At 42.7% G+C, this 288,358-nt stretch overlaps 1 protein-coding gene across 4 annotated transcripts; it reads right to left on the bottom strand.

Annotated features, from left to right (window-relative positions):
- Positions 1-49,026: 49,026 nt before the first annotated feature.
- On the bottom strand, positions 49,027-175,593 carry SHROOM1 (shroom family member 1). 4 transcript variants are annotated; one of them, XM_075209721.1, is made up of 9 exons: positions 175,391-175,593; positions 158,458-158,617; positions 119,481-122,048; positions 114,817-114,884; positions 94,953-95,552; positions 86,281-86,805; positions 76,959-77,070; positions 76,387-76,659; positions 49,027-49,652 (listed from the first exon to the last, which is right to left on the bottom strand). In XM_075209721.1, exons 3-9 carry the CDS (start codon positions 121,953-121,955, stop codon positions 49,398-49,400), a joined length of 4,308 nt encoding a protein of 1,435 aa, XP_075065822.1. In that variant the 5' UTR covers positions 121,956-122,048; positions 158,458-158,617; positions 175,391-175,593; the 3' UTR covers positions 49,027-49,397. The 4 variants fall into 4 exon arrangements, with proteins under 4 accessions (XP_075065822.1, XP_075065820.1, XP_075065821.1 ...); XM_075209719.1 differs by lacking the exon at positions 158,458-158,617; XM_075209720.1 differs by lacking the exons at positions 158,458-158,617; positions 175,391-175,593 and adding an exon at positions 175,249-175,369.
- Between the last annotated feature and the right edge of the window lie 112,765 nt (positions 175,594-288,358).

Here is a 288,358-nt window from a genome sequence, read left to right as displayed (position 1 = left end):
GACTCATGACCCACTGTGGAATTTCTGCTTCCTCCACCATATCTAATATGTTTGTCTTTGTTTTGTTTGTTTTTTTTTAAAATGTTTTTTTTCCCAAGAAATCCTATTAACTTAAGCGGGAAGCCAACTTTGGATCCAAATTAGTTAAAATTTCAGTTTTCCAGAGGATGAAATAGAATGTCTTCAAGACATACCTAAGATGGTACCATGTGCTAACTAGACTAAAAAGTGATATTTCATACAGCTTCAAGCCTTTGTTATATAGGCTTATGGTCTTCACCTAAGTATTACTATGCATTATCTTCTTATATGTCTGTACTTCAAATGACATGCTACTATATGTGTACTTGATAAATTATCTTGTTTGTGTATATCATGTACTGTAACAGTGTGAATAAAATGTGTTTAAAAAATAAAAAACATAGACTTCAATACCACTTTACATCCAGCATTAGATAGATCCTCTGGTCCTTCCAACCAAAAACCTCATCCACTTCCTTTAGAGACTCCCAATTTCTGTTGAAAAGTCTACACAGTTTAACGCTACATGACACCTGGGGGTAAATGTATCAATGTCCGGATTCTTCAACTCCGGCATGTTCAAGGTCTTCGGCGATTAAATTTAAAGCGGCGCTGCATTGTAAACTTCCCTTTACAATGCAGCGCCGCTTTAAATTTAATCGCCGAAGACGCTGAACACGCCGGAGTTGAAGAATCCGGACATTAATACATTTACCCCCTGGTGTCTAAAAAATGCGGACGTGAATGAATTCACACATTATTCAGACCCTCATGGCAGTTATTCTCGCATAGATATGATTTTTGTTTCCCACTCTCTCACTCAAACTATATTAAGTGCAGCGATTACCCCTCTCACCTGGACAGACCACGCAGAAGTAGATATTACTTTTGACTTGATAATAATAGCACCACGATCTCATCGATGGCATCTGGAGACTCTCTTCTGTTGTCAGGGTATCCTCTGGGAGGCCCATAAGGCTACCATTCGAGGCAAAATGATAAGCAAGGCCCCCAAAGCTAAAAAACTGGCTTCTCAAGAAATCCATTCCGTTGGGACTAAATTAACCTCACTGCTTACCCAACATAAACTACACTCATCTGTGACTCTTCTAACACAAATTACCGCAGTGAAAGGTCAACTGAATGCAATCCTCTCCCGCAGGGCTGCAAATACCCTCATAAAACTAAATCAGCAATACTATGATAAGGCTGACAAAGCCGACTCCTAACTGCAACAGAGGAAAACTTGAGGGCTGATCACTAAACTTAAAAAAACACCCAACTCCCAGCCAGTGTATGACCCAGTGGAAATCGCTCAAGAATTTCACGATTATTACAAAGCAAATATACAATCTCCCTGGGACCCCAGCCTCTGCCAACTCTCTTGATGAGGAGATCACATCTTTTTTATCATCTCTTTCATTACCACACCTTTTAGACATTGACCTCACCTTCTTGAAGACTGATATCACTCAGACACAAACGATCCCGGCGATTAAGATAATGAAATCATCCTTTACCCCAGGCCCCGACGGACTCACCCAGCAATATTATAACAAAAAATTCGCTAAGGACCTTGCCCCTCACATGACAAACTGTTTCAATAAAATCTTAACTGGTTCCCACTTTAACGAGGCGACTGACCTTAGCCACCATCATTTTCATACCAAAATCAGAAAAAGACCCTACCTCCTGTTCCAGCTACAGACCTATTATCAGACGCCGTCCCTGCGCCTCCTCCTTGGGCAGGGACTGGCGTATGTTTCCTCCTGAGCACCCCGTTGCCAAGCAACGGGGAAGCGTCTTCCGGCCATAGCGACGGGACGCGCTATTGGACTTCCTCTCTGCGGTCAGCGCGTCTGACCGCCGACCCACTGTCCACCAATGAGGACTGGCCACTTCCTATATATACTCTGCTCTGACACCATTAGGGTGCCAGAGCAACTAGTTTACTAGCCTCCAGCGTTCCAGCTTACATTTATATTCTATTGCCTGATTTCTCCTGTTACCGACCCGGCTTCCTCTGACCTCGCTTTTGGATCTCCCTGTTGTCCTGCACTGAATACTCCGGTTTGACCTTGGCCTGCTGACTCCCCTCTGCCTTCTGATTTGGTACCTTATCTACCCGCCTGGATCCTGATTCTGCCTGTACGACCACGAATAGCCCACCATCTCACAAGTAGCTACCTGGGAGGGCCGCGACCTGCACGTCGTTCGCCACGAAGTCCAAACTTCCTTGCGGGGGTGTCTGGTGAATACCGGCGGCGTGTTAGACTCCGCGCCTCCTTGTGTAGTTGTGCCAATACTTGCAGGTGCTGATACCTCCACCGTGACACCTATATTGCTACTAAATGTAGATCTTAAGATAAATGCCATATTTTATCTAATAATTTGACTGTCCTTCTCCGTTCCCTGATCCACCTGGATCAGATCAGATTTATACCAGGCCGCCAAGCCATAGATGACACCAGACGCGCTATTGACCTTGTACATTCTATTAATTACGGTAAACGACCGTCAGTGATCATGGTGAAAAAGTATTCAATCGAATTTCATGGACCTATATGTCTAGAGTTTTGAGATCAATGAGCTTCACCTGTAAATTTTTAGATGGTCTGCTAGCTCTATACCAATCACGTTGGTGGCCAATGGCGTTGCATCCCCTCTTTTCAATGGGACATGACAAGGTTGCCCTCTCTTAGTCGAACAATTAGCAGCAATGATATGATCTAATGAGGCCATTCATCATCACCATTTATTTATATAGCGCCAATGATTCCGCAGCACTGTACAGAGAACTCATTCACATCAGTCCCTGCCCCATTGGAGCTTAAAGTCTAAATTCCCTAACATACACACACATACAGAGAGAGAGACAGAGAGAGAGAGAGACTAGGGTCAATTTTGATAGCAGCCAATTAACCTACCAGTATGTTTTTGGAGTGTGTGAGGAAACCAGAGCACCCGGAGGAATCCCACGCAAACACAGGGAGAACATACAACTCCACACAGATAAGGCCATGGTCGGGAATGAACTCTTGACCCCAGCGATGTGAAGTAGAAGTGCTAACCACTTAGCCACCGTGCTGCCCCTTCATGGACTAAAAGTAGGGAATCCCAAACATAAAATTTCATTGACCTCCTGACTCTCTAGGACCCCACAGCTTCTCTACCCTCCTTTCTTGCAGACATCAACACTTACAGTGCCATCTCCTGATACAAAATAAATCCCCAAAAAACAGTAATTTTTGATTTCTACCTAACAGATAAAATGAGATCATCTCTCACTCATCAATTCCCCTTCAAATGGCATAAAAAAAAGATTAAATATTTAGGCATCAACATAAATGAAACAATACAGTCATCTTTTTCAGGCTAATTACCCACAACTACTCTCCCAGATTAAAACTGACCTAGAAACTGTAACAATCCTGTCGAGGTTTGCTACTTTTCCTGCCTGCTCTGTTCTCCTGTGGATCACATGACTCGCCCTCAGGGCGGGCCATTCAAACCTGCTCTATTTAAAATCAGCACTGGCAGCCGCTCACTGTCAGTGCAACTTGCTGCTACCCTGACTCCATAGACCCTGGTGTATCCTGACCCTGTGTCTTCCTTGTGAAAGAATTCCATTTCTTTAACCAAGTGCTGGAGCACTTCTCCTGGGACTTCCTTGCTGCAAGTACCTTCATGTGCATTTTACAAGACTCTGTTTAAACTCAAGTGTGCCTCTACTGTGATACACAGACTCTCATTACCTTCAACTCTGCTGCATAAGAACCTTTGTCATACCAAACAGGCTGGTTTGCTTACACTGCTAATTCCTGTACTCTGCGGTGTATAGACTTTACCTAGCATCTGTCACGGGCACTAGGAGTTTTACCCAGAATTCACCAGGTGTAGCTACACTTACCAGAAGTGCGGACCTCTGGGTAGTGTGGTGAATCAGTGCAACCATACAGTAGAATAGAGGAAAGGAATGTCAATAGTATAAATGCTGAGTCTTGGCACCGTGGAACTGTGATGGTACAGCAGTTTAGTAAACAGGATAAAATGAGGAAAGAGTCCTAGTGCCTTAGCACGCAGGTAGCATATAGCAGGCCAGTACTTAATAACTGGATAACGTTAGGCAAAGACCAATCAACAATATAGTAGAAGAGTCAGCGACTTGCAGCTACAATACAGAGGCACTTGTAGACTTTAGTCCAGCTAATAGTTACCATACAGAGTAGTAGCTATATCACAAGGAAACATGAATGGTCTACAGCTGGTAAGTTTCACCACGGATATGTAGAGAAGACTTGTCCAGGCGCAGGCATGGAACGGAGTAATGTGAGTGGTCTGCAATAGGCAAGTTTTACCACTGATGTGTAGAGAAGACTTGTCCAGGTGCAGGCGTGGAACGGAGTAACGTGAGTGGTCTGCAATAGGCAAGTTGTACCACTGATGTGAAGGGAAGACTTGTCCAGGTGCAGGCATGTAACGGAGCAACGTGAGTGGTCTGCAATAGGCAAGTTTTACCACTGATGTGAAGGGAAGACTTGTCCAGGTGCAGGCGTGGAACGGAGTAACGTGAGTGGTCTGCAATAGGCAAGTTGTACCACTGATGTGAAGGGAAGACTTGTCCAGCTGCAGGCATGTAACGGAGCAACGTGAGTGGTCTGCAATAGGCAAGTTGTACCACTGATGTGAAGGGAAGACTTGTTCAGGTGCAGGCGTGGAACGGAGTAACGTGAGTGGTCTGCAATAGGCAAGTTGTACCACTGATGTGAAGGGAAGACTTGTCCAGGTGCAGGCATGTAACGGAGCAACGTGAGTGGTCTGCAATAGTCAAGTTGTACCACTGATGTGAAGGGAAGACTTGTCCAGGTGCAGGCGTGGAACGGAGTAACGTGAGTGGTCTGCAATAGGCAAGTTGTACCACTGATGTGAAGGGAAGACTTGTCCAGGTGCAGGCATGTAATGGAGCAACGTGAGTGGTCTGCAATAGGCAAGTTGTACCACTGATGTATAGAGGAGACTTGTCCAGGAGCAGGCAGGTAGCGAGAGTAGTCTGCAGCGGGTAAGTTCTACTATCGATGTGGAGAGGAGACTTATCCAGAGCAAACGGATAACACGAGCAGAAACAGGAAACACCTCAGACTCTCAAGGAATGAGAACCAAGAACAGGCAAAGGTAATAGGGCAACAGGTGCCTTAAGTACTGAGAGGTGATTAATTAACCAATGAGACTAGAGGCGAGGTATTAACAGTTCAGGGTTTCTGCACATGCGCAATTTTAGTCAAGATGGCGGGAGCGAGAGAGACCCATGTCCCAACCTAGAGGCACTAACAGTCCGGTGAGTGACAGCATCTTTGTGTAGTGTCATCTACTAATTACTGAACCTTGTGCTATCCTGGACATTGGTTATTGCTACCTTCACTGTAGTGCACTGAGCACTGACTATTCTCATCTTTGCTGTGGTTATTGTAGCTGATATCATCTGTGCTGTGTACAAGACTGCTGTTGTGTATATCATCTTGCTATGCTCTGCCGCAGCTAATTGACACCTGCATTGTATCACTGCCTACAGTCATGGCCACGCTCCACCGTAGCTTATTATCAACCCTTCTGTGTGCTTAACCTTGCTGGATTATCCATCTTTGCACTGTGACATATCGTGTCTCCCTGCATTGCTGTATGTGGTGTTCTGCCCTGGAATCCTCTGTGTCTCAGTTCCAATACTATGCCTTCTTGTTGTCAGGTGCCGTCTCCGCGCTCTCCACAGGCACCGGAGACGGACACCTTCTCCCCGCAGTACACGTCCCATTGCCTAGCAATGGGACGACTTCTGGCCACGTGTCTGCGGCTCGCACTCATGCGCGAGATGCCGCTTGTATGTAGCCGGCAATCAGATGAGTCTGATCGCCGGGAATACAAAATTCCCAGCAAACACAAAATTTAAACTCGCCCCTGCTCCCAGCCTGATCATCCCACACTTTGATAACCCTAAATTTCCACCATGATATATAATTCCATCCTTCGAACTCTGGAAGCGGAAAGATATATACGCTATCTCAATGATAATAACAAAGACACCTATTTTCCCTCATTTGTTGACTTAAAAACCAAACTTAATACTCCAAACTAGAGATGCTCAGGCTCGGTTCCTCGAGAACCGAACACACCCATACTTTCGTGCTTTTTCGGAATGGAAAACAAGGCAAAACGTCATTGTTATGTCATCAGATCTCAGGAGTTTTGAATTCTATAAGTACCGCCCTCCACGCCGATCTAGCGCCATTTCACAGATGGACACAGGAGGTGTAACACAGTCTATAGAGCAGTTGGGCAGCAAGCTAGATATAATAGAAAGAGGAGAGGGTAGCATTGTTCAACAAAAGCTACAGAAACATTTTTGAGAGCTCCATTGCTAATTATCATTGCTGAAATACAAATACTTGGGCTGGCAGGCTTGGTGTAAATCTGCAGTCACATTATACTGTGTTATATACACAAAGAGGAGAGTTCCATTGCTAATTATCATTGCTGTAATACAAATGCAAGGCCTGGCAGGCTTTTCTTCTGAATTTGCAGTCAAAGTGTATGGTGTTATCAAAATGGTTTCACAGCAGTACACAGAAGACCAGGAGCACCAAATTGGAAATACATCTCTAGCCTAGAACCCTATACGCCAGGATCCTAGTGAACAAGAAAGGGGTAGACACAGAATAGAGAAAGTAGAAAGACCCAGAGGTAAGTAGATAGAAATTTCAAAAAGAAAAGAAATAGAGACAGAAGCAGAGAGTGTGAGCATGTAAGGCTTACAAAAAAGCCTGGCATATTGCTATTATTAAAACTGTACCAAGGACCCCACACTTTGTGGAAATTGGGAACTGTATCATGGGGGAGACTTGTCACATATTCCATGGAAGCAGTGTGCCAGGTTCTATTTATAACAGCCTCTCTAGAGGGTTGTGAAGCTTTTTTCCACTCACTAGCTATCTGTATTTTAGCTGAATTATTGTGCATGTCCTTTTTAAGATTCAACATAAGGGTGGGTGTGAGGGCCCAAGAACAATTCCATCTTGCACCACTTTTCTTTACTGCCACTGCTGTGTGCCAATGCATCCTAGATGTGCTAGGAACTGTCGTGTGTTTGCTCTGTCGCTTAGTATCAAACCTGGTCGCTGCAGTATTTGTCCGAAAGTGTATGAAAATAATATTGTGACCTGTGAGGTGGTCAAAATTGACTGCAAATGACTTGAAATTTGTGTTATTGAGGTTAATAATATTACATATTTTAGGAATTTTTCTAAAAAATACAGATCCAAAACCAAAACCAAAACACACGAGGGCGGTTTTGCCAAAACCAAGACCAAAACACAAAGTTAATCCAGATCCAAAACCAAAACAACTTCACGGGGTTCAGTGAGCATCTCTACTCCAAACGTATACTTTTTCTAATAGCTACAATTAAGAAATTTTCATTCTTCCATTAAACTAACTTTAGGTAGTATGCCATTGACCTTTTTTGAGTCGCTTTCTCTCCAGCGGTCTTCTACCAAAGGTTTCATTTCCCTACTATACTGGGAATGCAGAGTCCCCTCAGGATGACTGAGATTCTCATGACCAGGCATGGGAGAAAGTACTGGGACAACCACTAGATAACAAAGACTGGGAGGAAATAAAAACTAATACAGCCTCCAATTCAATTTGTGTAAAACTGAAAGAAAACACTTTTAAGCTACTTTACAGATGCTACTTGGTTCCAACCGAACTATAAAAAATCTTCCCAGACTCGTTCAGCACCTGCTGGAGGGGTTGCAGGACAGATGGATCCTTCCTCCTTATTTGGTGACAATATCCCAAACTTGCCCCCTTTTTCACATCCCCTACTCTCCCAGGTTTTTCTTCCTCCCTCTTGGGATTCCATCGGCTACCAAACATCAAATGAAGATGTTTTGCCACAGAGTCTCTGCTGCCCTGTGTCAAATTGCCACTGATTGGAAACAGCCCATTGCGCCAACACTGCAAACGATTATCGGTTGAATATGGTACACGTATCAAATGGAATACATGACATGTATCATCTGCAATACCTCTAAATCATTTAACAAGGTGTTGGCACCATGGACCTCATACTTCCAAATCCAAACTCCTTTCATCACGTGACTCTACTGCATCGCTCCATCTGGATCCTTCCTTCCACACTCCATTTCATCCTTCCCATCTTTTACCCCCCTCTTTTCTACATTCTACTCCACTCCTTTCAATCTTGTACCCTCGGGCGGCACGCCACACTGCCTCCTCTCTTCACTCTCTTTTGTCTAACTTCTTTCTTTGAAGCTTCTTCTTTCTCTCTTTACAGAAAAATTGGGTCAACAGCTGTACTCTTTATCTTTTCTAATAAGCTGCTGTATGTCTTAATGCATGTATATTCATTTGCTGTTTGTAACACCTTGCTTCACAGAACGTTACTTACTGTTGACCTTTGCAAAAATAAAATATTTAAAAAAATAAAAACAATAAAACATAAATGAACTAGATATAAATAAGCCTTTTTGTTACACTCAGTGAACATGAAAGATAATTTGGCTTAAAGCAAGATATGGAGATCAACATTAGCTTTGTCTCCATTACATGTTACCTGTTGTAAAAACAATTCCAACTGATTAACATTTTTAAGCATACAGTGGACTTCAATGTAATCTTTGCAATCGCTTAAAAGTACCATAAACATGAGAGATACTTTATCGTCATGTCTGAAATGTAAAGACGTATAAAGCCTGTAGCTTGTTAAATTCTACCTGGAAAATACATGAGAGAGAAATAAAATCCAAAGGTTATCGATCACAGTGCTGTCTGGTTTAAAGGTCGCAGAAAGCAAGACCTGGTATTATTATATTTCAGAATGTCTCTATCAACGAGCAGAAAAAAATATTAGTCCAAGAAAAATACTACATCCTTAACTAGCTCATCTGTGCTGAATAGTATTTATTTTAAAAATGACCCTTGTTAGAAGTCCTTGTGAAATGGAACATTTCTATTAAATTCCCATGTGAGCAAGCCATAGAGGGGGATTCCCGAAGTAAAATGTTTGGTAGAAATGAAACTACCACAGTGCAAATAGAAGATTTTTCTAAGTGCATTTCCACCATTAGTTTTTGTCAAATATGTTATGACAGTTTTATAAGGAAAGCATACATGCAACATACATATTATTGTTGTGCAATAAGTCTAAAATAGAACCTATGAACATATCAAGCTGAGAGTTTCCAGTGGGTTTGAAAAGTGGAGATGTTGCCTATAGCAACAAATCAGATTCTAGCTATCATTTATTTAGTAGATTCTACCAGATGATATCTAGGTTGTGATTGGTTGCTATAGGCAACATCTCAACTTTTCAAACCTGCCATCAGGTTGATATATTTACCCCCAGTTGTTTTCTAGTACCAGACTACTTGGTAAACATCACCTTATCACATCCAAGAAACCTTTGCTCTTTGTTGTAACAGTAACTGAGCATGAAGGCTGGTTGTGACACAACCTGTGTACAGTATTTAATGTAATAGACGAAGGTGCTGCATTTCATGTCCTGTCAGGTAATATACATTTTTACTGCTTCTAAATGCATCTTTTTGCATGGTCCGCATTTTATAAAATATAGAAATATTTTGTTTGGTGGCATTACATAAGTGACTTTTGCAGCAGCTTGAATTTGTTGGATCTCCAAACAATGGTGTTGTCTTGAATAATTTACATATATAATAACGCCCCTCGTTTGCAGAGAATTAAAATCTGTCCGTTTATTCAGCAGGACAGAAAAACATTCATATGAATGCCAGCTTGGACTGACTGTTAAAGTTAGCAGGTAATCCCATGTTAGGCCCCAAACCTCAATGTGCTCTTGCTGCATGTTTGAAATAAGGAAAATATTATTATTAATCTTTTTATGGTGCACCAACACATTATACAGCATGTTACGATTTTTTTTTAATCAATCACACCAGACCCTATCCCAATGGAATTGTCTAAATTCTCCAGCACACAAACACACAAGGGTCAGTTTTGTCAGGAGCCAATTACCCTACCAGCAGGGGAGGAACAGTGCATCATTGGATCCCATAGCAAAATTTGCAAAGGAGCTTGGCAATGCCACTCTAGCCTACCTTGCCTCCTACTCTGCTCTCAAAAGAGAAGACCAGGGGCCTCTCAGAAGAAGCTCCCTCTCTGATCTTTCAGTTTAGAACAGGTGTCTTATTTGGTTGTAGGGGATATCAGGGGCCTTGGCCGAGGCGTGGCCAGGTATTGCTGGGCCCCCTCACCTCCAGACCCTGTACCGGCTGCATCCCTTGTACCCACTTTAGTTCTTCCACTGCCTACCAGTATGTCGGGATTTTGGTCTGTGGAGCTCTGACTGGACATTGGCTCTGTTAACTCCCTTGATCAAGCCAACAGATCCACTATGATCAGGCTCCTGCCAACCCTATGGCAGCCCCTTTGACCTGTAGTGAACTCTGATGAGCATCTGGCTCACTTTAAACCTAACATCAAATGGCTGCCTGCATCCTGCCTTGGCTGCCCTGAAGCTGGCAGCTCAATAAGCCTGTTGCTTTAGTCCATTCTATCATCCAGAACTGCGGATGGTTGAAGCGCTGATGTATATAGACTCCCAAAGGTATCTCATCAGCTGCAACCCGCCAACAGTCCCTGAGGATGAGCACCCAGTCTTCAATCCAGGTCACACCTCCTCACTGCTGATCAGTTGAGGTGATCTCTGTCAGACCATCTTTCTTGTCTGTGGGGCAGCTTTTTGCAGGTCCTGCTCCTTCCAGTTTCCAGCTCTCTCTGTATTGATAAACCTGTGGGCTGACACTGGAGCTCCCAGCTCGTGGTCCACTATGGAACCCTATCTCACCCGAAGCTGCACAACTCTCCTGTCACTCAAAGCAACATTTTTCCCTCTTTTTATCCTTTTACCACCTCTTCAGGACTCCCCTCATATTGAGCTGACATGTCTGATGCTCCTTTGACATCTATCCACATTCTGCTATAGAGGACATCAGTTAATTTACCTTAACAATCTGATCCACCACTGTGTGCCTCTACATTGGGCTTTGCATTCCTTGTCTCTCCACACTGCCCCATCACCTGGCCCATATCTCATCATCATCATCATTTATCTCATACAAAACTGTCCCACTTAATACTACTGTCTCTCTTCATCCTCCCCTCTAGAATGTAAGCTCCCATGGGGAGGGTCCTCTCTACCTTTTGTTTCATGTCTGTTCGTCTGTCCATACATGTCCCTCTCATGTCCGTTGCTGTCCTTTGTCAGGTCTGATGCTGAATTTTCTGTATGCATTGCAATTTATTCTGTTAATTGCATCCATGAATTAATTATTCTGATCAATTGTACCCATGTCTGATGTTGGATTTCTGGGCATGCCTGTGGTTTGTTCTGTTAGTTGCACCCAAGCAGCCATTATTTTGCTCAACTGTTCCCATAAACCTGTTATTATGTAAACTGTATGTAATTTATTTTATTAATTTCAGATACTATGGACTCTGTGGCATCCAGGGACATAAATATTGTGGGTGGAGAGGGTATGATGGCTATGGGACCCAGAAGTGAGGAACCTGTATGAACAAAACTTTTACCTCCCCAAGCAACCCTTCAAGTGACCAAAACTTTGAACTTTTACAGACATAACATCATAGGCTGATCACTAATCACTGTTTTCTGGATCCCACATTTGCACTTCAGCTGAAATACACCTCATAGTTTGCGTAGATTATGTATTCACCCTGCTGTCTTGGTGCTACAAATAATTTAAATAGATCTGAAAACTTCTGGTAACCTTCTTTATAATCCTCAACTCATGTCTACTACAACTCATGCTTTGTAATAGCACTTTTAATGACTAATCTACAATATTTTGTTCCCTCACCATGGTAAAATTCCCCCATGGCAATATTCTTCACAACTTCACTCCTAATCCTGTTCCATAGCTCACTACCAACAACCTTTTGCCTTACAACAAAATATGCTCCTCTTTACCCAAACAGCATGCAATTTGCCTACAGCTTTTAATCATTCCTCCTCTCTATCCTACTTCTACTATGTGAAAACATGACAATGGGTTGTTGGTCATTCTTCTCACTGCCTCCAGTCCATTACATTAACCCTCCTTTGCACTTAAATATAAAAGGAGTGCAGATAATTTCATCAAAATTACTCCTTTCTCTGCCTTGCCATTGAGGCTGTGCACTATAGAATGCACAGTCTTTCTACATAGCACAATGACTTCTTTCTCAAACCTGCTTATCTATCAATGAAACATAGCTCACATCCTCTTAGTTTGCCAAGGTGGCTTATCTCTTAAATAAAGAGACCCAGTGACAGACATGGAGCAAGAATAAGAATAGGAATACTCCTGGGACAATGTTGTTCATTTCAAGTTCTCCCTGCTGTTTCCTTTCTATCCTTTTGCAGCAATATACCTCTTTTCTCTCTCCATGCTCTGCACTGATGTTATCTAGTGCCCTCTTGGAATGTGTGGCAACTCTGAGTCAACTTTGCTGCCTGGCACCCTCATTTTCTTGTGCCAGAAATACTATCCCTTAACCATGGTGACTTTAATATCCCCACTAACAACACCAAAATCATTACTGCTTTTCACTTGTTGACCCTAAACTACTCTTTTGGCTTTGGTCAAATACCCTACTCACTCTAATAGCAACTGCTTTGGTCTTAATTAACCTCTCCTGTAACATCTGAAAGCTCTACAATTCTCCTTTTCCTCACCCTGGCCATTACCTTTTATCCTTTACTTTCACGCATACCTCTTCACTCCGCCCATTCAAGACCATATGAATATCAAGACAAACACACAACTGTGACCTCACAGAATTCTCCAAAGTACTAAGTCCTGCCCTGTCCCAAGTTTCTTCTGTGCTGCTAAACCCTACAGTAATATACAGACTAAAACTGAGCATGAGCATTTATAGAGAAACACACATGCAAAATCTGAACAAAAAATTCATGTTATCAACTTAGCACTCTGCTGTCTACTTCAAGTCTCTTAATTTCAAATCAGTCCAATAATTCCAATTGTCTTTTGGTTGTAGTTGGAGGGATAAAAAGACACAGGAGTTGGATGAGTTATGTCAGACCACTTCTCTACTACCAGAGAGCAGACTTAAGTCTGGATCAGAAGAGTTGCCATTAGAAATTCCAAGGTTACAGCAAGGTTGTGGTGTTCCTCCAGCATGCTGGAGAAAATTTGGATATAATTTCGGTAGATGAGGACCCTCCAGAGGGAATTCACATATGCTTCGTGTCACACTTCAATGCAGAAATCACAGTTAAGGAGCCCGGAATATGGTGAAACACACAATGTTTATTGCTGGAAGGTACAAACCGGATAGTGTAGGAATGAGGATTGCAGGGAGATGCAGAAAGCAAATACCGGGAACACGGCTGATGCAGGTAAACAGTACCGAGCCGAGCCGGAATTGAAACCACGCATTGCTTGGAATTGAAAACAAGCCAAAACGTCACTGTTGCGTCGCCAGATCTCACAAGCTTTGAATTCTAGAAGTACCTCCCTCCACTGCGATCCAGCACCATTTCACAGAGGGACACAGAAAAGGTAGCACAGTTTTTGTCAGTCTCTAGTGGAGTTGGGCAGCGTCATAGGTAGAAAAGAAAGAGGAGGGGTAGCAGTGTTTTTCAAAGTCTCCAGTGACATTCATGAGAGCTCCATTGCTCCATTGCTAATAGTCATTACTGAAAGAGAAATAATGGGTCTGGCAGGCTTGGTCTTCTAAATCTGCAATCACATTGTACTCTGTTATGTATGTAACATACAAAGAGGAGAGCTCCATTGCTCCATTCCTAATTGTCATTGGTGAAATAGAAATAATAGGTCTGGCAGGCTTGGTCTTCTAAATCTGCAGTCTTTGAAAGTGTATGCAAATAATATTGTGACCTATGAGGTGGTCAGAATTTCCTGCAAATGACTCAAAATTAGTGTTATTGAGGTTAATAATAATGTAGGGGGAAAAAAGCAAAAATATGTGATTTTAGCAAAAAAATAGGGATTTTAGAGAAAAAACTGGATCTAAAACCAAAACCAAAACACACAAGGGCGGTTTTGCCAAAACCAAAGCACAAGTTAATCCAGATCCAAAACCAAAACCAGAACACGGGGGTCAGTGAACATCTCTAATAAATAGAGGGGCACCCAGGTGGCAAGGGATAATTGGTGCAACAAGTTAACCTCTGGTGATGAAAGGGAAGGCGCAATAGCAACAGCTCTGGTGAACAGAGGCACTGCAGATAATACATGAAAGACATGTCCAAAGTCCAGAAGGCAGGAGCTGCCAATGCAAGCAGCATGTAATGCAGAGGGCTGCAGGCAGATCCTGACACTTGGAAGACAATTGGAGGATTACACATGCCAAACAGCATGATCCAGTATTTGAGGTAGCCAGCCTTTATATTGATAACCATCTTCCATTTATCCCCCTGCCAGGTATAGTTTGGTGAAGACCGCGGTATAGTACCTGGTTGAAGGTCGATTGGGTAGTACCATGAGTTGTAGATGGTAGTGTCTCTGCTTTTTTCAAAGACTTTTCTGTTCCTTGATATTCATAATAGCAATTCTTCTGGTTCAGACTTCTCCTTTCTGGTAGTAGAAATTGGTCTGGCATGACTCATTCCACGCCTGTATTTTTTTTAGCCTTCACCAGAATTATTTCTTCTGGGTGTAGATGTGTAGATGGAGCTAAATGAGATCAGCTCCCAGTATCTGGAATTGACACACATCAGCCCCAGGATAGCCTGTTGAGTTTCCGATGCTGGTATTATGGGTCGGTTACCAACAGCTTCTATGCAATTAGCCTGATCTTCAAGGAAAGCAAGGGAAAATACATCTGGCGGGCAAAGTCCAAATCTATGAAATTATCCATGGCTTCAGTATCCAAGAAGACTTTGTTTTCTACAGAAAAAGCCACCCAGGAGAGGGTGATGAACAGATTAAATTGCAGAAAGGAACTTGGAGGAAGAATTGCCCCAATGCTTATTGGACAATGAGTAAATGCAAAATCATTTCCCAATGGCTCAGATCTTTACAATTCTTGGCAGTCTTTGTTCCAGTGGCTTGGCAGCCACATTAATGACATCCTTCCTTCTCTTGGCGCAAGGTCTTCGAAACAAAGAAATCTTAGCTGCATATACCTCTTTAAGTGCTCAGTTGGCAAGGCGTTGTTCATCAGTAGCTGCTGAACGAACAGAAGATAGTGAGTTGCTGTCCCTTTGTGCTCAAGCTGAAGTTCCTGAATCAGGTGTCAAGTTGAATGCAAATGGTGCCTTCAGAGAGGTTTGAAATATCCCAGCAAGTGAGCTTATCTTTAATGGAGTCCGTCAATCCTCTCTGAAAGGAGTAAAGCAGTGTCTAGTTGCTCCATCCAAACTGATTTAATTTCTCGATCTGGGCCAGCCTTGTAGAGGCATTGACATTGCAACCCAGAGAATCAAAGGTCAGCTTCAATTTGGCCCAAATTTCTTGATGTTATCTATCAAAGGAGCATTCTTCTTGTGGAGTGGTGTGGCCCAGGTCAAAACTGGGTCAGTCTGCAGGGATATGATGTCTCACTTTGATTTGCTCTGAGGGGAATCCCTTTGGTTTTTCTATCAAAATGCAATGATGCAAACAAAAATGAGCACCACCATTTGTTGCTCCTGGACAAAAATCTTAGACTGTCATTCATAGTGGGCCTTACCCTAAAGGACTGTTTGCTTCAAAGCGCCAATCTCTGCAATAGCCTCACTAAGTGGAGCAGGCACCAGTGATGTGGACAATGGCACCACCGGGTAGGCGGTCCGATGTGATGACGCGGGTGGTTGCTTCATCGATGGGGATGTGGCTAATGGCACGGCATGAAAGCGCCAGTGCCGGGTATAGGGCAGTCAAGTGAGAGCCATAGACTAGAAAGACTCTGGCTTCCCACCTTTTTTGGAGCTGGGACCCAGAAAGGAGGAGGGTGGTCCCAGGACCCCGGCAATGGGGGTGTGCGGTGGGTGTTGTGAGGTACAAAGTTTAGACCATATTAAGGGAAGAAAACCAAGTGCCACAATTTATTGAAGGGGGTGATTGCAGCGGGTGCCTCAATGACACCAGTGAATGACTCCTGTAGGGGAAATAAAAAGCCCCATATTGAAGAGAGCCCTTGGAGTACCCTCGGGGTACCCCAAGAAGAGATGGCAGTGTGTATGACACTGCATGAGAATTGCACATCAGAAAGGATAGGTGCGCGGTGGCTGTCACAGGAAAGCTTTTTATGGAGAAAAGGGGGAATGGAGCACCACTAATTAGAACCCCTGGATTAACTAATGCAGAATGCCGAAAGCCTGTGAGAGGCTTCATGTCCAGATGCAATGGGAGACAAATTTATTGTGCCCCTAGATGGACGATTTGATGGAAAGCAGTGTGGTTTGTGCCCTGCAGTCAAGGGAGATATATTGAGTCTGCAGTGGAAGAATCCCTTATATCTGGGATATGTGTTGTGAAGCAATCTGGAAGTGTTCCCTTTGGAATTGTTATCAGCATCAGTAGAGGGATGAAGGAAGGTCCTTGGATAGTAGGGAATTAGTCTGCACAGCAGCATAAGAAGAGTCCTTGGGTTCCCTGATTGAAGGTAGTGTGGATAAAGTTGCAGAGGAAGGTCCCTGATGTATGGGATGGAATGCACGAGAAAAGTACCATAACCACTTGTCCATGCCTACAGTCTGCCTGTGTTAATGAATAGATCTGACTGCTGCTTTCTGTCAGGCGCCGTCCCTGCACTTCATCCACGTGCTTAGGACAGCCGTCTTCCTCTTCCTTCTGCCTCTGACTCTGTGCCTCCTTGTGAAAGTTGTGCTACTACCAGTATGTATTACTGTTAGGAACCCCTCCAGCCAGCACAACACAACCCGGAGTCTACTCTGCCAGTCAGGTGTTCACTGGAGCCCCTGATGGTGGGGACAGACTGGGCTGCAGACTGACAGAGGGTCGTGAAGTGTGTACCGGCTGGGGAGAACCCAGGCAAGAAGAGTCAGGTCCACGCAGAGGTCAAAGGCCGACAGCAGGTAACAGTAACAACGAACAAGCTGAGGTCAGAGGTCACAGGCAAAGTAGCAGAACGGGTAAACGAGCCAAGGATCAGGGTCACAGGAAACACAAGCGAAGTCAAATACGAAGCCAGGGGTCATACACGGGAAGTCAAAACGTAGATACAGGAAACAGGAACTGGAACAAGCAGGTCAGCAGACTGGAGCACAGAAGCTATAACCGGCAATGAGGCAGCAGACCTCATTGCCCTAAATACCAGTGGCCACCAATCAGAGCCTAGCTCTGAATTAGACACAGCCCCCAGCATAATTAATAAGTTGCATTAATTAGCCCACAGGCTAGAGAATATGGTGAGCGCTGCGCCCGGCTTCCTCTCATTGCCGGGACGCAGCACTGACGCGTCTTCTCGTTGCCCCGGCAACGGCCGGGTCAGGGCCGGAAGTGACGTCCCGGTCGCCATAGCGACGGCCGGGACGCAGGTGAGTGAGTCGCGGCGGCTGGGCACCGCCGCGGCTCGTAACAGTACCCCCCCTTGAGGAGGGGTCGAGGGACCCCGACATCCAGGTTTTCTTGGGAACCTCCTGAAGAATTCCTTCAATTGTTTAGGGGCATGGAGTAGTCTCCGCGGAACCCAAGATCGCTCTTCTAACCCGCGGTTCTTCCACTGCACCAAGAAGTGCACCTGTCCTTGCACTTTTTTGGAATCTAAAATCCTTTGAACCACATATCTTCGTGGCTCACTCGAACTTCCCCCAGGCACAGTTGAGGATTGGCTAGGATACAATATCGGCTTCAACAATGAACAATGAAATGTGTTCGGAATTTTTAGTGAGCTAGGAATCTTCAATCTAAAAGCTACCGGATTGATCTGTTTGGTAATCATGAATGGCCCAATAAATTTAGGCCCTAGTTTTTTACAAGGCTGCCTGAGCCTAAGATTTCTAGTTGATAGCCATACTTTCTGGCCCACTTTGAATGAGCAGGTGGTACGGTGGCGATCCGAAAAATTTTTGGCCGACAATGAGGACTTTTTCAAGGAGGACTGAACTTTCCCCCAAATTACTTTCAGATCGGCAGCTGTGGATTGAATCTCTGGGATACCAGTAGATTTGAGAGAGTACAGAGAATTAGACCTGGGATGGAAACCGAAGTTACAGTAGAACGGGGAAGTTTGAGTAGATGAGTGAGATGAGTTATTGTAGGCAAACTCTGCCCAAGGCAGCAAAGAGGACCAGTTGTCATGGAATTCTGAGGAATAACATCGGAGGAATTGTTCAAGTGCTTGGTTAACCCTTTCAGTTTGCCCGTTAGACTGAGGGTGGTATGCAGAAAACAGACTGATCCGGATTCCGAGAAGGGTGCAGAAGGATTTCCAGAATTGTGCTATGAATTGTGAACCACGATCAGAAACAATATCGGAAGGAAGTCCATGGGGCCGGAAAACATGTTGTATGAAGAGAATGGCCAGATCTCGAGCTGTAGGAAGCCTGGTTAATGGAATGAAATGTGCCATTTTGCTGAAACGGTCTACCACAACCCAAATAGGCTTCCTCTCATTGCCGGGACGCAGCGCTGAAGCGTCTTCTCGTTGCCCCGGCAACGGCCGGGTCAGGGCCGGAAGTGACGTCCCGGTCGCCATAGCGACGGCCGGGACGCAGGTGAGTGAGTCGCGGCGGTTGGGCACCGCCGCGGCTCGTAACAATTACCATCTGAATCTTTGATTGTGACACTGTGTAACAACTTAACCCATAACACTGGGTATGTAAACTACCAGTTTTGTTTTATTTTTGTGTGAGCTGGAGGAGTTGGTGATGGAAAGTAAATAGATTGCAACCTTTATGCTTATGTGCTGGAGAAGTTACATTGCAACCATTATGATCTGTACTGAAGGAGAAAAAATCAAAACAAGGTTGTATTATTTTGAACTGAGATGGCAGGGCGCCAAATATTTATTTAAATTTGCACTGCACCTCTAGTAGTGGTCACTCCACTGTATTTGCGTTTAAATCCCTGAGTGTTCAGGTGACCCCCCTGGTTGCAGATGCCACAACCAGTGTCGGAATTGTGCATGAAGGGCTACCTAATACCATGTAGCATAGGTGCAAATGAAGGATTTGAGGCATGGGGGTGTCCACGACACGCCACCAGTGGGCGTGACCAGCATGCGTGGGGGCATGGCTATAATTTTAGACTGTGCTAGGCTGCTCCCCAACTCTTCCAATCCCTCTTCAAATACACAGACAATGCTGCGTGCACTACTGTGCAGCACTATAGACAGTAGCCCCCCCTAAAGTTTACTATAGGCAGCAGCCTCCCTCTCTCTACAGTTTAGTAAAGGCAGCAGCCCTCCCCTTCCTATAGTTTAGTATAGGCAGCCATTCCCCCTCCCTATAATTTAGTATAGGCATCAGCCCCCCACCCTATAGTATTAGTATAGGCAGCTACCCCCTTCCCTATAGTTTAGTACAGACAGCAGCACCCCCTCCCTATTGTTTAGTATAGGCAGCAGCCCCCCTCCTTATAGTTCAGTAGACAGCAGCCTCTCCCCTATAGTTTAGTATAGGCAGCAGCCCCCCTCCCTATAGTTTAGTATAGGCAGCAGTCCCCCCTATAATTTAGTATAGGCAGCAGCCCCCCCCTCCTCCCTATAGTTTAGTATAGGCAGCAGCCCCCCCTCCCTATAGTTTACTGTAGGCAGCCACTGCCCCTCCCTATCGTTTAGTATAGGCAGCCGCCCCCCTATAGTTTAGTATAGACAGCAGCCCCCCCTCCCTATAGTGTAGTATAGGTGGCAGCCCCCGGGCGCACGCAGTGGGGGTTTGTGGGTCTCCAGAACCCCCCCTACGCTAAAAAGTGCCCTACATATCGGCACTGTAGTATACAGCAGCTGCGGCGCTGTCTAAGAAGCGTCCGCGGGGGTGCTGTATTGTATACAGCACCCCTGCGGACGCTTCTTTGACAGCGCCGCGGCTGCTGTATACTACAGTGCAGCCAAAATGGAGCCGCGCATGCGCGGTAGGTCTCTAGGATTTTTTTTTTTCGGGGGTGGAGGAAACCCCCATGAAAAATCCTCTGTGCGCCCCTGCTCCCTATAGTTTAGTATAGGTAGCAGCCCCCCCTCTCCCTATAGTTTAGTATATGCAGCCACCCCCTGCTCACTTACCTTTAGTTGAGTTGGCCAGCGTTGCTCCTCAGATCAGGCAGACAGGGAGTGAAGTGAGACTTCCTGTCTGCCCCACAGCAATGTGGGACCCCATACAGCAAAGGCAGCCTAGCGATTGGTTTCCTGTTGCTTTCCACTGACCACCAATGCTTTTGATCGATAGTCTCCCTCCTCTCCTGCCCCCCCCTCAGCGTCCACCCCCCCCCACCACGATTGCCCCACCCCTCCACATCCACGCCCCCCCGCGATCAGGTCCCCCCCTCTACATGTCAAAAAAAAAACTAACAAAAAAAACCCAGCTGCTCAATGCTCCGCCCCACCAAAAAGGGGACAGGGCTATCAAGCATCGAGGGCCACCAGGGAATACCCCGGCGGGACAGTCCAATGCTGGCCAAACCTACACCCTAGCTGGAACAGATGAAGAGGGCGACAGCAAGTGGGGTAGCACACAACAACAGGTAGCCCAAGTAAGTGCCCGCACAACATCAGTATCAGTGGGCTTCCACACACAGGAAAAACAGAGACATCTGCCCTTCTGATTACACCTGACAGGCAGCAGACAGAGAAGCTATCACAACTTTCTTCCGTCAAAAGAAAGGTAGGAACAGTGGGGTATGAAGAGTGGGGTATTACACAGACCCAATGTATCTTTAATCTTTTTTGGTGCAGTTATGGACATTCAACTAGACCCTTTTTTTTTTTTTTAAAGCTAAATATAATAATAATCTCAATGGCATTGGTTGCACCTAGATAGCAGTGAAGTTGAGTATGTCCCTGATCCTTCAGAGGAGAGTGGTTCATATACTAACAGCAGTGACAAAAGATTTTGAGCATTGTGGAATGCTGAGCAATGATGGAGAGCTGCACTACTATAGTGGAAAATGCACACATCAGGAAGATCTATGAGACAAGATGGATTGAGCTGATATCTTTATGCTGCATTAAAAGCTCTGAAGTAGTCAAAATGGAACATGCCTCAGCTCTTACCTTGCACTGAAGATGTGAAAAAAATGTTCTTGTATAGCAATAACAAACTGTAATAGTTATGTAACGTGTACAACAATGTATTAATGTAGGTAATAAAATATGGAGTGCTTGCCTTACTCTAGATCAGCGCTGGCCGGCCGGTGGTGTGGCGAACCTCCTGGTGTTCACCAAGAACCGCCGCAAGGCGGGATGGGCTTCGCTGCGGAGGATCGCAGGTCGCGGTCCACTGGTCTGCCTCTAGAGGTAAGGATGTAGGAGGTAGCTCACGATCACACTGGAACTGGAAGGTGAGTATGAACCACTCCGTGGTCAGGATAGCCGAGGTCTGGTACACTGGATTCAGATAATGCGTGGTACAACAAGCCTGGGTCTGGTACACTGGAGTAGGAGGAATAGAGGGATACACAGGGAGCAGGTTCACAGGAGTCAGGACACAGGAACTGTAGCCAGGAACAGGAAACACATTGCTCTGACACAGGCAGCGTGTCAGAGCAGGGGAGATATAGGAGTTTGAATTCCCCGCCCAGGAGTCACATGATCGGCAGCAGGGAGAACCCGGAAGTGCGGCAGCGCCAACAGAAGAAGCGCTGCACAGATCGGACACCGCTGTCAGATCACGCTGACAGTGCAGCGGAACGGGAACAAGGTAAGTTCCTAACAGTACCCCCCCTTCAGGGGTGGCCTCCGGACAACCTATAAGGCTTTTGAGGGAATTTGGTATGGAATTTCTTCAACAAACTCGGAGCATGAAGGTCTCGTGCAGGAATCCAAGAACACTCTTCAGGACCGTAACCTTTCCAGTCAACCAGGAAACTGCAAGGAACCTCTGGAAATCCAAGAATCTAGAATCTCCTTCACCTCAAATTCCTGATCTAGCGCAGAAATAGCAGCAGGAGGTCTTCTTGAAGAGAAGAATTTGTTAATAACAAGTGGTTTGAGAAGGGAAATGTGGAAGACATTGGGAATCCTCAAGGTAGGGGGTAATTTTAATCTAAAGGCCACCGGATTAATGACCTCAATGATCTTGAAGGGACCGATAAATCGGGGAGCGAATTTGCTAGAAGGGACCAACAAGCGAAGATTCTTCGTAGACAACCATACTTTGTCACCAGGAGTAAGTAGTGGAGACGGTCTTCTTCTTTTGTCAAATGCTCTTTTACTGATGGCAGAGGTGTGAAGTAATTTGTGTTTGATAAGATCCCACCTAGACGAGAAGTCCGATAGAAGGGAATCAACTGCAGGAACCCCAGAAGCGGTTAACTCTTTGAAGGGTGGAACTTTAGGATGAAATCCCTGAAGAGCAAAAAAGGGAGAAGTGGAGGTAGAGTCGTGTGAATTATTATTGTGGGCGAATTCTGCCCAAGGTAATAAATCAACCCAATCATCATGTTTAGCTGAAATGAAACATCTGAGGAATTTCTCCAATTCTTGATTCGTCCTTTCAGTGAGACCATTACTTTGAGGATGATATGCAGAAGAGAAATTTAACTTAATTCCACAAAGACGAGAAAAGGCCCTCCAAAATCTTGCCACGAACTGAGTTCCTCGATCAGAAACGATAATATCTGGACAGCCATGTAGGCGGAAAATTTCTTTAATGAAGAGTTGAGCCAGAATAGGAGCAGAAGGGAGACCTTTTAATGCCACAAAGTGAGCGGCTCGGGAAAGGCGATCAGTGACCACCCACACTACTGAGAACCCTCTGGAGGAGGGTAAATCTGTGATAAAATCCATGGAAAGATGACTCCAAGGTGGATCCGGAATTGGCAGAGGCTGCAGCAGACCGTATGGAGCTTGACGAGGAACTTTATTTTGAGCACAAGTGGAACACGCCGTCACAAACTGTCGAACGTCCGAACGGATAGCCGGCCACTAATAACTACGGGAGATAAATTCCAAGGTCTTCTTTATACCGGCATGACCAGAAAAACGGGAGGCATGAGCCCATTTAAGGAGTTTAGTTTGGAGATGTGGAGGAACCAAAGTCTTCCCGTGAGGAATAATCAAACGAGTAGGAGTAGTAGCCAAAATACATTCTGGATCTAGAATAGACCTAACACTCTCTTCTTCGGTATCCATAGAATCAAAGGAACGAGAGAGAGCATCAGCCTTCTTGTTCTTGGACCCTAGTCTGAAGGTAATGATCATATTGAATCGTGAAAAAAATAAAGACCATCTGGCCTGACGGGGATTGAGGCAAGATGCAGTTTGTAAATAAAGCAGGTTCTTGTGATCCGTAAAAATAGTAACAGGAAATCTGGCTCCCTCCAAATGATGTCTCCAAGCTTCCAAGGCCAATTTGATAGCAAGTAGTTCTCTGTCTCCAATGCCGTAGTTTTTTTCGGTGGGTGAGAATTTACGAGAAAAGAAGCCACAGGGAGAAAATTTTCCAGTAGAATTCTTCTGAGACAAAATAGCTCCCACTCCAGCGGAGGATGCGTCAACTTCGAGAAAAAAGGGGAAGGAAGAATCTGGCTGTTGAAGAATAGGTGCCGATATGAAGGCTTCTTTAAGATACTTGAAGGCCTCTACCGCCTCTGGTGGCCAGGTTTTAGCGTTGGCAGATTTCTTGGTCAAGGAAGTGATGGGTGCAATAACAGACAAAAACCCTTTGATAAAGTGGCGGTAATAATTAGAAAACCCAATAAAACGCTGGATGGCCTTAAGTCCAACCGGTTGGGGCCAATCAGAAATCGTCTTTAATTTCTCAGGGTCCATACGTAATCCGGAGCCAGAAACCACGTGACCAAGAAAAGGAAGATGTGTTTTTTCAAAGACACACTTGTCCACATTACAGTACAGATTATGTGACCGAAGGCGTTCAAGAATCAAGGAGACATGATGGCGATGAGTAATAATATCAGTTGAAAAAATTAGAATATCGTCTAGGTAGATGACAACAAATTGATACAGGAAATCCTGAAAAACTTTGTTAATGAAATTTTGAAAAACCGCAGGAGCGTTACAAAGTCCAAATGGCATGACAAGATACTCAAAATGCCCATCGTGCGTATTGAACGCCGTCTTCCATTCGTCCCCTTGTTTAATACGGATAAGGTTGTAGGCCCCTTTCAAATCAAGTTTAGAAAAAATTGAAGCTCCCTTGATCCTATCAAAGAGTTCAGAGATCAATGGTAAGGGGTACCTATTCTTTTTTGTTATGGCGTTGAGGCCACGGTAGTCTATACAAGGACGCAATCCGCCGTCCTTCTTTTTTACGAAAAAGAAACCTGCTCCTGCTGGTGACGAGGATTTCCGGATAAAACCCCTATTTAAATTCTCCTTAATATATAGGGACATAGCATCTGATTCGGGTAGAGATAATGGAAATACCCGTCCTGAGTGGTATCTTATCCAGCAACAATTCAATGGAGCAATCCCAAGGTCTATGAGGGGGTAACTTGGAAGCCTCCTTTTCACAAAAGACGTCAGAAAATGAATGATATTGAGGAGGAATACCGGAGGATGTTGGAAGACAGCCCATAGCGGGTCTATGAATCCTGGGAAGACATCGGGAATGACACTCTGAACCCCATGCAAGGACTTCCGGTTTCTGCCAATCTAAAGTGGGGGAGTGAAGTCTGAGCCAAGGTAAGTCTAAGATCAACGGGTTGATAGCCTCTGGAATGACTAGGAAGGAGATTTCCTCAGTGTGTAAGGCTCCAATGCGTAGAGAAATGTTGACAGTTCTGTTCTTAATGGATCCTCCAATGATACGACTGCCATCTATAGCTGTAATGGCAATAGGTGGATCTAAGGGTTGCCTAGGCAATGACAACCGCTCTACAATGTCAGCTCGTAAAAAGTTCCCCGCTGCACCGGAGTCAATAAGCGCTGGAAGAGACAATTGTTTATCAGTATATTGCAGAAGAACTTGGATAGAAAAACTAGAATCCATAGGAGAGAGAATGTTCATACCTAACTTAGTCTCTCCGTCATCAGTTAGGTCCGATCGTTTCCCGGCCGCTTCCCACATTGACTCAGGACATGACCGGGTTCCCCGCAATAAAGGCATAAACGATTCTTGAACCGCCTCTCTCTTTCCTCCTGGGATAAACGTGCTCTTCCCAACTGCATAGGCTCTTCCTCCGGTGTAATAGGACTTTGGAAGCGAGGAGCCAAACGGAAAGTAGATCGACGGGAACTCTCTCTCTCCTGAGTGCGTTCACGGAAACGTATATCAATCTGGTTACAGAGAGAGATCAAACCATCCAGGGTAGTGGGTAACTCTCGGGCCGCTAGCTCGTCCTTAATACGATCGGACAAGCCTTGCTAAAATGTGGCCACTAAAGCTTCATTGTTCCAACGAAGTTCGGCCGCCATAGTGCGAAATTGAAGGGCGTACTGGCCCAGAGTAAGGGTACCCTGGCGCAGACGGAGGAGTCCAGAAGCTGCACTGGAGACTCGTCCGGGTTCATCAAAGATGCGTCTGAAGGTTTCCAGGAAAGTGGCACAATTATGGAGGATGGGGTCATCATGTTCCCAGAGAGGAGAAGCCCAGGCAAGCGATTGACCAGACAATAAGGAAATAATATAAGCGACTTTAGTTTTCTGTGTAGGAAAGTTTCCAGGCAAAAGTTCAAATTGAATAGCACACTGGTTCAAGAAGCCTCGGCATTCCTTGGGATCCCCATTGAACTTGGGTGGGTTAGGAATGCGGAGTTGAGAGGTTGTGGGAGCAGATACAGCCGAACTGCTTGGAGCGGGGGCAGGTTGTGGGGCCGGAGCAGGTGGAGGATTAGGAGCTGCCACCTGAGCTGCTTGGAGCGTATCCAACCTGTTAGACAGAGTCTGCAGAATCTGTAATAACTGTTATTGATTTTTCCCCTGTTCTTCAACCTGAGCCGCTAAGTTATCCAGTAGTACTCTCGCAGTGGGATTCCCTGTCGCTTCCATCAGTTAGATAAGTGGGTCAGAGCAAACTGTTACGATTATGATGCCTTAGTCAGTATTAGCACAGGCTTACCTAGGGCGCGGAGTCTAACGGCCTTCCGGTCTTCACCAAGAACCACCGCAAGGTAGTGTGGACTTTGCTGCCGAAGAACCGCAGGTCGCGGCCCCCAGATTAGCTTACTGACGTAAGGGAGAAAGTTCTAAGTGATGGCAGGCAGACAAGAAAATAGACAATGCGGTGCAAGTACAGGCACTAACCGTTAATTCCAGGCGTTGTAGGTCTGGAACAGTAACCGGTAGATGCACGGAGCCAATGGGTGCGTGGCAGGATTTGGGTCCAGAGAGACGACCGGGTCAGTACACTGGTGATATCAGATATACGGTACCAGAGGGAAATCCAGAGAATAGTTGGTAACACAGCCGAGTTGGTACACAGAAGGTATCAGGTATACGGTGCCAGAGGGAGATCCAGAGAATAGTCGGTAACACAGCCGAGTCGGTACACAGAAGGTATCAGGTATACGGTGCCAGAGGGAGATCCAGAGAATAGTCGGTAACACAGCCGAGTCGGTACACAGGAGATAGTCCAGTTCGTGGTGCCAGGGATAAGCCAAAGAGTAGTCAGGTCACAGCCAGGTAGGTACACAGGAGTAGGAGGAATAGAGGGATACACAGGGAGCAGGTTCACAGGAGTCAGGACACAGGAACTGTAGCCAGGAACAGGAAACACATTGCTCTGACACAGGCAGCGTGTCAGAGCAGGGGAGATATAGGAGTTTGAATTCCCCGCCCAGGAGTCACATGATCGGCAGCAGGGAGAACCTGAAAGTGCGGCAGCGCTAACAGAAGAAGCGCTGCACAGATCGGACACCGCTGTCAGATCACGCTGACAGCGCAGTGGAACGGGAACAAGGTAAGTTCCTAACAGGTACACTTGGAGAGAGAAACCTGGGGAGTCAGCAAAGCAGAATTGGTACACTGGGAATCCACACAGAAAACACCAAGTCAGGGAACAGAGGAAGTTGCTCTGACGCTGACAGGCATCAGAGCAGGGTTTTCATAGTCTGCAGTTTGAATTCCCCGCCCTGTGCTGTCATGTGACATTGCTGACGAGACCCAGAAGAGAGAGAGGATCGCGGCGCTGGAGCGAGGACAGGTGAGTTGTAACACAAACAGCAGGAATGCCACAGCAATGTACCCACTGAGCCTTCAGTTAAAAACAGTATTGCTTGCAAAGGTTATCCTGAGATAGGTGATCTTATTCAATTGAAGAAGGGAAGGGGAAGTTTCCAAGATGCTGTTAAATACTTTTTCTTTCAAACATCTTTATGTTGCCCTAGCGCTTTCTGAGCTTGAGGAGAAACTTTGCCCAGGGCCGTAACTAGGGCTGTGCGACAGGGGCGACCGCCCAGGGTGCAACGCTGTAGGGGGGCGCAATTTCAGAATATTTTAGGTTAATGTGGTTAAAATTGAGAGCTAGGGGGGCAGCATTTTTATTTCTCGCCCCAGGCGCTAGAATTCTAAGTTACGGCTCTGACTTTGCCACCACTTCACAAGGTTTGAAATCCACAGAAAACGAAGTAGGAAAGCTCCAGTCCTGCTGACACCAGCAATCATCATCATCATTTATTTATATAGCGCCACTAATTCTGCAGCGCTGTACAGAGAACTCATTCACATTAATCCCTGCCCCATTGGAGCTTACAGTCTTAATTTCCTAAAATACACACACAGACAGACAGAGAGAGACTAAGACCAATTTGATAGCAGCCAATTAACCTATTAGTATGTTTTTGGAGTGTGGGAGGAAACTAGAGATTCTCACTGACCCCCGTGTTTTGGTTTTGGTTTTGGATCTGGATTACCGTTGTGTTTTGGTTTTGGTTTTGCCAAAACGACCTTGCGTGTTTTGGTTTTGGTTTTGGTTTTGTTTGGTTTTGTTTTGCAATTTTGTTTAAAAATCAATGTTTTTGGGTATAAAATAACCAAATTTAGTGCTCCACCTGTTTCTTGGATAAGTAATGCAATTATAAAGCTAATAGATTATGAAAAAAACAGTTTAATTCCTGGTAGGTCGTCATTACACACAAACCAGATTGTCTTCCTCTCCATCTATGCATATTGGCAATGCAGCCATCGTCTTTGGGTGTATATTACACCCTACACTTATAGTTTAATATCTAAAGAAATGGACAAAGGCAGTTTGGTTTCTGTCTCTCTAGGCCCCCCTCCACTTGTAGAAAATACTAAAAAATTCAGCCGTTATAGACTGTACAATATAAATTGAAATGCATAAAGGCAGTTTGGTTTCTGTCTCTATAGGCACCCCTCCACTTGTAGAAAATACTAAAAAATTCAGCCGTTATAGACTGTACAATATTAATTGAAATGGACAAAGGCAGTTTGGTTTCTGTCTCTATAGGCCCCCCTCCACTTGTAGAAAATACTAAAAAATTCAGCCGTTATAGACTGTACAATATTAATTGAAATGGACAAAGGCAGTTTGGTTTCTGTCTCTATAGGCCCCCCTCCACTTGTAGAAAATACTAAAAAATTCAGCCGTTATAGACTGTACAATATTAATTGAAAAAGACAAAGCCAGTTTGGGGTCAGTCTGTGTATGACACCCTACCCTTATTGAGAAATTGCCAAAACAGCAGCCTTTCAAGACGGTACATGATATAGAAATGTCCCAAGTCCCTTTCCTCTTTGGAGGTAGATTGCACCCTGCACTTAAATAGAAAGTTTTAAAAAGATGTTATCGTCATCATCTTCAGCTTTATCCTCACCCTCATCAGTGTGTACATCATCATCACAGACTATCAATTCATCGACGCTTGAATCCGCCATTGGAGAACTGTCAGTGCCTGGATGTCTTTGATCGTGGAGGCCTTCCTCATGGAAGATGTAGTTCATTTTTATAAATATAATATTTCTTCACATTTTTTGGAAGTAACCTTCTACTGCGATCACTGACTAAGTTCCCGGCTGTGCTGAATACTCGTTCAGCATACACACTGGAGGGTGGGCAGCTTAGGTATTGCAAAGCAAGTTTGTACATGGGTTTCCAAATTGCCTGCTTTTCTTCCCAGTAAGGAAAGGAACTGTCTGACATTTCCATATCAATTACCTCTTGAAAATAACCCTTCACCATCCTTTGCATGTTAATACTCGTATTGGATGGAGTTATGGGCAAGGTCACACATTTTTTTGAAAAATCCTTCAAACCAGCCCAGATGTTAAACTGTTCTGGTCTGCCCCCTGCGTCTGCCCTGCTTCTTTTTGGAAAATTTAATTTTTACGAGCAGCAGCTGCTTGAGAAACTGAAGGAGGACACGTCGGCAAGCCAAGGCCCAGTTCAGCAGACAACTTGCTGAGCAATAGCTCCTTGCAAAAGTTCACATCTCGCTCATTTTGAAGCAAAGACTCAATGTAGATCTTAAACCTTGGATCAAGCACAGTGGCCAAAACGTACTGATCCGAGTTCAAGATCTTAATAACTCGAGGATCATTGTGAAGCGAATTAAGTACTTGATCTACAAGGCCAACATACTTTGCAGAATTGCTTGCTTTCATCTCCTCCTTTAGTTTCTGAAGCTGCTTTTCCAGTAGTCTAATTAAAGGAATGACTTGGCTCAAGCTAGCAGAGTCTGCACTTACTTCACACGTCACAACTTCAAATGGTTTCAGCACCTTGCACAGCACTGAAAGGATTCTCCACTGTGCAAGAGTGAAATACATCTCCCCTACTTTCCCAATGTCATGGCGTTTGCAATATGCTTGGATGGCTTTGAGCTGTTCCTCCATCCTCTGAAGCATGTACAGGGTGGAATTCCACTTAGTTAACACCTCTTGCTTAAGTTGGTGGCAGGGCAAGTTAAACTGTTCTTGGAGCTGCTGCAATTTCCTACATGCTGTGGTAGAATGCCTGAAATGGCCTGAAATTTTACGGGACACCGAAAGCATCTCCTGCACCTCACGGTTATTCACGGTTATTTCTTAGGAAGCTCTGCACCACCAAGTTGATGGTGTGAGCAAAACAGGGAATGTGATGGAATTCACCCAGCTGTAATGCTCGCATTATATTGTTGGCGTTATCAGAAATGACATTTCCTGGGGAGAGTCCAAGTGGTATAAGCCATGTATCAATCACATCTCTTAGTTTTCGTAACAAATTCTCAGCTGTATGTCTGTTAGTGAAGCCGGTGCTACAAAGAGTGGCCTGCCTGTGACAAATGTTACGTAGTGGTGTACATGCTGCTGCTGTTCCTGCTTGTGAAGGCGAGTGACCAACCCAGTGGGTTGTCACAGTCATATAGTCTTTGGTTTGCCCACTTCCACTTGTCCACATATCTGTGGTTAAGTGAACAGTGGGCAGAATGGCATTTTTCAGCGCAATCTCTACATTTGTACACACTTTTTGGTATAGTCGTGAAATAGCTTTACGGGAAAAATGGTGTCGCGATGGAATTCTGTAACGCGGGCACAAAACCTCAATTTACTGTGAAAAACCAGCTGCGTTTATTGTGGATATTGGACGCATATCTAACACTAGCATGGCAGCCATGGCGTCTGTGATTCGCTTGGCTTCCCCTAGCAAATGATTGTTTCACAGTTAATTGTTGAAATGTAGGACTGGTCTTTTTCTTGGCCTTCTTCTGGGCTGGCGATTCACCGCCAGCAGCTGCAACAGCAGCAACAGTGGGACTAATGCTTTCTTCAGAGGAATCAATTATAGTGCAGGAGTCATCCAGCCTTACTAAGTGGGATGCAGGGCTAACTCCGAGCGCTACTTAGGATATTGATGAGGATGGTGTTGTGGGTGTATTTCGAAGCCGTCGGGATGTCGGTGACCGGAGGGTCCTAGCTGATGATGGAGTGCTTGTAATTTTTTTGGAAGAACTTTCAGCCTTTCCCAACACTTTGCCATGAACTCTCGTCAAATAGCTTAACATAGGCGAGGTTCCAAGATGGTTAAGGTCCCTCCCTCGACTGACTATGGCCTGACATACACTACAAAAGGCTATACAACTGTTGTCTGGATTTGGGTAGAAATAATTGCACACATAAGAAGTGGATTTTTTTGTTTTATTGCCAGGCATGACAATGGCCTTTTTCTTGTCACGTGCCAGAACTGCTGCCACTGGTGCAGGACTTACACAAACAACCTCATCCTCATCAACATCCTCATTAGCGCCCTCGTCGCATACACAAATCTCCCCCTCATCCTCTTCTAATTCCAAGGTGGCATCCTCAATTTGTGTATCACCGGCTACACTCGGGCTGTTCAGACACACATCGGCAGAACTGCTGAAGGGGTCCCTCTTTATGGGTACACTAACAGAATGCTCACTATTAGACATCCCACTGTTGGATGGACTCTCCACAGGGATTGGTGTCATTTGTGATTCAGAGCAAATATTATCCTCTACTGCCTTACTGTTATCTTGCAGCTCGGCTTTGACGTGTAACAGTAGTTGTGCACCACTTGTAGGCTCGTTAACATTTTTTGATCTGCCACTAATAGACAAAGGTGAAGGCCTCATTCTCTCTTTGCCACTGCGTGTGTAAAATGGCATGTTGGCAATTTTTTTTTTATCAGCACTTAACTTTTCCTCAGTTACACTTCTTTTTCGCTTCAACACAGTAAAAAAAAATTTTGGTGTGTGTTTTTTTGACTGATTTCAAAAGACTGTGTAGTTTGACATCGCCTTTCCCAGATGACGTACTGGGAACACTACCATCAGGACTGGTGACAGAACCTTGTTGCTGATTCTGCTCATATGTGGACTGCTTTGAATCCATTATGAGCCCAACACACTTGTACTGATACAAATTGTTTTAGATACTGCTGACAAATATGAATTTTAACAGCCAGATAAATTTCTGCAAAACAATGGGGGACACCTCAAAAAGAAATGGGAGTGCTGAATATATTTTTTTGGCACTGCTGCAAAATAGGACTTTTTTGACAGCCAGATAAATTTCTGCAAAAGAATGGGGGACACCCCAACAGCACTTGAGTGCCAGAAACTTAACAAAAAAAAACCCTCCTCTCTTCTCCTCTTACTGCTGTAAGAACTGATTACAATGGTATTGAATACAATCAATCAATCACTGTCCCTGCGCTGATCTAGCCAGTGTGACCTAACCCTGCTCTCTCCCTCTGTCAAATGGCGATGGATTACTGTGGAGGCAGATATTTATGCTTTTCAAATCTCGCGAGAACCGAGCTCAGAAAAACGAATACGTCACGTTGACGTTTTGCCTCGATTTCGAATCTGAACGGGCGGGAGAGTACCGAGCGTTGTCACGGAACTTGAAGTGCGCAGCTTACTGGTTTCAGCACTACTCACCAAAGAGGCGCGGAGTCTAACGTGTCCCAGGTCTTCGCCAGGGACCCCCGTAAGGGAGTATGGACTTTGCTGCTGGAGACACGCAGGTCACGGTCCTCAGAGGGAGCAACCAGCGAAGTGTGCGAGATGGTTGAAGAGTCAGGCGGTCCGGGTCAAGCCGTGCGTATCAGAAGGAGCAATAGGGAAATCCGAAGCGTGGTCAGTAACTAGCCGGGTCAGGTACCAGGAGCACGGGAGACAGGAGAGTAGTCAAAACGTAGCCGGGTCAATACACGAGGAATGAGGAACAGGAGTAGTCTGTAACAAGCTGGGTCAATACACTGGGAGCACAAGGATACAAAATTCTGGAGATATCAGGGACCTAATATATAGGGGAAGAGGGCAGGGCTTCCTAACGGAGGTGGTGACGCTGAACACCACCGCCGGAGACTGTGGACAGCGTCCCGTTGCTAAGCTTCCGCGACCCGAAAGTGACTGTTAGCAGAGACAGGCGCCCGTCCCTGTGCGGAGGACGCGGCACAGGGACGGCGCTTGACAGTACCTCTTCCCTCTCCTTGTCGGGTAGGCCTCCTTTTGAGGAATTGTTTCAATAGACGTGGGGCGTGGAGACCTCTCTTCTGGCCCGAAGCCTTTCCAATGCACCAAGAATTGATGCCCATCTCTATTTATAAGGCACCACAAAAAGTCAGCAGCACCATACAGGTACATGACATGCTGTATACAATAGTGTACAATAAGCAGACAGCAATGATCCGTAACACATTACATAATATTAGTACATGAAAAACAATATAATACAAATACCAGATATATAGATTAACCAAAAAAATACACATATAACATGGTAACGCAGATCAAATTAATTACGGTTCAGTAAGTGAGAGTGATGGTAATGTCCAACATGAAATAGGCCTAGGCTCAAGAAAACAGGGCTAGGGAAGCAGGTATAAGTACAGAGGGTGATGGAATGTTAGAAGAAGAAGACAACACGGAAAGAGGGCCCTGCTTGTGAGAATTTACATCATAAAGGGAAGGTGAAGACACAAATAGGGTACTGAGTCTTAAGGGCACACTTGAAGCCTTGGAGTGTGGGAGACCATTCCACAGTTGGAGAGCAGCCTGGGAGAAGTCCTGGAGGTGGGAGTGAAAAGAGGTAATCAGTGAAGTAGTGAGGGAGAGGTCTTTGGCAGAGCAGAAGGAATGTGGGTAGAGATGAGGTTGGATATGTAAGGGGGGGATTGGTTGAGTGCTTTATAGGTGAGGGTAAGGAGATTAAATTTAATTCTGTAGGCTACAGGGAGCCAATGATGTAGCAACTGGTAAAGAGGGTAGAGATAGAGCGGCGGGAGAGAAAAATAAGGCAGGTGTTACGCTGACGGTCTGTTCACAAACTCACAGAACTAGTAGGCGGAGGTCTTCACCTTTAGCAGCTGCCTTTCCCATAGAGCTTTATACGCTCACCGGTACTCAGATGCCCCCAGGACTTAACTCCAGATGTAGTGTAAGTTTGTAATACAAAACCATAGCAGCAGGCCAGGAGGCAGCGTAGATGGCAGCGGATGGTCAGACAAAAGCAGAGGTCACAGGTCACTAGCAAGCAGAATAATCAGGTAACACGCCAAAGGTCAGGGTCACTAGCAATAAAGCGGGGTCCAAGGTACAGGCAAACAAATCAGGGTCACAGGCAAGCAGGCAAGGTCCAAGGTACAGGCAGGGGTCATACACAGAAGTTCAATCCAGAAGGTATACACCAAACAACACAGGAGCAGGTTGGCAGACAGGGAACTGGAAGCTTTAACTGGCAGTGAGGCTCAGACCTCACTGCCTTAAATAGTACTAAGAGCCAATCAGGACAGAGGACAGAGGAGAACAGGGCTGACAATCAGCCTCAGGAGACTGCTAATTAATACTAGCTAGAACTGGCATAGATAATAACAAAAAAACAGAAAGCATGTATAAAAATATAAATGAACTATTTTAAATCATATGAGAGCTCCCCCTAGAGTTGGGGAATGTCCCTACACCCTCCTACATCTACATCTATGCCACAAGGATAATCCCAAGGAATAAAAACAGAGCATAGAAACTAGAGCACGCGCCCGGCTGCTAGTTCACGCCAGGATGCGGCGTACCGCCGCGGCTCGTGACAGCAGGCACCAGCATTGAGGATAGACTTAAGAGGAGCAAGGTGGGAGTCGAGTAGGCCAGACATAAGGAGGTTACAGTAATCAAGGTGAGAGATTACAAGGGAGTGAATAAGAATTTAGGTGGCTTCCATAGTGAGAAAGGGGTGGGTCTTGCATATATTCCAGAGGTGGCAGTAGTAGGATTTGAAAAGGGCCTGATTGTGAGGTTTGAAGGAGAGAGAGGAGCAGAGGAAGACCTATAGGAAGCAGACTTGAAGCACAGAAAAGAGGGTAGTGAAATCAGCAGTAAGAGAGGGGTGGAGCCCTGGAGGGTAAAAAGATGATTATTTCAGTCTTGGAAATATTGGGCCTGAGTCATTAAAAAGAGCAAAGCAAAACAAAGGTTTCAGTTTATTTCTGGACAAAGCATGTAAAGCATGCAAGGGGTGCAAATTAGTTTATTATTTTGCACATAAGTTAAATACTGGCTCTCTTTTCCTGTAGCGCACAAATGCTTTATCTTTACACTGACATTTAAAGTTGATCTAGGACATCCCAACTATAAATCTGTCCCCATTTTAAATTTCACTCCCCCTCAAATGTAACATGGTTTTGCACAGGAGCAAGGTTACTCATTTTTATGACAAAACCAGAGAATAAATAAGCCTGCGCTCGTTATATCCCATATTTTATATGGTACAAGCAGCATGGCAATATAAATACCCATATATGTATACAAAACAAAAAGACAGTTATTGTCAGCGCTTTTCCTTAATATTGCTTATTTGTGCATATCTAGCAAAATGAAAACATGAGGTACTAGTTCCTATTTTGTTCAAAACATTTAAGCCTGCATCCCAGCGTCAAGGGTACCTCATTATATGTAGGTCCTACACTGACCTATATGCTTTAAAATGCAGTTAAAAGCCTTTTTTATACTTTGCTCTCCTTAATATCTCAGGGCCATTATGTTTAAGAAAGCGCTGGGACATCCAAGATAAGATGGCCAAGAGACAGCAGGAGACACGAGGCATAAGGGAAGGGGTGAGGTCAGCTATATCCATTAACGCCAGAAACAGGACGTAAGGCCAATCAAACAGAGCTTGTTGAAACAAATAATAATTATTCCAATTCAAAGTCTGCAATACACATAATCTACTAGTAAATAAGCCACATAAAAACACGTACAGATTTGTACAGGATCTATTTATATAGCCATTAATAATGGTATGTGGAAGCAGTGCTCTCATTTGAATTAACCTCGAGAACACGAGTACCAGCAATGGTGGGGCAGCCTGGTTATGCCAATGACAGACTGCAGCTTGTTCTTTTGTGTAAGAGCTGAATGAAGGAAGGAACCAAGCATCACACATCCCAGCTCCAGAGACTCCAGGCACGTGTCACTGTTATTCGTTCAGTGAATTATATATTCGAAATATCTGTGCACCTTACCTAACTTTCACTTGGCGCTCTGATGTTATGTGGGTAGACCTCCCAACATTTTGGTAGGTCTGAGGGGCATGTAAGGGGCATGTGGGGAGGACTGAGGAACATGTGGGGGATTCTGATGGTCATGTAAAGGGCATGCAGGGACGTCAGATGGCACGTGGGAATGTGTGATGGCCATATAAGAACATATGGGCAGGTCTGATGGCATGTGGGGGTGGTCAGAGGGGCATGTAAGAAGCATGAGGGGAAGTTTGATGGCCATTTGGGAAGTTTAATGGGCATGTAGGAGGTCTGATGGGCATGTAAGAGGCAAGTGGGAAGGTATGAGGTGCATTTGGGGAGGTAACTGCCAAAACTATTATCAGACTTATTTTGAGTTGGCGGCTGGACAAGTGTTAGCTGTTACCCGGTGGGTCTTGAGAGTCCAGGCACCACGTTCTTTCCTACATGCTACATTTGCGTTGACAGGGAGCACAGCCAGGATTTGTCTGTCCGTCGGATGAGAGCTGTGGGCGAACAACTCTAGGACCTTCCATCCGCATAGGTGAGTGGTCCCATGGATTGGGATGGTAATATACTTATTCAACATATGCTCGTGGAATATCAGTGCATGTCCATCATTAGAAGTTATTTTATTGCTCCAAATTAGTTAAATCTTTTTAACAATTTATAAATCTCTTCTTCCTAATATATATAGTTATAATATAATTATAATAATTATTTTATTGCTCCAAATTATCCAAATTATCTTGTTCAGCCGGCAACTCTGAATAAGTTCGATGATAGTTTTGGCAGTTACCTCCTCAAATGCACCTCATACCTTCCCACTTGCCTCCTACATGCCCATCAAACTTCCCAAATGGCCATCAAACGTCCCCACACAATTTGCGGTGAAACCTGGATTATGTAATTGGATAAAGCCTTACTGGATATATACATGGCTTTAGAGTAAGACTGTATTTTATGATCATTGGACATGAGAATTTTCCACAAGGATATTTGCAGACACGTGGTTCATTATGCTAATTTGAGATTTTTTCAAAGCTATATTATCATGGGCAAGTCTGGGTTTGGCGGATGCCGGGTGAACGTTACCTGCCTGACTGCATTATGCCAACTGTAATGTTTGGTGGAAGAGGGTTAATTATATGGGGCTGTTTTTCAGGGTTTGGACTAGTCCCCTTATCTCCAGTGAAGGGCAATCTTAATGTTTCAGCATACCAAGTCATTTTGGACAATGCTATGCTTCCAACTTTGTGGCAACAATTTGGGGAAGGCCCTTCTCTATTCCAACATGACTGTGCCCCAGTGCACAAAGCAAGGACTACAAAGACATGGTTTGATGAGTTTGGTGGAAGAACTTAACAGAAACCTGACCTCAATCCCATCGAACACCTTTGGGATGAATTGGAACAGAGATTGCGAGCCAGGTCTTCTCATCCAACATCAATGTGCCTGACCTCATAAATGCTCTACAGTATGAATGGGCACAAATTCACATAGAAACACTCCAACAACCTGTGGAAAGCTTTCCAAGAAGAGTGGAAGCTGTTATCACTGCAAAAGGCGGACCAAGTCCATATTAAAGTATATGTTTTTGAATACAATGTCATTACAGTCCCTGTTGGTGTAATGGTCAAGTGTCTGAATAGTTTTGTCCATATAGTGTATATTTATGTGAGACTATTGTGAAGCATGTGGAAGCTGTGAGTGGCATGTGGTGAAGGTAGCAAGTGAGGGGCATATGGGAGCATTTTGGGATGAGTAATGTGCACATGCTGAGGTTGTTTTTGGGCTGTTTTTCATTCTTGAAATTACAGGTAATGTGTGAGCCTTTTAAAGGTTGGATGTATGTGCTATATACTGCATGATCTGTGTTATGTACTGTATTCTCTTATTGCTTAGCTTTCCATATACGTATACATTTTCAGGATCCAGAGAAGAAACTAGCTGCAGGTAGTGAAAGCTGTGATTACAGATAGGAGAAAACACTACAGCCTACAGACAGTCTCATTTTGTTTCCTAACCCCCTCTCTCTCTTTTCCTCATCTCTCTTGCTGTCCTGTACCATTTTTATTCCTCTATGTTCTGTCCATTCTTCTGTTTTGTTTCTCCCATTTTATTCCTCTATTCTCCCTGCCATTTGCACTCCTCCTAATCCTCTTCAATCTTACCCTCTCTCCACAGACTTCCAGGACAGTGAGAAGCAGCTGGACGCACAACGAATAGAGCCCAACCATTCATTTCCACTTCAACTTGTCACCAGATGCTGACCATGCCCCTGATGCAGTCCAGTATGGGGAGGGGTCCGTAGCATGCGCTTCCTCTGGATACCATGACACCATGCTACACTTCTTGGAGAAGGGGAATTGGAAGTTGAAGGATGAGGTTGAAGGTGGTACAGTGTAAGAAGAAAAGTGGGCTTTGAGGGGCATTGTAGAAAAATAGAAAGTTATGACAAATGGTAGAAGAAGGTGGTTGATAGATATGGTGACATATGAAGCAGGAGTAGAGTGGGGTCAGGAGCCACACATGTGCACAGAAAGTGGCCGCTTCTCCTATGTAAACTGCCTCTATATGACAATAGGGAATATGCAACCAATTGTGCAGGAGTATAGAGATAGTCTCACTTGACTCCCAGCAGGCTGTGCTCTATTGCTGCCACCCAGTTAAACCTACAGAACTTAAAAGACATACATTTGCTGCTGGGTAGCTGCATAATGTGTTATAAAAATTATAAAGTTCTTAAAAAAAAAAGACATACATTTGCAGAAGCCAACATTACTTTTTATTTTTCTTGTATAAGACATTAAGCTGGTATTCTTGTTTCTGTTGTGCAGTCTGTTCTAAATACAAAGTAGTTGAGCAGTTAACTACCCCTTGTCTGCTGGGGAAAAGTATTAGAGCTTATAGCTTGGACATATGTTTTATATGATTATAGGCAGCTCTGGAAACAAAGATGTTATCTCTATATTAATATTAGATAATACTATATTATGTCACAAGCCGGAACGGCTCGTTGTTTACATGAGGGTAGCATCCTGCCATCGCCATGATAACCAGGACGTCACTTCCTCCTCATCCCGGCCCTCACCAGGTAACAGCCAGGATGCTCGCTTAATCAGCGCATCGTCCTGGCATTAGGGGACAGCTAGGTGTGTGCATATTGAAAATAATTAATTAATAACCTCATGTGGCTAATTGCAGCCCCAGTGCCTGATCCCTGATTGGCCAAATCAAGTATTTAAAGCAGGGAGGGCTTTGTCTCCCTGTAGGTTATAGCATGAGTCCCTCACTAGCTGAACAGCAATTTGTCCTGTGGATACTCTTTACCTTTGTTGATTGATTCCTGTTGTGACCCCTGGCTTGTTTCTGGACCCTGCTTGTACTCTGCCTTGACCTTTGGCTTTGTTTACTGGATACCATTGCTTCCTGCCAACCCTGACCCTTTCACCTGTCCCTGATTCTTCTACTTGCTACAGACCCCTGATCAGGACTGCTTCTGATCATGCTCTCGTGTTCTTGACTACCAGCTCCTACCTTCCTGCTGCGATATTGCCAGTCAACAGGACATGCCTCTCTCGATCCTCACGGCAGTCAGAGATGTCATTGACCGCCAAATTGAACCACCTATTTAAGGAAGACTCTTGCAGTCCATATCTGTCAGAATATTGGGTTTTCAGTGTCCAGCTCCAATGCTTCTGTTATCCTGCATTAACCATTTGATTTCCGGTCTTGTCCATTCCTGTGTGACTACTCTTCTTGGATTCTGATTTGCTCTCCTGACTACCCGGTTCTGACCTTGCTGTTCCCAACTATTCTTTGTGGCATCCAATTTGGCTTTATTTGATGGTGTGGCACAGACTTCTGCAGTTCCTGACTACTACTTGGTTCCTGATTTGGCTCTAGCTTGACCTTATGATATCGACCACAGGTTTTTTTTGTGGAAGCTATTATCGCTGCAAAAGGGAGACGAACTCCATATTAAAGTATATGTATTTGAATACAATGTCATTACAGTCCCTGTTGGTGTAAATGGTCAAGCGTTCAAATACTTTTGTCCATATAGTGTATGTATTTGCTTCTTCAGGACTGTATGTTATGGCCTACAACCACCTAGATGAGCTTTTAGAACAGTTTAAGGTAGAGATCTTCACCTATAGCAGGCGCCTTTCCTGTAGAGCTTTATGTGCTCACAGTTACTCAGATGCTTCCAGGTCTTAGGCTCAGAGTAGTAAAAGAATGGTTGAAAAAGAGGGATAGGCTGCGCTTCCTCCAAATATATGAAGCAGCCAAATGCGAACCTGAGAGTGTATGGGGGACCCCTAAACTCCCAACAATGTTAGATACGTATAAAAATAGTAAGGTTCTGGGCGCTTGTAAAGGAAGGATATATCAATTTAATATGGATAGGTCCACAATACGCTCCGGCCGGAACGAGACAGCTTAGATGTGTTAAACAATAAACATGCATCAATTGACACTGCCGAAAACAATGAAAATGGTAAAAAACACAACAAACTCTGTGTGATTGCAAATATGGTTAGAGTGTACTTGCAAGCTACTAAAATATGCAATGACAATTGATATTGTTTGTAAGTGTTGCAGAAAACCGGAGAGACAAGGTCAAACAATTTTGAGAATAATGAGTACTCCAGCGAACAATCTCTCATAGAATCCAATCAATAACTGGGTTATGAAGGTGGAGGCAGAATTAGTGGAACGGAAAGACAATTGATGAGATAGAGGGACCGGGTTTCGGAATGAAGAGACCCCACTGTAACTTGTAATGATGGAGTCGTGAAGAAAATCTTGCCACCGGGTAAAGGGCCTCCATGCCTTTAAATTTAAAATGGCAATGTCGGGACCCTGCAGGGACACTGTTTAAACAATGTCCCGACATTGCCACTTTAAATTTAAAAGGCATGAATGGCGCACTGACGTCACACAGTACTGCCGGAGAGATGGGCAGTTGGAAGGAGGTCCTGTCAGACTTCTACTGCCATCGGAGATGTGCACAGTCATTTTTTCATTCATTTGTTTTTCTCTTGTAGGTGTGCTGTGTGTCGGGGTTATCGTCATCGACAACCTGTACCCCACCCATCTTAGTCTCCCTTTGGTGTTACTTAATTCAGGACACTACCAAACGCAAACCCTGGTGTGATTTGACAATGTTGGAGGCACTGCTCTGCTAGTGAAGAGAGAACATTCAGTCCAACCATAGAAAAGACATATGCATTGATACATCTACATACATGCCCTAGCACTAAAAAGGAGTGTTACAGTTAGATGAATGGTATTAGAACTTTTGAAAAGACAATGCACAGCAGATGCAAGAGCATTTTAAAGAGTCCATCCACACCTCTGCTTGAAGCGCTAAGGACTAATACTCAGTCACGAATGTTGTTAGTGAATCTATTGAAAACCATGAAGATGGCACTGTCACTATTCATGTATGGACTATAAACAGTGGATAGACTCTGGGCGTAGCTTGCTTCCTTTTTTATTTCATCTGATGTTTGAAGCCAGTACTGCAAGTACTGGAAAGTGTGATAATCATAGTGATCAAAAGACTACCATTTTTAGGTACCTATGTTGCATATGACTCTGCAACTACCTGTATGAACACTTACAAACATTTAGAAATTGCTTGTAAATCATACTTGCCTTCCTGGAATTGTCAAGGAGTCTCCTGGACCCCTGGAAGAGCAAGTCTACTTCCCGGATCCCCCCCACTTTACCACTGAAGTCCCTCTCCCATTGCACATGGTCACAAATTTGGGTATTACCTTGCAGGAACAGGGCCACGCTCCCTACCACAATTTCCACCCGAAATGTGTGAAATGTTGGCAAGTATACTGTAAATTGTGTGATCTTAAAGACAGTAGCCTGACAAAGTGTGAGTAAATTGCAGGACAACATGGAATTAAATTGGGCTTGTTCTACTGATAACATATTTAATAATATAATTGTAGTCATTGCTTTCCATAATTATTTTTAACATTTGCAAAATATACAATTATTTGTTCCTGCATTTACATCTTTTTCCTCTTTCAATAATTCAAAAGACAAAATAAATAATATCCTTTAACATTATTTAATCACCCCAGGTTTTTTTCATTTAGAAAATAAATAATAAAATCAGAATCAGACTATTATTAAACTGTGAGATGAGTAAGACTGGCACTTATTGAGAAATATATTTGTTGTACCTAAAAATAAGTGCATACACATACAGTAGATGTGATAGGTTTGCAAAATAATTTTTCATTAAATAGGCCACTTATTGGTGCAACTGTAGTCAAGAAAAGACCAATAGAGATCCAAAACGTATAGTTCACTCTACCCTACTAATATCCACCAGTCTCCAATCTGTGCATTTACTGCATGTCGGAGATTCCCCAATGATCCCTGGCACTTTATTTGCTTGAAACTTTTGACAGATAAATTCTTTACGATATACTCAAAAACAAGTGATATTAATGACCATCTTATAACAGAGTTATATATTCCTCTCTGAGCTGATTGGAAGACTCTCACCTGTCATGCACTAATTGCCAGTGAGTGATAGCGTTGTACATGCTAATTCCAGTACCTGTGTTCAGTTTATTTCTGACCTTGCTCCTGTTCCTGGTTCCCCAATCATTTGTCTCCTGGTACCTGGATTGCATCATACATATCACTGGTTCCTGGATCTGTTTAAATTTGTCTCCTGATACCTGCATAGCATCATAGTCAAGTCTGCGGTCTCCTGGCTCCTGTTTTCTGACCTGCAATTACACCAGTGATGGGCAATTGGTGGGCCAACTGGCTGCTCCCAATCTGATTGAGGCAGAATGGGGACAGCCAACTTTCATGTCATGTGGTCTTCTGTGCAGGGATGTCATGTGGCATATCTGTAAGATGGAATGGAGTGTGCACCCCCTCGCTCATCTGTGCGGAACTTTTGAAGGCTAGAGGGCCCCCCAGGCACTGACTATCTATTGCTGTTTAGTTAAGCTTTGCAGTAATTAGTGTAAATTTGCTTCAGATACATTGTTTATTATCTTAAATTGCCTGAGACTGTGTAAACCTGCTCCAGCATCTCTCCAGGGACATTGGAGAAGTACAGGTGTGGTTTGTGCAGTCTCAGGCAATGCAAGATATGAACAGAGATATTGTTTGAATGTGTTGCAACTGTCAGGAACCCCTCCAGCCAGTACAACAACACCTGGAGTCTGCTCTGACAGTCTGGTGTTCACTGGAGCCCCTAGTGGTGGGGACAGACTTGGCCGCAGACTACAGAGGGTCATGCGATGTGTACCAGCTGTGGAGAATCCAGGAGCAGAGGGTTATGGCAGACAGCGAATCCAGAGAACAGGCCGAGGTCAGGGGTCACTTGCTAGATAGAATCGTCAGAGAACACGCCAGGGGTCGGGGTCACGAGAAAATCAGCAGAAACGAAGGTAAAAGCCAAAAGGTCAAGGGCACAGGCAAAAAGACAAATCCAGAGTACAGGCAGGGGTCATACACGGCAAACAGAGGTCCAAAGGTTTAACACCAACAGCACAGCAGCAGGCAGCAACACAGAGGCCTGGAAGCTATAACCGGCAGGGAGGCTAAGCCCTCACTGCCTTAAATACAGAAATGGACCAATGAGAGCCTAGCTCTCTAATTACACACAGGCTGCCCCATGATTAAATAAATTAGCCCGCAGGCTTGCCACAGGATTGCGCACGCGCCCGGCTGCCCCATAGTGCCGGGACGCGGCGCTGATCAGAGTAGCATTCAGCCGTTGCTACGGCAACGGTCGGCTGGCCCCCGGAAGTGACATCCCGGTCATCATAGCGATGGCAGGGACGCAGGTAGGAGAGTCACGGCGGGGCTCGTAACAGCAACAAAAACTGCAATACTAAGGCATGATTCCTGCATTACCTTGTGGAAAATTACTCATCTATGCATTACCTCGGAGCCTGTACTTTTGCTGTCTGCCCTTGAGACGGCAATAAACTCCATAATGCTTTTACTACAATATAACCTCCTTATTCCTGGGATTTCCTAACAATTGCGGTTGTGTAGGTACAGACAGACAAAACCACTCGGATTAAAAAAAGGTAGCAAAGTGTTCTTTTGAAATTATCAAATATCCATAAGTATACTGTCCAGAAAAATATTTAAAAGAGCATGGTCATATAAGGTTGACAATCACAGTCTTACAATTTGGTGGTGTGGGAACAAGTGCTGACACAGTCGCCATACTATTTTTTTTCTTGACACAACAGTGTTTTTACTGCAGTAAAGCCAGAACCAAAATCATAATTAAATATGAGTATTGATAATCAAACTGTAGTAAAGTCTTTTTTATTTTTTTTAGTTTTGCTTCACAAACAAAATATACTTCAGAGATGATCCCAATCTTCAATTTATTTTAAGAGCTTTCCGCTTCAAGTGTCGCAAACACACTCATATCATAACACATAATTCAGTTCCGATACACTGTTTGGGAATAATTAATCGAAGATATTACCAATTACTACACATTTGTTTCTCAGCAGCTCCTCATACGTCAAAGTACTTAGCATTAAAGTCTGATTTTGAGGTGAATCTACTGAATTTTAATTTCAAAGATATTTATGTTGTGCTCACATCAGGCTCTCTGAATTTAGTCTATCATGTTTTATATATTAATGGCAGCCAAAGCATCCTCCCACGCACTGACATGTGCTTCATTATGATTTTCTTATAAGGTTTACTCAGGTTACAAATTACAGGTTCATACTGTGAAGTCAGTGATAGTAATTCCGATTAAATAAATATCTAAATGTAATTGATTTATGCTGTTAAACTGTATAGAAATGTTGTCGTTTTTTAAATGTGACTGTAAAAGTTGGATGATTTAATACTACTTTAACTAAGACCATGTTGTGTTGTCCATGTGATGTACAGTTTAGTTTGTTTTTGGATGCATTAAATGTTTACTGCAGAAAAATGTTCTCATTTAAGCCAACTGTGTCCACTGTAGGCTGTTGTAACATGGGCCAAGTGGATTGCCCTTTTCCCCAGAAATTCATTTCATCAGCTTTAAAACTATATCCAAGGCTGAAGGGGTTAACTGGATCACTGTGGGAAGATAGGACAGAGAGCTCAGAATAGCTAAGTGGAGTCTCACTAATTTATCTGCAGAATATGCTTTACTGAGCCAGGAGGTAGTGCCTAGAGTGAGTCAGCCAGGCCATGGGAACAAGGCTACAGTAAGTTCTGTTGCATTCCATTGGGGTTGACTATTGTTGAGGCAGTCACTTATTTTCTATGGAAAATGCAGTGATATATGGGGAACATCTATGCTGGTTTCCTCTCCATTAATTTCCTTATTTAGAGACAATCCTTGTAGAAATTGTATTTCAGCTTGAATCACAAATAATACATGCTACAATATAAAGTTTTACACACTATTTCATAATGTAATATTCAATATAAAGCGTAAGATTGTTTAGTATTGTGCTTTATATTGAGAGTTTCCTACCTGCTTTAGGAAATGTCTCAGAGCTACACTGATAGGAAGAGTTGACACCTAGGTGAACAAGGTCATTTAATATTTGGGACCTCACTGGACTTTCTGGTGTTAGTACCAATTGTAAAGCGCTACAGAATTTGCTGGCGCTATATAAATAAATGTTGGTAATAATGATGATGGTACCTGTTTCTTGAAAGATACTAACAGCTTTAGTGCTTTGCCATTACTTTATATTTCAGGAAGAAGGTCCTGATAATCTAAATGCAGATTACCTCAATAAAGCTATTATTCTGTTTTGGGATGGCACGTCAAAAGATTAGGCTTGAAACACTTCCAGGAATAGGGTATTCCCATAATTGCAGAAAAAATAAAAATAAAATGTTAACTTATACAAGAGCTGTCTTACAGCAACGTTAAACAAAAGCTGCAAAATTGATTTAATGGTTTACATTAGTTGTCAAGTGAAGTGGGACTACACACAAGACAATATAAAATATTTTCTCTCTTCATGGCTGTATTGTAAACAGGTAACACAATCAAACTTGTAGACGCTTATGATCTCAGTATTTACTCAGTTGGAGCTGCCATGATGATATTGCACAAAGGGCTAATTTAAAGTTGGAGATAAAAATATGCATTTCCTCAGCGTACATGTTTACTGAAATGCGTCCGTATTTAGAGCTAAACTTATCTTAGACTTACGGCCCTTTGAGCTTGGAGAGGCATGTCAAGGGGCGTTTACATGTTAGTTGAGTTTGGTAAGGGCGTGGAGACACAAGTTAGCCATGCCCCTTAGAATTGCAATCGATTTTGACTTGCACGTATCCTTAAGATATGCTTTTTAGGATGCATATTTTTATACATCCCATAGGCATGGTGCAATCTTTCATGTTGATGATGATAGCCACATCTTTGTGATGGGCTTATATACTAGATTACAAATACACATGTATAACCACAATTTTGAGGCCGTACCCTTACATGTATGCTTGGCCTGCATTTTTGCCAAATCGAATGAGACCATAAATGTGCAGCAATGCGTGATCTATACGGGCTGGCAAATTTCAGCCTGGGGGGCAAGACACGTCTCAGCAGCATATTTTAAAGGGAAACAAATACAGGTGGCCCTGTGACCCAGCCCAAAGTAGCACGCTATGGGACCAGCACAGGGGGCAGATGCCCCCCTGCCCCCCAGTCCAGCTTGCCCCTGTCTTTGCGGACAACTAAAAAGTATGAAAATGGCAAAGTGTCCATTTGGGTTGTAAACAGGGATAAAAATAGATCTGGTCAAGCGCACAAAGAAGCAGATTAAAGATAAGTTTCCAAGGGTTTGTTTATTCCAAAAATGCACAATAAAATATGCTTTTTTTTTTAAATCTAATCTATTTTCAGTTCTGCAGGACCACAATGCCATTAAAATGATTGAAAACACAATGCCTAACGGTACAGTTTACACACAAAGAAACTCAAAATACGAATGTGAACATAGAATAAGGAATGGTAGATAAATAGGTTAAAAAAATATCAGTCATCTAAAAATGTAAGCACCACCAGGATTTATAGCCTGGGCACCATTATAGCGTGTTATAGGAGCCTGACTATACCAGATTGGGCTGCTCACACTATGGCATAGATAACTACAATGTGGGGCTGGGGTGATGGGTTAAAGTTGGTAAATCATTCATTTACTGTGTAGAACTACAGGTTCCAGCCATTAGAGAATGAATGTCATTGATATTGTATAGGTCATTCCTAATCCACATACGGTATATATGTGAGCAGCCAATCAAACCAGTTTTCTCACGCTCCAGCCACTAAGAGGCTCTACTTTGTTATCCATGGCCTGGCCCTTTGCTTTCTTTTGCTTCCTAGCTCCACTAGGAGCAAGTCCTGCATCACCCTGTTAGGGTTTTTCAAAAATTATTATAACCCTTATATTACTTTTTTATTATTGATTTTTTTTTTTTTAATACTGGAAAAATTTGTGATCATGGTGATAATCAACAGCACATATCTGTCCAACCGTGGCCTTGGCAACGTTCGGGACCTCGGCGGAAACGACGTTCCGGTCGTCACAGTGACGGCCGGGACGCCAGAGGGGACTAGAAGCGAGCCGCAGCGGCTGTGACTACCGCCGCGGCTCATAACACATTGCCAGTCACTTTGCACTGTAATATAATTACAGATTTCACTTTAGCTTTTATTTCAAAAGGGATTACTAAGTGTAAAATACAAATTGCATAAGACAGCGGTTCCCAAAGTGTGCGCCGCGGCTCCCAGGGGTGTCGCCGAGACCAAGAAATTTAAAAAAAAATACCAATCCGGCGGAGCTCGGGACCCAGCATCCTCCTCTCTTCTCACTGAATGTCATCACGCCCGAGATATTCAGTGAGAAGCGACAGGAGAGAGGAGGATGCTGGGTCCTGGGCGCCGCCGAATTGGTAAGAAAACAGAAAGAAAGATAGAAGAAAAGTATGGTAGGTAAATAAAGGGGAGGTGAGGTGGTGATAGGAAACAGCAATGGAGGGGCAAAATAATGAAGGAGTCGGTAGAGTGAGAATGAAGGAGGGCGCAGCGAGTGAGAATGAAGGAGGGCGCAGCGTGTGTGGATGAAGGAGGGCGCAGCGTGTGTGGATGAAGGAGGGCGCAGCGTGTGTGGATGAAGGAGGGCGCAGCGTGTGTGGATGAAGGAAGGCGCAGCGTGTGTGGATGAAGGAAGGCGCAGCGTGTGTGGATGAAGGAGGGCGAAGCGTGTGTGGATAAAGGTGGACGCAGCGTGTGTGGATAAAGGTGGACGCAGCGTGTGTGGATAAAGGTGGACGCAGCGTGTGTGGATAAAGGTGGACGCAGCGTGTGTGGATGAAGGAGGGCGAAGCGTGTGTGGATAAAGGTGGACGCAGCGTGTGTGGATAAAGGTGGACGCAGCGTGTGTGGATAAAGGTGGACGCAGCGTGTGTGGATAAAGGTGGACGCAGCGTGTGTGGATGAAGGAGGGCGCAGCGTGTGTGGAGATGAAGGAGGGCACAGAGTTTGTGGAGATGAAGAAGGGCACAGAGTTTGTGGAGATGAAGAAGGGCACAGAGTTTGTGGAGATGAAGGGGGCACAGTGAAATATATTCTTTTCCCTTGGATTAATGTGTACTATTTTTTGCATACAACTAAATAAGTATTTCTGTCCTGACCTAAATACTTATTACATTTTTTTGACCCAATTACTTATAAAACGGGCCTGCTCTGTAATTATTTTGGAGGGGTGCCTTGAAAAAATTACGGAGACTCTAAGGGTGCTGCGAACTGCAAAAGTTTGGGAACCACTGGCCTAACATAAAAGTTATTACATTCACAAATGTATGTAAAATGTCCCTATAAGTTAAAAAATAAATTCCTGTAATCTAAAATTCTTGATTAAACAAAACAAATCAGCTCAAAGGCAACATGCTCAGAAATATATATTTTTATTGAAATAATTATGTCAACCAGGAAACCAAATGACATGGACGATACCATTTAAAATAACATTGAAAAAAGGACAAAACATTGATAACGTATCCAAAAAAGACACACAGTTCTATTATGTAAATTTCAACCTCCTCTGTCAACCAGTCAAAAAGATTTTTCTTGCTTGATTAACACTGTCAGAAGGGCTTTCAGCAAGTCCCACCTACGTTTGAGATAATGGAAATTAATCTGGTTATGTCTTAGCAGCAGCATAATCAACACCAATACATTTTAAAATCTCAAAGCCCAAAGGACTCTGCTGTCATGGCATGGAATGCCAGTATGAATGTGGCTTTGCCTTCTACTGACTAATTAAGGAGGAATGCTGTTGTAAAGACTTTCCAACTGTTCCTCATGAAATTTAATCTTATCTTCCAGGTCTTTCTGCTCAATCAGGAACGAGGTCTTCAACCTAGCAAAATGTTTGTAGTCCTCAAGCTGAGCGGCACTTAAGTATTTGGCTAGTATCCCAGTGACCACTTGTTCTCTGCGGTCCAGGTTGTCTTTTAAATCTTTTGCATCCTCTTTCTGCCTGGACAGGAGGCTATGACGGTCCTTCAGGGATTGCTGGAAAGCAAAAAATGTTGAAGACGGGGTTAAGGAGAGTTAAAATGAAACTATTCAGTACCATTTTTGCTTTAACATAATAATAACCAAAGAAGGACATTTAGATTGCCCTCTATAAAACTTCACTGCTTGTTTTTTTTTATATATATTTTGTGAGGTGCAGAACTTTTCTGGTATTTTGAATGGCTTAGAGTGATTATTTTTTAAAGTTCCTAAAATTGTCCTCATTTGTACAGAATTTCTTATTAATGTTTATACACCTTACATGGACTAAATGGGGCAAATCATGAGGAAGATGACTATGGGTTATCTGTTGTATAAACGTGACTGATTAAAAGATGTTGTTAGACATAATGATTCAGTATGAGTTACATCTAGAATGCTGAGCTCTAAGTACGTCAATCCTTCAAAGGAGCTTAATGTCATTGAGTAAAAATATTGTGGGTGTTGTTTTGTACGCAGCCATAGAAATTGCCTCTGCTGGCACAAAATGCAGACAAAGTTGTGATGAACAAAAATGTAACATTCAGAAATATTTAAAAATTGACACATAGGTTAGAGTTCAACAGTACATCTTATCTTACAAGTTAACCCGTGCATGATACTCATGCAATCTAGTCAAATCAAGCTACTTAAGGTGTTAAAAAGGTTCTTGTCATGCATTTGGGCCTAGCCCAGGCCTCCTCAGGTTACTTCCCAACGCAAGCGCCCTTTTTTAACGTGGTTTTGTCCACATGTCACCACCTCATCATTTTTCTCCATCACCTCATCCTACATCTTCATCGCCACATCCTTCATCAAGCTACTTAAGGTGTTAAAAACTAACCACTAGATTCAGAAGAAAAAGTACCACTGCACTAGGTGATCGCTATTGTAATACCAGATAATGCACAATTATTAATCACATTTGACCTATTAGTGGTGGATGGTGCACTCACGCACAAAAATTCTAATATCAGAAAAGAAGAGAAAGAGTAGTCTTGTTAAGCTCATACTTAGGATTATAAATTACCAATTTAGAAACCAATGAACTGCAGGAGTCAGTCTAGGTGGCATTAATTTTAAAATGATCATACCACCATCATTTCTAAATGTCACATTGATTAAGAAAGTCTCATAATGGAGTAAAACATAATAAAATATATTGTTAAGCATGATCAATTTATATCACAATTATTGGAATATATTAAGTAGCGGGGCATAGCAAATATTTTTGCTATTTTAATTCACCTTTGTTGCACTTTATTTATCTTATATTTCGCTATTTATATCTGGAGGGATAATATTCTCTTTTTTAAAGTAAAATTAATAAAGATTTACATTTTTTATAAGAAGATCGCTGAGTGCCTCTGCAAGCACATTTTCCCTCTTTCTCTTCTTTTCTGATATTAAAAACTCCCCACTGTCACCCCCGGCAACCACCATCCACTCCCAACTGTCACTTCTCCTTCAAGAAATATATAGGTCAGTGTATAACTCTGCCCAGCAGGTGGCGCTGCAGCTTGTTTTTTTTTTTCACACACACCACTTGGCATTTATATAGTAGATCTTATCCTCTTACTCCCCCAGTTGCTTAATTAATTAAATGGCCATTGTAATACTCCAAATGATCCATAGTAACTATTTATAGTTTCTTGCCTTGTGCAGCATGTGGCAGATAGAACTGTCAAACCCACCACTCACGCTGCCAAATTGCTACCAATACAGGGGATATTGGCATGATGTCGGAGCACAAGGACTGGAAACAAGATCAATTCATTACTGGGCATGTTGGTAAATGCACTTGAAGATTACTGCAGATCAGCACTATCTGCCTGTCAGTGCAGTCAGCTGTGTGTGCCAACTTCACACTTCTATCAGCTGATTGTAATGGAGTTCAGCATGGTGACAGCCAAAACAATGAACAGATGCTGCAGGAAAAGAAAGTGTTTGGAGGAAAACTGGTGGGTTCTGCAAGTGGAGTAACAACTAGGTGTGTGAATGGAACCAGAAGGTTATCTCAGGTGGCTTTATTGATAACTCACACAAACTGTATCATATATGTGTACCTCCTGACGTATTCCAATCAGCAGAAAAGTAACTACCAGAAGTGCAGGGAATGAAATTATATCAGGCCTAAAACCTGTAGGGCAACTTAAACCTCTGTAGTTCCTTTAGAACTTACTCCATGTTATTTTTAATCGTTTTTATTAATACATTTTCAGATAAAATAAATCAGACCACTGATTTTCAAGGCCTCATTACAGCAGCACCTTGGGGCCTATTAACGGAGAAGGAAGCTAAAGCGAAATACAAGTGGAACTAACCCATCTTCATCACCACCTCATCTTTTCACACCATGTACCAGTGATACCAATAACACAGATCACTTGGATGCTTATAATATCATACGGAACCAGATAGCTGCTACAGTGTTTTATACACAGAGCAGCCAATAACCCTTTCAAGACATGATTCATCCAATGTTTGCTGCAACTTCTGCAAGAGTGTCTACAACATTGTGATGACCAAATGACACGGAGAGATTCAGATAAGTGCATTTCATCCTTTACTTAGTACGGACGGACAAACACAAATGGTGTGTGTGGTAAGTGGAACCCCACACCACACATCTGATGATACTACGCTATTGTTGGCTTGTTTATTTTTGCATATGAGATGACAAGAAACCACTGAAGAATTCCTGTCGAATTTGTGAGATTGTCTGATACATATTCCTTGCCTTTATCCATTTGGTACACATATGCTATTTTATTTTGGTGTGACTAAGCTGCTCTAAAATACTGCACAATTACGTGCCCATTCCCCTTCCTCTCTCTTCTTTTGTAGCACTATAAAGCAAATATATTGTTTTAAATAAAAGTGTGGCGTTTCCCTTTAAAAGAATTTACAAATGTAAATAACCTGCAAAAAGGTCTGTGTAGATCTGAAACTGTGTCGTGAGTAACCCTCTGTTTTAAATTAAAGCTAAAATAAAGAAAAAATGGTTGGAATTTACATGAAATAGTTTTCAAATAATTGCCCCTGTTTTCCCACAAATAATTCCTGTTCTTATGCCAAATGATAAAGCCAATCCAGACACAGTGTCAATATTTTCTATACAGTTGGCAAGAAACTAAAGAGTAATGCCTCATTACAGATGCATGTTTATGTTAACTAATGACATCAGATTCTAACTAGAGATGGGCGGGCTCGGTTCCCCAAGAACCGAACCCGCCCAAACTTTGACTATCCGAGTACCGAGCCGAGCAGGCTCAGTACTCTCCCGTCCGCTCATTGTGACGTCGTCGGATCTCGGGGCTTGGTTCTCGCGATATTTGAAAATTATAAATACCTGCCTCCACAGCAATTCATCGCCATTTGACAGAGGGAGAGAGCAGGGTGTAGTCACAGGCTGATTAGAGCAGGGACAGAGAATACAATTCTGATAACAATTCTGATTACAATTCTGATAACAATTGATAGAGAAGAGAGGAGGATAGAGGAGTCTTTTTTTTTTTTTTCAATATTTGGCACTACAAGTGCTTTTGGGGTGTCCCCCATTCTTTTGCATTAATTTTTGTGGCTGTCAAAAGCCAGATTTGTCAGCAGTATCTAAAACAATTTGTAGCACTACAATTGCGTTTGGCTCATAATGGATTCAAAGCAGTCCACATATGAGCAGAATCAGCAACCAGGTTCTGTCACCAGTCCTGATGGTAGTGTTCCCAGTACGTCATCTTGGAAAGGCGATGTCAAACTACACAGTCTTTTGAAATCAGTCAAAAAAAACACACACCCAAAATTTTTTTACCGTGTTGAAGCGCAAAAGAAGTGTAACTGAGGAAAAGTTAAGTGCCGATAAAAAATAATTGCCAACATGCCATTCTACACCCTCAGTGGCAAAGAAAGAATGAGGCCTTCGCCTTTTTCTATTAGTGGCAGATCAAAAAATGTTTCTGAGCCTTTTTCATGTATGGACACTCGTGACAAAGCAAAACCAAGTAAGTTGGAGTCTAAAAGTGGTGCACAAGTACTGTTACGCGTGAAAGCCGAGCTGCAAGAAAACAGTAAGGGATTGGAGGATAATGTATGCTCTGAATCAGAAATTACACCAAACCCTGGGGAGAGTCCATCCACCAGTGGTATGTCTAATCGTGAGCATTCTGTTAGTGACAATGTACCCATAAAGAAGGTTCCTTTCAGCAGTTCTGCTGATGTGTGCCTTAACAGCCCGAGTGTAGTCATTGATACACCAATTGAGGATGCCACTCTTGAATTAGAAGTGGATGAGGGGGAGATTTGTGTAGGCGACGAGGGCACTAATGATGATGTTGATGATTATGATGCAGACAGATACCAAATTGCCTTTCTCAATTTCTATTTATATTCTAGACTCTATAACGGCTGAATGGTTTTCTATTTTACTCCTAGTGGAGAGGGGTCTGATGCAGACAGATGCCAAACTACCGTGGTCCATTTATTTTTACTTTCTAATTCCAGTCTATGCAGGCTTTTTTTTTCTATTCAACTACAAGTATAGGGCTGGGGGGGGGGGGGGGGCATAGATAGCCACCAAACTACCGTGGTCCATTTACTTTTACTTTCTAATTCCACAGTCTATGCAGGCTGCTTTTTTTCTATTCAACTATAAGTGGAGGGCGGGGGAGCATACATAGCCACCAAACTACCGTGGTCCATTTATTTTTACTTTCTTATTCCACAGTCTATGCAGGCTGCTTTTTTTCTATTCAACTACAAGTGGAGGGCGCGGGGGGGGGGGGAGCATACATAGCCACCAAACTACCGTGGTCCATTTATTTTTACTTTCTTATTCCACAGTCTATGCAGGCTGCTTTTTTTCTATTCAAATACAAGTGGAGGGCGCGGGGGGGGGGGGGGGGAGCATACATAGCCACCAAACTACCGTGGTCCATTTACTTTTACTTTCTAATTCCACAGTCTATGCAGGCTGCTTTTTTTCTATTCAACTACAAGTGGAGGGCAGGGGGGGGGGCATACATAGCCACCAAACTACCGTGGTCCATTTATTTTTACTTTCTTATTCCACAGTCTATGCAGGCTGCTTTTTTTCTATTCAACTACAAGTGGAGGGTGTAATATACACCCAAAGACGATGGCTGCATTGCCAATAGGAAGAAAAGATGAAGAGGAAGACAACCAGGTTTGTGTGGAGAATTAAGGACGGCCTACCAGGGATTAAACTGTTTTCTTCCTAATTTATTAGCTTTAGAATTACCTTACTTATCCAAGAAACAGGTGGAGCACTAAATTAGGTTATTTTATGCCCAAAAAAGAGGATTGATACTTAAATCGCTTTCTCTTATTCCATCTGGAGGACACTGCTTAACCATGGGGTTGAGTAGGGTAGGAAGGAGTCTGGCACCTAAACAGTTAATCTTTCACTGCCGACAGGCATATCCCCCCTGCCAATTCCCCACAGACCTGTTTGATTAACAAAGCCCTAGGACGATAGGCCAATCAACCAAGATGCACAAAACAAAGAAAGAATTGAGAAGGGGGAGGGGGGGGGGGGAATGCAGTGTCCCCAAGATAGAATCAGAGAAGGCGTTTTATCGTAAGTATAAATCCTCTTTTTTCTCTCATCCATCTGGGGGACACTGCTTAACCATGGGGACCTACTAAAGCAGTCCCTTTGAAGGGTGGGACCGCTCTGATTTCCCCGAACGTAGAGCACTACGGCCAAATGAGGTGTCCTCAGACGCAAACACATTAAATTGGTAGAATTTTGTGAAGGTATGGACCGAGGACCAGGTGGCTGCTCTGCATAGCTGGTCCGCTGAGCCCCATTACGCGCCGCCCAAGACGCCCCAACCGATCGGGTAGAATGGGCAACAATACGTTTTGGCACAGGACGATTAGTACGGACATAAGCCTCCCTAATTGTCAGGGTAAGCCATCTGGTAATTGCTTGTTTAGATGCTGGCCATCCTCGCCTAGAAAAATTAAATAACACAAATAGAGAATCTGTCTTACGTATCCTTGCAGTTCTCAACATATATACGTAATGCCCTAACCACATCCAACCATTTATTTGCTTCAGTTCCCGTAGTCTGAGGTTCCTCTCTGAACACCGGAACTACTATTTCCGGATTGATATGGAAACCAGACATTACCTTAGGGAGAAAGGACGGAATAGTCCTTAAAACTGCTCTGTCCTCATGAAAGACCAAATAAGGCTCTTTGCAAGATAAGGCTCCCAGCTCGGAGACCCTCCTAGCTGAGGCAATAGCAAGCAGGAAAACTGTCTTCCAAGTCAAGAACCGCAATTCTGCTGAGAGTAGCGGTTCAAATGGAGGTTCCTGCAACATGCTAAGGACCAAATTAAGATCCCGAGGATCCGTAGGATGTACGTAAGGCGGCTGGATGTGAAGCACTCCCTGCAAGAAAGTCCTAACATCCGGAATCTCCGTCAGCCGTCTGTGGAAATACACTGACAATGCTGACACCTGAACCTTTAAGGTTCCCAACCTGAGACCCGCCTCCAAACCACCCTGTAAAAAGGCTAGAAATCTGGCCAGACAAAAAGATTTTGAATTGTAAGATTTCTTCTTACACCACTTTATGTAAACATGCCAGATGCGGTGATAAATCCTTGCCGAAACTGGCTTCCTGGCATTCAGGAGAGTGCCTACTACACTCACGAGAACCCTCTCGCTCTCCACAGACTGGATTCAAAAGCCATGCCATTAAATTCAGCCGGTCCAGATTCTGATGCAAGAACGGCCCCTGGGTCAGCAGATCTCTTCGAAGGGGCAACCGAACTCCTTGACCTACTGCCACAAGACCATACTATTTGCGGCCAGGCTGGAGCCACTAGAATGACTGGTCGATCTCCCTGCCTGACCCTTCGAAGGACCCTGGGAATCATTGATATGGGGGGAAACAGGTAACCTAACCTGAAGTCCCAAGGCATTGTTAGGACGTCTACTGCCACTGCCAGTGGATCTCTTGTTCTTGCGCAGAACTCTGGGACTTTCCTGTTGACTCTTGATGCCATCAGGTCTCGATCCGGGAGCCCCCACTTGTCTACCAGCAACTGTAACGCTTACGGATGCAAAGCCCACTCCCCCGATAGAACCCTGTGCCGACTTAGATAGTCTGCCTGTACGTTCTGTTTCCCTGGGATGAACACTGCTGAGAGTGCCGAGACGTTTCTTTCTGCCCAGGCAAAAATCTGAAACGTGATCTTCATTGCTCCTGCACTCCTGGTGCCCCCCTGCTTGTTTATGTATGACACTGCCGTGGCATTGTCGGAATGGATGCGGACCGGCCTTCCCTGTAGAACACTCTGAGCCCTCTGCAGTGCTTTCAAGATGGCCATGAGCTCCAGCACATTTATGGAAAGACCCAACTGTCTTTCTGACCACAGACCCTGCATCCTCAGGTGAAGGACCACTGCCCCCCAACCACTCAGACTGGAGTCTGTGGATACCAGGATCCAGGCCCGCGGGGCAAAGGATCTGCTTTTTGTTAGGTTGTCCTCCAACAACCACCAGCTGAGGGACCTTCTCGTCTCTAGAGATAACCTCATCCACTGGCACTTCAAACAAAGGAAGGACCCTGACCACTTCCTCAGAATGTCCCACTTAAGACATCGGGGGGTAAATGTATCAAAGTGCGAGTTTGCCAGCGTGTTTAAATCGTGGCAAATCGCGTTTTTTTTTTTTAAAAAAAATGGAAATGTATCAAGCTGCGATTTTGACACTCATGTTCAAAATCGCTGGTCATCTTTGGCGATTTTGAGCGATGTAAACACTCCCGAGTTTTGCTAACTCTCCTGTGTTTGGCAAACTCTCCTGTGTTGTAACAGTGAGTTGTAAACACATCACTGTTACACTGACCTGTCATACAGCTGCCAGAGCTCCGGCAGCTGTTAAAATGTTAAAGAACAGATAAAAGTTGAAAAAAAAAAAAAGCGTGAGGTCCCCCCGCTATTTATGCTTAACCCTAGTGCTGCCTGACTAGTGCTGGTCCCGTGAAAATCGGGGAAAAATTTTGCGTGGGGTTCCCCCGATTTTCACTTTACCAGCACTAGGCAAACCAGCCAGGGTTGGCGGCACTATAGCAGGGAGACGCGCAGCAGGGGTCCCCCTGCCATAATGACTAACCAACCCTAGACTGTTCAGCGCTGGGCTGGATTCCCTAGGGAGTGGGGTCCGCTGAAAAAAACGAGCGGGCCCCCACCTAGAAAGAACCAGCCCAGTGCTGATAGCACTAGGGCTCTTCCTACTACCCCTGGGCTGTGGGTATTAGGGTAATACGGCGTAAAGTAGTAAAAAAAACAAACAGACACCAATTTGGTTTGTGGAACTACAAGTCCCAGCCAGCCAGGTTGCCAAAAACAGTGTGGGCATGCTGGTGCTTGTATAACTATAAGCACCAGCATACCCACGGCAGCCAGGGCATGTTGGCACTTGGAGAACCACAAGTGCCAACATGCCCTGACATCCCTGGCTTGCTGGGCCCTGTAGTTCCACAAAGAAAAAAAGTTTACAAAGCCACAACACCCTCTTATAAACCACATACATTTATTAAAAATAATAAAACCCACAATAAAGACACTAACCACCCTCTTTTAAACCACAAGTATTTATTAAGAATAAAAAAAAACAAATACTTACCAATGATGCCTTCTTTTTTGCTCCAATGTCACTTATTATTTGTAAATCCATCTTGCCGGCTTGCCCCAGTCCCAGCCATTTGTACCTCCATAAGGGAATCTTTGCCAACAGGAACTCTTCGCCCAGAAGGGGCACATATTTCTACATGTGGTTCTCCAAGTGCCAACATGCCCTGGCTGCTTTGGGTATGCTGGTGCTTGTAGTTATACAAGCACCAGCATGCCCACACTGTTTTTGGCAACCTGGTTGGCTGGGACTTGTAGTTCCACAAACAAAATTGGTGTCTGTTTGTTTTTTTTACTACTTTACGCCGTATTACACTAATACCCACAGCCCAGGGGTAGTAGGAAGAGCCCTAGTGCTATCAGCACTGGGCTGGTTCTTTCTAGGTGGGGGCCCGCTCGTTTTTTTCAGCGGACCCCACTCCCTAGGGAATCCAGCCCAGCGCTGAACAGTCTAGGGTTGGTTAGTCATTATGGCAGGGGGACCCCTGCTGCGCGTCTCCCTGCTATAGTGCCAACCTTGGCTGGTTTGCCTAGTGCTGGTAAAGTGAAAATCGGGGGAACCCCACGCAAAATTTTTCCCCGATTTTCACGGGACCAGCACTAGTCAGGCAGCACTAGGGTTAAGCATAAATAGCGGGGGGACCCCACGCTTTTTTTTTTTCAACTTTTATCTGTTCTTTACCATTTTAACACTGCCAGGGCAGTGTAACAGTGATGTGTTTGTACAAAACGCTGCTATCAAGCAGCGTGTTGTATCTGGCGTGTTTTGAAGCAAACTCTCCTGAGTTTGCTAACTCGCAGCTTCATACATTTGAGAGCTGTATAGCTGCAGTGGCAAACAGTCGGGAATTTGATCACTGGCAATTTTGGAAACAGCGATTTTGACAGAAGCACAACTCTGGCGATTTTGCATGAAATCTCAGCTTCATACATCGGCTAGTTTCAACTCTACTGAGAAAATCGCTGGAGTTGCAAACTCGCAGCTTGATACATTTACCCCCTGGAGTGGATCCTTCCGTATGGCAGCGTCTCGAAAGATGCCACCTAGATGCAGATGCATCTAGACCTAGATGCCCTAGCAGCTTCATGCATATGAGTACTGACAGCCTCCTGTGTGACAGAACCCGGTCTGTCCACTCCATCAAGGACCTTATCTTGTCCTCTGGAAGAAACACTCTGCTGCATGCAGTGTCCATTATTAACCCCAAAAAAGTCATTCTCTGACAAGGGATCATTTGTGACTTTGTTACATTCAGGAGCCAGCCGTGCTGTTCCAGCACCCTCACCGTAAGGCGAAGATGTTGTTCCAACAACTGAACTGTTGACGCCTTGATTAGAAAATCACTCCAAGGGGGTGCAGATGGTACCTTATTTGGACGAAGGAGTGCCGTCATAACTGCCACAATTTTTGTAAACACCCTTGGGGCTGTAGCAAGCCCGAATGGAAGAGCTCTGAACTGATAGTAAGCTGCGCCTAACGTGAACCTGAGAAGAGGCTGATGCCCCTCCCAGATCCGAACGTGGAGGTAGGCATCTCTGATGTCTATTGATGCCATGAATTGGCCTACCTCCAGGCCATCTATAACAGATCTCAGGGATTCCATCCGGAAGGAATCTACTCTCAGATGAAGATTTAGCTGCTTGAGGTTCAGCACTGGTCTGAACGAACCATCTGGTTTCTGTACTAAGAAGAGGTTTGAATAAAACCCCTTCCTCCTCTGGTACTCCGGAACCTGTACAATAACCTTCTTTGAAATAAGCAAATCGACAGCAGCGAGCATTGCCTGTCTTTTCTGTGAACAGCGGGGTAAACTGGTTACAAAAAACCTGTGAGGAGCTGGCCCTACCAACTCTATAATGTAACCCCTTCTCATGATTTCCTGAACCCACCGGTCCGCCGAGGACTCTGTCCACTGCTAGGTGAACCCAAGCAGCCGTCCTCCCACCCCACCCTCCGTAACCAGAGGAAGGTGGTAGTCATGCTGCCGGTCTATCCGGCAGCTTGGCGAAAGAGGAATTTTCTGCTGCGGAGGAAAAGGATGACCTTCCTCTAAGTGACTGTCTCCTACCTCCCGCGGCCCTTGACCTGACTGTCTGGCCTCTGCCAGACACGCCCCCGCGAAAGGGCTGTCTGAAAGAACTAAACCTTGGAACCCTAGGTCTAGGAGTATTCACAGGCAAGGACTTATTCTTACCCCCTGAAGCCTGTGAAATCCAGGAGTCCAACTCTGGACCAAATAGCATCCCACCCGTATACGGAATGGATTCTAATGATCTCTTGGACTCTAAATCCGCATTCCAAGTCCTTAACCATAATGCCCTTCTTGCTGCTACAGCTGTAGCAGAAATAGAAGATGATATGGAGGCCGAATTCTGGGCCGCCTCATACACATAACCTGCTGCCTCCTTAAAAGGTGCATGACCTGAGGGAGCAGTTCCAAATCCTGTAATGCGGACTCTAACTGCCCAGCCCAGGCTTCCATAGCCCTTGCTACCCAGGCCGAAGACAACGCCGGTCTGAAGTTTGTACCAGCGGCCAAGAAGACCGATTTTAGAAAAGTTTCTAATTTACGGTCGTCGAATCTTGTAAGCCCGTCGTTCCTGGTACAGGTAGCGTGGTCTGGCGAACCAATCTCGCTACAGGCGCATCCACTTTCGCCACCTGTGCCCATCGGGTCATATCCTCCTCTTGTAGAGGATATAATGAGCCAAACTTTCTAGGCACAGTGAACCTCTTATCTGGATACTTCCAAGAGGCCTCTGCAATATCTCTCAGCTCCGCTGAGGGAGAGAACCTGACCACCTGCTTAGAAGCCTTCTTAAAGAGAGACTGGTCCAAGGACCTAGCCTCTTCTACTTCAATAAACCCCAAGGTCTGACGTACTGCTTTTACCAGATCGTCCATACCCTGGTGCCTAGAGCTTTCTTCTGATTCCATTACAGACCGATCAGAATCCTCTAATAATTCACCTTCCTCCTCCGAGGATCCCTCTGAATCAGACCGAGACAACAGCGCATTAGCTGATCTACGTCTCTTATTGCTACGTATATGTCTGGGATTTTCCAGTAACTGGTTAAGTCGGTCTAGACCTCTAGCCACTGCCGACCATCCCGCCTCCCCCATCTGGGGTGACTCCTGCAGAGCCGGGGAAGGATATTGTCCGACCCCTGGGGGTAATGAACTACTCATTCCCCCTCCTGTTATCCCCCGAGAACCTCCAGAGGGTAACGTCCCAGATGTAGATGGGATCTCTGCTGGTCTAGATAAAAGTTTAACAAGGGTATTAACCCCCTGTGACAAAGTTGCCACCCACTCGGGAGGCTCTATCGACTGATTGGAGCTGTCCTTAGGCTGCAGCATTACAGGTGCCACAGCGCAGCCAGCACAGATCCAGCCGTTCACCAGTTAATTTAACATTACATTTTGAACAGACAATATGTTTGGAACGTGTTGCTTTACTTTTATCAGCCATCATAAGATAAGAAAAAAATAAAGTCACGTTTCAGACGCACAAACATTAAAAAAAAAAACATTTATCAGAAATACTAAGTTATTTCAACATGTCATAGCGATTCTGATTTAACAAAAACAGGGTGGAAAGCTTATAGTTTTCTTTAACCAAAAACTCTCTCAGTACATGTTGTCTTATAATACATGAGCATACACAGAGAAAATAATGATACTTAGCAGGGGAGATATGTGTCAGCAGCTGCACTTCCTCCGAATGACTGCTGTCTCTCTCCTCCTTTTGTATTTTGGCGCCAAAAGGGATCTTCCACCTGCTCACTCAGCAGGGGGGGGGGGGGGGAAGAGGTGTATTCTTTACACATTCCCCTACAGCTGGCACATCTTTCTCTGCATCGGATAACAGCGATTTCCACCTCTCTTTAGGTGAAATCCTGTTATGCTTATGTCCCCTGAAAAGCGCTATTCTCAATCCTTCAAGTTCCCCCTACCCCTTAGAGGAGGGGACTTGGTACGTTCCAACCTGGCCCTGGGGAACGGCAGTAGTACCGGCGCTCTCTGCCTTATGGCAGCGCCTGACCCTGCTATCAGCGGGGAGTGGTCTCTTGCCGACCGCTAACCGCTGTGAGAAGCCTTACCTGAACACTGTCAGCGGGGCCGCCCCAGCTGACAGCCGCTTCTCCCACGAGCCTGCTCTGTATGTAACCGAGCCTCTCGCGCTAGTCAACAGAAAAAAAAAACTTCGTAAAGAGAAGAAAAAAGCCTAATTACAGTGTGGAGCTCTTTCATGTTCAGCCCACTCCTAGGGCACCTACTTCAAACTGAGGTCTGTGGGGAATTGGCAGGGGGGATATGCCTGTCAGCAGTGAAAGATTAACTGTTTAGGTGCCAGACTCCTCCCTACCCTACTCAACCCCATGGTTAAGCAGTGTCCCCCAGATGGATGAGAGAGAAACATTGATTTTTAAACAAAATTACAAAACAAAACAAAACCAAAACAAGCAAGGGCGGTTTGGCAAAACCAAAACCAAAACCCGACGGTAATCCAGATCCAAAACCAAAACCAAACACGGGAGTCAGTGAGCATCTCTAATTCTAGCATTGCAAAGCAGTATCATGTTGTGATTTAACATTGCCCACTTGTGTATGAATTTACAACTGCAACCATGAATCATAAAAAGTTAATTTTGCAATCTTTTTATAAATTAATTAAAATCACTAGAAATCAGCAAAAAAAATAATTCATTGTATCAATTCTCTAATCTGTAGAACAAAGATTTTCTTCCAAATTCTTGTCAATTGCAGCAATTTACATCAATTTTAAAAATACATGATTCCACCAGCAATATTTCAAACAAATTGTAGCGCTGCTCGCATTCTTTTTACTGGTGTTTCCAGCTTATATGCTACATTGAAATGAAAGGGAAACCCTCTGTTCATGTCACAGGGCTGGCGTAATAAATAAATAAAAGTTGCCATTCCAAATCTTATTCATTAGCCCAGGACTCCGCAGCTTAGAGGGGTCATAATGAGCATGTCTAGCAGTGTCTGGAATGTTCTTGGCCACCCACATTTTCCACCCATAAAGGCACGAGTGCCACTCTAATCATTCTGGGGCTGCTTTTCACTATGGCAAGGGTACCTCATGCTCATGGTCAACCTGCTATAATGGAAACCGTCCCAGCATTTTTTTTCTTCATCTCACTGAATTTGAAGCAATACCCAAAATTTATTTTGATGATTTCCACAGTTATTTACTAAATTAATGTTTCATAGATGTACACTAGATTGGCACTTGCTGTGATTTTATGATATCTGCTATTTTTTGGGCAGACATGAAAAAATTATAATTTATAGGTCTGGCTTTAATATATTCAGTGATTGGGAAATTGACCTGTAAATCCTTTAAAAAATAGCATTTTGAATCACTATGTATGCAAATCGAAAACACCCTCTTAATGCAGTTACAGTATATGCTGCAAACAAGTTATAACTTGCGTTTATTTTTAAAAACAGCAAAAGTGAACAGATTATTTTACCACACAAAGAGAAGAACACACTGATAGGTATATTTACTAAACTGTGGGTTTGAAAAAGTGGAGAGGTTGCCTATAGCAACAAATCAGATTCTAGGTTTCATTCTGTAGAATGTACTAATTAAATGATAAACTAGATCTGATTGGTTGTATTAAAGTAATTTTATCGTTTTCAAATAAGCATTGCATAGGCAATTGTATTGTGTTTCTAACGCACAAAGTGATTTATTTTAGCAGATGTAAAAAGTCAACAGTTCAATACATTATTATATTATGATACAGTACAGTCAATACCAAAAGATACAAACATACCGCAGCGCTAACCACGGGCACCCCTGGACAGAGATTCACCCTTGAATTCTGTGATCAGTGATGACTGAGCCTGGTGGGGGTGCAGCTATGATTATATATAGTCAGTGTTATAGAGTGAACAATAGAGATGACGTGGCTTGCTTCTATAGGTTCAGACTTCACATGAGTCCAGGGTAATCAAGTCATAGGCTTGTTTAATCTAAGGAATTCAAAGGAGGGGGTCATCTCTCCAGGGGATGAGCTCTGATCTTCCCGCCAAGATTACTAATCCTAATAGTCCATAATTCCTTAACATTAATAACTTGCGTATGCACTCGGCGATCCCTTCGCAGAGTGAACCAGACAGTCGCAAATGTAAAGGGGATTAGTATGATATCAGACATGACACATTTATTATGACCTGAACCTTAAATAACACTAAAGAGTGCATATAATCATAATATATAAACTAATAATAAACCAAATACTGTCGGCTCATAAATCACTTTGGAATGGAATCTATAAATATATATGTGAAACTAAATGTTATAGTGCGTGTGTGTGCATTTTACCGTGCGATCGCACCATGCCATACGTGGCGTACTGATCGCAATCGCACGGCAAAACAATATTAACAAATATACTTTCGTTCATCCAATTATACGACTTCGACAGTTGCTATAGGCAACATCTCTTTTTCAAACCCACAGTTTAGTACATATACCCCTGAGATTGTTAAAGTAGAAGCTCTCACTCTCTACTTAGTGACCATGCTAGTGGCTTACATTAGGTCAGTCTTACACATTTTTACTGGGCTTGCTCAGAACGGTGTCTCTTCTGCACCAGGTGAGACATCATCATTGATGGAGAGGGAATGGTCCTTTCCCCATCCCTGGTATGTATAGTAAATATATTTCCTCCCGCTGGAGAGCCCTCTTCATGCACTTATACAGGAGGAGGCGCACAGTGATTACATCATTCACTAATGTTAGCACTATTTTGAGAAATTACAGTAATGGGCTAAGCCAGTGAAGTGCGTTGGTGAGTTCGTTATAGTCCCATAGATAACAATCTGCATAAGAATACATTTATTGCTAAGAGTAACATTGATTTTATATGTACTAATTAATTCTTCCCTATTGGGCTGGAGTGCCAGGTAATGGGTACTTCACTGAATGGGCAGCGACTTACAACATGTGAGCCAGAAACAGTCTTGTCCGTTAGCTCTTTGCTTATGGAAGTCATCTCCAGGTGCACCCACTGCCTACCCAGCCAAGCCTAAAACCTTGCAAGCAGCTTACCAGGAGAGAAGTAGAATATCTGCCCCTGCCAAATACCATCAAAACGTATTACAGATCAAAGGCCCATGACACAAATTTTGGGGGCAAAAGTGTACTCATACCACTGTACAAAGACTTTCCTGACTCGTTTGTCATCCTCGAAAACATCAGTGTGAAAATATTCTGAGTGTGCTACAACACATTGCACAAACATTTGTGGGTCAATAAATAACTTAATGAATATTAACTGATCCAATATAACAGATAACTATGGCCATTACATAAATTGTGTTTTACATACACAAAGCAAAAATATTAAATGGATGTATCGCTTCTGATCATTAAAATATCTTAATAATTTAGTATTATATGAATATTTTGCAATATGCTTGCATAAAATGTAATGCAATAATGTCAGGTGTCCACAATAGGTTCTTAATGCTTTGATAGGGAAGCCCATTTCTAGAAATCATTGATATAATTGCATCAAATCGGCAGAAACATTACAATGTGAAGTCTTTGCACTGCCAATGCAGCAGACTGTCACTCACCGGACCGTGAGTGCCTCTTCCCGGACATTTAGGAACCGTGGCCGTCCACCATCCTGAGGGTCTGCGCATGCGCAGCCCTTTTCTATACTTCAGTGTATACCCCTTTAACTTAATTGGCAGATCAGGCAACCTCCCTATATTAAGCACCTGTGGTCACTACCACGTTGCCTGATCTTGGAGTCTCATTCCTCATGAGTCTCTGAAGGTGTTCCTGCATTACTTGTGTATTCAGTGCTGCTGATTCCTGTGGTTTCCAAACCACTTCTACTACTGTGGTTCCATACCACTTCTACCATCAACTGTATCATCATGACTGTTTGCTGATTCCTATCCGCTGCCTCCGTGCACTACAGTCTTCTACACCACTTCAACGTTATTTTATATCAATGTGACTGTTTGCTCATTGCTATCCGCTGCCTCCGTGCACTCCAGCTTTTACCTCACTCACCTGCTTCTCATCAAGTCTGTTTGCTGATTGCTATCCGCTGCCTCCGTGCACTACAGTCTCCTGCTTGCAACTCGCCTGTGTTTAACATCGTGACTGCCAGCTGACTACTATCCGCTGCCTCTGTGCACTACAGTCTCCTGCTTGCAACTCGCCTGTGTTCAACATCGTGACTGCCAGCTGACTACTATCCGCTGCCTCTGTGCACTACAGTCTCCTGCTTGCAACTCGCCTGTGTTCAACATCGTGACTGCCAGCTGATTACTATCCGCTGCCTCCGTGCACTACACTCTCATCTCATCTTTGCTGTGCCTTCCTCGAGACTGCCGCTTTTCATTACCATCTGCTTTCTTCGTGATCTACAGCTCCTGCCCTGCACTCCTGTTTCCCATCGCTGTTGGTTCCTGTGGTTGCTACTGGTTACCTCCGTGTGCCGCTGAGTCCTGCCGCTGTGGTCAGCGCTATCGTCCATCTCCTGCTGATCTACTCTCCACGCCTTCACGTGTTCCACTGGCCTCTACCCTCCTGTCAGCATTGGATTTGTATCTCTTCTACTACCCTCTGCTGGATCATCTCCATTCTCCTGGGTTTCCTATGAGTCCAGTTCCACGTGTTGCTGACTCCTGTGGATTCGTGTCCCTGTCGGTCTACTCACCTGTGCGCTGCACCTGCTAGACCGCTGCTTCTCCTATCCAGGGACTTCCTATCCAGTCGGCCTCCAGCCGCTCAGGTACCGCTGCAATCCCATCTGACTGCTACTGCTGAACCACGGTATGCATACTTCTCATTGACTGTGCTGTGTATTGCATATCTTGCTGGACTGTGTTTGGTTCTCTCTGGAGTCTGCTATCCGCTGAGTCTATTGCCATCATTGACTGTGTTATCATTGTGCTGGACTACTTCAAGAGACTTTCTAGATTGCAGACCTGATCAGTCATTTACATATATATATACCTATATTGTGCATATTACTGTGGATCGTGTATAAGGTGCCTGTGTATATCCTGTGTTGCAGTCTTCCCCCGTGCACCTCCTCACATATATATGCAGTGGTACAACTTGCTGATGTCAGACCACTGATCCCTGTTTCCGGTATCACCTGTTCCATTATCCTCTCACATAGCAGTGGTACAACTTGCTACCGCAGACCACTGACTACCTGGATACCTCCACTTGGATTCCATTCCTTCACTCAGACAGCGGTACAACTTGCTACCCGCAGACCGCTGACTCTCATCACCTCCTTGTTTCTGTTGGACATTCCTCCTCACTATAGCAGTGGTACAACTTGCTATCGCAGACCACTGACTACCTTCACGTGTCCTTGTCCATACAGTTCCTTGTGTATCATTACCTCATTATTATCAGTGTTGCTAGTCATAGACTTTCCTGAGCATCTCATCGGCCATCATTTCATGTTCCGTGATCACCCAGCTACCAGAGTACCCTATTACCATCTACATTGCTCTGGTAAGCCTACCATCTGGTGATTCCTGGGTAAAGACTCCTAGTGCCCGTGACAGTAAGATCAGGCCATGACAGACCCAGATGTGGAACCTACCGCCAAAGAGATGCTGCAACATCTGGTTAGCCGTGTGGAGCAACAGGATGCCCGCCAACAGCTGTTACTTCAGTGTTATCAGTCATTAACCTCCCAAGGAACATCTGGACAGACTGTGACAGCTACTACTGAAGCTCCTGTGCTTTCCTCCGTTTCCCCTTTGCCATCCCAGGTGTCTATAGCTTCCACGCTTCACCTGCCTACTCCGTCAAAGTACGATGGAGACCCCAAAACTTGTAGGGGTTTCCTTAACCAATGTTCAGTCCATTTTGAGCTCCAACCTCAAAATTTTTCTACCCATCGTTCCAGAGTGGCCTATCTTATCTCTTTGTTTTCAGGACAAGCCCTGGCTTGGGCCTCCCCTCTGTGGGAGAGGAACGATCCAATATTACAAGATAGTGCCAAATTCATTTCTACATTCCGAAGTGTGTTCGATGAACCAGGTCGTGTGACCTCCGCTGCTTCCAGCATCCTCCGTCTGCGACAAGGATCTCATACTGTAGGCCAGTACGTCATTCAATTTAGGATCTTAGCCTCTGAACTTCAGTGGAACACTGAAGCCCTAGTTGCCGCCTTCTGGCAGGGGCTTTCCGATAAAATTAAAGATGCACTGACTACCCAAGAGCTTCCTTCGTCACTTGAAGATTTGATCTCTCTATGCCATCGTGTTGATATGAGATTTCGTGAAAGAGAGGCTGAGAAAACGACTTCTGCTAAAGCACCTTTTCGCTCTAACCCTCAATTTCGTCCAGTGTCACCCGCTGTGATTCCCATGGAGATTGGACGTTCCAAGTTATCTTCTGAGGAGAGGAAACGAAGAGTCAAGAATAGACTCTGTATCTATTGTGCTGATTCCACTCATGTCCTCAGCTCCTGCCCTAAGAGATCGGGAAATGCCAGGCCCTAACTAGTTCTGGAGAGGTGAAGTTAGGGTCCCTGGAGTCCTCTCCATCGTCTATGAAATCTAAAGTCTGCGCTTTTGATGTGACTATTTCCTTTGCTACCAAGACCTTTGAGTCACAGGCATTGATTGATTCCGGAGCAGCAGGAAATTTTATTTCCAAATCGTTAGTTAATCAATGGTCTCTACCAATGATTACCTTAAAAACTCCCATTACTGTGACGGCTATTGATGGATCACGTCTCATCAACGGTCTCATCACCCAAAGTACGTCTCCAGTAACCCTTCAGATTGGTGCCCTGCATCATGAAGAGATATCGTTTTTAATTCTTCCTGTTACGACAAGTCCGATTGTCCTAGGCCTTCCATGGCTTCAGTGTCACTCTCCCCAGATTGACTGGCGCACCCCTCAAGTCACGTCTTGGGGGCCTGAATGTCACCATCATTGCCTTTCCCAAGTCATTCCTCTCAAGGTACAGCAAGCTTCCATTTCAGCTATTTCACCGGGACTCCCTCCTCAATATGCTTCATTTACCGATGTTTTTGATAAAGCTCAGTCTGAACGTCTTCCTCCTCATCGTTCTTGGGATTGTCCGATTGATCTTCTTCCTGGCAAGACTCCTCCCAGAGGCCGGGTCTATCCACTCTCGTTACCTGAAACTCAAGCTACATCTGAATATATACGGGAGAACCTCCAGCGTGGGTTCATTCGACCTTCCACCTCGCCCGCTGGAGCTGGGTTCTTCTTTGTCAAAAAGAAGGATGGATCATTACGCCCTTGTATAGATTTTCGTGGACTCAATGCCATTACTATCAAGAACCGGTATCCCATTCCGTTGATCACTGAGCTATTTGACCGCATCAAGGGAGCCCGTATTTTTACTAAGTTGGATCTTCGTGGTGCTTACAATTTAATCAGAATCCGTTCCGGTGACGAATGGAAGACAGCGTTTAACACCAGAGACGGGCATTACGAATATCTGGTAATGCCTTTCGGGCTATGTAATGCCCCCGCTGTTTTTCAGGGCTTCATCAATGAGATTTTTCGGGACTTATTATATGTATGTGTCGTCGTCTACCTGGACGACATATTGATTTTTTCACAGGACCTGCCTTCTCACCACCAACATGTGGCAGAAGTCCTCTCCAGGCTACGGAAAAATTCATTGTTCTGTAAATTAGAAAAATGTTCATTCGAATTACCCCAGATTCCATTCTTGGGGTATATTGTTTCCGGAGTTGGTCTGAAGATGGATCCTGACAAAGTAAATGCTGTACTACATTGGCCCCAGCCAACTACTCTTCGTGCCATCCAGCGTTTTTTAGGTTTTGCCAATTACTATAGACGCTTCATTCAAGACTTTTCTTCCATTGCATCTCCTATTGTGGCCCTGACTCGTAAAGGGGCTAATCCTAAGCAATGGTCTACTGAGGCTATTCAAGCCTTTCAAACATTAAAAGAGTCCTTCTCTTCGGCTCCAATCCTTCGTCAGCCTGATGTGACACTCCCTTTTTTCCTAGAAGTAGATGCCTCTAATGTGGGCTTAGGAGCTATTCTCTCCCAACGCTCGGAACAGCAAAAATTCCACCCTTGTGCCTTCTATTCTCGGGGTCTCCTACCCGCAGAGAAGAATTATACCATCGGAGACAAGGAATTACTGGCTATCAAAGCCGCATTAGAGGAATGGAGATACTTGTTGGAGGGAGCTCGCCATCCGGTGACGATCTTCACGGATCATAAAAACTTGTCATATCTCCAGTCTGCCCAATGCTTGAACCCTCGTCAAGCAAGATGGTCTCTTTTCTTTTCCCGTTTTGAATTAATAATTACCTTCAAACCAGCTGCCAAGAACAAAAAAGCTGATGCCTTATCTAGAGCCTTTGCTACGTCCTCTGATATAGAAGAGGTTTCCAACCATACCATTCTAGACCCCAAATGTATCTCACTGGCTGCTTCATCCACCAAAACGCTACCATTTGGGAAGACCCTCGTGCCTTCTACTCTAAGGAGGAAAATCCTTTCGTGGTTCCATGCCTCTCGTTTTTCTGGACACGCCGGTGAACACAAGACTTTTGAGATCCTCTCTCGAAGTTACTGGTGGCCTTCAATGAGGAGAGACGTCAAAGAGTTCATTGCTTCCTGTGAATTATGTTCGCAATTCAAATCCTCCCGCAGAACCCCAGCAGGGTTGCTGCGACCACTACCCATTCCGTCCAAACCATGGACCCATATTAGTATGGATTTCGTTACTGACTTACCACCTAGTAAGAACCATAACACTATTTGGGTGGTAGTGGACAGATTTTCGAAGATGGCTCATTTCATCCCTCTGTCTGGTTTGCCTTCCTCGTCTATCCTGGCTGAACATTTCATTAAAGAGATCTTCCGTATCCATGGATGTCCATCTGAGATTGTGTCTGATAGAGGAGTACAATTCGTGTCCAGATTCTGGCGAGCCCTTTGTAAAACCTTGGGCATACGATTAGCACTCTCATCTTCTTACCATCCACAATCCAATGGACAAACCGAACGTGTCAATCAAGATCTTGAGACTTTTATAAGGATATTTTCATCAGCCAATCAAGACAACTGGGTAGAGTTACTCCCTTGGGCTGAGTTCGCCCATAACAACATGTACCATGAGTCATCATCCAAAACTCCATTCTTTGTGGTCTACGGTCACCATCCGTCTTTTCCGGAATTTCCTGCCCTCCCGCCCACCCAAGTTCCTGCGGTGGAGACTGTTTGTCAGACCTTTAAAAATATCTGGTCTCAGGTTAGAACCTGTTTAAAGAAGACATCTGTCAAATATAAATCTTTCGCTGATAAGAAGAGGCGGGCTATTCCACCACTAAAAATTGGAGATCGTGTCTGGTTATCCACAAAAAATATTCGTTTGAAGGTTCCATCCATGAAATTCGCCCCTCGTTTTATTGGTCCATATAGGATCATTCAAGTTATCAATCCAGTATGTGTGAAACTCCTTCTTCCTAAGAGTCTTCGGATTTCTAATGCCTTCCATGTATCTTTGCTCAAACCTCTTATTATCAACCGTTTTTCAACTCCTCCCTCAGCTCCGCAGCCAGTTCAAGTCCATCAGGAGGAGGATTTTGAGATTACCGAGGTACTAGATGCAAAAATTTCGCGAGGAGTCCTCCACTTCCTCGTTCATTGGAAGGGCTTTGGTCCTGAGGAGCGCTCTTGGATCAAAGCTGAAGATCTTAATGCTCCTGCCCTTTTGAAGAAGTTTTACTCCAAAAATCCGGACAAGCCCGGTTCCAGGCGTTCTGTGCCCACCTTTAAAAGGGGGGGTACTGTCACTCACCGGACCGTGAGTGCCTCTTCCCGGACATTTAGGAACCGTGGCCGTCCACCATCCTGAGGGTCTGCGCATGCGCAGCCCTTTTCTATACTTCAGTGTATACCCCTTTAACTTAATTGGCAGATCAGGCAACCTCCCTATATTAAGCACCTGTGGTCACTACCACGTTGCCTGATCTTGGAGTCTCATTCCTCATGAGTCTCTGAAGGTGTTCCTGCATTACTTGTGTATTCAGTGCTGCTGATTCCTGTGGTTTCCAAACCACTTCTACTACTGTGGTTCCATACCACTTCTACCATCAACTGTATCATCATGACTGTTTGCTGATTCCTATCCGCTGCCTCCGTGCACTACAGTCTTCTACACCACTTCAACGTTATTTTATATCAATGTGACTGTTTGCTCATTGCTATCCGCTGCCTCCGTGCACTCCAGCTTTTACCTCACTCACCTGCTTCTCATCAAGTCTGTTTGCTGATTGCTATCCGCTGCCTCCGTGCACTACAGTCTCCTGCTTGCAACTCGCCTGTGTTTAACATCGTGACTGCCAGCTGACTACTATCCGCTGCCTCTGTGCACTACAGTCTCCTGCTTGCAACTCGCCTGTGTTCAACATCGTGACTGCCAGCTGACTACTATCCGCTGCCTCTGTGCACTACAGTCTCCTGCTTGCAACTCGCCTGTGTTCAACATCGTGACTGCCAGCTGATTACTATCCGCTGCCTCCGTGCACTACACTCTCATCTCATCTTTGCTGTGCCTTCCTCGAGACTGCCGCTTTTCATTACCATCTGCTTTCTTCGTGATCTACAGCTCCTGCCCTGCACTCCTGTTTCCCATCGCTGTTGGTTCCTGTGGTTGCTACTGGTTACCTCCGTGTGCCGCTGAGTCCTGCCGCTGTGGTCAGCGCTATCGTCCATCTCCTGCTGATCTACTCTCCACGCCTTCACGTGTTCCACTGGCCTCTACCCTCCTGTCAGCATTGGATTTGTATCTCTTCTACTACCCTCTGCTGGATCATCTCCATTCTCCTGGGTTTCCTATGAGTCCAGTTCCACGTGTTGCTGACTCCTGTGGATTCGTGTCCCTGTCGGTCTACTCACCTGTGCGCTGCACCTGCTAGACCGCTGCTTCTCCTATCCAGGGACTTCCTATCCAGTCGGCCTCCAGCCGCTCAGGTACCGCTGCAATCCCATCTGACTGCTACTGCTGAACCACGGTATGCATACTTCTCATTGACTGTGCTGTGTATTGCATATCTTGCTGGACTGTGTTTGGTTCTCTCTGGAGTCTGCTATCCGCTGAGTCTATTGCCATCATTGACTGTGTTATCATTGTGCTGGACTACTTCAAGAGACTTTCTAGATTGCAGACCTGATCAGTCATTTACATATATATATACCTATATTGTGCATATTACTGTGGATCGTGTATAAGGTGCCTGTGTATATCCTGTGTTGCAGTCTTCCCCCGTGCACCTCCTCACATATATATGCAGTGGTACAACTTGCTGATGTCAGACCACTGATCCCTGTTTCCGGTATCACCTGTTCCATTATCCTCTCACATAGCAGTGGTACAACTTGCTACCGCAGACCACTGACTACCTGGATACCTCCACTTGGATTCCATTCCTTCACTCAGACAGCGGTACAACTTGCTACCCGCAGACCGCTGACTCTCATCACCTCCTTGTTTCTGTTGGACATTCCTCCTCACTATAGCAGTGGTACAACTTGCTATCGCAGACCACTGACTACCTTCACGTGTCCTTGTCCATACAGTTCCTTGTGTATCATTACCTCATTATTATCAGTGTTGCTAGTCATAGACTTTCCTGAGCATCTCATCGGCCATCATTTCATGTTCCGTGATCACCCAGCTACCAGAGTACCCTATTACCATCTACATTGCTCTGGTAAGCCTACCATCTGGTGATTCCTGGGTAAAGACTCCTAGTGCCCGTGACACAGACTAGTTCATGATTGAGTGGTCAGTATTATCACAAATCATTAGCTGAGAAGACAATGGCCTGGTCGATTGCAACACATAAGTAACCTATGGAATGGATTTTGTATTGGCACTTGTAGCTCTGCTAAATGTACATGCATGACATGTTTTTATTTTATCCCTGTGTACACTTCTGTACATAAAAAAATAAAATAATGTGGGTGCCTATGACTAATGAAGCTTAGTACTTAACTCCAGCTGCACTAGAATGTGAGAATGAGATCATAAAATATTTTTTTTTTATTTTTCAATAATTTTGACTGAAAAACAGGGGAGAACAAACGATTATCAAAGTAACTCCAATATCCTGACATTATTCTCCAGCTGTTGTGACTATATTTCCCATGATCCCTTCCTAGCTACTGGCTTTTTCTGAACACTTCTTGAGTAGCAAGCTGGAGACCCATGACCGAAAATCTTAACTAAAAAAAATAATATAAGAAATTTGCCCAAAAGCCAGTATCATTTATGTTCTTCCTCTGACAAAATAGTACATTAAGTAAACTAAATATAAGTCAGGTCAGCTACTGGCTCCAGGAAACAGATTCTTCCCACGCCTATGCTTATAGATGCCATTACTAATGCCTGTGGTATTATATGAAATTAGAAGGAGGAGGCATTGCTTACTAGTTTATATATATGACCCAAAATGGAAGAATTTGTACATGATGAAATGTATTCTAGTTGTATACATGTATATGCCAAAACAAGCTTGTTACCACGTCAATCTGTTGTTTGTAGCTTACCTTACTTACAACATAGTATTTCTGTATTTTTTTATTTTCTAAACTTTAGAGTTACAGTTGACCTTTATTATTTGCATATTATATCTTTGCTACCACAGTTTAAATTGGATTTAAAACCAAAAAAATACTTATGTTCAATTCCATGTATGAAGTATCTATTAATACACGAGAAAGTAAGTGACAAAATACACAGGTATGATATCCTTTATGCAGAATAATTAGGACATAATGAATCTTGTTTTTACCATAATTTGGAGCACTATGCCTAAAATACTAGATTATATTTAAAAAAAAACATAAAACACAGTGTATATCCCCACAGGGTGTATGGTAGTATCCCAATAATGATTAACTTTTTCCTTCCTGGTTGTCAAAAGTGTCAGGAAACTGGTTTCCATATTAAAAATTTCATATCACTATTTTTTATTAGCCTATGTAAAAGTTCTAAAAGCTCAGCTTTTTATTGACAGGTTGTCAAGAGGTTTTGGGAAAGTTTTTTCTGTATATAAACATATAAGAATATTCTCTTAACTATGGTAAGTAAACAGCTTTAACTAAATAAAAAAAAGTTTAAAGTTTTTATAAAAAAAAAAGCCATGTAACGGTCTCTTACTAAATTTTACATGCTTAATATCTATGACAAATCTACAGATAACACTGTATGACCTTTAAATATAACATACATAAAATGTGAACCTGACATCCATTATCAGACTAGTGCATAAAAATATACACACAGGATGGAATTTTTTTACTATCAGGATAGTTTTGTCCAAGTTATCATTCCAAAACAAACCTTCAGCCTTCCTAGATAGAGAAGGAAAGGAGGGGAAACTGGAAGAATAGTTTCTGAGAAGAACAGTGGTCTGACGCATGCCATTTGAATGTGCGCTAGGTGGTAATGATAAAAGGGAAGAGTAAATAAGTGGGGGGGGGGGGCATGGAGGGTGAATAGAGGTAACCAGATCTCTTGTATGTCCAAAGTTTGTATAAAACGACCCCAGCATATTTGTTTTTTTACATTTGGTAAAGAAAGTAGCCTTTAGTTGTTGTTTTGGTACAGGTTTATATTAGTGGCACCCAGAATTCCTAAATAATTAAAAATGAATCATAAAAGATAGATGAAAGATTCCTAAGTGACCAGACCCACACACAGCATGACCCTTATGCTCAACAGATGTGGCTAAACTGAACAGGATCCAGCTGACTGGCGCTTGCCACAAGCAGAATGACCTCTTCTAGGGTCACTGGGACTTGTTAGTGCGGTTGGAAGATGACCGCACTCATAGGCCAATAGCGGTGATGATCAAATTTATTAATATGCCACATAATATGACCCACACATGATATTGAGCCAACTGAATAATATTGCTGCAAATATTAAAGACTCTAGATATCAGCATTTGGCTTTTGTGTTTTATCGTTTGATACTCTGTTATACACAAAACGCATTTTGTAAAGAATATCAACTTACCATTTCATCGGCATCTGTGTTCTCATCAATTTTGCTCAAAGCATTTTCAACCCGAGCCAACCTCATGGACAGACAGAAGAGCAGGCTTACCACTTTCTCCAGATCTCCAATAAACATCATATAGCGCTCATATTCATTGGGCTTGCAAACCTCTTTCACTACAGCCTCGAGATTTGTACCATGAGTCGTGTTTTCAGTGATCTCAGAAAGAAGCAATTCCCTTTGTGTGTAAATTTCCTCCAGTAGTAAATTTATGCTGAAAATAAGTTCTATCTGTAAAAATGTAATGAAAATAATATAAAAACATAAGATATGAAAATTCATCATTGTCCTCCCTTGTAATTTAAAATGTATGTCTTTCTGGGTTTTTTTTTTGTACTATGTAACCAAAAGGAAAAACTTTAATAAAATCATTATTGAGAAAATTCATCATTGTGACTATATATGAAATATTGTGGAAAATATTATAATAATTAGTGGTCTGGTGGTGTTAATGTGGCTCACACATCCACATTTTTCCTTAGTTTTTGCTCATGCCAGCACTCAAACAATATATAATCACAGGCCATTACCTTTTTTGAAGTGTTGTCATCCAGGCATCCTCTATCTGGTTTCTGGCTATTTCTCTTCTCAAGCAGCAGCGTGATTTTTGAATGTAATTTTGACATAACCCCAGAATTCACCCTATTAAATAAAAAATGACATTTAAATTAAAGCTTATATTTCAAAATCAATGCATGTGTGGCCTCTACACACAGCCATTCAAAAATGGATGTAGCCATTAGCCAAATAGCCAGTTTATCAGCCAAAAACACTATTTCTTCAGAAGGCAGTAGTCCTCTAAAAGATCCCATGGATATTAAGATGAAAAGTTGTTTTAAAGACCTTCATTTTTGCTCTGAAGCTTCCTTAAAATCAGAAGTAGCAATGGCTTCAGTGGCTAGAGAACTCTGATTATAGAGTGTGAACTTTTACACAGATGTCCAGGAAAATATTAGTAGCCAATATTTGCTGAAAACCAAAGTTTTAAAGAGAGAAATAGATTTCCTTTGTGAGACATCATTGAATGCCATTACCCTTTGAGCCAGAAATATGGTTTCAATGGCGACAGCTAGGAGAGCTCTCTGGCTGTCTCCATAGGCAGCAGATGTTCAATCTAAAAATACTCTAGAAATACTTCCATTTGAGGGTTCTTTTCTCTTAGATGATAAGCTAGACATCATGATTCAAAAATTTTCTCGGGGCAAATCTAACCATCTGCCGCAGGATCGAAGGGGCAAAGTTTTTTTTCTTCCTCCTCATCTAGCCAACATTTCAAATTTCTAAGAAGTTATAAGCCTGGCAGAAAAAACACCAGACAATCCTTTCGATCAGTGGCAAAACTACCATTGGGGCAGCAGGTGCGGTGCATCAGGGCCCATGGAGATAGTAGGGCCCGTTGCATGGGGAACTAGCGAGCTGTGGGCCCTGGTTCCCTCCTCCCCACTTCCCTGCACCGGGACTCACAACTTGCTAGTGCCGCCTCTGCTTTCGATCATTCAGGCTCAATGAATGGAGATGAGGTCAATGGCAATGACTATTGCCTGGCTCAGCTCCACTAAAATCTATGGGCTACAATTCAATATAGATAGTTTATGGAGATTGTCAGAAATGGTTACAAGATAGAATTTCATTATGTTACCAGGTACTGATATTGGAGAGTATTACTAAATAGATAAACTATAATCCAGAAAAAATAAGCATGCTTAATTTAGGGGTTTACCGAGAACGGGTTCTCTTCTTCTGTTTGAGGTTGGACTACATCCTGCTGGCCATGCTCCTGTGCTCTGTCTGCAGTACCAGTGGTGCTTTGCTGGAACAGGATACGCTGTACCTTATCCTACTACCTTAAGCTCTATATCGGCATTCCTTGACCCTGGACTCGGCATGCAGACGCATACAGCGTCTGCATCGGTGCCATTTTACAATATTTAATTTTCAATTACCTATTACCGCATTTTCTACCCAAGGTAGCAACTAGCAGGTCCCGGGTAGCCAGCCCTTCTCCTCTGCTTGTTTCCCCAGCAGCACATTGTCAGGACACATCCAGCAGGTAAGCCCCTATGCATACACACAAAAAGCAACAAACTGCTACTTGTCCTCTAACTTCAGCTAGAGACAGGAAAAAAAACAGGAGAAGAGGAGGCCCTGCACTATATGCTACTTGGGGCATTTCTAATTCCATAGACACACACAGGATTTATGGGCCCTATTAACCTATAAAACAAAATTACCAATATGCATAGCTTACCAGGCACACTATTTTTTATTATATAAAAACAATTAAAAAATCTACAGCTGTGCTAATTGCCCTTTTTGTAATAGGACAAAAATTAGCTAAATTAACAGACTTCTGTTTCCGTATTAATAATTTCAAAGGGGTGCAATTACAGAGTTCATATAAATATCCAGAGTTTCCCATAAATTAACAAATTAAAAGGAATATGTTCCAATGAATGAGCAAACTGCAAATTACATAGGTGTTCAAACTAAAATAGTAAAAGAATATAATGCAAATACATAACATAATAAGAACACGTTAATAACTGCTGCAATACAAGAAGTGAAATGGACAGCTCTGCATCGATCGCACTGAGAGCAGCATGAAAAGTCAGAGGTGGTGGAGAGGACTTCTGCGAAAATGTCAGTGTGTTTTTTTTAAATCAGGTAAAATTTTATTGCATTTTCCTTTTTTTTTTTTTATAACATTTTAAACAACAAAAAAGCCCATAACATTGAGCTTAATCCCCAATTATAACCCACACAGTGTTACAGGTATTATCAAGTAACCATACATAATAGTATCACAAAAGAAAAAACATTGACATTCAGATATACAAGCCAAGGTATGTACACCTCCCACCATTTCAAGATGCAATGAAATAATATTACAGTTTAGATAATACAGAATATAATCGTTGACGTTAATGACTCAACAATAGGCGGCTGGATGTCTGCCCCGAGCATTCATTAGGAGAGCTCCACCTCCCTCAACCCTTCTGTAACATATGGGGATATCCTCCACCTATACCATATTCTTTCATACTTATCCACTAGTTTCCTGCTGGTGTACATGAACCTTTCATGGCCGACTGTATCGTTAACAAGGTCAATCCAGCTACTCAAAGTCGGGCCTTCAGGTGCCATCCATTTTCTAGCTATCACCACCTTTGCCAACATAAGTAACGTGTTGATAAGCAGTCTAATAAGTCTACGGGTTTTTTTGTTTAAGCCCAAACCGAATATAGAGAGTTTTGGAGTCAAGGCCACCACTCCCACCTCCAGTCTTTTAATACAATCCTCCACCTTTCCCCAAAAGGATGAAACCAGCGGACATTCCCAGAGCATATGCCAAAAATCTCCTTTTTCACTCTTACACTTGGGACACAACACCCTCTGACCCCCACAAAACTTAGAAAGCCGAAGAGGGGTGAGATACGCTCTGTGTAACAGAAAAAACTGGACCTGGCGAAATCTGACTGATGCAGTGACCTCTTTCGGGCTACACAACACCATATCCCATGCCTTGTCACTAAGTCTCCCCAAATCCTCCTCCCACCTGCATCGCAGCTCCGGCAAGCCCCCTTCACCAGATCCTTCCACCAATATTGAATACAAAAAAGAGATTTGCCGTCTTTGGCCCAACCTGGACAGTTGCACCCTTAAGGAGTCTGCACTAAAGCTTGGGGCAGCTCCCCGGAACTGCGAGGCCAAAGCATGTCTTAACTGCAAGTATCTATAAAAGTAACCCCTAGGTAGCTCATATAACCTCTGAAGTTGCTCAAATGAATATAATACCCCATTTTCATACAGTTGCCCAATCTGTATTATATTGTAGATTCGCCAGGCTCCAGCTCCCTCCATCCTAATCATTTCTCCAAAATCCAAGTTATCCCAGAGTGGAGTGCACGGATCTAAATCCAATCCACCCCCAATCTGGGCTGACAGTCGCCAAACCTTCATGGCCTGATTTAACAAGGGGGGGTCCCTCCCAACCTTTCTTTCAGCCAGAAGAAACTGCACACGTGTATGATTAGATCCTGTCTCAGAGACTAAAAAGTCATGCAAATCTACACCCAACCGCGACCGGAACCATACCTCAATATGCGTTAACTGGGAAGCAAAATAATAAAGCCGTAGATTCAGCAAAGCCAAACCCCCCGACCCTCGAGAACGATTAAAAGTAGTAAGCTTAACTCTTGCTCTCCTGCCTGCCCACACCAAAGAAACCATGAGACGTTCAATGTATCGAAATGTGCTATGAGGAATAAACACCGGTGACTGCTGCAAAACGTACAAAAACTTTGGTTGGATTATCATTTTGACCAGGTTAATTCTACCTGTGACCGACAGTGGCAGCTGCTTCCATACCCCAATCCGGCTCCTAAAATAGTCAATCTGAGGTTGGACATTACGCTGGATATATTGACCCATATCACTAGATATCCAGATACCAAGATATTTAAATACTGGGATCCATTTAAGAGGAGTCTGCAAAACTTGACCCATAGGGCAAGCACCCTTAATCGGAGTTACACTAGATTTGTCCCAATTAATCAAAAGCCCCAAGTACCTGCCAAACACTGAGACCACACTGAGTAAAGTTGGCAGCGATTTATCAGGATATGACAAAAAGAGCAGCATATCATCTGCATAAAGGGCAATCTTGTCCGTCCTGCAGCCCATCCTCAATCCAGTAATATCTGACTGCATTCTAATCATACATGCCAACGGCTCTATGGCCAAGGCAAATAGAGTGGGGGACAAAGGGCACCCCTGTCTGGTACCTCTGCCCATAACAAATTGACGGGACACAAAGCCATTTACACAGACTCTAGCTGTAGGGGAGGAGTATAGCAGTCGAACCCATTGAATAAAAACCGGACCAAACCCAAATTTCAACAGCACCGCCCACAGATACCTCCACTCCACAGAGTCAAAGGCCCTAGCAGCATCTAACGACACCACCACCGCCTCCTCCTCCACCGGGTGGGGCAACTGCAGATGGCAAAAAAGCCTACGCAGATTTATAGCCGTAGATTTCCCCGGCATAAAACCAGTTTGGTCAGGATGTACAATCTCACTAATTACCCGATTTAAACGTGTCGCCAAAATTTTTGCCAAAATCTTAATATCTGTTGTCAATAGCGATATAGGTCTGTATGATTCTGGAAACAAGGGATCCTTTCCCGATTTAGGGATAAGAACTATAAGGGCTTCAGACATAGACGGAGACACACATCCCTGATCTCTAAAGCTTGTAAACATATCTTTCAAGCGAGGCACAAAGAACCCCAGATGCTTCTTATACAACTCTATGGGTATCCCATCTATGCCCGGAGCCCTGCCATTTGGAAACGAGGCCATCGCAGCTACAATCTCCTCATCAGTAATTGACAGGTCCAAACTTTCTCTACCATCTGCGCTCAATTTAGGTAAAGAAACAGCCGCCAGATACGTGTCTAAATCAAAGTCTGAGTACTCAGCTCTTGACACATAAGCATCTTTAAAATATACATAGAAAACATCACTGATCTCTTCGGTCAAGGTATGCACAACACCCAAAGTATCTGTAATCCCCGCCACTACAGCCGCCGCCCTTTCTGACCTTGCTAAATACGCTAAAAACCTACTACATTTATCCGCTTCAAAGTATTGAGTATGTTTAGCAAATAACAGCTTACGCCTTGATTTATCTAGCAAATAATCCGACCATTCTCTCTGTACCGCTAGCCAAGCCATCCTATCAGAAGCCACACGAGAAGAGAGATACACCTCCTCTAACCGCACAACCTCTTTTTCCAATTTATCACCCCTCAACCTAGACTCTCTTTTGAAACAATTAATACTTCTAATTAAGGAACCTCTTAAAAAAGCCTTGAATGAATCCCAGACAAAAGGTGTGGCTGCTGTGTCCACATTGGTAGCAAAATACTCTTCCCATTGGGATTGCGAGGTATTTCCATCCTGCAACAATGTCAACCAAAAGGGATTAAGTCTCCAAAATGCTTGACCTCTAGAAACATTAAGTTTGACTGTTAATACCAACGGAGAATGATCTGAAATCCCCCTTGGTAAATATGCAGCATCCGAGACAGCCGGCAATAACTCCTTTGATACAAGTCCTAAATCAATTCGGGAGAAAGCATTATATGAAGTGGAATAGCAGGAGAAACAGACCTCCCCCGGATGTCTCAGACGCCACACATCCACCAAACCCATCTCTTCCAACAGATCAGCGAATTTCGTTTTTTTAGCATGTGTAGTATCCCCCACCTCCCTCCACCTATCAACATTGGAATCCAACACATTATTGAAATCCCCACAGCAAATCACAGGAGTGTCCGGGGAGAGAGAGACAAAATCACTACATTTTTTTAAAACCTCACTACTATACGGGGGGGGGGGGGGGACATAGACTGACAATAAGTTTATACGCTTGGAATCAAAAATGCCCCTTACAAAAACATATCTACCTAATGGGTCCGACTCCACCATTTCCAAAATAAAGTTTACTTTTTTACGTATAAGGAGAGATACCCCTCTAGAATGACCCGTATGAGTAGCATGATATACCCATCCAACCCACGGTTTTTTAAGGGCCAACACTTTACATCCCACTAAATGTGTTTCAGTTAGACATATAACATCCGCTTCATACTTTTTTAATTGGGATATGACCAAAGACCGTTTAATTTTATCATTTAGGCCACGAACATTCCAAGTCAGGATTTTAATAGACCCCCTATTCATTTTTCCAGTCGCCATAACACAAGGGAATACACATAAGACATTTCTGCATAAGAATCAACCCCCTCCAGCCCAGGCAGACACCCAGCCACCAGTCAACCATATTAGCATATACCAAAATAGTCAGTCTCATCATCTGAAAATATTTGCATAGAGATAAAATACCAAACCTGTCACTGCATTGAAAAACCCTACCCCTCCCTACCCTATTCAAACCGCCCCCCTCCCCGTATATCCATCCCCAACTTAGACATACCTGGATCCCCTTATAACTATCCCGCATCCCCTTAAACAGCACACACAACTATCTCCACGTACTTATGGAAATACCCGTATGCACCGAAAAAAAGGGAGGGAGGTCGCGACCCTTTAAGCAAGGGAAGCCCCCCAGCCCACAAGTTCACCCTAATACTCCTCCAACCCTCCATACCCACCCAGACCCTTAGCACCTACTGTAGGATCCAACAATCTCAAACAATATCACCCCATAACTGACATTTTCAAAAGGATCCAAATAACTACAATATTAACCAAAGTATTTCAGTCATATATAGTCAGAAATCAAAGTGATATATATTGACAGAGCATATCTCAAACATTATGACTATCAAAGGCACACAGTCTTGGTATCATCTCAATTCAGGAGACCAATACATCACCAATAGTATCTTCAGTCCGGACGAAGACCACTTGGAGCTCTCCTATCCAACCAGTGAGTCGCCTCAGATGAAGATCCAAAGAAAAGGGTAGTTCCATCCGCAATCACTCTTAATCTTGCCGGGAAAAGCATAGCATATGGCAGTTGCATTTCACGAAGACGACGCTTCACCTGAATAAATTGAGCTCTGCTTTTTTGTACATCCACCGAGAAATCAGGATATACAGCAACTCTCTGATTTTGGTACATCAGTGGGCCCTTAATCCGAGCCAGGCGCAGAATAGCATCCCGATCCTTATAATGCAACATCTTGGCAATAAATATGCGCGGCTGTGCACCAGGAGGCGGTCTTTGAGTCGGAATCCGGTGCGCCCTTTCCACCGCAAACTGGGCCGTGAACTCCTCTCTGCCGAACAGCTGGATCATCCAATTCTCCAAGAATGTCTCCGGAGCATCTCCCTCTGCCTTTTCAGGGAGACCTACCAGTCGAATATTACTGCGTCTGAGGCGGCCCTCCATATCTGACATCTTCTGTTTAACCGACACCATCTGAGCCTCCAAACAAGCAATTTTCTGTGGCAAAGGGACCGTAGTATCTTCAAGTATAGAGATGCGGGCCTCCGTCTCCGACACTCGCTCTCGAATTTTCTGAAAATCCTGCCGCATCAATGACAAATCAACCTGCACCTCTCCAATTTTATCCATTACCTTCTTTTCAGAGGCAGCGATGGCTTTCAGGACCTCCTGAAGAGTAGAATCAGCAGGTGTGTCTGCATCTTTAGAAGACTGGGGTACTTGCAACTCAGATGCAGTAGCTCCCCCTGTGTTTGTAGCAGGATTAGAACGAGCATATTTCTCCAGCCTGCTAGCAGCAGTATTACTTGTAGAGTGCTTACCCATATTAGCACCTGCTACACACAGATTGCTACAGATACACTGTTATGATGTATTATACAAGTCCACTGTAGTGAATGCTCAATAAAGACACCACCTGCACGTAGATAATTCACAGAGGGAAAAAAGTCACCAGGCAGCTTCAGATGACACTGTATATATAATCTCCTTACTGTGCCACAGATAAAAATCTCAATGCTTTTAACAGGCACCACTGTAGAACAGGAATGTGACCGCTATGCCTCCAATACAGAGTGACTGCATATGTTCTGTTCTCCCCCGACACTACCTTTCAAGATGGCGCCGCACCTCTCTTCCCGGCGGGAACACCCGGGGACTGACACTCTTCACTTTACCCGAGCAGCCAGATGACCTCCCTCCACACGGCTCGCTCACACAGGGCAGGTAATTAATGACTCACAGCGCCTTCACCGACCCAGGAACTCTTTCCCCGCCAGCGCGCTCAGGCTCATCCACGCTCCGGACACCAACACTGACTGTATCTCTCCCGAACCTCCAACAGAGACACCAGCTGGACCAGGACAGGCAGGGGCAGTTCTTACACCAAATTATCCCCGTTAGAAGGAGCCGGTAACACAGCAGGATATCGCTACAGGATATTTAGGCTGGAGAGCTTCAGTCAGCACAGCCTACTCCATGCTCCGTCAAGCCACGCCCCCAATGTCAGTGTGTTTAATTAAAACTTGTGTTACACATATCTCCAAATATCAGGACACAAATAACATACCTCCACCATCTGTCTTGGATTTAGGTGGGACAGTGCCAATAGTCAGCACATTGGTCCCAACTCCTTAGATGCTGGGAGGTATGTCCTCGGTCACCATAGTGATCCAGTGTGTGCATCAATTCAAAGCTATTTTAGGGAAAGCTTGATGTTGGTCTAGTGCTCCTGGGTGTTGAGAGGTATAAAATATGCACAAACCCCACCCATGTTCATCCAAACCACTCCCATATTATCACCCTTTGTGGGTTTATAAATCAACACAGTTCTGGCAAAACATGGACTGTTGGGAGCTAAATGAATAATGTACCCCAGACTTTAAATTATTATGAGTCACCTACAAGTTCCAATTTGCAGTCTCATGCTTACTATATGGTTGTGGCACTGCTCGGTAACTCCTAATAACTATCATTTACAGTAAGCTATACCTTATTCCGTATGTTACACTCCAAACACTACAATGGCAGGGTTTTCATTTTAAATGACTAGAAAGTTCTAAAATGTCAGCTGTAAAGGATATGAATGAGAAAATATTAAACAGGAGCATTTAAAACAGCTTATACTATACAAAAGCAGTTTAGAACTTACTACTATATTATAATCCTAATTCAAGACAATGGGACTTGTAGAAACCTTTTCATACTTGTTTTAGCCTAATTATAGATCTCTGACACACGTTATTTTAGGTACAAAAAGGACCTGTCAGTTTTCACAATATTGACCAATATTTACACATTTTTATTTACATATTCAACAAATTGGATGTGTAAATAAAACACATAGTCAAAGTGGTATTCCTTAAACTACTTACTTGTCTTGGTTTAATCCTTTATTTCTGCACATTTCCCTTGTTGAAATGTCCACAGGGAAGAGGCTTTTCATGAGACTGATTGCAGATTCTCTTACAGGAAGAGGTTTAAGAACATCAACCAGAGACTTGTCTTTGGAAATGATCTCTTTAACTAGCTCCACGTGTCTTTCCTCTGTTGATGATTTCAGGTCTTCTTTAGCTGGGTCACCTTGTTTCTCTATGCTGGTCTCCATTTCTTGTCTGAAAGCTTCATCACTCTCATTGTGCTTAGCATGGCCAAAAAGTGAGCTGGTTATTTGTGTGCCATTCACTTGGCTGTCTGGGACATGATCTATTTCTTCATGCCACGAAATACTCATTGACTGGGCTTCTGAAGACTTTAGCTCTTCACTTACTGCACCAAAATCTTCATTTTCTGCTCTAGGGACAGGGAGCTCGCTGACTGCTGAACGCTCACAAAGGTCATTGGTTTCAGCACTCACCTCCTTATCATTCTCTGGAATATCTTTTTCAATGGGATCCAAGCTTAAAGAAATAATTACAAGTCACAACAGAGGCCAAGAAAGAGAAATTACGCTAGCCAGTATAAAATGACAAAACAGCAGTAGAACATATACTATCAAAAATACTTAACACGGTACAGTATATAAACATATATTATATGTAGGCTGTGTAAACTAAACAAGCTTGTTCTATCTGGACAGCATATACTAAAAAAAAAAACAACCTCCCTGAAACCGCTTTCAATCTAAGCGTGTGCTGAGGATGCACATTAGTAGAATGAATGAAATTAAATTCAAGAATAAATATATATGCAACATGCTGTTCCACACGTGATGAAGCCAGCAATGAAAAGCAGTAAAAGGTGGTTATAAATAGAAGGTACCATGTTAGCCTAAAAATAAAAAAATAAATAATGAAAAAAAAAAAAGTAATTTAAAAAGGTGACACCTTTGATAGATAACCATACTGGAAAAATAAAGGTATATAAAAAAAACTGTGAAACTGAAATTCTGTTAACCAAGATATGGCTGTATTCAAACTCAAAATTTTGCGCATTGCCTTTGATACAAGTGAATTGGCCATTTACTGTTTTGGATCAGTGGCTCACATTTACTACCTAAACATGCACACAATATTGCAGCATCCCCCAATTTACCTTTTTGGGGGTTTTTTTTACTTGTAATTTTTATTTTAGACATTTAATAACGTAATTGCCTAATTACCCTATTGTCACAATCTTTTGGCGTGAAATAGATTTGTAGTTTTTTTTTTTCACTTTTACAAACTGCCCCACGTATTCCTATCCCATGTATTGCACTTGTGAAGCTCACAGGTTCACCTACTCCCTTCAAAAAACACTGGGAGGAAAACCAATTTATATAAAAAAACAAGTGATACAGACAATGCAATACCAGACAGTACCATGGATGCCAGTTCTTCATTACCTACAAAATTACAAACAAGTACCAAGAAATACATCTAAAAGGCAGCCACATAGCAAGACAAAATTTGTCAGTTTAGAAATTCTTTAAGAGTGATATGGACAAAATGGCAATAGCCAAGCAGGTAGTGTGTACATAAAAAATTAATTTGTGGGAACAATACTTGTAATATTGGCTATTTTCCACACAGTGTAGGAGAAAAACGCCACACCTGACATGTCTATGTCCATTGTACAGCTAACATTGTTGTCTTTACTGATGGTGAGGAGAGGGATAATGATGTAAATGTTTATGGGAATGAATTTGTATATGTTGACAATTTTAAAAAGGTTATCAGTTATTGTCAGTTAACGTTTGTAATAATTCTATTGCAATATATCAAAGAGCCACAACTATCATCGCCAACCATCAATAATGAATGCACTTGAGAAAAAAAGCATAGCAGAGTGTGCTTTTAGGCAGAGCGCTCAAGGATGCATGTAGCAAAAATGATAGCTTTAGAAATCATACCCATCATTTCAGAAATTGCTAGCTTATACAGAACCAAGTGCCTAAATCAGTATTATTTTCTAACAAGAGATGTTTATATACAGATATCATTATTAACAGAAATGAGTTACTCATTTAAAATACTTAATACTTAAAATGTTTTGTACAACACTATGTGCCAACTTGACTGTGACCATAATCAATATAGAATTCTAGAGTGTCCAAAGAAGGCAAAGTCATAAGATCTTCACCATCACTAACATCATCATTGCCATCGTCATTGCCCTTGGTGTTGAGAAATGCGATACACCTGTTTTGTTGGAGTAATTCATTATTTGTAAGGCTAGGCTTATAACCTTGGACATAGCAGACAGGAGATAAGCCAACCCCCCCTGGGGAGTTTTCCTGTGTGATAATGAGAGAATGTATTAACATCTGTGTAAAGGGAGCATGAGTGGTTAAAACCTTTTGGGTGCGTAGTTTTCTGTAATACGTGATTTTTGCTATATAGATAGGGACTTGTAACTAATAAAGCAGAGTTTATTGTACACTCAAACCATGCAGTGTATTTAATTATCTCCAGCTGATGACCTCATAACTGATAGACTGACACTTACAGGTGAACAATCTGAATTAGATTCAACAGTGTCAATGTTTTGCAATTTATAAAATTTAAAGCATTGCCATGCCACCAAATGTTTATAGAATTTGGATCAGAAATCACATAGACCAATTTAAATCTAGGATTGCATAAACTGCTAAATTAAGCGCTGGTTGTCTTCCAGAGAATAAATACTGAAAATGTGACAACTGACAATGGCTCGAATATCACTGCTGCCTTCAGAGTTCTGCCAAATTACACACATCCCCATTTTCTGCTCCTTTGTTTGGTCTAATTGTACAGAGATTCTTGGGCACTCACCAAGAAAATTAAAGAATATTAGCAATCTAGAACAAGTAGTGCCTATTTTAAGAAGTTATTTTGTCAGAAATGCTTTTATCAAGTTACAAAAATGTAACAATTTTCCTCATCATCAGCTCATATGTGATCTTCCAAACAGATGGCATTCTGCCTTAGCTATTATTGAGAGGTTCAACTCCCGACCATGGCCTTATCTGTGTGGAGTTTGTATGTTCTCCCAGTGTTTGCATGGGTTTTCTCCAGGCACTCTGGTTTCCTCCCACACTTCAAAAACATACTGGTAGGCTAATTTGCTGCTATTAAATTGACCTTAGTCTCTCTTGGTGTGTGTGTGTTTGTGTGTGTGTGTGTGTGTGTGGGAATTTAGACTGTAAGCTCCAATGGGGCAGGGACTGATGTGAGTTCTCTGTACAGCGCTGCGGAATTAGTGGCACTATATAAATTGATGATGATGATGATGAGAGGTTGCATGAGAAAAGGAAATTTATCAATGGCTATATTATGGTTGATCCTATGTATGGGAATTGTCACAGTCAAGGCAATGGCAACTAATCAGGACAGATTTGAAAACTCCTGTTCATATTCAATTAGGTGATAATGTTTGTTCAGTGATGTACACTACATTATCAAATGCAACAACAAAAATAATGCAGGTGCACACTTTAAGCACTAAAGCCATAATAATCTCAATTTAGAGGTATAGGGGTATTTACAGTCTGACCAAACTATGGACTAAGTACTTAATGTTTATTCCAGATATATTATGTACCACAGTTTATTACACCAATGTTTCTAGAGTGATTTGCATCTCTTTATTGCACAAGCCATACTCCTATATTTCTATTTTGTATTCTATGAAGTCAGTCATAGCACTTGTGAGCCTTTCCATATATTTTGTGCATTTAGCATCATTTTACATATTATTTTCCTGTTTGAACAATCGTTACATGTGGTAGGATAATGAGGGTGATTCAATGCAACGAGTTGCTTCCCTCTTCAACTCACAGATACATTTTCAAACTGAATATGTGCCCGCACTGAGCAGGCAACTGGTAATGATGATGCATGTCATCACCACCTAAAACTACCTCTTGTGTGTTCAGTCTTTATCAATGAACAGCACATCAATGCCTATCATTGATGTGCTGTTCATTGATAAAGACTGAACACACAAGAGGTAGTTTTAGGTGGTGATGACAGTACGCAATTATTTAGAATGCAAGCTGCTAGATCTACACCTACAAGTGTGTAAATTGATTTGGAGCAAAGAAATAATTAATGTTATTAACTATTGCAATAACTAAAAATAAGAAAACAAGGTGTAGAGGTATCACTGACAATGAAAGTGTATATATTAGACTCAAGTAGTCTCTGCTGCCAAATTAAACAAAGCAGAAGTAAATGTGTAAGAATTTATATTATAAATAACTCTCAAAAGTTTTATCAAAAGTATAACTGTGAAGATGAGGGCGGTTAATAAAATTAAAAACACCTAGAAGTCTATTGTGCCCCACAGACTACAGGGTGATACTACTTCTGTACAGTACATAGCATGTACATTTCCAAGATGTGATGTATATTATGACAGTAAAGCTAAGTAGCTATGGTGAAAAGTGTGTAAAATAATAAAAAAAAAAGCCCCAAAACACAGTTGTGAAAACATAAAATCAGGCAATGATGCAGCTTTATTTACACAGCAATGTATAAAGCAAATGTATTTTGCATAGCAGTCTGGGCTATTAATAGTCACAGAGTCTCCCAGATAGCATACGCAGACACTGAGTGTCTGAGGGGTGGTGGGCTCTTTTTATAAGGCTAAGGACATGTGACATTTGTTTATGATTGCTGATTGGCTTCCTTATATTTTGTGGTAAATTAGGACTAGTTTGCCAATTCATCTACTAATAGCAAATTTATGAAATTTGGGGTTGAATTATTTCGCCCATCCTTATTTGAAATTATTACAAGGTTATAAGGCCCTGTTTGCATGGTAAACCATACTTGCCCACTCACCTGGAATGTCTTGGAGACTTCTGAATTCTGGGTAGGAATCCCGGGAGAGCAGGCCATTCTCCTGCATCTGCCCACTTCCTAGTGAAGTGGGCAGAAAGGGAGCCTCCATGATGGCAGCCTCCAGACTCTCAGTGAATTATGTTATTTTGGCCCCAACCCCCTGCAGAAAAATGATGCTTTCATGTCATTGCATCAAGGGGGGTTTTACCAAAATGACACAATTCATCGTATTCTGCCCCCTCTATCCTCACACCTCACCACCCCTCCGGGATCTCCCAGAGGGGGGACATTAAAAAGTTGGCAAGTATGTGGTAAAGATATATTTATACACACAAGTAGTATGTGTAGAGACATGAGTGTTTGAAGTAGAGATGGGCGGGCTCGGTTCCCCAAGATCCGAACCCACCCGAACTTTGCCTATCAGAGTACCGAGCCGAGCAGGCTCAGTACCCTCCTGCCCGTTCGGAATCGAAATCGAGGTAAAACATCATTGAATATTTTGCACTACAAGTGTTTTGGGCTCATTAAAATGGATTCAAAGCCATCCACATATGAGCAGAATCAGCAAGCAGGTGATGGCACCAGTCCTGATGGTAGTGTTCCCAATACGACATCTGGTAAAGCCTATGTAAAAGTATATAGTCTTTTTAAATCGGAAAAAAATACACACACCAAAAAAAAAAAAAAATTAACCGTGTTGAAGCGAAAAAGAAGTGTAACTGAGGAAAAGTTAAATGCCAATAAAATAATATTTGCCAACATGCCATTCTACACATGCAGTGGCAAAGAAAGAATGAGGCCTTCGCCTTTCTCTATTAGTGGCAGATCAAAAAATGTTAATGAGCCTTCTTCTTGTACGGTCACTCGCGACCAAGCAAGACCAAGTAATTTGGAGTCTAAAAGAGGTGCACAACTATTGTTACCCGTCAAAGCCGAACTGCAAGAAAACAGTAAAGGCATTAGAGGATAATGTATGCTCAGAATCAGAAATGACACCAATCCCTGTGGAGAGTCCATCCACCAGTGGTATGTCTAATCATGAGCATTCTGATAATGTACCTATAAAGAAGGGCCCTTTCAGCAGTTCTGCTGATGTGTGCCTGAACAGCCCGAGTGTAGTCGGTGATACACCAAGTGAGGATGACTCTTTGGAATTAGAAGAGGATGAGGGGGAGATTTGGTTAGCCGACGAGGGCGCTGATGAGGATGCGGTTGATTGTGTAAGTCCTGCACCAGTGGCAGCAGTGTGGCACCAGTGGCAGCAGTTCTGGCACGTGAGTTTCTGGCACCAATTTGCACTTTCCAAACACAAGCAGGGATGACGCAGGTGGCAGACCACAACAGTTTGACATCTGAACTGGTTTGAAGGATTTGACAAAAAAAAAATGTGTGTCCTTGCCCATAACTCCAACCAATCCTACTATTAACATGCAAAGGATGGTGGAGGGCCTAGCAGGGATTAAACTGTATTTTTCCTAATTTGCACTAATAAGGTTTGGGTGTAATATACACCCAAAGACGAGTGCTCAATTGCGAAGAGTCATTGATGAAGAGGAAGACAAGCAGGCTTGTCTGTAGAATTTGCAGGCAAATTCGACTGTGTTATATAGGTAACACCCAAAGAGAAGAGCTACATTTCTCCATAGCTAATTGTAATTGCTGAAATAGAAATAATAGGGCTGACAGTCTTAGTCTAAATCTGCAGTTACATTTTATTGTACCATAGCTCACTCAGAAACAGGATAGGTGGCAGGGTTTAGTGATAATCTTCCTCAAACAATACTAATTCATCCCACCATCATAGAAGTCTGTGTAGTATGATGTAATTGCCGATAATGGCCTTCCAAATGGAATTACTAGTTGATTTTAGGGCAGAGCTGTCACGATTTTTGGCCAATTATTTAACAGCAGAGCAAATATCAAAATATTGTGCGGAATCATCTGCATCACCACTGGTGATGCAGATGCGTTTTACAACAAGCAGTTGCCAGAGAAACTGAAGGAGAAGACGTCCAAACAATATGTTGATAGCTCTTGGATCCTTGCGAAGCAAATTAAGTATTTAATCTACAATTAAAATATAGTTAGCACATTTACTTTGTTTTATTTCACATGTTAAATTTCTGTAGCTCCTTTTCAAAATGTATTATTAATGCAATCACTTGACTCAAGCTAACCGCGTCTGCACTCTCTTCACAGATGACTACTTCGCTGGACTAAAGTACATTCCCCTCAAATGCTAGTCTTCTTGCAGCTGCTGCATTCTCCTACATGCTGTTGCAGAAACCAGAAATTGACCCTAAATTTTTCGGGACACAAACAGCATCTCCTGCATGTCAATTTTTAAAAGTTCTGTAACACCAAGTTGATTGTGTGTGCAAAACAGGAAATGTGATGGAATTCAACCCCGCTGTAATGCTTGAACAATATTAGGGTCGTAATCAGAAATGACATATCCTCAGGACAGTCCAAGCAGGATTAGCCATGTTGCAATGACATCCCTTAGTTTTTGGAACAGATTTTCAGCTGTATGCCTTAATGAAGCTGCTGATACACAGAGTAGCCTACTTCTGAAAAATGTGACGTACTTGGGTACATGCTGCTGCTGTCCCTGCTGGTGAAGGCGAATTACCAACCCAGTGGGCTGTCACAGTCATATAATCTTTAGTTTGCCCAGTTCCGCTTGCCCACATATCTGTGGTTAAGTGTACAGTGGGTGGAATGCAATTTTGTAGCCCAATAATTAAATTTTTAGGAACCTTTAGGTACAGGTGGGTAATAGCTTTTCTAGTAAAATGGTATAGTGATGACATTTGCTAACAGGGACAGAACACCTCAATTAAATGTCTTAAACAAACTGTATTAATAGTGGACATTGGACGCAGATCTAATACTAGCATAGTACCCAGGGCGTCTGTGATCCGCTTTGCAACTGGGTGACAGGTTTCATACTTGCTTCCTCTTGCAAAGGATTGTTTAACTGTAAATTGTTGCTTCTGGGGATATTGATGATGAAGGTGTTGGGGGTGTAGATTGCAGGTGCTGGGATCTAGATGAGAGAAGGGAGGTAGATGATGCTGGACTGCTTGTTGTTATTTTTTTAACATAAGTTTCTGATTTTCCCAACAGCTATCCATGAACTCACTTCAAATGCCATAACATGGATGGGGATCCTAGGTGGTTAAGTTCCCTACCTCTGCTGAGTGTGGCTTTAAAAACGCTACAAATGGCTAGACAACTGTTGTCAGGATTTGTGTAAAAATAATTCTACACTTAAGAGGTGGATTTTTGGTCTTATGCCCAGGCATGACAATGGCCTTTTTCTTATCACTGGCAAGAACTGCAGCCTTTTTTCTTTGAAAGTGTATGAAAATCATATTGTGACCTATGAGGTGGTCAAAATCGAATGGAAATGACTGTAAATTAGTGTTAGTGAGGTTAATAATAATGTAGGTACAAAATAATACCTAAATTATGTTATTTTAGCCCAAAATGTTTTATTTTTTTAACAAATTGCAAAACAAAACCAAACAAAATCAAAACCAAAACACGCAAGGGCGGTTTTGCCAAAACCAAAACACGACAGGAATCCAGATCCAAAACCAAAACCCGGGGGTTAGTGAGCATCTCTAGTTTGAAGACTACTAAATCTCATAATTAACTACTGTAATATTTGCATTCAAATGACCTATAGGAACAGTGATTTGTTGCTAAATGACTATGCAAGGCATGAGCAATCTGTGAAGACTTCAGCAGTCTATATACACATACAGTGTAGATAGTGTCATTGCTGCAATTGTTACCTTGGTGTATGCACACTCACAACTCGTTGTTCTAGATGAGGATGGACAGGAAAGGTATTGCAAGATTGTAGAGCCTCCTCAGCGTTAGATAAAGATTTTATGTTATTCTCCTGCTGCATAAAGTTCATTTTACAAGCATCTTCCATGCTGATGGACTGTGAGAAAACCTCATTGTCTGTTTGCAAAGAATGTGGTTGCTCGGCAGCCCTAGTGTGAGACTGTGAAAGATGAGAGAAGCTGGAATTATCTGTGTTTGAGAAAAGAGCACTTGCTCTCTGGGACCTGGAATGTCTCTCTTGTGCAGATTTTGCAACATCTAATCTATGAGGCCCTAGAAAATCCTCTTTACTTGTTTGTCTGGGCTCCTTTCCCGACTCATTCTCAGTGTTGGCCTTCAGCTTGTCATGATGGACCACAGCTGTGCTGTTTTTATTATCTAGCCGTGTGCCTGTAATGTGGTACAGCTGATCTGTGCTTTGACTCAGCACTGAAAGCCTTATTTTGTCTGAAGTTCCTATTTCTTCCATGGACTTTCCTCTACCTCGGGCAGGACATTCTTTTTCAGTCTCACTTGTAGCACTATCCATTGTGGCAGGCAATCTGTAGGAGGAAATAAAAAAAAAATGTTCCTTTTACACAAACACAGTATTCAATGCAAACTAGATTTGCAGGTTTCAATCACAACTGAAATAGTTATTGAAATGACTTGACACCTCTAAAGCACAGGGCTTTAAAGGTTTCCATTGTACAGTCTGATGACCATCCAAGACTTGGCCTAATTTAATTGTGCACTTAAAACATTTCACCATATTTAAAAACTATCCATAGTCTAGTCTATTACACAATTACATTATACAATAGTGTAATAGTATCTATACGATCTATATACATTATACCTTAATAAACACACATTGTTAGAAATTGTTCAAAAATTTAACAAAATACTGTAAAACAAAAAATGAATTCATGGCTTTTAATTTTTATCTCTGATACACCAGTCTCTTCATGATCACAGTGTAAGATAAATTTAAATGAGAAAATGAAATTGGTAACTTAGATGGAGGTACATTGATCCCTTTGATAAAATCGCTAACAGATCGATGAAACGCTTGATGATAAACAATATTTTTACTTATATATCGAGACCTCAAGTTCTTTTTACCTATTATTTTTTTTTGTACTTGGGCTCTTAGACTGGATTTTACGACAGTACTTCAATTAAGAATTTTGTGGACTGTATACCATGTCCCAGGAGCAGGAAAATGATTCCTTTATTTGCAAGGAATTATTTGCTAAATTTGACTCTGGTACAGTGTGCGTATATCGTGGATTGGATATTGTGCCATTGAAATTCGGAGGACGACTGTCATCGTGTGCAAGTAATTTATTGCTAAACCGGCTCGGCAAGTACTCACTTTCTTCACCTTCTTTCTTTCATTATCTAGGACTTGTTCAGAAAACATCTTCATTGATGAACAAACAAGACAATACCAGTCCTCATGTCTGCCTATCTGTGTATCTACAAAAACTTCCTAAACTAACTAGAAGATTATATAATTATATATAACAGCCCATTATATCGGTCTAAAGAACTCAGATCTTCTTTTTTAAGAAACTTGCCAAATTCAATTGAAATTATGAATATTTGGCTTACCAATTATGACTAGAGATGCTCAGGCTCTGTTCCCTGAGAACCGAACACACCCGAACTTAGCAGATCCAGGTACCGAGCCGAAGCAGCTCGGTACTTTCGCACGCCCTCGGAATTGAAAACGAGGCAAAACATCATTGTTATGTCGTCAGATCTCGCGAGTTTTGGATTCTATTAATACCGCCCTACACGGCGATTCAGCACCATTTCACAGAGGGACAAAGAAGGGGTAGCACAGTTCTTGGCAGTCTCTAGTGCAGTTGGCAGCATCATAGGTAGAAAAGAAAGAAGAGGGGTAGCAGTGTTCTTCAAAATCTCCAGTGACATTCAGGAGAGCTCCATTGCTAATTGTCAATGCTGAAATAGAAATAATAGGGCTAGCAGGCTTGGTCTTCTAAATCTGTAGTCACATTGTACTGTGTTATATAGATAACACACAAACAGGGTTGCTCCATTGCTAAATGTCATTGCTGAAATAGAAATAATAGGGCTGGCAGGCTTGGTATTCTAAATCTGCAGTCACATTGTACTGTGCTATATAGGTAATACACAAAGAGGAGAGCTCCATTGCTAATTGTCATTGCTGAAATAGAAATTATAGGGCTGGCTGTCTTGGTCTAAATCTGTAGTTACATTTTACTGTACTATAGCTCATTCAGAAACAGGTGGCAGGGTTCAGTGCTGAAACAGAAATTGTAATAATAGGACTGGCAGTGTTCTTAAAAGTCTCCAGTGACATTCTACTGTGCTATAGCTCATACAGAAACAGGAGGGGTGGCATTGTTTTTGTCACTCTATAGTCTCAGTCATTTTATGATACTAATCCCTCTACCTCATGTGCTAATGCCTATGTTCAAGTGCATAGTAGTTTTAAGTCAGGGAAACAAAAATGTAAATAAAAAGCTTGTACCTTTTTAAAGAAAAAAAAACTTCTCTAATAAAGGTGAAAGTTTACTGTAGAAAAACATAAAATTGCCAATATACCATTCTACCCAAAATATTACCAAGCATACCAGCATCAGCTAGCTCCCTTTTCTCAGCTAGATCTCACCTGCAATCTACACTGTCATCATATTCACCCCCTCATCAGTGTGTACATCATCCTCAAACAATACTAATTCATCCCCGCTGGAATCCACCACCACAGAAGTCTTTGTACTTTGATGTAATTGCCAGTAATGGCATTCCTCAAGGAATCTGTAGTTCATTTTACGGAAGAGCTGTCACAATTTTTTTGGCAATTCTTTTAGACCAGACCAGACCAGACCAGTGTTGATGCAGACTCATCTGCATCAACACTGGGTGTCTTGGGAAAGCTAAGTTTGTTCCTAGCAGCAATTTATGAAACTGAAGGAGGAGACGTCATTGTTTCATGAACTTGAGCTGACCAGGAGCTCATTGCATCTCTTGAGATCTGGGTCAGTTGGAAAGAAAGAAGTATCAAGCACAGTTGCCAAAATATAATTATCCGATTTTAAGATGATAACTCTTGGATCCTGGCGAAACAAAAGTTCTTAATCTACAATTCCAACATAATTAATGAAATTCCTTTGTTTCATTTCTTCCTTCAATTTCTCTTGCTGTTTTTCAAAAAGTCTAATTAGGAGAATCACTTGACTCAAGCTAACAGTGTCTGCACTCTCTTCACAGGTGACTACTTCGAGTGGTTTCAACACCTTCCACAATATGAAAGTATTCTCCACTGTGCTGGACTAAAGTACATTCCCTCTAAATTCTATTCTTCTTGCAGCTGTTGCATTCTCCTACGTGCTGTTGCAGAATCCCGAAAATAACCATAAATATTTCGGGACACAGACAGCATCTCCTGCATGTCATGGACATTTTTAAAAAAGTTCTGTACCACCAAGTTGATTGTTTGAGCAAAACAGGGAATGTGATGGAATTCCCCCCACTGCAATGTATTAACAATATTGGTGGCGTTATCAGAAAAGACATAACCTCAGGAGAGTCCAAGCAGGATAAGCCATGTTGTAATGACATCCCTTAGTTTTTCAAACAGGTTGTCAGCAGTATTACCTCTGACCTGCGCCTTGTCTCGTTTCTGATAATCACCTCTCACGCCTTCAAAACTTCTCCCATGCTGCTCCCCATTATTGAATTCCCTACCATGCTCAATCAGACTTTCCCACAGCCTTCAAATCTTTAGATGCTCTTTGAAAACCCATCTCTTTTTTTTTTTTTTTTGGAGGTGACCTTATCCGCGAGAACAATATTCACACTAATGCACCCTCACAACAATCAGCTGTGCCCTTTTCTCTTTAAAATGTAAGCTCTCTAATGAGCAAGGGTCCTCCATACACTTTGTTTTCATGTCTCCATTGATTTTGTCTGCCTTGTATGTCCTTGTCTTCCCTACTGTATGGCGCTGTGGAGCCTTACAAATCTACAATATTATTATTAATAATAAATAATAATGATAATATGCCGCTTAATTATGCAGATGATACACAAAGTAGCCTGCCTCTTAAAAATGTGACGTTCTTTGGTACATGCTGCTACTGTCCCTTCTGGTGAAGGCGAATCACCAACCCAGTGGGCCGTCACAATCATATAATCTTTAGTTTGCCCAGTTCCGCTTGTCCACATAATTACATTTTTATGAATCTTCTGGTAGAGGTGAGGAATAGCTTTTCTAGTAAACAGGTGTCGTGATAGAATTTGGAAACGGGGATACAAGACCTCAAGTAACGGTCTAAAACCAGCTGCATTAATACTGGATATTAGAAGCAGATCTAATATTAGCATAGTCGGCATGGCGTCTGTGTTCCGCTTTGCTAGTGGGTGACAGTTTTCATACTTGCTTCCTCTAGCAAAGGATTGTTTAACAGTCAAGTGTTGTAAACTGCTAGAAGTCTTCTTCTTGGTCTGCCTCTGGGATGGAGATCCACCCCCAGCAGCGGGAGCAACAGCAGTGGGCCTTCTACTGACTGTGGCTTTACAATCATACTTGCCAACTCTCCCGGAATGTCCGGGAGACTCCCGCATTTTGTGAGAGTCTCCCGGACTCCCGGGCGAGTGTGGCAATCTCCCGAATTCTGCCCACTTCACTAGGAAGTGCCCCACTTCCTAGTGAAGTGGGCAGAATTAGATCCCAAACGCCGCGATTCCCGGTGAATCGCGGCGTTTGGCCCCGCCCCCGCTGTCAAATGACGCAATTTGCGTCATGACGTCACAGGGGGCGGGGCCGAAATGACGCGATTTCGGCCACCCCGCCCCTTCACGCCCCCCTCCACTGGCTGGCTCCCGGAAGAGAGCTGAAGAAAGTAGGTAAGTATGTTTACAATGCTACAAATGGCTAGACAACTGTTGTCAGGATTTGTGTAAAAATAATTCCACACATAAGAGGTGGATTTTTTGGTCTTATGCCCAGGCATGAGAACGGCCTGCTTCTGGTCACTGGCAAGAACTACTGCAGTCTTTGTTTAAAAGTGTATGAAAATAATATTGTAACCTGTGAGGTGGTCAAAATTGACTGCAAATGACTTGAAATTACTATTATTGAGGTTAATAATAATAATAATAATAATGTAGGTGGGAAAAAAGCTAATTTATTTGATTTTAAAATTGGGATTTTAAAAAGAAATAGGGATCCAAAACCAAAACAAGGGCGGTTTTGCCAAAACCAAAACACGAAGTTAATCCAGATCCAAAACCAAAACCAGAACACAGGGGTCAGTGAACATCTCTATTTATGACCAAGGTGACATTTGTCCCTTAATTTGTGGCTGCGCTAATATTTTTAGTAAATATTTGCCCAGCAATGTTTTTTGCACAGTAGTATGCAAAAACTGGTGGCTCTGTACCTAGTGTCTATCATCCCTCCCAGTGTTCCTGATTCTGGCAAGACTGTCCCAATTCTGTCAGAAAGCAGCATGGCTTGCCAGATATCGTGTTTGAGTGGATTGGTAGTGTGGTTTATTTTTTCCCAATTTCACATTTTAAAATGTTAGGAGCACTTAGCCATAACAACAACCTCACAACATTCTTATCAGAAATTAACTTTATTTCCAGTCAAGAAGCTTATTACTAAAAACTGGGCTTCTTCTGAGTTTCCAACGTCTAGGCAATGACTTCGGCCTTAAACACACTAGCTAGGCAGTGAATGCAGCTAATTGGACTAGAAATATAGAAATAGACATGCAAACCATAATATGTGTAGATTATTTGTGTTTTCCTTCTATTTATTGTATTATAAGGATTGAGCAAATCTGACAAGGGCCAAATTGTGATGGCTAGGCGACTGGGTCAGAGCATCTCCAAAACGGCAGGTGAGAATTAGAACCTTACCATGGAGTAATGGAAGAAGGTGGCCTGGTCTGCTGAACACCTTTTCTTTTGCATCATGTGGATGGCCGGGTGCGTGTGCGTCGTTTATCTGAGAAAGAGATGGCACCAGGATGCACAATGGGAAGAAGGCAAGCTGTTGTAGGCAATGTGATTCTCTGGGCAATGTTCTGCCTGGAAACCTTGGGTCCTGACATTCAAGTGGTTATTACCTTAACACGTACCACCTACCTAAACATTGTTGCAGACCAAGTACACCCCTTCATAGCAACGGTATTCCCGATGGCAGTGGCCTCTTTCAGCAGGATATTGTGCTCTGCCACACTGCACCCATTATTTAAGGATTTGAGGAACATGACAAGGAGTTCAAAGTGTTGAACTGGCCTCCAAATTCCCCACATCTCAATTTGTTCAAGCATCTGTGGGATGTGCTGGAAAAACAAGTCAGAGCCATTGAGGCCCCACCTCGCAACTTACAGGACTTAAACGATCTGTTGCTAACATCTTGGTGCCAGATACCACAGGTCACCTACAGAGGTCTTGTGGAGTACATGCTTCTATGGGTCGGAGCCATTTTGGCTACTCAAGGGAACTTACACAACAAAAGGCAGGTGGTTTTAATGGTGTGGCTGATCAGAGAATATTCCTGTTTAACATATATTCAAGATTTATATTTAAACAGAACAGGACTAGTTCTAAAAGTTTCAGTGAGTTACAGGAAAATTTGTTTTAAGAATATGTGAAAATTGGCTGTAAGAATTTTTGAACCAGGCCTGAGTATTACTTTTTGCATGTGACAATGTATGGGTTGGTAGCTGACTACAATGAGGAGTCAGCAAGTTTTGGGTCAGTGAAATGTAGTAAATTATTTTTAAATATGAAAAGTTTCTTGATGAAAAAGTAATTGATGTAAATAATGTTGTTTCTGTAGCAGCCTCAGCCAGCACATAGGCCTGTTGAGTATGTACTGTTATTTGAATAGAACGGTTATTTTCCCTTTACCAAACAATAGGTGGTGCTATAAGTTTAAGAAATAATAATATGCTTGATTAGGAAGTGTTACCAGGACTAAAGGAATGTCATGCCAGGCAGGGACCGATTAAGGGTTCAGGCCACCCTAAGCGAATACACTCATAGTGCCACTCGCCTTCCATGTCAGGTTTATCAGTGATAGGTAAAAATAAACTTGTCCTTAATTTTAAATACAGCTTCTTTCACTACAAACACCAATATTTAATTATGTTCTCGATTCTCAGCTCTACTTGTTTTTTTTTTTTTTTTTAAAAGGGTCGCAGGCATCTGTTTCACTCATTGTATAGAACAAGGGAGACATGAAAAAACAGTATGAAGGGTGAAGATGTGAAGGGGGCTGTCAGTCTGCGCCTGTCGCCATCCTTGTCTCTCCTACTCACTTATCCTCAAGCACTCGCGCAAGGATGAATTATTGCCTTCAGCCTATACAATGGGAATATGTCAAGATTTTTCTTTCAGGTTTTCTTCTTATTTTAGAGAAATAAACATTCTCTTATATTTTAAAATTAATTTCAGTTTATACCTCTCCCTGTCTCAATTTTGGTCCCCCAGAAATTTTGCTCCTCCCTCAAAAGCCTTCCACCCTAGGCTGCAGCCTAGTCAACCTACTGAATAATCAGGCCCTGATGCCAGAGAAAAGTGACAAACTATAACCTACCTTTATTTTACACATTTACTGTTGAATATTCCTAACTCAAGTATTTTCTATATAAATAGAGCAGAACAGAGTGACAGGGAATTATGATAAACTATAACCTACTCCTCACTAATTCACACATTTACTGGATATGTGCATGAAAAGAAGCTTTTAACTATAGAATTGGTGAAGAAGGTTCATAGATCTTAGCAGTTTTCAGTGGCTGTCTGGGCTGGGGGGCAGGAGGGGCATCTGCCCTCCGGGCCGGTCTCATAGTGGGCTGAGTCACTGTGCCACCTGCATTTTCTTTCCTTTAAAATGTTCCTAATAGGCTGCTGAGTCGTGTCTTGACTCCCCGGGCTAAAATTTGCCAGCCCTCCCCTGGCGGTTTTCTCTCCTTTGCCTGAGTCTGGCTATGAGTCTTGACCTTACAATGGCCGAAAAGATCTGATAACATTAATCCTGCCTATTTTTTTTACTACAGAATACAGTATTACTTGTTCAGCTTATGGGTTTGTCCTCCTGGGTCTATACCAGTAAAGGTTGCACGTTTTGTTTTATTTAGCCATACTACATATGGTAGCTTTACCTATATGGGCCACAGTCAAAAAATTCTATTTTGCTGCAGAATCCACTATAATATATCACAGCTCCTGGACATTTCAGATAAATCAGGGTTAAAAACAGGGTCTACTGTAGCAAAAAATGCTGCCAATAGTGTACTTTATTGATTGATCCAAAACAGAGATTGATATTGTCGAAGTCAGCAAATTGGATAAAGTCATTTCAATTAAAGTCTAGCAAACTTGGTTGTCACTGTCTGAAATGGTATGGTACGCATCTACGTAGAAGGGCATGCTACGGCGTGAAAGGGCGTACGCAGCCACTACACGTGGCAGCAACAGTAATTGGTCTTTTACCATACATTCGCACAAACACGCATACTTATAAAATAGTACACATTAATGGTAGTTGCAACACATAGTCAGTTATGTCGAAATATAGTAGTATTTATATGTTATATCAGAGTTACATGCATATTAGTGAAATACACGGAACGGGTTGAAGGAATAACATCATGAGTGGTATCATAATGAACCTTGTTACATATCCTACTGTTTGGTTCACTCTGCGAGGGAATCGCAGAGTGCGTACGCAAGTTATGAATGATAGTGAATTATGAACTACTTAAGACTAAGGAATCCTGGCGGGAAGAGCAGAGCATACCCCCTGCAGAGATGACCCCCACCTTTGGATTCCTTAGGATGAACCAGCCAATGATTGACGACCCCTTGAACATTCCTGAGACCCGGACCAATAGATGCAAGCTATACCATCTTCATTGTATTATTGTATTTGATTGTGTATATAAGCAGCAGCTTGTGATCCAGAGTGCAGACATCTTGTCCCTAGACTTCAGGATTGAATGACTGCACTGGATCCAGAGCGCCTGCGATAAGTAACGGCTGTTTTTACTATTACTTCGCTTGAGCATATTTATTCTACTTATTGCGAATAAATCTTTGTGCTTTGGAAACACAAATCGAGGTTCGACAATCATTATTGGTTAGCGATAAAACGCACATAACAATTTGGGGGCTCGTGAGCTTTGGAGGTTTCGTTGCCGATGATACGCAAGTCCAACGTATTTCGGTTCCTCAACAAAGGGTGGAGACGCGTCATAAACGGGTAAGAACGCATGGTGTTCAAAACCTGAATATTACTCTGTGTTGTGAAACCGAATGTCCGTTTTGCATTATCTAGGGCACGCTAACTAGAACCTAGGGACAAAAGAGAAAACGGTTTCTTTTTTCTGTCATTGTGCGTTTTAACTGCATTGCATTGCTTAGCGTATGTGTAAGGTATTTTAAGGGACAGTATTCAGGATTACTTGGTACGCAATAAAATTATTAGTGGGAATCAACATGGATTTGTGAGGGATAGGTCATGTCAAACTAATCTAATTAGTTTCTACGAGGAAGTTAGTGGGAACTTAGACCAGGGCAGGACAGTAGATGTGGTCTACTTAGATTTTGCAAAGGCCTTTGATACAGTGCCACACAAGAGGTTGGTTTACAAAATAAGGGAACTGGGTCTAGAAATCAAAATTTGTACTTGGATCGAAAACTGGTTAGAAAATAGGGAACAGAGAGTTGTGATAAATGGAAAATTTTCTAATTGGTCAAAGGTCTTAAGTGGAGTTCCTCAAGGTTCCGTGCTGGGACCACTCCTTTTTAATATATTTATTAATGACCTTGGTGATGGTTTAGAGAGTAAAGTTTCTATTTTTGCAGATGACACTAAACTCTGTAAGGTAATAAAATCAGAGCAAGATGTAGCTTCTCTACAGAGGGACTTAAATAAACTGGAGGATTGGGCGGCTAAATGGAATATGAGGTTTAACACAGATAAATGTAAGGTTATGCATTCAGGGATCAAAAACAAGAACGCAATCTATAAATTAAATGGAATTAATTTGGTAGAATCTATAATGGAAAAGGATTTGGGAGTGCTCGTAGACAGTAGACTTAGCAATAGTGCTCAATGTCAAGCAGCAGCTGCAAGGGCAAACAAAGTATTGGCATGCATAAAAAGGGGCATAGATGCAAGGGAAGACAGTGTAATTTTGCCACTGTATAAATCATTGGTAAGACCTCATCTTGAATATGCAGTACAGTTCTGGGCACCACTCTATAAAAAAGATAATTTGGAACTAGAAAGGGTTCAGAGAAGGGCGACAAAATTGATAAAGGGTATGGAGTCATTAAGTTATGAGGAAAGGTTAGCCAGTTTAGGCATGTTTACTTTAGAAAAGAGGCGCCTAAGGGGAGATATGATTACTATGTACAAATACATTAGGGGTCAATACAGAGAGCTTTCATGAGAACTTTTTACCCCAAGGACCATACACAGGACTCGTGGTCATCCCCTAAGGTTAGAGGAGAGCAAATTTCACAACCAGCAAAGGAAGGGGTTCTTTACAGTAAGGGCAGTCAAGATATGGAATTCATTGCCAGGGAAGGTTGTGATGGCAGATTCAATAGATATGTTTAAGAAAGGGTTAGACAAATTTTTAGCGGAAAGGTGTATCCAGGGATACGACCGTTAATTTAAAATAAAGGATAGTAGTGGATATAGGGTAAAAATTGGATTGCAATATTGAGTCTGGGGGGATTTTCAAAATTGAAACAGATGGGCGGTTGCCTACTCTGGATTAATTTCAAATATAAGTGCAGGATCGCAGGAGATCCAAAATAGGTTGAACTTGATGGACTGGTGTCTTTTTTCAACCTCATCAACTATGTTACTATGTTACTATGTATGTGCATTTCCTGCTGTGCGTACACGAACTTCCGGTAGACTTGCCACGTGGTTAAACAATCGTTTTGATAGTTATTGTACATGTATAGTATAATTACTTGTGAAAGCCTCTGAGATATTATTACTGTTGTTGGGAACTTTTGATTTTCTGCGCAGAAAAGGTGTATAGTGTGTGATGTTATAACGTAGATACACTGTTCATTATTCATTGTGCTCAGTTGCTGTCTGACGAGGCGGATTGCCCAACTGAAGGACGGTATACAGGGCAGGTATACCGAAAGCGAAAACCGGGTTTTCGCAAAGCGCTACCAATAGATCGCAAGGTTTGCTAATAATTAGTATTGGTAGGCAGTGCGATCTAACCGCATCTTGAGTGCGAATTGGTGAAGCAGCTAGGAGGAATTATATTGGAAATGCTGGTTGATTGTATTGACTTTGTTCTCCCAGTTATAATAAACTCAGCAGATTTTGTGGTTGAGCCAGGGTATCGAGGAGCTGATAGCCCTTGGGGCCCACAGTGATATTTCTGTATTAGGGATCCTCGCCAGGGGCGAGAAAAGCGAGTGAACGCGGCTAAAGGAAATACGTTCACCGAGCATTAGAGATCTCTAGGTGTGATTGTAGCAAAAGAGTTGGTATATTGTTTAACATGGGTGCTAAGCATATGCTAGAGATGGTCAGTGTACTGCCTAAGGAAGGCCCTATTGGTTCAGCGAGGTTTCTCATGTGTAAGAAATATGGTGCATACGCAACTGTGTATTGTGACACGTGGGTCAAGATGACCAAAACTTGTGATAGGCCTTTCCCAACAATAGGAAGTTTTAATGCAGAGGTACTAAATACTGTAAAAGATAAAGTATGGTTGATTACCTCAACGAAAGTGAGGAATAAACATAATGATTGTTTAAAATTGTGGCAAATGGTAGGTAACACGTGACAGAGCAGCGAATGCAAACCGGAAGTAGGAGTGACGAAAAGCGCGCGCAAGGCGGATGTAACCATTGCGAAGCGTGGCGAACTCAGCGCAAGAGCGCCCCCGCCACCTTATGTGGCGGGAGGGGTGAGTACAGCCGTTGTTAAAACTGAAAATAGAAAAATTGCTAAGTTGTATCCTGTTTTAAGCCAGTTTAAATCATGTGTATCTGAAAGTGAAGATGAACCCACTGTGATTTCGGCCATTGCCCATGCTGTTAGTGTACTAGAGGCTCAGCGCAAGTACGAGAAAATGGCTGAGATAGGTGAGAGTAGCGTGATCACTAGGAGTGAAAGCGTTCTAAATCTAGAACCAGCAAATCCTGTAGTGTCCCCTGAAGTCAGTGCACCAGAGGGTGCGTTCCCGGTCCGCACAATATCAGTTCCCAATGGGAAACAGGATAAGGATGGTGTAGTTCCTTTAAGAAATGTTACAATGCATTGTCCCCGGACTAGATCAGAATTACGTTCCATTATGACTGAATTCCCAGATCCTAGAAAAGTGTTGGCTAAGTGTCAGAAATTTGTTAAAGACTTAGGAAATGCCCACGAACCAACCAATAAGGATTGGCATGTAGTGTTGAGGGCGTGTCTTCCTCCCAATACTAACATACAAAAATTCATTGAAGATTGTTTGTTGAAGGAAGATGACACCTTGACTGATGAGATTAACCAAAAGAATATAGAACAAATTGTCAAACACTTAGCCATCTATTTTCCAGTAGTAGTAAATTGGAGTAAGATTTTCACCATTAAACAAAAGGATAGTGAAACAGCAGCAGATTACTTCACTAGAGCTATAGCAGCGATAACACGGTTTACTGGGATATCCAACATAAGTGAGGACCCACATCACAGAGAGGTAGCTGTAGGGGTACTGATGGATGGCCTTAGAGAAAATCTAAAAACAAGAGTACAAACCTCAACCCCTGGTTGGAGAGGCAGCACGCTAGATTCTCTTAGAGAAGTTGCTGTGGAACACGACAAAAACCTTTTTAGAAAAAGGGAGGAGAAAAGTGATAGGCTAATGACGGTAAGTATACAGGCTCTAGAAAGGGTGCATACACGACCACCAGCATACAACCCATATAACAAGAAACCTAAAGTGATCAGGTGTTTCAACTGTAACGAGGAAGGACATTACGCTAGAGATTGTAAAAAGGAAAGACTCAATACACAGAAAGGTGGGTCACATAGATATCCTCCAAGGAGGGATTCACATAGACTAGAAGACTCACATTTACCCGCGCTTATTACAGCAGCAAATGCTGCGCGGGAAATCAATGGTCAGCGCTAGGGGTCAGGTCATACCTGTAGTCTACAGCCAGTGAGGTTAACTGAGAGTCAGAGTGAAGAACCAACAATGATAGTTGACATAGCTGGTAGGAAACAAACCTTTCTTGTAGATACAGGGGCTGCCCGATCTGTGATAACCTCTCCTTTCAATCTACAGGTGACCAGTAAAACCATTCCAGCTATGGGGGTAACAGGAAAAGTGTTACATTATCCTCTAACTAAACCCGCCGAAGTTACTATCGGGCCTCTGCATACTAAGCATTCGTTTCTCTTAGCTGCAGCGGCTCCTACTAACTTGCTAGGGAGAGACTTGTTATGTAAAATGGGATGTGTCATATACTGTACTTCTGATGGTGTGTTCTTAGATATACCGGAGAAGGTCGCACATGAGGTACAGGATATATTGGACACCCCTCAAAGGTTAATGTTACACTCTCCTGTTATAGAACAAAGTCCATCTCAAGTAAAGGGGATGTTGCTGGAAATACCAGGTTCCCTATGGACCAGAGATGGACAGGACACTGGACTGATGGCAAACGTAGCCCCTGTCATGGTCAATCTAAAAAGTGGTAGGATAGCTCCAAAAATCCCACGGTATTCATTAAAACCGGAGGTTTACAACAAGGGATTTTAATTCGTACAGCTAGTACAGCAAATAGTCCCATTTTCCCTGTGAAGAAGAATGGGGGGAGGGGCTATAGATTAGTCCAGGACTTAAGGGGAATTAACAAAGTTGTTGAGAGCCAATTCCCCGTAGTGCCGAATCCAGCTGTCATCCTCATGCAGATTCCACCGTCTGCCAGTCATTTTACTGTCATTGATCTATGCTCTGCTTTCTTCTCAGTCCCTCTTCACCCTGACTGCCAATACCTTTTTGCATTCTCCTACAGGGGAGTGCAATACACATGGACCAGACTACCCCAGGGGTTCATTGACAGCCCCAGTATTTTCTCCCAAGCCTTACATGACTGTTTGCAATCCTTTCAACCCCACAATGGGTCTGTTCTAATTCAATATGTGGACGATTTGTTGTTGTGCTCTGATTCTTTTATGTCATGTTTGCATAATACTAAATTGCTGTTGCTTCATCTTTCACAAACAGGGCACAAGGTGGCAAAGGATAAATTACAGCCATGTCAGACTAAGGTCAAATACTTAGGACACTGCCTCACTAAGGGGCTAAGACACCTGACAACCGACAGAATTGAGGCCATACAACACATGACTCTGCCGCAGAGCCAGAAGCAGATTCGCACTTTCTTGGGGATGTGTGAATACTGTAGATCCTGGATCCCAAGTTTTTCTATTCTGGCATTACCATTGCAGGAGCTAGTCTCTTCCTCAAAACCAGAACGTGTTGTACACACAGAAGAGTCAGAGCAAGCGTTCTTTAATCTTAAAGATAATCTGACTAGAGCACCTGCATTGGGAATACCTGATTATGAAAAGCCTTTTGAGCTATTTTGTACAGAAGCTGATGGCTGTGCAGCAGGTGTCCTCGCACAGAAACATGGTGACGCTAGCAGACCGGTAGCATACTACAGTGCACAATTAGACAATGTGGCAAGATCCCTCCCAACATGTCTCAGAATTGTAGCAGCAACGGCTCTTCTGGTGAGTAAGAGCGAGGACGTAGTATTAGGACATAATTCAACTATCTATACACCCCATGCTGTATCAGCTCTGTTAAATTCAGCCCAAACCAGGCATGTTTCTTCAGCTAGATTCACAAAGTGGGAACTAGCCCTGATGGCACCCTCAAACATCACCATCAAACGATGTAGCACCTTAAATCCAGCTACATACCTTCCGTATGTGTCTCTAGAGACACAAAGGATGGGAGGTGAGGAGACCCTGGTTGATGATGAGTTAGGCAAGAATACTGACACACATGACTGTATGGAACACCTGAATCAGACCTTTACTGCAAGGCCCGACATACGTGACACCCCCTTAGAAAATGTAGATTTTACATTTTATACAGACGGAAGTCGCCATAGACAGACAGAGACAGGAGAGCTATTTACGGGTTACGCTGTGGTAGACGATCAGGATGTGGTAGAAGCTGAACCCCTTGGCCCACCTCACTCAGCCCAGGTGGCGGAACTAGTAGCACTAAGGAGAGCGTGTGAATTGGCAGAGGGTAAATCAGCCAATATATATACTGACTCTAGGTACGCCTTCGGGGTAGTGCACGATTTTGGGGCCCTTTGGCGTCTTAGAAACTTTACAACAGCAGCAGGTACACCAGTGGCACACTCACAACACATAAAAGGACTTCTGACAACAATACAGTTACCCAGAACAGTAGCCGTCATAAAGTGAAGTGTCATTGGGCAACAACAGGGCAGACGAAGCTGCTAAATGGGCAGCAGGGCAACCTATGACTGTATCGACCCGAGACTATGATGGTTTTTCAGACATTAGACACGCAGAAATTAATTGAAATGCAAGATTTGTGTTCCCTGCAGGAAAAGGCGGTCTGGAAGGCGAAGGGATGTGGTCAAGAGTCCTCAGGACTCTGGAGGGATGGACAAGGTAAGCCTGTAGCTCCCCGAACATACTATCCAAGCCTGGCTGAAGCAGCACACGGTATGACTCACCTGGGTAAAGAAGGTATGTGCAAACTGGTGAGAGCATACTGGTGTGCTCCCGGATTTTCCTCTCAGGCTGGTAAGAAAGCAATGTCATGTCTTACTTGTTTGAGGAAAAATGTTGGGAAAACTATTCCAACTCAGCCATCCCACATCCCTCCTACAGACGGACCTTTCCAGGTAATACAAATTGACTATATCCAATTACCACCGTGCAGGAATCTAAAGTATGTGTTAGTGTGTATTGATGTGTTTTCCGGTTGGGTAGAAGCATATCCGGCAGCCACTAATACTGCTGTGTTCACTGCAAAGAAAATTGTACAAGACTTTGTGTGTAGGTTCGGTATCCCTAGAATCATTGAAAGTGATAGGGGTACCCATTTTACTGGTGATGTCTTCCAAAATATGTGTAAACTCATGGGAATCAGTAGCAGACTTCACACCCCTTACCGACCACAAGCCAGTGGTAAGGTGGAGAGAGTAAACGGTACTATAAAGAAGAAACTGGGTAAGATAATGGCTGAAACTGGGTTGGCATGGCCTGAGGCTTTGCCGTTGGTCCTCCATAGCATTTGAACCACTCCTAGACCTCCTCTTAATCTGTCCCCCTTTGAGATACTGTTCGGACGACAACCTCATTTGATCGTGAGTCCACAAGACGACTTGAAGTGTAATAATGAAGTGACTGTACAATATCTTATAAGAATGAGTAGACAGCTAAAACAACAACAACAAAAACTAAAAATGCTGTCACCTGGTATGCCAGAGACGAACTGTCATGATGTTGAACCTGGAGACTATGTTATTATCCGCAATTTCTTATGTTCAGGTTGTCTAATAGACCGTTGGGAAGGCCCGTACCAAGTGCTGCTGACCAGTACTACATCACTGAAGGTTGCAGAGAGAGACACTTGGGTCCATTCCACCCACTGCAGGAGAGTCCATAATCCGGAGAAAGTGCAAGACAAAACTCAGACCGACGACATAGAGCTGTCACTTGTGAGCCTGTTCCGGGAGACCTAAAGCCTGCAGTTGAGACACCTGAACCAGAGACGTTGCCTCAGAACTATCTTTCCAGCGATGGAGTGGCGGTTTTTGTTTTTCTTTTGTTCCAGGATTTTCCTTGTTTTTACTTTTTCTAGGACATTCTATTTTTGTGAAGGAGGATGGAGGGCGGAGGAGAGTTCTGGGAGTGATACGGATGAAATGGAGGCCGAAGAAAAGTTATTAGGATACTCTGAACAGCCCATTATCAAACTTGGTCCGGGGGTTATGAAAAGGTCTGCTAGCTCAGGAACTCAAGGCAGTGTGAGGGGCTATTGTCTGATGAGTATTGTATCTGCAAGTTCTGTGACTCCCTAGTGGAAGAGAGATGCATCCAACGATGCCAGTCCCCCAGTACTCTGAATATAGGCGGGCATCCTTTGGAGGATTATCACTCCCTGGTGGGTAAGGTGCTAAACCAAACCGAGTGTTGGGTGTGCTCTCACGTGCCTCAAGTGCAGCATAACATAGGACTAGTGCCATTCCCTCTAAACATATCCGAAGTACTCGAATTAAGGGGTGGGAGGCCCATAGAAGGGAGGTACAATAACACTAGGTCCCCTAGTCTGACGCTTCGACAATACTCCATAGGCAGATCTTTGCTGTGCCTAAACATATCTCATGCAAAGCGCCTGGAGAATTGGGAGGCTGACCTATCAGATCAGACAATGGCTCGCCACACTCATTTTAGAGGGAGACTCACAAGATCACTACTAGGCAGGAATGTTCATGGAAGTCACAAATTAGGGCGTATAACCAAACATAAGAAGGTATCCATTGGAAAAGTCTCTACAGATAAATGTAAAAATGTCATTAATGCCGACACGTGTCTAGAGCAGATGGAGACACTAGGCATGGGTAATTTTTATCAAAACTCTGTGTGATATAATTCATGGGCATACTGTCCCTTATGTTCTCCCTGAGGATGTGTATTTTGTTTGTGGAAGAAAAGCTTATTCCTGGGTGACTCCGAATTCCAAGGGCTTGTGTTTCTTAGCTAAACTGGTTCCTGAAATCATGACTATTACTCATGAAGAAATGGTTGATATTCACAAGACTACATCACCACCATACATACACACACAGTATGAACACCGTGGCAAGAGAAATATGATTCCTGGTGAGGAACCCATAGCTACAAAATTGATTAGTGAAACTGCTGGTTTCCAAGTTATGGTTGCTCTAGATCTCACCAGGACCGCTCGGGGAACATTAAACTTTAAATATATCCAAGATCTAGCCAAATTAATAGATAATATCACCGAGATGTATGATGACACTTTCAGGTATACTGGAAGGGAGCTACAAGCGTACAAGAAGGAGTTGGTGCAACATAGACTGGTACTAAATTATCTCACCTCTATTACTGGTGGGTACTGTGTGACACTGGCCACCCAGTTCGGTGTCAAATGTTGCACGTACATTACTAATAATACTGATGACCCTAAAGAGGTTATAGACCGGAAGATGGATGAAATTTTGCAGCTGAAATGGGAATTTCGAAAGAGCCATAATTCTTCGTTATATGAGGTCGGGGAAAAGGTGGCAGGTTGGTTCTCATGGTTGAACCCAGCAAAATGGTTCTCCGGTCTGGGAGAGTGGGTACAGGAAATGATTGCGAGTGTAGGTAAGCTCCTTCTCCTTATACTGGGTGTCATCTTAGCAATTGGTTTAGTTGTCAAATGTGTTCCTACTGTGTTGAAGTGTGGAAAACAGTCTCATGGGAGTAACACTGAGAAAGAGACTGAAAGGGTGGTACCAGATACCGAGATCATGGTCTGTGAAGAAGTATTGTATAATCCTGAACTTGAAACGGTGATTGGGTGATAGTTTATTACACTATCAAAGGGTGGAGCTGTCGAAGTCAGCAAATTGGATAAAGTCATTTCAATTAAAGTCTAGCAAACTTGGTTGTCGCTGTCTGAAAAGATGCGTATGGTACGCATCTACGTAGAAGGGCACGCTACGGTGTGAAAGGGCGTAAGCAGCCACTACACGTGGCAGCAACAGTAATTGGTCTTTTACCTTACATTCGCACAAACACGCATACTTATAAAATAGTACACATTAATGGTAGTTGCAACACAGTCAGTTATGTCGAAATATAGTAGTATTTATATGTTATATCAGAGTTACATGCATATTAGTGAAATACACGGAACGGGTTGAAGGAATAACATCATGAGTGGTATCATAATGAACCTTGTTACATATCCTACTGTTTGGTTCACTCTGCGAGGGGATCGCAGAGTGCGTACGCAAGTTATGAATGATAGGGAATTATGAACTACTTAAGACTAAGGAATCCTGGCGGGAAGAGCAGAGCATACCCCCTGCAGAGATGACCCCCTCCTTTGGATTCCTTAGGATGAACCAGCCAATGATTGACGACCCCTTGGACATTCCTGAGACCCGGACCAATAGATGCAAGCTATACCATCTTCATTGTATTACTGTATTTGATTGTGTATATAAGCAGCAGCTTGTGATCCAGAGTGCAGACATCTTGTCCCCAGACTTCAGGATTGAATGACTGCACTGGATCCAGAGCGCCTGCGATAAGTAACGGCTGTATTTACTATTACTTCGCTTGAGCATATTTATTCTACTTATTGCGAATAAATCTTTGTGCTTTGGAAACACAAATCGAGGTTGGACAATCGTTATTGGTTAGCGATAAAACGCACATAACAATATGTATCAGACGACTTCCACATATCCATATTAGCATTCATAAGAAACTTGTACATGCATTTTCATGTGAACAGTTATTCCAACATTATTTTATGCAGTCTTCAGATTTAATTATATATCAATAACATACAATGGCAGGAAATAAAAGACTTATGTTGTATATGTAGCATTGGATTGTTACATGTAAAGTGTTATGTACATTACTACAACATATATACCTCTTTTCATTTGTATGCAAGTTTCTGCTAATGACCTGTAATGTTTGCGGCAAAATTAGTTTTATGGGTTATAACAATTGAAATTATTTTTTCTTCTGACCTGCTGTTGCAAACATTATAATTGCTTGAAAGTGCTGATGTTGAGGAAGTCAAGTAGCCAACTGGAACCTGAAAGGAATCAAAGTACAATAACAAAGTATCATTCACAGCAGAATGAGTACATATTATGGGGCATATTCAATTGTCGTCAGAACCTCCCTGAGCTGTGAGCTAAAATCCAGTGAGTAAATTACCGTATTAATGGTTTTTCCGCGCATGATTACCGTAATATTGGTAATCGTGCGCGGACCGCGGGATTTTTGGCAATCCCGCCGACAATTGAATACCCCCCTATGTGTCAAAAGGTGCAGAATGCCAATTTATGAGATCAGACCTTTATTATAACATGACTCGCTTAACACAACAATTGATAAGATTAGATTTACAAATCTCATTTCTGTTGCTGACTGTTGGGAAAATAACCATATATTTTGTTTCAATTTGGTTCAACCAAATAATAGCCTCCCTTTCCTTTCGCAATTCCCTAAAATATAACATGGCACTATAAAGGCTACTATTTACTTTGTTGTATCTCTCTTCAAAAGGTTAATGTTTAGGGCAGTGTTTCCCAAAACCACTCCTCAGGGCCCCCTAACTGCAGGTTTTCAAATGATAAGTGAAATAATTATACCACCTGTGGATCTGTTACAATGTGTCAGTAATCAATACACCTGTAGTAAAGCAAGGAGATATGGAAAACATGCAGTGTCAGGGGACTGGGTCTGGGAAACACTGGTTTAGAGTTGTACACATGGGCATTGAATATCAAGTGCTAAATGGGAGTTTTTAAAGCCTGCTAAACTTACTTTAAGACTGATAATCACTGACTAAAATGTAAGTGGATTCATAAATGTGTAAGCCCCACATTTCCTGACTAGCGTTCACTTCGTTTCAGTTTCAACAATGTCATCATCACCACCCTTTATTTAAATAGCGCCACTAATTCCGCAGCGCTGTACAGAGAACTCACTCACATCAGTCCCTGCCCCATTGGGGCTTACAGTCTAAATTCCCAAACACACACACACAGACTAGGGTTAATTTGCTAGCAGCCAATTAACCTACCAGTATGTTTTTTGGAGTGTGGGAGGAAACTGGAGCACCCGGAGGAAACCCACGCAAACACGGGGAGAACATACAAACTCTTCACAGATAAGGCCATGGTCGGGAATTGAACTCATGACCCCAGTGCTGTAAGGCAGAAGTGCTAACCACTTAGCCACTATGTCAGTGTTAATAAGCTTGGTACAATAAAATGAAGTTCAAATAGATATCTATGGGAGCACTGATAAGTACACAATACATTATGCTGCAGGGAAGCATTTAGCCGTCAAAAGCTTAGACACAATGCAAGTTATTATTCACTATTAACAGGCATGTTTATTCAATACTCATGTGCACATGGCCTTAGGGCTCATTTATATGGATGCATTTGTCAAGTAGATCAGTGATCTATTTGTCAACCAATCCTGCATTACATAATTCCCTGTGCTACAGACAGTCAGAATTAAGCTACCAGAAGCTTTGAAACATTGGTGAAAAATTGCATCACCAGGCCACATAGCAAAAATGTGTAGAACGGTCACAATGCCACCATAGATCATGGGCGCCCTACTCTACTCTGAAAAGAGCTAAGGTGATGAGAGGGCTTCATCTCAGAAAGCACAGCCCAGATTGAACATATTATAATGAAACAATTAGACGAAAGGGCCTTGTTCGCTACAGCCTACAAGCTAAATGATATGAGTATTGGTGTAATAACTCCAGAGCCACCCATGCATTTGGTATAGGGTCCGGCAATGCTGGTCCACTACAGAGGTTCTGTGTAAGCTCGTGAACACATAGGTCCTCACTGCATGCAGTGGTCCTCCTGTTTGGGCTTTCAGTTCCAGAGCTACGGTTTGAACTGGAAACCCACTTTTCTAGGCAGGGCCCTCTTAACAACATTTTGGGCCCCCAGGCAAAGCAGTGCACTGGGGCCCATATATATATATATATATATATATATATATATTAAAAAAAGTCATTATATATATGGGCCCTGCAGCCCAGGGGGCCCGTCAGAGGCAGCGAAAAAAAATAAATACTTACCTTGCGGTCAGCTGGTGATCCGGCTCCCTCCCTGGTCTCCTCCTCCGTGCTGCGCTCCGCAATGGATGTCAGGCGGGAGTGATGACATCACTGCGAGCGTAGCACCCCCCCCCCGGGCACCTTCCCATTGTGCCCAATGGGAGAGACGGCCCTGTTTCTAGGCATCCTTGAAGAGAATTTTGGCTTACATTATTGTTATACACTTTTGATCTAAGTTGCGTCATTTATTACAGGACTCTTGTGGGAGCCACCTATGTCCCGTTATTGAAGTTTAATTATAAACAAAAATCCTGATTAGAAAAGGTCCAGATTTATATAACAAACTGCATTTTTCACAGAATCCACAGTGTTTGGGCATAGGCAAGACAGACAGCACCAAGCATTATCCTATTTTCAAACTCTGCCACTTTACTAGTAGTCAATAGTTGACAGCACAATTGTTATTCAGATATGTTTAATTCTATCAAATACATTATTGTTCATTGTTCTGGGATGTATGGTAACACTGGAAGCTAGACACATGCTCCATTAAAGCAATGTTTGATGTACACTCTCCAATGCAGTCAGCAACACCCTACATTCCCAATTGAAAACCAACTTCCAGTGAAGTACGATTTCCGCAGTATAACCACATGGGTGAGCTTCAGGCAGGGCCGGATTTACCACTAGGCAACCTAGGCACTTGCCTAGGGCCCAGCGGTCCTCAGAGGGTCCTCCCAGGGCCGGCGGTGAGACCAACCTTTAAAAATGGGCCACTACTTATGGGACAGTGCTATGTGCTTGCCCCCCTGGGCTAAAGTCTGCCAGCCAGGCCCTGAATAGGGCTATATGTTATGCTAAAAACTATAGTGCTATGCATTTTTTCAGAGAGGGGGCCCCAAACCAGTATCTTGCCTAGGGCCCCATGAGGTCTAAATCCGGCTCTGGCTTCAGGACCTTTAGAGAGCCTGGGCTCTAGCGAGCAATCAGCATTGTCATTAGTAGGGATGCTAGCTGTCTTCTCTTTTATTGAACTCCATCAGGCAACCAAACCAGGAAATTTCAATGCTGGCAGCCATTGCTGTAGTGAACCTCAACAGTCAACAAGAATTTACTGAACTGTCTGTTAGCGCTCAATAGAGAAAAGGCATTGATCATCAAAACCAATGCCGTATGGAGGGTCTGTTTACTAGTTACTGTACACTAGTCAAATGGTGTGGCATTGTATACTTGTAAAGATAACTTATATAATCATGCTCCCTGAGTCTGGAGAACAAGATGACAATGACTACCACCAACATCATAATTTATTTATATAGCGCCAACATAATCCGTAGCGCCTTACAATTGGGGACAAACATAGTAAACTAATAAACAAACTGGGTAAAACTGACAAAGAGGTGAGAATATTTATTATGCATTCTAGTATGGTAGATGCAGTGGAAAATGTGCATAGATTTGCAAAGAATCACACCCAAAAACATTTATAGCCAGTTAATGGTGCTTTTAACTTATTCCTATGTATGAGCACTGTGCTTTTAAAGTTCCAGTGCGGTAACCAAAGAAATGGCAGAATGACACATTTATATTCTATATGATGTATTGTAAAGACTATTTCCTTGAAGAAAAAGCGTGGGGGTGGGGGGGGGGGGGATGTATCAAATGCAGTAATCTGCAATTTGGCACACAGCTGAACCCCGAACAGCTGAAAACTTTATGACATCACATATGTATTTGCAGCACAGACAGCCGTTGAGCTAAGATGTACTTATTTTTTTGCAATCTTCTGTGCTATATCTGAGTAATCAAACCAGCTGCTCTCTGAATGCTAAACTACTGGTGCTAAGAGATATGTAAAAAATGTATTATAGCACATAACTAAGCTTGCGGTTCTACACCAATGCTAGATTTTCCATCTACTACAGAATGAATATGATCTATCTTTAGCCACTCACTGGTATTAGTGAATTGATCATCCCAGCACTATTCATAGTATAGTATAAACTCAGCAAGATGCTTATTTACAAATAACATGCTGAATGGCATGCCAAGGAATTGAGAAGCAAGATCAGAGTGGTCCGATTTGCCTAAAGATTTGCCGTTATTTTGCTAATTTCTACTAATGGGAATTCTCAGGTCTGTCCAAACATTCAATTTATGGCATTATTGGAACACATTTAAAAAAGGTGCTATAAAACAAAAAGGTATTTCATTTTTAGCAACAGCTTTCCTTCATATAGAACAATGTGTAATTACTATAAAGCAAGAACCTTTGGTTTCAGGCTTGAAACATGGATAGGCACGCCATGTAGAATATACCTTTTTTTCCAAACCAATAGTGTACTATTGCCTAATATACTAATTATTTTTTAATATCAATTATGGCCAAATCTTCAATTGTCTATTCATTATTTGTAATTAAGAGGACATACATTATAAATGGCTGGTCTATGGCATTGCAAAGCTGATTCAAAAGCATAAATTTGAGATTAGTGCAAAAAAAAGAAAAAAAAGTTCAAGAATTTCAGCTATAAAGAAACATAAATCACAAAATGTCTGTGCATGCTACACAGCTATGTTTAGTACATGCATTACCTGAGGATGATTCATTGATCTTTTTTGGCAAACAGATGTGGAAGAATCTTCAGAATAACATTTACTGTTTCCTAAAGTACATTGGTCAAGATGAGTTTTGTATTTGCCATTCACAGTTTTGTCCACTGACAGTGAAGAATCTCCTAAGTGAGATGACTTTAGGAATCTGTCATTCCAAGTGACTGTAGCATCATAAGAAGAGGAGGTTCCGGCCGATCTCCTATGGTGATATGTTTGTGTAGCATTGTTACACAGTGTTTCATTTGGCATACCTTTCCATTCCGCAAAGGACTGTATTCCTGACGTGTTCTGCATTTGAGACTGGTGTATACTAGTGGGCCTTTGATTTGCTTTTCGCTCCATATACTCAACAAGTGCATCGTGTTGGATTTGCTTAAGCTCTGTTTTTGAAAGATTTGAAGATGAAAGAGTTCGTTCTTTGTCTAGCAACTTCATCCTATAATGATCATCTAATTTATTTTGACTCAACTCTTCATTGTTCCATTTAAAACCAGTGTTAACACCTAGATGGTCGAGTTTCTCTGGCTCGGAATAACATAACTTCCTTTGCTCCTTCGACAGTCTTTTTCTTCCCCCTATCCGGGAAACAGTGGACTTTTCAGACACCTCCTTTTTGCAGCTCTTGTCATCTAAAACTTTTGGTTGGACACATTTAGCCTCTTCATTTGAACCAGATAAAGAATATGAACGTATATGATCAATTGAAGGCCTTTTGGGAGGATTTAATTTTAACCTAACAGGCAAACTCATTTGCAAGTCCTTTCTTTTAAAAGATGTTTCTCTCAATACTTTTTTTTGGGCAACCTTAAGTTTTTCCCTATAATCATGCATAAAACTCTCCTCAGCTGATGAAGTTAGGCTTCCAGGTGTCTCACTATCACTGTAGTCATCAACAGTCTTTTCAAGTTGTGAGTGGCTTTTAGTTTTATGAAGCGGTTTATTTGGCTCCTCTGCCTTTGGTATAGAAAAGTGACTTGTTCTCTGAAATGTTTTGGGTTCATTATTTGCACCTACTTCCTTAGTCTGATTTGAGCTGTTTAGCAAAGAGTTGTTCCTTCCTCCAGCAAGATGATAAAGCATTGGGGTTGATGCTTTGGTGATCTTATCACTAATTAATTCACAAAAGTTAGAACTTTGAGGTATAGCTTGCTCTTGCTGATGGGACAGCAGAGGAATAGGCTTTATGGTTGCGTCTTTTCTAAGGTTGTGAGATTTAGGGACTTCATGAAGACCATCATAATCCATTGCTTTTGATGATGGTTCATAAAAATCTTCACTAAGTCTACTGTAAATTGTTTGGCTGGTTCTTGTATGAGGACGTTTGTATTTGATATCCCATTGTCCAAGATTATCACATTCTGTGTCCTTTATTTTCTGGGCCAGTGATGGATATTGTTCTTTGTGCTGCTGGTTAAGTGCCAGAACCTCTACTTCTTCACTCTTTGTTCCTTCATAATCATAACAATTTGTTTCTTTATCTGGCTTCCAAGAATCACTTTCAATCTCATGCACACGGGGTCTGTCTGACACAAACTCATGCAGGGTGTGTCCTGTGCTTTTGGTAGTTGCACTTTCATTTAGGCAACTATCAGTAAAAGATTTAAAGTGATCTTTTTTATTTCTCTCTTCTCTTTTTAGACTGACTTGTTTTCCTGTTTGGAGATCTATTTGTTTAAAGCGGTCTTTTTTTAAATTGTTCATTTGGGAAAGGTCATTGTTTTCATCGCAAATGTAACCAATTTCATGTATTGTAGTTGCATTCTCAGCAAGAGGCAGAAATGAAGAACTTGAAAAATGAGGACTGTCATGTCTTTCCAAATCACATGGTGTAACACATGATTGGTTCCATCCTTCATGTAGAGAATGCCTGCCCAACGTAGGGCTATGGCCTTGACCATATTGGCGGCTTAATTTGTAGTTTCGTAAAGAATGGTTGGTACTGCTTGTGGGACTCCTCTTGGTCTTTTGACTAAAATTATCCTCAGTGCCACTGTTAATAACAGACTGGTCAAGGTGCTGAAAGGTGGTGTAGTTATCCAGCCTAGTTAGTGGCGAAGGACTTTCATCATAAGATACTTGTGAGACGGTCTTCAAATTAGTAATTTTCCCAGAAAGGTCATCTTTAAAAGAACCATCCTCACAATACAAGTTCTGTTGGAAATGACTGTGGTCTATTGGACTCGGATTATAAATAGCTTTTACATACTCTGAGTCCATGTAAGAAACCTGTTCCTCATTCAAATGACAACTACCTTGTTGGAATGCAGATTGATAATCTGCAACATAGGAGTTACCAGAAAAAGAACTGTATGCAGAGTCTACTATGGCAGCCATAGCTTTTACTGGTGACGACCTACTTAGGATGTTATCCGAGATTAGCTGGTGCCTAATATCTGAATTTCCACCTGTGCTACTTATACTCCATCTCTCTATTGCATTGCCAAGAGAAGACATCACTAAGAGGGGTTTGCGTTTTAACTTAAAATTCTTGAAGTGTCTTCATTGAATAGTGATTATTTTGGTTTGCTTTTCTTTCAACGTTTAAATCTAAAGAAAGAAAGAAAAAGATAATCACTATATTGAATTTAGAGAATTACATCAGTGTTATATTAATGTATCATTTCCACATTATATGTGTTATATAAAGCAAAAGACTTGGTAAACAAAGTCATTCAGTTTTTCTAGCAGAACTTGTCGTCATCTCTAGTTAGAGCAAAGTCACTTATCGGCAAATTTAAAGAACATGGATAAAGCTGTTAAGTCATAGACACACATATTTTAGTTTAAATACAGAGTTAACCACATTATTTTAATGAAAGCACCTTAACATTATTTTCAAAAATACTGTAGCAATTCGACAAAGAAAGTGAGTATGTGTTAAGTGAAGATATAACGTCTAAATTTGTGAATTTGATATTACCGTATATACTCGAGTATAAGTCGACCCGAATATAAGCCGAGGCACCTAATTTTACCACAAAAAACTGGGAAAACTTATTGACTCGAGTATAAGCCTAGGGTGGGAAATGCAGCAGCAACTGGTAAATTTCAAAAATAAAAATAGATACCAATAAAATTACATTAATTGAGGCATCAGTAGGTTAAATGTTTTTGAATATTTATTTCAAAGAAAAACAGTAAACTAGCTCTGTAAGTGGAAAAGAGTCAACAAAACTAATATGGTATCAACAATAACTTTAAAAGTACAAAAACCTTAGCTCAATCAGCAACCAAGCTAAAACACAAGAGTTAAAATCCTTCAAAACTGGATTCCTCCTCATCATCTGTATGTCCAAACAGAGCTTCAACTCTATCTGGTGTGAGGCTATCAGCATAGACATTGTCGTCATCACAGAGTTCGCAGTCATCACCATCACTGCTGTCGTTCTCATACAAAGCGCTGTCTTCACTGCCATCCATAGCATTACTAATGCCACATTTCTTGAAGGCACGTTGCACCATGTCCTCTGGAATCTCTTCCCATGCATCACGAACCCACTTTGCTACCAATTCTATGTCGGGCTTCCTCAGATTTCCAACTTTTGTCAGTTGGGCTTGACCAGATGACATCCATTCATGCCACATCTTTCGCACACGGTCTTTGAAAGGTTTGTTTAAACACACATCTAGGGGCTGCAATACAGATGTAAGCCCACCTGGGATAACGGCCAAAGTAACTTGAGAAGTCTTTGCCAATTTTTTTATGTCATCAGATGTGTGGGCTCTGAACATATCCCAAACTAGCAATGATGGTTTTTTCTTTAAGGCTGTTCCTGGACGTCCATTCCAAATTTCTTCCAGCCATTTTTTTGTTCCGTCTTCATCCATCCAGCCTTTAATATGTGCACGCACTGTAATTCGTGGTGGGAATTTGACCTTTTTAGGCAAGGTCTTTCTTTTAAAAATAATGACAGGCCGCAGCTTAGTTCCATTAGCCAAACATGACAGAACGACTGTGAAATGGTTTTTTTCATTTCCTGTGGTTCTGAGTAAAATAGTTTTTTCTCCCAAACTTGCCACAGTTCTGTTGCTAGGAAGATCAAAGGTCATAGGTGTTTCATCCATATTCCCAATATCTCCCAGGTCAAAGTTATGGATCCTTCTTTGTTTTATGATGAATGAATGGAATGACATCACTTTCTCTTCAAGGTCTTTTGGCAACTTCTGTGAAATCTTTGTTCTTTGCCGCAAACATAAGGCAAACCTATTCATAAAGCGGGTACACCATCCTGCTGACGCAACAAAATTTTCAATGCCTGGTGCTTTTAATTTGTCATCTTTAGCCAATTGAAGGGCACGTAAGCGAATTCCCATACGTGTCACGCAGTAACCATTTTGACGACACTCTATAACCCATTTATGCAATTCAGTCTCTAGAGCTTCATATGAAGTCGTTAAACCACGTCGAGCCTTTTTTGCCTTTGGAATCTTTTCCAAGTCAGCTTTCATTTTCCGCCACTCCCTCACTTGTTTTTCGTCAACACAAAATTCCCTACTTGCAATACTGTTATTGCTCTCTTCTGCTCTTGACACAACCTTAAGTTTGAAGCCAGCTTCGTATGACCTGCGTTTTTGTTTTGGTCCAGGATTAGAAGTACTGGGATCCATTTCTAACAGGATAAAAAAAAACATCTAGTATTTTATGCACTTTATTATGCTCATCTTCTTTTTTTTTTTTTTTTACTTTACTTTTATACATTCAGCTGAGACCCCAGGCTTCCACTACAGTGGAAGCACATTCATTAGAAGCAGCGGCACCCAGCAGTTATGCAGCTCTAGATAACAGTGACCCCCCCCTGTCAGGATGTGTGCATTGCAATTAGTGAGGGCATCTCGGCTTCTCATCAGCACCCCTCGCCGCTAAGTGCTTTGGCGCACAGTCCAAATTCTTGAAGACACACATACTTTCGGTTGCTTTGTTTGTGAAAGATGGGTGATGATGCAGGGTTGAATATCTGGGCGGCACGGTGGTGTAGTGGTTAGCACTTCTGCCTTACAGCACTGGGGTCATGAGTTCAATTCCCAACCATGGCCTTATATGAGTGGAGTTTCTATGTTCTCCCTGTGTTTGCGTGGGTTTCCTCCAGGTGCTCCGGTTTCCTCCCACACTCCAAAAACATACTACTAGGTTAATTTTTATTACCGTACTTTTGCAGAAGAGACACGTGTACTAATGTTATTATAGTAAAATGATGGAGTTGTGTTTTTCTAATTACCGGTACGGTACATCTTACAGATATAACAACAACATACGGGTAATCCATTATATACAGTTAATGAGGGAAAATACCAACAAGACATTTCACATCACCTTGTTAAATCCTAGAGGGATATGGGGGAATGAAGTGTTAACACACAACACAAGACATTTCATTGTGTCTTTTTTGCGATAATACAACCACCAATCGATGGTGACTGTATTCAACCTACCAGGACCACAATGCACGATTACAATTCCACGGACACCATACTGAAGCTAAAAGGACTACAACTAATAATATACCGGTACTTATTGAACACTCAAGCGATGAGCGAGTTGTTCTACTGATGGCATGCAGCAACTTCTACATTCATGATTGTGCTGTGTTTTATCAATCAGTTTTCTTATTTATTAGAACGAGTATACATGTTGGAGATCTCCTTATTCTCGTACTGCTTAGACATAGAGAATTTCAAACCCTGGTTCTATTTTTATCTATACATTGCCTCCTTTATTGATAACTGGACTTTATCCATATGTCTGCATACGCATTTATGGTTTTTATGCGCATGTTACAGTACGGTCATTACCTGTAATTAACCTACCAGTATATATCTGTTGCTATAATATTGTACAATATTTTAATATTTCATTGCATATTTACATTGATATATGTGCTACTTGATATTATTTTCACAAATTACTGTGTATTAAATATATTCCATATTTTTACTTTAGATATACCGTAGTATACTGTGGGCACAGAATTGTATTTTGTAACGAGGATGGTGCCTGCCTCCATAGCTTCAGCCCTTAAGTTCCACTTAAGGGCTGAAGAGAAAGAGAAAGAAAATATTAACTTACAAGTTTGGTGAGAAAAAATCAACTTTCAAGAGCTTGGTGCCTGTTGCTGTAATTTCCGCAGTGGAACGCATGTGCGTTCCACCGACAGGAAGTTCCAAATGCCGAACTTCCGGTCGGTGGAACGCACATGCGTTCCACTGCGGAACTTACGGGAACAGGCACCAAGCTCTTGAAAGTTGATTTTTTCTCACCAAACTCGTAAGTTAATATTTTCTTTCTCTTTCTCTTCAGCCCTTAAGCGGAACTTAGGGGCTGAAGCTATGGAGGCAGGCACCATCCTCGTTACGGCGGTGCATTGGTGTCCTGGAGCATCACCCGAGTATAAGCCGAGGGGGGGCTTTTCCAGCACATTTTTTGTGCTGGAAAACTCGGCTTATACTCGAGTATATACGGTAAGCAGATCAATGTAAGAAAATTGCCTGGAGGAAGCTGAGACAGCGAAACGCTCGTCTGCGTTTGCTGTCTGTGACTATCCGCAATACAATCTTACCTTTTAAATCAGATGGAATTTTATGAATTAATTATAAATCATGCTAATCTTTAGTATTATCATGTATATGTTGCCCGAACCCAAAGTTAGAATCCAGATAGGTAGTTAGCAATTCACCCGTCACATCAAATTAAACAAGAAATCGGACAATCAGCTGGCATTAATAATTTTAACAATCGTAGCAATAACTGCATTATAATTGTATTTGATGCTTAAATTTGGAGCATCAAATGTAGTAAGCAGTCATGATTTTTCTACTATTTAGATTTATGAACTAAACATAGATCTTGTCATTAACCCGTTGTAACTATTAGGAACAAAGTACTATCTAACCAATATAGGGATAATTTAACAGACTGAATATTCAACATACATAGTAGATACTTTCCAAGAAAAAAAACGTTTCAGCGCCAAGTATGATTTTATCGCAAGGCAAGCAGTTGCTGGGGACAGACACTGCCCAATCACAAAATCTAAATAGCAATAAAATAATGCAATTGCACTCTCTGCACTATGACAAAATTGTATAGAGATTTGTGGATATTAATTTAAATGATTTTATTATACAATGTATACATCCAATAAAACATGAACATCAATTGCCATATGAGCTCATAGGGGCATATTCAATTGACGGCGGGATCGGCGAAAATCCCGCGCGCCAAAAATATTACTGTTAATACGGTAATCCTGCACATAAAAACCGTTAATACGGTAATGTACTCGCTGGATATCAGCTCGCAGCTCCAAATCCAGCGAAATGTTACCGTATTAACGGTAATATTTTTGGGGAGCGAGATTTTCGGCGATCCCGCTGTCAATTGAATATGCCCCATATAATTTAAAAACTATTTACCCAAATAATAATTACAGGATACAGTGTTACAGGACTTGTGCTGACTAACAAACCTGGCAGCAAAAAGTGTATGAGTTTCTCAAGGTTTATTATCAAAGTTCTGCTCAATATTAGAAAAAAAACTTGGATAATTTATGACCTGCTGTTATAGTCTACCGCACAACAAAGTGTTCGAAACCTAGCTCTCACTACAAAATAATAAGCTGAATGGGAGCGTGGGGGTATTATGATCAGCCAAATCAATCATAAAGACAGAACTTTGATAATAAACATTGAGAAACTCATACACTTTTTGCAGCCAGGTTTGTCAGGCAACACAAACCCTGCAACACCAGGAATTGCTGAGCAAATTAAAAACCACAATCAAAGATGGCAATAGTGCTTACTTCGAAATGCAGAATACAACTGCATTTTTTTGGACAAATGTTGGCCATAAATTACACATAAAAAGCCACTGTAAAATAGCGTATTTATTCCCATATGCTGAATCACAGGTACCCCAAAATACCTTAATTTCTATTAGAGATGGGCGGGTCCTGTTCCCAGAGAACCGAACCACCCGAACTTTGGGTATCCGAGTACCGAGCCGAGTCCAATCGAGGCCGAACGTCATCGTGACATCGTCGGATCTCGGGGCTCGGTTCTCGCGATACTTGAAGATAATAAATACACGCCTCCACAGCAATCCATCGCCATTTGACAGAGGGAGAGAGCAGGGTGTAGTCACAGCTGATTAGAGCAGGGACAGAGAATATAATATTCTTATTCCAATTGAGCTACCAAAAATCGCTAGAGAAGAGAGGAGGGAAGCTGCTTCAGATATTAAGGCTAGAGATGAATATGTTTTGTATTGTATAATTTCATTTACTTTCAGGATTTTTGTAGAACCAAACTGCACAATAAAAGGGGGGGGGGGGTGAAGTCCAATATTGATTTTGAGGTCTCTCTCCTTTAAATTTAATGACTTAATATTGGCCATCCGACTTAAATAAAAGCTTATGTTTAATTGTGTGCTACAATGCTTGGTACTTGTTACTGAGTGGTGATATCCGTGATATTTTTACTGTCTAGTTTGTTTATTTTTAAGACTTTTTTTTTTTTCAATATTTGGCACTCCCCAGTGCTTTTGGGGTGTCCCCCATAATTGTGCATAAATATTTCTGGTTGTCAAAATTACTGTCAGCAGTGTCTTACCAAATAATTTTTAGCACTCCACAGTGCTTTGGGCTCAGAATGGATTCAAAGCAGTCCACATATGATCAGAATGAGCAACCAGGTTCTGTCACCAGTCCTGATGTTAGTGTTCACAGTACGTCATCTGGGCAAGGTGATGTCAAACTACACAGTGTTTCGAAATCAGTCCAAAAAAACAAAAAAAATTAAAAATATACTGTGTTGAAGCGAAAAAGAAGTGTTACTGAGGACAAGTTAAGTGCCGATAAAAAAAAAAAATTGCCAACATGCCATCCTACACACGCAGTGGCAAAGAGAGAATGAGGCCTTCACCTTTAGCTATTAGTGGCAGATCCCAAAAAGTTACCGAGCCTACAATTGGTGCACAACTACTGTTAAGCGTCAAAGCCGAGCTGCAAGATAACAGTAAGGCATTAGAGGATAATATTTGCTGATTCACAAATGACACCAATCCCTGTGGAGAGTCCATCCAACAGTGGTATATCTAATCGTGAGCATTCTGTTAGTGTACTCATAAAGAAGGACCCTTTCAGCAGTTCTGCTGATGTGTACCTGAACAGCCCGAGTGTAGCTAGTGATACACAAATTGAGGATGCCACTTTGCAAATAGAAGAGGATGAGGGGGAGATTTGTGGAGGTGACAAGGGCGCTAATGAGGATGTTGATTATTATGATGCAGACAGATACCAAATTGACAATAGGAGCATTCAGAACAATAAGCACAGTGGACTCTACTATGGTGGAAAAGCCTAGATGGTGCGTACAGTGTTCTGTATCAGAATGGTAATTATGTTAGATGTGGGGGGACCTGGAGTTGGCAACATATCCCCATCAAGGAAAAACACATATATATATACATATATATATACACATATATATATATATATATATATATATATATATATATATATATATATATATATGACAGTGATGCATGTCTTTTTCTGGTGATAGTTTATGAATACAATATTTAAGCATTTAAGATAGGAAAAGAGCTCATGATCATAACAACAATAATATAGATAAAGGGGGATGAAGCAGTGGGTGTAAAGGATGCTATAATTTGAACAATAATGCCATGGTAGAAAACCTTTGATGGTTGGAATTACTTCAGGTTTCATCCAATGCAGTAAGGATGGGTAGCTGGGTAAACATTACAGTGTTTTCAGCTAATTATCGGGCCAATCAAATGATAAATGACTGTTTGACCCGATATTGCATTAGTGTATATGTAACGATGAACCATTATCATTCTAAAGCCCATTGTATCATTCCATTTGATTTTTAAATCAGACTAAAAATGTTGTTCAACAAAGGAATGATGACGTTCCAATGCTGCAGTATGCATGCACTCACCATCAGCAGTGTCCATAGATCTCTATGGAGTGTGCAGAGTCACAAAATTTTCAGTCGATGGTTATTACAGATGAAGAGCACAGATCTGAAGGTAAATTGTGTAAAATGTGTTTGTGTGTACACATGAATTGGCATGCTGATTGGGACTTTTTTGTTTTGTTTTGTAGTTCGTAAAATTGTTCAAGATCCATCCAATATTACGTTCCTTCTACAAGCAATAAGAAATGCAGCAGCTGCTGAAGAGACAAGACAGATGGCAGCCGTCTTATTGCAATGACTCCTGTCATCCTACTTTGAAGAAGTCTATCCATCTCTCCATACTGAATTCCAGAATTCTAATAAAAGTGAACTAATTAAAAATTTCTGTTGTGTGTACCCAGCCTTACTCTGTAGTCTAATATTTACACTTTTTTTCCTTCAGGTGGTGCAGTTATTCATATCCATTTATTGTAGTACGATTATAATTTAAGGCACCAACCAACTATCATTACATACTTTCAAGTGTGCAACTTTTTCTGCATATCTTCTGGGTTGGGGATCTCCACATTCAGATGTTTTATTACCTTCACCGACAGTTATACATTCCATTACATAGCATTTTCAATATTAGTCATGTGACACATGTACTCTCCAAGCAATAGTATATCTTTTACAGGTTATTTTACATATTCATGAGACTTGTGCAAGAAAATAGTTATATTATGTATATTTGAATATACCTAGACTGGAGGCTTCACTGTACATTTGGTGACCTCACAAACCCGGAAAATTTCACCTTGGTAGTTAAAGGGGGTTTTAGAAGGGTTAAACAAAATGTCCTCCAAGAGACGGCTCAATTTTTTATTCATGAGTGCAAGGTACAGAGCTCTGTGCCAAGATAGAGGATTTATAAGTAATTTCCTCTTAGACCCCAATTATATAAAATGATAGCATTGTTATCTTAATCTGCTGAGTGATTTAGTAGACTTGTAAAAATCTATCACTCAAAAATGTCAGAAATGTACTGGCAATGTCACAGGACAGATGAGGGACCACTTTCACATTCCAAGCAAGTCCCTAACCTTTCATGGGAAAAAAAAGTGCATTCCTGCCTACTTGGTATGGGAGAAGCTTTTAAAATGCATAAACACATGCAAAGAGAAATTTTAATTTTGTCCAGTTATTTTGGCAATATTGTGTTTCACAAAAACCTTTTGTTACCTACTGGTGAAGTCACTGAAATAAAGATACTGGCCAGCAGATTATCCAAGGTCAGGTACCCATTGGTGCTAGGTTTTTGTTATGCTAGTGAAAATGGATGTCAAGCACAAATGCATTTGCATGTGTTTGATACTAACAGTTCTATTAGCACTGGGAGATCACTGTAGGCTTCCCTAATGTGTTTGCCTGGTGTAAACGGAATAAGCAGAACACACAGTATTTTTCAAAAAATGCAACATACCCGGACACTAGTAAAAACAGGAGTTTAAGGCCAAGTACACACTGGAGGTTTTTCAACCAATTGCAATTATCAGGCCAAACACCCGATAAACAACTGTTTAGCCCAATATCACATTAGTGTGTATATTTACACAATTAACTAGAGTCGTTTCAAAGAACCAATAGTGGTTTCATTTGATTGTTCGTTCGGTTTAAAAATCTTGTTCCATCCGCCTTCCAATCCTGCAGTGTGTATGCACTGTCGGCCAAGATACAGAGTAGGAACCTGTTACTGTGTCGTGTGTGTGTGTGTGTTAAATGTAGAGAGTGCTGAAGGTGGATTAATTTGATCGTTTGTTTCGAGACTGAAAATTTTGTTTCAAAATCACAGAGGCCAACGAAATTTATAATGACATTGTGGAAAACTCAAAGTTTATTTTATAATCAGTGTGAAAGGCATGACTGGCCACACTGGTCTTAGACCAGGTGAGGAGTACAGATCTGAAAGTAAATCGTGCATAGTGTGTACACATGAATCGGCAGACTAATTGGAACTTCAGTCGTTTGTAAAATTGTTATGGATAACAAATTGGTCAAAGGTTTTTGCAGTGTGTACCTAGCCTGAGGCAAGGCAAACAATAGGTTATGTTTTAAGACCAATTTACATACATTGTACTAGCATCTAAAACACTAATGAAATGCATGAAATAGGTACAATGCCTAAAGAATGCATATTACTAAATAAAAAGTGTTGTATAACTTCTTTCACTTTATAAAACACTCAATATACAAAATTACTACTGGACTACTACTGCTGACTATAAGACATAATACACACATATACAACTCCATGATATATCAGCCTCAAAAGCAAGGATCTGTTTGATTGTAATACGAATTTTTTTTACTTGCAAGACTTGCCACTTTTCCCAGAATTATAACCGGAATGCACAAATTGTATTTTATCACAGTTAATATATAGACATGACAGTGTATTAGCATGACAACATTCACACTATCGAATATATATAAGCCTAGCGGCGTGTGTTAGTGTGTGTGTGTGTGTGTGTGTGTGTGTGTAAAAACTATTTTCTCAGAAAGGGCTCATCCAATTGACCTGAAATTTGGTATACTGACAGTATTTGACAAAAAAATTATAATAGTGAAGTCAGTTAACTTCCATCATCCCCCCTTGCCCCCGTGGGAGGGGTAGTAAAGGCTAAATTTACGAGTTGAGGGCTCAAACTAAAACAGGACTGCCGTTTAAGCTAAGACGGCGGCAGTTCCCTTTGAAGGCGGCATTTGCTATGACCATTAACAAGTCACAGGGTCAAACACTTGACCGTGTGGGTATTTATTTACCAGAGCCTGTGTTTGGTCATGGACAATTGTATGTCGCATTTTCACGAGTACGGAGAAGCAGTGATGTGAAAGTGCAGGTTATGAATACTGCCCTTTAAGGAAGACTGATTGAGCACAGCGATAAGGTATTTAGCAGAAACGTTGTGCATCGAGAGGTTTTAGAACAGTAAGACGATGAAGATTAAGGATGTGGCGATGAAAATGAAGGATGAGGTGATGGAGAAGAATGATGAGGTGGGGACATGTGGACAAAACCACGTTAAAAAAGGGCGCTTACGTCGGGAAGTAACGCTCTTCCCCTGAGGAGGCCTGGCCTAGCCCCAAATGCATGACAAGAACCTTTTTAACACCTTAAGTAGCTTGATTTGACTAGAATGCATGGGTTAACTTGTATAACAATATATTGATTACATATACTATATAATAAAATATAAAATCTTTGGAATGAATATCAGTGATATATATAACAGGCACAATTAGGAAAGGTAGAGGAACATTGGCATAAATTAGTGCTGTAATTCAAAGCAGCCAGTCTCAGAGAGCAAACCTTGTTGGGATAGACCAGTGTTTCCTAAACCTGGTCCTCAGAATCCCTAACAGTGCAGGTTTTCCATATATCCTTGCTTTAGCACAGGTGTACTAATTACTGACTGACGCATTGTAATAAATCAACAGGTGGCATAATTATTTCCCTTGTCACTTGGAAACATGCACTGTTAGGCATCCTGAAGACTGAATTTGAGAAACACTGGGATAGACTATGAAATTCACCACACAATGACCTCATGCTTGGGGATAGCAGAGTACTGTATAGAACATGTCTATCTAGACTTTGCTACTCCCATGTGAGTTCTATGCTGTGCTGCTCTGCATGTTCACATGTGAAAAGTTCAGGAAGAGCAAAGATTGTCAGTTTGATTTTGGTCTGTATGCTGTGCCCAATAGGGAAGCTGAACAATCTCCTAGTGTATGTGGATTGGCTTAATGATTTATGGGAAACCACTCCACACTGTGAGAAAATTCATTTGCTAGAACAGTCCTTCTTTCTACTGAATCGCTATGTCAGACTGTACAGTGTTCTATCACGTCGAGACGGACTTTCCTTTCCATTCTGGTGGTGGATAGCAGCAGCTGGGTACGCTCAGGGGATATGTCCTTTCTGCCTCTTATTTAGGCCCTGACACTATCCTCATTCATTTTTGTTAGCATCTGTGCTCCTCAAAGTATGTATGCAAGTATGAAATTTAAGAAAAAAACAACAGGTCTGTAGAGTATGGAATGGTATGTTATAGATAAATGCAAAACTATTTCTATAAATTTTATTTTGTTTCAATTGTCTATGCATTTTATCAAACATATGGGCTTTTGCCTTTTCTTAAAGGCTAGATCTGCAAAATATATTCAAGAACTATACTCATGATTAATTTCCTTTCCTTGACATACTCCATGGCAGCCCTTACAATGTGTTAATACCCTGATCAGCTAGCATAGACAGGAAAGATTTTGCCCTACCTGGGCCCTATGTAAGGAACCTCCTCCTTTTCCTCTGTGTCTTTTGTAACTTCCCAAGCCGTCCTATACCATAACTATCAGAACAAGGGTGGGAAAATATAGGGCTGCCATGCAGTATGTCAAAGAAAGGAAATTAACGGTAAGTATAATTCTCAATCTTCCTTTCCCTACTCCATTGCAGCCCTTACAATGGGATATACCAAAGCAGTACAATAGTCGAGAGGGCAATAAAACCAACACCTTAATATGGTTAAACAGAAAATTTATTTACAACGCTTGCTGGAGAATCCTTCTCCCCAACTTTGTCTCCTTAGAGACTGAAACTTCAAGAAGATAATGCCTTACAGATGTTGGTTGCTGATGCATGGTTTCTATGTGCCCAGGAGGTCGCTACCGCCCTAGTTGAATGCGCCTTCAGTATCCTAGGTACTTCATGCCCTTTCCCCCTGTAGGCCTGTGCAATCACTTCTCTGATCCACTGTGGGTTTGGATGGGGCATGTACTTTGCGAGGGCCTTCAGGAATTACAAATAGTTGCTTTGTCTTCCTAAGATTTTCCGTCTTGAGAATGTAAGTAGATATAGCTCTCACCACATCTAGAGTATGGAGACGTGTTTCGTCACTATTAGTGGGATGAGGGTAGAGAGATGGCAGAATCAATTCTTGATTGATATGGAAGGAAGATACAATCTTGGGTAGATAATCCGGATTCGTCCTCAAAATTACTTTATCTTCATAGATATTTAGGAAGGGTTCTTCACACCATAACGCATGTATGTCCCCTATTCGATGAGCCGAAGTGATTGCCACCAGAAAGAGCACCTTCAGAGTAAGGCACCTGAGAGATATTTCTTGCAATGGTTCAAAGGGATAAGCTGTTAAGGTGTCCAAGACAATATTAAGGTCCCAAGGGGCTAAGAATGGTTTCAGTCTTGTTTGTAACCTCTTCGGTGCTTGAAAAAACTGGAAGACGAGACCCTGAGATGACCGCTTAATATCAAGAAGGATGCTAAGAGCAGATACTTGCACCTTTAATGTAGAGGGTGCTAGTCCTTTAACAAAACCATCTTTGAGAAACTCGAACACATCCGGCAAACTGGCAGACATGGGATCCTTCGCCATGTCCCCTGCCCAACAAATGAACTATTTCCAAATTCTGTAATAAATTATAGAGGAATTCTTTTTCCTGGCCTGTATTAGAACGTCTATTACCTCGTCTGAAACACCTTTGGATTTCAGTAATTGCCGCTCAGTCTCCACGCCATTAAACCAAGAGAGTCTGGATTTGGATGCAGAACCGGATCCTGATATATGAGGTCTGGCCTGACCAGCAACGGCCATGGATGTTCCAGCAACATTCTCCATGCTACAGCGAACCAAGGGCGCCTTGGCCACGCCGGGGAGGACTGCTATCACCTCCACCTTCGCTTTCCTTATTTCTCGGCGTACCTGAAGGATGACTGGAAAGGGAGGAAACACATACCCAAGCTTGAAGTTCTACTGCGACAGGGAATCTATCCTGTTGTCTCTGTGATGGGAGTAGAAGAAGGGTACCATGGCATTGCTTTCTGTGGTCATAAGGTGTATCTCTGGCTTTCCAAACCTGTGTTGTATGAGTTGAAAGACCTCTTCGTGCAACTCCCATCCTCCTGGGTGGACTTGGTGTCTGCTCAAATAGTCCACCATCACGTTATCTTTGCCTGCCACATGGAGGGCTGAGAGAGATTTCAGGTTCGTCTCTGCCCATTCCATTAGTGTGGTTAGTTCGGTCAGCATTGCTCTGCTATTGGTACATCCTTGTTTGCTTATACAGGCTAGCACAGTCCTGTTGTCGGAGAACACTCGCAGATGTTTGGCTCGCAGATAGGACTGGAAGTACTGGACTGCACACCAGACCGCTCTCATCTCCAAGATGTTCCCCTGGAGAAGTCTCTCTTCATCTCGCCAAGTGTGACCATACCTTATATGTGAGCACCCCAACCTAATGAACTGGTGTCTGTGATAAGAACACACCAGTCTGACGTGAGAGTCACACCTTGCTTTCTCAGGGCTCGGAGCTGCCACCAGCTTAGGGACTGTGTTGCCGATCTTGAGAGGCCGATTTTGCAATTTATGCAAAGAGGTTTGCTTGAAGATTTCTCATATGCCATCTTGCCCATGGAAGGAATCCTATTCTTGAGGAAAACATTCCTAGGAGGCAACGACAAGTTCGCACTGAAACTGAATGTTGAATCTGAACTTGGCGCGCTAAGGACTGGAATTTGTCCAATCTTTCTTGTGAGAGAAAGACTTTGTCCTTACTTGTATTTATTTGCACTAGAAACACAAGCTGTTGTGATGGTGTCAGATGGCTTTTGATATATTGACTAACCAACCATGCTGTTGCAGAAACTGGATTACTTGGGATGCAACCTTCAAGGCCACCTCTTCTGACTTTGCCGAAATTAGGATATCGTCCAGATACAGCCACAAAGCCACTCCTCTCTCCCTGAGTGCCGCAATGAGAACTATAAGGACGTTGGAGAATGTTCTTGGAGACATAGAAAGGTCAAACGGGAGACAAGTAAACTGGGAGTGGCTTCCTTGGATGCAGAATCTCAGGAATTGCTGGTGATGGGACATGATCGGGATATGAAAATATGCATCCTTTAAGTCTATTGCCGTCTGAAAATCTCCTGTTTCTACTGCTTTGAGGAACAGTCTGGAATTGAAAATCATGTTTTCCTGATTTGTCGGCACTAGCACAATAGCTTTTGTTCTCACCAGGCCTTCTAGACCTTCCTCCAATGCTTGCTGTTCTAAGAAGGACGTGGGACTTCTTGACAAATCTGTTTTCCTTTGGTCAGGTATGGAATTCTATGGCATATCCTCTGGTGACTATCTCCTGGACCCACCCGTCTTGTGTGTTCCGATTCCAAATTTTTGCAAATCGTGATATCCTGCCACCGACTGGAGTCAGTGGAGACTGGATCTGCAGTCATTGGGTTCTTTGCTGTCCTTGTTTCCCCCTTTTCGGTCTGAAGGGCCAAAAGGACTGTCTTGCCATATTTTGGTGTCTGGAATATTGTCTCCAAGGCCTATAGGCACGGGCTTCTTTAAACGGTTGCCTTGGAGAGTAAGAGAGGAAGCGCCTCCCCTTTCTGTCTTGTGGTAGATGATTGGCACTTGCTAGCCTATGCATCAGATTATTCAGTTTTCTCCAAACAAGAAATTACCTTCATATGGAAGCGTTGTCAGATGGCTTTTGGAGTGATGATCTGCCGCCCATGGACATAACCAAAGTGCTCTTCTTGCAACAACTGCGGAGGCCATGCTTTTGGAAGAGAAAACAATCGTATCCAATGAAGCTTCACACAAGAAATCAATGCTTTTCTGCATAACCTCCAAGGATTTTAAAAGATACAATCTATTTATTTCATCTTCAATATCCGTATGCAAAGTGCTGCCCACAGCCTAAGGTATCTAGCTACCGAAGCCATGGCTATCCCAGACTTTAGGTTTGACCAGAATTGTCAGTTCCTCAATGCCTAGAAACTTGTTAATATGCTCGAGTATAACATTCACAGTATCCAAATTAAATATTCTGAAATCCTATTTCACCTCAGCCTCACTATCTGACTCTGAATCCCACTCCTGAGGGGAACTGAATGTTTCAGAGGATGGCCATGGCCGCACTTCCTCCATATCTTCTCCTATAGGAATCCTGTCCCTCTTTGTTCCCTGTTCTGCGGCCTGAAAATCCTGAATCGCTTTAACCATCCATGAAAAGAACTGTTTGAATTGTTTAGGGGGGCCAGCCTCTTCTACTGTTTCAGGGGTGCATGACACACATAACGGATCAGTACAATCTTTCAGTAATCGGCCATCACAAGCTGCACACACACGATTTTTCACTTTACATTTCCTTTTTCCCTGCACAAGCTCCACATAGGTACTGTAAACAATAGAAATAAGGAACTAAGTAACTTATCCTAAAAGTACACAAAAAACCCATCCTAAGGGCTTACGTTGAGGTGTCTGTGACAGGATGGACCGCCTATGCCATCCTGTCTGTTGTTGCTGGGAACCGGCTGGGCTTACTTTGCCACCATTCCATTTCGTTATCCAAAAGGCACCCTCTTGCCACAGTAGGAGGGGCTTACAAAGGCGGCCACCACTGGACTCCTTACCGGCATCCAGTACCGGGTTTCTTCTGGGTCACTGACGCTGCTAGCGTATCTCGTTGCTGGTGAACCTGGCTGGTAACTCCGGACCTCTTACTATGGATCCGGGTTGCTGTGAATGGATCCCCCCCTGGCCTATCACACTGACCAGGGCTGCTGGATAGCGGCAGAGCGTTGGTACTGGAATAGCTTGGGTCCAAACCGCAGAGACAGCCGGAGAACGGATTAGATTTTAGGGTCTAATCTGTAGATCACAGGAAAACAGCAATATTGAAGATGATTCTAAGCAGGTCTTTGAAGCAAGATGGTTTATTTGCTCACACACACTGGTGGAAGGTTCCAGTGTGATCAGTTTAGATGACAATTCAGAAGAACACATTTCAGTGTACAAGTCAGAGCATTTATACCTTTCAGACACATGCTATTTTTAGCATCAGGATATACTCTATTTACACAAACATAAATTTACATACATTGCAAAGCCAGGAAATGTTGCAGTACATTTTAAATTAAACCTTCCTGTCTCAAGTTTAACCTCACACATCAAAAGATCTAATTAACACATGGCCTTTCATCAGACCGTTCGGAATGATCATATTCACACAGAACAACAAAAGGTCCCACAACAAGCTAGTTTCCCAAACCACAATACACCAAAGGCTTGGTAAACACAGGCTCATTGTATCAGATATATGCATCAGAAATAGGCATATCCTATATCAAGGCTAGACAAGAGACAAATTTCTTCCCTGGTCTCAGAAATAACAACTTCCTATCTTACACTAAAGAAATCATTTTATTTATGCAATTGCATAAATAAGTGCCCTGCGCTATTCGCTTTAAATACATTTTTACCCAAAGTTATTTAAATGTGATCCAGTCACAGTGTCCTTCAGCTTTTTGGGGCAGGCTCCTGGTCCATAGTGCACTGTGTCCAATAACTGTCAGATCCTGCAGCACACAATCACCTACAGCAGAACAATGAGGCTCATATAATGGGCTTCAGCTGCTTAAACAAGGTGCCTGCCTTGACGTCATCAGAGTGAGTCCTAGCAGAGTAATTGTCTCACCTATCTTCTTTGACAGGTGAGCTGGATGAGTATAGCGCTGCCGGGCACTGCGCATATCCACCATATGCGCGCGTCTTCCAAGTGTGCCCGCCGAAAGTCTCAGACAGCCCAAACTCACGGTGAGGAGAAGAAATTTGTCCCGCCACTTGCCCCGCTGGTACTGACAAACAGCCAGCTTAGAGGAAACCAGAAAACCTCCTTTAGGTAAACCCTCTCGAATAAAATAAAAAACAAAAATAGAAAACACCACACTACACTACCCTGTCCTACACACGCTGAGACAGGAAAGAAGACACTGAGGAAGAGGAGGAGCTGCCTTATATAGTGCCCAGGTAGGGCAAAATCTGTCCTGTCTACACTAGCGTATCAGGGTATTAACCCATTGTAAGGGCTGCCATGGAGTAGGGAAAGGAAAAGCAACTTTTCACTTACTATCACATTATGGACATTGTGATGGCTTCAATGGCATAAAATGTGGATTTATTACCCTTGTTTTAATTAGCATGTTTACTTTTAATATATACATCATTCTATTTATAAACCTTATGACTTTATTCCACTAGCTTCTTTTGATGAAAATAAATTGAAAAATGATTTTTGCAGGCTGCCTAGCACCAGATAAACTGCACAGGTTTTTCACCCAATTATTGTGCCAGTCACACGATAAACAACTGTTAAGTCAGATATCGCATTAGTGTGTACGCTCCCAGAATCGTGTTTCATTTGATTGTTTTTAACTGCATGCTGATCGGGACTTTCAGTAATTAATAAAATTGCTTGAGTATTGCATCGGGAGAAATTTTCTCTAGTGTATACCTAGTTTAAGGAAATGTGGACTTACAATATAGGAAAAATGATCTAAGTCTCTTTAAGTAAAGATTAACAAGTGTATCGTAAGCGTTTTTTTGGTGAACAGACTCTGGGAATTAATCATTAAGATCTTGGCAAAACAAGCATAGCCATTATTTACAAAGCAGCACTGACAGGATCATGATGGCTTTTATTGTCAGTACATAGCATAGCCAGCCAACATACTTATGTCAGGACAAAAGAACAATGTTGTCTGGTTCATGACCTTCCAGTATGCAAAGGTCATTCATAGTCAACATAATACACTGTATTCACATCTATTGCATTTATCTATTAAGCAACTGGTATAGGCATTGGTCAAATGTAAAACTTTAGGAACAGGGTACAGGAACAGATAAGAAATTATTTGTCTTACCTACCATATGACATCAAACACCTTTCTAAGCTCACAGATAAATATTTGGGTATAATTATAGTAATGGATGGAGAGTGTACCCCTTATCGGTTTCTTAATAATAGGGGAGCCCAGCAAAGTGAGTAATCAATCAGTCTCTATACTTTTACACAGGTGGCTAACAAATCCTATTCAAAAGGAAAATGGATTTAACAAGGTAACTGGGCAGTGTCTGCCTTGGGGGTATTCAGGAGTGATTATAAGAAAGGGAAAATGGGATGCCAGCCCTTAGCAATACCAGATCGAGTTGGTAAGGGTTAATTTACCGCTTTACCGGATCGGATCCTTCAAGGAATACGTGCATGTGTGTACTGACTAGCTGGCTCATGTATACATTGAAAAGAAGAAGAAAGAAAAAAAACAGATGAAAAATATAGAAAACAAAATAGATAAAAATTATTGACAATCAAAAAAAATTGCTTCATTTAAATAATAATATTTTTTTCATTTAGTTTATTTTTGAAAAGCAGTACAATAAACAAAAATTACATTGATACTTTGTTAATGTCAAGGTCGCATTGGAAATATACGATGAAACAATTATTGTGCATAGCGTGACCGACTACATACAGATTGTGAATAGAGTGCATTTCGTGCGAATATCTATATGGTACCACATTATGGGGGGGTTCAGAGTAAGGGATGGGGGTGTCTGTATAAATAGGTCAAACTCAATAGGTTCCTGCAATTGAGGTGTTATAACAAGTATACCATGAGAGCAAAATTGTATGAAAATTGCTGACTTTATTATTCTGGAGACTGGTGATGTATTCCATTGTGGAGATAAAAATAAAGCATTTCTTATTAATTTTGCTCTGCTCCTGCCATCCTGCGAAAGCAATAACCGAATAAGTATTGTAGCGACAAATCTTGCTATAACTGAAGGTACACCATTGGTGCTTTGCATGATATGATAACTATGCCGCTTAATTTTTTAAAGTGTTTCAGTGATTTGTATTTAATCTAAAGAAGTAAATAAACACTGATTATGTCTATAACTAATGATTTAATAGGCAGTTGTAAATACACATTTTACTCTTGCAAATTTATAGTTACCATATTGATATACAACAAGAGAGTGTGATTTATTAAAGTACAAAACCGCAGGCCTATTTTTGTGCAAATATGTAAAATTTTACATGACATGCATTGAGTTTGCACATCAAAAGGAGCGTTGCCAAATTTTGCATGTTTTGTTGGGAAAAGCTAGACAGATTATGGACATTGATAACTAAATTCATGTTCGGCACAAGTGGGGTGCTCCTTGGTTTCAGGAGGGCCACAAAGCCCTCTCATCATGCTTAGCAAAGGATGCTGTGCATACCGGTCAATTTTTGAAAAATAATTTCAGAGATTAGGGGGGTAGTTCACCGCAAGAGGCTGTAAGGTTAGCAGGGCTGAAGGGAAGATTATTTTTATTTTATTGTAAAATAACTGCAAAAATAAAACGCCCTATTGCTGCGATAAACATTTTATCATGTTGATAGGGCTTGATAAATTGACTAAAATGTTTTTTGTTTGTTTTAAAAATCTATTAAATTTCACAATTTCCTTACAAAAATACTTGTTATTTGATTTCTGATTCGGTTCTATTAGCAGTACTGCACTACCTACACTTCAAATAATTGCTCTATAAAACCTTGTTATTACTCATACTTTAATTTATTTTTGCTTTTGGTTCATCCTTCTGTCAGCCACTAGGAACTCTTGCTCTCCTCCCTCTCTCCCCTTATTTTATTTTCCATCACTCTTGGGCTCTTTAACCCTCATTATTACGCCTTTAATTTCTTCTTTTATCCTTCTTATACCCCATTACTGATTCATCCTCAGCCCTCTTATTTGTTCTCATTTTCTGTTCCCCTACCTGTCTCCAATAGCACATTCTACACTCCTTTGCCACCTACTGCTTGTTTTTACTCTGTTTCCACATGCACTTCTTCTACTCTCTCTTATTGCCCTCACCGGTCACTTCCTTCTTGCTATGTCTCTCTTTACATTTTCCAAGACTTTTACTCTCCGACTCCTATTCACCTCTTCTTGTGTGTCATTTTCAGTTCAAGCTCTCCTGTCAGCCAATCATCTCTTCTCTTTGGCTGAGAAAGTATCCTCATCTGAAGCCTCTCGGATAATATGGGGCGTATGTGTCTCTGCAGACAGGCTGGGGCAGACTATTTAAGTAGTAAATCACATGTACTTCTGTCCAGGGCCACAATCAGGAGATTGTGAGACTCTCCTGGGAGTCAGGGAGATTGCCTACAATTTTGGGAGTCTCTAGTGCATACTGGGAGTCAGCAAATATGGTGCCATGCTCACCTGCCCCTGGTGTGCACGACAATGAATGAGTCTTTAGAAGAGGTAGGAAACACCCCCCCAAGTCATCACAATAAGGCCATGCATCGCTATGTGTCCTGATTTGACCTACTGCAGAGTTGGGAGGTAAGCTTTTGTAGTGTTAGGTCTAACTACTGCTAGAATATTTTAGTTTAAATATGCCGTTACTATCCTCAAATTCAGAAAAAGTAGTCTGAATTGCTCTACAAATCTGTAATTGTTTTCCCACAGTAATTGGGCAGATAATAAAATATTTTGTTTAAATATCTGAACGAAAAGTATTCCATATTAAATATGAAGATTTTACCTACCATACATTATTCCTAACAGACACACACAGGTCCATTTTTGTCAAAAGCCAGTTAACCTACCAGTAAGATTTTGGACAGTGGTAGGAAACTCACGCAAACATGGGGAGAACATATAAACTCCACACAAAAAGAGGCCTGATTGGAAAGAAACCCATGACCCCACTACTGTGAAGCAGGACTAGATTATCTGCTCCTACCAACCATCAACAGCCAATTAAAAGCATTGTATTCTTTTAAAATATTTCTTTATAATAAACTGAAGCGGGGTACCGAAGCATATGTGAGAAAGGCTCGACGACGGCAGGGGCCATGTGCAGGAAATGCTGGAGGACAGCAGGGGGAATGTGAGAAAACCTTTTGAGCAGGGGGACAAGAAAAGTTGGTGGGCAGACGGACATTTTATGCAAAGGCTGGTTGGCAACAGAGGACATCTGAGAGGAGCTGGTGCTCTGAGGTGCATGTGACAAAATTAGGCAAGCAGAGGTGATATGTAAGGGATAAGCTGGAGGGCTGGTGGCATGCGAAAAAGAAAAAAAAAAAAGCTAGTTGGCATGTATATATGTAATTGTACATACATACATACACACACATATATATATATATATATATATATATATATATATATATATATATATATATATATATATATACATACACACACACACACACACACACATAAATATCTTACATGAGCGCCTACTTGTCTTACCTTATGTGTGCAGAGGTGGAACAAACTGTAACCAATGAGTTTATCAGAATTTCTATTGTGCTGGTCTTATGTGGGGTAGTGACCTGCCCAATGTTGTGATTTTAATAGACATCCAACAAAATGGTGAGATGTGGTCTGATTAAAAATGTGTTACTGTATACCAGGTGTGTGATATCAGAGCAACCTGTAAATAGTGATCAGTGTGTACCTGATACGTAAAGAGAGTGGTATAGACCAATTGGATAAGGGGTGGCCCAAACCAGAATCTTTCCTAGGGCCCCATGGAGTCTTATTTCGGTTCTGCTGTGAGCCAGCAATGCTAACCATACGGTGTGGTTTTTACCAGTGCTGGTAAAAGTAACCACATTAGGTGGATACTGTAGGATATTTGTCCATTGTTAGCAATATGGCTAAGAATACCAGTATTGTCATATACTGTACATTTAGATCTTTCTGAAATAGTTATGTGGAATTTGATTTACAATGGTGTGAAGAACAAAGCAAACAGTGTTACATGCTCTGGAACATTATGTCATGGTCATGAGTAACTTATTCTTTTATCAAAGTGCAAACACCACAGGTAAATACTGGCACAAATTCTTCAGATGCCAGATACAGCTACAGCTACAACAGAAGACCCTGCTCTCTATAAAGATTCATACACATGGCATATGAGACAATTTACTTGACAGTAAAAGTCCACTATGCAAAGTGTAAGAATTCAGTTTGTACTATCTATTAGTAGGTTGTATGCGGGCATGCATTGAGGCTTTTGCTGGAGGGACTATAAGCTGAAAAATGAGTTGTCTCTATAATTTTAGGCTATTACTCGATGCACAATATGGGCAAATTTAGGATGTACTTTCTGCCACCTCTGGCTATTCTCAATCAGGTTTTCTGTCTTTTCTGGACCTGGCTATGCCCCCAATTACTTCATATATACCTTGCCACCAGACCACATCATCCCAATCTAATTATTGTGGGAAGATTATCATATTGTCATAACAATCATATCTCCATAAGAAGGACAGCAGAGTACTGGGATTATGGGAAAGAGAAGCTTTCCCATAATCTATAGAAACTATACTGAAATAGTGACCTCAGCAGACTGACTAATTAGCACCATCATAGAAACTAGGTATAGTCCTTTTGCAATAATATTTTTATACACGGATCCCTTACTATTTACATTAGATAGATGCAAAAGGGGAAAACGTAGTGCAAGAGTCTTTAATAACACGAGGCAATGTGAACATATGGCCTGTTACACATGGACACCTATTACGATGGTCTATTTATCAGTTAAAATCTCCCAAAAACTACAGTTTTCAGAACATTAATTAGTAACAAGGCTGTTTATAATTATAGAATAGGAGCAGAAATCACTGATAGCGCAAATAGGTGTCTATGGGAAATGTGATTATGCACAATTTATCAAGCTCTAAAATTCAGAGCTTGACCCTGACTGCTAACACCATCTTTATTATATAACAGGCCTGGTCAGGTTCCTATTGGAGCTGCTGTCCCTGCTGAACAATGTTAATAAATAGGCTGTATGAGGTCTTATGTGTTTTAACTAGGGATGTGCACCGGCGACTTTTGGTGTCTCGTGTTTTGTGTTTTGGATTTTCGTGATGTTCTGGGTTCGGATTTGTTTCGCAAAACACCTGCCGAAAGGTTTGGGATTCGGATTTTTTTTGAAAAAAGCATAAAAAGTTCAAAAATCAAGTTTTTGGGCTTATTTTCACTCCTACGCTATTATTAACCTCAATAACAAGCATTTCCACTAATTTACAGTGTATTCTGAACACCTCACAATATAGTTATTAGTCCAAAATGTTGCAACAAGGTATCTTTCTGGACTGCGTAGTGGAGTGGTCCCCACAATATAATAAGAAAACCATCAACTGGTATGATTCGCACCAAAAAATGTACCTGGACTGCGTAGAGGAGTGGGTCACCACAATATAATAAAAAACCCTCCACGGCTCTGAATTCCCCAAAAAAAAAATCTGGACTTTGTAGTGGGGTGGCCCCGGTACTAAATTTGATACCGGGGCCACAATACCTCCTCCAAGTTCCAAGTGTAGTGTTTATAACATATTAACACTACACTAATTCTAGCACGTCAATACCTCTTGTTTTAAATAATGACAGGGCATTTAACTTTTGATTACATTTTTTGAATTTGTTGACATTTTCTTTTACTTTTTGAACATGGCAAACGACTGTTGAATGGTTACATAATGCCAAAAAAATAGTTGCAAAATGGAATTGTCCTTGGGCCCTCCCACCCACCCTTATGTTGTTGAAATAGGACATGCACACTTTAACAAACCAATCATTTCAGCGACAGGGCCTACCAAACAACTGTGGCTGAAATGATTGGTTTGTTTGGGCCCCAAAAACCAAAAAAACAATTCATCTCTCCCTGTACAAACTCAACAGGCTCTACTGAGGAAAGATGTCGGCCTCATCCTCAACCTCTGATTCCTCTCCCCCTACAGTGTGTACTTCCTCCTCCTCACACATTATCAATTCGTCCCCGCTGGACTCCACAACCACAGGTCCCTCTGTACTATCTGGAGGGCAGTGCTGTACTTCATTGAGGAATTGATTATTCATTTTTATGAACATCATTTTTTCAACGTTCTGAGGAAGCAACCTCCTTCTCCGCTCACTGACCAGGTTCCCCGCTGCACTAAAAACTCTTTCCGAGTACACACTGGAGGGGGGGACAACTCAGGTAAAATAGAGCCAGTTTGTACAGGGGCTTCCAAACTGCCTTTTTTTCCTGCCAGTAACAATATGGACTGTCTGACATGTCTATTTGCATGGTGTCAGCAAAATAATCCTCCACCATTTTTTCAATTGTGACAGCATCCAATGCAGCGACAGTAGACATGTCTGCAATGGTTGGCAGGTCCTTCAGTCCGGACCAGATGTTATCAGCATCCCCGCCAGTGGCTCTTTTGGGAAAACTGAGCTTTTTCCTCGCAGCCATAGATGTGGAAGAAAATGAGGGTGGAGCTGTTGGCATGTCACGGTCCTCTTCAGAGAACAATCTCCTGACCAGAAGGTCTTTGCAACGCTGTAGACTTGTGTCCGCCGGAAACAGAGACACAACATACGCTTTAAACCGAGGATCGAGCACGGTGGCCAGAATGTATTCCTCTGACTTTAAAAGAGTGACTACCCTCGGATCCTGGCAAAGCGTACGAAGGGCTACATCCACAAGAGCTACATGCTTGGTGTAATCGCAATGGTTTACCAGCTCCTCCCTCACTTTCTCCAGCTGCTTCTGCAACAGCCTGATCAGGGGAATGACCTGACTCAAGCTGGCTGGCAGTGTCGGAACTGACTTCTCATGTGGCAAGTTCAAACGGCTGGAGAACTTTGCACAACACGGAAATCAGTCTCCACTGCGCTTGACTCAGGCGCATCCCCACTCCTTTGCCTATGTCGTAGGTGGTTGTGTAGGCCTGAATGGCCTTTTGCTGCTCCTCCATCCTCTGCAGCATATAGAGGGTGGAGTTCCAGCGCGTCACAACCTCTTGTTTGAGGTGATGGCAGGCAGGTTCACGCTTTTTTGATGTGCCTCTAGTCTGCGGTAGGCACTGGCTGAATGCCGAAAGTGTCCAGCAATTTTGCGCGCCACCGCAAGCATCTCCTACACACCCCTGTCACTCTTGAGGTAATGCTGCACCACCAAATTAATGGTGTGTGCATAACATGGGACGTGCTGGAAATTGCCCATATTTAATGCCCGCACAATGTTACTGGCATTGTCTGACACCACTAATCCCCATAAGAGTCTAAGTGGGGTAAGCCACTGGGAGATAATTTCCCTCAGTTTCTCTAATATGTTGTCAGCGTTGTGCCTCTTATTAAAGCCTGTAATACACAATGTTGCCTGCCTTTGCACGAGCAGCCATTGTGTAGATGCTACTACTGATGCAGCTGTTGCTGTTGCTGCGGAAGGCGATGCATCTACCCAGTGGGCTGTCAGTCATATAGTCCTTCGTTTGCCCAGAACCACTTGTCCACATGTCCGTGGTTAAGTGGACAGTGGGTACAACCGCATTTTTTAGAGCACTGAGGACACTTGATCGTACTTCTCTGTACATTTTTGGTATCACCTGCCTAGTGAAGTGGAATCTCGACGGGATTTGGTACCGGGGACACAATACCTCCATCAACCCTCTAAATCCCACTCCACTGATGGCGGACACCGGGCGCACGTCTAACACCAACATTGCAGTTACAGCCGCAGTTATACGCTTTGCAATAGGGTGACTACTATCGTATTTTGTGGTCATGGCAAACGACTGTTGGACGGTCAATTGTTTTGTGAAAGACTTAGCGGTCTTACGACTTCCCCTCTGGGAAGATGACCGACTAACAGCAGCAACAGCAGCAGTGGCAGTAGTAGGCGTACCGCTGCAGGATTCCTCGGATGAATCCCGTATTGGAGAGGACTCAGTCTGGCTGCTGACTTGGGCTGCAGGACTGAATCTGATGGAGATCGTGGAGGAAGTTGACAAGGAGGGTGTTGCTGGTGTGTATCCAACTGGACCACGGGATTTAGGTGTCCCTGTACTGATGACGGTCCTAGCCCCAGTTCCTGAACTAACCACTGAACTATGAAGGTTATTCAGGTGACGTATAAGGGAGGATGTCCCTAGGTGGGCAAGATCCTTACCCCTGCTTATTTGAGCTTTACATAAGCTACATATGGCCATAGATTGGTTGTCCGGATTTGGATAAAAATAACTCCAGACCGAAGAGGTGCATTTTTTGGTCTTCTGACCAGGCATAACGATGGGCTTTTTCATCCCATGGACATCAGCTGTTTCCCCCCCCTGGTGGCTCATTTACAATAACCACATCACCATCCTCACCATCAAATTCCTCCACAGCGCCAGCTACATCATCAATAGCCTCCTCCCGAGCCACCTCTTCCCGTACAGTGATGAGAAGGTCAGGCTTGACAACCACCAACACCCTTGGACTCGCCTTGGGGATTTGCGATAATTTCTCTTTAGAAGGCAGAGTTGTTTGCTGTTTTGTTGCCGACAGCATAACTCTCTTCAATTTTTTGTAGGGGGGAGGGAGGAGGAGGAGGGCTAAGATCCTTGGGTGAAGATGGACCACTAGTCATGAACACGGGCTAGGGCCTAAGCCGTTCCTTGCCACTACGTGTCGTAAATGGCATATTGCCAACTTTACGTTTCTCCTCAGATGATTTTAAGTTTCTCTTTCTGCTTTTTTTGGAGAACTTGGGCTTTTTGGATTTTACATGCCCTGTACTAGGAGATTGGGCATCGGGCTTGGAAGACGACGTTGATGGCATTTCATCGTCTATGTCATGACTAGTGGCAGCAGCTTCAGCATTAGGAGGAAGTGGGTCTTGATCTTTCCCTACTTTATCCTCCAAATTTTTGTAGCACAAGATCCTGCTGAATGTGTGAACTTGGTAATATTGCAGTACCAATGGGCTTATACTGCAGGATTGGTTTTGCAAATTTTGTTGTAATTAAATTTTTTTAAAAAAATTTCTTTGTATTTTTTAAATTTTTTTTAAACACTTGGGAATATTGGGGAAATAACTATGCCCTTAGAAGCACAGAGCACGGGACACAGGACCACTGGACTGATACTGCAGAACACAGCACAGCACAGCACTAAACAGCACAGCACGAGATCTACCAGAACAGAGGACCACCTAACACACCCTCCCTCTACCCTGATAAATGCCCGAGTGAAGATGGCGGCGACTAGCGGGGAATTTATAGGTTCCGAGTATCGCGAGATCCGACAGCGGGATTATGACTCCGAGCCTCGGTTTAAATTTTTCATTTGGCGCCAATACCCGGATCTGTCTCGGATCCGACTCGGATCGGCAACGTTCGGGTGGGCTTGGATTCAGGAAATCCAAGTGCGCTCATCTCTAGTTTTAACCCTTGTCAACTAATTATTTCATTCCTGTATTTTTCCTGGCACAGTTTAGAAGAGAAAATTAAGTAGGGTCTATTTATAACCCACCATATTTTTCTCACGTTAGTTATAATTTCTTATCGCATTGACAAGAAATTATATAACGTGCCCATTTATTAACTTTATTCAGCCGGGACATCAGCTCTGATAGGAGCCTGTAGGTTCTTATGACCAGGTTAGAATTTGTGATCCATCTCCTGCAATGCTCTCCCCCTAGACTACAACGGTTAACACCATATGGAGATGACATTATCCATTGCAGTTTTCAGGTATTTTAACCTCTTCACAGAATTGCATATAGAATTTCAGTTTCAAGAATATTTGGGAATTTATGCTGTGAAAATGTGTATTTTTCCCACAGCCACTAAATGTATACTCAGTCACCAGCAGAAACAAGGATAGTCTGGTTAATGTATTACCATGACCATAATAGAAAAAGTGTTGGCAGTGTGCTAGATTTAGCTTTAAATGCAGTCCGGCATTTACAGCTCTACCTGAGGAATGTAAAACATACTTTGTTGTCAGATCTTGTACAGAGAACCTTCAAACAGCAAACTGCTTGCAGGAGAGGAAAATCAAGTCATGTTTACAGTGTATACTGAGGCTGAATAATCACTTGTGATTGGAATTACATTGCAATAAGCACTTGTAGGAAAGCAGGAATGTAACATTTCACAATGCCAATCAGCTGGTTAAACATATATTACAGTTGGAAGAACAATTGCTTCAGTCTATTGTAGCCCATTGTATGGCACATACAGTATTTTTTTATAACAAAGAGCTATTAAAATGGAAAAATAATTAATTGGGCAACAGGCAGTGTATTAGGCCGTTGCCAGATTCTCTTTTGACAGTCACATATGTGGAAAGATAGGTTTAGGGACCAAATTGGATGAAATGTGGCTGTTCAGCGCATGCACCAAGCAGCTAGATATTATCGGACATACATTTTGCAATTTTAGTTCGAAAAGAGGATAAACACAATTGGTCTGTGGGTGCTATGGGCTAACTGCAATTATCAATTTGCCTGATAATAAGAATATCAGGTACCAGGGGCGGATTGGGAACTTAAAGTGGCCCTGGAAAAAATTATTGAAGTGGCCTCATGTCGGCGGGACCAAAATAACTGTAGGTGGGGCCAACACAAAAGTAGGCGGTATTTAGAACTACAGGAATTTGGTTGTAGTAACATTTAGGAAAACCTAGATGTGATGACTTTACACACAGTGGGTCATCTCTAAAGCCATGCAGGGCAAATGTGTAGTATACTTTAGGCAGCCCCCTCTTAGTATAGTATAGTATAGGTAGCCCCCCTTAGTATAGTATAGTATACTAAGCCCCCCCTCACTTACCTTCAGTTGCTCTGAGCAGCGTCTCTTCTCACATCAGGTAGACAGGAAGTGAAGTCAGACTTCCTGTCTGCCGAACAGCACCGTGGGAGCCTAGCAATTGGCTGCCTGTTGCTGCCCACTGAACACCAATATTTTAGATTGCTTTCCTGTACGTGCCTCTCCCAGCCGCATCTTAACGCGGCCCCCGGGAAAATCTGAGGTGGCCTCCAGGTGGCCTTGTTAGGCATCGGCCTACCGGTAAACTTCCCTGTAAGGTCTATGGCCAATCCGCCCCTGTCAGGCACTGTCATTATGGAGCCATGCACAACAGGATTTTGGGCCAATTGCCCAATATTGCCTGCATTATTGCAGCATGTAGTAAACAGATATAATTTTATCTTTATGAAGATATAAGAACGGATATCTTTACAGCCCTAGTCCATCAAGCGGAGGCTACTAAACTGCTGGTCTTCATTTAATTTCACACTAAACACCTAAATTGTAAACTGGCATGCTGGCTCGCACGTGCATACTGGAAGTTCCAGATTCAATAACATTTTTAAAAATGTATCAAGTTCTTAAAAAAACATTTAAAAAAAAAAAATAGAAAAAAAATGCTTTATTTCATTAATAAAGCATTTTTTTTCCTGTAATGGCCTCCAGCTAACACCATCCAACACAACATTTTTCATGTAGAAGCTCCACCGGAGGCCCCTGGAGAAGGCTACCGCTAGCATTAGTCTTCACGGGCCCGGGGTCTTTGATAAATAGGAAAAATCCCTAAATCTGGGGGTTTAGTCCTATTGATAAGTATACTCAAAAATCTATGTGTGGTTTCATATCATTAAAACATACTAGGATCTCCGACAATAATTACTAGTTCATGTTATTTGTGACTTTAACACTTATGTAATATAAAAGTCACACACTGAGGCTCTTTACTCTGAGACCATGAAAATGGAGGTCAATTTAAATATTTCTGTAAAAAAATAAGCTGGTGTCTAAAAAGATTTTTTTTTTTTTTGTGCAACTGAAAACACTGAGCCTGATTTAAAAGTCCAATCGTTACTTGCACGTAAGTTGCATTTTTAAAAATAAATAAATAAAATAAGAGCACATAAATTGATCTTAGTTAAAACCATGTTCAAATCCATGATTATCTAAAGATACGTTTCAATTTGAATCTGGGTGTAAGTTCGTTCTACCTAAACAGTACTTGCCTTACGTAGAACAAACTGCATTATATATAGGTATGTACAATAAAAGGTCACGTCAGAACGCATAAAAAAAAAAAAAAGAAAAGGTAATAATAAAATTAAACAACTCAATCATGTATAAAATAAATAAAAATAAAAAAAATTTCTTTACATTACAAAGAAATAGGGATGAATAATATAAACCCTGAGATTTGGGTTAATTGGATCAGCACTCCAATCTTTGCAGTGGTTATCAATTTCAATTCAGTCCAGCTCCTCCTTTGCGGAGCTCCTCCCAGCACATAAATATATCCCTTCCTGTTCCTATTTCTCCCTCTTCCTTCCCTGCCCTCCCACTCCTAATCTGTTGCCACCCGGTTCAGTGATGTCTTTACCGTGTTTTGCTCCTGTCTAATGTCAGATGAGGCCACAGCTAAGTACAGAGCAGAGGTCAACGACCAATATACTGGTGTCATAGGGTCTGAGAGGAGTTGGGTCACAGAGCACTGCTACCTGCATTAAAGTGGCTGTATGCGCTATTCTTGTCTTTTCAGAGAGATCCAGGTATAGCCTTTACAGGGGGCCCTGTGTCCCAGAAGACACGGTAGGGTATGGATGTTCCCTCCTTTATATATTGGTAGTGTTCATTTTAGCTGATCAACATTCTCTTCTTTGTAGCCACCAATTTTTTCTTCAGCAATCAATTAATAAAGCTGTGACCTACAATTTTCACCAAAGTAAATGGTTGTCCGTCATTATTTATTGCTATATTTGACAATATTGACACATGTATGGTGTTTTGTGGCTTGAGGTAAAGACATCAGTCATTAGGGAGTTCAATACATAAATAAAGATGCTTTCAATGTGTATGTACATACAATGCCTTTTTATAGTAAATCGTACTCCACCATTCTGCCTCTGAAGTCGTCGGCAGTTGTGTCATTTGCATTCAGGTATAAAATGTATTGCGTTCACTGTCGTAAGGTCCATTTCCGAGCATGCGTAGAGCTATTTCATGCAAGATACAATATGCAAATTGACGTACAATTGAACAGGAATCAGGTCCAGTATGGGAAATGTCAATGTAGACTTTTAGAGGTTGTCTCTGGATACAGAAGAGCTCTTTAAGCTTGCAGTTCATAGTTTCTGACTATGGCTGTAAATCCTAAGAAGCTATAGCCATCACCCTATGCTTTGAAAGTGTTTATATTTTTGTCAGCATGGCAAATACATAAAAAAAATAAAAAAAATCAGTAAGGCACCTCTCAACCCGGAAACCAGCAATGTGCAAATGTACAGCCCTGAGAAAATAAATGTGTTTAGTTTTAGACATTTGTCAATAACAGGGTCCAAACATAAAGAGGAGAAAGGAAACCAAATCTCGTCATCACATGCTAGGAGGTCAAGGCTGCAAAAGTGCCTCAGTCCATCACCCACCGCATGTGCAGGTAAAGCACCACAACGGAAACCCCTTCAGCTGAGACACTTCGGGAGCACAGTCCGCCTCTGGCAGTATGTTGGCTTGACAGGAATCCAAACATTAGCTGGATCTACACCGGATGATGGAAGAGATAGGAGGAATTTGATCAGAGAGGAGTGTGACCTCAGCAGTGGAGGGTTTTCATCTGGAGACAGGTTATGAGGTGCAGCAGCTTTCATAGCTTCACAATCAAGTGTGCCCGAAGTGCAAGTCAGGAGGTGCAGAGCAAAGGAGACCCAATAACAGGCTTGGGCCGTAACTAGGGCTGTGCGATAGGGGTGACCACTGAAGGGGGGCGGAATTTAGGAATGTTATAAGTTCATTTGGTTGAAATCGAGGGCGTCGGCATTTGTTTTTCTCGCCCCAGGCGCTAGAATTCTAAGTTACGGCTCTGAAAACAGGAGTCAGCATTTGGAGGAAACACAATGGTGTCTGGGGTTTATTGCAAGGAGTTGGGTGTATACAGACAGATGTCTAAGGAAGAGCAGGGGCAGGGGCGGATAGACCAGAGTTACTAGTCTCTTCCTCCTATTAAAAATTAGAAAGTCAGCCACAAGCATGTCTGTATAGACATACAAGATCCCTTATACAGAGCCGGATTAACAGTAGGGCTAAAGGGGCTGCAGCCCAGGGGCCTCGGGCAGCTGGGGGGCCCTCCGGCATTCATCGGGTCGGGACGCCCCCGGCTCTGACTGTCACCTGTTCAAGGAGAATGGCAGGCAGCTAACAGCAAATGTTATGCTGTTAGCTGCCTGCTGTCACTGTAGGAATTACGCGGCACGCAGTAATCTCCTTTCTGAGGAGATCTCCTGAGAGTGAGACTATGAGTCATAGTCTCACTCTCACGAGTAAGTGCTACAGGGATTGGAACAATGGATAGAGGTAAGTTCACGGGGGGGGTGAGGGGGGCTTGGCTCATGGCTGGGGGGCCTCATGGGTACCTTAGCCCTGGGGCCTCCCTTCCCTTAATCTGGCCCTGCAGAGGAGTGGCTCGAGTTTGAGCTATCAGAGTTCAAAGCTAAATTTTCTGCCAGTACATAGCTGCCCATTGCACTTTACAAATCTTTAAGGCTACCTGGAACCATAGCCAAAAACATTAATGACTATATTATGACTAGTGGTTGGAGAGGTATCACTCTTAGCTCATTGATCCCAGTTTACAGCTTTCTATATTCACACAGTTTCAATAATGTTTTTATGGCTGCAAAAGTTAAATTACAAATCATAAGAATTAATTTCTGTTCTCATAGGGAGCTGTGATATCTAGTAGGCTATCATTCAAATGTGTTGAAAAGTACATTAAAATCACTAGTACAACACATGTAGAACAAGTCTGACAATAGCACCCGCTGGCTTTTTTTTTAAACTCCTAAAAAAAGCCAGTGGGTAACAGGCCTTAATCAGCCACCAAATGTACAAATATCTGTACAAAAACTATATAAAACAGAGTTTTACTCGAAGAAACACCTAGATCAAATAATACAGTGGCACGAGCTGGGTTATATGCAAAATGTTAATTTGCCTTTAATTATTTGGATAGCTGAACATAGTCTTTTACTCTCCCAGTAACCTCCTGTTCAGTTTTTGTCTGCGGACAACAGAAGCAGTAAAGCACTAACAGGCACAGCATGTAATAAAAGCAGTGAATAGCTATTGTTTTATGAAGCCATACTGCAATTAGTGGCTACCTCATGAGATAGTATGCTCTTCTTCCATTTCTGAGTTACATTTCCTAACCAGAAGGCGAGCAAAGATCTAGTTGCAAACAACACAGAGGACAAAAGGAGCTTTGTGACCTATTCTTAAATAAATTATACAAGGGAAGGAGAGTTAAATTACCAAGCAGATTAAAAAAAAACAAAAAAACAAAAAACAAAACAGGAACACGGAAATACCAAGTGACTGTTGTTTTGTTTTGCTGAACAACTTCTACAATGAGGACTGATATAGAAGACTTAGTAATTTAGTTTAGTCTTAAGAGCTCGGAAAACGTTTATTAAAAGCAGAAGGTATAGTTAAAATATAATAGTTGTTTCCTAACATTTACAATAATGCCATGTTTGCTTGTTTATAGGACACTGGAATCCCTACTTACAGGCATAGATTTCTGGAAATCTTCTAAGATTTTAATGGTAATAAATCACATGCAGCCCACCCAAAGCAGGCTAATATTTGTTTGTCTTAAATTGCAGTGCAACATGAGCGTATATAAACACAGAGAGGCATGGTATGGCTGAGATTGACACATATGAAAGGCGTACTAAGACCAGATTGTAAAGCTGTCCATTATGGTTTATCTAATGGAGTTATGATGATATGAAAAGGTGGGCACAAAGACATTTGTTTAGGGAGAAGAAGGCATACTTGCCAACTCTCACTGAGCGTCCGTGATGCACCAGAATTTCTAGGAGGGCAGACCATTCTCCTTGATTCCACCTCTCCTTGTTGCAAAGTGAACGGGGAAGGGCCTTGCTGAAACCATTTGTGGCAGCGGGCCTCGCAAGACAGGTCCCGATGGCACATTGTGTGTCACCATGACCTCGCTCCACTGTGAGATGACGCAATCACGTTATTGTGCAGGGCCATGATGACGTTAATCAGTCATGCCCCCCACACTTGCTCTTTGGCCCTTCAAAAAGTAGTACTTTATTAGTAAAAGGACTACAGGGTACCACTTGTGGCTACCTGCTATTTATAACTAAGCTCTCCCACAGACATTCACAAGATTGTACTTAAAAAAGACAGCATATTTACACAACACAAATGAATAAACATCTTCAAGTTATTATCCTTAATTTATAAAGTGCTGACACAGTACGCAATGCTGCACATTGAGGGGATCGAAATACAAATAAACATACATGAAATAGAAGGTCCTGCCCAAATGAGATTACAATCTAAGAGGTATGGGGAACACTTGATACCAAAGTTAGTGGTACAATATTATAGTTGTTGGTGGGGAAAATGTAATGCTACTTTTAAAAGGACAACTAAACTGCAGATCAATATCCATTTTAGCGACACATGGGTTTATCAACTGAACTACTTCTGTTGTAACTGACTGTTCTGAGGTCGAAAAAAGGTAGTAATCTGATTGGAGTTACAAAAAATCCTGATCAATTTACATTAGGATTATTGTCAGGCATCATGGTTTTTGGAGTGACACATTCTGCGATATTCGACCAACTGCCCAATATAGCTATAAACATCTCAGTACGTGTGGCTAGCATTAGGAGTGGCAGTTGAGGGATTTACCCATGCCATACTTGAGTCAAAAATTGTTCAGTAAAGCATTTTAAAATCCTATTGATTTATTTCTGTACTCATTCAGCACATTGCTAATACAATTCCACCAGATTATCGCTGAGATTAAAGTTGGGGGCTGCACTCCTCCCCCCCTTCAATAACATGAAGTTGCCTGCACCATTCAGGATAGGAGTGCAAATTTTGAAGGGACTGTCTTAATTTTTTTTTATTTTAAAGCATGGGATCATGCTTTTGGTCACCAAGTGCTCCAAAAATATGTAACACACAAAAAAGTGCACAAGTTCAGCCCTCTTCAAAACAGGGGGTCCTTTATCCCCGACCCATGAGACATAAAGGTCCCTTATGGGGCAAGGGTCTTCAGACCCCTCTTTTTCGCAAGGGTCACTTGTGCCCTAATGTCTGCCGAGGCTTTCCCCAGGACACGAAACTTCCACCCCCCCCCCCTTCCCGGAGGACCTCAGAGGGTTCAGGGCAGTTGAACTGTCCTGATACTTTGAGGGAGGAGGAGACAATCAGAAAGCGTGTGTGACTTTTCAAGTATGTGGACAAAATAAGGAGGGTTGTGGCAAGGCTTATTTTATACCTAGCTAGCTTTTTAAATGTTGGAAGGAATTTTTCACATGTCTCACAGTCCTACTCTTGGACAATTTTCCCCTTGCCTATACAATATGGACAGTTCTGTTTTATTTCATTATAGAAACAAGTTGTTTTACGTAAAAGGTTGTACATTTTGGGAGACATTTATAAAACGAAATTCTACAGGTAATGGTGTAGAAATTGAAGTATCCCCCATTGCAATCAATCATTGCACAGATAGATGGATCAGGTACGTGCAGTAGAGGCTTTATTGCTTTAATAAAATAAACCAAATATTCTATTTTATTTTATTTCTTTACCATTAGCAGGTTTTTCTCTCCTTCATTCAAACATGTTAGTGCATTTTGAAAAATGGAAGATTAATTTGCCTAGCTGAAGAACCTCCTCTGCAGCTGGGTGAAGATAAGATGCATTGCATAGTGATCAGCTTACTTGCTGCAAATGAAATAGAAAACCATGGACACAAACATTCTGCATCTGTTTTCCTGAACTAGCAAATAAAGATGGGCAAAGATGCCGCAGCAAGAACAGCTGAAGAGAAAATTGCCGTTATAGGCACTCTTTTACACAAGGATGTTTTTCGGATATCTCAAAACGAAAATAGAAAAAAACAGTTGTATACAAATCAAAGAGGTGAACTTGTTTGAAAGGACAATGTATGTTTTAAAACATGTTCGAAGGATTGGTTATTAGTTTATTGTATGTAGTAGCTTATTTGCACATTTGCTTCTATTTATAGGTAGCTGCTATATTGTGGATATCCCCAAATATGAAATAACTCTATATACAGTTCTAGTCAAAAGTTTGGACATCTATGGTTAAATTGCATGTTTTACAGAATATCTAAGTGAAAAGAAGTTGACAACCTCTGAAGGCTTAAAACTTACACATTAAATATTGCTGCACATTTTAATGCACAAATTACTATTTGCTGAATTCAACAGACTGAAAAATAAAATGAATGTAGCATGTGCAAAAGTTTGATCACCTTGTCAGTTAGTACTTCGTAGCACTTCTTTTGGCAGAAATCCATACTTGCCCATTTTGAAGAAAAAACCCAGCTCTGGTCATATTGCGGTGGTGGGGCCAAAATAACTTGATTCGCACCATTGAGTCCCCCTGCTTTCCCGAGGGTCCAGGAGAACTACCTGAAATTAGGTATTCAGATATCACAAATCCAAACATTTCTTATAGCCAGGTAAGAGTCTTTCTACCCTCACTATTTTTTCTCACTCCATGCAGAGCTCTCTAACCTAGAAATATTCTTACGTCTTCTTTCATGCACAGCATGTTTCAGACTTCCCTTCAGATTTTCAATAATATTCAAGTTTGGGAACTGAAGACTATTTTACAACTTAATTTCAGATTCTCGCAAGATTGCAAGCAGGGTCCTCTTACCTCTCTGTATGTATTACCCAGTATTGTTTTATTTCTGATTTTCCCAATTGCTACGGAATCTTCAGGCGCTATATAAATGTTAATGATGATGATTCTTCACCAACTCTACGATTTTTTCTACGATTTTTGTATTTGGTTAAAACCCATTCTCATACGTGCACAGTATTTCTCATGCCACTGGCTGCCACACAACCCCAAAGCGTAATAGATCCACTCTCACATGCCTATCAGTTGCCAAGTGTTTGTTTCTTAGAAAGAGGATTTTTATACTTACGATAAATTCCTCTCTCTGATTCCATCTGGAGGACACTGCTACCATGGAGTTGTATGAGGGAACATCGAGTAGGCATTCAAGATAGTTAACTTTCCCACCAACAGGCTATATCCCCTCTGCGACCCCCTGCAAACCTCAGTGTGCAATACAAAAGCCAGAAGGAACGGAACTCAAACCCCCCAAGAATAACAGCAGAAGAGCAGAAAGGAGGGAACATAGTGTCCCCCAGATGGAATCAGAGAACGGGATTTATTATAAGTATAAAAATCCTCTTTTCTCCTTCATCCTATCTGGGGGGCACTGCTCCAATGGGGGCACACCAAAGCAGCCCCCTAAGGGAGGGACCGATCTGACACTCTGGTCCCTCACACTGTGCGGCCGAAACTGGCGTCCGGGGACGCAAACACATTAAATTGATAAAACCTAGTGAAGGTATGCATAGAGGACGAGGTGGCCACCTGGCTGAGCTAATCTGCTGAGACCCCATTATGTGCAGCCCAAGAAGCCCCCACTAAGCGGTTGGAATGGGCAGCAATACGACTATGCACAGGCCGTTCGGAAGTGATGTAGGGCTGCTTGATTGTGGACTTAATCCACCTAGCGATGGTCTGCCTCGAAGCCGGCCAACCCCGCTCCATTGAACCCATTGGGTCAAATGGGGAACTCTGAAGCATGGTCAGAACCAAGTTTAGGTCCCAGGTAGTCGTAAGGGGCTGTATATGCAGGACCCCTTGAAGGAAGATTCTTACTTCAGGAATATCAGCTATTTTCAGTTGGTAAAAGATAGATGAGGCAGACACCTGGATATTAGGGACCAAAGTCACAGACCTGTGTCCAAGCCATCGTGGAGAAAGGCTAGGATACAGGAAAGATGAAAATTAGTCAAATGGCAGAGTCTTCGTCTGCACCACTTAATGTAGGTATGCCACACTATGTAATAAATGTGGCTGAGGCCGGTTTCCTGGCTCGCAGCATGGTGTCTACCACTCTGGAGAAAAGTCCTTTGGACCGCCAGAGTTTGGCCTCATGGCCTCAAAAACCATGCCATCAAAACCCACAGAGGTAGGTGATGGTATGGAACCGGGCCCTGCCATAACAGGTCACCTCAACGGAACAGAAACCTTCTTGGAACTGCTACCCTGCTTAGAATGTCTGTGAACCCTATGTTTAGGGGCCAATCGGGAACCCTTATGCTCACCAGGAGCTACCCTAGAAAGGCCAGCAAATTCTGGGGCTCTGTGAGGGACGGAAAGTCCCTCTGCCTGCTCAAGGGGCCCTACAGGAAGTAGCGAGACTAGGGCTCCCCCAGGTTATCTGAAGAGTGTAAACTTTCATGCCCAGCCATCTCTTGAGGAGAGGTCTGAGGGGCTAAGGTAGTTACAGGAACCTTCTCCTGGTCATATTCCAGCAGATGACTTCTGCTGAAGGAAGCAAAGCGACAGCCTGGCTTCAATTTAGTGTCATCGTTATGTGAAAAGAACAAGGGGGGCGACCTTAGAACAACAGCTATGCTGACCCCCTGAATGATCACCCCCTCTTCAAGGTCTGGGAGAATGATGTTTCAAGAATTCTGACCCACAGCAAGCGTCCCTCTACCCCTGCGGTCACAGAGAGAGGAAGGGTCCAGTCAGGCTGCCGGTTTGTCTGGGAGCCTGGGGTCTGGATTTTTTGTAGAGAATAGGGCTCTACCTCTCTGGAAATGACCTTTGGCCACAGAGCACCTACCCCTGATGATCTGGCCTCTCCCAAATGCCCCCCCCCCAAAGGGATTGGTGAAAAGACCCAAACTTCGGAATCCTAGGTTTAGGGCTACTCACCGGAAGGAAGGTACTTTAAACTCCAGTGACCTGAGCGATGATATCTGATTCTGGGCCAAAAAGGGCTGAGCCAGAGTAGGGAAGAGCCTCCAGATATTTCTTGGACTCTGCATCGGCATCCCAGGACCTGAGCCAGGGTGTCCTACGGGCCACTATTGCCGATGCAAAGATAGATGAGGAAACTGAGGCTGCGTTTTGAGCAGCCTCAGACAGGTAACCTGAGGCCTCCTTTAAATGTAGAGCGAGGAGAATAAGATCTGAGTCTTGTAACCTTGCTACCAGCTGGTCAGCCCAGGTCACCATTGCCCAGCAACCCACGCTGAAGACAGCATAGGTCTTAGTGAGGCACCTGCCACCAGGAAGATGGATTTAAGAAAACCCACCACCTGCAGTCAGTGGCGTCAGGGAGTGCCACAAAACCCGGCAGTGGAAGAGTAGTATGGGAGTAAGCCTGGCCACTGGCATATCCACGTTTTGGAACCTGTTCCCAGCGGGCCGTTTCTAATGCCTGCAGGGGATAAAGGACTAGAAATCGGTGTGGTATAACAAACTTACGATCTGGCTGCTTGCAAGCTGACTCAGCTCATCTCTGATGCCGGAAAACAGACATGACGTTTCCTGCGCTTAAAGAGAGACCTAGATCTGATCGAGGTTCCTCTAGATCCAATAGATTCAATGTCTGGCAAACTGCCAGTACCAGATCCTCAATGCCCTGATTCCCTGAGGGTTCAGCCATATCACCCACCAGGGGGGAGATCCGAATCTTCAAGGAGCTCACCTTCCTCCACCGAAGACTCTTCTAAATCAGAAAGTGCGAAGAGAAAATGAGTAGACCTATGATACTTGCAGAGTCATGCTTGGGTTCTGGGAGTGTCCAGAAACCAATTTATCAGATCCAGGCCTTTAACTAAAGACGTGTACCATGCATGCTCTCCCAGAGAGGGGCCTCTGAAAGAGGAGGTGGATGAATGACCACAAAGGCTCAGGTTCACATCCTGTCCTGCTCCTAATGGTGCAACAGACAGGCTAAAGGGGCGGGATCTTGGCTGGGGATCTCTGCCAGATGTGCAAATATCTGAATCAGTGCCGACACCGACTGCACCGTTGTGACGGTCCATTCCAGTTCCTCCAACTACTGTGGAGCAGAACACTGGGCCTGTTCACCCCAGCCCCCGCATCACAGTCCGCACAAACCACCCATGTCTGACTGTCCACTAGGAAGCTTTACTTTAAACCATACTTACAACTTTTTTCAGTTGGTGTCCTGAAGCCTCTCTGGGGCAGGTGGGCGTGCGGGGGCGGGGCTCTGATATTGCATCATTTTCTGCGTCGTTGCGTCACGGGGCGGGGCCAAAATGACGCTGAGAATCGCAGCATTTTGTCCCTAATTCGGGTAGATGCGGGAGATTGCCACACTTTCCCGGGAGTCCGGGAGACCCACCCAAAATGCGGGAGTCTCCCGGACATTCCGGGAGATTTGGCAAGTATCCTTTACACCTGGAGCAGGTGTAATATTTAGTCCAGGGTGTCTTGCCCTTGAATGACATTGTTATATATAAAGATAATACTTTAATACTTTCCTCCTATTACCAGCCACCTGTCTAGTATAGAAGCAGAAGGTAACAGCTCAAACAGATAAGAAAACTTATACATACATACTATATATATATATATATATATATATATATATATATATATATATATATATATATATATATATATATATATATATATACACACACACACACACATATACATATATACATACATACATACACACACACACACACGCACCTAGGTACCAGTCTATACTACTATGGCAAACCTAGGCACAGAAATTGTGATTTGTGGCACAATGTTTATTGTAAACAACAGCATACATATATACACTATAGCAATATAAACACTGTGCATGTTTTCTTTTATAATATGTAAATAATAATAGAAAAAGGTACTTAGCCCTCCTAGAGGGCCAAGGACCAGCTCAAAATAATTTGGAGAGTAGAAAAACCTGTGCAGCATTGTCTTGACTGAATTACAGCCTTGGCTGCCTCGATTGTATTTCCCTCTTGCTGTAGAAAAGCGGGGAGATTTCTCCTTCCTTCCTTGGCAGTCTGAGAATGCAGACCAAAGGCAAGCTTCTCTCTAATAAGCCTGTTGGTCTTCCTTTTTTTTTTTTTATATATAAACACACAAAACCCCCAAAAAAATGTAGTGACTAGACCTCAAATTATTATACATATATCGGCTTCACTATATTCTCTATAGCACACAATATACTTCCCCTTTGCATACAATGCAGCAAGTACAATGTGAGATATAAAAGCAAAGGAAAAGATACTTAGCCTCCTGCTAACACTAGCAGGCAGAAGGGAGTCTGACTGCAGCCAACGTGTGTTTGGTTTGACTGCAAAGGTTCCTCCATGCTCAGCAATGGATTGGTGCCTCCAGAAGAAACAAACATGCTGATGAAGGCAGGTGGAGCTTCCTATTAACTCCTCCCTGTCCGTCTACCTTGCCTAGATTTCATTAATTCTTAAATACCCCCTGTTCTGCGGGGCTTTCACGAGTTAAGCCCGCAGACAGTAGTATACTTTCTCTCTCACCCTAATCGGGACTTGCGCTCTAGATCCGATCCTCCCCGCTCCCCATCTTCAGGAGGGGACTTGGAACATTCCCAAGATGGCACCTGCAAACATGCTGAGTGCCAGCGCTCTATGCTCGACAGAGCAGCACCGGTCCTCAGAAATGATGTGACTGCAGGCCTTTGTGCAGCCCATCAGCATCAGTACACGCTGGATTCCAACGTTCTATGCCCGACATTTTTTTCACGAGCAAACAGAATCCAGGTGTCTACCTGGACTGGGTGAATAGAATATTATGCATCATTTATTTATATGGTTAATAGTACTTGTAAACTAGAGAACTGAAGTAATAATGTCCTGCCAGGACACTGTGAAAGAGAGGAGAGACTGGTGTTTGTGCGGGTAACAGTTCAAATCAGGTTATAAATCAGGGTTCGGTTTGTATTACATATGCCGGTCTTTAACACAGGTACAAAAAACCTGTTTGTCAGGCCTTATCACATGGGATGTTAATAAAGTCCATACAACCATACTTGCCAACTCTCCTGGAAAGTCCGGGAGACTCCCGAAATTCGGGTCAGTCTCCCCGACTCCCGGGAGAGCTGGCATTTCTCCTGCATCCCGAAATGAACTTGCTAAAATGACGCAATTCACTGGGAATCTTGTCATTTTGACCCTGCCCCACCACCAAAGCAAAAGATTGGCATTTTACTTGAGGGGGCGGGGCCAAAATGATGCAGTTACCAGTTGTTAATGAATTAATATACTGTATTCTCAAATATTGATTCACCATACAAAATGGCTGCCCCACTGTGTGTAGGTGACAGGTGCACTTTCATTTCCTGGTTACTTTCACAACAAAGAAGAGATGTTTACAAACAAGTATGGCAGCTCTGCCCTGGATTTGTTGATGCTGTAAACACCACTGGTTCCACTTAAAGTAAACCCCAAAATTGAAATGTCCTATATAAAGCAATAAAAAATAAAATACATTGTTCAGTCTTACGCTCACTGTGCACTGAAACTATTTTTTTTAAAAAAGTTTAACTATTTCCTCCCACATCCATTATGTGCAGATTTGACCACCTATAGTTCTTAACATTCTCTAACAAAAAAGTAACCCAGAATGATGAAGAATAAAGAAATACTACAGACAGCAGACTTTGTTTAGGAGGGTAAAGGATAGAACAGACAATTTATATATACATACATCCGTTACTTCAAATATGTCATCTAGCTCAGTAATACACATAGTTGCTGCTTTTCAGGCCTTTCTGCTGGTAGATGCGGAGAGTAGCTTTGTGAAGTTGTGGGTGGGTATGACTTACCACAGTGTGATGATTGGTTCCGCCCACGAATTCCATCTTGCTCAGTTACAGGGAGATTGCCATACTCTCTTGGGATTCTAGTAGATCAATCACTATTTTGGTAGTTTTCTGGACATTCCGACAGTCAGTAAGTATACTAATACAAGGGCGCACGGAGCATTTTTTAAGGGAGAGTTTCCCCTCCACCGAAAAAAAAAAAAAAAGCGAGAGAGCTGCCGCGCATGCGCAGCAGCTCAGTTTAGGCAGCACTGTACTATACAGCAGCCGCGCACGTTGTCAAAGAAGCGTACGTGGTGGTGCTGTATACAATACAGCACCGCAGCGGACGCTTCTTTGACAGCGCCGCGGCTGCTGTATAGTACAGTGCCGCTATATAGGGCACTTTTTTAGTGGAGGGGAGGAGTTTCTGGTCTACTACATGGAACTACTAGCATGGCATGCGTGACCCCAAAATAATCGCAATGCCCAATACATTTGATCAACATCATTAGGGCATGTTTATAACTATCAATGGAAGAAAGGGGAACAGCGCTAAATGACACTCTGGATTACATATTATAAATATGAAAAATTGGTCAAAAACCAGGGCAGAATAAATAATACTTCAAACATTTAATAATGTACATATATGTATTAAGGATCCGACAATATAATAAAATGAAGAGATAATACTCCCAAACATAAAAACTGCAATCAATCAGGTCATATGAACAATGTTGTTAAGCTGAATAAATATGGAAGCCACATAAACCATATTCTCATATATATGGGATAGAGAAAATGGTATGGTAACAATAATATTGATGTTGAAGGTATTGGTAACTGGAATGTAGAGCCTAATAAAATGTCCAGCAATAGATGGGAATGGCGAAAACCAACGGTACTCACGATCCCCTAGTCTCAGCTCAGTTCACGGCTCTCCGGATTTAAGTGCTTGTACAGCTATACGCTGTTAAGTGCCCACGGTGTCATAAAAAGCACAACCTCCTTGATAGTTGAATGTAGCGGCTTACTCCAGCGTGCAGCGATCAGCACGTGATGGTGTGCTGAAAAAACCTGCCCGGGCAGAAACAAGGAACCAGATGTCAGGTCCTTCACAAGTTAATTCCGTGTATCGAATATGTGTTCAGACTCCAAGTGATGAGCAGTAGTAGTGTATCCCACAGCGATAGGCGACGCATTTCGTCTCAGAGTGAGACTTTCTCAAGCCAAAAGGTAAGACTGTAAGATTATAACTATACAGGAAAGACGGACACTGTCAGCCTGTGAATCAGGTCATTGTTAAATCATTTCCCAAAGTGGTTATTCACCAAACTGACAGACCTTGTATAGTTTGACCAAATTGTGTGGCCAAACTGGACTATGTCGTACATGTTTACGGTATTTACGGTACAGAATATCTCAGTTGCTCAAAGTTGCACATCTCTTATGAAAGTCTATAATAAAATAACTTTTTTGTTTAATGCAATGGAGCAACTAGCCTAAAACCGGATTTATTGTCATATATATGTGTAAAATGACTTAAGACACAACTGCACCCAAAGCATTATGGAACATCCTGCAATAAATGTGACTTTTCTACTCATCACTACATAAGTCAACTCCCTATGACCTGACCTTTATTGTGTTGCATCAATCACAGCCAACACCTTCGCCCTATTAGTACAAATGAGAACATTTACAGACAAATTTACAGGCTCCTGGAAGATTTAATGTAGAAAGCTGTGCTTCATCTGCTACTTTCCATTTTCTCCTCTTATACATATGACCTCAATTTCTACTTATATTTATCCACAATAAGTTTGACAAATCCTCCAATTTACCTCCAGAAATACTTAAGAATGTGGCACATAAGTGAAATGAAAAAAATGTTACCGCCTACTATTTTCCAAATAATCAAATTCCATTCACTTACATTTTCGATACCGCCACTGCACATATATACATACACACATACAGTGCATAAGCACTCACGTGCACAGCTACCCCACATCACTTACTTCTGTCTACCATGTTTACAGCTCCCCCCGCCTGCAGCAACCTATCTACCCGTTTCTTTCAACAAAATTCCAGCACAATCTCCATTTCTCTCTGCACTGCTAATATCTGTCCATTTCAATCAGCACTGGCTCATTTCCTTTAAAACATATGCTCATCCTAAAGAAGCCTCCCCAGTAACATATCTCTTTATATAGTGGCCAGCGCGTGTTCTAATTCTACTGCCATACACAATGATATAACAAGCGTTAGATGAAGCCTGCATGACCCAAGAATTATTATTCTGTCCAGTAAGGTTTTCTAGTTTATTTTCCAATGTTAGAGGTACACTAAATAAAATGGCTTGAAAAATATTTAAATGCTTAAAAACTATAAGAGCACAAGATTATTTCAAAACATTAATTTTAATAATTCAGTTACAAGCACCATGTAAAACAATATACAAGTGTCAGCTTACCAGTGATGGGGAAAAAAAACAATATGTATGGGACACATGAGGGTGATTGGAGCTACTGAACATCATTGACTATACAGAGAACTAACAATCTATCCCCACGCATCAGTTACCACAACAACACCTGGAAATATTAATAATGAAAATAGGAATGTTTGGAAAATATTGCTAGGAGATATTGAGTCAGTAAGTTGTAATAAGTTATAAATTTAAGTTTATTTAGTCATAATAATCCCTAAATAACATAACAATATGTTTTTTGCATGAAGTGAACAGTGGCACAGTGATTAGCATTTCTGCAGAAGTGTTACGGCCTTGGATTCCAGCCCTTAGGTGTCCTCTAAATGTTTGCATGGGTTTTTTATAGGTGCAATGGTTTCTTCCCACTGTTTAAAGACATATTAGTAGTTGTCTTGGGACAAAATTGACCCTAGCATTTGTGTGCTTGTGATAGATTGCATGCGCTACTGAGGTAGGAATTGATGTAAATGAATAAAACATTTTTGATTGTATAACACTATGTATATGTTGATATATAAATAGTTATAATAAGCTAGTCTAAATAAGTAATAGCAAAGGTTACTTTTCTATGCTAATTCAATTGTGGCTTAATTGAATGAGTCCTTAATGATACATTTTTCAGAAACTAATCATATGCTTAAGCTATCCACTGGCCGAGCCAACCACTTGACCGAATCCCTGTCAGATTAGGCCATACACGTACACAGCCCAAGCACCAAACATCAGGATCTGAGTGAGCTTCATTAGTGGGGTCTGAAGACAGCTGCATAAGTCACCATCCAACTATATCTGTCATCTGTACCATCCATCTGATGGCTGCCCCATCAGATCTAAATTGGGATCTGCAGCCTTTTTGCTCCCATGCAAGTTGCAATTTCTGGCCAATTAGGTCTAATACTGACTAGCGAAAGGCTTTGGTCAGGTGTACTTACTGTATAAAATACTATGGCATCAAACTTTTGCAACATATCATCATTTATTTATATAGCGCCACTAATTCTGCAGCGCTCACTCACATCAGTCCCTGCCCCATTGAAGCTTACATTCTAAATTCCCTAACACACACACAGAGACTAGGGTCCATTTATTAGCAGCCAATTAACCTACTACCCTGGAGGAAACCCACACAAACAAGGGGAGAACATACAAACTCCTCACAGATAAGGCTATGGTCAGGAATTGAACTCATGACCCCAGTGCTGTAAGGCAGAAGTGCTAACCACTTAGTCACCGAACACCTGAAATTAATGAGCAAATAAATACGCCCAATATATAAGATATGTATGTATAAGTTTGTACTGATGATTATACTTGTGCAACAATTACAAATTGTTTTATTTGTCCACTTCTGTATGAGCGAAGACAATCAGGTGTAGTGATGTGTGGGTTAGAGTTGGGTCTAATGAAGCAAGCCAATGCAAGACACTGGCATGCCACACTTCTGCAGTAAGACCCAATTGCACAGGGATTGCAAAGAGAGTGATTGAAAACGGATTGGGGACACTGATCACTCCAGGTGCATATGACATACAAAACTCCCTACAAAACAACACTATTCTTATATGTAATCTAAATCATAGGGTGACATACATTTCAGATTGACACTTTCAATGTGTGGAAATGTGTAGAACATACTTGCCAACATGCGCAAGATAATTCCCGGGAGCTCCGGGGGCCAGGTGGGTGTGTGGGGGCGGGGCTCGAAGAATTGTGTCAATTAACCTCACCCCCAAAAACGGACATCACTACTCTGAACCAATAAAAACAGGGGGCGGGTCCACGATGTTGGATCCATGACATCACTAGGCCCCTCCATTTAGTTTACACAGCCGGCCAGGATCAGGGAGAACTGCTGCTCTCCCGGGAGTACAGGAGAACTCCCAGAAATTCAGGAGTATCCCGGACATTCCGGGAGAGTAGGCAACTATGGTGTAGAATCCTATCAGGCTTATAAGGCCTTAGAGGGATTTACTCACTCACTGATCCACCACTTAAAATAACCCTTTAGAACAAAGAAAAATAGTAAACAAAGGAAGACACAGCGCTGGATCAAAGATCAATGCCGAGCAGGGCCCTATTTGTGTGGCGTTTGTATGTTCTCCCCGTGTTTGCATGAGTTTCCTCCAGATGCTCCAGTTTTCGCCCATGAGACACATGGTATGATTAATTTGCTTCTGGCAAAAATTAACTCTAGTGCGAGTGTCTGTGTAGTAGGGATTTTATATTGCAAAGCATCAATGGGGCAGTCATTGAAGTACAGAATTGAATTCACTGGACAGAGCTGCATAATATATTGGAACTATATAAAAAACCTGGTAATAAAGATACTTGTGAACTTTAATACCTTCACCCATCACACATTATCTTGACCATGTAATAAGTAGGGGATAGTGTTCTGAATTGTTCAGAAAGAAACATTGCAGCTATAAATAAAACACATTTAACTATGATATTCTATGAGTATGGCTTGAAACAGATTGCAGTCATCCTACAGCTAAATCTATATGTTACAAATATCCTATGTAATTGTAGAACCTCCACACCATGATCACATAAAAACTGGCAACATATAAACTATAATGGCATTCAGCAGTCATGGAATTCAGCAGTAAAGGTTTTATAAAAGAGCTTTTGCCCTATAAATCTAAAAGTTATTTGAGACATGCTTGCAGGACATCAATGCTGAATTCTTCAGAGCATAATAAAAAAGGCACATTATTATAGCGCCTGGAATTCTAACTCAGTGCATCAGAATGCAAGAGCTTTGACACTGGGACAGACGTGCCAAACCAGGGTGGGTATGAAATCTGAGTACTTGCTAGAAAACGGAGGTTTATTTTGCTCAGGACCAAAGAAGCAGTGCGGTGAAATATAAAGCAATACCAAGGGTGTGTACTACATATGTATTATGCATACTCTTGTTGGATCTTATTTCAGCTGTATCTGTCCATATATGTTGTAAAGGAAAGAAGATATCCAACTAGTCAAATGGTAGATAGAAAGACTGAGGTACTAAATACAATATATGGAATGCAGAAGTGAATATGTTCATGAGAGAAGGTTTATGCTAATGAGGATATGAAAGCATGCCACTTAGCATTGTGGAAGAGCCGGCATGGCCTGTTAGATCAAGAAGAATAAACTAATTCCTGATAACATCACTTTCACTTTACTTTTTGCCTGAAGGGAAGAAGCTATTTTACCTCTGAAAAGCAACTAATGAGAATGCTTACTCACACAGACAGAATACAAGTTGCAACCTCATCTGTCAGACACACAACTGCCTATTACGATGTGTGCCACATATTTGCAATTATTACTAGAATGAATATAAGTTGTTTAGTTAAGATGGCATTACATACCACACCAATAAAACATTCCCCAGTGACCAAATTATTATAGTAGTATTTTAAAAAGGAATTCTAGTTTCAAATACAATTTTTCCAAATCCAAAGTCACAAGGGTCTCTCTCAGAAACCCCAAACATATCCCTACTCCATCCCACTATGAGTTCCCCAGGCTTCCAAGCCAGGAGAATATTCAGTGTGCATGATTGACTCTCTATGTCCACCACTTCAGCTGACCATAGCTTGATCAGACTACTGAAATAGATACACATTGGTGCCATGGGCGAGTATCAGTTAAATGGCAGTCCCAATACAATGTTAATGGACACATATTTTTAGTATGATTTATTTATTTAACAGTAGAGAATGGATATTAAAGATGGGGCTATGGTACAGAGTGGTTATAAAAGTTGAGGTTATGGTACAGAGTGAGTATTCAGGATGATGTTGCGCTACAGAATAGCATTAAAGCTAGAGTCATGGTACAGAGTGTATGCAGGCTATATTATAGAGTGAGTGTTCCAGCTGTTGTACTAGTAGAGTAGAATTAAATCTGGCCATATGTTGTAGAGTGCATAGCTGATGAAATGGTACAGCGCGGTCATAACAATTATGTTTTGTCCAAAGTGGGTATTAAAGCTACAGAGTCTGTTTTAAGATGATGCTTTAGTATAGAGTGGGTATTCAATATAGTGCTAGGATATACAGAATGGTGGACAATGCAAGTTAACTATGAAAGAATGGCAAGATACCAACACTCTAACTCGTAACTTTAATTTTTGTATGTGATGAATTTCTCATTGTAAGGCTATCTGGTACCAATGTCTGTAAATATATCATAATAACAGTTCATTTTCAGCTGAAAAATGCATTATATGCAGAGCGGTAATTAGTCTTCATATGTAATTGTTGTTATACTGGGACACCGCATGCAAGTGTATCAAATGCTTAATAGATACAAAGGGTATCAATCTTACAATTATCTTTCATACTGTCTCTCAGTATCCAGTTTAATAGTACTGGTAACTTTAGCTATAAGGGGATGACACAGAAGTGCTATAATCACTGATATTGCTGCAACAATTTAATTATAGGGGATTTAAAGTGTCAAATTCATGTTAATGATCCATAATAATATTTTCATAATAAGATTACAAAATATCCTCTTGCGCTTTTACCACACACATCCAATAATGTAAAAATAATGTAGTATAAAAATCCCCAATAACATTACAGATCCCAGTTGAGGTTTTGCAAGGCTTGCCATGCCACCTTTACAGAATATAATATTATAGTATATATTTATTTGTGACACGTACTTTCAAAAGGCAGTGTATTTTTGTTTTAACTCACAGACCGTGCTAACATAAATGCACGTAAAAATATTATCACTAAGTTCTTACCTTTGCCTAACAGAATGAAACAAGATGGCTTCCAGGATCCTACAACACTTGAAAGCAGTATGTGGTATCCTGTCAAGCATGACATTAAAACAACCGATGTCAAGGCATATGGGATGCTCAAAGCTCATTGTATCAGCATTAATTATATTGCTATTGCAATGTGAAAGTCCTACGCCAGTTTAACACAGAAAAATTAGTCATAAGGAACCATTACGTATCAATAATTCACACCTTCAGAAGATTTTTGTTGTAGTCTTATTACTAGTACCATCATTTATTTATAACTCCATTAAAGGATTCAATAATTGCTCATTATATTTTGGTCAAAGGCACGGTTAATAAAATATTAAGCCTTTTTAGGACTTCATCTCATCAGGAAGCAAGCAGTACACCTCTAAAAGTTGTTCTTACAGTTCTCTGTTCTGTTGTTGTTCGTTCATACTTATGTATACAAACTATTTTCCTGAGACACTGATAATCACCACAATGTACCTTCCTGTGAACAATGTACCATTTTCCTGTGTTCCCGATACCAGTGTCCCTAAGAGAGCCTGATCAGCGTCCTCCCCTCGGGAAGTGACAGGAAAGCATAGTGGAACTACTCCCTGGAAGAGCAAGTCAAGCTCACAGATTTTCACTGAGAGGGGGTTTTACAGCAGGAAACCCAGAGGAAATGGCCAAAAAGCCCATCCTCCTGCCAACCCCTCAAAATAAGTGTGGCAAATGAGCCTTAGTCCTGGGCTAGCTCCTCCCTGCACCCAGAATGCTCCACCATGGGAAACATAAGAACTTGTGCACTGTATGATGGGGGGAGATTCTAAATGGTGGTGGCTGAGGATTATGTTTCCAACTTTGCTTTCACAGCTGAGAAGAGAAGAAGAAGCTATCCTTCGCTGTTGCTCTAAAGGCCCTTAGGGAAGGCTATAGGTCTTTGTATTGTTGTGTGCTGACAAAATGGGGAGGTGGGACACCTGAGCTGGACGACAGCCTCATCAGTAGTAAGGCAGAGTACATCAGAACATTGTGGCAAAGTCTCCAGTGTAGCTTTCGGTGTTTCCCCTGTCTGTCTCGCCAAATACAGTATGGTTGTTCTGGTAAGTGACTTTAGCCCCTTTGGTGGTTTCTGATTTGATTTAAAGTATTCCTTTACTAGAGATATTTGCCTAGGTGCGGGTCCTTAACTACTTAACAGTACCAATAGAAAAGGGATAAAGCCTCAATTAAACCTGGTAATTGTTACAGAGGAGCATCTGCTACTCACCAGGGTAATATTGTGGCACTCTTCATTGGTAGGCATTGGGTAAAATAGTCTGGTACTGTAACACTACAGACAATCTTTGGATGATAAATCCTTATATCTTATGACAAGTGTTGTGGAAGTTCTCTTACTCATATTGATAAATACAAATATCCAGAGGAATAAGGTTCACTATTTGCAATAAAGTGTAACCAGGTGTCGAATATTTATTCTGACGGAATAAAGAAAACTGCACCCTGGTGACACAGTCATGTATGTAACAGTGTATTTGAAGAATGCAGTCTGATTTCTCATGCAGCAGTGGTACACTTGGTAAGCCTGTACATCAGCCAAATTTAATCGCTAGCACCATCACTTAAACATTAAATGATAAAAGTGGCTCTTTTTTATCACAAAACACTTCAAACAAATAGTGTCACCCTGGCAAATCATTGTGATGCTAAATACACTTAAATTTTTTGTGCTTGATCTGTTGAATAGAAAAAAAGTGAGGCCTCTTTTCATACATCTGGCATTAGTGACAGTAGGATCATTTTTAATTGATTGATATATTTGTTTAGAAGTGATATGATGCTGGTAGGTAGACGCATAGTCAACATTTGCACCAAATTATTAGGATTATTGGTAATGAACAGAACACATTCACAGTGATTGAAACATCCCTACATTATTCCTTTGGGTGGATGTATTTATCGCATAATTCAAAATGAATCATAAAGTCCCAACAAAAGTAGAAATGTCTAATGCCAGGTGTAAGTATTGGTGTGGGGGTCCATACTACAAAGTCTAGTGCTTATGTATGAATAGATGGATCTTGCATGGTGTTTTACAACAAGTGTTTCCCCAGAGAAACTTGTTGATGTCATGAAAATCCAGTCAATAGAAAACAATTTTGAAGGATTGTGACTTTAAAATCACAGACGCCCAGGAGTGTACAGGAAAGAAGCATCACATTAGGTTGGCTGTCTTTATACTGGTAATTTGTGCTAGGTATATTCTGTTAACAAGAGTCCATTACAAGATATCAGATCAATTGTATGCGAGTCTCCTTATAATACCACTTTTGCCATCACAGGCATGGTTAGAGCCCTTATTGGCAGTATAAAATATAAGCAGTCTGATCATACTTACCTACTTTCTTCAGCTCCCTTCCGGGAGCCAGCCAGTGGAGGGGGGCGTGAAGGGGCGGGGTGGCCGAAATCTCGTCATTTCGGCCCCGCCCCCTGTGACGTCATGACGCAAATTGCGTCATTTGACAGCGGGGGCGGGGCCAAACGCCGCGATTCACCGGGAATCGCGGCGTTTGGGATCTAATTCTGCCCACTTCACTAGGAAGTGGGGCACTTCCTAGTGAAGTGGGCAGAATTCGGGAGATTGCCACACTCGCCCGGGAGTCCGGGAGACTCTCACAAAATGCGGGAGTCTCCCGGACATTCCGGGAGAGTTGGCAAGTATGAGTCTGATGCAATCTAAAACTGTTGTTTGCTTACCATATGTTACGCTACAAAGTTTTTTTTGCATTATCTAGCCCTCACTTTAATTACCATGATATTACTACCTACATACATTAACGTCACTAGTATGCAAAGCTGTAAAACAGTATACATTTCCTATTAAACAATTATTAAATTTCCCATTTAGTAGTAGAAATTACATTAAAAATAACAACATCATCTGTACTGGATGTTAGAACAGCATGTGAAGCTAGCAATCCAACAAGAGCCGTTACAATTTCATGCAGATATTAAATACGCTATAGTATGTCTTTAACATATCATGAGTAATTAACCCTGACAGAGAAAAAGCACAGCGAGGGTTAACTGAAGAAATAGTGTAAGTGGAAGAACAGGCACAATATAACATGCTAAACAATATAATTCCATGTTAACAACATACCTTAAATGACCAATTCCGTTTGGACATATTCATAAGCAATAACAGCTTGTCTCCAAAGCAAGACGTCAACCATTTCTGTATACATGTACTTGAAATATTTTGCTGTTGTAAATAAACAGGTCTTAGCAACAGCTCCACTTACTTGGCTATTCTGATCTTCTCTATTGTGGCTCAGCAAATGTCCCTCTGCATCACATCAGAATCCCATGGAAACAAAGTCAGTAACTCACTGTGTGAAGAAGTGGCTATATTTGCTAAAATATACACTGCCTGGTAAAAGAAACTGTTTCATCTGCTTTAAGTCCAAACTAAACACTTGCAGTCCCTGCCTCTCAGTTCCTCCTATTCTCCACACACTACTTTCTGACCATAAAGGTAACTGGCAGGGTTTAGGTTTCTCGGCCAATTACAAGGCAGGGGCGGGTCTGAGAGCCTCAACCTGAAACTCTGATGTCACAGTGGAAACAATTTAACCTGTGCCAAATAATGAAGGAAAAAAATCTCCTGTTTGGTCTGAGCCAAGGAAAACTGAATGTCTTCAACAAATAAATGGTCTTTTTTTTTTTTGCTGTCAGTGAACGCATTTCAAACTACCTGTTGCAAATGAGTTAATGAAGATGTAAAAACAGCAATTGTATTTTTTGTTAGTTTATTTTACAGGATTTTGTTTCTCTCGTTTTTGTTTTGTAAGCACAGGGACTGTGGTGCAGTTGATTATACATCATTTTAAATTTCTGGCAAGGTATTAAAATGTATCAATTATAGGAATGAAGGATATTAAGCTACACATCTGCAATAATTGTATTTGCTGATCTCCTTTTCAACCACAAAACAATATGTAAGTCTTTATGCATGATGCTGCTTACTAAAAACGTTTTCAACAGAATGCAGCATTTGTGGAGTGCTATATATGAATCAGGAATACCTGTCACCATGGTATCAACTCGTTTCCATTAATAAAAAAAAGTGTTGAAAATCAGTAAATCACCCATTTATATGTCACTGATTTTAAATAAAAAGCTGCCCCATAGCCGTGTGCTTTTGTAAAACCTAATAAAAGCGCTTTGCTCATTCTGAAACCGATAAAAATGAGAGCACAACCCTAATGCAAGAGGGTTATTGTACTTTGGAATTTATAAGCAGGATCTCAGGAACAAGGAAAGAGCCGGACAGTAGCTGACCTTTACACAAGAATGTAATACAATTCCAGAGGTCTCTGTGTGAATAGAGAGCAAGCTCATGTGACTGCTCTAGTTAAGGTCACATGACTATACAAGGAAAACGAAATGAGATCTAATTATTTTCACAAAATGCTGCAGCACACGTAACGTAACTGGCAAAAGTTGCCTGTCTGTGGTATTTTTATAATAAAATGTTACAACCCTTTTTAATTACAGCATTATATGATGATTTGTATTATCTTTCATGTTCTTGTCAGACATGACAACAGGACACTAAAGAAAAAGGGCAAAGTGATACTCTACTCTTCACAATATTTATAGGATGCATTTTTCAATTGAAAGTGCCCTGTGTCTGCCATAAGCCAGGATTTAAAGAACAAAAACTTGCAACAGTTGTAGAAATAAAATAATGCTTTTTTTAATATGTTTAATTTGTAACAAGAATGCCAGACACAAAGCTTAAAATGTAAATGAACCCAAAAACATTAAATACTGAAATATTGTGAGCAAAACATTGCACATTTATTGAAATTTTCACACTTTTTCAAGTGAGCATAACAAATTGGGAATTTTGGCATGGATTGGTACACAAGGGATGGCTTTAGTGGGCCTATTTCTTAATGGCCACATATGCCCCCAGCGTGCACCTAGGGGAAATTTTCAGTGGCCCGAAAAACCACCTTGTGGCCCGGGAATGTAATGACCAGGACCAGCCTGCATACAGTGTGAGGTCACGGGTCACACAGATTCATTCCGCTCCTCTCTCTCTATGACAGCATAAAAAACACATGCACGTCACAGTTGCTTCAAGAAATGGAGCTGTGGCGCTGGCCATAACAGCACTTCCCCAAATCACACAATGTGGAACTGAAGACTGTATGTGAAAGCTCTGTCTGAAGGGTCTGTGTGCTGGCTCCAGAGGTGAGTCAACTTGCACATAAAAATACAGCTGTTTGTGTGTTTAATGAGTGTGTGTGTGTGTGTGTGTATATAATATGAATTAGGAGCACCAGTGTGGGACATAATGGGAACTGGGGATACTGGTGTGGCATAATATAAACTTGGGGCACAACTGTGGAGCATAATATGAACTTGGAGCACTACTGTGTGGCATAATTTGAACTTGGGGTACTACTGTGGCATAATATGAACTTGGGGCACTACAATGAAGCATAATATGAACTTTGGACACTACTGTGAAGCCTAATATGAACTTGGGGCATTACTGTGTGGCATAATATCAACTTGTGCCACTACTGTTGGGCATAATATGAACTAGGTGCATTACTGTGGGACATAATATGAATTGGGGGTACTACTGTAGGACATAATATGATACCTAGGCAGTGCTAGAAACTCCCCTCCAACAGCAAGCAGAATGTGGCGCAGAGTATCTTTCTCTAGGTTTCTCTGGGTGCACACCCTAATGAAATGTATTGCGCACACCTATGTGTAACACGTGGGGCATGCAACACCTAAAATGATAGCCACGTCAATTGCATGATGGTCGTGCCTACTCTGCCAGCGTAGCTTGGAAACCCCCTCTAGAAATCTTGTGTTTGTTCCTGGGCCCCCTGTTAAATAGTATCTCTTATCAGAATGATAAGGGATGATATTTCAGGTACATTTGTCAAAAAATTATCCTGGGACAGCTTATCTGATTGGCGGATGTCCCGGCGATGACTTTCTTAACCTGAAAACTCTGGGTTCTGACCAGGGGTGTTTACTGCAAAGCCATTTTACGGTAGTTACCGAAGGAGAGAGCAGGAAGGCTGTGAAGAGGTACCTGAAAATCTCTCTCCTACGATGCTCTCCCTATAGGGTAGAACATCTAGGCTTTTTGGAACTTGTTACATTGGCCCACCGCAATACCCATTGAAAATTATTGGGACAGTGGTTTAATGCGAAAGTTAGCCAAATGCAGGCGATAGCTACTGTATGTTATCTCCTGCGTTAAGATTTTGTTAGAAAGAATTGATACTTTAAAATGCCTAAACCAATGCGGAAAAAGACGTTTCTTCATGGTTTATGGCTTAATAAATAGGCCCCTAGTATTGATCAGAGATTGGTTTGAGAGTTTTGGGGGCTGTGCTATTTTGTCATGATACTGCTTTTTAAAACGTGTAAGTTTTATTAAAAATGTTTTATTTTTCAATAAAATGTTTCTTCAATAATGGCCTTTTTCACTGAGTGGGGGATATTTACAGAAAACAGGAGCTAGGCTAAAGTAGTGCAGCCGCTATTTGTAAATAATACTCACCTTAAAATTATTCAAATATTACCTCCCCCCTCCAAAAAAATAAAAGTGATGATTAAATCCTCCTGCCAAAACCAGATCCTCCTGTTAGGAACTCCCAAGCCAGTACAGTGAAACTCGGGGACTACTCTGAAGGCCTGGTGTTCGCTGGAGCCCCTAGTGGTGGGGACAGACTTGGCTGCGGGCCGACCGAGGGTCGAGTAACGTATACTGACTTAAAGGAGAACCCAGGAGTGGAGTGATTGGCAGGCTGTAGTGAAGTGGGGATCCAAGGTCAAAGGTCACTAGCACAGGTACAAAATCCGGGGACAAGCGAAAGGTCAAACACACAGGCAAAAGGAGCAAAATCCGGAATCCAGGCAAAAGGGTCAGGGTCAGAAGCGAAGGTTCAATGGTCCAGAAACAAGCAAAGGTCAAAACACGGGTAGTCAATCAAAGGTAATAGTAACCAACAGAGAGAACAAGCAGGCAGCAGAACTGAGGACAGAACGCTATAACCGGCAATGAGGCTCAGTCCTCATTGCCTTAAATAGTACAGATGGCCAATCAGCACACAGTCCAGAATATGTCCTCAGCTGTAGAATAATAGCAGAGCCTGTAGCCAATCGTATCTGCAAAGTACCAGCAGAGACTAAAGCTTTAATCAGCCTAGATTGGCTGATTCCAACAGGTGTGCAGGGCTGGCCTGAACCTGTGCGCACGCGCCTGGCTGTTTAACAGCTGGCCGGGCGCGGAGTTTAGAGAGACCAATGCGTCCCGGTTGTTGCCCAGGCAACCGGGACACAGAAACCGGAAGTGACGCCCCGGTTGCCGTAGCAACGGCCGGGACATCACCAGCAAACCCCGGAGAGTCGCGGCGGTACCTGCGGCCGCCGCGAGCACTAACACCTCCCTGGTATTGTGAACCTGTTGGGTGCCTAAAGCTGCCCTAAAGTGAAAATGTTAAGAAATGTGTTGTTAATGTGCCTGCATGATAGGCCCCACCCATTTTACTCCCAGAATATGGGGCAGGTGTTGCAATGTAGGACAAAATAGTATACTGCATTATAAATATGTTCAGGGTCGGCATTACCATTAGATGAACCTTTGGGGTCACCTAGAGTGCGAACATTTCATGGGGCCTACAACATACTTGACAACTTTGGCAGCACGCTCTCTGGGAGGGGGAGGCGGCCCCACCCTGGGGGCGGCACCAAAAGAATCACGTCTTTATGCCCCACCCCTCTACTAAACTTTACCAATTTCTGCCTATTACAGCAAGGGGCGGAGCCAGGATGACTTATTTAGGTTCGCCCAAAACCACTTCACCAACAAAAATCACAAGTAGCCCTGCTCTCCCAAGATTGCGGGAGAACTCCCAAAAATTTGTGAGTCTCCCAGACATTCTGGGAGAGTAGGGAACTATGACCTAAAATGAATGAATGACATGATATCACTCATTTAGTGTTTTTATTTTTCTGGGTACTGGTTGCCCTGGGGGTTTGAGTTAAACATACACCCTTCCTCATTGGCTGAAACTGTAGAATAGTGGACGTGTATTACTTAAATTGAGCTAGCACACCCTGCTCACTTCTTACCTTGCGTTGTGTGTTACCAGCTGCGGCTCCTTCTCCATGTTGGTTATATCCTGGCTGTGTGGTGCTGCACTACTCCACACAATGTAAGATGATGGGGGGGGGGAGGGGTGCAATGACTGAAGAAAGGGGCATTTTGAGAGGTTTTCCGTCTGAGGGAGAGGACATCTAGAGGTACTCAGTGTCCTTCCACTGACTCTGGTTACATTGTACCTAGTTTTTATTCTGAATTTATTTTTTCAGGCCTTACTTTCTATATGTGTGCCTACAGGTGTGTTCGTTTGGTATTATTGTGGGGTATGTTTTGAATATTATGAGTATTAATTAGGAAAACACAAGTTTTCCGTGATTCAGCAATTTCTTATTTTCAAATAGCCAATGCAACCATACAAATACATCCCTATTTTATTGTGCAAATGTCATAAGGATACTAAATCTATTTTATTAGAGGTGTGCTTATATGAGCAATAATAAAGTTTATGTAACTGTTAGGAACCCCTCCAGCCGGCACAACACAGCCCAGAGTCTACTCTGCCAGTCAGGTGTTCACTGGAGCCCCTGATGGTGGGGACAGACTGGGCTGCAGACTGACAGGGTCGAGAAGTGTGCACCGGCTGGGGAGAACCCAGGCAAGCGGAGTGAAATCCAAGCAGAGGTCAGGGGCCGGCAGCAGACAACAGTACGAATAAACAAGCTGAGGTCAGGGGTCACGAGCAGACAGGGAGGTCGGTATTCAAGCCAGAGGTCAGGGTCACGAGATTCACAAGCAAAGTCCAAATCCAAGCCAAGGGTCATACACGGGTAACAGTCCAACAGGTTTTCACCAATTTCAGGCAGAAGCAGGAACAGGAGCAGATTAAGCAGACAGGAACTGGACGCTATAACCGGCAGGGAGGCTAAGCCCTCCCTGCCTTATATACAGAGTTTGGCCAATCAGGGCTTATCCCTGAAATACATCCCAGGTGCGCTACCCAGCTAAATTAGCCTGCAGGCTACACTAGCGCATGTGCCCGGCTGCCTCACTTGCCGGGGCGCATCGCTTATTATACACGGCGTCCGGCCGTTGCCTTGGCAACGGTCGGGCCCGAGAAACCGGAAGTGACGGCCGGGACGTTCACTGACACCAGAAGTGAGTCACGGCGATGCCCGAGGCCGCCGCGGCTCCTGACAGTAACCCCCCCTTGAGGAGGGGTCAAAGAACCCCGACACCCAGGTTTTTTGTGGAATTTTTGGAAGAATTCTCTTAAAAGTTTTGTAGCATTAAGTTTCCTTCGCGGGACCCAGGACCGCTCCTCCAAGCCGCGATTCCTCCACTGTACCAGGAGGTGCACCTGACCCTGTACGTTCTTAGAATCAAGGATCTTCTGAATTATGTATCTTTGAGGTTTATTCCGATCCTGTACATGCGGACTTGGATGCTGGGATTGACTTGGGTATAGCACAGGTTTGAGCAAAGAAGAATGGAAAGTGTTTGGTATCCTTAATGAGCCAGGAATTTTCAACCTAAATGCCACGGCATTGATCTGCTTAACAATGAGAAACGGACCGATGAATTTAGGACCCAATTTCCTGCAAGGCTGTCTGAACCTAATATTTCGTGTAGAAAGCCACACTTTCTGGCCCACTTTGAGGGAGCAGGTGGTACGGTGGCGATCCGAATTTTTTTTCGCAGAAAATGAAGCCCGTCTTAAAGCAGATTGCACTTTTTTCCAAATGACCTTGAGCTGTGGAACGAATCTCCGGAATACCAGCGGATCTGAGGGAATACAAGGAATTTGATCTGGGATGAAAACCAAAGTTGCAATAGAATGGCGAGATTCGCGTAGATGAATGATATGAATTGTTATAGGCAAATTCTGCCCAAGGCAATAAGGACGACCAGTTGTCGTGAAATTCGGACGTGTAGCACCGTAAAAACTGCTCCAAGGACTGATTAACCCTTTCAGTCTGCCCATTAGACTGCGGATGGTATGCAGACGACAGGCTAATCTTGATTCCAAAACTGTGCTATAAAATGCGAACCACGATCCGACACGATATCGGTAGGAAGTCCATGAAGACGGAATATATGCTGGATAAACAGGATAGCCAAATCTCGGGCACTAGGGAGCCTAGGTAACGGTATGAAATGTGGTGTTATGTCCTGCAGAGAGTGGTAGATCGACTATAAAGTCCATTGATACGTGTGTCCAAGGCTTCGCAGGGATGAGCAATGGAACCAATTGGCCTGCAGGCCAACTCCTGGGGACTTTATTCCTGGCACAATTCTCACAAGAGAGGACATAACTTTTGACGTCAGCAGACAATGATTGCCACCAGACTGTTCGGGAGAGAATCTCCAGCGTTTTCTGAACTCCAGCAGTCTTACTATTATGTGCTTCTGCAAGAACCGCCTTCCTTAAATGAACCGGAACAAAAAGACATCCCTCTGGCATATTATCAGGAGCTAGTCTTTGGAACCTTTGAAGTGTTGTGCTCAGGTCTTGAGTTAGCCCAGCATGAATTATGGAAGAAGGAATGATGGGTTCCAGATTAGTAACTGGAACATGGTGTGCCAAGAAGCTCTGAGATAGCGCATCTGCCCGGACATTTTTAGAACCTGGTCGGTAGGTGATTATGAAATTAAAACGGGTAAAAAACAGCGACCAACGGGCCTGTCTGGGGTTCAGGCATTTGGCCGATTGTATATATTGCAAGTTTTTATGGTCCGTCATAACAGAAATTTGATGTATTGCACCCTCCAGCCAATGTCGCCACTCCTCAAAGGCCCATTTAATTGCCAGTAGTTCCCTATTGCCCACATCATAGTTGGCTTCGGCCGAAGAGAACTTACGCGAGAAGTAGGCACATGGGTGCAGACGGTGAGTATGAGAGTCCTTCTGAGATAATATAGCACCAGCACCGACATCAGAGGTGTCGACTTCAAGAACAAACGGTTTTTTAGGATCTGGGTGTCTAAGGACCTGAGCGGATACAAAGGCCTTTTTCAAGTTTTCAAATGCAGCTATTGCTTGAGCCGACCAATTAGCGGAATCCATTCCTTTGCGGGTCAGGGTGACAATAGGAGCCACAATATCAGCAAAGCCATGAATGAACCTTCTATAATAATTAGCGAAGCCCAGGAACCTCTGCACCGCCTTGAGTTGATTTGGTAGCACCCAATCCAGGATAGCTTGGACCTTGGTTGGATTCATAGAGAACCCTTCTGAAGAAATTACGTAACCTAGAAAGGATACCTTCTGCACCTCAAACTCGTACTTTTCTAACTTGGCGTAAAGGTGGTGTTCTCGCAATTTCTGTAGGACCTGTTTCACGTGACCCCGATGTATAGTTAATGATTTGGAGTAAATGAGAATGTCGTCTAAATAAACAACCACGAAATAGTCGAGAAACTCCCGTAGCACTTCATTAATCAGGTCTTGAAACACAGCAGGTGCATTACTGAGGCCAAACGGCATGACCAGATATTCGTAGTGGCCAGAGTGTGTATTGAATGCCGTCTTCCATTCATCTCCCTTTCTGATGCGGATGAGGTTGTATGCTCCACGGAGATCGATTTTGGTGAAGATGGTGGCACCTCTTAACTGATCGAATAACACTGAGATGAGAGGGAGAGGATAGGTGTTCTTGACTGTAATTTGATTGAGACCCCGGTAATCAATGCAGGGCCGCAGTCCACCATCTTTTTTTGACACAAAGAAGCATCCGGCACCTACAGGAGATTTAGATGGCCTGATGCACCCCTTCTCAAGATTCTCCTCAATATAAGCCTGCATGGACTTGGTCTCGGGACCAGAGAGAGAATACAAGCGCCCCTTCGGTAACTTGGACCCAGGAATTAGCTCGATGGCACAGTCAAAAGCACGATGAGGCGGTAGGGAGTCAGCAGCTTGTTTGGAGAACACGTCCAGGAACTCATGGTATTGAGAAGGAAGCTGCTCAGGAACTGATTGCAGGATCCGGAGTGGCAAGGTCAAGCAGGACTGTGAACAAAAAAAACTCCACTGGACAATCTCTCCTTTCACCCAGTCCACAACAGGGTTATGACGAGAAAGCCACGGATGACCCAGAATCAGCGGAACTGACGCACAGTCGATAAGGAGGAGGATTATGGACTCTGAATGAAGAGCTCCTATGTTCAGTTGTAGTGATGGAGTCTCCCAAACAATTTTGCCTCCAGGCAAAGGACTCCCATCTAGGCCACAAACTGTAACTGCAGAACGAAGCTTGACCATAGGAACCCCGGCAGAACGGGCAAATCCGATGTCGAGGAAGTTGCCTGCAGCTCCACTATCAATGAAGGCCGACAGGGCCACGGGGCTGGCACCGAAAGAGATTTGTGCGGGAACCAGGACAGCATTCTTTTGGGAAAAAATTTGCAATCCTAAGTGGACCTTTCCCAGACATGCTCCTTTCTCAGGTTTATATGGACAGCAGGAGAAGTGGCCCTTATTGCCACAATAAAGACATAGGCCTAGCGACCGTCTCTTGTCTCTTTCCTCAGGAGAGAGGCGAAACGCCCCTGACTGCGTAGACTTCCCAACGTCTGTGGAAGCTGGGATAACTGCAGACAAAAAAGAATGACGCTTCCTTCTCTGTTCTCCTCTCCTTGATCCTCCTGTCAATTTTAATAGCAAGTGGCATAAGGCTCTCCAATGAGGTAGGTGAAGGATACTGCACAATTGAATCCTTAATCTCCTCTGACAGTCCTAAGCGAAACTGGCTGCGTAACGCTGGATCATTCCATTCGCTGTCAGATGACCATCTGCGGAATTCAGCGCAGTATTCTTCTGCCGAGCGCCGGTCTCTATTTCCGGAGGACCGATCCGGCAAGTTTAACTTGGGTTCAACAACAGAACTGGAAATGGGCAATGTAGACTGGGAGTTCTCCTCTTGAGAGGACAACCGCTGGGACAATCCCCGGACCGTTTGGTACAGGGTCTCAACATGACCTGCTAGGGCTTGAAATGGAGATGATTTGGTTCCGCTTTCATCCATCTTAAACTTTGTCTCCAGAACGTCTGTTATTGGCCGGTTATAATGTTAGGAACCCCTCCAGCCGGCACAACACAGCCCGGAGTCTACTCTGCCAGTCAGGTGTTCACTGGAGCCCCTGATGGTGGGGACAGACTGGGCTGCAGACTGACAGGGTCGTGAAGTGTGCACCGGCTGGGGAGAACCCAGGCAAGCGGAGTGGAATCCAAGCAGAGGTCATGGGCCGGCAGCAGACAACAGTACGAATAAAAGAATACTTGACTGCACCAAGTGTACCACTCACTACCTCCTCCACTTATATAGTTCCCCCTAACTCCAACATGATAGAGATATTTATTGAGGAGGGGTGCACCCGGTCATATAATTGGGTAACTTTATTAAACAAGAAGAAAAGAAAATGACCTTAAGGGGCACTCATGAGTGGAAATGAACAACATATATATTTGCATTATATTGATATGTTGGTGATATTAAAATCACTCTTTATTGTGTATAGATTTGGAACAAACTTCTAATAGCGAAATATTAAAAATTGTAATTGGAAACATACATGGATAAATACATAAATCTGTTAAAATAGACAATATTTTATTGTCTAGCCGCGAAGCTACTCTGATGTCCTCGTGTAATAATTGATAAATTTTCTTATACAACCGCATTAACGGTATGACAATCAACTCCAATTGAAATACTGACACTAAATATGTATCTCCTAAATATGGTCTGGAGATTAGCACCCCTAATGGTGGGCTATTAATAGGTTAAATCTGACGGGGATTAATTTCCTTCTCATAAACCCTGAAGCCCTAATAAGATAACGGTATTGCTACAAATGTAATGCTATTATGGACTACACAGGTCTGGGATCTGGCCTGTCTCACAGTACTGCAGTCTAACTGTCTGCTGCAGTACTAGGAACTGCCAAGGTAGTGGGCACCGCTAGCTAATACCTAAGACTACAATAAGACTTGCTAATTATATTGTTGGAGGTGATAATATATATAATAACAGTAGGAGTTGCAGAGTAGCGAGCGCGGCGTCCGCCGACGCGCGTTTCGCTAGTAGCTTTAACGAGGCAAGACGAGATTTCAGCCCAACAGGATATTTAAAGAGAAGAGCCCTCCCCCTTAATGACGCTTTGCCTAGCAACGTTTATAGCAACCATCAGGTTGCGAGATTGAACTCCGGATACTGGAGTTAACGAAACTCCCCCTTATGACAGCTTCCTTGGCAACGTTATAGCAACCACTCGGTAGTTGCTTGCCATCTCATTTTAATGATAAATCTTCAGATGTAAAGTACCTTTTCCTGCTTAAGTACGATAGAATAACCGGGTATAGTAGATGACACTTGATTTAGATAATAATTTTGATAGTATAACACATCAATCACATATTTATTATAATAATATTAAATATATAAAGCGCTGGACTTGTAAATAACAGCTTTTATACTCAAGGTTGAAGGTAAGTAATAGTATTTAATTGTTGAAGTTAGTCACTACTGTACTTGATTATTGTATCTGTTAATCTTATAATCCTTGATACCAAAGTAAATAAATATTTATCACTTAGTTATAATGTTATTAAGTTCATGGTATATTAGAAACCTAGGGAATCTTTGATCCAACATTAAAATCAAAATATTAGGATCATCAATTTTATTCCCCAGCCATTTTGGTGTGAACCTCAACAAAATGGGATATGACAATCAAAAACGATTGAATTAAACTTGGGACAAATTGACTGCAACTTATTCTTATATTTATTACTCAAAATTTATGACCAAGCCTTAAACAGATTAACTGTAATACATTCTTATATTTTCTTACTATAAAAAAGTGATTAAATTGTGACAAATGATAAATTATGAAAATTTAAGATGTGCAAATGTGACACTTGTCACACATTGTGCACCTAAGAAAAACTCTAGGATGAGAGCAGTTGAAAATTTGAATAAGGTAAAGTTCATACCATATAGGAGTGAGTTGCATGTGAGGTGAGATATGCATGACTATATTTCAATGAAAACAGAGCGTGTCCACTCTTAATAAATTTAGTGCTAATATGATTTTACCATTAAATAAATAAGTGAAAAAATTTTTTATTTTATTTAAGACGGTCGGATAACCTGACCGATTGATGAGGCAACAGTGAGCCTTTATAACTAACAAAGTGAAACAATGATAAGATGGATTTTGTTATATAATTAAAATGTAAGGAGAAGGTATTGCATATCAATAACATTGATCCATATGTAAAAGATATAGGAAATATAAGTTTACTTGGCCACATTGTATTTAATAATTTGTAAATATCCCCTGGATTTGTAATATAAATAAGAAATTGAAATTGACTTAGTTCAAAAAGACTGAATAATTACTATGATCATTCAGACCATGTGGTACCATACTGTTCATCAGGAAAATCTGTTTAGTTTCTTCACGCAATAGTTCACTGTTAATATCTCCCCCTCTTAGACCTAGGTTGACCTGTTTCATAGCAAAGGCCATTAGGTCCTTCGGATCACATCTATGATAATTTAAAAAATGTTTGGCTACCACAGTTATCTGTTTTAGATTGGCTTTATCATTGGCAGCTCTCCTTATGTTACCTAGATGTTCTAAGACCCTTTTCTTAAAGGGTCTGCCCGTCATTCCTATATAGATCAAATTGCAAGGACATGAGAGACAATAAACAACATTGACCGAGTTACAATTGAGGTATTTTGCCAAATTTATCCCTGTACTCTTTAGTTTGCTGCATATTGGGACAAGCTTTACAAGATCCACACTTGAAAAAGGGGTTATAATGCTAATACTATAAAATCAGCAGAGAGTAGTGCGTCCAAATTCTCAAGAGACGCTCTGGTGCATCAGAAAAAGAACAAAGGGCCACTGGATAGCAAAGATACAAAGCTAAGAGTAATAGGAACCTTTTGCTCAGAGTGGAGAACCATCACACGAATACTACAAAAACATTGGCATGTTTTACAACTAGATGAAGATCTGAGACAAACATTGGATGATAGAGTCTCCATAACGTGGAGACGATCAAAAAATCTAAGAGACCAACTGGTACGTAGCTTTCTAACGTCGAAGAAAAAAACTTTCAGTAGTATTCCTAAAGGCTTTTTCAAGTGTGGATCTTGTAAAGCTTGTCCCAATATGCAGCAAACTAAAGAGTACAGGGATAAATTTGGCAAAACATGGAAAATTGCAAAATACCTCAATTGTAACTCGGTCAATGTTGTTTATTGTCTCTCATGTCCTTGCAATTTGATCTATATAGGAATGACGGGCAGACCCTTTAAGAAAAGGGTCTTAGAACATCTAGGTAACATAAGGAGAGCTGCCAATGATAAAGCCAATCTAAAACAGATAACTGTGGTAGCCAAACATTTTTTAAATTATCATAGATGTGATCCGAAGGACCTAATGGCCTTTGCTATGAAACAGGTCAACCTAGGTCTAAGAGGGGGAGATATTAACAGTGAACTATTGCGTGAAGAAACTAAACAGATTTTCCTGATGAACAGTATGGTACCACATGGTCTGAATGATCATAGTAATTATTCAGTCTTTTTGAACTAAGTCAATTTCAATTTCTTATTTATATTACAAATCCAGGGGATATTTACAAATTATTAAATACAATGTGGCCAAGTAAACTTATATTTCCTATATCTTTTACATATGGATCAATGTTATTGATATGCAATACCTTCTCCTTACATTTTAATTATATAACAAAATCCATCTTATCATTGTTTCACTTTGTTAGTTATAAAGGCTCACTGTTGCCTCATCAATCGGTCAGGTTATCCGACTGTCTTAAATAAAATAAAAAAATTTTTCACTTATTTATTTAATGGTAAAATCATATTAGCACTAAATTTATTAAGAGTGGACACGCTCTGTTTTCATTGAAATATAGTCATGCATATCTCACCTCACATGCAACTCACTCCTATATGGTATGAACTTTACCTTATTCAAATTTTCAACTGCTCTCATCCTAGAGTTTTTCTTAGGTGCACAATGTGTGACAAGTGTCACATTTGCACATCTTAAATTTTCATAATTTATCATTTGTCACAATTTAATCACTTTTTTATAGTAAGAAAATATAAGAATGTATTACAGTTAATCTGTTTAAGGCTTGGTCATAAATTTTGAGTAATAAATATAAGAATAAGTTGCAGTCAATTTGTCCCAAGTTTAATTCAATCGTTTTTGATTGTCATATCCCATTTTGTTGAGGTTCACACCAAAATGGCTGGGGAATAAAATTGATGATCCTAATATTTTGATTTTAATGTTGGATCAAAGATTCCCTAGGTTTCTAATATACCATGAACTTAATAACATTATAACTAAGTGATAAATATTTATTTACTTTGGTATCAAGGATTATAAGATTAACAGATACAATAATCAAGTACAGTAGTGACTAACTTCAACAATTAAATACTATTACTTACCTTCAACCTTGAGTATAAAAGCTGTTATTTACAAGTCCAGCGCTTTATATATTTAATATTATTATAATAAATATGTGATTGATGTGTTATACTATCAAAATTATTATCTAAATCAAGTGTCATCTACTATACCCGGTTATTCTATCGTACTTAAGCAGGAAAAGGTACTTTACATCTGAAGATTTATCATTAAAATGAGATGGCAAGCAACTACCGAGTGGTTGCTATAACGTTGCCAAGGAAGCTGTCATAAGGGGGAGTTTCGTTAACTCCAGTATCCGGAGTTCAATCTCGCAACCTGATGGTTGCTATAAACGTTGCTAGGCAAAGCGTCATTAAGGGGGAGGGCTCTTCTCTTTAAATATCCTGTTGGGCTGAAATCTCGTCTTGCCTCGTTAAAGCTACTAGCGAAACGCGCGTCGGCGGACGCCGCGCTCGCTACTCTGCAACTCCTACTGTTATTATATATATTATCACCTCCAACAATATAATTAGCAAGTCTTATTGTAGTCTTAGGTATTAGCTAGCGGTGCCCACTACCTTGGCAGTTCCTAGTACTGCAGCAGACAGTTAGACTGCAGTACTGTGAGACAGGCCAGATCCCAGACCTGTGTAGTCCATAATAGCATTACATTTGTAGCAATACCGTTATCTTATTAGGGCTTCAGGGTTTATGAGAAGGAAATTAATCCCCGTCAGATTTAACCTATTAATAGCCCACCATTAGGGGTGCTAATCTCCAGACCATATTTAGGAGATACATATTTAGTGTCAGTATTTCAATTGGAGTTGATTGTCATACCGTTAATGCGGTTGTATAAGAAAATTTATCAATTATTACACGAGGACATCAGAGTAGCTTCGCGGCTAGACAATAAAATATTGTCTATTTTAACAGATTTATGTATTTATCCATGTATGTTTCCAATTACAATTTTTAATATTTCGCTATTAGAAGTTTGTTCCAAATCTATACACAATAAAGAGTGATTTTAATATCACCAACATATCAATATAATGCAAATATATATGTTGTTCATTTCCACTCATGAGTGCCCCTTAAGGTCATTTTCTTTTCTTCTTGTTTAATAAACAGTACGAATAAACAAGCTGAGGTCAGGGGTCACGAGCAGACAGGGAGGGCGGTATTCAAGCCAGAGGTCAGGGTCACGGGATTCACAAGCAAAGTCCAAATCCAAGCCAAGGGTCATACACGGGTAACAGTCCAACAGGTTTTCACCAATTTCAGGCAGAAGCAGGAACAGGAGCAGATTAAGCAGACAGGAACTGGACGCTATAACCGGCAGGAAGGCTAAGCCCTCCCTGCCTTATATACAGAGTTTGGCCAATCAGGGCTTATCCCTGAAATACATCCCAGGTGCGCTACCCAGCTAAATTAGCCTGCAGGCTACACTAGCGCATGCGCCCGGCTGCCTCACTTACCGGGGCAGATCGCTTGTTATACATGGCGTCCGGCCATTGCCTTGGCAACGGTCGGGCCCGAGAAGCCGGAAGTGACGCCTCGGTCGTCATGGAGCCGGCCGGGACGTTCACCGACACCGGAAGTGAGTCGCGGCGGTGCCCGAGGCCGCCGCGGCTCCTGACAGTAACCATGTCTGTGTTTGTTTTTGGATTTTCTTCAACACATTTATTGATCTCTCATTGCTTTTACAGGTAATGACAGCACAGTACTGATTCATTTTACAGGAATCTTATACAAGAGAGCAGACCTGAGGGCAGGCTTCTACTTTCATGACGTGATAAACATTTTTTGTCTATGCTAATAATACAACATATTTGTTTTATGCAGTATAAATGTCCTACTTTTGTTCTTGGATACCTATGATGTCAGCATTTCAACACTTGTTCCAGGGAAGGATGAGGAAATAACATAATATCAGCTCATAAATATGGTGCAAAAGAGAAAAATGACACCAAAAACACCTAGGGCCTGAGTCATTAAGGAGAGCAAAGCAAAAAAAAAAAAGGAGTAACTTTGCTCCTGGACTGTTTTTTCAACTAGCATACAAATACTTGATATGTTTATTTTTAAATTGAAATTTAAAGTTGATCTAGGAGATGCCCTATCCCAACTATAAATCTGTCACCACATTTTTTTGAGCAACTTTTTGTTATAGCTTGATAATAAAAAAATGCAAATTCTATATGCCAGTACATTTTTAGAAAATAGCCATTAAAAATACCCTGCATCTTACTGATTCTATGTAGGTCGCCCAACTCCAGCTGACCCGCCAGACATTTATTGGCAGAGGGGATATATGTGAGTTGGCCTCTTGCTATAAACAGGGCACGGAAAGATTCATCCATTCATCCATCATCTATCATATCACTGATAAAACAGCTTCTTGACAGCTGAGAAACGTGTCAGTTGATTGGCGGCATACTTGGTGAAGTTTGGAGTGTGGTGCATTTCAAAACCCCGGGGTTATTTTCTCATTTGCTACCAGGAGATTTTGCTTCATACCACTGGATCTATTGTGGGACTGATCTCTACGTTTTTTCTATATATTGTTGGCTGAAGAAACAGATGAGTATTATCTTCATTACTTGCAATATCTACCCTATGCGCACTATGCAATGTTTTCAGGGCCGGTGCTAGGGTCCATGGCGCCCTAGGCATTTTTACAAAATCGGCGCCCCCCCCCCACAAAAATCGGCGCCATCCCGCCCCCCCCCTCCCGCAAAAGTCGGCGCCCTCCTCCCCCTCACCCCGTCTTCCCTTACCTTGTCTCACCACCGCCGCCTCTCTGCTCCGTCTCCTCCCCTCCACTCACTGACACTAGTGAGTGGAGGGGAGGAGACAGAGCAGAGAGGCGGCGGTGGTGAGCAATAGCCTCTTCCCCCCTCCCCGTGCATCTGAATGCTGTGCGGCGGCCGTGACAGGTATGGTCAGCGGTCGCCGCACAGTTTTAAAGTCAATTACCATTCTGTGGCGCCCTCCAGAACCCAGCGCCCTAGGCAAGTACCTAACCTTGCCTAATGGGAGCTCCGGGCCTGGATGTTTTCATTCATTGGAAAGTTTATTCACAGCTGTGAGAAGAGTGTTGCTTCAGCCTAGGAGAACTTTATAGACAGTACCCTAAACTGGTGGTGATCATATATTAATATTCTTCTGGACAGTAAATCCATTTAGACTCTTCCATGGAGATTTTCTTAACATAGTCACCAGCCTCTAATTTCTCTGAACCTTCTCTATTCCTACTAATTTCAGTGTGGCGGGGGTCACAGTTATGGCACTTAGAATAATGATCCGATACACTATGGAGGTTGAACCTTTTTTTGACATTCCTAAGGTGCTCTGATAGTCTGACATGTAGACTCCGTATGGTCCGTCCCACATACTGCAGGCCACACGGACACTCCAGCAGATAGACAACCCCAGTGGAGTCACAAGTGATCCTTTCTTTTATAGTATACTCCTTACCAGTATCTTTACATACAAAGGACTTAATCGATTTGGTGGTTTTATGTCCTGTAATCTTACACATCTGACATCGATTACAAAAGAAAAATCCATTCTCCCCTTCCCCTAGCTACGTCCCATCCTGTTTCTTAGCATCCGCAGGTAGGAAACTTTTGACCAGTGAGTTTTTAAGATTGGGGGGCCCTGTTATAAATGAATTTCGGGTGTTCCAAAAGGATTTTCGCTAATTTATCATCCTTCATAAGGACATGCCAATGCTTTCTGACAATCTTCTCAAAAGACTTGGCTTGCTCATTAAAATCTGTAATAATAGCTGGAACTTCCAAATTATTGGGTAACCTTTCTCTATGAGTAAGTAGAGGGTCTCTCTCTAATTCCAAAACCTCTTTATATGCTGCTTCTACTATGTCAGGGGCATACTCCCTATCCAAAAACCTATCCTTCAAAAGGGTGGCTTGCTCTTTAAATACTTCCAATTCTGATCAATTCCTCCTCACCCTCATGTACTGGCCTTTAGGTACATTTCTAAGTAGGGATGTGCACCGGCCACTTTTGGTGTCTCGTGTTTTGTGTTTTGGGTTCGGATTTGCTTGATGTTTTGGGTTCGGATTTGTTTCGCAAAACACCTGTCGAAAGGTTTTGGTTCGGATTTAAGGTTTTGGATTCGGATTTATTTTGAAAAAAGCATAAAAAGTTCCAAAATCAAGTTTTTGGGCTTATTTTCACTCCTACGCTATTATTAACCTCAATAACATTCAATAACAATCATTTCCACTAATTTCCAGTCTATTCTGAACACCCGCACACCTCATAATATTGTTTTTAGTCCAAAACGTTTCACTGAGGTAGCTTTCTGGACTGCATAGTGGAGTGGTCCCGGTACCCAATTTGGTACCGGGGCCACAATATATCACCCTCAACTGGTCTCAATTCCACCAAAAAAGTATCTGGACTGCGTAGTGGAGTGGTCCCCACAATATAAAAAACACTCAACTGGTCTGAATTCCACCAAAAAAGTATCTGGACTGCGTAGTGGAGTGGTCCCCACAATATAATAAAAAATCCCTCAACTGGTCTGAATTCCACCAAAAAGTATCTGGACTGCGTAGTGGAGTGGTCCCCACAATATAATAAAAAAAAAACAATTGTTCTGAATTCCACCAAACAAGTATCTGGACTGCGTAGTGGAGTGGCCCCAGTACCCAATTTGATACCGGGGCCACAATATAATAAAAAAAACCTCAATTGTTCTGAATTCCACCAAACAAGTATCTGGACTGCGTAGTGGAGTGGTCTCCACAATATAATAAAAAATCCCTCAACTGGTCTGAATTCAACCAAAAAAGTATCTGGACTGCGTAGTGGAGTGGTCCCCACAATATAATAAAAAAAACCCTCAACTGGTCAGAATTCCACCAAAAAAGTATCTGGACTGCGTAGTGGAGTGGTCCCCACAATATAATAAAAAAAAAACAATTGTTCTGAATTCCACCAAACAAGTATCTGGACTACGTAGTGGAGTGGCCCCGGTACCCAATTTGATACCGGGGCCACAATATAATAAAAAAACCCTCAATTGTTCTGAATTCCACCAAACAAGTATCTGGACTGCGTAGTGGAGTGGTCCCCACAATATAATAAAAAATCCCTCAACTGGTCTAAATTCCACCAAAAAAGTATCTGGACTGCGTAGTGGAGGGAGTGGTCCCCACAATATAATAAAAAAACCCTCAACTGGTCAGAATTCCACCAAAAAAGTATCTGGACTGCGTAGTGGAGTGGCCCCAATTTGGTACCGGGGCCACAATGTAATAATAAAACCCTCAACTGGTCTGAATTTCAGTGCACAGATGGCGGACACCGGATGGACGTCTAAAACCAACATAGCAGTTAAGGGCACAGTTCCTCTTTTTTGTGACTGCACAAACAATTAACATAGTAATAGAAATGACAGGTTTTGTTTTTTTTTTAAATATAGAAAAAAAGAAGGTAGTAATAGAAATGGCAGTTATTCGAATCCCCAGGAGAGTCTAAGTGGGGTGAGCCACAGAGAGATTATTTTCCTCAGTTTCTCTAACAGGTTGTCAGTGTTGTGCCTCTTCTTAAAACCTGTGATACATAACTACACACACTCGCAAAGCTTTTACAAATTATATGCGGCACAGGAGAGTACCACTGGACTGGAGTTATACAGCAGAACCACTGGACTTATACTGCAGAATCAGTGAAATTTGTAATATGGCAGTAACAATGGACTTATACTGCAAAATCAGTGAACTTTGTAATATAGCAGTACCACTGGACTTATACTGCAGAATGAGTGAACTTTGTAATATAGCAGTACCAATGGACTTATACTGCAGAATGTGTGAACTTTGTAATATTACAGTACCACTGGACTTATACTACAGAATGAGTGAACTTTGTAATATTGCAGTACCAATGGACTTATACTGCAGAATGAGTGAACTTTGTAATATAGCAGTACCATTGGACTTATACTGCAGAATGTGTGAACTTTGTAATATTGCAGTACCATTGGACTTATACTACAGAATGAGTGAACTTTGTAATATTGCAGTACCAATGGACTTATACTGCAGAATGAGTGAACTTTGTAATATAGCAGTACCAATGGACTTATACTGCAGAATGTGTGAACTTTGTAATATTACAGTACCAATGGACTTATACTGCAGAATGTGTGAACTTTGTAATATTACAGTACCACTGGACTTATACTACAGAATGAGTGAACTTTGTAATATTGCAGTACCAATGGACTTATACTGCAGAATGAGTGAACTTTGTAATATAGCAGTACCACTGGACTTATACTGCAGAATGTGTGAACTTTGTAATATTGCAGTACCACTGGACTTATACTGCAGAATGAGTGAACTTTGTAATATTGCAGTACCAATGGACTTATACTGCAGAATGAGTGAACTTTGTAATATTGCAGTACCAATGGACTTATACTGCAGAATGAGTGAACTTTGTAATATAGCAGTACCACTAGACTTATACTGCTGAATCAGTGAACTTTGTAATATAGCAGTACCAATGGACTTATACTGCAGGATTGTTTTGGGATATTTTTTTTTTTTTCATATAATTACTTTTTTTGTAGTTTTTTTTATAACTTTTTTTGAATTTTTTTATAATTTGGGAATAATGGGGAAATAACAATGCCCTTAGAAGGACAGAGCACAGGACACAGCACCACTGGACTGAACAGGACACAGCACAGGACCCAGCAGCACCACTGAACTCAGAAGGACAGAGCACAGGACACAGCACCACTGGACTGAACAGGACACAGCACAGGACCCAGCAGCACCACTGAACTCAGAAGGACAGAGCACAGGACACAGCACCACTGGACTGAACAGGACACAGCACAGTACCCAGCAGCACCACTGAACTCAGAAGGACAGAGCACAGGACACAGCACCACTGGCCTGAGCAGTACACAGAGCACAGTACAGCACAGAACTGAACAGCACGAGATCTAGCAGGACAGAGGACCACCTAACACACCCTCCCTCTACCCTGATCAATGCCCGAGTGAAGATGGCGGCGACTAGCGGGGAATTTATAGGATCCGAGTATCGCGAGATCCAACAGCAGGATTATGACTCAGAGCCTCGGTTTCAGTTTTGCAATTGGTGGGAATACCCGGATCTGTCTCGGATCCGGCTCGGATCCGCAACGTTCGGGTGGGCTCGGATTTCAGAAATCCGAGTGCACTCATCACCTATTTCTAAGCCATACTTTATGGTGCCCACTGCTTGCCGGAATGAACGTATTGCAGTCCACCTGCTTCGTAAATGTTTTGGTCTTTAAGCAGTTATTATCGACATATATCTCCAGGTCTAGAAACTCCACCCTGGTTTTAGTCGAGTGGGCCACAAACGCCAAATTAAGCTCATTATTGTTGATATATGTAACAAATTCTTGTAGTGTATTTTCATTACCCTTCCAGACAACCAGAATATCATCTATATACCGCCTCCACACATAAAGATGTTTTTTAAAAGGGTTATCAGTCCAAATGTGCAGATCCTCCCAGTATGCCATAAATACATTGGCATAACTGGGCGCAAATTTACTGCCCATAGCGGTTCCTTTTATCTGTCTGAAAAACCTGCCATGAAACCAGAAATAATTGTGTTCTAAAACAAAATGTATAGCCTTTATAATGAATTCCATCTGTTTCTGAGGGATACCTGAACGTCTAATAACTTCTTATAGACATGTTCGCATCCAACCTCATGGTCAATGACCGTATAAAGAGATGTTACATCACAGGTAAGGAGAATGCTGTCCTCCTCCCATACAGTATCATTCAAGGTTCTGAGTACGTCAGTAGTATCCCTCAAATAACTCCGTTGTTTAACAACGAGAGGCTGTAAAAATTGATCAATATATTGAGCAAGATTAGAAGTAAGTGACCCAATGGCTGAAATGATAGGTCTCCCCGGGGGTTCCTTTAGTGACTTATGTATCTTTGGTAGGATATAGATGACAGGGATCTTTGGGTGCATGGTGTTTATAAAGTCAAATTCCTGTTTACTCAGGATGCCTCCTGTGAAGGCCCTCATAAGCAGTTTATATAACTCTTTTCCATAAACAGTAGTAGGATCATAGCTCAACAATTCGTACGTCAGGGGATCACCAAGTTGTCTCTCTATTTCACCTTCATACTGCACCCTATTCAGAACAGTGGTACCCCCCCCCCCTTTATCTGCGGGTTTGACCACAATCATCTTATTTTCCCTTAATTCCTGAAGGGCATCCCTTTCTAGTGCCGTCAGATTCATATTCCTCCTGGTCCTACAAATATCAAGCTTTTCCAAATCATCTTCCACCAGCTTCTTGAAAGTCTCAATATATGGGCCTTTCATATGGCTTGGAAAGAAAGAAGACTTATTTTTAAGACAAGTATATTTATAATTAGGTTCTTCCTTTGGTGAATATGAAGTACCTCTCTTGTCAGACTGTCACTCACCGGACTGTGAGTGCTACTTCCCGTGTATTCAGGAACCGTGGCCGTCCGCCATCCTGAGGGTCTGCGCATGTGCAGCCCTTTCAAGCCTTCAGTACCTGTTGCTTTTAGTTAATTGGCTGATCAGGCAACACTCCCTATTTAAAGCACCTGTGGTCAATACCTCGTTGCCTGATCTTGGAGTCTCATTCCCCATGAGCCTCTGAAGGTGTTCCTGTGTTTCCTCGTGTATTCAGCTCCTGCTGATTCCTGTTTATTCCATTGTGGTTTCCAGACCACTTCAACTCTCCTGTGTTCATCGTGTCTGCAACCAGCTGATTCCTATCCGCTGCCTCCGTTGCTTCTACAGAGTTCCTGCTCACTTCAACTCTCCTGTGTTCATCGTGTCTGCAACCAGCTGATTCCTATCCGCTGCCTCCGTTGCTTCTACAGAGTTCCTGCTCACTTCAACTCTCCTGTGTTCATCGTGTCTGCAACCAGCTGATTCCTATCCGCTGCCTCCGTTGCTTCTACAGAGTTCCTGCTCACTTCAACTCTCCTGTGTTCATCGTGTCTGCAGCCAGCTGATTCCTATCCGCTGCCTCCGTTGCTTCTACAGAGTTCCTGCTCACTTCAACTCTCCTGTGTTCATCGGGTCAGCGCTCCGCTGCTTCCATCTCTGCCACTGGATATCAGACCGCCTCAACTCTCCCGTGTTCTTCATGTTCCAGTTCCACTTACTACTGCTTCCAGAGTATTGCCTCGTTCATGCTGGTTTTCCTGCTGTGCGCTGCACCAACTTGATTACCGCTTCAACCTTCCAGTGGTCTCTCCTCCTGCCGGCCTTCAGCCGTTCAGGTATCCCTGCACGTCTCTCTGACAGCCTGCTCTTCTGAACCGCGGTATGCATACTTCTCATTGACTTTGCTTGTGTATTGCATATCCATCTGGACTGAGTTGTGTTCTCCTCCGGAGTCTCCTATCCACTGAGGCTATTGTTACCATTGACTTTGTTTCCTATTGCCTGGATAGTTATTGTGACTTTGTATACTTTAGCAGTGCTGCTCAGTTATCATTGTATTGTGGTTATCATCGTGGGATCAAGTTCTGTGTGCCCCATGTATACTCTGCATTACATTCATCTCCTCGTGCCTCTCCTCACATATATATTGCAGTGGTACAACTTGCTGATGCAGACCACTGACTCCTGTTCCCTGTGACACCAGTTTCAAGTATCCTCTCACATAGCAGTGGTACAACTTGCTATACGCAGACCACTGACTCCCCTGTTACCTACCTTCACCTGGATTCCATTCCTTCACCTAGACAGCGGTACAACTTGCTATACGCAGACCGCTGACTCTCACTACCTCCTCGCTACTCCTGGACATTCCTCCTCACTATAGCAGTGGTACAACTTGCTATACGCAGACCACTGACTTTCCTCACGTTTCCTTGTCCATCTAGTTCCTCATGTACAGTCATCTACTCATTACCAGTGCTGCTAGTCATAGACTTTCCTCGAGCATTCTCTCACCATCTGCTGTTTCTCCTGTTCCGTTGTCACCCTGCTACCAGAGTACCATATTGCCAACTATACTACTCTGGTAAGTCCATCATCTGGTGATATCCTGGGTAAAGACTCCTAGTGCCCCTGACACAGGCATAAAGAATTTTTTAAGGGTAAGCTTGCGTACAAATTTCTGTAGGTCTATATTCCTAAATTTATCCATATTTCTCTTTGGGGCATATTTCAAGCCCTTACAGTCTCTTTTGACCTTTAGTTAATTTACAGTCACTTAAAGTGAAGATCCCTCTAGGAGTACCTCCATCAGGTGCATTTACTTTCTTATTTTTGGACGTGCCACAAAGTCTCTTCCCTCCCCGTTTTCCTCTGTGGAGGTGGGTCTTATTTTCCTTTTGAGACTCAATGAGCTCGGTATAGTTATGTCCATCTGTTTGGGATCCAGACAAGAATCCTTGGTCATGACCATTCCTAAAAAAACATGTCGCAATATTCCCCCATTCTTCTGTGGGGTTATCATGCACGGTAAGGTCTTGCATGCTGGTCAGATTCCCTAAAAGAGAAGTCTTGACCAGCGCCAACTCATCCGCAACAGATTCTGCTCCTTTTCCAAAACTCTGTCTGGCTAGATGTTTATAATCAAAATCATTCTTTCCTTTCTGGTGCAAGTTACCTAAATTAAGAGGATTAAGAGGTTTATATATCCTCTTTTTCTTATCCCTAAATGGTATATGTTTTATTAATGGTGATCTTTCATGTAGGGACTTCTTAGGGCACATACTGTTATTTTTGTTAAAGCTTCTCCCAGAGGGGTCGGTTTGTACAGGGAATTTTTTAGAAACCTCTCTTTTTCTTTTCGTATTGAAGGGTCCATTTCTTTCACCATACATGTTATAATCTTTAGGGTCCCTATGCCCTAACTCTTTGTACTTAGTATCCCTTCTAAACTTCCTTCTTTTAGTAGATGTAATTTGATCCTCTAGTTTGTTAATTTTGGATACTGTGAGTGCCTCTAGATTTTTATAATCTTCTAGATGTTCTATAGGTTTAAGTCTCAGTTGAATGGCTGAGATGTCCTCCTCTGTCTTCTGTAGGAAAATGTTTCTATCTTCTACAATTAATTTAATTAGTTCCAATGAACAGGCATCTAAGATCCTTTTCCATTTTACCATAAATTCAGAATCATTGGGAATGAACGTAAGCTTCTTAGATAGTCTAAGTCTCCTTGGGACCAAATCATGTTCTATATACTTTTGTAAAGTGGATATCTCCCACCATTGTTTGACCTCCATTATTAATAATTTCTCATAGGTCAGGAAGTTGTTTTTTCTACATGTATTTTCCATATTCACATGCTGCCATTTCATTAGTCCTGAGGAAGCCCACCTAGCGCGGGTGAAACGCATTGACCTAAAGGGATGGCACTTCTTTTTAACATTTTTTGTTTATTTTTTGGTGGCCGAGTGACTTTTTAGGTTTCTTTCACTATTTAGCTGCAAGGACCTTTGGATTTCTCTCATGCGCATGTGCCAACGATCGGAGGATACTGCAGGGACTGTTACCATTCAGCTATACTGTCGGATGGAGGACAGAGAGCGCTACCGCTGAAACCCCCGGAGCAGATGCAGTGAGTAGCAGGAGCGCTTGTGTACATTCATTTCAGCACTACCAAGGACAGTTTCTTTGACAGCAGAAATTGATCAGTGGACCATTAGAGCATTTGTATGGTTAAGCATGCTTTTTTCTCTATCAGGAGGACTATAGTGTATACTAATAAGCAGAGCCGGATTTAGACCTCATGGGGCCCTAGGCAAGATACTGGTTTGGGGCCCCCTCCCAGAAAAAATCCATAGCACTATAGTTTTTTAGCATAACATATACCCCTACTCAGGGGCTGGCTGGCAGACTTTAGCCCAGGGGAGGGGGCAAGCATATAGCACTGGCCCATAAGTAGTGGTCCATTTTTAAAGGGTGGTCTCACTGTCGGCCCTGGGAGGGTCCTCTGGGGACCGCTGGGCTCTAGGCAATTGCCTAGGTTGCCTAGTGGTAAATCCGGCCCTGCTAATAAGTGGTTACACTTACTCTCAGGCCCTACAATTTTCTTTTCTTTTCATATACATATTTTTTTATTTTTTTTTTGTGTTTTTATATATGCATATAATTTTTTATTTTTCATTTTGTCTGCAGACCTTGTTTTTATTCAGCTTTTGCAATATCATTACTTATACATGTGTTTATTTTTATAAATTTATCCATTTATCCTTTACATTTCTGTCTCTGCATTTCTATTTAAGACTAGCACCGGGAACTATTGTTATATATTAATCTGTGGTTATTTGGAGAGATTTAGGGATCACCTCTCCTTGTTCCCCATTTGGCAGCTTATTCATTTAGGGTGAGCGCTGGTATATCTATTTAATACTCTATGTCAACTATCATTGTTGGTTCTTCTCTCAGTTAACCTCACTGGCTGTAGACTACAGGTATGACCTGACCTCTAGCGCTGACTATCGCTTTCCCGCGCAGCATTTGCTGCTATAACGTGCGCGGGCAGGTATGAGTCTTCTTGTCTATGTGAATTCCTCTTTGGAGGATATTTATGTGACCCACCCCTATGTGTATTGAGTCTTTCCTTTTTACAATCTCTCATGAAATGTCCTTCTTCCTTACAGTTTAAACAACTGATTATTTTATGTTTCTTCTTAAGTGGGTTGTATGCTGGTGGTCGTGTATGCATTCCCTCTAGAGCCTGTATACTTACCGTCATTAACCTATGACTTTTCACTTCCTTTTTACTAAAAAGGTTTTTGTCATGCTCCACAGCAGACTCCCTAAGAGAATCTACTGTGATGCCTCTCCAATTAGGTAATGTGGTTTGTACCCTCGTCTTTAAATTTTCCCTAAGGCCATCCATTAATACCCCTGCAGCTACCTCTCTGTGATGTGGGTCCTCACCTATGTTTGATATTCCAGTGAACCGTTCTATCACTGTTAGAGCTCTAGCGAAGTAATCTGATGCTGTTTCACTATCTTTCTGTTTAATGGTGAAAATTTTACTCCAATTCACTACTACTGGAAAATAGATGGCTAAATGTGTGATAATTTGTTCTATATTCTCTTGATTAACCTCATCTGTCAAGGTGTCATCTTCCTCTAACGAACAATCTTTAATACATTTTTGTATGCTAGTATTGGGAGGAAGACACCCCCTCAACACTACACGCCAATCCTTATTGGTTGGTTCGTGTGCATTTCCTAAGTCTTTAACAAACTTCTGACACTTAGCCAACTCTTTTCTAGGATCCGGGAATTCAGTCATAATGGAACGTAATTCTGATCTAGTCCAGGGACAATGCATTGTAACATTTCTTAAAGGAACTACACCATCCTTATCAGCCTTCCCATTGGGAACTTATATTGTGCGAACTGGATACGTACCCACTGGTTCACTGTCTTCAGAAATAACTACAGGATTTGCTATTTCAGTACTTTGGATGTTATTCCTCCTAGTGGTTACACTACTCTCACCTATCTCAGCCATTGCCCCCTTTCCATACTTACGCTGAACTTCTAGCATATTGACAGCATGGGCAATGGCTGAAATTACAGTAGGTTCATCTTCTTCATCAGAAACACTTGTTTTAAACTGACTTAAAACAGGATATAACTTAGCAAATTCCTTTTTTTCATTTTTTATAACGGCTGTACTTACTCCTCCCGCCACATAGGGTGGCGGGGGCGCGCTTGCGCTAAGTTCTCCACGCTTCTCAATGGCTACTTCCGCTGTGCGCATGCTTTTCGCCACGCCTACTTCCGCTGTGCATTCGCTGCTCTGCCACTTGTTGCCTTCTATTTGCCACAATTTTAAACAATCATTATGTTTATTTCTCACTTTTGTTGACTTAATCAACCACACTTTATATTTTACATTATTCAGTACCTCTGAATTAAAACTTCCTATTGTTGGGAAAGGCCTAACACAATCCTTGGTCATTTTGACCCACGTGTCGCAATAAACCTTTGTGTATTCACCATATTTCTTACACATAAGAAACCTCGCTGAACCAATAGGCCCTTCCTTAGGCAGTACACTGGCCATCTCTAGCGTATGCTTAGCACCCATGTTGAACAGTACTAATATCTATGTGGACCACAAATATACTGCAATACTTTGTCTCTTCCACAAACACTTTCAGCCCTGTTGCTACAATCAATCTACCGCTAGAGATCTCTAATGGCCGTGGACGTATTTCTGCTAGCCGCGTTTACTCGCTTCTTCTCGCACCAGGTGAGGACCCCTAACACAGAAATATAACTGTGGGCCCCAGGCTATCAGCTCCTCGATACCCCGGCTCTACCACAAAATCTGTTGAGTTTATTATCGCTGGTAGCGCAAAGTTGATACAATCAACCTGCCTTTCCAGTATAATTCCTCCAAGCTGCTCTCCCAATTCACACTCACGGTTGTCCTTACCGTGCGGTCAGATCGCACCACCTACTAATATCAGTAAACCATGCAATCTATTGGGCGCGCTTGGCGAAAACCTCCTAGTTTTCGCCTTCGGTATATCTGCCTAATATACCGTTCACCAGTTGGTCATCTGCCTCGTCAGACAGCAACTGACACTCTATTCAACAATAGATCACAACTTTAGTGTATTGAAATCACAAAATCACACAACATACACCTTTTCTGCGCAGAAAATCAACAAAATTCCCAACAATAGTAATAACGTTTCAGAGGCTTTCACAAGTGATTATATTATGCGTATATAACAACTATCAAAATGATTGTTTAGCCACGTGGCAAATCTACCGGAAGTTCACATACGCAGAGCAGGAAATACGCATATGCAAAGCACTGTAATACATAAAACGCAATATGACAATAAAAAGAAACCGTTTTCTCTTTTGTCCCTAGATTCAAGTTAGCGCACCTTAGATAATGCAAAAACGGACATTCGGTTTCACAACACAGTAAAAATCAGGTTTTGCGTTCTTACCCGTATATGACGCGTCTCCACCCTTTGTTGCGGAACCGAAATCTGTTGGTCTTGCGTATCGTCTGGCAACGTAACCTCCGTGCGAGCTCCCAAATTGTTATGCACGTTTTGTCGCTATCCAATAACGATTGTCGAATCTCGATTTGTGTATCCAACGCACAAATATTTATTCTCAAAAAATAGCAGAATAATTTAAGCAAAATAATAATAAGTACAGCCGTTACTTATCGCAGGCGCTCTGGATCCAGTGAACAGTCATTCAGGTCTGAAGTCTGTGGTCAATATGACTGAACACTACATGAAAAGCTCCTGCTTATTTGCAAACAGAAATACAGTAAAAAATGCAGATGGTGTGGCTTGCTTCTATCGGTCCAGGCTTCAGGAAGGTCCAGGGGGTTGCAGATCATAGGCTAGTTCAAACTAAAGAATCCAAAGGTGGGGGTCATCTCTCCAGGGAATGTGCTCCTTTCTTTAGTATTACTAATATGCATATAATGTATAATATTACACATAAACACTACTATATTTCAACATAAATAACTATGTGTTGCGACTATAATTAATGTGTACTATTTACAAAGATGCGTATTAGTGCGAATGTGTGTAAATGTTTAAAAACCGCTATTGCCACGTGTTACGGCTGCGTACGCCCTTCCACGCCGTAGCGTGCACTACGCATCTTTTCAGACAAAGACAACCAAGTTTGCTCGATATTAATTGAAACGACTTTATCCAATTTGCTGACTTTGACATGACCCAGGATGAAGTCTTACTCGCAGTCAAAAATGATTGATGCATCATGCAGATGGGACAGCATCTGTTCAATTGGCTTGGATCAGATGTTGGCAGGCACGAGTACATCCGTCAGAAGCTTAGAGAAATGGGGAGGCTACTGCTACAGGCCAGAAGAACTACCCCTTTGGAGAGGATGGAAGACTTTACCGCTCCATCAAACTTTCTGCATGTATTAGACGCTGTAAATCTGGTAGCTGGCTATGATGAGCAGACAGGTACATTTAAGATGTCCTCGCTGGCACTCAAGGTCGGGCACAGCCTGCAATAGATAACGAGCATTATGGAGTGCCAAGCCATGATGGAGGGTTGCACTGCTGCGATTGAAAGCAAGATGGAACGAGTTGATTTCAGCAGCTGCCTTTGAAACTCTTAAGGAGTCCAAGTGGAACATGCCTCAGCTCTTACCATTCATGGAAGATGTGAAAAAGATGCACTTGTACCTCGATGAGAAGCAGCAAGCCTACCGAAGTGGGCCATCCACCGAGCCTACAGTTAATCACTGGGCACTATTTGCAAAAGTCACCCTGGCACAGGTGATCTTGTTCAATCAAAGAAGGGAAGGAGAAGTTACAAAAATGTTGCTGACTACCTTCTCCTCAAGAGATACCTCGGATCTCCGCAAAGATGTGTCCCTAGCACTTTCCGAGGTTGAGAAGGAGCTCTGCCGACATTTCACTCCCATTTGAAATCCGACTAAAATGAGAGAGAGGAGTCCCTATCTTGCTGACACCAGCCATGCAAGCTGCAATGGAACTTCTCATCGAAAAGCATGACACATGTGGAGTGGATAGCCAAAATGTCTACATGTTCGCCAGACCAGCTGCCTTGTCACAATGCTCCGATTGCATATGACTGTTTGCCCAAGAGTGTGGGGCAAGCATCCCGATACGCTGTCTTCCACGAAGCTTCGAAAGCACATTGCCATTCTCTCGAAGGTCCTCAACATAAACGATGCAGAACTGGATCAGTTGGCAGACTTCCCTGGGCACGACATCAGGGTGCACCGGCAGTGTTACAGCGTCCCAGAAGGTACCCTCCTACTCACCAAGATCAGCAAACTGTTACTGGCTCTCTTGAGTGGCAGATTGGCCGAATTCAAAGGCAAGATTTTGGACTAGATGCACATTGATCCGGACGGTAAGTGGAAAATCTGGTGTCTGATGTATGCTTTGGACTTTTACCTTGGTCATTTAGATATCTGTTTCTTTTAAGAATCGTTCCAGCTACAGAACGGCATATCCGATGATGAGCAATCAACGTGACAGAGGGACCAGTGGCCAAGCCCTTAGTCGACACTGCCACGTCAGAAGAGAGGTGGTGTATGGACCTGGCAACATGGGACCAGTGCCCAGCCATGGCTTCCACAGGTAGGTGTAGCACACAGTTTTGCTAGACAGAAGAACTTTGCCTTCTCTGTATTTTGCAGAGCCATAATGGACCACTCTACTTCCTTTCAGGTTGCAAAGAAGTGCAGAGGAAATCCTGGGACAGAGAGGCGGTACAGGTTGTGGAGAAACACCTGATGAGGTTTATACAGATATGCCGGGTGCCCGGAAGCAAGACAGTGTTGCGTGCTTCATGGCTGAACCATCCATACTCAAAGATCGGAACTGGTCGGGGGTGAAATTCTACATAAAGAACCGTATAACAGCTTTAAAGTGGTTGAACAGGACTGTAGCCTCCATGGCTAAGTGTCGGTTTAAGCGGGCATGGGGATGTCCTCAGACGGCCAGGATACACAAAACATTCCTTACTATTGTCATTATTTATTCATTTATGTGTGCAGGAATATGGATGTCCTCAGACAGTCAAAATACATGACACTTTCCCCATCTTGCAGTACTTTATGCAAAGTCAAAGTGCAAATCACATGTGGTAACTCTGATGACAAACAAGGTGTGTGTGGGTGTGGGTGTGTGTTGGTGTGTTTCGGTTCCTGGCCCGCTAGCTTATCTTTACTCTCAATGCGCAGTGCCTCCAACTTGGTCTTTAGACAGTAAGCTATATGTGGGGAAAAGCCTGTAACGCTCCGGTACCGCAGATAGTGCCTGTCTCGTTACCTGCATTCCATTCATCTGGAAACTGCCATGTCCCAGCATCAGACATTCTTCAGTTCATTCATTCAGCTATATTCAGATCTGTGCAGGTGCAAGCTATTGCACTTCAGGACCTCCTCCCTCTTTTTCATTGGCTAATCACTTCTGGGGCACTATTTAAACCTCCTGGATTCACCTGTCTGATGCCTGTCCTTCAAGCTCACTTCCTGCAGCGTGTGGTTTTGGTTCCTGTTCTCCTCATGGTTTGCCTGTATTCCAGTCTGCTCTCAGTTCGTGGCCTGTGCTGAACCATCGCTGCTCCAGTACCTCTCTTACCATCTCCAGTGTACTTCATCGTGACAGCTCCGGTTCGCCCATCGCTACCACTCAGAGCTGCAATTACACCTGTGACTCCTCAGCTGCTATCACGAGTTACCTCCGCTACTCCAGTCTGCTCTCAGTCTCTGGCCTTGTTGAACTATCGCTGCTCCAGTACCTCTATTACCATCTCCAGTGTATATCATCGTGACAGCTTCAGTTCTCTCATCGCTACCACTCAGAGCCGCTACTACATCTGTGACTCATCAGGTGTTACCACAAGTTACCTCCACTACTCCAGTTTGCTCTCAGCCTGCGGCCGTGTTGAACTATCGCTGTTCCAGTACCTCTATTACCGTCTCCAGTGTACTCTATTGTGACAGCTCCAGTTCTCTCATCACTACCGTTCAGAGCTGCTATTTCATCTGTGACTCATCAGCTGTTACTACGAGTTACCTCCACCACTCCAGTCAGCCTTCAGCCTCTGGCTGTGTTTAACTATTTCTGCTCCAGTACTTCCATTACCATCTCCAGAGTACTTCATAGTGACAGCCTCTGTCCTCTCGTTGTATACCACAGAGCATCTATTCTCCTAGTGACTCATTGGCTGCTGACTATCAGCCTATATTATTGTTGTGCCTTTATTTATAATACTCTGTGGACTCCATCATCTTCATCCACTTCACCTGGCTCCCCCACATCGTTCTGCTGTACACTCACTCATGGGACCGCGACCTGCAGATTTGGTGCAGCTAAGCTCATACCTCCTTGCGGGGGTTCCTGGTGAAAACCACCTGTCTGTTAGACTCCGCGCCCGTGGGTGGGCCCAGCCATGTTCAGCAGAGCCTAGGGATCAATTTCCTGTAAGCCAACTGTGACAATGCCCTTGTTCAGTGACACCAGAGGGAGACCAAGGAACTGGAAGGTAATATGAAACCACTCCGTGGTCAGGATAGCCGGGGTCTGGTGCACAGGATATAGAGATATACGTGGTACAACATGCCTGGGTCTGGTACACAGAAGCGGAGATATAGACGTTGTCAGCAAGCCTGGGCCTGGTACACTGGAGCAACGAGGTAACGTAGTCAATCAAGCCTGAGTCTGGTACACTGGAGCAACGAGGTAACATGGAAAATCAAGCCTGGGTCTGGTACACTGGAGCAACGAGATAACGTGGTCAAACAAGCCTGGGTCTGGTACACTGGAGTAAAGAGATAACGTGGTCAAACAAGCCTGGGTCTGGTACACTGGAGCAGAATCTGGAAGGTCAGCAAGGTACACTGGGAATCACAGGAAATCGCAGAGTCGGGAACAGGAGAAGTTGCTCTGACGCTGCCCAGGCGTCAGAGTAGGTGTTTTATAGAGCAGTTTTTGAATGCCCCGCCTGCAGGATCATGTGACAGCGCTGCCGAGACCCGGAAGTAGTGGAGATTGCAGCACTGGAACGGGGACAGGTAAGCGTGTAACAACAACGCAGACTGGGTGTGCTGTTTGCCTCCGAAATAAAAGGCCCATAGCCTTGTCCTCCAGAGCACTGACTGACACTGAATGACAATATGCACAGATTGAAAATGATCTTTTGCCGTTAATATTTGCCTTTTACAAGTCCCATGACTTTATATATGAGCGTAATGTTACAGTTGAGACAGACCATCAGCCACTTATCACCATACTGAGGAAGTCTCTGCATAATGCTTCTGCCCATAAACAAAGAATGATGCTTAGGTAACAGAAATACCATTTGGATATCTTATACAAGCGTAGCAAAGAATTATTTTTGGCTGATGCCCTCTCCCAGGCCAACTTACCTCACACTGAGTGCCCACCAGTTGAATATGATGTCATGTCTGTGCAAATATTATCCGCCAACCAAATGGATAAGCTACAGCGTGAAACAATGGCGGACGATCTGTGCCAACAGCTGTACAAATCATATTACAAGGAGGGCCCCAATCATCTAGGGAGATGTCACAGGACTTGCGCACATTCTTTGCCATGAGAGATAAGCTTACTCTGTCTGATGGAGTCCTCTTGAGAGGCCATTGATTCATAATACAGTACACACTGTAAGTAATGTGCAAAGCAGCTTCACCAGGGGAACACAGGCCTTGAAGCCATCAAGCGAAGGTCTACTATGTTCAGTGACACTGACAGAGAAGTCTCCATATATGGCCCCTGCAATGCTCTCAAAGCACATCCACCAAAGGAACCTATGCACCTACACAAGATTTCTGACTTTCCCTGGTCTGTCACTGGTGCGAATGTCTTTGAAGAGAGAATAAAGGAACAACTAGTTTTAGTGGACTCTTATTCAGGGTGGTTTGAAATTGACTACCTACCCAATCTCGCAAGCGCTACTGTTATTCCTAAACTCAAGAGACACGTTGTTACACATGGCATCCCACAACAAATCATCACAGGCAATGCCATGTAATTTATGAGTAGAGTTCAAAGAGTTTGCAAGTACCTGGGACATTCAACACTCTACAAGCAGCCCCCTCTGTCCTCAATCCAATTGGCTAGTGGAAAGAGCTGTCCGCCCACCCAAACACCTGCTGGAAAAATGTACACATGATAACACCAATTTCTTTGCAACATTGCTTAACCTCAGGAACACACCACAAGATGGTTAACCATCACCGATCCAGCGGTTATTGTCGCGCCACACCAGGACTCTCATCCTTATTACAAAGCAACAATTGCAACAGCAAGTACAAACACGAGTACAAATGGTACATAACTCAAGTGGCTGTCCAACAAAAGAAGTTATGACGAAATAGCACATCATCTTCCATATCTTGTTCCAGGACAAGCTGTCTGAATGCAAACTCCTTGTGGATATGATAGACCTGCCACCGTCCTTCGGGAATCTGCTAATCCCAATAGTTACATGGTACAAACTGAGTGTCCACCTATGAGAGTAACCGTCACCACGGTTATGTGCATGTGCCTGAGGAAGTTCCTCCAGCAACCATTTCAGCTGCGGTTGACCCAGATTTCATTCACACTTCACAGGAGTCAAGCTCTGATAAGCCCATGACCATACCTTTAGACTCTAGACTATCACTTGACATGCCTGAATGCTCAGGTGGGCTTTTGGGAAATCATCAACCTTGACACTTCCTATCATCATGAAGTCTGGTCCAAGCCTAATCCAAAATTCCAGGATTATGTAATTTAGTCGTAATTCTTCCATGGCCTTTTCTCCCAATAGCTTGCCGCTATATTCTACCCCACTGACACTTTAGGCCTAACCAATGATCTGTATCTATAAGAAAAGAATGTAAATGTATGACCTGCCAGAGCCTGTTCTGCATTCTAGGTATATATGTTTTGCTGAGTAAACATGTTGGGTCTGAGTCATTAAGGAGAGCAAAGCATAAAAAAGGAGTAACTTTGCACCTGGGCAAAACCATGTTGCATTGGAGAGGGAGATAAATTTAAAATGTGGTGACAGATTTATAGTTGGGATAGGGCATGTCCGAGATCAACTTTAAATTTCAGTGTAAAAATAAAGCTACCAAGTATTTGTGTGCTACTTCAAAAAAACAGCCAGTATGTAACTCCCTGTCACTGTGTGTACTGTTGAGGTGCACAGTTTAGGCAGTGCTTCTCTTTCTCAGCCCTGGCTAGCTCCTGTCATGGATGTAGATGACCAGAGGGTCCCTGCACATGCAGGTTATTTTTACACTGTCTCTGGGAAGATGTTGGGACACAGGTGATGAAAGTTGGTAGTGCAGTGCAATCAGATGTCTCAATAATTTGGGCGCCAGAACATCTCTGTAGAGCAAAGTAAACTCTTTATTTACCCTCCTTCTTCACTCCAGTGCATTCTTAAATGGTTGCAGTGAGGAAATAAATATGTACAGTTCCTATATACATCTCCTGTCTCCTCCTGCACAGTTCTTAATGGTACATTCACAGAATATTAATGGGGAAGTCACGTAAAATTAGTTCACAATTCTCTCTCACAGCAGCACTCCTCTGTGGGGGGGGGGGGGGGGGAGGGGGGTAATATCTCTCACCCCTCCTCTGCAAGGGTATTATCTCTCTCCCTTCCACTGTGGGGGTAATATCTCTCACCCCTCCTCTGTGGGGGTAATATCTCTCACTCTTCCTCTGTGGGGGCATTATCTCTCAAAAACAAGTAGCCCACTAGGGGTTAATTGGCGCACACTAGAGAGCCTCTCGGGACGACTCTAGGTATAAATGTAAATTCAAAGGATAAATAATAAAACAATAAAAATATATAAAAAAATCTAAATATGGGTACTCTTCAGCTGCTGCACACCCGTGGTGGATTGCAGACGGCCACCAGAAATAGTCATAAACACAAACAAACAGGAGATAAGGGTTGCGCTGCTGAGTGAGTACAATAATTAATATTTAGTACTACAGATGTTCTCTTGAAAAACCAGAAGAGGCACTGGACAACTATAAAAACATTTAATAAAAATTATATCCAACACAGGATACTGGCATAAGCCAGAAAACTGCTACACAATATTAAACAGTGTAGAAATCACTCTAAAATTGATATACGAGTATTAAGTCCAGGACTGAAGTAACATATAAACAGCCGCAGCTGTGAATTAAATTAAAAACAATTTTACATTGGATTGCACAACCAAAAAAAGTGTGGCCAACACTTAATAAACCCAGTCAATGAATAGAGAGGTACCTCTAAATTGAGACGATGACAATAAAGTCTCAATTTACTGTGAATAGATATGCATAAATAGTAACAGATTCGTTAGATGTAGATTCCTCCTTAAATAGAAATTGAATGATCAATGTCAGGTAATAATAGCTTGAAACCGAAAAAATCTTTTATTCAAGATAGATCAGTGAGACCATATAGGAATCGGTTTAATTCTCCTCATGCAGGCTTTAGAGCTAATTATCAGCGTACCGAGCCACCAGTAACCAACAAAGGCAACCCTGCTAGAAGAGATAACACTGAACATACTTCTGTGGCCTCTCCTTATCCTAATAAAGATTTTCATAATCAAGGAGCTAGACCAAAACATGCTGAATACAGACCCACTGATTCCAACGATTTTTTTTATCAAAAAGTCCCCAATGGAGAAATTATCAACATCCCAACCGGTACGGTGTCCTTTATCAAAGGACTCCGAAGAGACAAAGAGAAAGAGAGGAGGAAGAGGAAGGCCCCAGGAGGAAAAGATGGGACTAAATACTGGTGGCATCTTTAATTTATCTAGTAAAGCATTGAGTACTGACCAAATGAACCTATTGTCAAAAGGATTGAGTTTTGCCCCCACAAGAGAACCAGACTTGTTTGAACTTTTTCTGGATCTCAATAAATTTGTATGTAATCTCTGTCGGCAAAGGTACTTTGCAAATAAGAAATTATCTAGAAGAGAGGAGGAATCTTTACCCATCTTATTAGATAGTGGAGATCTGGAATCTTTATCCCAACTGGAATTCTTACTCAATGAAAATGTTGTGGATGAAGGAGAACCAAGTCTGTTATTTGATATCAATAGCTGTAGTGAGGGCCAATACTCTTCGGCTAGAGTGCCGTTTAAAAATAAATCTAGCTTCTTCCCCATCCATCATAAGAGTGCAGCTATTACGCTCTTTTATAATAAAACTCTGAAAGATTTTAGATCTCTCTGTAGCAATGTATCATTGGGAGCCTCCAAAAAGAGGGGCTCTAGCTCTATTCAGACAAAGAAAGTGTCACGTGTGATTAGAGGTGATAATCTCTTTAGTAAAGAGAGATTAGCGTTGAAAGACCTACAGAAAGACTCCTCATTAGTTATAAAACAGGCTGATAAGGGTGGAGGTGTGGTTGTCATGGACAGGGAGATGTACACGAATGAATCCTATAGACAACTTAACAACGAAGCTTTCTATAAAACTTTAGATAAGGATCCAACTCCTAGTTTTCAATTAGATTTAAAGCATTTCCTTCAGACTTATTTTAGCAAGGGAACTATCACTAAAGACGAACTTCTTTTTCTATATAGCAAACATCCAGTAGTTCCTGTCTTTTATCATCTCCCAAAAGTCCATAAGTCCTCCAACCTGCCACCAGGACGACCAATTATATCGGGAGTAGGGTCACTCACCTCTAACCTTTCTATGTTTGTAGACTACTTTCTCCAAGTTCCACGTCTCACGGCAGAGGTCACATGTCAAAGATACCCTACATTTGTTGAGACTACTAGACTCGGTCGACTGGGTCTCCGGTTACAGTTTCTTAACACTGGATGTACAGGCTCTGTTCACGAATATCCCCCATGCAAAGGGTATTGAAGCCATTAAGTTATATTTACAGGGTAACAATTCAATTTCTGATGATAAAAAACAATTCATCTTAGAATCGATTGCTTTCATACTATCACACAATTATTTTGTATTTGAAAGACAATTCTATTTGCAGACCACGGGGACTGCAATGTGGAACAAGTTTGCGCCGAGTTTCGCGAATCTTTATATGGGTATTATTGAACAACAATACATCTGGGAGGGCCCTTTTACCGCGAACCTGGTCCTCTACGGTCACTACATCGATGACCTTTTTATAATATGGAATGGTGGTCTAGATTTGGCCCTTGATTTTTTTAATTTTCTAAACACCAATTCATTTAACCTAACATTTACACACTCTATAAGTGAACAGGAGATTAACTTTTTGGACATTAATTTATCTATCAATGAAGGGACAATTGTAACTGATAATTATAATAAGCCTGTTGATGTCTGTAGTTTCCTCCACTATATGTAACAGATTCTGGATACTATATTACTAATCTTGATTAGCGCTGGCTTACCTGAGGTGCGGAGTCTAACGATCTCCCCGGTGTTCACCAAGAACCGCCGCAAGGCAGGGTGGGCTTCGCTGCCAGGAGTCGCAGGTCGCGGTCCCCAGGTTCGCCCCAAGATGTAGTACAGCGGAGTGAAGCGGAGGTAGCGGAGTCAACAAGCCGGTTCGGTACACAGGAATGGAGTCAGGCAGAATCAGAAGGCAATTTGGAGTCAACAAGCCAGGTTCGGTACACGGGTCACAAGAATAGGAGAATGGTCAGCAAGCCGGGTCGGTACACAGGGGTAGGAGAACCAGAGAAGTCAAACAGGCAGAGATCAGCACACGGGTAGACACTGGAAACTGGAAGACACTGCAATCCACGAAGAACAGGAGCCAGGAACAGGTAAGTGTTGCTCTGACACTCAGCGAGTGCCAGAGTGAGGTTTTTATGTTGAAGGGGATTCAAAATCCCCGTCTCTGAGATGTGGTCATGTGACCGCCTCCAGGTGCGGTCACGTGGTCCTGGATGCGGAAGTGCGGCTTCCGGACGGAGCGGCGGGGATAAGATAAGTCCGTTACAGTACCCCCTGCCATAAAGGTGGACTCCGAACACCTAATAGGGTTTCAAAGAAAAATTTTAATGGAAGGATTTAAGCAGACGGGGAGCATGCAGATCAATGGCTCTTACCCATGAGCGCTCCTCAGGGCCGTAACCCTTCCAATCCACCAGGAACTGTATGGCACCTTGAACTTTACGAGAATCTAGGATAGTTTTAATCTCGTATTCGACTTGATCCCGATCCACAACAGGAGGCGGAGTTCTGGATGAGGTGGAGAATCTGTTGGTTACCATCGGTTTTAACAAGGAGACATGAAAGACATTGGGTATACGTAAAGAGGGAGGCAGACTCAATCTAAAGGCTACGGGATTTATAATCTCAGAAATAGCGAATGGACCAATAAACTTGGGAGCAAATTTTTTACTGGGAACCTTTAAACGAATGTTCTGGGTGGATAGCCATACCCTGTCACCGACTGAAAAACTTGGAGTCATTCTTCTCCTTTTATCATAGAATTTTTTGGAACAAGTGGTTGCTTTCTTTAAATTTATCTTGGTCTGTTCCCAAATAGCGGAGAAGTAACGAAACCGAGAGTCCACCGCCGGAACTTCCGAAGATGAGATTTGAGAGAAGGTGGGTAGTCTAGGATGGCAGCCATAAAGAACAAAAAAGGGGGAGTTAGAGATGGCCTCATGGAAATGGTTGTTATGGGCGAACTCGGCCCAAGGGAGAAGATCCACCCAGTTGTCTTGGTTACTTGAGATAAATATTCTTAGAAATGTTTCTAATTCTTGGTTGGTTCTCTCAGTAGCCCCATTGGACTAGGGATGATATGCGGAAGAGAAGTCAAGCTTAATCCCGGATTTATTGCAAAAAGGCCGCCAAAATTTTGATATGAATTGTGATCCCCTATCGGAGACAATATGTTGAGGACAGCCATGGAGGCGAAATAGCTAAGGAGAAGGAAGAAGGAAGGCCTTTAAGAGCAATAAAGTGAGCTGTTTTAGAGAAGCGATCCGTGACCACAAGCACCACAGTACAGGATTTGGAAGGAGGAAGGTCCGTGATAAAATCCATGGAGATCTGTGACCACGGGTAATCAGGAATGGGTAATGGGAGCAAACATCCATAAGGCTTCTTCCTAGAGGTCTTGTGTTGAGCACATTTGGAACAAGCAGCTACAAATCTCTTCACATCTTCCAGCAAGGAAGGCCACCAGTAACTTCGGGACAATAAGTCCCAGGTCTTGCGAATGCCTGCATGCCCAGAGAAGAGTGAGTGATGAGCCCAGTTAAGGAGCCGGGTGCGTAGATGTGGCAAGATGAATGTTTTGCTCGGGGGACAACCCTTTTTCAGGTGTGTAGCTGCCAATACTTGACATGGATTTACAATGAATTTATTATCTTCTGAGGATTCCATGTCAGCTGGATCAAAAGAGCGAGATAAGGCGTCTGCCTTCGTATTCTTGGATCCCGAGTGAAAAGTGATGTTGAAATCAAAACGTGAGAAGAATAAGGACCACCTTGCTTGTCGAGGGTTTAGACATCGAGCAGTGCGTAAGTAAAGCAAATTCCTATGGTCGGTATATATGGTGATAGGAAATTGCGCTCCTTCTAGTAGATGTCTCCATTCGGAGAGAGCCAACTTGATGGCCAGGAGCTCTTTGTCGCCAATCCCATAATTCTTCTCAGCAGGTAAAAAGCGACGTGAAAAGAATCCGCAGGGATGAAGTTTTCCAGAAGGGCTTCGCTGTGATAGTACAGCTCCTGTGCCAACAGAAGAGGCATCTACCTCCAGGACAAAAGGACGTGAACAATCCGGCTGTTGAAGAATGGGTGCAGATGAAAAAAGAGACTTTAATAATATAAAGGCTTGGATAGCCTCAGTGGACCAAATACTAGCATCAGCAGATTTACGGGTCAATGCTGTGATGGGAGCCACGAGAGAAGAGTACCCTTTGATAAATTGACGATAATAGTTGGAAAATCCTAGGAAGCGTTGAGTGGCCTTAAGACCTGATGGTTGGGGCCAGTCAAGTATGGCTTTCAATTTCGTGGGATCCATCTGTAGACCGGTGCCCGAAATAATATATCCCAGGAAGGGAATCTGTTTCTGCTCGAAGGTGCATTTCTCCAATTTGCAAAATAGATGATTTTCTCGGATACGAGAGAGGCCCTCCAATACATGAGTGCGATGGGATACTAGATCTTGAGAAAAGATGAGAATGTCGTCCAAGTAGACGACTACGGATTGGTACAAGAGGTCTTGAAACAGCTCATTCATAAAGCCCTGAAAGATGGCCGGGGCATTGCATAACCCGAAGGGCATGACCAGGTATTCAAAGTGGCCATCTCGGGTGTTGAACGCCGTCTTCCATTCATCTCCCTCCTTAATGCGTATGAGGTTATACGCTCCTCTGAGGTCAAGTTTAGAAAAGATGGTGGCACCTTTAATCCGGTCAAATAATTCGGAAATCAGTGGCAGTGGATACCGATTTTTAATGGTAATGGCATTCAGGCCTCTGTAATCAATGCAAGGGCGGAGGCCCCCATCTTTCTTTTTTAAGAAGAAGAAGCCAGCCCCAGCTGGGGAGGCAGACTTGTGGATGAAGCCCCTTTTTAGATTTTCTTGGACATACTCCTCCATAGCCTTAGACTCCGGGAGGGAAAGGTGGTAAACACAGCCCCTGGGAATGGGTCTACCAGGTATCAGATCAATGCCACAATCCCAGACTCTGTCAGGGGGAAGTCTAGTGGCCTCTTGTTGACAAAAAACATCAGAAAAGGTTTGGTATGGTTCAGGCAAAAGAGTCACAGGAAATTCTTGGGAACGTCTGGGACTATTCGGAGGAACCACTCTCTGTAGGCAGTGAGAGAAGCAGGACTGTCCCCAGGACAATATGTGACCTGATTTCCAGTCCAAGGTGGGGGAGTGGAGACGAAGCCATGGAAGTCCTAGGATGATTGGGTTGGTAGATCTTTGAATTACTAGAAAATAAATCTTCTCCCGATGAAGCGCTCCTATCTGAAGCAGTAGGGGAATAGTGCGTACCAGAATGGACCCATCAGGAATTCTTTCCCCATCAATGGCCATTAGAGAGATGGGTTGTTCCAAAGCTTGTGTGGGAATGGCAAATTGTTTAACTACCGCGGCAGAGATGAATTTTCCTGCGGCTCCGGAATCAAGAAGAGCCGACTACGGGAAAGTCTTTTGTCCTAACTAAAGGGAAATGGGAATAGACAGGCAATCATTACTACTGGGAACTGACTGACACTGAGAAAAGAGGCCCAACGATACAGCTCCTGAACTCGTTAGGCCCTGTCGTTTCCCGAGCGTTTAGAACAAGAACTCAGAAGATGGCCGCTCTCTCCACAATATAAACACAATGTCACTCACCGGACTGTGAGTGCTACTTCTAAGGTAGCTAGGAACCGTGTCCGTCCATTATTATGAGGTACTGCGCATGTGCAGTCCCTTTTTAACCTTCAGTTCTCTTCCTTTAACTTAATTGGCTGATCAGGCAACACTCCCTATATTAAGCACCTGTGGTCAATACCACGTTGCCTGATCTTGGAGTCTCATTCCTCATTAGTCTCTGAAGGTGTTCCAGTGCCTGCTCGTGTGTTCAGCTTATGCTGATTCCTGTTTGCCGTTTGTGGTTTCCAGACCACTTCTATTCCTCGTGTTCCTAGTGTCTTCAGCAGCTGATTCCTATCCGCTGCCTCCGTGTATCTACAGTTACAGATTACTGCAAACTCTCCTGTGTTTCATCGTGACTCCAGCAGCTGATTCCTGTTCGCTACTTCAGCGTGTCTACAGAGTCTGCTCGTCTCAGCGCTCCAGTCTGCATTCTACCTGCCGTCAGCTGACCCGCTGCCTACTGCTTCTACAGTGTGTCCATTTGTGTCAACTTGCCTGTTGCATCGAGTCTACGCTCCTTGGCTTCCAGCTTTGCTACATCGCTTCAACTCTCCCGTGGTCTCCTGCTGTTCTATTCAATATACTACTGCTTCCTGAGTATTTGTCATCCTTGCTGGCCTACCTACAGTGCGCTGCACCTACCTGCCGCTTCCATTCTGCAAGGACTTCTCATCTCGTCTGTTCCCGGCCGCTCAGGTATCCCTGCAGCTATCTCTAACAGCCTGCTCATCTGAACCACGGTATGCATACTTCTCATTGACTGTGCTGGTGTATTGCATATCCATCTGGACTGAGTTGTTCTCCTCCGGAGTTTCCATCCTCTGAGACTATTGCTATTATTGACTGTGTTTCCTTTTGCTGGACTATTTGAGTGACATTGTTTATTTGTGCAGTGCTGTTCATTCATTATTATCATTGTGTGCAGTTCAACGTGGGATCAAGTTCAGTGTACCCGTGTAGACTCTGCATAGCATTTATCTCCTCGTGTCCTTCCTCACATATATATTCAGTGGTACAACTTGCTAGAGGCAGACCACTGATTCCTGTTTCCCTGTGTCACCAGTTGCATATATCCTCTCACATAAGCAGTGGTACAACTTGCTACTTGCAGACCACTGACTTCCCCGTTACCTTCACCTGGATTCCATTCCTTCACTACAGACAGCGGTACAACTTGCTATACGCAGACCGCTGACTTCCACCTCCTTATTACTCCTGGACATTCTTCTCACTATAGCAGTGGTACAACTTGCCGTGCGCAGACCACTGACTACCCTCACGTGTCCTTGTCCATCCAGATCCTCGTGTTCAGTTACCTATTGTTTACCAGTGCTGCTAGTCATAAACTTTCTGAGCATTCTCTAACCATCTGCTGTTTCCAGTTCCATTATCACCCTGCCATCAGAGTATCATATACCAACTCTACTGCTCTGATAAGACCATCAGCGGGTGATACTGGGTAAAGACTCCTAGTGCCCGTGACACACAACTTGTTCCGAAATCTCCTCTCCCTTTCTTCGGCTGATAGGCGGGTCCTCCCCAGTGACATGGGCTCTTCAGGAGGAAGAACAGGGGTTTGGAAGTTGGGAGCCAAGCGAATCATACTACGCCGATACTGTTCCTTCTCAGAATTACGTTCCTTGAAACAGAAATCAACTTTGACACAGAGGGAGATAACTTCGTCCAAAGACGTAGGGAGTTCCTGAGATACTAGCTCGTCTTTGATTCGGTCTGAGAGGCCCTGCCAGAACGTAGCTACTAGGGCTTCGTCGTTCCAGCTAAGTTCAGAGGCCATAGTTCTAAAGTGGACCGCATACTGTCCCACAGGCTGGTTTCCCTTGCGGAGACGTAATAAGCCGAAGTGGCATTGGACACCCTTCCTGGCTCATCAAATATTTTCTTGAAAGTGGACAAAAGACGCTGAAGTTATGTAGAATGGGGTCGTCCCTCTCCCATGAGGGGGAAGCCCATGCTAAGGCTTGACCGGACAGTAACGAAATCACATAGGCCACTTTCGTTTTTTTGGAAGGGAAGTTCCCGGGTAAAAGCTCGAATTGTATGGAGCATTGATTTAAAAATCCTCTGCAATACATGGGATCTCCATCGAACTTGGATGGGTTAGGTAACCGTAACTGTGAGGAAGAAGTTGCTGCTGCGGCCTGAGGTACAGGAGCCACTGCCGGCCCGGGTGTTCTGGACAACACTAGGGTGTTCTGGACAACATCCAACCGAGTGGATAAACTATTGAGGAATTTTAAAAGTTGCTCTTGGTTAGCTTCTTGCTTATCCATCCTTCCTACTAAATGCTCCAACAGATCTTTAGCTGTGGTATCCATGGTCAGAGCAAACTGTAACAGATTCTGGATACTATATTACTAATCTTGTTAAGTGCTGGCTTACCTGAGGTGCGGAGTCTAACGATCTCCCCGGTGTTCACCAAGAACCGCCGCAAGGCGGGGTGGGCTTCACTGCCAGGAGTCGCAGGTCGCGGTCCCCAGGTTCGCCCCAAGATGTAGTACAGCGGAGTGAAGCTGAGGTAGCGGAGTCAACAAGCCGGTTCGGTACACAGGAATGGAGTCAGGCAGAATCAGAAGGCAATTCGGAGTCAACAAGCCAGGTTCGGTACACGGGTCACAAGACTAGGAGAATGGTCAGTAAGCCGGGTCGGTACACAGGTGTAGGAGAACCAGAGAAGTCAAACAGGCAGAGATCAGCACACGGGTAGACACTGGAAACTGGAAGACACTGCAATCCACGAAGAACAGGAGCCAGGAACAGGTAAGTGTTGCTCTGACACTCAGCGAGTGCCAGAGTGAGGTTTTTATGCTGAAGGGGATTCAAAATCCCCGTCTCTGAGATGTGGTCATGTGACCGCCTCCAGGTGCGGTCACGTGGTCCTGGATGCGGAAGTGCGGCTTCCGGACGGAGCGGCGGGGATAAGGTAAGTCAGTTACACTATAGAAGTGGACACTATAGACCCTGGGTAAACAATATTCCCAAGAGCCAAGTTGGACGGCTCCGGAGAAATTGTTCAGACGATATGGTTTTTCTAAGTCAATTAGAGAGAATGTTGGAATCTTTTCAATCTAGGGGCTACCGGGATGAGTTACTAGAAAACACTAGAAAATATGCGCTCTCTTTAAATAGAGGAGCCTTACTTGCCCATAAGAACAAAAAGAAAAATAACAAACGAATAGGTTATGAATTATGTCCTAACAAGACTCCGGCTTTCATTTCTAAATTTAACTCAAAATCGTCCCATATTACTAGGATAATTAAAAACACTTTTGAACTACTAAAGATGGATAATATCCTAGGTAATATTCTAGAAGAGAAACCTACTGTCATCTTTAGGAAAAACCTGGATTTGAAATTAATTTTGGCACCTAGTTCCCTGAAACCTGTTAGGGGTGATAAAAATGTCAGCTGGTTACCTAAACCACCTGAAGGGTGCTTTCAATGTGGGAAGACAGTGTGTGTTACGTGTAAGCATATTGTGAACAAATCTAAAGCTATTACATCTATTTATTCTGGTGCTATGTTTCCAATTAAAGGATTTAATAACTGTGAAAGCACATATGTAGTTTATGTTTTAGAGTGTGGGTGTAAGCTTCAATACGTAGAGAGAACCACAAGGTCTCTGAAGACACGTTTTAGAGAACACAGGAGGAACATCTTGAAGGAAGTTCAGAATCACAGCGTCAGTAGACACTTTGCTGAGTTCCATGAGGGAGACCCTAGTAGCCTCTCACTAATAGGGGTGGTGCAAATCGTAAATACAGAAAGAAGAGGTGACCGCTTCTCCAAATTATGTCTGGGGGAATCTGCTTATATTTTTAAGCTCGCTACCCTTACTCCATCGGGTTTGAACGGAGCCCTTGATCATCATTGTTTGAATTAAATATTGCCAGTGACTTCAGATACACACTCCCTATAGTTAGTTAGGTTACTGTTTTAGTTATTATTGGTGGTTTAGTGTATTTTTATCCCATCTCCTGTGTGATGATTTTCTATTACCATTCTCTATTGGGAAAATCATATTAGGCTCTGAGATTAATGAATATTGTTATGTAGATCTACTGTATATTCATAGACCTTTTTCTAGTATTAGAGCTATGTTTATTACCCATTGGCATGAGATTTTGAGCTGGTTGGCCTGTGGGTGTCTATGTGTCTCTCTGCTGGGCATCTGCAGACTTCTATGGGTATATTTTACATTGGAGATTATCTGTTTAGGTTATGTCTATAATGTTGCTACATGCTATTCACCACCTTTTTATGTATTTGTATTTTGTATTATTATTATTATTATTTTCTTTATGTTTATACAGGTATATTCTATTTATTTATTTACTACACAGCTGTGTATAGTTATTTACTTTATATATATTTATTATGATGCATTGTTTATCTTGAAAGCAATACATATCCCCTTATGTGGGATTTATATACAAGAGCTCTAGAACCTGACATGTTACAATTGCTTCTAATAACCAAACTGAACCGTGGTAAGCCAAAGGCTTGACAAAAGGTGCCTAATTAATTAATCTATCTCACCTGCTGACAGGACGACTATTTAAGGTAGCTTCACTAACCCCCATTAGCTTTGAGAAACTGCCTTGCACAGGCACGAAACGCGTCAGCAGGGGTTTCTTGTGAACTGGATCCTGATGTACGATTGCCTCAATACCTGAACCTTTTATCCACTTATGCTCGTCAAGGGGTCATTACTCATATTCATTCTTACTACCGGCCTCATCTTGCTCCGATATCTACAGCCGGCGCTGATACTAAACCTGAGAGTCATCTGGCAAGATCCGTTTAACACCGTTGCGTGACTCACGCTGGAAACGGGACCGAGAGTACGGGTCACTGGTACCATACATTTGCCCCTAACTCAGGAAGGAGCTGGCCAGATAATCTTGGAAGTGAGCAAGAAGACCCAGGCCGTGCAAGTTATGCCTGATGGACGTCTGGGATTCAGGTGACTGCGTGATTTACATTGGTCATTCAATATCTATTTAAGGAGGAATCTTCATCTAACGAATCTGTTACTATTTATGCATATCTATTCACAGTAAATTGAGACTTTATAGTCATCGTCTCAATTTAGAGGTACCTCTCTATTCATTGACTGGGTTTATTAAGTGTTGGCCACACTTTTTTTGGTTGTGCAATCCAATGTAAAATTGTTTTTAATTTAATTCACAGCCGCGGCTGTTTATATGTTACTTCAGTCCTGGACTTAATACTCGTATATCAATTTTAGAGTGATTTCTACACTGTTTAATATTGTGTAGCAGTTTTCTGGCTTATGCCAGTATCCTGTGTTGGATATAATTTTTATTAAATGTTTCTATAGTTGTCCAGTGCATCTTCTGATTTTTCAAGCGAACATCTGTAGTACTAAATATTAATTATTGTACTCACTCAGCAGCGCAACCCTTATCTCCTGTTTGTTTGCATTATCTCTCAACCCCTTCAATGTTTGCAGCCTCTCCTTTCTATGTTTAATAATAAGTGTTGAAATTGTTACCCCCTGACATTGTATTAATAGAAAATAAGATTAATGTAATTATTAACTGGTAGACTTTAAAGCCCCTTACTCACTGACATTAAAATTCATGTTGTTGCTAGTGTTTTCTAATGCTAGTAAAATCATTTAGGCAAGTATGGGCATAGAACCTATTGGTTCCATCTCCATACCACTGGTGTCGGAGGGTGGGAACTGCATCTGCATGGCAGTGTATTTTAGATGCTGAAAATGGCAGTGTATTTTGAATATCATAGCATAACATCATCTTCTCGCATAGATTTTTATTAATTACAAGTTAACCCGTGCATGATACTCATGCATTCTAGTCAAATCAAGCTACTTAAGGTGTTAAAAAGGTTCTTGTCATGCATTTGGGGCTAGGCCAGGCCTCCTCAGGGGAAGGGCGTTACTTCCCGACGTAAGCGCCCTTTTTTAACGTGGTTTTGTCCACATGTCTCCACCTCATCATTCTTCTCCATCACCTCATCCTTAATCTCCATCATCTTACTGTTCTCAAACCTCTCGATACACAACGTTGCTGCTAAACACCTTATCGCTGTGCTCAATCAGTCTTCCTTGAAGGGCAGTATTCATAACCTGCACTTTCACATCACTGCTTCTCCGTACTCGTAAAAATGCGACATACACACAGGCTCTGGAAAATAAATACCCACACGGTCAAGAGTTTGAGCCCTCAACTGGTAAATTTAGCTTTTACTACCCCTCCCACGGGGGGAAGGGGGGATGATGGAAGTTAACTGACTTCACTATTATAATTTTTTTTGTCAAATAATGTCAGTATACCAGATTTCATGTCAATTGGATGAGCCCTTTCTGAGAAAAAAGTTTTTTACACACACACACACACACACACACACTAACACACGCCGCTAGGCTTATATATATTAGATGTACTGTACAGAAAATGTTTTTCAACATTTTCAACCATACATAGATTAATATTATGGTTCTGCAACTGTTATGTTGCTTACAGCGTTATCAATTTCTTTTGGCACTAATGGAAAAACAAATGTTTTTATTATTATTTGTGTGCTAATGACACCTCGCTAGAAAACTGGGGAACACATGATTGTGCACCCATATATTTCCACAGAGTTCTGGCTCATTTTGAAATCATCCAGATATTGTTGCTTGTATTAGAGATGAGCGGGCTCGGATTATCGCAATCCGAGCCCACCCGAACAGTGCGGATCCGACGGCGATCCGAGTACTGTTCGGTATTTCCGGCGGGGAGAATCAGTAAAACCGAGGCTGAGATTTCAAATCCCGTCGTCGGATTCTCGCGAGACTCTGATTCTATAAATTCTCTTGCTTGCCGCCGCCATCCTCTGTCTTCAACTAGTGGTGTTGATAAAAGCTTTTGGCACAGGTTAGTAAAATCCCGCTGGTGCGCTGGTGTTCCTTTCTATAACTATACCACATTAGTACATGTGTGGTCTCCATTGTCTATATGTAATGGGACCACTTTAAGACTATGTGCACACAGGCAAATTGACTGCATCAGGGATGCAGCATAGTGTACTATGTAACTTACATAGGAATTTCATATGAACAACTTCATTTTATAATACTGAGCCTTAACAATTCTCAATGCTGCATCCAACATTGAAATGAACGCAGCGCACAGCTTACCATTGTCACGAAGCACCTTTATGGGTCTATTTGCTTTCATTATTTTTTTGGATCACTAGCACCAATCAACTTTTTAAATGCTTTGTTGACTTGCATTAAACTCCTGATTTTAGCACATTGATGTACCACCCCTAAGAGAGAGTAAGAATAGATTGATAAAATTTAAAAAAAAAAAAAAAAAATTCTTGTTAAATACTACTTCTGCATTATTCCATGCTTCACCCTCTCAATAGAAAAGAAGTCTATATTTTTATATGAACTGTAAACTTTAACATTGTGCCTCCCGTGGTATATTTTCTCTCCCTCACTTCCTGAGCTGTGTCCTGTCCATTCTCTATATACGTCACAATTCTAATGCCATCATTGTACTATGGCAGTTCTAAGGATTTGGTATTGTCCTTTCCCAAATCTATTGTCGCAACTAGGACATTGCTAGTGAAATGTTATCATAAAGCAGAAATCCTATTTGGCCTTATTATAGTTTTATTTAGTCATTGTTTTATGATACACCCCAGCGCTGGCTCTTAAGTATTTGACATGTCCATATATTCTATGTATTGTTGTGTGGGTTAGTGTTTTGCTGTGTCTGTGACTTTGTACACTGGAAGCAGGAAGCAGTTTTTTTTATGAGAAAGGAGACATCAAAAAGGGGGGGGGGGATATGTTAGGAAGGGGACAGTTGAATAAAAATATTTTCAATTTAAGTCTATTGGTCCCTCAACAGCATTGCTGCTGGTGATTGTTTTCCCAGCATTACGTTATGTGTATTCTCCACTGAGGCATCTGGATTCCTTTATCCCTATGGCAACTTCACAATATATGTTCCATTCTTAGTGGTGTTTCTAATGCCTGGAACTTCCTACATCAGAGCAGTTATAAATGGTGCAATAAAATATAATTCAGACACTTTACGTGTGTGTGTGTGTATGTATGTATGTATGTATGTATGTATGTATGTACAATGTAGATCAAGGCATCTCTTGTGTTTGGATCATCCTTTTCTTAGGAAAATGTCACCTTTTCAGAGGTTTTTTTTTTTTATATTTGTATTTATTTTTAAAGAAAGTTAAACAAATAAAACTCTGGAATCTGAAATTTAAAATCCTGGGACTGGTCTTGGAAATTTAGGACAGTTTGCTGGTATGCTCTAGAGATAATTTGATACCTGTGAGAGAACTTGCAGCTAGTGCATGCGCGTTATTTCAATTAATTATCCATCCTGCATTATGTGAAGGATGCTATTCATTTTCTCAATACGACCTTGGAAATAATTTGCAGTCACCACTAAGCTTTGTAAGGTTATTAAACCAGAATAGACCATTAAGCCACTACAGTAGGATGTGGAACACATTGCAATATGGGTAGGGAAATGGCAGATAAGAAAAAAATACAAGGTAATGCACTTAGGCTGTTATAATAATTGTGCTAACTTTGCTCTAAAAGAGAGAGAAATCCCTGAGATGGAAATGACTTGGCTATGCTAGTAGACCCTAAGCTTGGCATCAGCACCCAGTGTCAGGCAGCTGCTTATAAAGCTAGTAAAACACCGGGATGCTTTATTTTACTCATCCGTCAGTCACCTTTCTCTAGTAACTAGATGGGCCCTGTGTTTGTGCCGCCCACTTGTGTCGCTTAGCTTAGACATCCAGCTACCTCAGTGCAACCTTTTTGCCTAAAAACAATATTGTGAGGTGTTCAGAATAGACTGGAAATTAGTGTAAATTATTGTTATTGAGGTTAATAATAGCGTAGGAGTGAAAAAAAAACCCAAAAAACTGGATTTTAGCACTTTTTATGCTTTTTAAAAAATAAATCAGAACCCAAAACCCTAAATCAGAACCAAAACCTTTCGTCAGGTGTTTTGGCAAAACAAATCAGAACCCAAAACCTCAAGCTAATCAGAACCCAAAACCCAAAACACTAAAAGTGGCCGGTGCACACCCCTAGCTTGTATAATACAATACTTGGAGAAATCTGTATGTCTGTAACTTTTTTAACATTGAACAGAAAGGTTGCTGTCCTAATTAAATCTGTATTCCACACAATTTGGAGGATGTTGCCCACTTCAAATCATCCATATGCTATACATGCGACAAAATAATCAGGGACAAATACAGTGTTAGGCTGAAGAGTCTAGTTGTGACATTTTGTTTCCCATTTGAAGACAAGTGTTCAACATGATGTGCTGAGAAGCTTGCATATATTATCTCGCTGAAACTGAGGCCTTATTTTATTAATGTAAGTATTGAAAGAAATGTGTGGGTCTCTTATCATTTTTAGCTTAAGTAACCTTGGCAATTTTATCATTTAGGTATGTGAGGAGGAGTAAGTTTGTTTGCAGATTCCAATTAGTAGTGGTGTGTATGGCTGACATTTCACTCTGGTTGAGTAATATCATAAAACACAAGTTTACTAATTGGGAAATTATACCACATCCTATATGTCACACACTAATTTCCTACAAGGTCATACCCCTTTTCTGACAGGCCACATCCTTTAGCCTGTGAAACTTGTTGGTTTCTTTGGAGTTATAGATTGAATTTGCTTCCATTTGTGTGAAGGACGTGGATATTGGCACACAGGCAAAATCCTCGAAAATGTAAAGTAAAGAAAAATCCTGAAATTTAAATAAAATAAAAGGTAAAAAGTTGAAGGAAAATACAGATTCAGTTTTTAATCACTCACAATATTGACTAAAAAAATCCTAAACATTCATCCCATGACTCAAGCGTGTGACATTGGTTGGTAAGTGCTTGGTCCCAGTGTCTGACTGGCCCACCAGGGTACCAGGGAAATCCTTGGTTAGCTCTACTGCCTCAGGAACCAGCACCTTGCCCCATCCTGTCATGCAGTATGTCAAAAGAAAATAAGAATCACTCAGTGGTTTGCCACTCCAATGACTATTCTCGCCTCTTCAGCAGTGTGTGAACATACCATTTCATTGGCCTCACAATTGCATTCCCCTAGTGGGCCCTTCATGCTCCAGTCTGACACTGCATGCTGTTGTAAATCTAATAGACCAAAGATTTAAAGGAAAAAATGTAGGTAATTGTGGCATTGCTACTGCATTTGACTTACAAAACAAGCAACAAACTTAGGAATTTATGTTGGAAAGGTACTTTCAAATGTTGCAGGATATCAAACATCTTCAGGTGTTTAGACCAGGAATGCAGTCATGGATTCTGCCAGGCATATCACTCCTGTAACATGGTGGCAAGGCCTCTGTATGACACAACATTTGATACCTCTTGCTTCTTGGCTGCACAGATTCCTTCATCTTCTGCAGCAGTGAAAGAAACTGGTCTATGGGTCTCATGTAGAGTTAATCATATGTTTTTTTTTTGGGAAAATCCGCATTTTCGTGCTGCACATAATCACAAATAATGCATAAATTTGCGTCTGTGTGCAGACACTGAGGCAACTTATACATAATGATTTTTCCACTTAGAGAAGAGGAACGGAAGAAAGAGGGAGCAAGTAAACTTACGGCATGTACAGAAAGCTCTGTACTTGCGGCACACTCAGAGAGGGAGACACATATACCAATCTGTGCTCCTTCAAGCGGGCACTTAAAACTCACCTGTTCCTTAAGGCCTACCTACCATCCACTTAACCTCTCACCTCTTCTGTTTCTCACTGGCTCCTTTTTCTCTCCCCTTGCTTCACTGGCTCCCTCTTGTGCCTGATTTTGTCTACCCTCCCTTAGGATGTAAGCTCGTATGAGCAGGGCCCCTCTCCCCTCCTGTCTCCAGACCTGTTCTTCCGCTCCGTCTTTACAGTATTTGCCTGCCTGGAGTTTCTGAAGTTCTGGTACTCTGTGTTTACTGTTCTGTATTGTTTTACCATGTATAGTCTACTGTTTGTACCATGTACGGCGCTGCGGATACCTTGTGGCGCCTAACAAATAAACGATAATAATAATATACCCACCAATGATAATCAGACCTGCAACCATAAATAATGGGCCCATACAAATGTAAAAGACAGGGCCTCCCTCCTTCTATCATCCCACCCTCATTTAATTAATACTCTACCCAACATTTGCCACCACAGTCCTCCTCACACACGCAAAACCATACCACCACCACCCCTGTCCCCCAGTCCCTGGTTCTATCTAATCCCTCTCATAGTTCACTTACCTATCTGCTTCTTCTTGCTGACTTCTTTTGGCTCCTCTCCATTGACAGCGTTGTGATGTTATTATTTACATGACATCAGCAGCACTGCAGGATGTATCTTTCTTGTCACAGCTCTCTGTCCGAGAGCCGTGCCTCTCTCTCTTGGGAAGATGTGCACCTGGAGGCAGGGACTAGAGAAAATTTGGGCAGTTGTTGGGCCTCCAAATCTTGGAGTGGAGGAGGACTTGCTGCCCATACTGGGACCCGCTGCTGCATTCCTTATTTCAGTGCAGGGGCCTCTCCCCACCCCTCATATCTCAGGATCAGCTGCTTCTGAGAAATGGAGCCAGCTTTGTTTCTTAGTTCACTGTGGAAGCCCCCCATCCCTAATAAATTTGTTAGGGCCCAGGGCTGTTGAGGCCCTATACTACTGTACTCCTATACCTCCCTGAAGATGATATGTATTTGTTGTGGGTGGTCAACCCCAGGTGCAAGAACACATGCTGTTGATGACCATTAGTACCGACCTTGCCAGTGTTGAAAAAAAAATGAAATGAAATTATTTTTTATGTTCTTGTTAAATGGCAAGGCTGTCCCCCTAAAAGTGATAGACAGCAATTTCAGAAGGATAACCATTGAAGACTCTCCCTACAAAAGCTGCAACCAGCTCTAAGCTATGACAGGTTAGACTGGTGACACTATAACAGAAACCCCGCAGAGTGGGGTCCCCCTGTCATAATTTCACAGAGCCCCAGCCCCAGGGGAATTGGGCCCTCTCATCTAGGAAAAAACAGTCTGTACATGGGTAATAATTTAGTTAAAATTAAATGATCATCTTTTTTTTCTCTGTCACTATTCATCCTGGCAGCCATAAATGTTTTGGGTATGCTAGCTCTTGTACAGCTACAAGCACCAGCCAGCATGCCCTAGCATCCAGGATCCGCTAAGACCTGTAGTACCACAGAAAATAATACCGTTTAAAAAAACACAAACATCGTGAAAAAATCTTTCATCAAAATATACACTCACACATTCCCTCTTTTATCAATAACACCTAAATCCATGCTGGGATCTCCTTCAGTCTTCCTTGTTCAGTAGTGGTAAGATCCCACATTTTATTAGTGTAGTTCATTGTTTCAATGGACTTCATTGCAGTTAAATCCCACATGGGGCTTAACCACATCTAACCAATCAGAGTGACTTTTTCAGGCTCCGACCAAGCAGAGCGAAGCAGTTCTATATTGATTAGTAGCTGACAGACTGCCCAGCCTGTAATTTGCCCCGTAGTGCTGCTGATACTTTCGTATGTATCGTCTGAAATAAAGATTCTCCTATGTGATTGTTGTGCTTCCAAAGCTCAAGAGAGTTTTTCTTGCAAATAGATTACAGGCAAAGTATCACATGCATACGCTTGCACAGTTGACACTGACACAAGCTTCTATCAGAACGCTCTGACTTCCATTATTATTATTATAATATGTTCAAAAGAAGAAGGAAAAGGAGAAGAATTGTTCTCATAAAACTTTGTTTTGCTCAATATTTATTCTATGGGCATTGTTTATCAAGCATTGTTTTTTTAAATCACAGATTTGCAGCAATATTTCTCACAGGATTTAAAACGGCAAAACCCAGTGTATTGGTCTGGAAAATATATATTGCTACCATAATTATTATCAATGTTTATTTGTAGGGTACTAATATGCTTCTCAGTGTCAGACAGTGGGGAAAAGCCACATATAAAGAACAGAACAGTGACATAAAAGGTTGGAGAAAGAGTGTGGACTTCAGAACAAAGGGCCCTGCTTTTCAGATCTTATAATCTAAAGGAGAATAAAAATATCTAACATAAACAAGAGTGAAGTTGCCTAATCAGTGGTCGAACTGGAAATTTAGAAGTGGCGGTATGGAAAATGTAATGGAAATGTAAGTGAATGGAATTTAATAGTTTTACAAGGAAGACAGTAGTAGAAGTGGCAATATGGCTTACTACCGTATACACCCCCACTTCGTCCACTGGTCCTAATACATATTTACTCAGAGCCCAATTATAATGAGAGTGGATTGTGCAGTATAATGGTATCATATAAAACCTGCAACCAGGGCCGGACTGGGACTAAAAATTAGCCCTGGCATTTGAAGCACACAGGCCCACCTCTGTTGATGAGCATGAAAAAACTGTGTGCCGCTGCGCAGCGGCGGCACCAAGGGAGTGGCCACATTATGTTGGGGCATGGTCAACATGGGGCATTGATACATACATTATAATAAAACATTACATTTATCAGGCCCTCCCCATCCACATCACGCCACCCCCCACCCCAGAAACACATTACAACACCCCAGTCCACTGTACTTATCTATACTTCTGATGCTTCTGACATCCATCAGGGTGGGAACTTCCTGTAGAGTGAGCAGGGAAGCTCTTAGTCTCACAAGATTAATAAATCTCATGAGAATTAGAGCTTCTCGGCTTGCTCTGCAGGCTGTGCTTCGCTGCCGTGTGCTCTACTTTGGATTACTGAGATCTGTGGTGTCTGTGTACTTGCTTGCCTAGAAGGTGAGTCTGCAGCATCTTAAGGGCCCTGGTCACCATCACAGAAGTCCTCGCTAGTGCTGTCAATGGATTGTCTAGTGTCATGTGCTTACAATCGGGTAGACAATGCATACTCACCAGATAAGTGAAATCGCCGGAGACACCCCTTGTTGCAGCCAGCTCATGTCAGGTACCCTTGACGTTGGGATGCCGGCTTAAGTCTTTTGATCAAAATATGATATACCGAGCGCGGGCTTATTGCCAAGCAGCTGGTACCATATATAATGTGGGATATACCAAGCGCAGGCTTATTTTTCTTTGGTTTTGTTTCAAAATATTACCTTTTTGTCATAGCAGCTGTCCATCAAGCCTATTTAAGGCACATTTGGGTGTGCCTCACAAGCCAGCCTTTGCTAGTTGTAAACCCCTATACCTGGGAGGTGAGTGCATCTGATTTTAACTGCATTTTAATAGTGTTTAAAGCATATAGGTCAGTGTAGGACCTGCATATAATGTGGTACCCTTGACGTTGGGATGCAGGCTTAAGTCTTTTGATCAAAATATGAACTAATACCTCATGTTTTCATTTTGCTAGACACACACAGATATGCAGTTTAAAGGATAAGCGCTGACAACTTTCTTTTTGTTTTGTATACATATATGGGCATTTATATCGCCACGCAGCTGGTACCACATACAATATGGAATATACCGAGCGCGGGCTTATTGCCAAGCAGCTGGTACCATATATAATGTGGGATATACCGAGCGCAGGCTTATTTTTCTTTGGTTTCATGTCTTGTTGTTGTCTCCCTACTGTGTCGGGCAGATGATCAGAGCCTTCCACAACTCGGTTCGCATATTTAGAAGCTGACAAGTCAAACTATAGTTGTGTAGCTGGAACCAAAGATGCTAGTATCTAAACCACTATGGGGGCTTCTGCTCCGTCTGATGGTGGGCCTGGGAACATGACATCGGCATTTCGGCAAGGAAACCTGTGGATCAGGGGGGTGGGGTGGCAGGGGTGGTGCTGGTCAACCTGGCTCAGAACTACAGGCAAGAAGCTGTTGATACTGTGAGCCGGTAAGAGGGGGGGGTGTGCCAGACTATCGTGACCTCCTATGTGATGTGGCAAAGGGATAGTGGGCTGTATGTGTATTTTATGGGCATGTCCTAGTTCTCTGGTTAACTACCTCAGACCAGACCTGGGTATCAGCATACTGGATGTTGTCTGAGTCATTGCCAAAGATAGTCCTGTGGCTCGAATTTGAAAAAATGGGGAACAGGAAACTGGGCCCACCCTGTGGCAGCCTGAGCAGGCGGGAGGGTTGGGGAGGTGTTGGTTGGTGCTTGCATGACACTAGAAGTGGGGTTTAAAGGTGGTTGAACTTCTCCCAGGAAAGGGGGCTCTCTGCCCTGAGGTGGGTTGCTTCAATGTGAGATCTACAGTGATGCGAAGGTGTCTGGCTCTGTGAGCCCCCCAAAAATAACATCTGAAGTGAAGGAAAAGGCTGGATGGTGTTCCAGGATCATTGAGGGGGGGGGGGGTTGGTGGTTGAGCCCCAGACAGCTCACAACTGTTCATATGATCCACCTTTAATAATTATTGTTGGAAGAGAAGTAGCTGATGCAGGATGGTGACAGAGAAATTACCCCATGTTGCGCAGCTAGATTAGTGGCGTCTAATATTGCTCCCTGCCACTGGGGTAGAAGGTTGGGGAGGGCTTCTGTTTTGGGGGGCCTGCTGGGAGATGCCCTTATACTAGTAAGGGCAGAGCCCCTGTTGTCATGCAGAGCCATAGCTGCGGAGACTGGCTGTGAAGCAGCGCTCCCTGGAGCGTGTGCTTTGCGCATGGTCATCGAACCGCCGGCCCACTAGTTCGGATGTTCTGGCTGATCCTAACTGATAAGTTAGTGTTGGGTGGGGGAAGAAGCGCATGAGAATGCGGTCAGTGTTGGGAAAGCCACCGCCGGCCGAGACACGCTGCTGGGAGCTAAGATGGCTGCGAGACGTGAAAGTGGGTGAATCAAGGAGGCAGTCAATAACCCTTTTCAGACGGGACAAGGGAAATAGAAACAAGGACAGGCAAAATGAACAAGAGGTCGGGGAAGGGGGATTCCAAGGGTAAAAAGAAGGATAGCAAGGCAAGTAAATTGAAGTAGGAGGGGGTGTAGGCGAGGGATAGAGCAACATAATAGAGGATTAACGGTAAAAGGGGGGAAGGGGCTCCGGGACTGCGATCATGTGAGTATACAAATACTCACATGAATGCTGCGCAGGGTACCGGACCGACCCGTTCACAGCCATCGGCCCTTCTGGCAAATGCCAGAAGTGCCAGATGGCCAGTCCGGCCCTGCCTGCAACCATTATTTTAAAATGTGTAATAGTAACACCAGCCGAGATCAGCTCAGAATTCTGAGACATGCATAGTACAATAATCTGGCGACTTGCCTTAGAAAACCACCTGCATAAGCAGGAATTGAGGCACAGGCCTTCACACATGCAGACACACACCACATACCATGCAAATACCCACCATGATGTGCCATGCGATTCCAATACACACAGACACATACATGGAAGAAAACACAGTGGTTGCCATTGTCACAGCTAAATTTGACAGATATTGGGGAAGGGATTGTTAAAAACATCAGCCCTGAATGAAGAAATATTTGTATATGAGCCACTCCCAGTCAAGCCGCCTGCTAGAGGAACTCCAGCAGCTAAAGTTTTGTATTTTTGTATATGAACCCCCTTCACCCAAAGCACACACTCAAGTAATCAATACTTTTAGATTATGTCTGAATGGATATTTGATTGTTTTCAGCATATATATTACATTTTACCACTTATATTTATGTTCCTAAAATACCTTCCATTTACGGTAATGGGTTTCTAAAATACAAAGCTTGTAAACACGTATGAATATTTAATTTTTTTTATCTTTAGAACATGTTAGGTTTTGGCATGGAAAATTAGGATTCTCTAATATTCATGGAGACAGAATAAGGACAAGTAAAATGCCTACTATGTTTAAAAAGAGATGGATGTACCCTACATAATTACACCACCTAGTGCAAATTTATATGTTATCTGAATGGACAGCTGCTGTTTCATTGGAGGTGATGTATAGATGTCATCTCCATCTCCATTTTCTGCAAAAAATATACTGGTGGGTTAATTGGCTTATGACAAAAAATTAACCCTAGTGTGTGTTGCGTGAAAAAATTATGTGACCGTTTATATTCAGTGGGTTGTGCTGGAGTCATGATTTCTGATCTGCATTCCCTGCCTTTACATCTCCAAAAATTGAAGAGAGGACAATGGGAAGGCAATGGACCTATTAGAAAGTAGAGCTTGGTCACGAAACTGGCCTTTCATGACTCACCATAGTATTGTAGAACTGTCAATGCAATTGTCAATACCTCCAACATCCACCTAATTATACCCCTTCATTAAATCATGCAACAATTATCAGCACTGAATAATTCAACAGACTCTTCTGTTGCCTCTCCCCTTCTCCAAATGGCGCTTTTATAAACCACCATGGATAAGAAAATTGCATAATGTTTGCAATAATGATAAAATAAAATGCCAAAAGCAGTATATAATGTGAAAAAATAATACAATGGCTGATAGAATAGGGTTACCAATAATTTCATATCATGGGGTTACATCCACTGTCATTGCCCAACCAGTTCTAAAGTCCCTAACAGTAGAAAATAAAAAAATCGCATTGTCTCTACCTACCTATACACAAAACTTTAAGGTGTCCCAACAATGATGGTGGGTATTCCCTTACCGCCAGGAGGAGGTTCCACCCTCCCAATGCCGTCTGTAGAGCATTGTAGTGACTGCCATTAAATAAGGAGAGTATCAATCTTCATAACTAACCCCCTTACTATCAATAGTATTTTCCTTCAATTACGCTTATTCCTCTCGCCACCCTCATTTACCTGTTCCTTTTCCTATTTCTCCCTCCACTGAAAAAAAGGAAGAACACATCAGGTGACCTTATTAGGCACCAGCATAGCCGGAAAATTCCCGGTAAGGGCTATAGCCAATCCGCCTCTGATCCAATACTAAGGCAACTCCCTCCTTACGCTCCACCTGCCTACTTCCCACAACCCACATTGTCTCCATTTGTTTATTTGCTCCTCTAGAATGTTAGCTCTCTGTACAGACCTCGTTGTCCTCTTGTAAAGGTTTCTTTATGTCTAAGTTGTGTCACCTTATATTGTTTGTTCTTCTGCTCCAATATATATTTGTATTATTGTAATAGGCCTTACCTGATACAAATGGATCGCCAAGCATGCTCCTCCTTTCGCTCCCAGATCACTTTAGTCTAGAAAAGAAACCACTGCAATTACTGAAGCCAAAGAAGCTGGGGTGAAAGGATGGGGGTGTCCAGATGTAAAGACCCTTAATCTACTCCTATTGCCAACACCTTGATTTGGTCAGGGCCTGGGTGCGGGGCTTCAGATATTCGAGACGAGGAAGTAACATGTCTGAATATCTTAATCACTGATGTCCTGGTGAGGGCCCTAACAAGATAAAGGTGTAGTGCACGATGATTATAATCAATGGGTATGTCAGCCCTTACTAAAGACTTGAGTTGTAGTAAGCCACTAACCGAAATTAGCACTACTGAACTAGCAGGTGCGGAGTCTAACGTACCGCTGGTGTTCGCCAGGGACCCCCTGCAAGGAGGTTTGGACTTCGCTGCACAGGGCACGCAGGTCGCAGTCCTACTAGCTAGTTGCCGGTGTAGTGATAGAAGAGTCAGATGGTCCGGGTCAAGCCAATCAGGTATGCAAGGTACAAAAGGAGAATCCAAACGGGTAGTCAAACAGGCCAAGGTCGCAGGAACAATATGGGACAGGCAGACAGGAGGATGGTCGACAAGCCGGGTCACAACAGGAGAGCGAGGAGACAAGAGAATGGTCAGAAGAGTCGGGTCACAACAGGAATAAACACAGGGAAACGCTGGAGTCAGAAACCTGTTACTCTGGCACCCTAATGGCGCCAGAGCCAGGTTTAAATAGAAGCAGCAGAGTGGTGATTGGAGGAGCCAGAGGAAAGGCACACTGCGTGCTTGGGTAGCATCGGGACGCTACCCCGGCCAGAGTCAGCAGGCGTCCATCCCCGTGTGACAGGGGAACAGCGGGGACGGTGCCTGACAGAACCTCCTCCCTTCTTCTCCCTCAAAGAGGGGTTAGTCCTCTACAGAAATTTAGCAAGGAGACGAGGAGCATGAAGATCAGCCTCAGGAACCCAGGATCTCTCCTCAGGGCCGCAGCCCTTCCAATGTACCAGATTCTGGGAGTTGCCACGAACAGAGCGTACCTTCAGGATTCTCTCTACCTCAATTCGTCACCCAGAGAGGTTTTGATGGGTGGAGGGAGGACTGGTTCTTTGAAGAATTCGTTGAGGACTAGAGGTTTTAACAGAGTGATGTGGAAAGTGTTGTGGATCCTGAGTGAAGGGGGTAAGGTGAGTTTATAGGAGACTGGATTGATAACTTGAGAGATAGCAAATGGTCCGATAAAACAGGGAGCCAACTTCATGGAGGAAACCCGGAGTTGGAGGTTGCGGGTAGCAAGCCAAATGTGGTCACCTACCTTCAGGACAGGTAAATTTCTTTGGTGGCGGTCAGCCATTTTGTACCATAGAGCGGACATAGAGAGTTTTGCTTGCGTCTTAGCCCAGATTTGAGAAAAGTTGTGGATGAGGGAATCGGGTGCGGGAACTGTTGATGCCGGAGCCTCAGATAAGAGGGGAGGAGTAGGTTGTCTTCCGTAGACAGTGAAAAAGGGGGAATAGCCCGAGGAGGAGTGTAAGAGATTATTATGTGCAAATTCTGCCCAATAGAGAAGGTCACTCCAGAAGAAAAACATTGCAGGAAACATTCCAGGTCCTGGTTGACTCGTTCGGCCTGTCCATTAGTCTGGGGGTGATTGCCAGACGAGAATTTAAGTTTGACCCCAAGTTTAGTGCAGAAGGCTCTCCAGAAGTTAGCCATGAATTGTACTCCACGATCGGAGATTATTTCCCGAGGACACCCGTAGAGACGGAACATATTCTTTAGGAACAGATTTGCAAGTTCAGGAGTCGAGGGATGACCTTTGCAAGGAATAAAATGGGACATCTTGGAGAATCGATCTACCATGACCCAGATGGTATTGTAGCCATGGCTTTGAGGCAGATCAGTGATAAAGTCCATGGTGATGCTGATCCAGGGAGAGTCCGGAATCGGAAGGGAAAGTAGAAGACCAGGAGGACTCTGTCTGGGAGTCTTGTGGCGAGCACATACACAACAAGCTGACACGAACTTGCATACATCAGAACCAGTGGAAGGCCGCCAGTAGTATCTGGAGAGGAATTCCTTAGTCTTCTTGTAAGCAGCATGACCTGCGAATTTAGATGCATGTGCCCAGCACAGCAACTTGGGACGGAGAAAGACCGTAGTAGATTTGGTAAGAGCCACCACTTGAACGGGGGTTAAGAATGGTCTTGTTGTCCGGAAGAACCAAGGAGTCAGCATTGTCAAAAGAACTGGACAAGGCGTCGGCTTTGGGATTTTTAGATCCAGGACAAATGGTAAGGATGAGTTGGAAACGGGAAAAAAAAAAAAAAAGAGACCAGCGAGCCTGGCGGGGATTAAGACATTGTGCCTCCTGGAGGTAGGTTAAATTCTTGTGGTCGGTCATATCTGTCACGGGGTGTAACGCACCTCAAGAAGGTAACGCCACTCCTCAAGTGCCATCTTGATAGCTAGGAGCTCCTTATCTCCAATCCCATAATTCAATTCGCAACTTGTAAATCTTTTGGAGAGGAAACCACATGTCTTAAAGGAACCAGACGAGGATTTTTGGGACAGAACAGCCCCTATTCCCAGAGAGGAGGCATCTACTTTGAGAAAAAAGGGTCTCCCCTGATCAGGTTGTTTGAAAATGGGAGCAAAAATGAACGCCTCCTTAAGGGTCTTGAAAGCTGTAACCGCGTCTAGAGGCCATGACTTGCAGCAAACTCCCTTGCGGAAGTAATAGGACTGATGACTTTCATAAACTGGTGTTAATAATTGCAAACCCGATGAAGCATTGAGTAGCTTTAAGACCACTAGGTAGTGGCCAGTTGAGGATTGCCTCCACTTTTACCGGATCCATTTGGAGGCTGGTATCGGAAACCAGGTAGCCGAGGAAGGGAACTTGGGAACATTCGAAGAGGCATTTGTCCAGTTTACAATATAGGGAGACGGGAGAGAACAGTCTTAACATGATTGCGATGAGAGCGCAGGCCAAGTGAGAATACTAGGCTATCATCCAGGTAGACGATTACAGACTGGTAAAGAAGATTCCTGAAGATTTTGTTGACGAAGTCCTGGAAAACAGCGAGGGTATTACAGAGCCCAAAGGGCATCACCAAATACTCGTAGTGCTCATCACGAGTGTTAAAGGCTGTTTTCCACTCGTCGCCCTTAGAAATGCATACCAGATTATAAGCTCCTCTGAGGTCAAGTTTGGAGAAGATCTTGGCCCCCTGGATGCGATCAAACAGTTCTGTAATGAGGGGGGAGCGGGTAGCGTCTCTTGATGGTTATTGCGTTGAGGCAACGGTAATCAATGCAGGGTCTTAAGGAACCGTCCTTCTTTTGATGAAAAATCATCCAGCCCCATGGGAGAGGAGGATTTTCTGAGGGCGCCTTGCTGGAGATTGTCAGAAATGTACTGCGACATGGCTCCGGTCTTCGGTAATGATAGCGGATAAACCCTGCCCTTGGGGATGGTTTTGCCGGGCATGAGCTTGATGGGACATTCCCAAGCACGATGTGGAGGTAGACTCTCAGCGGCAGATTTGCTGAAAACATCAAGGAACTCCAAGTAAAGCTCCGGAAGCTTAGACTGACAGATAAGCGAAAGACAAGGCAGGTGGGTGGGTGCACCTTAGAGAGGCACCTGTTAAAGCAAGAAGAACCCCAGGAAGATACCTGAGCATGAAGCCAATCAAACTGAGGAGAGTGAGCTCTGAGCCAGGGCAAACCCAAGATGACTGAAACCCAAGATGACTGAATTGACGGATTGAGGAATGACCAGGTACTTGATCCACTCGTGGTGAAGAACCCTACCTGCAACTGGAATGGACTAGTGATACAGGTGATGGAACCGTTACTGACGCGGTTACCATCCACTGCAGTGAGAACCAATGGTTGAGGCAACGGATGAGAGGGTATATGGAGCTTAGACACAAGAGTGGCGGAAATGAAGTTCCTTGCGGATCCAGAATCCACGAAGGCGGAACATACCAGGGAGACATCCGTATACTTAAGGGTAACTGGCATCAAAAAGTTGGTATCCTTGAAAGAACAGGGAGTATGGAAACTGGATCCTAGGACAACCTCCCTTCTATTGGCTAGTGTCACGGTTGGCTTACAGGAAATTGATCCCTAGGCTCTCCTGAATATGGCTAAGCCCACCCACGGGCGCGGAGTCTAACAGACAGGTGGTCTTCACCAGGAACCCCCGCAAGGAGGTATGGTCTTAGCTGCACCAAGTCTGCAGATCGCAGTCCCGTGAGTACAGCAGAACGATGTGGGGGAGCCAGGTGAAGTGGATGGAGACGATGGAGTCCACAGATGAGTGGTATAAATACAGGCACAACAATAATATAGGCTGATGGTCAGCAGCCAATGAGTCACTAGGAGAATAGGTGCTCTGTGGTATACAACGAGAGGACAGAGGCTGTCACTATGAAGTACTCTGGAGATGGTAATGGAAGTACAGAAGCAGCAATACTTCAACACAGCCAGAAGCTGAAGGCTGACTGGAGTGGTGGAGGTAACTCGTAGTAACAGCTGATGAGTCACAGAGAGAGTAGCGGCTCTGAGTGGTAGCGATGAGAGAACTGAAGCTGTCATGATGATATACACTAGAGATGGTAATAGAGGTACTGGAGCAGCGATAGTTCAACACGGCCAGAGAATGAGAGCAGACTGGAGTAGCGGAGGTAACCCATGGTAACAGCTGATGAGTCACAGGGGTAATTGCGGCTCTGAGTGGTAGCGATGAGAGAACCGGAGCTGTCACAATGAAGTACACTGGAGATGGTAAGAGAGGTACTAGAGCAGCGATGGTTCAGCACAGGCCACGAACTGAGAGCAGACTGGAACACAGGCAAACCATGAGGAGAACTGGAACCAGAACCACACACTGCAGGAAGTGAGCTTGAAGAACAGGCATCAGACAGATGAGAGAGAGAACTGAAGCTGGCACTATGAAGTACACTGGAGATGGTAATAGAGGTACTGGAGCAGCGATGGTTCAACATGGCCAGAGACTGAGAGCAGACGAGTAGCGGAGGTAACCCATGGTAACAGCTGATGAGTCACAGATGTAGTAGCGGCTCTGAGTGGTAGTGATGAGAAAACTGAAGCTGTCACGATGATGTACACTGGAGATGGTAATAGAGGTACTGTGTCAGAATTACTCTGTGGAATTGATGATACCTGCCAGCAGTTGGCGCTACTGAGTACTGAGGCGCGGAGTCTAACACGCCCCGGGTTTTCACCAGGAACCCCCGGAAGGAGGTATGGACTTCGCTGCAAGGGACGCGCAGGTTGCGGCCCTCAGTATCAGTCAGCTGGCGAGGTAACAATTGAGGCAGCGGTGACAGCCCACCAGGATGCAGGATGGAAGAGTAGTCAACAAGCCGGGTCACAACCAGAGGAACGGATATAGCCAAATCAGAAGCAGGAGAATGGTCAGGAAGCCGGGTCAATACCAAATATCAGTCTAAGCCAGAATCAGGAACCAAAGGTGGATGTTGGAGGCATTGACAATTGCATTGACAGTTCTACAATACTATGGTGAGTCATGAAAGGCCAGTTTCGCGACCAAGCTCTACTTTCTAATAGGTCCATTGCCTTCCCATTGTCCTCTCTTCAATTTTTGGAGATGTAAAGGCAGGGAATGCAGATCAGAAATCATGACTCCAGCACAACCCACTGAATATAAACGGTCACATAATTTTTTCACGCAACACACACTAGGGTTAATTTTTTGTCATAAGCCAATTAACCCACCAGTATATTTTTTGCAGAAAATGGAGATGGAGATGACATCTATACATCACCTCCAATGAAACAGCAGCTGTCCATTCAGATAACATATAAATTTGCACTAGGTGGTGTAATTATGTAGGGTACATCCATCTCTTTTTAAACATAGTAGGCATTTTACTTGTCCTTATTCTGTCTCCATGAATATGAGAGAGTCCTAATTTTCCATGCCAAAACCTAGCATGTTCTAAAGATAAAAAAAATTAAATATTCATACGTGTTTACAAGCTTTGTATTTTAGAAACCCATTCCAGTAAATGGAAGGTATTTTAGGAACATAAATATAAGTGGTAAAATGTAATATATATGCTGAAAACAATCAAATATCCATTCAGACATAATCTAAAAGTATTGATTACTTGAGTGTGTGCTTTGGGTGAAGGGGGTTCATATACAAAAATACAAAACTTTAGCTGCTGGAGTTCCTCTAGCAGGCGGCTTGACTGGCAGTGGCTCATATACAAATATTTCTTCATTCAGGGCTGATGTTTTTAACAATCCCTTCCCCAATATCTGCCATTGTCACAGCTAAATTTGACAACCACTGTGTTTTCTTCCATGTATGTGTCTGTGTGTATTGGAATCGCATGGCACATCATGGTGGGTATTTGCACGGTATGTGGTGTGTGTCTGCATGTGTGAAGGCCTGTGCCTCAATTCCTGCTTATGCAGGTGGTTTTCTAAGGCAAGTCGCCAGATTATTGTACTATGCATGTCTCAGAATTCTGAGCTGATCTCGGCTGGTGTTACTATTACACATTTTAAAATAATGGTTGCAGGCAGGGCCGGACTGGCCATCTGGCACTTCTGGCATTTGCCAGAAGGGCCGATGGCTGTGAACGGGTCGGTCCGGTACCCTGCGCAGCATTCATGTGAGTATTTGTATACTCACATGATCGCAGTCCCGGAGCCCCTCCCCCCCTTTTACCGTTAATCCTCTATTATGTTGCTCTATCCCTCGCCTACACCCCCTCCTACTTCAATTTACTTGCCTTGCTATCCTTCTTTTTACCCTTGGAATCCCCCTTCCCCGACCTCTTGTTCATTTTGCCTGTCCTTTTTTCTATTTCCCTTGTCCCGTCTGAAAAGGGTTATTGACTGCCTCCTTGATTCACCCACTTTCACGTCTCGCAGCCATCTTAGCTCCCAGCAGCGTGTCTCGGCCGGCGGTGGCTTTCCCAACATTGACCGCATTCTCATGCGCTTCTTCCCCCACCCAACACTAACTTATCAGTTAGGATCAGCCAGAACATCCGAACTAGTGGGCCGGCGGTTCGATGACCATGCGCAAAGCACACGCTCCAGGGAGCGCTGCTTCACAGCCAGTCTCCGCAGCTATGGCTCTGCATGACAACAGGGGCTCTGCCCTTACTAGTATAAGGGCATCTCCCAGCAGGCCCCCCAAAACAGAAGCCCTCCCCAACCTTCTACCCCAGTGGCAGGGAGCAATATTAGACGCCACTAATCTAGCTGCGCAACATGGGGTAATTTCTCTGTCACCATCCTGCATCAGCTACTTCTCTTCCAACAATAATTATTAAAGGTGGATCATATGAACAGTTGTGAGCTGTCTGGGGCTCAACCACCAACCCCTCCCCCCCCCCCCCCAATGATCCTGGAACACCATCCAGCCTTTTCCTTCACTTCAGATGTTATTTTTGGGGGGCTCACAGAGCCAGACACCTTCGCATCACTGTAGATCTCACATTGAAGCAACCCACCTCAGGGCAGAGAGCCCCCTTTCCTGGGAGAAGTTCAACCACCTTTAAACCCCACTTCTAGTGTCATGCAAGCACCAACCAACACCTCCCCAACCCTCCCGCCTGCTCAGGCTGCCACAGGGCGGGCCCAGTTTCCTGTTCCCCATTTTTTCAAATTCGAGCCACAGGACTATCTTTGGCAATGACTCAGACAACATCCAGTATGCTGATACCCAGGTCTGGTCTGAGGTAGTTAACCAGAGAACTAGGACATGCCCATGAAATACACATACAGCCCACTATCCCTTTGCCACATCACATAGGAGGTCACGATAGTCTGGCACACCCCCCCCTCTTACCGGCTCACAGTATCAACAGCTTCTTGCCTGTAGTTCTGAGCCAGGTTGACCAGCACCACCCCTGCCACCCCACCCCCCTGATCCACAGGTTTCCTTGCCGAAATGCCGATGTCATGTTCCCAGGCCCACCATCAGACGGAGCAGAAGCCCCCATAGTGGTTTAGATACTAGCATCTTTGGTTCCAGCTACACAACTATAGTTTGACTTGTCAGCTTCTAAATATGCGAACCGAGTTGTGGAAGGCTCTGATCATCTGCCCGACACAGTAGGGAGACAACAACAAGACATGAAACCAAAGAAAAATAAGCCCGCGCTCGGTATATCCCACATTATATATGGTACCAGCTGCTTGGCAATAAGCCCGCGCTCGGTATATTCCATATTGTATGTGGTACCAGCTGCGTGGCGATATAAATGCCCATATATGTATACAAAACAAAAAGAAAGTTGTCAGCGCTTATCCTTTAAACTGCATATCTGTGTGTGTCTAGCAAAATGAAAACATGAGGTATTAGTTCATATTTTGATCAAAAGACTTAAGCCTGCATCCCAACGTCAAGGGTACCTCATTATATGCAGGTCCTACACTGACCTATATGCTTTAAACACTATTAAAATGCAGTTAAAATCAGATGCACTCACCTCCCAGCTATAGGGGTTTACAACTAGCAAAGGCTGGCTTGTGAGGCACACCCAAATGTGCCTTAAATAGGCTTGATGGACAGCTGCTATGACAAAAAGGTAATATTTTGAAACAAAACCAAAGAAAAATAAACCTGCGCTTGGTATATCCCACATTATATATGGTACCAGCTGCTTGGCAATAAGCCCGCGCTCGGTATATCATATTTTGATCAAAAGACTTAAGCCGGCATCCCAACGTCAAGGGTACCTGACATGAGCTGGCTGCAACAAGGGGTGTCTCCGGCGATTTCACTTATCCGGTGAGTATGCATTGTCTACCCGATTGTAAGCACATGACACTAGACAATCCATTGACAGCACTAGCGAGGACTTCTGTGATGGTGACCAGGGCCCTTAAGATGCTGCAGACTCACCTTCTAGGCAAGCAAGTACACAGACACCACAGATCTCAGTAATCCAAAGTAGAGCACATGGCAGTGAAGCACAGCCTGCAGAGCAAGCCGAGAAGCTCTAATTCTCATGAGATTTATTAATCTTGTGAGACTAAGAGCTTCCCTGCTCACTCTACAGGAAGTTCCCACCCTGATGGATGTCAGAAGCATCAGAAGTATAGATAAGTACAGTGGACTGGGGTGTTGTAATGTGTTTCTGGGGTGGGGGGTGGCGTGATGTGGATGGGGAGGGCCTGATAAATGTAATGTTTTATTATAATGTATGTATCAATGCCCCATGTTGACCATGCCCCCAACATAATGTGGCCACTCCCTTGGTGCCGCCGCTGCGCAGCGGCACACAGTTTTTTCATGCTCATCAACAGAGGTGGGCCTGTGTGCTTCAAATGCCAGGGCTAATTTTTAGTCCCAGTCCGGCCCTGGTTGCAGGTTTTATATGATACCATTATACTGCACAATCCACTCATTATAATTGGGCTCTGAGTAAGTATGTATTAGGACCAGTGGACGAAGTGGGGGTGTATACGGTAGTAAGCCATATTGCCACTTCTCCTACTGTCTTCCTTGTAAAACTATTAAATTCCATTCACTTACATTCCCATTACATTTTCCATACCGCCACTTCTACATTTCCAGTTCGACCACTGATTAGGCAACTTCACTCTTGTTTATGTTAGACATTTTTATTCTCCTTTAGATTATAAGATCTGAAAAGCAGGGCCCTTTGTTCTGAAGTCCACACTCTTTCTCCAACCTTTTATGTCACTGTTCTGTTCTTTATATGTGGCTTTTCCCCACTGTCTGACACTGAGAAGCATATTGGTACCCTACAAATAAACATTGATAATAATTATGGTAGCAATATATATTTTCCAGACCAATACACTGGGTTTTGCCGTTTTAAATCCTGTGAGAAATATTGCTGCAAATCTGTGATTTAAAAAAACAATGCTTGATAAACAATGCCCATAGAATAAATATTGAGCAAAACAAAGTTTTATGAGAACAATTCTTCTCCTTTTCCTTCTTCTTTTGAACATATTATAATAATAATAATGGAAGTCAGAGCGTTCTGATAGAAGCTTGTGTCAGTGTCAACTGTGCAAGCGTATGCATGTGATACTTTGCCTGTAATCTATTTGCAAGAAAAACTCTCTTGAGCTTTGGAAGCACAACAATCACATAGGAGAATCTTTATTTCAGACGATACATACGAAAGTATCAGCAGCACTACGGGGCAAATTACAGGCTGGGCAGTCTGTCAGCTACTAATCAATATAGAACTGCTTCGCTCTGCTTGGTCGGAGCCTGAAAAAGTCACTCTGATTGGTTAGATGTGGTTAAGCCCCATGTGGGATTTAACTGCAATGAAGTCCATTGAAACAATGAACTACACTAATAAAATGTGGGATCTTACCACTACTGAACAAGGAAGACTGAAGGAGATCCCAGCATGGATTTAGGTGTTATTGATAAAAGAGGGAATGTGTGAGTGTATATTTTGATGAAAGATTTTTTCACGATGTTTGTGTTTTTTTAAACGGTATTATTTTCTGTGGTACTACAGGTCTTAGCGGATCCTGGATGCTAGGGCATGCTGGCTGGTGCTTGTAGCTGTACAAGAGCCAGCATACCCAAAACATTTATGGCTGCCAGGATGAATAGTGACAGAGAAAAAAAAGATGATCATTTAATTTTAACTAAATTATTACCCATGTACAGACTGTTTTTTCCTAGATGAGGGGGCCCAATTCCCCTAGGGAATTCTGCCACATGATGAACAGGCTGGGGCTCTGTGAAATTATGACAGGGGGACCCCACTCTGCGGGGTTTCTGTTATAGTGTCACCAGTCTAACCTGTCATAGCTTAGAGCTGGTTGCAGCTTTTGTAGGGAGAGTCTTCAATGGTTATCCTTCTGAAATTGCTGTCTATCACTTTTAGGGGGACAGCCTTGCCATTTAACAAGAACATAAAAAATAATTTCATTTCATTTTTTTTTCAACACTGGCAAGGTCGGTACTAATGGTCATCAACAGCATGTGTTCTTGCACCTGGGGTTGACCACCCACAACAAATACATATCATCTTCAGGGAGGTATAGGAGTACAGTAGTATAGGGCCTCAACAGCCCTGGGCCCTAACAAATTTATTAGGGATGGGGGGCTTCCACAGTGAACTAAGAACAAAGCTGGCTCCATTTCTCAGAAGCAGCTGATCCTGAGATATGAGGGGTGGGGAGAGGCCCCTGCACTGAATTAAGGAATGCAGCAGCGGGTCCCAGTATGGGCAGCAAGTCCTCCTCCACTCCAAGATTTGGAGGCCCAACAACTGCCCAAATTTTCTCTAGTCCCTGCCTCCAGGTGCACATCTTCCCAAGAGAGAGAGGCACGGCTCTCGGACAAGACTGCGTGTTCCCACCATGCGTGTTCCCACCATGAAGCTCGCACCCCTTTATATCGGACCTTTTCAAATCACTCAAGTTATAAATCCCGTGACATTCAAACTCCTTCTTCCTCCATCATTTAAGATTCACAATGTGTTTCATAGAATGTGAGAGGGGTCAGCGCAGTAGAGGCATAGATGGTTTTTAACCCTTCGTTCCCGTTCTTCCACAGTTAGGCGAGAACGCCCGATCTGCATGGGCTCCTCAGGCAGAATTGGTGGGTTCTGAAAAGTGGGAGCCAAGCGTGGACTAGCTCGGCGAGATTGTTCACGTTCCTGATTACGCTCCAGAAACCGGATATCGACCTTGATGCATAAGGAGATCAGATCATCTAGTGTAGCTGGTAAATCCCTGGAGACCAACTCGTCCTTGATCCGATCGGTCAGCCCCTTCCAGAAGGTAGCTATAAGGGCCTCATTATTCCAGTTCAGTTCAGAGGCGAGAGTTCTGAAATGAACCGTGTACTGACCCACAGGAAGGCTTCCCTGACGTAGCTTTAGAACGCTGGAGGCTGCAGAAGCAACTCGACCAGGCTCATCGAATACTTTTCTGAAGGTTTGTATGAAGGAAGACGAATTTTGTAACAGGGGGTCATCATGCTCCCAGAGAGGAGAGGCCCAGACAAGCGCTTGATCCATGAGTAGCGAAATAATATATGCCACCTTGGCTCGTTCTGAAGAAAAATTTCCTGGTGATAGTTCGAACTGGATATCACATTGGTTGAGAAACCCTCTGCACTTTCTCGGATCACCACCGAATTTGTCGGGAGGTGGGATGCGAATCCCTCCAGTAGGATTAGGTGCAGCTGAAGCAGGAGAGCCGACAGCGGGGGGTATGGGTGCAACAGATACTCCGGGCGGAGTCAGGGTTCTCTGGAGGGTATCCATGCATGTAGCCAATCCCTGAAGGCACTGCAGTAGCTGAGTCTGGTTAACCTCTTGTTGATTAACTCGGCGAGTCAGGTGCTGCAGGAGGTCACCGGCATTTGACATGGCCAGAGTATACTGTCAGAATTACTCTGTGGAATTGATGATACCTGCCAGCAGTTGGCGCTAGTGAGTACTGAGGCGCGAAGTCTAACACGCCCCGGGTTTTCACCAGGAACCCCCGCAAGAAGGTATGGACTTCGCTGCAAGGGATGCGCAGGTCGCGGCCCTCAGTATCAGTCAGCTGGCGGGGTAACAATTGAGGCAGCGGTGACAGCCCACCAGGATGCAGGATGGAAGAGTAGTCAACAAGTCGGGTCACAACCAGAGGAACGGATATAGCCAAATCAGAAGCAGGAGAATGGTCAGGAAGCCGGGTCAATACCAAATATCAGTCTAAGCCAGAATCAGGAACCGAAGGAGAAGTCAGGAACAAGCCGGGTCAGAATCCAAGTAACAGCAACACAGGAACAAATGCTGGAGCAAGGCTGAAGACTAAATACTCTGGCACTAGACATGTGTCAGAGGCTGCTTTATATACCCTAAGGTGCCTATTCATAGGGTTAGGGAGATTTTGGCGGTAACACATGCTGGCTGGAGAAAGGTGAGCAGAGATAGCGTCCTGCTGCTAGGCAACAGGACGTGGTTGTTTGGAAGGTGTCCGTCTCCTGCACCAAGTGTCAGTGCGGAGACGGTGCCTGACATACTTGAGCAGCGATAGTTCAACACGGCCAGAGACTGAGAGCAGACTGGAGTAGCAGAGGTAACCCGTGGTAACATCTGATGAGTCACAGATGTAGTAGCGGCTCTGAGTGGTAGCGATGAGAGAACCGGAGCTGTCACAATGAAGTACACTGAAGATGGTAAGTGAGGTACTGGAGCAGCGAAGGTTCAACATGACCAGAGACTGAGAGCAGGCTGGAGTAGCGGAGGTAACTCGTGATAGCTTCTGAGGAGTCACAGATGTAGTAGCGGCTCTGAGTGGTAGCGATGAGAGAACCGGAGCTGTCACGATGAAGTACACTGGAGATGGTAAGAGAGGTACTGGAACACCGATGGTTTAACACAAACCATGAACTGAGAGCAGACTGGAACACAGGCAAACCACAAGGAGAACAGGAACCGGAACCACAACCACAGGCTGCAGGAAGTGAGCTTGAAGAACAGACATCAGACAGGTGAATCTAGGAGGTTTAAATAGTGCTCCAGAAGTGCTTTAGCCAATGAAAAAGAGGGAGGAGGTCCTGATGTGCAATCAGCTTGCACCTGCACAGATCTGAATATAGCTGCATGAATGAACTGGAGAATGTCTGATGCTGGGACATGGCAGTTTCCAGATGAATGGACTGCAGGTAACGAGACAGGTACTATCTGTGGGACAGGAGCGTTACACCAAGGAAGTGGAGTTTCCCGGCCTCTTAGGACAGGTTAATAGCAGGTGAACGGACTCCTCACAATACAAGCAGAGACGGTTCTTAATCTCGCGTTCTCTTTCATCTCGGGAGAGACGGGAACGGCCTATTTGCATACTTGAGTTGTAGTAAGCCACTAACCGGTATTAGCACTACTGAACTAGCAAGTGTGGAGTTTAACGTACCCCTGGTGTTCGCCAGGGACCCCCTTGCAAGGAGGTTTGGACTTCGCTGCACAGGGCACGCAGGTCGCGGTCCTACTAGCCAGTTGCCTGTGTAGTGATAGAAGAGTCAGACGGTACGGGTCTAGCCAATCAGGTATGCAAGGTACAAAAGGAGAATCCAAACGGGTAGTCAAACAGGCCAAGGTCGCAGGAACAATATGGGACAGGCAGACAGGAGGATGGTCGACAAGCCGGGTCACAACAGGAGAGCGAGGAGACAGGAGAATGGTCAGAAGAGTCGGGTCACAACAGGAATAAACACAGGGAAACGCTGGAGTCAGAAACCTGTTACTCTGGCACCCTAATGGCGCCAGAGCCAGGTTTAAATAGAGGCAGCAGAGTGGTGATTGGAGGAGCCAGAGGAAAGGTACACTACGTGCCGGGGAGCTGGGTACATGTGCCCGACAGGGGAACAGCGGGGACGGTGCCTGACAGGGTAATCGCCACCTCCTCTGGATAGCCATTTGCACTCAAGATCAGCATCTAAAAAAGGGGCAACACAAGACTTCTCACCCACAATGCTGTCTACTGGGCTAATATGTATTTCCCACATTAGTGCTAGCTTAAATAGCAACAAAATAGTGCCCTGTCCTAACCATTAAACTATGTGACCTGATGCTTTGCAACTCTAAACTCCTAACACTAGCTCCGGACAAAAAGGAGCAAAAAGCGAAGTTTCTGATATAAGGTGCACTAAATCTTCTAATAGATAATATCGATAATTACCATCCTATAAAACATAACTTTTATTGAGAAATAACTTAAAAGCGAAATATACTAAAATATAACAATTAAAATCCCATGGATATAAATAAAAAACTGGATACACTCAATATAGTACCTATATAATCCCACTATAAATTATATGGTACAGAGGTATAATAGTGTGATTAATATGAGTAAGTCAGATGGTAAATAAAGAAACATACGCCATAATAAGCAGTTATGTCTCTAATATAATGTCTGTTAAATAACAGGCTATACAGGCTGATAATGTCCAGCTAGCAGATAGAGGTTGGAACAAAATATCACAATTACCTCTTATAAATCACAAACACTAGTATGTAATTCCTTCTGACTCAATCCTGCAAATCAACAATCAGTTGAAATGGAAACTACCCTGCAGCATATTCAGTAGCGTGACATGTAGAGTATAGCAGAAACGTTATTTAAAAATTGTAGTTGCTAGTATGCAATCCCTTCCAACTCATTTCTGCCATTTGTAATCAGTTGTAGTATATTCTACCCTGCAGCACATTCAATAGCGCTATATGATGGATAACTCAGAGGCGCTATCACAAATTGTCGTTATGGGGAGTGAATTGCTAACTGCCTGCTAGGTTTCCCCTCTAACTCTGGGCTTATAGGGGTAGTTAAATAATCAGACTCCTCTTAGTACAAATATCAAGTGTGGCCAGCTGATACGCCGACGCGCGTTTCGCTGTTGCTTAATCAAGGCAAGCAGACTGAATGAACTGACAGTTCTTATATACTGTCAGTTCTGTGTGAACATGCTGGCATCACCACATAAGGAGCCAATCATGTTGGGGTATCATGTAAGTGAAAGATGTAACTGCCAATGGGGGGGAGACTCTCTCAAGACTCCTCCCAGCAGCCATTATAATTGGTCAAATATCGGCAAGGATTAAATTAAATGAAACAGATAAATGAACCCTATTTCTACGGACAAATAAATGAAACCTACTTTGTATTTGATGAGTATCTGTGGTTAAGTGTACAGTGGGTAGAATGGCATTTTGTAGCCCAATAATTCAATTTTTACGCACCTTCTGGTAGAGGTGAGGACTAGCTTTTCTAGTAAAATGGTGTTGTGATGGAATTTGGTAATGGGGACACAAGACCTCAAGTAACTGTCTAAAACCAGCTGCATTAATAGTTGATATAGGGGCGCAGATATACTATTAGCATAGTCGCCATGGCGCCTGTGATGCGCTTTGCGACTGGGTGACAGGTTTCATACTTGCTTCCTCTTGCAAAGGATTGTTTAACAGTCAATTGTTGTAAACTACTAGTAGTCTTCTTCTTTGTGTGCTGTGGGATGAAGATCCACCCCCATCAGCAGCAGCAGCAGCAGTGGGACTAACGCTCAAGAATTCTTCTGAGGAATCCAGGATAGTGGAGGAGTCATCTAGCCTTACCAACTTGGATGCAGGACTATCTCCAATCGCTACAGAAGATATTCATGAGGACGGTGTTGTGGGTGTAGATTGCAGGTGTCAGGATCTAGCTGAGAGAAGGGACCTTGCTGATGCTGGACTGCTTGTTGTTATTTTTTTAGCATAAGTTTCCAATTTTCCCAACAGCTTACCATGAACTCTCTTCAAATGGCATAACATGGATGAGGTTCTTAGATGGTTATGGTCCCTACCTCTACTGACTGTGGCTTTACAAATGCTACAAACGGCTAGACAACTGTTGTTAAGATATGGGTAAAAATAATTCCACACATAAGAGGTGTATTTTATGGTATTATGCCCAGGCTTACGGTGGCCTTCTTCTTATCACGTGCAGGAACTGCTTCCACTGGTGCAAGGTTTACACAAACAACATCCTCATCAACATCCTCATTAGTGCCCCCGTCAGCTACACAAATATCCCCCTCATCCAGTTGTAATTCCAAATTGGCATCCTCAATTTTTGTATCACCGGCTACACTTGGGCTGTACATGCACACATCAGCAGAGATGCTGAAAGGGGCCTTCTTTATGGATACACTATCAGAAAGGTCAGGCTTACACATAGCACTCGTGGATAGACTCTCCTCAGTGATTTGTGTCATTTCTGAGTCTGAACATACATTTTCCTCTAATGCCTTACTGTTTTCTTCCAGCTCGGGTTTTACGCATAAAAGTATTTGGATACCACTTTTGGAGTCAGAATGACAAGGTCTTGCTTGGTCATGACTGACCTTACAAGAAGATGCCTCAGTGCCAGTTGCAGAACTAGCACTCATAGAGAAAGCGAAGGAATCATTCTTTACTTGTTACTGCATGTTGTAGAATGGCATGTTGGCAATTTTTTTTTTTTCTGCAGATAACTTTGCCTGGATTACAGGTCTTTCTTTCTAGATCAAGGTAGAATGTGTTTTTTACATTTCTGTTTCCCTGACTTAAAAACACTAGGTACAACAGGGCCAACTACAGACCCTTCAGTGCTCTCAGCTGCCGCTGACAAACCACCATCTTGGACTTCAGGTGACTCTTTTACTTTAGACACTTTAAGGCCCACTACAGACCCTACTGCACTCACGACCACACTCTGCGATGTCACAATTTCTTCCAATGCCCTTATGGATGAATAAAGGGCATTTTCTCCTTCCATATTTTCCATCTCTGCCACAGGGATATTAGCAGGCAGAGGGACTGATGCAGATTGTGAGGTTGTATTTACAGAGACAGGATCCACACATTTTACAGCTTCACATGCAGGACCCACAGTCAGCTGTATCATACCTTGGGACGGATCAGTAGTAAAAGCATCAGCAGATGTTAATAGCTGACGACTCTCCCTTGGATTGCTAGCATGTTGCTGGTAATATGCCAATCTCTTATGCAACTCCTCCACATTAGCATAGGCTTTAGCAGATGATGTAGAGGGATTACTATCATCATGACTGGTACCAGCAGCTGGATCCTGGGGTGGAAGCGCCTGTTTCATCCAGTCAGGTTTGAGGTTGGTCAGGAGGCTAAAGCCTTGGGGGATGCCCGGTCAGTGCCTGACTCCAGAGAGTATCTATCCTGGGGAGACAGAGTGGAAATAGAGGATCTGCAGGAAGAAGTGCAAAAGGCAGAGACCTCAGTTGCTAGATTGCAACAGAAAATTGCTAAAAAGAAGCTAAAGAAAAATAAGTTGTTTACCCGTGACAAAGTGGAAATGCAGAGGGCTATTGATGAATTGGCGGATAACCTAAAGTATAAAAAATCTCACCTGGAGTCGTCAGCTATATGTGTTTCCAAAGCACAAAGTTATTTATTTTAGCAGATGTAAATAGTCAACAATATAATACATAAAAGTACAGTACAGCCAGTACCAAAGGTTACATACACACATACCGCGCTCTTATCGCATTGCGCTCGCTGCGCAACCACGGAATCCAATGGACAGTATATCTGCTTAGAATACTGTGTCAGAAGTGACTGAGGCTGGTGGGGGATGCAGCTATTATATATACAGTCAGTGTTTCATTGTGAACAATATAGATGACGTAGCTTGCTTCTTTAGGTCCAGACGTTGGGTGGGTTCAGGGTAAACAGATCATAGACTGATTCAATCTAAGGAATCCAAAGGAGGGGGTCGTCTCTCCAGGGGGTCTGCTCCTTTCATAGCCAGCATCATACAAACGTTTATTCTCTAATATCAATAACTTAAGTATGCAATGTGCGATCTCTTCGCCGACTACACCGGACAGCTGCTGATGAATGGGGCTTTAATATGACACCAGGCGTGGTACCTTTTCTATAACCTGAACCTTGAATATTACTGAAGTGTACATATAATCACTATATATATATATATATATAGACTAATAATAAACCAAATACTATCTGCTCCTAAATTACAGTGTAACGGAACCAATATGAATATGAATTATATAAATAACTAAATGTTGTAATGCGAGTGTGTGCGTGCGTATTTTACCGTGCGAACGCACCACGCCACGTGTTACGTAGCGTACGGATCGCATTTGCATGGCTAAACAATATTAAACCAATATACTTTTGTTCATCCAATTATACGACTTCAACAGTGGTTCCCACTATCACTATGACCCCCTCAGTAGTGGGCCCTGTGGTTGAAGAGGGAATAGTCTTGCAACAAATCATGGAGGGTACTCTGGAGTGTGTGAGGGAGGAGGCTGTGCGAGGCAGATCTCAGAATAAGGCACATGCCGCTCCTGATCACGTCTCAGAGTCCGAAATGGAGATGGAGAATGAAGAATGGACCCTAGTGGGCAAAAATAAAAGGAGAAAGCAGGTGTCCAGCAAATCAGGGGACATTGTGGTTGTAAATCGGTTTCTGGTTATTTCCAGTTAAGAGGAGGAAGAGGGAGAGGTGGCTAGGGACATAGAAGGTGATTTGAAACTTAGGCCTAAGCCTCAGAGGAAGAAGGTGAAGACGTTACCTAGGAACCCCCCTCAGTTACAGGTGGAGGAACTCCCTGTTGGTGTAGGGGTTGGGTTAGTGGTAAGAGGAGGCAAGGGGAAGGGTAGGGGGAAGAGGCAGCAAGATTACTCAGTAGTCCCTTCGACATCTAGGATGGATCCTGTTCTTGGAGTTGCTCCAGTTCCCTTGACCCTTAACACTATAATACCAGGGGAAATACCCACCCATGTCGAGACTCCAGAGGTTAATACTCATTCAGGCATTTCCTTGGGTACAATTGCTGTTCCTAAGCCCCTTAAGGCCTCTGCTAAAGAGAGGTAGTCATTACTAAATCCATCCACCCTGATAAGGAACAGTGTGATGGTTGGCCAGGTATGGTTGACATCTTCAAAAACAGTGTTGGAGGGAGGACTCAGGTTTCAAAACCTCCTTCAAAGGAGTCAAGGAAAGAGCTGGTCTCCTCTGTGGGACACAGCCAAAATAAGTAAAGTGGAACTAAATGGGCCTACTTCTATAATCTAGAATGATGGCTCCCCAACCTATTAGATTTGCCACCATTAATGTGGCATCTATAATGTCCGAACGAGCTACATGACCTATAGTTTTTTCGACACGCTTGAGGTCGATTTTTTATTTTTGCAAGAGACTAGGGTAGGTCGACTGTCAGACGTCCACAAAGCCAAGCGTGAGTGGAGGCGGGGTCCCTCCTATTGGTCTCTTGCGGCCGAGCCGTACGGTGGGATGGCGTACTTTTTACCGGCATAGTAACCATTCAGCAGGTTATAGAACTTGAAGTAGAATGATCTTTTTGCACTGTGAATTCCACAAAAACAAAACAGAATTATAAATAAATAAATAAATAAATACTTATATTTTAAACATCCAGATATATCCAATTCTCTTCACTCTCCAATGATGATTGACATGTAAAGAGAGGAGGAAAAGCAATAGCGTAATCCTGTATGGTATAGAGTGGGATAATCTCTAGTTTGCAATATTCAATAACATAGAATTATTAGGTCATAATAAAAATAATAAAAATCAAAATACAAATAATAAAATAAATAAATAAATAAATAAGAATAATGAGAATGTGGATCGTCGTAAACAGGTTGTCAAAATGAGCACGAAATCAGGTGCAATCATTAATCTTCCTACGGCTTGGGAAGTCTCCCGCAGGGGGTACTACTTACAACAAGACAATCTTTAAAATGGCACTTCAAAGCTTTCTATTCTTAAACATCCGAACCGATGTATCAATAGGAAAAGAAGATGGACATCTCCAGATAAAATGTTTCTTTAATAACCGTTAAAACATAAATACTCCTACCAGAACATAGTTGAAAATCAGCAAGTAATAAATGAGGTACTGATCCAGCGGTCTTGGACACTGCAGCCGAGAACAAGTATAGTCCTACAGAGTCTAATTTGCAAGCGGCAATCAGCCTGATGAACAATCCACGGAGTCCAGCCACATGTAGATCTCCTCCCCTAGATGTGGCTGTCAGTCCGGTCTTAAGGAGCACAAAGATTAGCAGAACCACTGACGCGTTTTGAACCCTTCACGGGATCTTTTTCAAGGTGTGATAACAGATCGTCATGTGGCTGGACTCCGTGGATTGTTCATCAGGCTGATTGCCGCTTGCAAATTAGCCTCTGTAGGACTATACTTGTTCTCGGCTGCAGTGTCCAAGACCGCTGGATCAGTACCTCATTTATTACTTGCTGATTTTCAACTATGTTCACAGTGCAGAAAGATCATTCTACATTGCTTGTTAAACTTATATTGTGACTTTGGTGTAGTCTTTAGTTTGATTTATCTGCAGCAGTGAATGTGAAGCACTGCAAGGGTTGTTTAAATTAACTCTTTGAGAACTTGAAGTAGGTAGATGTATGATTATAGATGTCACTCTGAAGGGGTGCGACATCTATGCCAGTCCGCAATCTAAGTGGGACAGGAAGTGCCTTTTCAGAGAGATAAAGCCTTACCTTTTTACAGCCCGGCAGGTAGTTTTTGGAGGGGATTTCAACACCATTATTAGGCCCAAAGACGGGGGAGGATCCAATTCTACGCTGGGCTACGATTCCCTTTTTTTTTGTTAGCATGGTTAGATAGGCAGGTCTGGTGGATGTGCACGTTCGCCATTCCCCAGACCTCACGGGTTTCACCTTTTTTAGAGGTAGGGGTAGGTCTAGGATAGACAGGTTTTTTGTTAAGGAGGGCTCTGTGACTTCGGCACCTGTGCTGAGGCCTGTGGAGTTCTCCGATCACGTTTGTCTGTGTGTCAGCTTGAACGCCTCAGAAGCCCCTCAGAAAGGCAGGGGCCTGTGGCGCCTGAGCCCTGAGCTCCTAAAGGAGGATGAGATTAGACAGTCCTTTAGGGACTTCTTTGAAACATAGGAATCACTTTTGGAGGCAGGTTGGAGAAGGTCAGAGTGGTGGGAGGTTTGCAAGAAGCGAACTCGGAGCTTTTTCCGCCAACTCGTAAGTCACAGAAACTTGGTAAAAAAAAATACCTACTCAGCTTTGAGGCAGAAACTTGCTTTCCTGATCTCTGAAGAGGGAGACGGTGGGGAGATCTCCCGGGTAAAGGCTCGGTTGAAGGAGTGTCAGTATGATCGGTATGCTTCCTTAGTACTGGAGAGGGATTATGGTCAATACCACTCGCCAGACCGCTACCAGAGCTGTAGGAACTCGATCAATGCTAAGGAGGTGAGAGGGCTGTGTGATGAGCGGGGTGTCTTTCAAAAGTCTCGGGAGGACATTCTTGGCATCATTGGCTCTTTCTACTCTGGCCTCCTCTCTGAGAAATCACTTGACAGAGGGAAGATGGAGCAATTTCTGAAGGAAACTCCTGGTGTGAATAACTTGCATGCTGCGCTTGACACCCTGGATGGTGATATAACGGTAGACAAAGTCAAGGCTGCCATAGATAGTCTGTCTATGAAGAAGTCCCCAGGAACGGATGGCCTGACATCTGAGTATTATAAGACCTTTGTCGACATCTTGGCCCCTCGCCTTATGGAATTGTTTAATGAGTGCCTGTGTGAGGGTTTACGCCCTCCTTCCATGAGGACATCTGCCCTTATAGTATTGTCCAAGGGATCGGACCAATCCAAGATTGAGAACTGGTGCCCCATCGCCCTTCTTAATGTGGATCGCAAGATTCTGGCAAAAGTGCTGTTTAACAGGTTGATTCAGATTACAGACCTGGTACTTTCTCCTTCTCAGCATTGCACTGTGAAGGTCGTAGCACCTTTAGTGCTGTCCTTGGTGTCCGGGAGGCCGTTGAGCGGTGTCATGCTGAGAAGTGGAGAAAGTATTTGCTGACACTGGACCAGTCGAAGGCTTTTGATCGGGTCAATCATGAGTACCTCTGGTGTCTACTTGGCAGGTATGGGCTCCCAGAGCGGGTGGTCAATTGGATTAGAGTGATCAACAGGCAAGCCGAAAGCTTCCCGCTTGTGAATGGTTGGGTAGGTCGTACTTTCTCGGTGACTTCGGGAGTCAGACAGTGATGTCCCCTGAGCCCCCTCTTGTACGTGTTTGCAATCGATCCCTTCATCAGGAGGGTGGAAGGCGACACAGTGAAAGGGGTGCAACTGAGCCCAGGGAAGCCGTTGAAAGTGGTGGCTTACGCAGATGATGTCACGTATCGGCTGATATCTGTACCTATTCTGAGGCCTCAGGGTCCAGAATCAATCAGGATAAGTGTGAAGCTTTCTGGATGGGGGAGGAGGGTTGGCATTTTGACCTTAAGGACAGCCTTCCCCAGACGAGCGAGGAAATTAAAATTCTTGGTATCCGATTTGGCCCTGGTGATTATGCCAAGCGAAATTGGGAGATTAGGCTGGGAGCAGCTTCCGCTAAAGTGGTATGTTGGAAAGGATGGCATTTGTCTCTTAGTGAAAGGGTGGACTTGATCAAGACTTACCTTATTCCAGTCTTTTTGTATGTCAGCTATGTATGCCTTTTGCCAGAATCTTTATGAGCCAGGGTGAATGCAGTGTTCTTCCAGATGCTTTGGGGGAACAGGCTAAACCTTGTTAAGCGTAGCGTGACCTACAGTGCTCTTCTTTATGCTCACCTTTCTTAAATTACATCTGCACAGTCTCATCTTGGAGACTCCCCCTCGATGGGTAGAGGACTTTCGTGCCTGGGTGCATCCATTCCTCAATTTCTGGGTAGAGGGAGGAGCGGTAAAGAGCTTTCGAGTTCCACATGGTAACCTCCCGGCCTACGTCAAACTGGGTTTAAAGGTGACAAGGAAATGGCAACTGGAGGTGGGAGAGGTCAACAGCTCCTCTAGAAGGGAGTTGGAGAGGAGAGTCTTGCGGTCTCACTTCTGGGAGCCTCTGTCACTGAGGGACTGCCCAGGCAGTGTCTGCTCAGATGGCATAGCTCTGATCACTAATCGGAGGATACCACTGAAGCTCAGGAACATTGCCTGGCTCTCCTTCCACGGGAGACTCTATGTTAGAGAAAACCTCAAGGTAAGGAATGCCGATGATCGTGGCTGTCCACGGGAGGAGTGTCCAGGGGAGGAGGAGACAATGGATCATTTCTTGTTGAGGTGTCCTTTTAACATAGAGGTTTATGATGGGGTCTCGTGTGCCTTGGGCACGCCTAGTCTTTCGGGGCTTAGTTAACCTGAGTGGGTTTACGGGGCACTCAAGAGGTTTAGGGCTTTTGATTTGGTCACTCTGTTTTTAGTTACATTAGTGGTTAGGTATTACACGTGGAATGCACGGTGTTTAGTCACAATCCGCAAGAAAGTCCTCCCTTGCAAAGAGGTGGTGGGAGATATTCTTCACGAGGTTTGGAAGATAAGGGATATGGAAGGGCAGCGGATGGATGCTGAGAGCTGGGCCAGGCTTTGGCGTGGCTTGAAACCCCCTTAGTGGGTGGTGGAAATCTGGTGCCTCTCCATCTGTTGGCTTTCTATTTCTTCACCTCCGAGTAGTTGATTGGTTCCTTTTTTTTTAGTAAGTGCTTGCATATGTCTAGTCATCCTATTTAGTTCCACTATGCTTGTTTTTAGTTTTGGTACAGTTAAAGTTTGTTTTAACATTAAAGTTGAGATTTATTATGGTGCATATAACCAGTTTACGTTAGCCATGAAGGCCTATGGACTTTTCTATTTTTATGGACTTTATTTATTATGAGCATGGACTCTTTTATTGGGATATGGGAGGGGTTTCGTTATTGTAAGATTGTTGAGATATGTACTTTGTTGCAAGATTTTCTAAATAAAAAAATCAGCAGCTGCTTGGTGCTCCTGGTCTTCTGTGTACTGCTCTGAATCCATTTTGATAACACAATACAATGGGACTGCAGATTAAGTACAACACTGCCAGCCCTATTATTTCTATTTCAGTAATGACAATTAGCAATGGAGCTCTACTGTTTGTGTATTAGCTATATACCACCGTACAATGTGACTGCAGATTTAGACCAAGATTGCCAGCCCTATTATTTCTATTTCGGCAATGACAATTAGCAATGGAGCTCTCCTGAATGTCACTGGAGACTTTAAAAAACACTGCTAACCCACCTCTTTCTTTTCTTGCTATGACGCTGCCCAACTGCACTAGAGACTGCCAAGAACCATGCTACCCCTTCTGTGTCCCTCAGTAAAATGGCCCTGGATCGCCATGGAGGGCGGTAGTTATAGAATCCAAAAATCGCGAGATCCTATGACGTAACAATGACGTTTTGCCTCGTACCGAGCCGGCTCAGCTCGGTGCTCGGATCTGCTAAGTTCAGGTGTGTTCGGTTCTCGAACAGAGCCCGAGCATCTCTAATATATATATATATATATATATATATATATATATATATATATATATATATATATATATATATATAATATATTGTAACAAAAGGAGGCATTTAGCTGGCAATATGCAGAGAAAGCAGGGAAGTAGAGTAAAACATTTGTGCAGTAATGCACCTAGATTGAATGTAAAGACCTATGTATGAAAAGCAATAGTTTAAATTTGGTTTAACTTACATGACTTGAAATCCTTCCTCTCAGCAAACAGACAGGGTGTGTCTGTTTGAATTACAGAGCCAATGATGGGCGTTTCCTTTTAAAGAGAAGGTGGGTGTGTCACCTGTCCATCAAGCTAAGGCTGGGGGAGGAGTATCAGGTATAAAAGCTTGTTTATATCATTTGTGCAGGGAGACCAACGCTGGGTGAGCTGGCTGGTCCTGAGAGAGAGCTGGACTATGTATAGCTAGTGTTTAGGGTCTCCATGATTGCTGTGCAAGTATACGGTGTCAAAACATTTACCATCCTGACATTAAAGCACCATAAAAAGGAAGAAGTTGTTCGCGTGTGCTTCTGCAGTAGCGGGCTTTTGCCACAATATATATATATATATATATATATATATATATATATATATATATATATATATATATATATTATTAAAGTAATTTTATCGTTTTAAAATAAGCATTGCCCAATCAATTGTATGTGTTTCCAAAGCACAAAGTGATTTATTTTAGCAGATGTAAATAGTCAACAATTCAATACATTATTATATTATGATAAAGTACAGTACAGCCAATACCAAAAGATAAATACATACCAATGCTATCGCATGCACTCGCTGCACACCCACGGGACCCGGTGGACAGTATATCTGTTAGAATACTGTGTCAGAGTGGACTGAGAAACAGGGGGTGTGCAGCGATGATTATATACAGTACAGTGTTACACTTGAACAATAGAGATGACGTAGATTGTTTCTATAGGTCCAGACGTTGGGTGGGTCCAGTGTAAACAGATCATAGGTTGATTCAATCTAAGGAATTCAAAGGTGGGGGTTGTCTCTCCAGGGGGTCTGCTCCTTTCATAGCCAGCATCATACAAAGGATTATTCCCTAATATCAATAACTAAAGTATGCTCTTCGCCGACTGCACCGGACAGCTGCTGATGAATAGGGTTTTAGTATAATACCAGACATGCCACCTTTCCCACAACCTGAACCATATATATAACTGAAGTGTACGTATAATCATTATATATATTTATATATATATATATATATATATATATATATATATATATATATATATATATACTACTAATAAACCAAATATTATCTGCTCATAAATTACAGTGTGACAAAACCAATATGAATATGAATTATATAAATAACTAAATGTTGTAATGCGAGTGTGTGCGTGTGTATTTTACCGTGCGATCGCATCACGCCACGTGTTACGTGGCGTACCCTTCGCAATCGCACGTCAAACCAATATTAAACCAATATACTTTCGTTCATCCAATTATACGACTTCGACAATATATATATATATATATATATATATACACACACTGCCAGTTGCTAATTTATTAGTGTTTTTATTTTATTTATTTTTGGCTTATCAGGAGTAATTTCAGAATGTATTGGGTCCACCTTAAGAATGTGTATATGTTTTAGATGCTTTTTGACAATATTTGTTTCTCACTGTCAATAGCACAGAAGGGCATTCAGTGTATATTTCTTGTTCTAACAATGCACGAATGTATGTCTTCAAATCTTTCTTTGCATATCTTATTTAGACTTTCAAAAGTTTTGATATGCATGGAGTTCCATCTAAATCTAGTGAGCTGTACAAATGGTATGTTGTTCTTCCATCTGTCCAAATGACAGCTGGAATATTGCAATTAGATATTGCTATCAACTTGTTTTATATGTGTATCTTATATCAGTAGTGTTTAGGACTAAATCTATGAATATTATTTTTTCTTCCCACAATTGTATGTAAATTTCAAATGCTTATCATTGATATTAATAAAATATAAGAAGCCTCATTCATCATTGCCTTTTTTTCAAATTACCAATATAAGAACCCTTTAAGCGTAGTGTAGATGGTTTATTATTGTTAATATGCTTTTCTTCCCAGATACCCATATATAAATTTGTGCAACTGGGCGCCATAAGAAATCCCCATAACAATCCTGTAGATAGAATTGATTGAGAAGAATAAAATAATTATGTTCCAAGATGCATCTGATATAATTTAAAATAGAGGATCTTCTTTTTTATTTAGTGTGTGATTCCAATCATATGGCAGCAACTCAATGCATCAAAGCAAGCAGACATGGTCAAGTTGTTCAGTTTTTGCTCAGTATCTCAGAAACTTTTGATCCACTGGGATTTTCACACTCAACAGTCTCTAGAGTTTGCAGAGAAGTGTGCAAAAAAAAAAACATCCAATCAGCATCAGTTCTGTGGTAAAAATGCCTTGTTAATGAGAGAGGTCAAGGACAATGGCTAGACTGGTTGAAGTTGACAGGAAGATGCATTTCTGAACACATAGCACATCAAACTTTAAAGTGAATGGACTACAGCAACAGAAGACAACACTGTGTTCCACCCCTGTCAGCTAAAGACAGGAAACTGAGGCTACAGTGAGCATAGGTTCTCAAAAACTGGGCAAGATTGGAAAAACTTTCCCTGGTTTGACAAATCTCAACTTCAGCTGCAACATAGTAACATAGTAACATAGTTGATGAGGTTGAAAAAAGACACCAGTCCATCAAGTTCAACCTATTTTGGATCTCCTGCGATCCTGCACTTATATTTGAAATTGATCCAGAGTAACCGCCAATCTGTTTCAATTGTGAAAACCCCCCAGGCTCAATATTGCAGTCCTATTTTTACCCTATATCCACTACTATCCTTCATTTTAATTAACGGTCGTATCCCGGGATACACCTTTCTGCTAAAAATGTGTCTAACCCTTTCTTAAACATATCTATTGAATCTGCCATCACAACTTTCCGTGGCAATGAATTCCATATCTTGACAGCCCTTACTGTAAAGAACCCCTTCCTTTGCTGGTTGTGAAATTTCCTCTCCTCTAGCCTTAGGGGGTGACCAAGTGTCCTGTGTATAGTCCTTGGGGTAAAAAGTTCCCATGAAAGTTTTCTGTATTGACCCTTAATGTATTTGTACATAGTAATGATATCTCCCCTTAGACACCTATTTTCTAAAGTAAACATGCCTAAACTGGCTAACCTTTCCTCATAACTTAATGACTCCATACCCTTTATCAATTTTGTCGCCCTTCTCTGAACCCTTTCTAGTTCCAAATTATCTTTTTTATAGAGTGATGCCCAGAACTGTACTGCATATTTAAGATGATGTCTTGCCAATGGTTTATACAGTGGCAAAATTACACTGTCTTCCCTTGCATCTATGCCCCTTTTTATGCATGCCAATACCTTGTTTGCCCTTGCAGCTGCTGCTTGACATTGAGCACTATTGCTAAGTCTACATGACCTATCCCTCACAAATCCATGTTGATTCCCACTAATAATTTTATTGCGTACCAAGTAATCCTGAATACTATCCCTTAAAATACCTTCCAGTAGATTCCCCACTATTGATGTCAGGCTTACAGGTCTATAATTCCCTTGTTGTGATCTCGTCCCCTTTTTAAACAACGGCACCACATCTGCTATTCGCCAATCCCTTGGTACTGAGCCTGATGAGATTGAATATCTGGCAATTAAGAATAGCGGTCTAGCTATTTCCGAGTTTAACTCCATAAGGACCCTTGGGTGTATGCCATCTGGACCTGGAGCTTTATTTATCTTAATATTCTTCAGTCACCTTTGGACTTCTTCCTCTGACAACGAAGTATTAATTAAAGGCATGGTTTCATTTCCATTTTTATTTATTACTCCTACCATTTGTTCCTCTCTGGTAAATACTGAAGAAAAGAAAGTGTTTAATATCTCTGCTTTTTCCTTAGTATCATTTATCAATTCACCCATCTCACTTCTTATGAGTCCTATATTATCTTTTTTAATCCTTTTGCCATTTATATACTTAAAGCACTTTTTGGGGTTTGTCTTACTTTCTTTTGCAATGTGCCTTTCATTTTCTAATTTAGCCAATCTAATTTCTTTTTTGCATGTTTTATTACATTCCTTGTACCTACGGAAGGACTCCTCTGACCCTTCAGGCTTAAATAATTTCTTCCCTTACATTTTTATTTAGCCGCATTGGTTTAGACTTAATTCTTTTACATTTATTTCCCATAGGAATGAACTTATACGTGTATGTTTCCAACAACATTTTAAAGACAGCCCACTTTTCTTCCATATTTTTTCCTTCAAAGGCTTTGTCCCACTCTATGCTCTTTATAGACTCCTTTAGCATATTAAAATTTGCCTTTCTAAAGTTTAAAGTCCTAGTTGATCCCTTATACCGTTGCTTCTGGAAACTAATTTCAAATGAGACCATATTACGATCACTGTTTCCCAAGTGCTCCCTTACTTGAATATTTGATATTACGTCTACAATGTTTGCTATTACTAGGTCCAGTATAGTCCGGTTCCTAGTTGGTTCATCTACTAATTGGGACATGTAATGGTCTTTTAGCGTGCTCAGAAACCTATTTCCCCTAGCTGTACCGCAGGTCTCAGTACTCCAATCAATGCCCGGAAAATTAAAATCCCCCATAATTAAAATTCGACCTAGTTGTGTAGCCTTTTCAATTTGCTGTAGAAGTTGGGCTTCCTCAATTGTACTAATATCTGGCGGTTTATAGCATATCCCTATCAGCAACTTCTCTGAATTTTTTCCTCCGCTGGATATTTCCACCTACAATGCCTCTATATTATCACCAATATTCTAATATATAACTTCCTGAATACTTGGTTTTAATTCTGGCTTAATATAAAGACATACTTCTCCTCCCCTTTTATTTACCCTATCCCTCCTGAAGAGAGAATAGCCTTCCAAGTTGACTGCCCAGTCATGTGTATCATCCCACCAGGTCTCCGTAATACCTATAATATCATACTGCTCATTCATTGCTACTAGCTCTAACTCCCCCATTTTACCTGTCAGGCTTCTTGCAATTGCAAGCATACACTTAAGTCTATTGCCTCCCTTAGGTATTTATTTTTGCTTTAAAAAAGGCCTCTCCTTATCGGCTATGCTTCCCTTTCCCCCCTCTCCACCCCCTTGACTCTTGTTAAATTCCTCCCTACTACTCTCAATGTTGTCGAAGTCAGTAAATTGGATAAAGTCATTTCAATTAAAATCGAGCAAACTTGGTTGTCTTTGTCTGAAAAGATGCGTATGGCACGCTACGGCGTGGAAGGGCGTACGCAGCCGCAACACGTGGCAACAACAGTATTTACGCTTTTACATACATTCGTACCAACACACGCATTTGTAAAATAGTACACATTAATGGTAGTTGCAACACATAGTTATTTATGTCGAAATATAGTAATGTTTATGTGTAATATTATAAGTTATATGCATATTAGTGATACATATGGTTCAGGTTAAAAAAAATGTGTCATGTCTAATATCATATTAATCCCCTTTACATCAGCAGCTGTTCGGTGCATTCGGCGAAGAGATTGCACATTGCATACTCTAGTTATTGATGTTAGGGAATAAACCTTTAATATGATATCAACTGTCAAATGCAAATGGACTTATTGTAATTGGAGTGTGGCGGGAAGAACAGAGTAGTTTGGCGGGAAGAACAGAGACCCCCACCTTTGGATTCCTTAGATTGAATCAGCCTATGATGTGTAACCCCCTGGACCCTCCTGATGCCTGGACCAATAGAAGCAAGCTATACCACCTGCATTGTTTCACTGTATCTCTGTTTGCATATAAGCAGTAGCTCTCATGTAGTGTTCAGTCACCTTGACCACAGACTTCAGGACTGAAAGACTGTTCACTGGATCCAGAGCGCCTGCAATAAGTAACGGCTGTACTTACAATTATTTCGCTTGAATTATTCTGCTACCTTTTCAGAATAAATATTTGTGCGTTGGAAACACAAATTGAGATTCGACAATCGTTATTGGATAGCGACAAAACGCTCATAACAATGTCTATCCCATAAATACTTGCTTGCCTCTCCTTCCCAGAGCCTAGTTTAAAATCTACTCCAACCTTCTAACCATCCTCTCTCTCCCCTAGCACTGCAGACCCCTCCTCATTCAGGTGCAATCCATCATGACAATAAAGATGGCAACTGACCGAGAAATCAGCCCAGTGCTCTAAGAATCCAAAACCCTCCTTCCTTCACCAACCTTTTAGCCACGCATTAACCTCCCTAATCTCCCGCTGCCTCCCTGGACTAGCGCTTGGCACAGGTAGTATTTCTGAAAATACTACCTTGGATGTCCTTGCCTTAAGTTTGAAACCTATGTCCCTGAAATCATGCTTTAGGACACCCCTTCTTCCTCTAACTCGGTCATTGGTGTCAACATGCACCAAAACTGCTGGGTCATTCCCAGCCCCTCCCAACAATCTGTCCACCCGATCAGCAATATGCTGAGCTCGAGCACCCGGGAGACAACACACTGTTAGGCATGCACGGTCCCGGTAACAGATTGCCCTATCTACCTTCCTAATAATTGAATCCCCTACCACAATAATCTGCCTGGGTCCCTGAGTAACTTTGGTCCCCTCTATGCTGGAGAGATCATTCCCCTGGTTGCTAGAGGAAGCAGTCTCATCCAACTCTACCAATTCTGAACTGCCTTCCACAGTATCTTCATCCAATCTGGCAAATCTACTGGGATTGCTTAGCTCAGAACTGGCCTGCCTCTTCCTCCCTCTGCTACCCCTACTAACTGTTACCCAGCTGCCCACCTGTGCATCCTCCTGTCTCTGCTCCACCCTGCTCAGCTAACGCATCAACGGTGAGCTGTAAACTCTGCTCCATGTTGGCAATGTCTCTCAATGTTGCAATGGTCTGCTTTAGATCAGTTACCTGGGCTTCCAAAGAGACCAATTGCTCACATTTCTCACAGAGGTATAAACCTTGGAACACTTGCTCCAAGTGTCCATACATATGACAAGATATGCATTGAGTGAGATCATCAAGCCTGCTACTACTCATCTTATTATGGCTAACCTAACTTCTTAAAGCCTACAGTGAACTTGAGAGTACTAACCTTTGCTAGCCACTTACCAGATTCAACCCCTTCCTGGATTCAACTCCTTACTGGATCTAACTCCACACTTTAAACAAACAGCAGTGAAATCACAAGTTCAATGAAATTGCTTACTACCTCCTGTTAAATAGAGCTTGCTCTACCCAGCTGTATCAACTTATGCAATTAAACCACACCCACTAGCTCTAACCGAAAGAAGAAAAAAAAAAGAAAAAAAGAGAAAAACATGCACATTGTAGGGTCAGAATTTAATGTAAAAAACATAAATCCATGGACCCATTCTGACTAATGAATGATGCAGGCTGGTGGTGGTATTATGGTGTAGGGAATGTTTTCTTGGCACATGTTAGACCAATTGAGCATTGTTTAATGTTAGCCTATCTGAGTATTGTTGCTGACCATGTGCATACCTTTATGTCTACGGATTTTCTAATGGCTACTTTCAGCAGGATAAAGTGCCATGTCACAAAGCAAAGTGGAGAACAGAGGAGCCAGCACACTGAAGAAAAGAAGGCAGAAGAGGAATAGAAGAAAATAGAAGAAATGATGGTCATAGAAAGATAAGTAAAGAATGGAGAGGACACCTGTGTTATTAACAGAGCACAGTAATGAAGGGGACAGCAGTGTAATGGGGCACAGTGTGATGAATTAAGGGGCACAGTGTGATGAAGGAGGGGGCATAGTGTGATGAAGGACACAGTGTGATAAAGAAGGGAACACAGTGTGTTGAAGGGATAAAAGTGTGATGGAGGAGGGGGCACATTGTGATGGAGGAGGGGACACAGTGATGTAGGGGCAAAAGTGTGATGAAGGAGAGGGCATACAGTGTGGTGGAGGAGGGGTCACAGTGCAATGAAGGAGGGGGCACAGTGTGATGAAGGAGGACGCAGTGTGATAATGGAGGGGCAAAAGTATTCACTACTGAGAGGGAATAATAGGAGCAGGACCAGAGAAGATCAAGGAGTAAGGGAGGAGCGAGAGAAGCAGGATGTGATGCACAGGGGAGAGCAGGCAGGGAGGGAGAGAGGGAAATACCTACAATTAAGATAGGGGCACATAGGAACAGAGAAAGAAAACAGATAAGGGAAAGATAAAGAGTAACATGGAAGATATAAGGGATACATGAGGGAGAGGTGGAGGGACACAGAGGAAAAGAAATTTGACACAGGAGATGTGGGGGACACAGGGTGGATAGCTGTGCATCATTTATGTTTTATATTAAACTATATAATGTTGAAATGCATCTAAAATTTATTTCACACTATCAAAACCCCTAAACCTAACCCCTGGCCATTCATTTCAAAGTGAACGTTCCATACCAGCACTTTTAAATTTCCACTTCGACCACTGGTTCTATCCATTATGACATTATCACCCCTTTTGTCTGCCTGTTTAATTACAATATTATCATTAGTGTTTTAATATTGAATTTTTAAATGAGATCTAGATGGGGTGGTATTCATATATAATTTTTCGAGGGCTTTTTTAACCAGCTCTGAAAACATATCCACATATCTTGCCTCTGAAGGGTAAAATTTGGACTTTTCTCATAGGCCAGAATTTGATGTTGTTGGTATGGGTTCTCTTGTCCCACTATTCAATATTTTATTAGGAATTCTAGCTTACATTTTAATTTTATTCTATTGTTTAAACAATTGCTTTTATCCACTTGAATATTTTTGGACACATATTTCTCAATTTTGTCTAAAGAAACTTAAAATTCTTTTATTGTTGTTAATAGTTCTTTCTCTGTCTCTTTAAAAAAATATATGTTAAAAAATGATATCATATTAACTCAAACAAGCATTCAGGACCCTGAACCATTTCTTTTGGAAAATATATGTTATAAATCTCCGCTACCTCTTTTTAAAATAAATAAATGTACAATTAAGTGGCTAATACAATTAAATTGTTAACTAATAATTATATGTAGAGAAAGAGATAGAGAATCTATAGTGTTTCACAGTTTTTTCACTAAAAGATAGTAACATCCTATTTAAATTTGAAAGTGGCTAAGTAAAAAAATATAAGATATAAAGCTTTGCATGAGAGATGCATTGACTTGAACATCAACTAAGTAATACAATTGCTATAATTGAACAAATTAATCTGTGTTTCCCCTATGAAAACAAACTGAATAAGAGCATATCATATGATATATATATATATATATATATATATATATATTTATATATATATATATACATACATATGCACATACATACACACATACATATATATTATATATACACGCACACATACACACACACACACACACACACACAATACTGCGCAAATGTTTTAGGCAGGTGTGGAAAAAATTTAAGAATTCTGTAACTAATAGAAGTATTTATTTTCATCAATTAACAAAATGCAAAGTGAATAAACAGCAGAAAAATCTAAATAAAATCAATATTTTGCATGACCACCATTTGCTTTTAGAACAGCATCAATTCTTCTAGGTAATCTTGCACAGGTTTTTAAGAAACCTGTGCAAGTATTCCTTGCACAGGTTTCTTCAAAACTGGCAGGAAGGTTGTTCCAAACATCTTGGAGATCTAACCACAGATCTTCTGTAGATGTAGGCTTGCTCAAATGCTTCTGTCTCTTCATTTAATCCCAGACAGACTCAATGATGTTGAGATCAGTTCTCTGTGGGGGCCATATAATCACTTAAAGGACTCCTGTTCTTCTTTACTCTGAAGATAACTCTTAATGGCATTGGCTGCATGTTTGGGGTCATTGTCCTGCTGCAGAATTCAGGAAGATGCAACTGATGTAGAAAAACTAAGTGTCTTCATTAAGGCAAAATATGTGAACAAAGATTCAGCCTGGGCAGCGTCAGAGCAACTTCCTCCGTTCCTGACTTGGCGTTACTCAGTAAGGCTCCCTTGTGTACCAGACCTGCTTGCTGACTCCTCAGGCTCTCTATCCCAGTGTACCAGACCCAGGCTTGCTGACATTGCTTCCTCTGCTGTCCCAGTGTACCAGACCCAGGCTTGCTGACCACGCTTATCTCTGAACTCCTGTGTACCGAACCTGCTATCCTGACTACGCATATTCCTGGCATTCCTGTGTACCGAACCGGCAATCCTGACTACGCATATCTCTGGCATTCCTGTGTACCAAACCGGCTATCCTGACTATGCATATTTCTGGCTTCCCTGTGTACCGGCTCGGCTATCCAGACCACGGTGTGGTTATATCCATCTCGGGCTTCAGTGTTGTTCGTGAGCCTACCTCCCGCATCTTTACTTCTAGAGGCAGACCAGTGGACCACGACCTGCGATCCTCCGCAGCTGAGCCCATCCTGCCTTGCCGAGGTTCTTGCTGAACACCAGGGGGGTCGTTAGACTCCGCACCACCGGCCGACTAGCGCTGATCTAGAGTAAGGCAAGTACTCCATATTATATTACTTATGTTACATAACTGTCACAGTTTGCTCTGACCAAAAATATCCTTCCCCTAGGGATTTGCTCTAACACCTGTTAGGAAGAGTAGAAAAACAGGAATCCAATCTGGAGCAGTTGCTAAAAATTTTAATGACTGTCCGAATGGATACCTTGCAGATGACCTTAGCAGCGTCAGGGGTGGCATCAGCTCCTTTACATGCTCCCACTGTTTCCTCCTCGCCTGCATACGCAGCTTCATCCTTGTGCATTTCTAACCCACCTAAGTTTGATGGGACTCCTAAGCTATGTAGGGGATTTTTAAATCAGTGTGCTATACAATTTGAGTTCCTTCCCGGGAATTTTCCGTCTGAAAAAGCCAAGGTAGCATTTATAATATCCCTCTTATCTAAACAGGCCCTAGCCTGGGCATCTCCGCCCTGGGAGAGAGATGATCCCTTACTACATAACTACCCCAGTTTTCGCTCTACCTTCAAGATGGTTTTTGATGAACCCGGTCGGGTTGCCAATGCAGCTACCAGCATACTTCGTCTCCGGCAAGGAAGTCTCTCAGTAGGTCAATATGCAGTACAGTTTAGAACGATGGCCTCCGAACTCCGGTGGAATAATGAAGCCTTAATAGCTGCTTTTTGGCAAGGTCTAGCAGACCGAATTAAGGATGAATTAATCTCCCAAGAACTCCCTACTTCTTTGGATGAAGAAGTAGGGTCATCTTTTGGGTGCCTGTCCCAAGCGCCCGGGAAACAACAGAACCTAGGGAGGTTACGTTAGGTCCCTCTTTTCATATCCTCTCTTCTTCTAACAGTAAAGATTGTCTTATTATTTCCTGTGATGTATTGGTAGGTTCCAGTGTCCAAACTATTCCTGCCTTGTTGGATTCTGGGGTTGCAGGCAACTTCATTTCTTCTGCTACCATCTCTCAATTAGGTATTCCTACCCAGTCCTTGGAGAAGCCCATCTCCCTCACCGCCATTGACGGAGCTACTATTTCTGGAGGACACATTCTTCTCAGAACTATACCCTTAACCTTCAGGATTGGGGCTTTACATGTTGAGACCATTTCTTTTTTAGTGATTCCCAAAGCCATCAATTCTTTGATTCTGTGCTAGACTGGCATTCTGGGGAAATTCTTTCCTGGAGCTATGCTTGCCGCAGCAAATGTTTAACTAAAGTTATAAAGTTATATTTTCCAAAATGAATGCACAACTGGGCAACCCTCAATTATTGCCTATTCAATACCGGAGTTTTGCAGATGTCTTCTGTGAACAGGAGGTCACTAAACTTTCACCTCATAGAAATTGGGACTGTGCTATTAATCTTCCGCGTGGCAAACCCATTCCCCATGGACGTATTTTTCCCTTATCTGTTCCTGAGACTAACGCAGTATCTGAATATGTCCAAGAGAATCTCAAGAGAGGGGGGCCTTCGCCCTTGTATTGATTACCGTGCCATCAATTCTATTACTATAAAGAACAGATATCCCCTACCCTTGATCTCTGAGTTCTTTGATCAAATAAAACGGGCCACCATTTTTTGCAAGTTGGACTTAAGAGGTGCATATAACTTAATTAGAATAAGAGAAGGGGACGAGTGGAAGACAGCTTTTAATACTCGGGATGGACACTTTGAGTACCTGGGTTATGTAATGCTCCTGCTGTTTTTCAGAATTTTATGAATGAAATCTTCCAAGACCTACTTTATCAATTCGTAGTTATCTACCTTGATGACATCCTTATCTTTTCCCCAGACTTATTATCTCATCGCAGGCATGTAAGAGAAGTACTGAGTAGGCTTCGAAGGTATCAATTATATTGTAAACTCAAGAAATGTGTGTTCGAACAGAAGAGACTACCCTTTCTAGGATATATTATATCTGAAACTGGCTGTCACGGTCGTCTGTATTTCTTGATCCGATTCGGGACTAGCTGGAGTAGGACTGAAACAGAACCTAGCAGCCTGGATAATCTTTCTGCTCATGTTCTTGCTGAATGTAGAATATAGCAGGAGGATGAGCAGTCTGGAAATGCTGACAGGAACAGAGCACTTGGTAATGTTGACAGGAACAAAGCACTTGGTAATGCTGGCAGGAACAGAGCACTTGGTAATGCTAGCAGGAACAGAGCACTTGTAATGCTCTGTTCCTGCTAGCATTACCAAGTGCTCTGTTCCTGCCAGCATTACCAAGTGCTCTGTTCCTGCCAACATTACCAAGTGCTGGCAGGAACAGAGCACTTGGTAATGCTGGCAGGAACAGAGCATCTGGAAATGCTGGCAGGAACAGAGCACTTGGTAATGCTGACAGGAACAGAGCACTTGGTAATGCTGACAGGAACACTGGAGCCAAGAACTATCCTCTGGAGAGAAGTGTGTTGTTCTGGCAATGAACAGATCCCAGCAGCAGGTTTAAATAGTGTGTCACAAACAACTATTGGCTGTACAGTTCATGTGATCACAGCTATTGAATCTGGTTGGTCTGGAAAGATCACCTGACTGCATCCAAGATGGCCGCGCCCATGCAGCAGAACAAACAGTATGTTTGTTTACAAACGGAGGTGTAGAGGACGGGAATGCTGCAGACGACCATAAGGGACCCAGGTAGCCGTGAGGTAAGTGCGGCTAAAATCCCAATGCGTGACATTGGTCTTCGGATGGACCCAACCAAGCTTAAAGCCATTCTAGACTGGCCACAACCATCGGACCTTAAGTCTACTCAGTGATTTCTAGGGTTCTCTAATTATTATTGGTAGTTTATTAAAGGTTATTCTTCATTAGTAGCTTCCATCACAGCCCTCACTTGTAAATCTGCCAATCCTAAGATCTGGACTCCTGAGGCAATCAAAGCCTTTAAGGATCTCAAGACTTTATTCTCTACAGCTCCAATTCTTCTTCAACCGGACTGTCAATGGCCCTTTTTCGTAGAGGTGAACGCATCCTCCATGGGGGTCGGAGCGGTACTATCCCAAAAAGACTTGAATGGTAAATTTCATCCTTGTGGGTTTTTCTCTCCTCGGTTCCTCCCCGCAGAGTGAAATTATGGAATTGGCGATAAGGAGCTTTTGGCCATCAAACTGGCCCTCTCTGAGTGGAGACATTTACTTGAGGGTACTCAGTTCCCGGTAACGGTATATACCGATCATAAGAATTTACTTTATTTACGGTCTGCACATTGTTTGAATCCTCATCGGGCCAGATGGGCCATCTTTTTTTCCCACTTTAACATCAATATTACCTTCCGCCCAGGCTCAAAAAATGTCAAAGCGGATGCCCTTTCTCGTTCATTTGATGCCACTGATACTGAAGTCTCAGAGAGAAACAAACCAATCTTGGATTCCAGCTGTATATTGGCGTTGTCTCCGTTGACTGAGAGAAGTTGTCCTCCAGGGAGAACCTTTGTAACTTCACACCTTTGTGTCAAACCATTACATTGGGCCCATTCCTCCCTTTTTTACGGACATGCTGGGATGCGAAAAACTTGGGAATTAATCTCTCGAAAGTACTGGTGGCCTACTATACGTAGAGATGTCAAGTCTTTTGTCTCAGCATGCTCAAGATGTGTTCAGCAGAAAATTCCCAGAGAAAAGCCAATTGGTCCGCTTATGCCATTACCTATTCCTGATATTCCATGGTCCCACATTTCAATGGACTTTATCACAGATCTTCCGAATTCCAGGGGATGTACTGTCATCTAGGTTGTCACTGACCGATTTTCTAAAGTAGCACATTCTGTTCCCTTGAAGAAACTACCTTCATCTTCATTCTTAGCGGATCTTTTTATTAAGGAAATTTTTAGACTCCATGGCTGTCCTACACACATAGTCTCTGATCGTGGGTCACAATTTGTACCTAAGTTCTGGAGAGCTTTTTGCCAAAAACTAGGAACCAAACTTGATCTTTCATCTGCATGTCATCCCCAGACTAATGGGCTGACTGAGAGGAGTAATCAAGAATTGAAGAAGTTTTCTAAGGTTTTACATCTCTGCCAATCATCTTCCTTGGGAAGACTTTGCTCACTACCATTACCATGAAGCAACCTCCAAATCCCCCTTCTTTATCTTGTATGGTTGTCATCCCAGGCTACCAGCCTTCTCTTCTCTTCCTCACTCAGAGGTACCAGCGGTGGATTCTCTCTTTCGCAGGTTTTCTACCATCTGGGAACTAGTCAAAACCAGCCTGAGGAGATCCGCTATCCATGCTAAGAAGGCGTATGACAAGAAGAAGAGGGTAGTTCCTCAACTCCTCCTAGGGGATAAGGTGTGGCTGTCCACCCGTAACATCCATTTGAAAGTTCCTAGCAAGAAATTGGCTCATAGATTTATCGGGCCTTTTGAAATATCCGAGGTCATTAATCCGGTGGCTTTTAGGTTAAAGCTTCCTTCTTCATTACGTATTCCTAGTGTTTTCCATCCTTAAACCTGTGATTACCAATCAATTTTCTACTTCAGAGAGACCTCCACCATCTGTGGTAATTCAACAACAGCCTGAGTTTGAAGTCAAGCAAATTCTAGATTCCAGCCGTTCTAGAGGAGCTCTGCAGTTCCTAGTGGACTGGAAAGGGTACGGACTAGAAGAGTGTTCATGGGTTTCTGCGTCCAATTTACACGCCCCACAGCTCCTGCAATCTTTCCATAGGAAATTCCCCACCAAACTTGTGTAGGTGTCCGGAGTCCACCTTTTTTGGAGAGGGGTACTGTTACAACTCACCTGTCCCCGTTCCTGTACCGCGATCACCCCTCTCTTCCAGGCCTCGGCAGCACTGGTAACATGATCACGCAGGGCAGGGAATTCAAAATCTGCACTATGAAAACTCTCCTCTAACGCCTGGGCAGCGTCAGAGCAACTTCCTCCGTTCCTGACTTGGCGTTACTCAGTGAGGCTCCCTTGTTTACCAGACCTGCTTGCTGACTCCTCAGGCTCTCTATCCCAGTGTACCAGACCCAGGCTTGCTGACCGGAGAACGGAGAGATACAAGTGAAAGAATGGCAAAAGATGTTGTATGCGCACTCTGCCCAAGGTTCAAAGCTGACCAGTTGTTGTGGAATTCAGAACTTTACAAACGTAGAAATTGTTCCAGAGATTGGTTAACCCTTTAAGTTTGTCCATTGGATTGTGGATGGTATGTTGAAGAGAGGCTGATGTTTGTTTCAAGGAGTGCACAAAAGGACTTCCTGAATTGAGCACTAAATTGAGAGCCATGATCAGAATCAATATCTACAGGTAAACCATGGAGCCTAAAAATATGCTGGACAAAAAGTGAGGCCAAGGTCTGCGCACTAGGAAGTCTGGTTAATGATATGTAATGAGACATTTTACTACCACTACCCAGATAGTATTGTGGCCTGCTGAAGAAGGGAGCTCCACAATAAAATCCATCGACAAATGCGTCCAAGGTCTAGTAGGGACAGATAAAGGCATAAGCTGGCCAGAAGGACGGTTTCTAGGGGTTTTGTTTTTAGCACAGATTTCACAGGACATAACAAAGTCTCGAACATCTGAAGACATGGTGGGCCATCAAACAGAGTGTGAGAGATTTTCTGTAGTTTTACGGATACCGGGATGTCCAGCGGTTTTATGGTCGTGGGCCACAGTGAGGACAGCCTTTCAAAGGTGGACCGGCACAAATAAGCGGATTGTGGGTGTCTCAGAGGGAGACAATTTTTGGAATCTGAAAACGGTTATACCCAATTCCTGGGCTAAACCTGCGTGGATAATTGAAGGTGGTATTATTGGCAGTGGTTTCGGAACTGGTGCATGATGAGAGACAAAACGTCTGGATAAGGCATCAGCCTTAGTGTTCTTAGTTCTGGTCTATAACTTATAACAAAACAGAAGCGAGTAAAGAACAATGACCAACCGGCTTGCCTTGGATTCAGCCGTTTTGCTGATTTCATTTATTGGAAGTTCTTATGGTCACTGATGACTGAGATGACATGGATGCCTCCTTCCAGCCAGTGACGCCATTCTTAAAAAGCCCATTTGATGGCTAAGAGTTCTCGATTACCAACATCATAGTTGCACTCTGCAGCAGAAAACTTGCGGGAGTGTCAGGAACCCCTCCAGCCAGTACAACAAAACCTGGAATCTGCTCCGATAGGCTGGTGTTCACTGGAACCCCTAGTGGTGGGGACAGACTTGGTTGCAGACAGACAGAGGGTCGTGAGATGTGTACTGACTGGGGAGAACCCAGGAATATTGTGAAATAGCATACAGCGGTGGTGAAGTCCAGGCAAAAAGGTCAGGGCAGCCGGCAAACAACAAATCCAGGAAACAGGCAGAGATCGAGGTCACAGGCAATACAGCAGAGTCCAGTACATGGTCCAAGGTCATACACAGCAAGATCAATCCAAAGGCAGAGAAGGGGAACTGAGCAGGGAGCAAGTAAGTATGCACAGAGCAGGAACTATAACCAGCAGTGAGGCCCAGTCCTCACTGCCTTAAATACTATGATGGACAAATCAGAAAGGAGGAGGACAGGGCTGACAATGAGTCTCAGGAGGCTGCTAATTAATTACTAGCTGGGAACTAGCATAGGTAATAAGATTACCAGGAAGCATGTATAAAAATATAAATGAACCAGTTTAAATGATATGAGAGCTCCCCCTGGAGTTGGAGGATGTCACTACACACCCCTGCATCTATGCAACAAGGATAATCCCAAAGAATAAAACCAGAGCATAGAAATAGAGCACGTGCCCGGCTGCTAGATCACGCCAGGATGTGGCGTACCACCGTGGCTCGTGACTGTGAGAAGAAGGAAACAGTCTGTGATTACCAGGATCTTTTTGAGAGAGCACAGCGCCCGCACCAATGTGAGAGGCATCAACCTCCAGAATGGAAGGCAGCTCAGGATTAGGATGTCTTCAGACACGGGTGGAGATAAATGACTTTTTTAGAGCCTCAATGGAATTAATAGCTTCTGAGGACCAATTACCAGGATCTGCCCCTTTTCTGGTGAAGGCAACAATGGGAGCCACCAAATCGGAAAACCTTGAATAAATCTTCAGTAGTAATTGACGAAGCCCAAAAACAGCTTTCAGACTAATGGGCCACACCCAATTTAGAATAGCTTGAACTTTACTTGGATCCATAGAAAAACCGGTAGAGGATATAATATATCCAAGGAATGATACACTCTGAACTTCAAACTCGCATTTTTCAAGCTTGGCAAACAAATGATAGTCCCGTAAATTATAGAAAACTTGCTGAACATGGAGCTGGTGCTGAGACAACAAATGGGACTATATCAGTATGTCATCAAAGTACACAACAACAAACTGATCAAGGAATTCCCGGAGAACTTCATTGAAAACCATTTTCCACTCATCTCTTTCTCTGACGCGTATGAGATTGTATGCCCCGCACAGATCAATTTTGGTGAAGATGGTAGCATCTCGAAGTTGGTCAAACAGAACCGAGATGAGAGGAAGTGGGTAGGTGTTTTTAATAGTGATTTTGTTAAGACCTCTGAAATCAATACAGGGACATAGTCCACCATTCTTCTTGGAGACAAAGAAATAGCCAGCTTATAAAGCCTTTTTGTAAATTTTCCTCAACGCATTCCTGCATGGCCATGGTTTCAGGACCCGAGAGTGAATAGTGTCTTCCTTTTGGTAATTTAGAGCCTGGAAATAACTTGATGGCACAATCGAAGTCCCGGTGTGGAGGAAGAGTGTCAGCCGCTTTTTTAGAGAATACATGCCAGAATTCACGGTACTGAGGGGTAAGTGATTCAGAAACAGGCTGCATCTTCTGAAGAAGCAAACTCAAACAAGACTGAGAACATGAGGAACTCCACTGGGTAATCTCATCTTGTGCCCAATCAATTACAGGGTTATGAAGGCACAGCCAGGGATGCCCCAATATCACCGGTACAGAGGGGCAATTAATAAGGTAGAAAGACAGAGTTTCTGAATTAAGGGTTGCAACTGTCAGGTGTAAGGGGTGAGTTTCATACAAGACCTTGCCTCCTGGAAGTGATCCTCCATCTAGGACGCACACAGTAATAACCGTACTGATACTCTTGAAGGGAATTTCAGAAGATTTGGCGAATCCAATGTCCAGAAAATTTCCAGCAGAACCACTATCAATAAAGGCTGAGATATCGACAGAATGAGCACCATAAGTGGGAACCAAAACTGCATTTTTAGAGGAGATAATCTGCAGACCTAGGTGAACCTCCACTTTATCTCCTAGTCCAACTGTTTTCCCGACTTCTTAGGGCAGGATTGAGAAAAATGTCCTTTGATGGCACAGTTTATGCACAGACCTTGGGGCTATCTTCTGGTTTTTTCCCCTGCAGAGAGACGGTAGGCCCCTAATTACATAGGTTCCTCCATGTCCAAAGATGTAGAAACAAACGCAGATGATGAAAAGGACAGTGCCACTTTCATCATCTTCCTCTCTTTGATCCGTCTGTCGATTTTGATGGCGAGTTGCATGAGACTCTCCAGCGAAGTTGGAGAAGGGTAATGTACCAATGCATCTTTGATCTGCTCTGACAAACCTAAGCGAAATTGACTGCGTAATGCAGGATTGTTTCATTTGCTGTCACTAGACCATCGCCTGAACTCGGCACAGTATTCCTCAGCAGAGCGCCGACCCTGTCCAAGGGCCCTAAGGTGAGCCTCGGCTGAAGCCAACCGATCTGGATCGTCATAAAGCAGGCCTAAAGCATTGAAGAATGCATCAACGGACTGTACTGAAGGGCTTGCAGGAGACAGACTGAACGCCCAGGACTGGGGGTCACCTTGGAGAAGGGATATAATAATACCGACCCTCTGCTGCTCCGAACCTGAAGAACAGGGTTTTATCCGGAAATAAAGATTACAGCTTTCTTTGAAATTGCGGAATAGGGCTCTCTCCCCAGAGAAACGGTCTGGCAGGTTCAACTTAGGTGCAAGAGCAGGTTCCAGGGGACCTTTCTGGGCTTGCAAAGTCCTAGAAGCTTCCTCTTGTGCGGATAAAAGATGCGATAGTCCTTGGACCATCTGGGGCAGGGTTTGGATCTGCTCTGCTAAAACTTGGGCTTGAAAGGGATTCGTCCCGTTTTCTTCCATGAACTATCCTCTCCAGTAAATTCACTGGTCAGTTATAATGTTTGGGCCCATGCCCACCAGGATGATATTTTAGAACAGTAGTGTAGATATCTTCACCTTTAGCAGCCGCCTTTCCCGTAGAGCTTTATGTGCTCACAGGTACTAAGATGCCCCTAGGACTTAGACTCAGAGTAGTAAAAGCTCATCCAAGATGGCCGCAGTGCAGATGGAACCGGGGGCGCTAGCCCAGACTGGAGCAGGTGGTCAGAGGTAGGCCGAGGTCAGAGGTCTGTAGCAAAACAGCGAAGTCCAGAATACAAGCCAAAAGGTCACGGTCACAGGCAAACAGCAAAGTCCAGAATGCAAGCCAAAAGGTCAGGGTCACAGGCAAACAGGCAAGGTCCAAGGTACATGCAATTGTCACAACAGCAGATCAGGCAAATAGATATCCAACAGCGGGTCAGCACAGCACAGGACTGGAACGCTATAACCGGCAGGGAGGCTAAGCCCTCCCTGCCTTAAATACTGAAGGTAGCCAATCAGGGCCTTGCTCTGAAAACCATGCCCAGGCACTGCCTAATTAATAAACACTATAATTAGCCCGCAGGCTGTATAGTTCTGCAGCAGGCACCCGGCTGCCCTGTATTGCCGGGACGCAACGCTCAGAGTCTCGGCGTCCGACCGTTGCCTTAGCAGAAATGGCCAGGACACCAGACAGTGAGGAGAGTGGGTCACGGCGGCTGTGGACACCGCCGCGGCTCATAACACCACCATGCTTCACTGTGGCCTGCAGACACTCATTATTGTATCGCTCTCCAGCCCTTCGGCAAACAAACTGCCTTCTGTTGCAGCCAAATACTTCAGACTTCTCTGAACAGTAGCTGGGTATACCTGGGTCCCACTGTTTTTTTCCAGTTCTGAGCTCATGGCACTGCTGAATATCTTCCGATTTCAAAGTGAAGTAAGCATGATGTGTCTTTCATCTGATGCACTAAGTTTCCTTGGCTGACCACTGCGTTTAAGGTCCTCAACGTTGCCTGTTTCTTTGTGCTTCTTCAAACGAGCTTGAACAGCACATCTTGAAACCCCAGTCTGCTTTGAAATCTTGCCTGGGAAAGACATTGCTGATGCAGCATAACTACCTTGTGTCTTGTTACTGTGCTCAGTCTTGCCATGATATATGATCTGTGACATGAAACTGTCTTCCACAACCTCACCTTTGCAGCAAAGTTTGGCTGTTCCTCACCCAGTTTTAAGACTCCCACACAACTGTTTCTGTTTCAGTTAATAACTGTGTTTCAATGTACATATGAAAATGATGATCATTATCACCTATTTGATATGATTGGTTAATCATACAACTGACTATAATCCTACAAAATCCCTGACTTTTTTGAAAGTGTACCCTAGAAGAATTGTTGCAGTTTTGAAGGTAAAGGAGGTCACACCAAATATTGATTTGATTTAGATTTCTCTTCTGCTCATTCACTCTGCATGTTGTCAGCTGAATTTTTTTTAACTATTAACACCTCTATTTTTGAAAGCATTCTTACTTTACAGCATTTTTTTCACACCTCCTCTTCCAAATCCATCCAGTGAAAGGTCCAGAACAGGCTCCCTGTGTCAAAGTTCTGCCCAGTGTACACCACTGGGAGATCCGACTGGAACCCCAACCACTACATTAGGCATTCCAGACCAATTGCCACCCCTCTGTGAAGTTTTAATCTAAATCCCTCCAGTGTTAGGCTGTGATGATACCGGGTTTAATGTAACCCTCTGTGCCGCACACCTGGCCTTCCCGGTACCTATCAAAGGTTCAAAATCACCCAGGCAAATATCCAAAAATAAAATAAATAGTTTTATTTAACAAAATGGTAGCACCAAACAACAACAATAATATTTAAATAATAACCTGCAGCAAATAACATTACAGACTGGAACAGACAACATACAGGGTATAATGAAAATACCTCACCAGTATCCTAGCCATTCTCAGGGACTGCTTTCTATGCATTCAAGCTTCTCCCCCTCTCTTCTTTGAGGCTACCAGCAAGACAGTGGTCTGAGTCACTGTCCCTCCACTTTTGACAGGCACACAGCTCCACAAGACCTGGAGTGGTAGATCAGGGCAAAGGCAGTACTCCAGGGACCGATTGTTTATTTTCTGTCAGGGGCAGAGATCTCAATGCCAGCCTGATTTCAACTATCACTGGGTAGTGACTGCCTCCTTGCTGTCCTCTGGAGCTCTCTTTTAAAGCCATAAATGACCTTCTCAGGAGGTTCTAGACCTGCCTGATTGGTCCTTTTCTGTGTTTACCTTTTCAGAGGTAAACATACAGGCAAAGGGATAGCAGATGAGTCACTCTTGATATAGTTAATGATAGGTATTGTTCTGTGGCTATACAGTAGAGTTTGTTTAAACAGGAGAGATCACAATACAGACACATTACATTTAAATACACAAAGAGCTCAATCTGTGGACCTTTTCTCTTCTTAACACATGAGACTTCCTGGTGTGATTAACATTCATACAGGAATAGTGGACAATAATACTTTTGCTTAGACTGAAACAATGGACTAGTCTGCAGGTATACACAAGATAGGAAAACCATGCTGCCAGACATATTACCACTTTAAAATAAAATATATATCTTTAAATAGGACTGACAAATATGGGGAACCAGAGGGCTAGAAAAAGTACATTTTTGTGAGAAACGAGTTGCAGACTGGTTGAGGTGATATTAATACCTCGTTTCATCACATAGGACCAGAACAGGCTACCTGGGTCAAAGTTCTGCCCAGCGTATATAAATGGGAGGTCCGACCGGGACCCCAACCACTCCACTAGGCATCCCAGACCAATTGCCACCCCTCTGTGAAGTTTTCAGCTAAATTCATCCAGTGAAAGGCCCAGAGCAGGCTCCACAGGTCAAAGTTCTTCCCGGCGTACACCAACAAGAGATCCGTCCGGGACCTCAACCCCCTAGTATGTCTTCTGGGATCCAATGTTACCACTCTGTGAAGTTTTCGTCCAAATCCATCCATTGGAAGGCTCAGAACAGGCTCCCAGGGTCAAAGTTCTGCCCAACGTACAGCAACAGGAGGTCCAACCGGGACCCTAACCCACCTAAAAATTGGTCAGGATCAACTGGACCACTTCGCATTGGTTTCATTCCAATCGGTGCAGCGGTCTGAATGCATAGCCAGACAAGCAAACGAACAAATAAACAGATCAATGATTTTTAAATATACACTAGCAGGGTCAGCCAGCGTTGTAATGTGCAGAAGTTTTCATATATTAACAAATTATTTGGTAAATAGACCAAAAATGCTATTTAGACAATAAGAATTGTTGCTTTGTCGTATTGTCATTATATTGTGTTGTCGTAAGGTTTCCTTCCAGCAGTCAAACAATTGTATACAACCCAAAAATTATGTTTTCAATTTGTGGCTTTGTTGCATTGTTGCGTTGTCACTATGTGCTCTACTTACTTTTTTCAAAACTAAATATCTATGTAAGATTTGGCATTCTGATCCCTCTCTTGTCCTACCCTATATGTTCAAAGGTTTTACATTTTAAGGTCTGGTAATCAGACGCACAAAATAGCTGGAATTTCGAGGGTTGCTATGATTATCTAGATAACACCCAATTACTTCCAATTGCCATGTGCTGACTCTTCTGTCTGCTGTCTGTCAACTAAACCTGTGCCTTGATATTGACTGTCCTTCCTGTCAAATGCCTATCTTTACTGATGTCTGGAGTCTGACTTCTACTGCTGCCTGAACCTCCTGTTCTCCTGTACCTTTCCTGTGTACTTGGACTGTTATCTGTGAGCCTGCCTTTTCATTACATCTCTCTAGTTCTACTTCTTTATCATACCTTCTGTTGTGCCATGGGTCCCCACTAGAGGTGAACATAGAGCCCGATTAAGGGGGGGTGCAGGGGAAAGTGCCCTTTCCCCCGTGTCTACCACCAGAAACAATTACTTGCCTCATGCCTGAGGCTAAACTGACTTCAGGCTCCTCAGAGAGCTGTGTGAGTGTTCCGATGAGATGTCACACAGCCCCACAATACCGTGGTCAGATAGGGTGTGTATTCACTTCCTTTCTAAACAGAAAGGATCGCGGACCTACAGAACGGCGTCAGTGGTCTCAAAAACTAAAGATAAGTAATATGCTATATGAAGGGAGCTGTAATGAGAGCTATAGGGGGGGACTCTAATTTAAGCTATAGGGAGGGGACTTTAATGAGAGCTATAGGAGCTATTTGTCTTCTATTCGGTTCATTCTTCAGCACAACTATTTTTTGTTTGACACCCAATTTTATTTACAGTGTCACGGGCACTAGGAGTCTTTACCCAGGGATCACCAGATGATGGACTTACCAGAGCAGTATAGGTGGTAATATGGTACTCTGGTAGCGGGGTGATCACGGAACAGGAGACAGCAGATGGTAGAGAATGCTCGTGGAAAGTCTATGACTAGCAGCACTGGTAATATATATGTAATAGTACACGAGGAACTGACTGGACAAAGGAAACGTGAGGGTAGTCAGTGGTCTGCGATAGCAAGTTGTACCACTGCTATAGTGAGGAGGAATGTCCAGAAGTAACGAGGAGGTGATGAGAGTCAGCGGTCTGCGTATAGCAAGTTGCACCGCTGTCTAGGTGAGGGAATGGAATCCAGGTGGAGGTATCCGGGCAGTCAGTGGTCTGCATTAGCAAGTTGTACCACTGCTATGTGGAAGGATACTGGAAACAGGTGACTCAGGAAACAGGAATCAGTGGTCTGCCTCTAGCAAGTTGTACCACTGAAATATATAAGTGAGGAGGAGCACGGGGAGATAAATGTAATGCAGAGTATACACGGGCACACTGAACTTGATCCCACGATGATATGCACAAAATAGTAATAACTGAGCAGCACTGCACAAATATACAAAGTCACAAGAACTATCCAGACTAAAAGGTAACACAGTCAAATGATGGCAACAGTCTCAGTGGATAGGCAACTCCAGAGGAGAACAACTCAGTCCAGCAAGGTATGCAATACACCAGCACAGTCAATGATAAGTATGCATGCCGTGGTTCAGAAGAGCAGGCTGTCAGAAAGAGGTGCAGGGATACCTGAGCGGCTGGAGGCCGGCAGGATACGAAGTCCCAGGAAAATGGAAGCGGTAACCAAGTGGGTGCAGCGCACAGGTAGGTAGACCAGCAACGATGGAAACAATACTCAGGAAGCAGTAGTATATAGAACTGGACACCTGGAGATCACTGGAGAGTAGAAGTGGTATGGCAGAGAAGACAGCAGCGGAGCGTTGATCCAATGCAGACAGGCGAGTTGACACAGGCAGGAACACTGTAGAAGCACGGAGAGCGGAACAGCTGGCTGCAGACACGAGGAGTACTGGAGGGTAGCGATGAGCAGGACACTGCAGATACACGGAGCCAGCGGATAGGAATCAGCTGGTGCAGTCACGATGAAACACAGGAGAGTTGAGCTGAGCAGGATACAGTAGATACACGGAGCCAGCGGATAGGAATCAGCTGGTACAGTCACGATTAAACACGGGAGAGTTGAGCTGAGCAGGATACAGTAGATACACGGAGGCAGCGGATAGGAATCAGCTGGTGCAGTCACAATGAAACACGGGAGAGTTGAAGTGAGCTGGAAACTGTAGCGCACGGAGGCAGCGGATAGGAATCAGCTGGTGCAGTCACGATGAAACACAGGGAAGTTGAAGTGAGCTGAAAACTGTAGAGCACGGAGGCAGCGGATAGGAATCAGCTGGTACAGTCACGATGAAACACAGGAGAGTTGAAGTGAGCTGAAAACTGTAAAGCACGGAGGCAGCGGATAGGAATCAGCTGGTACAGTCACGATGAAACACAGGAGAGTTGAAGTGGTCTGGAAACCACAAGGAACAACAGGAATCAGCAGGAGCTGAATACACGAGGAAACTCCTTCAGAGGCTCATGGGGAATGAGACTCCAAGATCAGGCAACGAGGTATGGACCTCAGGTGTTTTAAATAGGGAGTGTTGCCTGATCAGCCAATTAACTAAAAGGAACATGTACTGAAGGTTTGAAAGGGCTGCACATGCGCAGACCCTCAGGATGGTGGACGGCCACGGTTCCTAAACACACGGGAAGTAGCGCTCACAGTCCGGTGAGTGACATACAGACACTTGGCACGGCCATAGAGACCAGGTTCGCCCCAAGTTTTGCGACCCTCTATATGGGGCTCTTTGAGGAGCATTACATTTTGGGTTCTGAATTTGGGGCGAACCTGGTCCTCTATGGCAGATATATTGATGATATGTTTTTTGTTTGGGATGGGGATGATATTTCTATTACTTCCTTTTTGTCACATCTAAATTCTAATGATTTTGGTTTACGGTTTACGAGTAATTTTAGTAACAGAGCAATCAAATTTCTGGACATCACATTAAAGGTAAGTAACAACATTATCTATACTGAGACATATTCTAAACCAATTGATGCTCACAGTTTTTTGCATTATAAGAGTAATCATTTTAGACCCTGGAAAGATAATATTCCAAAGGGCCAATTCTTGAGGATGAAAAGGAATTGTTCAACTGAAAGTGATTTTAAGAAACATGCTGCTATTGTCTATCAATCCTTTGTGGAACAGGGTTATCCAATTAAAGTGTTACAACGTGCCCTAAATGCTGTAGAGGATATTGACAGAACCAACTTAGTCAATCAGTCGTTTATTAATAAACAAAAAGAAAAAGATGATGCGAGACCTCTAATGTTCACCACACAGTATAACAAAAAACAAAATCAAAACAAGTCTCCATTCATGGTGAACTTAATATTCCCATTTCCCTCCCCTCCCCCCCTCTATTACATATAATCCCCCATTCAGTGTCCTCATTCCAATTTAGCCCCGTACAACCAATAACATCCAACTCCATCTAATCAGTCATAATCATGCCCCGTTCACTTCTCCCTAAATATACACCAAACACACAACATATAATTTTCCTGCTCTCCTCTCACCTTTACACACCCCGCATTATCCCCCCATTTATAAATAAAATAAAGGCAACCAATCTATAAATCCCAATACTTATCCGCA

This window comes from Mixophyes fleayi, chromosome 4 (assembly GCF_038048845.1).
Source record: "Mixophyes fleayi isolate aMixFle1 chromosome 4, aMixFle1.hap1, whole genome shotgun sequence".
In the NCBI taxonomy this organism is placed as follows: Eukaryota; Metazoa; Chordata; class Amphibia; order Anura; family Limnodynastidae; genus Mixophyes; species Mixophyes fleayi.
Note: the sequence above shows the minus strand (reverse complement) of the source record. Positions and strands in the feature narration are given on the sequence as shown.

Excerpts from the sequence above, each read along its gene's own strand:
- SHROOM1 (XM_075209721.1), bottom strand. The coding sequence starts at position 121,955 with ATGTCTTCTCTTGGCAATGCAATAGAGAGATGGAGTATAAGTAGCACA. Across the intron at positions 114,885-119,480 it reads GATCAATGAATCATCCTCAG|GTTCCAGTTGGCTACTTGAC; the intron begins GTAATGCATGTA and ends GATTCCTTTCAG. Across the intron at positions 76,660-76,958 it reads ATGACAACACTTCAAAAAAG|ATAGAACTTATTTTCAGCAT; the intron begins GTAATGGCCTGT and ends ACATTTTTACAG.